Source organism: Xiphophorus maculatus, chromosome 10 (genome assembly GCF_002775205.1).
Source record: "Xiphophorus maculatus strain JP 163 A chromosome 10, X_maculatus-5.0-male, whole genome shotgun sequence".
NCBI classification, from domain to species: domain Eukaryota; kingdom Metazoa; phylum Chordata; class Actinopteri; order Cyprinodontiformes; family Poeciliidae; genus Xiphophorus; species Xiphophorus maculatus.
This window is the reverse complement of record NC_036452.1, coordinates 3,109,301-3,335,214: the sequence shown is the minus strand read 5'-3', so window position 1 is coordinate 3,335,214 and position 225,914 is coordinate 3,109,301. Positions and strand designations below refer to the sequence as shown.

At 38.9% G+C, this 225,914-nt stretch overlaps 11 protein-coding genes and 1 long non-coding RNA gene across 29 annotated transcripts; 4 read left to right on the top strand and 8 right to left on the bottom strand.

Moving 5' to 3' along the window:
- The first annotated feature begins 420 nt into the window (after positions 1 to 420).
- Positions 421 to 21,112, top strand: ptprh (protein tyrosine phosphatase, receptor type H). 5 transcript variants are annotated; one of them, XM_023340779.1, is made up of 23 exons: positions 421 to 748; positions 3,541 to 3,619; positions 3,697 to 3,954; positions 4,139 to 4,402; positions 4,580 to 4,837; positions 5,013 to 5,276; positions 5,469 to 5,726; positions 6,398 to 6,655; positions 6,919 to 7,182; positions 7,282 to 7,545; positions 8,419 to 8,676; positions 8,784 to 9,014; positions 9,600 to 9,869; positions 9,948 to 10,041; positions 10,129 to 10,176; positions 10,274 to 10,355; positions 10,491 to 10,581; positions 10,662 to 10,738; positions 13,348 to 13,482; positions 14,327 to 14,449; positions 18,429 to 18,589; positions 20,058 to 20,193; positions 20,729 to 21,112. In XM_023340779.1, exons 1-23 carry the CDS (start codon positions 671 to 673, stop codon positions 20,855 to 20,857), a joined length of 4,080 nt encoding a protein of 1,359 aa, XP_023196547.1. In that variant the 5' UTR covers positions 421 to 670; the 3' UTR covers positions 20,858 to 21,112. The 5 variants fall into 5 exon arrangements, with proteins under 5 accessions (XP_023196547.1, XP_023196546.1, XP_023196548.1 ...); XM_023340778.1 differs by having other exon boundaries at positions 10,126 to 10,176; positions 20,729 to 21,111; XM_023340780.1 differs by lacking the exon at positions 4,139 to 4,402 and having other exon boundaries at positions 422 to 748; positions 10,126 to 10,176; positions 20,729 to 21,110.
- LOC102223671 (putative nuclease HARBI1) lies at positions 21,063 to 23,931 on the bottom strand. The gene is made up of 2 exons (XM_005810834.3): positions 23,067 to 23,931; positions 21,063 to 21,652 (listed from the first exon to the last, which is right to left on the bottom strand). Exons 1-2 carry the CDS (start codon positions 23,758 to 23,760, stop codon positions 21,249 to 21,251), a joined length of 1,098 nt encoding a protein of 365 aa, XP_005810891.1. The 5' UTR covers positions 23,761 to 23,931; the 3' UTR covers positions 21,063 to 21,248.
- A 431-nt stretch (positions 23,932 to 24,362) lies between these two features.
- Positions 24,363 to 26,864, bottom strand: pigp (phosphatidylinositol glycan anchor biosynthesis class P). 2 transcript variants are annotated; one of them, XM_023340784.1, is made up of 5 exons: positions 26,721 to 26,848; positions 26,474 to 26,558; positions 25,999 to 26,071; positions 25,799 to 25,917; positions 24,363 to 25,646 (listed from the first exon to the last, which is right to left on the bottom strand). In XM_023340784.1, exons 2-5 carry the CDS (start codon positions 26,553 to 26,555, stop codon positions 25,531 to 25,533), a joined length of 390 nt encoding a protein of 129 aa, XP_023196552.1. In that variant the 5' UTR covers positions 26,556 to 26,558; positions 26,721 to 26,848; the 3' UTR covers positions 24,363 to 25,530. The 2 variants fall into 2 exon arrangements, with proteins under 2 accessions (XP_023196552.1, XP_005810903.1); XM_005810846.2 differs by having other exon boundaries at positions 24,365 to 25,646; positions 26,798 to 26,864.
- A 217-nt stretch (positions 26,865 to 27,081) lies between these two features.
- Positions 27,082 to 33,850, top strand: rexo4 (REX4 homolog, 3'-5' exonuclease). Of its 3 annotated transcripts, XM_023340470.1 has the most exons (9): positions 27,083 to 27,128; positions 27,317 to 27,465; positions 27,546 to 27,865; positions 29,146 to 29,295; positions 31,346 to 31,539; positions 31,623 to 31,711; positions 33,381 to 33,455; positions 33,556 to 33,630; positions 33,712 to 33,850. In XM_023340470.1, the coding sequence occupies exons 1-9, from the start codon at positions 27,101 to 27,103 to the stop codon at positions 33,832 to 33,834; spliced, it is 1,203 nt and encodes a 400-aa protein (XP_023196238.1). In that variant the 5' UTR covers positions 27,083 to 27,100; the 3' UTR covers positions 33,835 to 33,850. The 3 variants fall into 3 exon arrangements, with proteins under 3 accessions (XP_023196239.1, XP_005810902.1, XP_023196238.1); XM_023340471.1 differs by having other exon boundaries at positions 27,082 to 27,465; positions 33,561 to 33,630; XM_005810845.2 differs by having other exon boundaries at positions 27,082 to 27,465.
- Positions 33,851 to 34,121: 271 nt separating this feature from the next.
- On the bottom strand, positions 34,122 to 47,520 carry LOC111609937. The gene is made up of 3 exons (XR_002753409.1): positions 47,150 to 47,520; positions 45,508 to 45,656; positions 34,122 to 35,737 (listed from the first exon to the last, which is right to left on the bottom strand). It is a non-coding gene; the product is annotated as an uncharacterized LOC111609937 (long non-coding RNA).
- Positions 47,521 to 48,994: 1,474 nt separating this feature from the next.
- On the top strand, positions 48,995 to 126,827 carry LOC102232153 (potassium voltage-gated channel subfamily C member 1-like). Of its 4 annotated transcripts, none has more exons than XM_023341446.1 (5): positions 48,995 to 49,632; positions 88,382 to 89,363; positions 92,077 to 92,271; positions 93,091 to 93,219; positions 122,062 to 126,827. In XM_023341446.1, the coding sequence occupies exons 1-4, from the start codon at positions 49,012 to 49,014 to the stop codon at positions 93,210 to 93,212; spliced, it is 1,920 nt and encodes a 639-aa protein (XP_023197214.1). In that variant the 5' UTR covers positions 48,995 to 49,011; the 3' UTR covers positions 93,213 to 93,219; positions 122,062 to 126,827. The 4 variants fall into 4 exon arrangements, with proteins under 4 accessions (XP_023197214.1, XP_023197212.1, XP_023197215.1 ...); XM_023341444.1 differs by lacking the exons at positions 93,091 to 93,219; positions 122,062 to 126,827 and adding exons at positions 93,781 to 93,801; positions 115,525 to 117,426; XM_023341447.1 differs by lacking the exon at positions 93,091 to 93,219.
- Positions 126,828 to 129,616: 2,789 nt separating this feature from the next.
- LOC102232405 (potassium voltage-gated channel subfamily A member 7-like) lies at positions 129,617 to 137,262 on the top strand. Of its 2 annotated transcripts, none has more exons than XM_023340408.1 (3): positions 129,617 to 129,861; positions 130,410 to 131,145; positions 135,586 to 137,262. In XM_023340408.1, the coding sequence occupies exons 2-3, from the start codon at positions 130,474 to 130,476 to the stop codon at positions 136,477 to 136,479; spliced, it is 1,566 nt and encodes a 521-aa protein (XP_023196176.1). In that variant the 5' UTR covers positions 129,617 to 129,861; positions 130,410 to 130,473; the 3' UTR covers positions 136,480 to 137,262. The 2 variants fall into 2 exon arrangements, with proteins under 2 accessions (XP_023196176.1, XP_005814202.1); XM_005814145.2 differs by having other exon boundaries at positions 129,617 to 129,935.
- Positions 137,263 to 139,498: 2,236 nt separating this feature from the next.
- LOC102232669 (fibroblast growth factor 21-like) lies at positions 139,499 to 141,798 on the bottom strand. The gene is made up of 4 exons (XM_005814146.2): positions 141,645 to 141,798; positions 141,253 to 141,330; positions 140,270 to 140,373; positions 139,499 to 140,175 (listed from the first exon to the last, which is right to left on the bottom strand). The coding sequence occupies exons 1-4, from the start codon at positions 141,796 to 141,798 to the stop codon at positions 139,897 to 139,899; spliced, it is 615 nt and encodes a 204-aa protein (XP_005814203.1). The 3' UTR covers positions 139,499 to 139,896.
- Positions 141,799 to 146,876: 5,078 nt separating this feature from the next.
- Positions 146,877 to 184,169, bottom strand: LOC102231898 (liprin-alpha-3-like). 4 transcript variants are annotated; one of them, XM_023341273.1, is made up of 32 exons: positions 183,908 to 184,167; positions 174,916 to 175,665; positions 172,536 to 172,637; positions 170,422 to 170,586; positions 167,088 to 167,162; positions 166,936 to 166,995; positions 166,626 to 166,754; positions 165,374 to 165,466; positions 164,948 to 165,000; positions 163,680 to 163,773; positions 163,439 to 163,573; positions 161,595 to 161,678; positions 161,374 to 161,505; positions 161,223 to 161,285; positions 161,045 to 161,124; positions 159,943 to 160,129; positions 158,919 to 159,112; positions 157,811 to 158,054; positions 156,421 to 156,560; positions 156,187 to 156,335; positions 155,607 to 155,703; positions 155,301 to 155,382; positions 153,797 to 153,997; positions 153,645 to 153,707; positions 153,206 to 153,232; positions 152,304 to 152,479; positions 152,097 to 152,194; positions 150,640 to 150,815; positions 150,437 to 150,505; positions 149,897 to 150,059; positions 148,552 to 148,619; positions 146,877 to 147,929 (listed from the first exon to the last, which is right to left on the bottom strand). In XM_023341273.1, exons 2-31 carry the CDS (start codon positions 175,246 to 175,248, stop codon positions 148,567 to 148,569), a joined length of 3,717 nt encoding a protein of 1,238 aa, XP_023197041.1. In that variant the 5' UTR covers positions 175,249 to 175,665; positions 183,908 to 184,167; the 3' UTR covers positions 146,877 to 147,929; positions 148,552 to 148,566. The 4 variants fall into 4 exon arrangements, with proteins under 4 accessions (XP_023197041.1, XP_023197042.1, XP_023197043.1 ...); XM_023341274.1 differs by having other exon boundaries at positions 159,943 to 160,087; XM_023341275.1 differs by lacking the exon at positions 166,936 to 166,995.
- Positions 184,170 to 187,237: 3,068 nt separating this feature from the next.
- LOC102232406 (pleckstrin homology domain-containing family A member 4-like) lies at positions 187,238 to 205,271 on the bottom strand. Of its 4 annotated transcripts, none has more exons than XM_023341285.1 (24): positions 204,941 to 205,257; positions 203,044 to 203,113; positions 202,850 to 202,948; positions 201,751 to 201,823; positions 201,567 to 201,667; positions 199,143 to 199,261; positions 197,027 to 197,236; positions 196,656 to 196,953; positions 196,252 to 196,311; positions 195,913 to 196,038; positions 195,535 to 195,594; positions 195,372 to 195,452; positions 193,878 to 194,030; positions 193,695 to 193,793; positions 193,445 to 193,553; positions 192,260 to 192,327; positions 191,070 to 191,174; positions 190,903 to 190,993; positions 190,647 to 190,702; positions 190,092 to 190,226; positions 189,604 to 190,008; positions 188,646 to 188,758; positions 188,454 to 188,563; positions 187,238 to 188,375 (listed from the first exon to the last, which is right to left on the bottom strand). In XM_023341285.1, exons 1-24 carry the CDS (start codon positions 204,979 to 204,981, stop codon positions 187,336 to 187,338), a joined length of 3,822 nt encoding a protein of 1,273 aa, XP_023197053.1. In that variant the 5' UTR covers positions 204,982 to 205,257; the 3' UTR covers positions 187,238 to 187,335. The 4 variants fall into 4 exon arrangements, with proteins under 4 accessions (XP_023197053.1, XP_023197054.1, XP_023197055.1 ...); XM_023341286.1 differs by having other exon boundaries at positions 196,656 to 196,944; positions 204,941 to 205,256; XM_023341287.1 differs by having other exon boundaries at positions 196,656 to 196,923; positions 204,941 to 205,256.
- A 5,165-nt stretch (positions 205,272 to 210,436) lies between these two features.
- Positions 210,437 to 213,846, bottom strand: LOC102232670 (tripartite motif-containing protein 16-like). Its single transcript, XM_023340621.1, has 5 exons — positions 213,533 to 213,846; positions 213,371 to 213,412; positions 213,251 to 213,289; positions 213,041 to 213,180; positions 210,437 to 211,717 (listed from the first exon to the last, which is right to left on the bottom strand). The coding sequence occupies exons 1-5, from the start codon at positions 213,582 to 213,584 to the stop codon at positions 211,307 to 211,309; spliced, it is 684 nt and encodes a 227-aa protein (XP_023196389.1). The 5' UTR covers positions 213,585 to 213,846; the 3' UTR covers positions 210,437 to 211,306.
- A 921-nt stretch (positions 213,847 to 214,767) lies between these two features.
- LOC102232930 (stonustoxin subunit beta-like) lies at positions 214,768 to 221,587 on the bottom strand. The gene is made up of 5 exons (XM_005814222.3): positions 221,446 to 221,587; positions 217,580 to 217,621; positions 217,437 to 217,499; positions 216,761 to 216,903; positions 214,768 to 215,898 (listed from the first exon to the last, which is right to left on the bottom strand). Exons 1-5 carry the CDS (start codon positions 221,492 to 221,494, stop codon positions 215,470 to 215,472), a joined length of 726 nt encoding a protein of 241 aa, XP_005814279.2. The 5' UTR covers positions 221,495 to 221,587; the 3' UTR covers positions 214,768 to 215,469.
- Positions 221,588 to 225,914: the final 4,327 nt, after the last annotated feature.

The window sequence follows — 225,914 nt, the reverse complement described above, 5'->3', positions numbered from 1 at the left end:
ATGTGTTAGTTCAATAAACAGGGGTTGGACTTTGGCTCTGCCTTTCACATGTTCAGTTTGCAGTTCCTTATAGGTCCAAACCGCAAGGAAGCCATAAATATCACAACTCCCTGAAGCTGTGAACAGACAAGAAGGCAGACAAAATCTTTCACAAAATTAGCTCAGATGAATATTTTAAAGAAGTAAAAATGTAAATGTCGACGTTACAAGACGTCTATAGAGGTTTACCTTTACTTACTGATGATTTACGGATTCAGCCGGTCATAACCCTGAAGCGCACAGTTCCAGCTGATATAAAGCAATCAACGTTAATAAACTTTTAAAGCAGGCAAATCTGCTTGATCGATGTCCCCTTGAAAGCAGCAAACTATAACCGTTAATAAGGAAGTGCCAGGCGGGGCAAAGGTCCCCGAGCAACACAAGTCTAAAAAGGAGAAGCAGTTATTTACTGTGTCACTTGTGAGTAAGAGAAGGGACCAGAGGTTACAAAAGGAGGACCTGGTTAGGAATTAAAAGTCAACACTGGATTTATTACGGCACTGAATCAGCAGCAAGCAGGGGGAAATTTGCTGTTTCAGTCAACACATGAGGTGGCCACACTGGAAGAGCTGAGGTTTATCTGACAGCGGAGAAGAGCCTCTGCATCTTCATGACTTTAGGTGAATAATCAATGACAAAGATGGAGCTTTTATCAGTCAAATCCACATCAGACCTCCTGTTACTCTACGGCTTCTTCAGTCTGCTTTTGGTAAGTTCTGTATCATCTTTACATTTACTGGATCAGATTTACTGTGCACAAAAAAACGCTGAACCTCAACAAAAGGAAACAGTGTTAACCACAGAGGGGCTCATGATAGTCATCGCTGTACTTCAGCTCAAGAAGCAAAAGTTTACTTTGCCTGTCCAAAAAAAAAAAAAAAAAAGTCACTAGTTGAATTTAAGAAGCAAATTAGATAATAAATACCTGGATGATTATCTTTCAGCTGTCAAAGATGCAGTTGGAGTTAAATAACAGCTTCTCATTTCTTAAACAACCGTCTAAAAAGATCCAGAGAAGATGTTGGTCTGCTGAAGACGAGTCAAAATACGGACAGAAATCAAGCAAAGAAAACGTTGGAGCTACTAAAATTAACTAAAGAAGTTTCCAGCACAGTATTAAAAACTGGGAGAAATGTGAAGAACTATTGTTGCCGTGGAGGAAATGGTCATAATCAGCAACCGGTGCAACTTCTGTTGAAATTAAGTCAAACAAATAAAATAGGACTCACAGCTACAACTTACCCATTCAGTAAGTTGTTATATAATAAAATGTTTATTTCAGTAACTCAATTCACAAAGACTGATGTTGTCGAGGCTTGATTTCTCATAAATACGATGATTTTTAATTCCCAGCAAACAAAAACACAACATCAAAGATTAAAATATTTCCTCAGGACAATAAGAAAAACATATTTCTACAGGAATATCGGTTTAATAAAAAATATGCTTAAAGGATTTTCCAAAAAGTATTTATAATGAGACAAACGAGCTTCAACAGAACATGCAGTGTAATTTGTTCAATAGTGAAAGTAAGAACATTTCCACAATGTAAAGGGAACTCGACGCTGTAAAACATTTGAGACGCATTCGGTTGTGTCTACTATCTTTTCTTTAAGTCAAATAAATTTAGTGAGTTTTAGATTTTGAGCCTAAATGTTTGAGTTTGTGAAAGATAAACTTACAGCAGTAACTTGTTAACTTTTTATTAAGAGTTGAATTAAGTAGAGTTTTTAGGTTAACACTTAAAAAACTGAAAGAAGAAAAAGACAGGAGTGGGAACTATTTCCCAGAATGCTTAGCGGCGTGTTTTTGTTTCCTGAGATGAAGCGTTACATTGATCTGACTCTTGTGTTATTAAGGCAAATGTTCATTTTAATGCAGCTGACAGTTTGCAAAGCTTGAGGATAATGTCCTGATCACACTAAATGTTTCTGAGCTGAATTCATTGAGATGTTTCATAAAATTCATCATCAGATCAGAAATTTGGTTCATGTGATTTGGAACAAGAATTTAATTTATTCTACAGTAAAATAAGTTGTTATTTTAACTTGATATTGTGAGTAAAATAATAGAGAAATCAGGTCAGATTTTATTGCATATTGTGATTTAATTTGGTTTAAGTTGCAGCATTAAGTTAAAACTCTCAATTCAAGATTAATGAACTTAAAAAACAATGTTTAGACAACTTGTCTCTTGTTGTTAAATCAACTTCATGAACTTTAATTTCTGAGTTAAAACCAAAATTATTTTCTTGTTGAATTAAATTGCATTTTCCAGGCAGCAGGTGGACTTTCATTTTCTAGTTAAACCAGCTTCTAATGTTTTACAGTGTGCTGATTGGGACTGATCCGCTGTGTAGAAACGTATCAGTGAAGGTAATTGGAGAAAAAGACTTTAAATTGTAAGAAAGCAGAATAGACAAGAGTCCAGAGCAGCAGAAGGTCATGTGATCTCATGACTTCAGATTTACCCTCTTCCAGACTGATTGGGGCATCAGGTTAAGAAGGGAGGCAGATGAAATGATGGACCCATCATGCCTAGTGGGGGCAGCACTATGATCTGGGGTTGTTGCAGTTGATCAGGTCTCGTTTTAGCAACATTATGCCTCCAACATAAGAAACACATGGCCTGCATGGCAGGTTTCCAAAGCCACTCCTGAGTAAAAATAGCATTCAGGCCATTTTTCCAGAGCGTATCCTGATGATCCCCAAGACCTTTAGGAAAACACTCTGTTTACTGACGGGACAAAAGCTGGACTCTTTGGAAGGAGTGTGTCTCATTAGATCTGGGGTAAAAGTAACACCATGTCATCACACTGATGGTAAAAGCTGGTGGTGGTGGTGTGATGGTCTGGGGATGTTTGGCTGCTTCTGGACCTGGAAGCTTTGCTGTGATCAGTGGAGCCATGAATTCATCTCTACACCAAAACATCCTGGAGGAAAACGGCTGGAGCTGAAACCAGTTTGGGTTCTGCAGCAGGACAATGACCCAAAACACAGCAGCAGGTCCACCTCTGAAAGGCTGAAGACAAACAAAATAAGAACTTCGGAGTGGCCTAGTCAAAGTACTGACATGAAACCTATTAAGATGCTGTGGCAGGACCTTAAAAATTACATTTATGCTGGAGAAACATCCAATAGAGCTGAACTACAATAATTCTGCTAAATGAAAGTTATCACAAACACCTGGCTGCAGTTGTTGCTACTAATGGTCAGATAATCAATATTTCACACAGGGCCGTATAGGTTCAGATTTATTTTCTCCCTCAATAATAAACATCTTCATTTAAAAACTGCACTTGTGTTTAATTTGATTAACATTTAAATTGGTTTGATGTTCAGAAACACTGAAGTGTGACAAACATGCAAATAATAGGAAGTCAGGAGGGGCAGAGAAACAATTTGTTCTTTGGAAAAAGTATTTATGTATCTACTGTTGATAGTCAGATAGTTCTTCAGCATCTTTAATGTGTTTTTTGTTTAAATATCTTCATGTTCTCAGACTGTAACAGGGAACTCCACTACATCAGAACCAATGAGAACATCTGAACTTACAACAGCAGGAAAATCCACAGAACCTGGTTAGTATGGAAAGTATTATTATTGTTCATCTTTTATAAGTTACTCTTAGCTTTTATCAAGTGTTTCCTCTTTTCAGCTCCTGAAAATGTAATAAATGTATCAGTGGTGACCCAGAACACCAACAGTATAACTCTGCAGTGGGACAAAGTTAACAGCATCTCAACATATAAACTGCAATATGATTCTGTCACAAAGAACATCAATGATGCTGCTGGAGAAACATTTGTACAACATGTGGTCTCTGATCTGATTGCGGGAACAGAATATAATTTCACTCTTTTCACTGAGGCCAATGGAGTCAAGAGCTCTGGATTCTCATTCGCTGCTGCTACAGGTTGGTGATTTGTGAATCTTATATCAGAAATTAGAAAATCACTCTCAGCGTATCTGGAGCATCACCTCCATTTTCTATGTAATTAAATCAGATTAGATAATTCCTACTTTTTTTTATCCAAGAATACAATTTTTTTTATTTTTTGCTTTTCATCAGATGTCTCTGGTTCCTCTTTGTTTTTCAGCTCCTAGAGATGTAGAAAGTGTATCAGTGGAAACTCAGAGTGTTAACAGTATAACTCTGAAGTGGAACAAAGTTAACAGCATCTCAACATACAAACTGGAATATGAAGAAAATGGTGATACTGTCACTAATAACATCAATAATGTTGATGCTGTTGTACAACATGTGGTTCCTGATCTGACTGCTGGGACAGAATATAGTTTCACTCTTTTCACTGAGACCAATGGAGTCAGCAGCTCTGGATTATTATTCGCTGCTGCTACAGGTTGGTGATTTCTGAGTCTTGTCTCAGAAATTAGAAAATCACTCTCAGTGTACCTGGAGCATCACCTCCATTTACTATGTAATTAAATCAGATTAGATAATTCCTATTTTTTTGTCCAAGAATATGTTTTTTTTTTTGCTTTTCATCATATGTCTCTGGTTCCTCTTTGTTTTTCAGCTCCTGACGATGTAAAAAATGTATCAGTCATAACTCAGAACACCAGCAGTATAACTCTGCAGTGGGACAAAGTTAACGGCACCTCAACATACAAACTGCAATATGATTCTGACCCAAAGAACATCAATGATACTTCTGAAAAAACATTTGTACAACATGTGGTCTCTGATCTGACTGCTGGGACAGAATATAATTTCACTCTCTTCACTGTGTTGAATGATCTCAGCAGCTCTGGATTCTCATTCTCTGCTGCTACAGGTTGGTGATTTGTGAATCTTATATCATTCCAAGATGATCACACTCAGTGTACCTGGAGCATCATGTCCTTTTGGTCCACAAATTAGATTAAATAATATTTTTTTTCCATGCAATTCTTACTCTTTGCGTATCTGTCTCCTTAACTTTTGTCAAGTGTCTCCTCTTTGTTTTTCAGCTCCTGAAAATGTAGAAAGTGTGTCAGTCATAACTCAGAACACCAGCAGTATAACAATAAAGTGGAACAAAGTTAACAACACCTCAACATATAAACTGCAATATGAAGAAAATGGTGATACTGTCACTAATAACATCAGTAATGCTGATAATGTTGTACAACATGTGGTCTCTGATCTGACTGCTGGGACAGAATATAGTTTCATTCTTTTCACTGAGGCCAATGGAGTCAGCAGCTCTGGATTTAAATTTATTAATGCTACAGGTTGGTGATTTGTGAATTTTCTCTCATTCCAAGTTGATAACAGTCTGTGCATCTTTAGCATCAACTCCTTTTTGTCCACAAAATTTATATAAATTAAATAATCCATATTCTTTCCCTGAATTACATCATTTTACTGTGCAGTCTGTCTAATTTACATTTCTAATATGTCTCTGTCTGTTCTTTGTTTTTCAGCTCCTGAAAATGTAGAAAGTGTATCAGTCATAACTCAGAACACCAGCAGTATAACTCTGCAGTGGGACAAAGTTAACAACATCTCAACATATAAACTGCAATATGATTCTGTCTCTAATAACATCAGTGATGCTGCTGGAGAAACATTTGTACAACATGTGGTCTCTAATCTGACTGCTGGGACAGAATATAGTTTCATTCTTTTCACTGAGGCCAATGGAGTCAAGAGCTCTGGATTATTATTCTCTGCTGCTACAGGTTGGTGATTTCTGATAGTTAATGAGAGAAAAGTTGGATGAGTTTACAGAAATTATTCAAGCACAAAAACAACAGTTACTAACTTCCTCACAAGATAAAGATAATTGACATCAAACCTCAGGAATCAGACGACATTGACACATAAATGATTATAGCATGAAACCTTTTTTGTTTTCACTCTAAATTATGATGAATCGGTCGGTTACACAGTTTAGACATAATTATTCTGGAAGATTTAGATTTAAAATGTTTTTCATTCAACCTAGAATTTTATTTCTGATAAGAAATGGGGCAGGCAGCTTATCAAATCATAGAAATATATCAAAAACATGTAGATTACTAAATTAAACACCTTTTTCTTTACATTTGATTTTAAAAAATCAATAATCAATTAAGCAAACTTTATCAGCGTAATAGCAATAAATGCTTTCTGTTATATTTCACCAATCTATCTGTGGTTATAATCTCCATATCTTTGAGGATGGAAGGCCTCCTTGCCATCACCCTCATGAATTCATGTCATTTTCAAATATCAATTTTGCTTCAACTCAGAAGGAACATATTGGTAAAAATAAATAAAAAATCACTTTAAATCTAATCCTGCAGATTGTATAAATAACCTCAAATTAACTCATTAATTCAGATGTTTCTTTCTCCTCTTTGTTTTTCAGCTCCTGAAAATGTAGTAAAAGTAGAAGTGGAGGCAAGAAACACCAGCAGTTTAACTCTGAAGTGGGACAAAGTTAACAACATCTCAACATATAAACTGGAATATGATTCTGTCATGATGAACATCAGTGATACATCTGGAGAAACATTTGTACAACATGTGGTTCCTGATCTGACTGCTGGGACAGAATATAGTTTTTCTCTTTTCACTGTGTTGAATGAAGTCAGCAGCTCTGGATTATTATTTACTGAAGCTACAGGTTGGTGATCAGTAAATATTAATGTGAGAAAAAGTAGATTGAGATTAGTAGCCACCTGGAAATATCAATTAACTGCATAATAAGTAAAATATATTCCACAATAAAAGTGGAAACTATCCATGGTCAATAACATCAAGACCATGAACATTTGATTTTTATTTGTTGTTTTAATGTTCACTTTGGTCTTTGATATTGATATGATTTTCTGTTACAAACTACATTCAGCTTTTCATCAGATGTCTCTGTTTCCTCTCTGCTTTCAGCTCCTGAAAATGTAGAAAATGTATCAGTGGAAACTCAGAACACCAGCAGTATAACAATAAAGTGGGACAAAGTTAACAACATCTCAACATACAAACTGCAATATAAAGAAAATGGTGAAACTGTCATTAATAACATCAGTAATGCTGATGCAGTTGTACAACATGTGGTCTCTGATCTGACTGCTGGGACAGAATATAATTTCACTCTTTTCACTGAGGCCAATGGAGTCAACAGCTCTGGATTATTATTTCCTGCTGCTACAGGTTGGTGATTTTTTTACTATTAACATCAACAAATTTTGAAATAGCTGAATTTACTAACTGATAATTGACTGCAACAGTAAACTCTGTCTTTGTTTTTAGCTCCAGAAAATGTCAATAATGTATCAGTGGAAACTCAGAGTGTTAACAGTATAACAATAAAGTGGGACAACGTTAACAACATCTCAATATACAAACTGCAATATGAAGAAAATGGTGATACTGTCACTAATAACATCAGTAATGCTGATGCAGTTGTACAACATGTGGTCTCTGATCTGACTGCTGGGACAGAATATAGTTTCACTCTTTTCACTGAGGCCAATGGAGTCAAGAGCTCTGGATTATTATTCTCTGCTGCTACAGGTTGGTGATGATGTTGTAACTTTGGATATAAACTGTATTGACAACCAACCAGCACACTTGATCATTCAAATTCATATCTTTAACGCTTGAATTCTCAGGCATTAGGAACAACAAATGTGTGGAAATAACTGAAATCCTCCACCACCAATTAAAAAACATAACTGTCTAGTACAATTGTTCAGACGTTGGCGATTTATTACAATCAGTGCTAACGAATATAAATAGGGTTCTGTGATTGGCTGCTTTGCAAACGCCACCCAATAATATATCAGATAGCAATGAGCAAAGGTGTCTCAAATTCCAAAGCTACTTTTTAAAAGATATTCTAGATATGTTCTATGAATAAATTTACAAATCGCTGAATTTTCTGTGAATAATTCTACAGAAAAAATTTGAATAACTGGGTCGCCTGTATTGGAGCTTTTCAGAATCCTCCCCCAGTGGATGATTCGATATTTAGTGATTTATAACAGTTTGCAATCTGTTGTTTTGTTTAGAAATTAAATTTCAATATATCTCTGTTAGTTATTTGAAGCTTTTTGTGACATATTTTATTTTAAAATATTAGCAAAGAGAGTAATTAACCTCGTTAAAAAAGAAATATAGAAGAAGGTTTCATAAACAGAAACATATTTTTGTGCTTTTACACTTAAAAAGTTCCCTGGTTACATCTGGATAAAAGAAAACCACAAATAAAGCTTCAGCTTCACTATGTTGTGATTTGGTTGCAGATTTTGATTATTTTCTCAGATTTAAAATTTATCATCAAATTAGTCAGACATAAAAAGATGAGAACATTTTCATACAAAGATTTTATAAATCATTTATGTTAAAGTAATGACAGGTCATGATTGTCCTGTTTTGTTTCCTCAGTTCCTCTGAGTGTGACGTCGGTTCGTGTTTCGGAGCGTTTAGTGGACAGAGTAACTTTACAGTGGGAGAATCCAAATAAAGCCTGGAAACACAACCTGAGTATCAACGACACAAACGCATCAATAACCCAGGAGGAGACGACAAATGTTGTGTCATATTTCATCTCCAACCTGAAGCCTGGGACGATGTATGAGTTCAGTGTGATCACAGTGTTCTCTGGACTGAACAGTTCTGCTTACGTCGATCACACAGTAACACGTAGGTACACAGGGCTCGGCAGAAGACAAATAAAACCTTTTTCTGCATTATTGTGTTGAGTTAAAGAAACAAAGAAGGTAAAATAATTGTTCCTTTTTATATTTCAGAGATCAACTGCAGTGCCGTATCCTGGAGCGTCACCAACTCATCGATCCAGGGAACAGTTGAAGGCTTGTTCTCCAAAGCTACGGCCTCTAATGGATCAGAACCTCTGATCAGTCCTGAAGGGAAAAACGTGACATTTTCTGACCTCTTTCCTGGAGCAACCTATAATATTTCTCTACTGTATGAAACATCGTCTGCACCTTATCCACAGTGTCTCATCGAAATACCCATCAGTAAGTACAAACCACTCATTATAACTTTATATGCATTACAGACGTTATATTAAACTTATAATAAGTCTTAGACTGAGTATATTTGAAATGAAATCTTTAATTTGAACGAGTAAAATGACAGAGAAAAAAATAATAAGAAAACCAAAAAAAATATACATAATAGTAATTAAACATAAAAACAAAAATAAAACTTCCATATTCAGTTCAAAATGGAGTAGTAAAAAGAAAAAGCTTTTAAATTTTCCCCCCAATCGTCTCATCTAAATATGTTTGACATTATACATTATTTACACGTCTAATTTTTGCCTCCAAATTATATCCTTGCAAATAATCAATTTATTTAACTGTGTTGGAAGAATAAAGTGGATTCCAACTTACTGGTATTATTACTGTTTTATTTTTTGTATAAGTAAATTTAAGGAGCATAGAAATACATTTATGCATGAAAATATTTAGTTTAAAAATGCAGTAGTTTAGTTCTAGATAGGAATACTAGTATCAGAAGTTTATGATATAAACCTGATATAAACCAGTACTTTATATTATTTATTCTTTCTGATTAATTTTCTGGTTCTTTCCTCCCAGTTCCTCCTTCTTTAGCTCCTCTCTGCAGCTACTGGGGTTCTGGCTACAGCGCTCAGATTAAATGGGTCGAACCGGATGGTGTGTGGACGACAGCTGAACTCAGCATAAGCGGGAAAACTTTCACTCTAAATCCAAATGAGAATCGTCTCATTGTGGACGGACTTCAACCGGCCAAAAAGTATAAAGTCTCTGTGATTTCAAGGCTGGAAACTAAAGCTGATCCCTTAATATCTGAACCATCAATTTCTTTCTGTTCGACTGATAACAGAGGTGAGCAAAGCTGCACACATTTTCTGTTTTGCTTTATTAAGTAATAATTTCTCTAATCTATTAAATGAATCCTTCCAGGAGTCATTGGAGGATCTCTGGTCGGTGTTCTGCTTTTTGCTGTTCTCATCTGTGTCGTTGTGTTTCTTTTCCTTAAAAAGCCAGATATTATCCGGTTAGTGCTTCCTCTGTCATACCACTAATTACCTCTATCAAGTTAATAATCAAATCAATTAATGTTTGGTTTCTCTTCCCATAGCAGAAAAAAGTCTTTCCTCTCTGGATCCAGAACGTCAGATTCAAAGGGGAAGTGAGTCTGAGCTTCCTTATCTGCAAACTTAACCCTCAGTGGAAATCACAGCCTAAAAATAATCATTTATCTAACATTTCTACTGTTTCTGTTTCAGAATCGTCCCTGTAACCAAATTCCCAGACCACTACCGCCAGCTGAGTTTGGATGAAAACCGAGGTTTCAGTCAGGAATACGAGGTCCATCTAGATCTTTAACACGTCCCCTCTCCTCCGTTACGTTTCCAGATGAAGTTTCTGTCGTTCTGTGAAGCTGGAGTTGATCATTTCGCTCTTGTTTCATTTCATGGTGTGTTGTTTTCTGCTTCCACTTAGTCCCTCGCTCCCGCTGGCACACACCAAACCCAAAAAGCTGCGACTCTGCCAGAAAACAAAGGGAAGAACCGCTTCACCAACATCCTTCCCTGTGAGTCCATCGTGTTCCTGTTGGTGTTTCTGTGGTATTTTATCATTTTCTTAAAAATCGTGTTTTCATTCTCCTGCCAGACGATTGGAGTCGAGTGAAACTAAATACATCAAATCCAAACAACACCATGGACTACATAAATGCTAATTACTTACCAGTAAGTATGACTCTGTAACCATGTTGCCATGGTAACTGAACTATGTTTTGTAATCTCAGCTCATAAGAATCACATGTGGGGTTCCTCAGGGCTCCATTCTTGGGACACTTTTATTTGGCATCTATTTACTTCTATGGAGCACAACAACATGCTGATGACACAAAACTTTTTATTTCTGTGTCATCATTAGAGGACGAGTCAGAATGTCCAACATAATTCAGAAAAGACAGAAGTGAAAGTTATAGAAAGGCCTGTCACAATAATCAATAAATCAATTAATCGCATGATAAATGAAAACAAACTCAATAATTTCCACTGGTAGGATTTAACTTTTATATTTTTTTCTCTCTTTCTACCAAAAACTGGATGATAAAAGTTTTGGTCTCAACTAGACCTTTTTTTGAAGGACAATTTTGTTTACAAAGAATAAAAATTCATTTTATTTGTTGTTTTATTTATTTATTTTGAATATCTAAAATGTCTCCCAGTTCCAGTGTTAAATGTTCATTAGAATTTAAAGTTTACTGATCTTTCAGGATGTGCTCTTGCATTATTATTTTGTCACTATTGTTACATCAGTTAAAATGGTCTCAAAACAACAATATCATCGTTTATCGCAATAACTTCTGGAACAATTTATCGTCCAGCAAAATTTGACCGGCCGAGTTAGAGATCAAAATTTAGCTCGACTGAGTGATGTTAACGATTACAGCGAAGGTCAGAAACCTTGGTGTTATTGCATCTGAATGTAGGCAGCTCCATTAAATCCAGTAAATCATTAAATGTATTGGCTGAATAAAGTATTTTCTGTCAAATCAGGGGGAAAAAATGCATGTTTTTTTTATTTTCAGAAGGTTAAATCTAACATGTTTCTTCTGATTTTATGGAATATTACAAGATTATTTCATCCTTAGGATGATATTAATCATTTTTAAATGCCATTTTTAAATAAATGCAAATAAAAACAGTTATTTCACCATTTAATCTAAATCTGCCAGAGTTATGTCTGTCTGCCGTGTTTGTCTTCATGGTGCAGTTTGTTCACTAATGTTCTGCTAAAACAGATCATAAAATGCTTTTCATCTGTTTTTTTTTTTTTTAAACAAATGTTAAAACATTGGTGTCCTTTTCCTCCCACTTCAGAATTATGCTCTGCTTTGCGTTGGTCCAACATCTTAAATCTGAACAAAAAAACGTTCAGTTTAATAGTTGCACTGTGACAAAATGTGGAAAAGGTGAAGAGTTATCGCTGCATCAGGAATGCAAAACAGAGATATAAATCTGCTTTATAAAATGCACAAAAATCCCCTCACAGTAGAAGAACAAAGAGCAGAGGGAGAATAAGTAGATGTGCAAAAATAGCTCTATTCATCTTATTATGAGTGAATCTTGTAAGAGGAAGCAGCTTTACACTTTGATAACCGAACCGTAAATCCTATTGCTACAGTTCTTGATTTCAAATTTGCTTTCATAAAGCAGAAGCATTTATTAGTTGGGTTTTGGTCACTTTTGTAATATTTTATTCCTGTTTTATGTTGCCTTGCATTCTGATCATTTTGTAATAAACTGTACAAAGTCTGCAGAGCAAGACAGCGAGTCACCTGCTAGACTCTACATATTTACACAAGGGAACAAATAAAGTTATTTAATCTGTGGTTAAACTTTCATTCCGTTGCTGTTAGTGTTAAATTTGATACTTGGCATTGAATAGCAAAGGTTGCTTCACAGGACTGAAGAGAAAAGCTTCACCAAACCCAGAGTGGCGTGATAATAAGTCATAAAGCTGTAGAAAAATCTAAAAGGAGGAAGTTGACAAAATAAACAGAACAAGATAACTGAGGAATCAAATCATAAGAGATCATTTTTCTGTTGAAAGCTTTAAACAGTTTAATAAAATAATCTCGATTTCATTTTTCACAGCATATTTTAATCTTGGTAGATGAGACAAAAACTTATTAAGTCCAAAGTCCAAACTAAGGCAGCAGTTACAGTTTGCGGTTGGTTATATATTAGACTTTGAACTGTGGTGAACTGTTAATCATGGAGCTTTTCTGGTAACTTCCTTTTATTCTTTTTACGGCGTCTTAGCAGTCGCCTTCCTCATCGCCGTAGCGTTGTTCTCAAGGTCTCTCTGCAGATATGGTCATAAAATAATTCAGTCACCTGCAAGCTAAAATCTTATTACGCCTCTGGGGTACAAATACGTCTTTGATTTATTTATAGCATTTTTTACAGAGTCTTTCCTGGGCATTTTATTGCATCTACAGGTGTGGTGATGACCTTTACTTTCCTAATGACTTCTTCTCTATTTATAAGCTTTAGTTCTCTTAATCATTGTGTTCTGTGTTTGAATCAGGACCAGATTACACATGATCATTTATAAATCTTATCTAGGTGTTATGCCTTGCTTATAGTAACTAGTTACTAAGGATGTTGATATAAAATTGATTATTCATGTGCTTAAATCAGAAAGCAGAAGTTTGATAAGCTTGATGGGTTTACAGAGAAGAGTCTGGTATTCAGTAGAAATGAATTGTTTTCTGTGTGTTCATGCTGACATCAACGTTAATGTCACTGTATAAAAGCTTCATAAAGATCTTCTTTTTCAGGGCTACAGCAGCAGCAAAGAGTACATCGCCTGTCAGGGTCCTCTGCCCAACACGGTGGGTGATTTCTGGAGGATGGTTTGGGAGCAAAAAGTGAAGAGAATCGTCATGGTGACCAACTGCGTTGAAGCAGGGCGGGTACGTTTTCTGGAAAATGTTCTACGGACAGATTTTAGGGAAGTTTAAACCTGAAACGAAAGAAAAAGATGCACTGTAAAACATTAGAAGTTGCTTAAACATTGTTTTTTAAGTTCATTCATCTTGAATTGTGAGTTTTAACTTATCCTGCAATTTAAACCAAATAATTATTTCACAATATGCACAAAAAAAACTGTCCTCACCCAGTTAAAGAGACATTTCTCTATAATTTTAATCACAATATCAAGTTTAAATAACAACTGATTTTACTTAGAATAATTAAAATTCTTGTTTCAAATCACATGAACCAAATTTCTGATCTGATGATGAATTTTATGAAACATCTCAATGAATTCAGCTCAGAAACATTTAGTGTGATCAGGACATTATCCTCAAGCTTTGCAAACTGTCAGCTGCATTAAAATAAACATTTGTCTTAATAACACAAGAGTCAGATCAATGTAACGCTTCATCTCAGGAAACAAAAACACGCCGCTAAGCATTCTGGGAAATAGTTCCCACTCCTGTCTTTTTCTTCTTTCAGTTTTTTTAAGTGCTGACCTAAAAACTCTGCTTATTCAATTCTTAAAAATTGAACACAACTTACTACAGCAAGTTTATCTTTCACAAACTCACACAATTAGATTCAAAGTCTGAAACTCACTAAATTTATTTGACTTAAAGAGTAGAAGAGAGTAGACACAACTCAGATGTTTTACAGTGTGCAAATCTTTTGGTTCTCTTGATATTTGGTGATTATATTGATATGTGAGTAAGAAGCAAACAAATGCTGTATCAGAAAAAGCACAATAGTCATTTTTTTGTGTGTGTTTTCTTGTTGTAGACTAAATGTGAACAATACTGGCCTGAAGACAGGAGCCCTGGTTCTCATGGAGAACTGATTGTCTCCAAAACGTCTGAGGAGAGAGAGTCCAACTGGGTCCTGAGGGAGTTTAAAGTGAAACATGTAAATAAAATCTCCTACATTTCAAAACCTAAAGAAAAATAAAATTAAGTCATTGTCTTACCTGCTGGATCTCAGTCTGGAGAAAAACAGATTCTCCCGAAGAGACTAACGTTAGCAAAGCTAGCTCATGTTTAGGATTTGTTCAAATCCTAAAGCAGATCCGTTTTAAAAACATCACACAAATCCTTTACTTCAGATTTTAATCCATCCATCCATCCATCCATCCATCTTCTTCCGCTTATCCGAGGTCGGGTCGCGGGGGTAGCAGCTTCAGAAGGGAGGCCCAGACTTCCCTCTCCCCAGCCACTTCTTCTAGCTCCTCCGGGGGAATCCCGAGGCGTTCCCAGGCCAGCCGAGAGACATAGTCCCTCCAGCGTGTCCTGGGTCTTCCCCGGGGCCTCCTCCCGGTGGGACGTGCCCGGAACACCTCACCAGGGAGGCGTCCAGGAGGCATCCTGACCAGATGCCCGAGCCACCTCAACTGGCTCCTCTCGATGTGAAGGAGCAGCGGCTCTACTCTGAGTCCCTCCCGGATGACTGAGCTTCTCACCCTATCTCTAAGGGAGAGCCCAGCCACCCTACGGAGAAAACCCATTTCGGCCGCTTGTATCCGCGATCTCGTTCTTTCGGTCATGACCCAAAGCTCATGACCATAGATGAGGGTGGGAACGTAGATCGACCGGTAAATCGAGAGCTTCGCTTTTTGGCTCAGCTCTCTCTTCACCACGACGGACCGGTACAGCGCCCGCTTGACAGCAGACGCTGCGCCAATCCGCCTGTTGATCTCCCGCTCCCTTCTTCCCCCATTCGTGAACAAGATCCCGAGATACTTAAACTCCTCCACTTGGGGCAGGACACCCCCCCTGACCCGGAGAAGGCACTCTACCCTTTTCCGGCTCAAGACCATGGCCTCGGATTTGGAGGCGCTGATCCCCATCCCGGCCGCTTCACACTCGGCTGCGAACCGCTCCAGCGAGAGCTGCAGATCACGATCTGATGAAGCCAAAAGGACCACATCGTCTGCGAAAAGCAGAGATGAGATCCTAAGGCCACCAAATCGGATCCCCTCAACACCTTGGCTGCGCCTAGAAATTCTGTCCATGAAAGTGATGAACAGAATCGGTGACAAAGGGCAGCCCTGGCGGAGTCCAACTCTCACCGGAAACGAGCCCGACTTACTGCCGGCAATGCGGACCAGACTCTGACACCGGTCATACAGGGACCTGACAGCCCGTATCAAAGGGCCCGGTACCCCATACTCCCGGAGAACCCCCCACAGGGCTCCCCGAGGGACACGGTCGAACGCCTTCTCCAAGTCCACAAAACACATGTAGACTGGTTGGGCGAACTCCCATGCACCCTCCAGGACCCTGCCGAGGGTGTAGAGCTGGTCCAGTGTTCCACGACCAGGGCGAAAACCACACTGCTCCTCCTGAATCCGAGGTTCGACTATCCGACGGACCCTCCTCTCCAGGACCCCTGAATAGACCTTGCCAGGGAGGCTTAAGAGTGTGACCCCTCTATAATTGGAGCACACCCTCCGGTCCCCCTTTTTGAACAGGGGGACCACCACCCCAGTCTGCCAATCCAGGGGAACTGCCCCCGATGTCCATGCGACATTGCAGAGTCGCGTCAACCAACACAACCCCACAACATCCAGAGCCTTAAGGAACTCCGGGCGGATCTCATCCACCCCCGGGGCCCTGCCACCGAGGAGCTTTTTAACCACCTCGGTGACCTCGTCCCCAGAGATTGGAGAGCCCAACCCAGAGTCCCCAGGCTCTGCTTCCTCAGTGGAAGGCATGTTGGTGGGATTGAGGAGGTCTTCGAAGTACTCTGCCCACCGGCCCACAACGTCCCGAGTAGAGGTCAGCAGCACACCATCCCCACTATAAACAGTGTTGGTGCTGCACCGCTTCCACCCCTGAGACGTCGGATGGTGGACCAGAATCGCCTCGAAGCCGTACGGAAGTCTTTCTCCATGGCCTCTCCAAACTCCTCCCACGCCCGAGTTTTTGCCTCAGCAACCGCCCGAGCCGCATGCCGCTTCGCCCGCCGGTACCCATCAGCTGCTTCCGGAGTCCCACAGGCCAAAAAGGCCCGATAGGACTCCTTCTTCAGCCTGACGGCATCCCTCACCGAAGGTGTCCACCAGCGGGTTCGAGGGTTGCCGCCGCGACAGGCACCGACAACCTTGCGGCCACAGCTCCGATCGGCCGCCTCGACAATGGAGGCACGGAACACGGTCCACTCAGACTCCATGTCCCCCACCTCCCCCGGGACGTGTTCGAAGTTTTGCCGGAGATGGGAGTTAAAGCTCCGTCTCACAGGGGATTCCGCCAGACGTTCCCAGCAGACCCTCACAACACGTTTGGGCCTGCCAGGTCTGACTGGCTTACGCCCCCACCACCGGAGCCAACTCACCACCAGGTAGTGGTCAGTGGACAGCTCCGCACCTCTCTTCACCCGAGTGTCCAAGACATACGGCCGCAGATCCGATGAAACGATGACAAAGTCGATCATCGAACTGCGGCCTAGGGTGTCCTGGTGCCAAGTGCACATATGGACACCCTTATGCTTGAACATGGTGTTCGTTATGGACAATCCATGGCGAGCACAGAAGTCCAGCAACAGAACACCGCTCGAGTTCAGGTCGGGCGGGCCGTTCCTCCCAACCACGCCCCTCCAGGTCTCACTGTCATTGCCCACGTGAGCGTTGAAGTCCCCCAGTAGAACAAGGGAGTCCCCAGGAGGAGCACTCTCCAGTACCCCCTCTAAGGACTCCAAAAAGGGTGGGTAATCTGAACTGTCGTTCGGCCCGTAAGCACAAACGACAGTCAGAACCCGTCCCCCCACCCGTAGGCGGAGGGATGCTACCCTCTCGTTCACCGGGGTAAACCCCAACGTACAGGCGCCGAGATGGGGAGCAACAAGTATGCCCACTCCTGCCCGACGCCTCTCACCTTGGGCAACTCCAGAGTGGAAGTATGTCCAGCCCCTCTCAAGGAGACTGGTTCCAGAACCAGAGCCGTGCGTCGAGGTGAGACCGACTATTTCTAGCCGGAACCTCTCGACCTCAGATTTTAATACTATGGTTAATTTTTCATTTAAATAGTAATTTAAGTAGTCTGACCTATTTAAAATTAAGATTGTGTTAGCACATTATCTGCTAGCAATAGCCCTTCATGTAAAACACATAAACAGTTAACTTTAGCAACCCAGTCAGAGCAATTACTTAATGAAAATACAGAATAAAAATGAACAAAACAGCTTTCACATAAAGGGATACTTTGAAATTTCTGAGATGAGGTTCTGTTAACAGGTTGTAAGTTTACATAAGAGGTAGAAGCTAATGGCTAGTTAGCAGCCAAAATGATGCAAATTAAAATAACTCCAGTCTCAAAGATTTTACTGCTGTTTATGTAAATATTCCCTTTATTGAACCTTTAAACCGTCAACAGTTTGCATTGGATTTGTATTTATTTCCATGTAAACACCAATGATTGATTTTCCTGTGTAAAACATGTAGAGGTATAAAAAGAGTAAATATTGAATATTGGTTTGAAGAGTACGTGTTTCACACAGGAAGATATTTGATGACGCACCAACAAATCATTGACTTAAAACTCAGTTTAAAAATTCAAAACTATCCACTTAAATTCAAATTTATTTATTTTTTGCCACCAAGTCATTTTCTAGATCTTTTTTTGTTGAAAATTTCAAATTGTTCAATTTCAAACAGTTCAAATTAGTAAACCCTTACTAATGCAGGTTTTATTATCTTTTCTGCAAACTGTTTAAACTGCTTCTTACTCCAGGTAAGATACTGACTACTCAATACCTCTCCACAGAACCCCACCTCCTACTGTTTCTTTGGTCTTTTTTGCTGCTTACATTAAATATGGATTTTTATTGGCTATAGTTAAACATTGACCCGTTACAACCTCTCTAAAGCATAAATATAACTTATTTTATGCAGATGAAGGATTCAGAGGAACGGACGGTGAATCATTTCCACTTCACTGCTTGGCCTGACCATGGAGTACCTCAGGGCACAGAAGTCCTGATCCGTTTCAGAGGACTTGTGAGGAAACACATAGACAGTGAAGGGAGCAAAGCACCAACCGTGGTTCACTGCAGGTAAACAAAACGAAAAGGAGACTCAAATACCCACCAGCTAGCTGCAGGGCTGATTCGTACATATTAATGCTGACAACTTTCCCATTTCTAGTTATGAAAGTTGAGTTTTTAAGATATAAACTTTGAGCAAATAAAGGAGAAATAGTATCAACCTGAAAACTGCAGTGGTTGCAGTTTTAATTTGACTGATTTTCAGAAAACAGAACTAGGAAGTAAACACATTCTGAGTCTCACTGCAGAGGTTTCTAAAAAGAGCAAATGTACAAAATACTTTCTCTAGATTTAGATATTTTGCAGTTTCCTTAGCACACACATTTTATTAACTGCTGATATATGTGGGCAACCAGTGAGTTGCTAGTAAGCTAAGTTTTATAATCTTACTTTAAGAGTCAAGTAAACTTCAGTATTGACCCTTTGCACGTGGCATCAGGTTCTCCAGAACTCCACCATGATGGACGTCAAAACAACCAACGCCTCGTTTAAAGCTAGTCAAAAAAACAGACAGTCATATGTAACCTGATATCGTTTCTGTTTGGTTGATTTCACTTTAAAATGGTCACAGTGTGCTAAGCGATAGGCTGCACAAACAGACAAGGATAGAAACCAAGCTTGTGATTTTGTGGTACAACTTTTAATGAAGAAAGATACAGCAGCGATAGATAGCAAACGTGAACAATGTCTGGCAATTGTCAATAATCATAATGACTGTCAGCCTCGGTGTAATCTGGGATTAGCAGCGAACACTTTTTACAAGGTAAAAAGATTAACGTTGATATAGTTTATAAGTAAGTATGAGTAGAAAGATAGAAAATATGGCATTAAAGAGAAGGTGTGGGTCTAATCATTAGTAACCATGGAGACAATGCTGCGCCGTCATGTAGCCTAGCATGTATGAAAACAACTGGTCAGCATCTGGTCTTTTGGACGTTTATAAGTTTTCTCCAGTGTAAAGGCAGACGCTGTTTATGACATAGTGATATAAATCATGTGGTGTGAATTCAAAGTCGGTAATTTGATCAAAACGTCAGGAGGGAGGAGGAACGGGTCGGTTTCTAAGCTAGCTGTTTCCAACTTTTGTTAAAAAAACCAACAAAAACCGCCGTCTATAAGCCCAATCAAGTGTGTTACGTTCACAAACAAATTATCTTGACTCGAACAAGTAGAAGCCATGAATAAACTGGCAAAAACAAATTGGGAAAACAATTTCAGTCTCTCTGTTCAATACTTCACTTCCTACATCCATCATGGCGCCTCCAATGATTTAGTGACGTAGCTGCAAAGGGTTAATAGAGGAAGTAATCACACAAACAGTCTAGTGTAAGGTACATGGAAGAGATAACATATTTTTAATGGTTTCTGTATAATAAAATATGATAATACGGAAGTATTTGCATGTAGTTTCCTGTTGTTGATGTTCATATTTTAACCCAGAAAGTGTTGGTGCTTCTATTTGTTGTTTTGCTGTCAGTGCTGGGGTGGGCCGGACGGGCACCATCATCGCCCTGGACGTCCTGCTGCAGCAGCTGCAACATGAGCAGGCCGTCGGCATCAACAGCTTCGTCTACAAGATGAGGCAGCATCGATCTCACATGGTGCAGACGGAGGTAAAACTAACACCGCAGGTTTATTACTGAGGCTTATCTCCACATCAAACACCCATAAAATTAAACAACACTGCTATTGGTGTTTATTTATAGATTTATTATCCGCATGGCTGTTTGGATGTTAAGATTTCTGTAAATTTGCGAGTAAAACAAACTCCAGTACTTCCGCCACTTGAGATAATAAGTCTTAACAAAAGCTCTAGAAAGTAACCAAGTTATTGAGATCTTTCCTAAATAAGAATCTTTTCAGAGGCAGGAGAAATTCTGAGCCTATAATGAAACAGACTGAAGGAAAAACAGTAAATATGCTGCTACCCCAAAGTACTTCAGATTTAAAATAATGTTTTGTGTTCTTTTGCAGTGAAGAGTTTAATTACTTAACATTTTTTTAGATTTATCAGACATATCAAATGTTTTTTGCACAAGGTATTTGTATCGGATCGGTATTGCCGATGCCAGCTTGAATTTTACTCGGAAAGGAAATCGTTATCGAACATCTCTATTAAAAATCTTTTTTGTAAATGTCCCTCGTCAGTCCCAGTACGTGTTCCTGCACCAGTGCATCATGGACAGCCTGCAGCCGCCCGGCGGCCAGGAGGAGAACGTTTACGAGAACGACGACTTGATATACGTCAACGCCACGGCGCTCCGACAGCTCCGCTGACCCGACGGAACCGGGTTCAGCCCAGCACTAAGACTTGATGCACATGACGAGCTAACCTATAGTGTCATTATACACTGAACGTGAAGCAGTTATACCTGATGTTTATACTGTATAGAAATGCTTTTGTAGTTTACATCTGCCGGTTCTGTGATTATGCTGCCTTATGTTATTATTATTAAATATTATTAACCTTCAAATGACCAGAGAATGTTATAAATTTTATTAGAATTATAAAATTGTTCAAGTAGAAAAATGTAATCTGTACATAGAAATAAAACATTTTATATTCAAAACAATCCAGTTTCCTGACTGGAAGAAAAAAAAACGTTGAATGTTTTCTTCTTTAATTGCATCAAAGGTAACAGAATGAATTTCACAGATCCTCCTTGCTTCACGGTGCGTCCCGGCTGCCGACGGAGGCAGAGAAGTTCCTGTCGATGAGCTCCTGTCGGGCTTTTAGTGCCTCGGGGCTGATCTCCATCGGAGACGTATACAGCTTGCCCGGGTACGACGGTTCACCCATCCCGGCCCGCGGCGGCAGAGGGACGGAGAACTTTTTGGCGATGTTGTGCAGAACGCTGCACGACTTGATGATGTTGGACTTTTTGTTCAGAGAGGCTTCTTCTGTAAAGCCGAGCTGCTGCAGGCACCTGAAGCGCCTCTTCATGGCGCCAAGCATGCTCTGCATGACGCGGTGCACCTTGGCGTGCGCCTCGTTGAAGCGGACCTCGCGGTCAGACACCGGGTTGGACACGGGGGTCAGGATGTGTTCGCTCAACCGGTAGCCTTTCCCTCCTTCACAGAAAACGAGAGAAAATGAGTTCAGTTAGACAAAAACGAAGCATAGAAATGTCACATATAGGCCGGTCATGACAGCAAATTTTGCTGGACGATAAATTGTTCCAGAAGTTATTGCGATAAAAAATAATATTGTTGTTTTGAGACCATTTTTAAGTAATATAACAGTAATGGTAAAATAATCCAATAATACATTCTAAAAGATCAGTTGCACTGGCAATGGAAGATATTTTAAATATCAAAATAAATAAAACAACAAAGAAAATGATTTTTGAAGTCTTTGTGAACAAAATTGTTCTTCAAAATAAGGGCTGGTTGAAACCAAAACACCAAACTGAAAACTTTTATCATCCAGTTTTTGGTAGAAAGAGACAAAAAAAAAGAAAGAAAAATGATAAATCATACCAATAGAAATTATTGAGTTTATTTCAATTTATCATGTGTTTAATTGATTTGGCCTAATTACATCTATCTTTAAATAAAGCTGTTTAATCAAAGGACTTGATGTAGATGGAAAAACTAATGGATTCTTGCTGTTTCAACAGGATTTGGGAGAAACAGCAGCAGCTGCTGCTAGAGAAGTAATTAGTTTACTGATCATGAGGATCAGTAAACCAATTACTTTTTACTCTTTAATTTCTTCTGTAGCTGCTTTGTACTTTTACTTGAGCAGAAATATGTTGAAGTAGTGCTACTCTTACTTCAGTATAATCTTTGGGTTCTCTGCTTCCTCTGCTGATTTACTGGTGCGCTGCTAACAGCTGCTAATCTTTCTACGAAAATTCACCCCCCGACTTCTTCTTTTAAGAGTTCTGAGAAAAGAAAGTCAGAATTTTCTTTTTTCAGCTCTAATCCTATTCCATACACTGGTGACTAATGTATGGAATAAGAAACATCAACAGTTTTATCTTTATTCTATTTTCTAGCTGATAAACAGCTCTGATAAAAAGTAACACATTTTTTAAAGGATGACCATGCACGATAATAGTAGTTGTCACTAATTGTCTGTTTTAAACTCATATTATGGCTCATATTATGGTAAATTTTTTTAGTGGAACAGATGACTGCAGTGATATTTTTAAACGACCCCACACTGGGATTTGAACCGAGGACCTTGGAGTTAACGGGATTCTAGTTTCTGCCCAGTTCAGCTTTGGAAAAGAGGTGCACAAGCTTTATGTTTAACAAAATAAGCTCTTTATCTGACCAGGTTCCGGTTTGTTTCATGCACACATGCACAAGAGTTAGATGATATCCGAGCTGCACTTAGGTTAGCAAAAAAAGTGAAATGGTTTTTTTTTCACATGTTCTGGTTTGCTGTGGGGGCACAAGCGGAGGTTGCACAAGTCATTTCTGCAAAACCCACCACTGCTCTGTTTTAGTTTTTAAGTGCATCGTTTTCATGTCTCACCAATAAACCAGAAAGGTCCGTGCAGACCGTCCTCCACCTCCCTCCCTTTGAACGAGGAGTCCCACAGCTCCTGCTCATACGCGCTGCCCACGCAGCACTTCTCCACGCTCAGGATGTTTCCCTCGGAGTCGCATATGAACTGGCTCACCACCGACGTGTACCCCAGCGTGTTGATGAACGACTTGAAGGACTTCTTGTCGTAGGGGGAGGCTCTGATCTTGAAGTGCGCCGGGGCCAGGACGCCCAGGACGCCGGGGATCCCGCAGAGCTCCTCCATCCTGGACGCGATCCTGTCTCTGGCTTCGGCGGTCAGAGGGAAGGAGATGAACACGTCCGACATTCCCGCGATAACCCCGGAGATGATGTTGACCGCATTGACCAGGCCGGCCGGCTGGTTGATCCCTGCCTTCGCCTGCACGGACGAGGTGAACACGCCGTGGGCGTAGTAGCTCAGCGCGGTCATGAGCATCACGTCCACCGGCGGCTGGCTCTTCTTAAAGGCGGCCGACTTAACGCGCATGCGGACGGCGTCTGCGATGAAGGCTATGCAGGCTCTGGAGAGGTGGAAGCTCTCAAACAAAGCCTCGTCGGTAAAGTCGTCGAAACAGCTCTGGGAGCCGCAGTCCTCCTCTGGTTCGCCGCTTTCCAGCAGCTCCTCCTGGACAGCGAGCCACACCGGCGCCGGGAAGGCCATGCGGTTCAGAATGCAGCCGGGACGCGGCAACCAGCTGCGGGTCTAACAAACTCAGAAATAAAGTAATACAAGCTATGCTAAACAACAGCTGCTGCGCTCAAAGCTAAACAAAAGGTTCTTCTTCTAACAATTTTAGTACTTAGAATACCCAACAATGGCACGTTAGGGCCCTCTAGTGGTCATATATATATATTTTGTATTTTTGTTTTGAAATTCAGCAGTTTCCATTTTTTTGTCATTTCCTCCAAGGAAGCAGCAAAATGGGTTATTTCATTTTCAGGACTTTTCTTTGGCCAAAATATCGATCCGATAATCAACTAAAATCAACAGCATAAAGACGAAAAACAGTAAAATTAATTAGTTTTATGGTCTACATTAAAACAGTGGCAAAAATTTTCAAGTCCAACACAGTTAAGAAAAAAGTTACAACAACCCATCCCCAAATAGTTTATCATAACTTTATCTAAACTTCTTTAATAAACTGATATCGCTCTTGCTAGCGATGCTTTTATGCTAACAGTTTACTAAACTTAAGCTAGCATGTTTTGATATGACTTGTTAATAATGACACTCATAAGTTTCAATGTATTTATTTATTTGTTTGAAGGATACATGAATCATCTCATTTTCAAGTTGATCTTTACAAAACTTAAAAATAAATATGTAAATCCAAAAATGCAGTACATTTAAGCACAAACACAATGCTAGCATAGCATGCTAAGCAGGTCACATGACATGGCAGAGGCAGACTGGGTGCTGCAGCAGTCAGTACAGTCTCTATTTCACTATGAAATCATTGCAATAGGTGAAAAATAAAGTAAGCATCATATAATAGAATCTTGCCACTGTAATAAAGATCCATTTATTTTTAGGCTTTTTACACAAAAAATTACTTTCTAGTAAATAAGATCTTAAATTTCAATGAGACAATCTGTATAAATAAAAGTTAATTAAAAAAATCAAATCTTTCCAGTAAGTTCAGTAGTTGTGGATAATTTTGCACAGAATTTTACTTCATAAAAACAAGAATATTCAATAAAACAAAACCCAGCTCATTCCATTCTGAAACCCCCCCCCCAAACTATTTAATAAATATCTTATCCTGTATTTAAAGGCTTTTTTTCTGATCTAGGAAACTGGTATTAACATTTAATCAAAATCCAGGTATTGATAACAATAAAATATATAAAAGACTGCAACATACAACAATGGAGACTTTCAGTGACTCATAAATCAGTTGTTACAAACTAAATAAAATTTGACATAAACTGAGAATGATCTTTCTTCCTTCTGCACAAACACAACAGTTATTATCCTTTATTAAGACAAATGTAACATTTATGTAGGATTTCAATATAATATGCATTACCATTGACACTTCCATTAAGATTGATTCCATCAATTTAACAAATTAATCATTTACAAAAGTATTATTTACTTGTTACCTAGTTAACATCTCCAACACGAATTGATGCATTTTCATGTTAGAATTGCTTTAAAAGAATTATATTTATTACAGATTTACAGCCATACTTTACTTAGAGCTTTATAAAAACAATAATTGCTGCATAAAACTTTGCATTTAAGAGACACGTAGACCAGTAAAGAAAGAAAAATAAATAAAAACCTGAGGATTTAATATCGTAACAATTACATAACTGTTGTTACATAAGACTGAGTCTTTTTCTAACAAGAAAACTTCAATCAAAAGAACTAAACAGCGACGGCGCGGTGAATCTTAACCCGCCCACTGCTCAGTTACTCTGTTTGTCACGTCTCAGAGGATAAATAGAACATTTTGTTGACTTCACTGATGGAGACGTCCTCCAGTCGGGGTATTCCACCCTTCCTGTGGCAGTCTGACCTCTGACCTTGTGCAAATCCATCTGTGACAGAAAGATGAAGTTTAGCAATATCTGGATGACAACATGTTGTGCCTGAAGAGCTCTCATGCTTTGAAATAAAAAAAATTTCTAAATAAAATATGTATAGCTTTATTTCAGTAGAAGTTATTGTAAATGATGGGATGGAGTCTCACCTGTGACGTTGTCCACAGAGTCCAGTGGAGCTGTGTTGTTCATGTTAATGCCGAACAACACAACCAAAGACACCATTAGTGCAACCAGGAAGTAGATTGGCATCGCAAGAGCCCAATACCTAAACAACACAAAGCATTTCATAATACAATAACAAAGACAGCTGGAGATATTATCTATTTTTATGAGGGAGGTAACTTACTTCTGAGGCCAGTAGGTGAGTCCTACTGAATGAAGCCATTCCTCTGGTACATACGCCCACAGGCAGTACAAAACTACAGAGAGGAGACAGTACTGTTACAAAGATGACTCTCCTTGTAATAATACCACATATTTACTGAATTATTCAGCCTTATTAGTGTCATAAATGGGGCTTATTTCTTTTCATAAAAGAACAAAGGAATACGACTAGATTTAACAAAAAATATACATTTCTTTCATTTGAATCGGTATGAAAATAAAAAAGTCCAACAGGTTTCACCTAATTCTGGTGTCACAGGTTTACCATCTGCTGTGGCTAATGGTTGATTGTGTTTAGATAATTATAACCAATATAATCATCTTAAAATGTGCAATAAGTACATATAATATAGAATGAATATAAACATATGCAGTGTTTTTTTCCACAGGCTGGCATCGTGGCTACTAAGAAAACCTTAAGAGAAAGAGAGACTTACAGAAACCAAACTGTGACCCCAGGTAGAGCACAAAGCCATAGATGGCTCTCTCAGGCAGCGGAGATGGAGAGTTTTCCACCATGATCTGAAACCAAAACACAAGACTAAAGAAATCAAACGAGAGAGAGAAAAAAAACCCTCTAATAAAACCAACCTAGTCTTTACTTCCTTTATCAACAAGCTACATGACAAACACTCATATTTCTGTAAGAAATACTCCTGAAAAAAAGCAATTTGGCCAAATTACCTGAGCTAAATAATAGTCGAGATATCATAAATAAATATAACGAGAACAATTTTAACTAACATGCAAACATAACCTACAGTTTATAACCAATCCACCACGAAGACTTCCGACAATCCCCGTAACGTCAGTGACGTTTGTCCATACTGTACATCAGGTCGATGCGAAACATTTTTCAGAACAAAGGTTCCGCCTTTGGATTTACGCGGAACATAAGGAAAAACGTGACCGACTAAACATTAAAAGTGCAATTTTATTAACACATACTTATTTGCTTTCGATTATATAAAAAATAAAATAATTTAGCCACATAGTTAGTAGTGTAAAATCGGTAAGTGTTGCTTCGGCGGAAACATTTTGCTGTTGCACACTAGAGAGCTACAATGCAGCATGGCTTCGGAAATCCCACGGGTGAGCAAAATTATGAGCCTTTAAAGAACGTATTTGAAGACTTTCTCGTGTTGCTATTCTGTTTACTGTAAAATCACTTCCGTAAACTATTCTCGATCGGACGTTGTCATCCGGTACGTTTTAAATCGCAATGTCCAAGGCGAAGGAGAAGAAAGCGCATTCTGACGCTAAGATCCATAAACACACAGCTAAAGATAAGAGGAAGACGTTTTGGATCAAACAGAACCTGAGGAAGAAGAAGCTTGAGAAGCAAGCAGCGCCGCAGAAGCAGCAGGAGAAACCTGGACCTCCACAGGAAGCCCAGCAGATCTCTGCCAACTGGAAATCATTACAGCAGGTTGGTCTCTGTAGTGCAGATGTATTTAAACAGAAGTGTTTACTGGAGATTATACTGATCTTTCCCAAACTTCCCTACAGATCCTGAAGAGCAGTCAGTCGGAGAAAAGGCATCAGAATGGCTTCACCACAAAGAAACACCAAGAAAATGCTTTTCAGAGGAGTTCTGTGAACACTGCCGCTCCAAGCGAAAGGGACTCTGGGGAAAAAGAAAAGCAGAAAACGGTTCCTGTTGTCCCCAAAGAGGCTGGAGAGAAGCTGAAGCTCCCTGCAGCTTCAGACTCTCAGCAATCTGCTGCTGCAAAAAGGAAGAAAGACAGAGAAATGCCAACTAGTGAGGAAGACGGACCAAAGAAGAAGAAGAAGAAGATCTCATTGGATGAGGAGAGGAAACCTACAGAGTACGTATACTGTAAAAACGGCGTGTTTGTATTTGGGTTCAGTCTTGGTGAACTTAAAAGAACAGGATGAAAACATCATCTAAAATTACATAAATGATGAAGCTGAAGAGTCGTTTGTGTTTCATAACTTAAATATTTTTGTTAAGACAATTGGAGAAAATTCAAAACATAAGAATGTCACTTTAATTTGGGATTGTATATAAGAAGTGTTACTGTGGAAGTAACACAGTGACAGATAAAGTTTTTACTCTCCTGGTAAAGACGAGTAAACTGCCCTGAAATAAAGTAATGGGTTTTGTAGTAGAATATTCCTGAACATTTTTAAAATTTAAAATTCAACCTTTAATTTCAGCTTTCATGGGGAAATATTCACAGCAGTTTTAACAGTCTTAATTTTAACTAAATTATAAATTGCACATTTCTAGGTTAAACTAAAATAAATGTATTTATCTATTTCAATTTGTAAATTGCTAAGAGTTTTACAGAACTTTCATATAGTTGTTATTTTTGTTACTGTTTATTTTCAAGGGGAATAATCCACATCACATAACATGCTACAGTTAGCAAAAAGGCTAATTTTCATCTTTAGTCTCTGAAAGTAATCCATAGCTTTCTGTTTATGGGGGGGAATGAATATGATGTGACACCGGTGAGCATTTCTTTAGGCAGCAGATTTTTGACTTTATTAGACAAACCCGTGAATTAATTCAACTAAAAATAAACACATGGATGAGTTTTTCTATATTTTGCTGGAACAGTAGTCCGTTAATCCTGGAAATCTTCTTCAGATGATTGAAGGCCGACTTTGTAACTGTCTTTATGTGACTCTGAAGGTTCAGGTCTGACTTCATCTCTACACCCAGATGTCAGGCCTGATCTCTAGTTTCTAGCTATTTTTTACATCAAAAAATGGACATTTCCTCCAGACCGAAGGTTTTCACAGCAGGGGTGCCAATAGTTGTTCCACTGTTGATTTTTGGGAAATATTAGTTCAGACACATTAGGCTAATCCAATAAAATCAAATGTTATTTTCAGGCTTTTTACACGTCTTTATAAAGTTAAATAAAATATAGTGAAGCCTCTAAGTTGAGACAAATTTCCTGAATCTTGAATTAGTTTTGAGTGAATCCTAAAAGTCAGAAAACATGTCTAGTTCCCCCAATCAGATTCTGTTCAACACTTTATGTTTATGCTTATTGTGTCGACGGTTCCCAACACACTCCAATCATTCCAGTCCCAGTCAGACTGCAGCGCTCTGACTCCTGAGCTCCTGTTCTAGGGACGACCTTTGGTTCGACGACGTCGACCCCGATGTTATCGAGGAAACGATGGGAGCGGAGGCAGCAGAGATCATGAGGAGGAAGCAAGGCGTCCGCAGCAAGAGCAGAGAGCCAGAGACTTCCCTGGTGAAGGAGTCGGCCTTCAGCGGGTGAGTGACGGCGCCTCTGGAAAACATTCCTGTTAGAAAAACCGAATCGTGACGCTGTATATGATGTGGTTCATTAGTGGGAATTAATGCAAAAACAAACCATCAAAAACAGATTAATGAGAAACTGTGATGGAGATTCACAAAATTGATTCTTTATACTTGTTGTTACTCTTTGCTTTGGTTTCATATGTGAATTTGTTTATTGTATGATATTATTATTATTATTGGTAATAGTACTGTAGTGGTATTATATTATAAAATAAAATCACAATTAGGCCTTTCACAATGAACAATAAATCAATTAATCGCATGATAAACTAAAACAAACTCAATAATTTTCATTTTATTTATCGTTTTTCTTTTCTCTCTTTCTACCAAAGCTGGTGTCAATCTGCTGCTTTGGTCTCAAATATCCCTTTTTTGAAAGACAATTTTGTCAACAGAGACTTCAGAATTTATTTTATTTGTTGTTTTGTTTATTTATTTTGGATATTTAAAATGTCTTCCAGTTTCAAAGTTTAAATGTTCATCAGAATTTAAAGTTTTTTGATCTTTGATAATGTGTTCTTCCATTATTACTATTCTATTACTGGAAAATTGTCTCAGAACAACAATGTTATCATTTATTGCAATACGTTCTGGGACAATTTATCATCTGGCAAAATTTGATATTGTGCCTAATCTGTTGAAACTCTTGAAAGAGTAAAGAGCCGAAAAGTTGCTGCTGTTTTACCGTAATTTAATTAAACTTAAACTATAACTTTACTAGTAAATAAATCATTTTAAAGGCATATCTATTAATGTTATGGTCAATATTTTTATTTGTTTAGGGTTGTAGGATAATTGCTTCTGCTGGTGGCTGGTTGCACAGCGCCCTCTGCTGGTAGATCTTTGAATATGAGCATAATGAAGATGAGGGATTAAAAAATGTTTAAATATTTTTTATTAACATAGCAAGAAAAAGTGGCATTAAGTGTTGGTATTACAGAACAATATGAAAGCATAAAACACTTTTTAAAATAATTTTATCAACAATACAAAAAAATAAAAGAAATTGAAAATACAAATCTGAACTTCAGAAGAAATGTAGTATTCATGAATGTATTATTAATGAATTTTAGACATTTTTGCATGTTTTTTTTTAAAGTATTGTGTGTTTTTGTCAGGCTAACAGTGATTCCTATGTGACAAACCAGGTTAGAATCCAGGTTAAATAAAAATTTCTAAAACAATCAGAAATACCACGTTATTTTTAGAGGATTTTTGTACTATAGTCATTACATTAATACCAGTGAAGAAAATATTTCAACAGCTAATATTAACAAACGAAAAATTCCTTCCACTTAACAATAAAATAAATAACTCATAAAGCCATTCGAAGCATTCGAAGCCTCTCCTGCTTCACATGGCAGAACACCAGCAGGTCTCGGAGGGACTCAAAGCTCATTTTGTGTTTAGCGCGTTAGCTCTTTTTACTAACTTTGATCATGTTTAGCACATCTAGCTTCCTCTATATTCATTTTTCTGGATAAATTCTAAAGATCCAATTTATGTAACTGTTTTGTAAACATCCAGTAGGATAAAGTTTAACGTCTGTGTTAAAGGTTTGGTTATCGACTATTAATATTTCTTCAAGTTGTCAGACTTTTATATCTATGCTCTTATTCTGAAGGGGGGGAACTGTTTACGCAGCACTTCCTTTTTCATTTCAAAATAAACCGCCGACAGTAGATAAGATATAAACATATATACAATATGTAAGGGCATTATAGAACAATGTTGACATGTCATGTAAATTATAATGTCAAAATTAAATTAATGCATTAGCCTCCGCTAAATACCATGTTGGTGTCAGGCTTTAGCGTTAGCAAAACCAATGTTTATGATTAGCGCTTTAGGGTTAGTGCAACTAACCTTTTAGCTAGTTACCTCATCCCAGTGATGGTTTGTCTGTCTGCTCTTCATCAAGGCTGTCAAATAACATCTACAGCTGATTATTAATGCTTCTGGATTCCCTTTCCTGACCCTGGTTGCTCTTCTATGTTGCCAGAATAACCCAAACTGTTGCCATCGACTGTGAGATGGTGGGAGTCGGTCCTGATGGCGAAGAGAGCATCCTGGCCCGAGTGTCCCTCGTGAACAAGTTTGGGAAATGCATCTATGACAAGTATGTGAAACCCACAGAGAAGGTGACGGACTACAGGACAGCCGTCAGCGGCATCCGACCAGAGGACATCAAGGACGGTGAGCCGTTGGACAAACCGCTACACCCGCATGAGCTTCTGGTCATATGACTGGATTTACTGTCTCTGTTTGTCTCACTGCAGGAGAGGACGTTCAGACGGTGCAGAGGGAGGTCGCCGACATCTTGAAGGGGAGAATAGTGGTTGGACATGCCATCCACAACGACTTAAAGGTACGCTGTCTGGCAAAACGAAATTAGAGGAAATTTCCAAAAAAAAATCTCAGAAATGTTGAGAATGTTCTGAGAAATATTCTAGAGAAAAAAATGTGGAAGTTTCTAAATTTGAAAAGTTGAAAATTTGCTTGGAAAAAAACTCAGAAATGTTGATATTAATCTGTGAAATTTTCTAGAAAAAACTTGGACATTTCTGAGTTTCAAAAGTCAAAAGTTTTCCAAAAGTGGAAAATTTTCACATTTTGTAAAAAGAAAATTCTAGAAAATTTGTGATATTAATCTCAAAATCTCTCATTTTTTGACTTTCATATTTTCTGTTTCCCTGACGACTGTAGATAAAAGAGCAACATCATTTTTGCTTTTCTTATATACTGACATTTCTTGATGTGCATTTTAGGCCTTAAAATTTAATCTTTTCAAGTTTTTTTAAGGTCTTATTCTATGGTAAACGACAGATTTTTCACATTTTATTGAATGTTTTCATATTTTCTTGTGTTATAACCACAAATGGAGAAGAAAACATTCATGTTTTCTTCCAGGATTGCGCTGGCTAAACTAAATGGCTTTAGTTCCATCCATTTTCTTATCAACTGTGTCTGTTATTTTTCCACACAAACGCTGATTTGCATGTGGAACAAAAAGTTGAAACTTTTTTGACCGGATCACCTCCTGCCACATGTTTGCTGTGTTTCCTACGTGGCTCATGACTTTCTTTCAACAATGACTTTCTCCTTCCTCCTCTTCCATAAATCCCAGCTGATTGGAGTTTGACATCTGAAGTTTTCTGTTGAATGCTGGACATTATGAAATGTTTTATTACGTTACAGTCAGACTTGAAAGTTATAACTTGTGTCTCAATGAGATTCAAAAGTATAAATAAAGATGAAATAAACTTTCACATCTCTCACTGTGATGGAGTATTACGGCCATCACAGTGATATATACCATATATATGTGTATATATATATATATTTTTAAAAGGAGTACATTTCCACCAAAAAAATTTAAATGTTTTCTTGTTTTTCTAGAACATTTCTAAGATTAATCTGACATTTTCTGTTTTCCTTTTTTTTTTCCTCACTAGCAAATTTTCGCCTTTTGAAACTCAACATTTCTAAGGTTTTGTTCAGCAAAATTTAAACTTTGTCTTCTTTCTAGAAAATGTGTGTTTTTGGCAGAAACGGTCTGGATCTTTACTAACTCTTATATGACGGAAAGACTTGATAAAAAATTACATTCTAAACATTTTTCCAGTCACAATAAGAATCACCATAAACAGATTTGCCAGCAAGGATATAAAAATCGTTCGTTACTTTTATTATATTCTGTTTGCAGAAGGAAACTCAGCTGCAGTTTTGAGAGCTAAAATAAATAAAATAACTCTGGAAAACAACACCTGCATGTTTGTTGTGTTTGTTTGCTGCAGGGCTGAAAGAGACGTAAATAAACCAGGCTGCAGTTTCTGTTAGTTGCTGAAATTTGGGGTTTTTATTGCTGGCACTTAAAGTTTTTGACTCCCAAACTGAGTTAGTGTTTGTTTTTACTGAAACTTTTCACTGCACTGTTGTTGCTTTTTGATTATGGGTTTGCTGCAAATTACTGAATCAAACTGCTAGAAGATAAACTGGACTTTAAATGGTTGGTTAACTTTAGAAAATGTTTTCAGATTTTGCTTCTGGATCATCCAAAGAAGTTCATCAGAGACACACAGAAGTATAAACCCTTCAGGCGGATCGCCAAGGTAACATAAAAGCATAAAGTAATGATATGTCTTAAAGTTAAAATAATGTCAAACTAAGTCATAAAATTCCAGCTGTATTGATCTGATTTTCCGTCTTTAGAGTAGCCGGCCGTCGCTCAAAGTCCTCTGCAGAGAAGTCCTGAACGTAAAAGTCCAGCAGGGCGAACACTCGTCTGTAAGTCGTCAGTAATCCAGGCTTTTACTGGAATATCAGCTGATTAACAGCTAAAATGAGATCATTTCCTGTGTTTTCCAGGTGCAGGACGCTCAGGCCACCATGAGGCTTTACACACTGGTGAAGAAACAGTGGGAAGCCGAGATCAGCAGCAGGAAGAGAAACAAAGAGTCTGAGGAGAAAAAGAAGAGGAAGCCGAGGTAGAGAGGAGGACGGAGGAGGAGAGAGGAGGATGGAGGAGGATGGAGGAGGAGAGAGGAGGACGGAGGAGGAGAGAGGAGGAGAGAGGAGGATGGAGGAGAGAGGAGGAGGGAGGAGGAGAGAGGAGGAGAGAGGAGGACGGAGGAGGAGAGAGGAGGAGAGAGGAGGATGGAGGAGAGAGGAGGAGGGAGGAGGAGAGAGGAGGAGAGAGGAGGATGGAGGAGAGAGGAGGAGGGAGGAGGAGAGAGGAGGAGAGAGGAGGATGGAGGAGGACGGAGGAGAGAGGAGGACGGAGGAGGACGGAGGAGGACGGAGGAGGACGGAGGAGAGAGGAGGAGGACGGAGCGTCTCCGGATCGGAGAGGACAGAACTCGGTCTGGACTCGTTTTCAGCTGCGGCCTTTGTAACAGAACCACTCTGTGCCTCGCAGGCAGAAACAAACATTATGGATGGAATATGTTTATTAAAATGTGTTTATATGCAGGTGCAGCTTTTATGTTCCGCAGCAACATCTGTACGTTGTCTCGTATGACCTTTGACCTTGTCAGATCATTACAGATTAAATCTGTTCTGCAGGTTTTGTTTAATAAAATGTCTCAGATGTTTTTAAAGCTTCCAGTTATTCCACAGGAGTAAGAGAAGCAGCAGACGACAAAACACGAAACCTTACCAAGGATTTTTGGTCTAGTTTCTACTGCAAATATCTATAAGACAAAGAAACTTTTCAGCAAGATATACAGTAGCTGCTTATTTTAAGTAAATAATTCCTTTAATATTGATGGAAAAGTGCTGGTTCCATTGGCAGATCAATTCACTTATAATAAGATGTTTCCCATGTAAAAGTGAATTTATCTGCCCGTGGAACTAGAACTAGGACATTTTTGCAAAAAAAGTAAATATAGTTGAATAAATGTAACTAGTTACTTCCCAACTCTGGTCTTATTGCAGCTTTAATCTGAAGACGTTTGAGCTGTAAGTTTAGATTTTTATGATTTAAATCATAGAAATGTATTTGATTAAACTGAAACATTTTGACATCCAATCAGAGTGCAGCGTTTGTGAGCCTGCAGCAGCTGGAGAATCTGCGTCCAGCATGAATAATGAAAACTGAGGAAAGTCCAGAAAGTTCTCCTCTGTCGACATGAACTGGATCCAGAACCGAGTCAGAACCTTCAGGTCAGACCAGTTCAAAGGGAAGAAACACCAGAACCAACCTGTGACCGTCCTGCTGTATAACTCACTGAATTATTTCCAGGTTTGTTCTGGAAATATTGATTAGTTTGACATTATGATTGCAGGAAATATTTTCTAAAACCAGAGAAACATTTTTACCGACGAACTGAACTGGTTTACTTTCATCCACTAAATCAGGTTTTCATCCTTTGAAAGTTAAAAATTTAAACGTGTTATTTCATTCACCTTCATGTTAGCTTTCTTCTTTTTTTCTCTCTCTCTTTCTTCCTTCCATCCTTTCTCCCCTCCTTCCCTTCTCTAAAGGTCGTGTCTCTCATTTTTCGACCATTTGCAGGAGATTTGAACATATTTTGTATTTTTAATGTTTTGTATTTTAATAACTCTGGAGCTTGTTGGGATTGTAGTTTTACTTTGTAGTTTTCAATCAATCATTGATGGGTATTGAACACAAATGCAGGCCACACTTTTAAGATTTTTATTTTTGAAAAAGAAAGTGTTTGTAAAATGGAAACGGTGTAAAAGTTGAATCAACATGTCTTTGTTTCTGGTTGCACAACGTCTACCGTTGAATCCAGCTGTTTATGTTTCGTAGGAGGTCAGAGGTCACTCACTTCCAGAGAACCGATGTTCCTACTTGTTTGATTGTTGGCTGTAGATCAGGTAGAAGGGAGAAACACAGCTGGAGTTCAGAGGATTCCCATGAATCTTGATTCTGTGTGGAGGATTAAAATTCGCTCATTTCCATCAATGTGACATAAAACCACAGACACGTTTTCCCTTCAGACATTTCCCCGGAAAGAAAAACGAAAACAGATCCTGAAACTGGAAATCTGAAGGGATTTAAACATGTTTGCAGTAAAAGCACCACATGTCTCTTCCTGTCTTCACAGTTTTCTGTTTTTTTATTGCTGCATTTTCTCAGTTTATTGGTTATATGAATGCTGGACATTATGAAATGTTTTATTACGTTACAGTCAGACTTGAAAGTTATAACTTGTGTCTCAATGAGATTCAAAAGTATAAATAAAGGTGAAATAAACTTTCACATCTCTCACTGTGATGGAGTATTACGGCCATCACAGTGATATATACTGTATATATATATATATATATATATATATATATATATATATATATATATATATATATATATATATATTTTTTTTTTTTTTTTTTTTTAACAGGAATAAATTTCCACCAAAAAAATTCAGAATTTTTTCCGAACAAACTTCTGATCTTAAAAGGTGGAATTTTTTTTTTTGGCGAGTTTTCACCTTTTCAAAAGTTTTTGTCTAAGAAAAATTTAGACTTTTTTTTGTTTTTTCTAGAACATTTTTAAGATTAATCTGACATTTTCTGTTTTTCTATTTTTTTTTTCTCACTAGCAAATTTTCACCTTTTGAAACTCAACATTTCTAAGGTTTTATTCAGCATAATTAAAACTTTTTCTTCTTTCTAGAAAATGTGTGTTTTTGGCAGAAACGATCTGGATCTTTACTAACTCTTATATGATGGAAAAACCTGATAAAAATTTACATTCTAAACATTTTCCAATCACAATAAGAATCTCCATAAACAGATTTGCCAGCAAGGATATAAAAATCGTTCGTTACTTTTATTATATTCTGTTTGCAGAAGGAAACTCAGCTGCAGTTTTGAGAGCTAAAATAAATAAAATAACTCTGGAAACAACACCTGCATGTTTGTTGTGTTTGTTTGCTGCAGGGCTGAAAGAGACGTAAATAAACCAGGCTGCAGTTTCTGTTAGTTGCTGAAATTTTGGGTTTTTATTGCTGGCACTTAAAGTTTTTGACTCCCAAACTGAGTTAGTGTTTGTTTTTACTGAAACTTTTCACTGCACTGTTGTTGCTTTTTGATTATGTGTTTGCTGCAAATTACTGAATCAAACTTCTAGAAGATAAACTGGACTGCAGTCTTTGCTTCATCTCTCTGATTATTTTCCCCTTCATGTTTTCAGACCACAGATTTTCAGTAATTTTGTCTTTGCTTTAAATGAGCTGCAGTCGTCTGAATCTCATCACTGGCTGCTTTTTGTGGTCGAAGCTAACTGCTGCAGGCGCTGACGGAGCGGCCTTTGACTGTTCCTGTAAATTTCGTGAGACGGTCTTCACTCGGCTTCCCATCAGTAAGTCCATCAGGGAAACTGCTGGTTTCACACAAACATCCTCCTGCAGGCAGGAAGAGGAACTCACCTGGTCTGCAAAGCAACAACTTACTAAAATAATGGGAAAAAAAGTCAAAAGAGATTTTTGTTAAATTTTTTTTTAATTCAGCCCCTCTTTTTTTGCCTAAACAGATTTAGGTAAAATAACTTTTTGCAAAAAAAAAAAAAAAAAAAAAAAAAAAAAAAAAGACTGATGATATTTATCTTGAGCTAAAAGATGTTTTAAAAAGTTGGATGTGATAGAAATTAATTTTATTTATGGGCTCAGGGTTTTCATGTAGGTGTCGAATAAATAAATAAATAATATTAAAATAAAAGCCAATTTCACTGTTTTTATTTATCTCTAATGATGTTTCGCTGTTAAAGTAACAGAATCCACCTGCTCCTCTCAAACCACGTGACTGATGATGTCAGCCGAGCCACAATCAAAGCCAGGAAACCTGTAGACAAAATGGTGTTAGTGCGTCCATCCATCCATCCATCCATCCATCCATCCATCCATCCATCCATCCATCCATCCATCCATCCGGACAAAAACAAAACAGACAAAAACAGCGAATGGCCTCAATCTTCTGGCTTCTCCTTTTTCAGTTCCGCTGCATTCATGAAGTTCAGGAGGCATATGGGAAAAACATTAGCCTCTCTGTTCACCCTCCCACCCTCTCTGTCTTGCTCTCTAATCCGCCCACATGAACCGTCTGAGGAAAAAAATAGTGCAGGAGGTGACGCTCCTCCAAAGGAACAGAGAGGGAGAGGGAGAGGTGTCTACAGGCTGCATCTCCACTCAAACATTTGGAAGAGGGGGAGGAAGAGGAAGAGCTACACCCAGAGAGAGAGAGAGAGAGAGAGAGAGAGAGCAACAAAGACTGGCACTTCTGTTTTTTCTTTTTTGGCAATAACAAAGAGGTGGGAGAGACAGAAAATAGCATAAATAAGCGGGGGACTTCTGCTTCATTTCATCCGGAAGCCTCCATCATCATGACCATAACGCGCTTTAAGTAACATCCGGCAATAATAACGCGGCTCTCCAGCAACAGATGCGCGCGATTTGCTGCTGATTTTGAGTGGAGAGAAAAGAAGGAGAAGAAGAAGAAGAAAAGAGATCAGCTGAATGCCTGCGAGAAACTGGACTGAAAGCATCAAGCAGAGAAATCTGCGCTTTGATTGATCTTTTTCCGTAAAGCTTCACGTGCGTGTCTGCGCGCGCACAGCAGCCGAACCTGAGCCAAGCGCGAGTGAGTATTAAACCGTGACGGTGTGTGTGTGTGTGTGTGTGTGTTTTTTATTCGGATTTGTGTGTGTTTTTCTTTATTTCATATATTGGTGGCTCCATTCTAAGGAATATTATCCCAGCTTGGAGAATAAAAATAATAAAAAATAACTGCATCCGTTTAGTAGCATTCAACAAGTCTGCAATACCGGCAAAAAAAAAAAAAGTGTGATCGTGTTCTGATCAATATCTGACTCAAAGCACTGAACAAGGAAACGAGATCTACAATCTGGCTGAAACTGCAGACAAAATATTTTTTAAAAATCAGAAATAATCTGATGCTGTCTGACTAAACCGAGGCTGGGGGTTGAAATGTTGGGTGTTTCCCGTCTCCTCCAGCAGATCGGAGCAGTTTCATGACTCTGGGTGCATGCATGCACTCCCTCCTGCATCATTCTGCCTGCACGAGTTCCCCTGTTTCTGTGTGTGTGTGTGTGTGTGTGTGTGTGTGTGTGTGTGTGTGTGAAAGAGAGAGAGAGAAAGTGTGTGTGTGTTGCTTTGTGCTTTTATCAGGAATGCATCTGTTCTTCTCTTTGCATGTCAGTTTTCTGTGTGTGTGCATGTTGAGGCCTGAAATGGAGGAGATGCAGAGGCTGAACAGGAAGGACATGGTGTCTCTGAGATCTCATCTAGGAAGTCTAGAAGAGATGAAGGCGGGATGCTGAGCGTCTAGACTTTTTCTCCCTCCTCTCTCCACGGCCTCATCCCGGCGTTCGCTGACAGTTTCCTCCATCTGCATTCCTCTGCATTTCACACACAGAGCTTCTGGTTTCGTAACAGCTGGCTCCGGCGCTCCTCTCCTCTCCTCTCCTCTCCTCCTCTGTTCCTCCATTTGCTCTCCCTCTGCCACCTTCCCCAGCCCTGCTCTCGGTCCTGCATTATGAATCGACTGCTGCTGCTATTTTTAGGCCCAGGGTAACCCAGAAACACCCCTTTTTGATTTTTTGCAAAGAAGAGGGAAAAAAGAATCCCCTCTCCTTGTGGGATTCTGGTGGAGTAAGTCAGAGGGGCTCGTAAAAGGAGGCCGCTGCTGTTTGAATCTATTTGGGAAGCTGTGATTGAGTTACGGATCTGTTTTCCTCGGACCCTTCATCTCATGCTTTCTCTCTGATCTGTGGCCTTCAGAGCTGGAAACTTCACGTCATCTGTCCTGATTACCTTCTGGAGAAAATCCAGCTCCTCTAATATCCACTTTGCTCCCATTTTCCTCTTCTTAGCTTTTCTACGCTCAGAAAGTATTTATTCTGGTTTTTAAAGTGAGATTCTGTTAAGTTATCATCAACAGTTAAAGTAAACAGACGTTCGGTTAGAAAATCCTCAGAGTGATGCAAGTTATAAAGTACATTTTCTATTCAATCCAGTTGGATTTTTTTTTATTTTACCAGATTAAATGTTGATCTAACTCATATAATCTAAGTTTTTTATCACAGTGGAAGGTGATGCTGTGGGCAGGAAGAAACTCCAGTAGCAGTCAGTCTTTCAACAAATCTGAACAAGCTTCTGACTGAAGAGTGCTGCAGTATGCTTATGGCTATCCTAACATGCTAACAGCTCAGTTTCCAGGCAGCAGAGATTATATTCCACAGTAACTTGTCCTGGATTAGACCTCCAGCTGTTAGCAAGCGCTGCTAATCCGCCTCATTTGCTTTTGCCGCTCCCTCTTTTCCCCCATTTAGAAAACCGGGCAGAGATGTTGGAGTCGGGTATCATTTGAACTTCTTGATATTTTTATACACAAGCAACATTTTGTTTCTTTTATAGGGTTAAAACTAAAGAAGAAAAAAAGACCAAAATTTAGAATTTTTTTTTTATGGCATTGATATTCCAGAAAAATGATGTTAAACATGCAGTTTCCAACCTTATGCCAAAAGAACTAGATCTAAAAAAATGCTGCTGTTAATTTTAGTAAAAAAAACTGCTAAAACCTGCATTGTTTATTATGTTTATTTCTAAAAGCGTCAGTTGGTTCTTTATTATTTATCTGGCCTCCAGCACAAAGACTTGTTGAGTCCGTTGCTGTTATTCCCTCCAGACCTGATCTGAGTTACCAGGAGTCACAAACACACAATCCCAAACTTTACTCCACAGATAGACGCGTCCGCCTTCAAGCTTCCTCCGCTTGGGTTGCTTGAAATTGCTGAAATATGTTAAAACATAAACTCCAATCTGACGGATAAACTTTCCCACTCTGAGGATTTACTCACTTTATCCTACAAACTGTGTTTCCTACAAATAAAGGAATTATTACTGATAATAACTTCAGTAACCAGATCTATTGGCCTTTCTTTGCAGTAGATCAGCCAGGAAGAGGGCAGAGAGAGAAAAGCAAAGGTCAAAGGGTCAGAAATCGAACCCCGGTGGGTTGAGCTGGCAACTAAAAGCCTTTATTTATGGGCCGGCTGCTTTACCTCCACACCACAGCCGCCCCTCATCTGCTCCTTTAAACACATATTAAAGGTTTTATGAAGGGAGATTTTGTTAAAAGGCTTTAAAAAGTTAATATCTTACCCTCAGTAAATATCTCTCTTGGTTCTGAAACCACTAGCTTCAGTCTCAGAGGCGAAAGCTTATCGCTAATCCAACGAGGGACCAGAACTAAAGCAAACTTTTGCTGTTTAATAGCAACTCCTCTCCTCTCTCAAAAACTTCTCAGCAAACAGTATTTCACGAAGTGTTACGTCATCGTCTGCCTGTTTTTAGTTTTGAATTAATGCTAAACATGACCTCTAACCTCTACTTAAACTCAAACTACGTGAACTAAAATAAACTGGAAATAAATCTGGACAGAATGAAACTTTAATCAGAAACTGGAAGGAGTTTCAGACCCTGGAGTCTGCAGCTGATACAGAAACAGGAAACAAAGGTTGGAGGCGGTGTAACACCGATTATCTTCCTGTGTGAAACACTAAACGGAGAAAGAAATTTCAAGTGTTTCATTCAGAGAATGTAAAACAGCAAAAATCATTTAAAATCATTCACATAACTTATGATTTAATACTTTCCCTTTTTACATCACTACCATTACAAGTGAACAAAATTATTTGTTCTTCTGTTAATGACCACAAAGGTAACAAAGGTAATAATAAATAAAAATTTACCAAAATCTAGTCAATGAAAATCAGGCATCACTTTTTAATTGTGACTCAACAGAATTATTCTAAAAAACAAACTAATGACTCAAGCCTGGTCAAAAATTAATATTTTGTTGCTCAACCTTTCCAGGTCATGAAAGTATTTTTTATAACTTTTGCACCTCCGGCGTTCTGGCTTTTCTTTTCTAGAGGCACCATATTTCTTCTTTTATTTTATTTTTTTATGATTCAGTTGAACCACATTTCAAAAGCGATGTCTGATTTTTATTGGCTAATTGTCAGTTAATTTTTTATTTATTAGTACTTCTGTCAGTTTCAAGTTGTTTCAGGAACCACTGTGTGTTTTGGGTGATTGATGTGGTTGGATGTTTGACTAACCATAGCATTTCTTTCTTTACATCGCCTCCTGGATTCTTGTAACACAGTTAAATATTCAACCAGGAAGTTATTAATCTAATGACACCAAGTAAAAACTCTTAAAGTGCTAAGCTAAGTGGCACCTGGTGGTGTGAGACCAAGTAATTTGAAAGTCTTGACAGACGGCTACCAACTGTTGTGTCCATGTTTGTACGTGTTTCATTCTCAGTTCCCAGAGGAACATCATTGGTGGCGCTCCACTTCCAACCTTTATATTTACTTTAATTAACCAGGAGATTCTGTGTTAATATCTGTCCACTGCAGCAGCTCAGACAGTTAAAAGGTTTATGAAATAAAGTTCACATGCTAGCAGCTATCTGTAACAAATCCGGTTAACTTGGATTTAATCTGTTTTGGCAAAACAGAGATTTTCTGTGCATGCAAACAGATTTCAGTGATAAAGCTTTACAAAGAGGCCTTTCAAAGATTTATTTTTAAAAAATGTTGTTTGTGTTGTATATGTGTGGAAAGGATAACTTAGACCTTCTGTTCTCAAAACCAAAACTACATTTCCTAAATGAATCCACATCTGTCCTGTTAATTCAAATGCAAACTGATAAAGTTCGTAAAAATGAGTGGCAGCTGTTGTGGCAGAATCATAACCCAACGCAGCTTTAGCCATGCTCAACATCCTCCATTGAACTTTCATTTTAAAGTAAACGCTGCTGCCTCCTGGTGGTGGAGGATAGCTGTTACAGCTTTCTTCACTGGCTACAAAAATCCATCCAGACGTAAATAAAAAAGAGGGGAAAAAAAACATCCATTTAAATTCAGAATAATTTATCTCAGATGTGCTTGTTCAGGAGAAACTCGGTTCAAACTGGAATAATAAACTGGATTTGACTCCATCATAGATAAAGCTCTGTAAAAAAATGAAGAGACCGCTGCACTGAACCGAATGGAAAACCTGGTGGTTATTCCACCAAATGTTGATTTGTGAACTCTCCCTGAGTTAAAGCATTAGTATCGTTGTTTCTAAATGAATATGAACTTGTTTCTTTGCATTATTTGCAGTCTGAAAACGCTGCACCTTTTTCCTTATTTTAAGTTTTTGCTTTGAATTTCAGAATCATGTTGTCAGTAGTCTATAGAATAAAAGAACAATGTCCATTTTACTCAAACATAAACCAATTAAAAGTAAAATAAGATAAGCTGATCATTTTAAGTAGAGTCATTTTTTTCAGAGCTGTGTGTGTGTGTGTGTGTGTGTGTGTGTGGGTGTGTAACGTGTCTTGAGTAAACATACATAAAACTAAACTGCATTGAATTAAGCAAATAAAATATTCATTACATCTACCCTTCCAACTCGATCCAGATCCAGACTCTCCCTCCTCTTTTGCATCTAATCGCCAACTTCTCTCTTTAGTGTCTAATTGTCTTCCAGGTCACAGGTCAGGATTGAGCGTAGTAATACTCCATCCCGTGTGCCGTTTCTCTGTCTGGGCCGGCGCGCCGCATCGCTGCGCTACCGGATCATAACAGGCCTAATCACACCGGCAGGATAGAGTCATTAATTAGGAGCAGGCAGGTTTAAATGACTGAGAGGAGCTGGGAGGTGAAGGGGGAGGCTTAAAGCTTTCCACTCTGAACACAAATTCTCCACGAAGCTGGTTTTGAAGTTGAACACCGAGGGATTTTAGCTCAGATTTACCCGGGGTCTAAAAATAGAGCTCCTTCTCGACATGACACAGTATCTTGTCCCCCTTATTTCTGCGCCGCTTTCAGGGATTAATCTGACCTTTCCTTCACCAAAACACCTTCTTCTACCATTTCTCACTTTTCATTCTGACATCTCAACCTGACTTTGTATCTGTTAGGGGAAAACTTCCTCATGTAGGGCAGGAAAGATTTGAGACCAGCAGCTCCTGCTGCAGACTCCATTGCTGCCGGTCCATTCCTGATAAGAGCTTTATGTATTAATAATCCCCAGGCAGCTACAGGAAGCAAAGCAGGAGTGCTTGAGTTTGGTTTTTGATAGAAAAGAAGGGAGCAGCAGCAGTTGGGAAGGGGCGAGCGACCGACAAGCACAGCACTGAAGACTCCACAGGGTGGCGGCGGCGGCGGCGGCTGCAGCCTGTGTGGATTGGTCAGGCCTGAAGAGCGCCACGGTGATGTTGCTGAGTAGAGAAGCAGCCGTTGGTAAAAGAGACGCTTCCTCCTGTACTGCAGCAAATAATTGAATATCTCAGCAAAATCGTTCACAGGTGGATCTAAGAACCTAATGTGGCCCAGATGTTCTCACTTTTCTTCTCTTTTAAATGTTAGCCACAAAAAATTCAAGATGGCGGCCATGGCATTTAAAGATTTATTTTTTCATTAAATTTGCCAATATTTAATCACAAGTGAATACTTTTGGTTTCAAATCATACATATTTGGACCAGTAGAAAACATAGTTGATTGTTCAAGATGGCCACTAGGCTTGTCATGCAAAAACTGACTTTTTTTGGACTAAAATTGCCAATTACGGTAGATTAATGTTTTTGGTGTCGAATCATAACCTACATACAGTATGTTGACCTGTAGAAGCCATATTTCAGGTGGACATTTTTCAAAATGGCCACCCTGGTTATAATGAAGAGTGTATGTTTGCACTAAAATTGGCAGCAGTTATTGCCAGTGGCGGGCGTAGCTAGCAGAAAAGTTAGCTTCACTAGTTCAACAAGTAAGAATCTTAGCTATGCTGATTCTAAACCACTAAACACACAGAAATATTAGCAGAACCTAATGCTAAGCTGCTAAAATTATACTAATGTTAGCAGAAGCTAATGTTAAGCCTAAAAAAATAAAAAATATTAGCAGGAGCTAATGCTAAACTGCAAAAAACACAGAAATGCTAGCAGAAGCTAATGAGAAAACACTAAATCACACAGAAATATTAGCATAAGCTAATGCTAAAGTGCTAAATGCATACTAATGTTAGCAGAAGCTAATGCTAAACACAAATTAACAAAAGCTAACACTAAACTGTTAAGCAAAAAAAAAATGCTAATGCTAACCATTAACTGTCTCCCAGTCTGTCAGACTTTTTCCTCCAGTTCAGAACTGGTGTGAGACTCAAACAGTAACGTCCTCAGATTCAGATTTTGCTACATTTGATCATTTTAAAGTTGCATGAATACGACGACCGAAGTATAAAACACGAGATGTGACAAAAAGTTCATCCAAGTTGTGAAAACGGGAAACATTTCATGGCAATAATCGCTTTAAAAGGGTTTTAAAAATGGCCGTCATCCTAAAATTCAAGTGGCTAAATGTGAAAACATGACCTGAGGGGAGAGCAGCAAATCTTTCCGCTTGTTTCCACATTTAAAGATTCTTACAGGAATATTCTGTAATGATTCCCTAAGTGATTTGACCTCCAGCTCTCTGTATTTTTGGTTGACTTTAATTGCCTTTCTTTCACATATTCACTCCATCCTTCTTTATTTAGCGTGTTCCTACCATCACTTGCCCATAACACACACACACACACACACACACACACACACACACACACACACACACACACACGTCCTACCCGGCTCAGATTTGCACAGTGAGGTGCAGAGGGTGGCGAGGTGTGGGGTGTGGCACCGCACTGGAAGGGGAGGTGACCGCAGTGCTTTGGCTCTCGCTGCAGTGCTCTGGTTTCTCCTGCGGGGGTCTCCTCGACACTGGGGATGAGCGCTAGAGAGGAGAGGAGGGGAGGTGATGAGGACGGAACAGCGTGAAGCCTTGTGGTTACATCCTTTGATGAGGTACAGTGGCGTGTGGAGGGAGAAATGTCTGCAGAAACACACACACATCACTGTTTTCTCTAACATCCAGCTCAGCAGCAGCTCCGTCTACCAGGTTCTGTTCTGTATTTCCCCCACGTTCCCCTTCTTCTGCTCCAGCTATCTGTTATCTGCTCTCCCTCCGCCCCGCCGCTCCTCTGTGATTGCTGAAGGTTTTGCACTTTTTCTGCCAACTGCTGCTTCTGTTCTGCATAGTCAGCACTCCTCCAAATTCCTCCCTCCTTCCCCCCGGATACTGCTGCTGCTACTGCTGCTACCTCACAGTCAATGCATCCCATAATCTCCCTCCCTCCTCTTCTTCTTGCTGCAGTGTTTCTGCTAATATATATTAGCGTCTGCGCGGCGCACCGTGCTGCAGAAAGGATCCCCTCTACTCAAATAGTCCTTTTTTTTTACACACACGCATGTCATTTTGTCGTTTCTTTGTAGCCAGGTGAACGTGTGTGCACTCCTCCTCCTGCTCGCTGTGTGTGTGTGTGTGTGTGTGTGTGTGTGTGTGTGTGTGTGTGTGTGTGTGTGTGTGTGTAGTGGCGCAGGACACGGTGGCCAACGCAGGAAATGGTGCAGGAGAGAGAAAGTGTTGGTGCTGTAGGAGGTGGAGGGGGGGCATCGTCCCAACCTTCATTTCTCAAATGTTCCTGTGAGAATCTTCTTTCTTTTTCTTGTTTTTAATCCTCCCTTTCTGGACTTTTCTGGGGTTTTTTTGTTGTTGTTCCTCCTTAAAATCAGCCATAACCCATGTAAATCAAACTAATTCTGTCCTTTTTGAAGTCAACAAAAAACTAACGTCCAGGATGAATTCTGACAGAAATCAAAGAGCTCCACTTGCCTCACCATGAAGGAACAAACAGAGACAGAACCGCAGTAACAGACGTGGTTCTGACCGTGCATAAAATATTCAGCAGTTCGCCCAATAAAGCCGCATCTGCAGCTGTGAAGCGCGAGTTGGAGTGCAGGGCTGCAAAGTTGAACTAAAACTGAAGTTGTTTTCTTCAAGAAAAGTTACTAAAACGATGAAACTTTTTCCAGAAGCTGCAGCAGAAAAAGTTGAGTGTGGCAGCCTGGAGCTGTCCGTGGTGCTGGACCGGCATCCGGCCCGGCAGCACAACGAAACCCCGTCTGGACCAGGAGCTTCAGCCCAGTTTGACCTAGAGATGTTTGTATTTTAATGTGTAATGATGAAGCTGGCTCTGTTTCAATGTGTCTGCATGCAAACTACAGGAGTTTTACATAAAAATGCAGCGCAACTCAAACTTTGCAGTGCAAAGCAAGAACAGGAGAGAAACTGACTTATTCAACTTTTCTCACTTCTTCCTCTGAGGAATAACTTTTCTATCTTTTATTGTTGACTCATGCAGAACGCTCGCTTTCAGTCGTTCTTACCTTTGGGTTGACAAACTGAATCTTTCCTCTGGTTTAGGAGAGAAGGAAAAGTCTTCAAACATTAAAAAAAATCTGTTTCTTCAGATGCAAAACAAAAAGTAAATAAGTCTGCAGGAAGGGAAAAACTGTGAGAGCAAAGTAAAATAAGTTTGGGAAGCAGGCAGAAGGAAACGGAGTGAATCCAAGTGTGATGCAGAGATGGGAGGAGAAAAGATGACAGCAGAGAGAGAGAGAGAGAGTGAAGGGAACGGGACTGTTGAAGAAGAAGGAGGAAGAGGTGAAGTCTTGATTCCTCTTCTTCAGTGAAATGTGACTCCTTTATGCGAAATATGAGAGTGAGAGAGGAAGATAAAGTGAGGCAGAGGGAGGGAAGGGTGGAGGGAGGGCTCACAGGAGAGGAAGAGGAAGAGGAGGAGGAGGAGGAGGAGGAGAGTGGTGCATTTCTCTGAATAGGGAAAAAAAGGTTAACAACATAAACACAGTGGGCTTTTTCTTTTCTTTTCTTCCTGCTGGGAACGCGTGTCTTTTCTAAAGCCCCTCCGGATTGAGAGGCAGCCCACAGGCGAACAATCTGACCCTCAGTGGGAGAACAGAGAGAGAGAGAGAGGGAGAGAAAAGAGAGAGAAGAGAGAGAGAGAGAGAGAGGGAGAGAGAGAGGAGAGGGAGAGAGCAAATAACCCCTGCTTTTTACTGCAGCAGAATTCATTCACTTTTATAGTGCACTCTCCTTTTAATGCTCTTCCTCCTCCTCACTCCCCCTTCCTCCTCCTCCTCCTCACCCCCTCTTCCTCCTCCTCCTCCTCCTCCTCTTTTTCTCCTCCATTACTACACAAGAGGCAACGTTACACGAGCTGCCCTCTCAATCTGCTGCATGCACTTTCTCTTTTCTCCCAGCTCTTTCCCATCAAAAATCTGATTTTCAGCCTCATCCTCTCTCCTCTTTTTCTTTTCTCACCTTCCTCTCTTCCTCTTTAAGCTCCCCCCCTCTCTCTCTCTCTCTCACACACACACACACACACACACGGCTCAGTGCAGTGCAGTGCAGTGCATGGGAAAAGTGGAATAATTGTGCATCGCCTGGATCTCGGTGCGGTCGGAGGGGGCTGCAGCAGTTTGTGTAGAGCAGCACAGGCTGATTGAGGAGATCTAACATTAGTACGGACACCACACTCTCGGGAGGCAATTAATGTACACACACACACACACACACACACACGCCCCTGTTCACACACACACACCCCCTTCACACACACACACAGAGCTCTGCACCAACACGTCACAGAGGTATTCTGGAGGAAGGTGGGGAACAGATCCCCAGTTCCCCTCTTTTTCTCTGTTTTTTTTTTATATTGAAGCTCTTGTCTACGGTGGCCCAGTAGGAACACTGCCTCCCGCTTTAGCTGCGGTTAGAACTGAGATGCTGAATGTGGAGGACTGTCCTGACAGTTGGAGGGAATCAGATCTCATCATCTCTGTGGTGTCAACAAGCTGCCATGCGGATTCTGACTCACGCCACCTGTTTTCCTGGTTTCTCCCTTTTCCACGATCCTCGGTGCTGCAAACTACTTTGCTCCCCTCTGCACCTCCTCCCCCCGCCCCCCTCCCCTCTAAATCTCCTCCTTTTCTTCCTCCAGCTCATCATCATGTGAATTCATGTGAAACCTGCTGTTGTTGCTGTGTAATTCCAATAATGTTGATAATCCAGATCTACATATTTCTCCCCCTTTTGTCGCTAAAAAACATTTTTCTGCCCTTTTCTCTCCCGCAGACTCCTCAGACTCCTCCTCCCTCCTCCTCCTCCTCCCGTCGGTTTCTCGCATCCTCTCCCTCCCCCCCCCCCGCCCCCCCCACCCCGGTGCTCTATGCTCAGTTCGGTGTGTGTATCCTCTTTCAAAGGGCGCAAGGGTGGGAACAAGTCGTCCAACAAAGCATGTTACAGCGCAGACATGACTTGTCCGTCGGAAAGCGAGAAAATCGTGATAAACTGCGGGGGGGTGCGGCATGAGACGTACCGGAGCACCCTGAAGACGCTGCCCGGGACCCGCCTGTCGTGGCTCACCGAGCCGGACGCCTTCAGCAACTTCGACTACGACCCCAAATTGGACGAGTTCTTCTTCGACCGCCACCCGTCGGTCTTCTCCTTCATCCTCAACTACTACCGCACCGGGAAGTTGCACTGTCCCAACGATGTGTGCGGTCCGCTGTTCGAGGAGGAGCTGGCCTTCTGGGGCATCGACGAGACGGACGTGGAGGCGTGCTGCTGGATGAACTACCGGCAGCACCGGGACGCGGAGGAGGCGCTGGACAGCTTCGAGACCCCGGAGCCGGAGGCGCCGGACGACGACCCGGCTCTGGGCGGCGCGGACGGGGACCTGAGGAGGCTGTGTCTGCAGGAGGACGCGCGGAGAGCGGGCTGGTGGAAGACCTGGCAGCCCCGAATATGGGCTCTGTTCGAGGACCCGTACTCCTCCAAATACGCCCGGGTGAGTTCCTCAGGTCTCCCGCCTTGCTCCTCTGCGCGGTTGTCGCATGTTTCCAAGAATTCGCGTGAAAACTTTGTTTAAAAATCTTCCATTAAGCTTAATTAGTGCGAAAACAAGCCGTCGATATTAACTACAGGTCACTAACTGCTTGCATGTAATCTCTGGCAGGATTAAGTGGCGGTTGCCTGTATTGACTTACTGATGTTTAATAATTAATGCTGATAACTTGAGGAAAAAATGGAAAAGGGTTTGTCAGCCTCATAGTGTCTCCCTCCCCGCAATTCGCCTACGAACAAGTAAAGCGCAGAAGGACAACCGAAGACGTTTTGTGTGACTCAAATCAGAACTTATAAATATGTATTAAGTGAAGAAATGCGGTTTGAAAAAGAAGGCGAAGATTTTTAGGACGTTAACTAACGAATAAAAGTGTCTGAAAGGAAACCAGTTTAAGTATTTCCACTGGTACAGAAACGTAATTGAATGAAATATTGAAATAACTCTACATGAATATGTTTATTAATATTTAAAAGTGGTTGAAAATATATCTGAATAAATCTAATTATGTAGAAATGAAGCTAAAAGTGAAAGGTGCCTGAAAAGACAATGTCAGCATAAAGACATCTGTTGACTTCAATGGGGTTTTAAACTAAAACATTAACATTAAGATCTATAAATGTGGTCTAAACGTGCAAATAAAAAATATTTATATGTATGGACTGAAGTTTAAATGTGACTAAAATGTGAAAACACCAACAACCCTGACATGGACCTTCGCCTCATCGCGGTGGTTCACTTTTAGCCAAGTCAGTGATTCGCGTTTGTTTTTGTAAAGCATGTCAGAAATATTCAAGAAAATTCAGCTTTGAAAGTTGAAATACTTTGGTGCAATGGTACTTAACACGTGTTCATTCTCCTGGTGACCGATTGGCTGAAGTAGGGGAAACCATCAGATGGTTTCCACCGTGTGTATTAAACATATTCAGATATATTTGGTGTTTCAACTTTTAAAACAGGCTGTTGCTTTAGACCGGATGGGAAATATTTAGTCATTTGCAGGTGGTTGTGATTCCTAAATGTGGTTGGAATGTGAATGGGGATGTAGTTGACTTATAGCTGTTTATTGATGTAAAGATAAAGCCAAAAAGTACCAGGTTACATCTTCCTGTTGGTTTTTGACTTGTGTTTGTACATAAGGTCGCCTCATGAGTCCTATGGATAAAAAGTAGCAGGTGGAAAGACGTCTACATGAACAAAGACGTCGGTTTAGTTGGTTTTTGTTGTTCAGGCTAAATTGAAAAAATACGTTGGTTGATTAAAGTCCAGTTTTCAATGCTTGTCTTGGGGCAAAATGAAGCCGGGCACCTTTAAAAACCATAAATAAATTATACATTTTGGCTTTTCAGCAAGGCGGTCTTCATCCATCTTTGGGATACTTGGGATTGGTAGCCTGCAACTAGTAGATATAACTGCTAATGTGGTTAAAAAGTAATGATTTAAAGTGAAATATTGTTAGTTGGTGGAATAGTTCCAGCCCCTTTGTTGAGCAGGTTTGATGTATTTACAGCTCTGGAGAAAATGAAGAGCCCATTGAAAACCTTCTGGTTCTTCCACCAAATACTGATTTCTGAGTTAAAACATTAGTGTTGTTGTTTCTAAATGATTTTGAACTTGGTTTTCTTTGCATTATTTGAGGTCTGAAAGCTCTGCATCTTTTCATTATTTTGACCATTTCTCATTTTCTGCAAATAAATACACAATTTTTGCTTGGAATTTCAGAGACATGTTGTCAGTAGTTCATAGAATAAAAGAACAACGTTCATTTTACGCAAACATATAAATATAAAAAGTAAAATCAGAGAAACTGATGACTTTGCAGTAGTTTCCTGAATTTTTTCCAGATCTGTATATATGGATGTAACACATCATCCTTCAAACCCTTCCTGTATAAAGTTATTGTAGCATAGTTGGTAAAAATGTTTTACTTTACTTTTATCCTTAATATACTCTGCTGTGTTTCTGTTTTAACATTTTCCCCTGAATGCTGCGGGGTTTTTCTCTGGTTTTCACTGGTTTTCCTCTTGTTTTTTTCCTGGTTTTCCTCTTGTTTTGTCAGGTTTTCTCTGGTTTCCTCTGGTTTTGTCAGGTTTTCTCTGGTTTCCTCTGGTTTTGTCAGGTTTTCTCTGGTTTCCTCTGGTTTTGTCAGGTTTTCTCTGGTTTTTCTCTGGTTTCCACAGGTTTTCTCTGGTTTTTCTCTGGTTTTGTCAGGTTTTCTCTGGTTTTTCTCTGGTTTCCTCTGGTTTTCTCTGGTTTTTCTCTCGTTTTGTCAAGTTTTCTCTGGTTTTTCTTTGATTTTTCTCAGTTTTTCCTCTGGTTTTCTGTCCATTATGCCCAACTTACTGAGAAAATATTTCCTGCTTTCAGACAAACTCCTGCTGAAATCCCTCCTAAATGCTCTTGTTTTAAGACATACAGGTGAAGAAGTAACAAGTCTCCCTGACTTATTTTGATCTGCGCCGGTTCTTTTATTCTGAGCTTTCTGTTGCAAACAAATCCAGCTGTTTGATCAGAGCTGCTGCTTTCTGTTTTTAAATTTAGAGTCACCCTCTTGTTGCATTCAATTTCTTTTCCTTTTACTTCAATTTAATGTGTAAAGACAGTGCAGCAGAACCAGCCGGATTTCTGCATTTATTGATTTAAAATGAGGTGAAAATAACCAAACTGCAAATTCAGCATAACTGCACAGTCAAGAAAAACATCAGCATCTCTGTATTGGTTTAAAACAAAGGTGCATAACATGATCCATTCACTTTAACTTGGAAAAGAAAAGCAGAAAATACTTTTACTGCTGTCAAAATACTAAAATATTGAGTGTTACAGCTGTAGCGAGGCTTTCTGTAACGTTTAAATGTTATTTTGTTTAACAGACTTAAACAAAACTTTATTCAGTAACAGAGTTTAACTACAGCTGATATTTGTTGGTTAGCTTGCATCATAATCAAAGGAAATGTTTGAAGAAAGCTTTCCTAGTTTTGAAAGGTCAATTTTTTAAAACCTTGGTTTAACTGGATACCAGTAACAGCCCTCATGCCTGATCTGTAATCCCAGTTTAGGAGACGGATCTGCGCTTGGCGGCTCTGACGCAGACGTCCATTTACACGTTTTCAGACGCAGACATGACTTCAGTTCTCAGCCAAAATGGTGGAAACTATTGAGCTGTTGTTGTCTGGGTTAAACCAGCCAATCTGTCAGACTGGACCTGGACTCAGACAGGAAGTGATTCTGTTTAACCCCCGATGGGATCGATTCCTCACCACGTCCAGCAATCCCACACCATGATTTTTATGATAAAGAAATAAAATCACGAGAACAAAAGTCTTAAATTACGAGAATAAAGTATTATTCTACTTCCTTCTCATAACTTTGTTTTTTTATCGTCTGCCAGTGGTGAGAACTGAATCCCATCGGCGGTAAAACAGAATCACTTCCTGTCTGAGTCCAGGTCCAGTTTGACGTCGTCTAACTCAGCGGCGTCAAACTCATTTTCGTTTTGGGCCAAATCAACATCATGAAAGCTCTTAAAGGGCCGGTTGTGCCAGAATGTATTGATAAAACCTGATCACAAGCTGTTAAAATATCAATTAATTCTTAAAATGAAATAATAATATTGATAATATTTTCAGTCCCTCCAGGATTTTGGATACTTTTTGTGATTTTGTGGTACTAATTTGGAAATATTTGCAATATTTGCTGTTATTTTTGACGGTAAATGTGACGTTTTATTCCTCGCTGTACAGATCCTGGACTATAACGTGACATTAATTAAAGCTGAGGCAGCTGTTTAGAACAAGTAAGGAAGTTTTTGGTCATTTTTGAGAAAAATTTGCAATAAAATCCCAAATATGTGTTAGCTTGAGTTTGACACATGTGATCTAATATCATCATCTATGGTGATAATAATTAGTCATTCAAAGATAGAAATCTGCTAATTCTCAGTTTGTTTTGGTTTTTATCAACGATCAGCAGGTCAAATACTGAAAGAAAGTCTCATTTATTAAATGCATAAAAACAAAAACATTCCAACTACTTTGGCGCTGTGCACGGGACTCAGTTGTGCTGCATTTTAGTCAAATTTGGATAAATGTGTCCTTGGAATAAAAAAACTAAAAAATCTTGAGGCCCAGAAATCGGTTTCAGTCAGGAAAAGTCGGATTGGTGCGTTTTTACTCCAATGTCCAATGGGATGAAAACAGCTTCCTGGTTTGGACTTTAATATGAAAATATCAGATCTGATTCACGTCACTCCATCAACTCCATGTTGGCTGCAGGACGTGGCGTTGTGGCAGCGCTGTGGGGTTACGGGGAGTGCAGAGCAGGTAGTGGGTGGAACTGATTTGGACTGAGCTGGTTCCGTTTCTGGGTGCATTTAGCCCCGTTTCACTGCGTCCTTCCATGGATGTCACACAGCGAAGTGACCCCAATCAGGCTTCGTCCTCACTGCTCCTCCGTCACGCTATGTGAAGAGATGCAACCTTTTTTTATTCTCTCTATGATGGAAACTTAATGTAAAGGGGAAAAAAAAAAAACCCAAGGTGATTCAGACAGAAAAAAAGAAAAAAAAAATGAAATCCCGACGTGGAAATGCACCAAAGGCAGATGAGAGAGGAAGAAGGAGCTGAGAGCAAACATAAAGAAAGATGGGGGTGGCGCTGGTGGGGCGGCTTTACTCAAATGATTTCTATGTGGGGGGGTGGAGGGTTGTTTGCATGGCTGTGATGTAATGCAGCAGTAATCAATGTTCTGATCGGAGTGATCCACCCGTGGGTTTAGCTTCGTTTTTCTGTTTCACTCTCTCCTTCCTAATTTCACCTTCACCGCTCATGAGGGTGTGAGGCTCACGCGCAAAATTCACCGTAGTAGTGCACACATGTAGAAGCATATATACACACAAGCTGGTGTCTGTGCTGGCTTTTCTGCTGCAGTAGACACGAGAGAAAGAGAGAGAGAGAGCTGGAGGAAGAGGGAAAAAGAGGCGGAGGGGGCATGAAACGGGAAATGGAGAAGGGGAGAAAAAGGACTTAAGCAGGAGCCTGAGAGGGGTACAGACAGGAGGAGAGGCGATGGGGTTGGGGGTGGGGTCCTTCTCTTCTCTTAGCATCTTCGATTATCGGCGAAGGCTTGAGCCATCCAATCTTCCCCCCTCTGCCTGCTAATCGATTGATGTTTCATTGACTATCTGCTCTCTTTGCCTCCGAATGTGAGCGGCTCATTCTGGACTTGTAGAAAGTAAGGCAGCTGTTTAATGGAGGCGTCTCGGCTGCGTCGGATTCTCTTTGAACCCGGTTGGTTTGGACCTTACAGTGAAAACAGGAATCCATGTAGATCTTGACCTTGGTTCATTCATAGACATTATTTAGTCTTTTTGAACCGTTGCTGCATTGCTCTCAGTTGAATTTCTTTGTGTATCTATTGACCACACAACTGGAAAACTGGAGTTACAGAATGGGCCTGTCACAATAAGCAATAAATCAATGAATCACTAGGGATGCTCCGATCAGGTTTTTTGCTGCCGATTCCAATACCGATCAGCCATGAGGCCGATCTCTGATTATCACTGATTTTTGACAATCGCCTGGATTGGCTGTTAATTTTTTGCTGTCGGTATAAATGATTGTGATCTGGCGAAATTAAAAAGAGATCTGGCAATAAATTCACCTAATTTAGACGTAAACATGCAAAATACTTGCAGGCTCAATACAGCAGCTATTCAGTCAAAAGGACAACTGAAAACCTGCAATCAGTAAGACAACATTTAACAGTAAAGTTCTCAGTGGTGGAGCAGAAGCGGCGCTGTGAAATATTACTAGCAGCAGCGCGTAGCGGCGGTCCAACAACGAGAGCAGAACCAGCGTCTTCCACCACCAGCTCGAAGACTTAAATTATTTTTCGGGTTATTTGTTTAGCTTTCTGACCGTGATGCTAATCCGGGTGAGTGTTGGTAGTTGTGCGCTGCTTTACCTGCAGCCTGTTCGCTTTTTTCCTGCTGTGAGTCGCGAAGCAGCCAAACTTCGTCAAGTGCTTGTTTTTTAAATGCCATATTAGATTCAACATTTCCGCCGCAACACGCAAACTTCCCCGTTCACTCTCAGAGCGTTAAAGCTCCACAAGACAGGATTTGTTGCTGCGCGCTTGCGCAGTGTGAAGGAAAGAGGAGATCAGCTGCAGGCCGTGAAGTGAGATAGATGTGATCGGTTTTGGTGATTGGCAACAAGAGACCGCGATCGGCGATCTCCGATCACACACTTTTTCACGGAAATCGGCCGATTATGATTGGTGGCCGATCGATCGGCACACCTCTATTAATCACATAATTTTAAAGCAAACTCAATAATTTCCATTGGTATGATTTATCACTTATCTCTTTTTTTTCTCTCTTTTTACCAAAACTGGATGATAAAAGTCTCCAGTTTGGTGTTTAGGTCTCAACCAGCCCTTTTTTGAAGGACAATTTTGGTTAGAAAGACTTTAAAATTCATTTTATTTGTTGTTTTGTTTATTTATTTTTAATATTTAAAGTGTCTTCCAGTTCCAGTGTTACATGTTTATTAAATTTAAAATTTGCAGATCTTTCAAAATGTGCTTATTTTGCCATTACCGTTATATTACTTAAAAATGGCCTCAAAACAACAATATTATTGTTTATCGCAATAACTTCTGGAACAATTTATCGTGACAGGCCTGTTACGGAAATAAATTTGCTCAATAGAAAGACGCCAGTTTTGAAAAACCTAAAAATTTTTGATAAAAATTTTTTGTGAAATGGTTTTTCAGCTGTATTGAAATTATAGTATTTCACAAAACTGCAATGGAAACACTTTTTTTTGCACCACTAGTCATGTGATCAACAACTAGATGTTACTACTGGTGGAAAAGACGAAGAAGACAACAGGAAGTGGTAGGAGGAGGATGGCGCAGCGTGTTTTTTTAATAGGTTATCGCATTAAAAAACGTATTCATGTGATTTTAATTGCGTTTCTTATTTAATGGAAACACTGCAAATACAAAGTTGTGTTTTTTCGACAAAGTTTTGTAACGAAAACGCAGCTTGCAACGCCATTTGATTTGGTTTCTAAAGATGCCGTTTTAACCCTTTGCAGTTCATTTTGTGCGTTTCTTTTACTTGAGTTCTTAGTGTTTCTATTTTTGTTACTTTTTTTCAAGAAAAACACAAAAAGAAAAAAAGGTTTTTCAAACCATCTACCCATTTTTTGGGTGAATATTTTCCAAAGTTTGGGAGAATCAAAATCTGGCAGTAACACTTTTTAGTTTTTGTGAAAAGCTGTAACAAGGTATTAAAAGGGGATTTCACTTTTGCCAACCTGTCCATGTAAACTGGGAATTTAACATCATGTATGAGAACATATTTTCACCTGGAGCAAGAATGTCTAGAGTGCGGCCGGATGTCTGTTTGTGGCAGGAGGAGATAGGCATTTAGAGAAAGTGTTTCAGGGGGAAATATTCACTGATGCGAGGCTTTTGAAAAAAGATGCATGCGGTGGCTTTTACTCAAAAGGCCCTTCGGTGAACCCATTCATTAAAATTAGCTTTACAGCTTTACCCGGTTCTTCTCAGTGAGAGTACAGAAGCATCCCAACAGGAAATAAATAATAAAAAAACATTCTAGGAGACTCTGCGTGGTTGTTTTTATAGTTTTCATAGATTCACACAGCAATTTTCTATAAAAATCTTTGTTAATTTCAGTCAATATTGTGTGTTTAGTTCATTAATGAGCTTCATCGCCTCTGCTTAGGATGTTGCCTCTGGATAATCGAAAAATAACTGATATATACAAAAAGAAAATGTCAAAATATGCAAAGGCACAGGAAAATTAAAATATTAAAAAAATGGTTTTGAAAATTGTGCCCCTTATGCAAAATCTGACCAAATTTCTTTCAGCAGAAATAATCTTTAGAGCAATAATCTGCTGATATTTTAGCCGGTTGGGATTTTTCTTTTCAGTTGTTTTGTTCGATCTGTCATTAATTTGTTGTTTTAGGAACAGACATGCATAACAGCTTCAACAGAAAGTCAAACTGAATCAGAAGTTCACATTTTAAATGACCTTTTCCATCAGCAGCTTTAGCATTGGTAACGGTAAACATCAGATTATCTCTAAATCGCTTCTAAATCCAGCGATTTCCATAAAAAACAGGAGAAATTTGATGTGATTAGTTAATATTTCCTGGTTTTGTGCCTATTCAGTACTTTGCAATCGAAGGTCTGTAAGGTTGAAAATAGTTCCCCTTTAATTAGGTTCATACATATTTTGTGTTTCCTCTGATTGCATTTTAAACATCCACTGAAACAAACAAATTGCTCACTTTTAGTCGTCTTCTTCCAGAAGTTAAAGCTTTTAAACTGTGTTTTGGTGCGTTCAATGGTTGAAAGAAAATCTGATTTCTGTGTTTACGGTCACCAGTTCAGTTTAGTCGAATCTGAAAATCAGCCAGTTCTCATCTCAACCATGTTAGGCTGCTAAAAATGTCAATTTAATTATTTTTTCCTTACTTACGTCTTTATTTTGTATCTATTGTTCTGAAATTCCTACTTTAGGATTTTGTTTTTTTTTTATATTTTTAATAAAAATAAAATAAAATAAAAAGGCTCCTGTGTATTTTAATGTAAGGAACTGGCATTTTGGGACCTTTATATGTGGGTTTTAATTGTATAAACAGTAATATGATCTACTAAAAACGCTGTTCACATGAGAATATGAATGAAAACGTTTGCTCACACCTGGATAGGATCCGGACCCGGTCGTCCCGTTTATTCTGCAGGTTCAGCTCCGTTTTGGTCACTTCCAGAAGGGCACAGTAGAAATCAGCTGACAAAGCATCATCTGTAGCTCAGCATGTTCCACAGACGGCGACCCGTTTGGCCCTTTTAGAACCGGACACCGTGTGCCTCGTTTCTGGTGGAGCGGCGCGGCGCGGCGTCCAGAACCCACGTTCTCCCTGAAGGTCGTGTCTCGACGGCTCGATTGTTGGCCGTTCTTTTTCCACTGTATTCAGCGTTTCGAGTTACACAGCTGAAAATACACCAAACGGATCACGATGCCTCCAGAACCAAACCAGAAATTTGGTTACGAAAGCCTGAAGTCACAGAAATGTTAAAGATTTTACCTCCATCACTGATAAAAATGGCAAAAAACCCCAATATAAATTATGCTTTTAATTAAAACAAGAATCTTGGTGGAAACAAATGACATAAATAATCTTCTTGGTAACACTTTAATTGAAGGAGTTTGCATAAGACTGACATAACTGTCAGCACGACACACGAAGGAGTCTGCATGTTTACAACGTTTATGAAGTGTCATTCGGTAAATAACGACACTTTTAAAGCAAAGTTTACTCTTTTAATTGACTTTTAATGTACGTTTTAATGCAACTTTGCATGAAAATTTAATTATGGTACCAGTTAAATTCACTTTTAAAGCATATTTGCATTCATGAAGACTCCTTCATGTTCATGGCAGGTTGTTATGTCGTGTTTATGACAATGTGATGTCAGTCTTACCCCTTCAAATAAAGTGTCAGGTCTAGAATACCATATTATTTTGTAAACATTTGTTTTTTAAATTTTACTTTGTCTCTGAATGTTTGGAGTAATCCATGGCATTTTGTTTCCATTGGAGTCTGAATATCATGCTATCTGTTAGTCACTCTTCAAAATGGAAAACATGGTGTAAAGCTTTCAAATTAAAAGCTTGTTGTCAGCAGCGATGCCAATAGTTACATGACCTTTGCCTTTATCATCCAAATAAATGTAATCAGTTGTTTGCTTCAACAGAGTATTTTTCTGTTTGGATTTATGAAATTTGTACCTCGTTTTGTCATCTGGAATGAGTTTAGTCATTTTAAATTGAACATATTTAAAAATCTCCGCTCTTCTGTTAAAGCGGAGATTCAGATTCAACTTCTGTTCTGTTAGAAACGGCTTCTGATACTTGCTTTGTTTTTAACTTTGGATGGATGGATTTTCACTTTAACTTAGCTGCTCTACCATTACTGAACCATGTTGGTTTAAAATTGACAAAATGCAGCCAGAACCATCAAAATCTAAAACAGGTCTGCCACATTTTTAATCAATCCACAAGAAAAAATGTGTCCCTTTAAAGACGCAGCATCGAAATTTGACTGTTAGCAGTGCATCCGCATTGTTTCCATTGGAACGCGACCCTGCCGAAAGGCCTATTTCCCACTTCCATTCCGGCTCCTCTCCCTGTGGGCCGACTCTGAAAATAGCAATGAAAGGAAAAGGAGGCCTTAATTTCATTCTCCGGTGGCAAATCTGTTCCTCCATTACTGCTGAGAGGATGAGACTTGGTGCTTGTATCGTGCGTCTATAGATGGCACTTGCCCAATGCCAAATATGCCTTGCCAAAAAAAGAGAAACAGTATTGCTTGATGCTCAGAGAGTTGATAAAGATAAATAGTTTTCCTGGAGCAGCAGGGGTGTGGCGCTTTGTCAACTTGGCATTCCTGTGTCCGCTGTTGGTAAATATACCTCGTTCTGTTTCATTTTTCCCTGACAAGGTTTTGTTCCACGGGCCGTCTCATGTTGTGTTGGCATCCTGGGAAGTCGCTGTCCCTCTGTTTGCTGCTTTGTAATCTGAGCACTCTCTGTTGGCCATACTTAACTGGACAGAGGCTCGATGTCTCATAACAAGGACGGACACAGGATTTTGTGTTGAATAAGCAAGAACTGCCTTGAGGGGAAAGAAACCGGAGCGTGGTTTTACAGAATGCAGAGTCAGAGTTCGATTTGTTTAGATAGGATTACATAAGACGGCAAATCAAGGCTTTGAAACACGTTTTGTGTTAATTTGGTTCTTTATCTTTCTGTATTTTCCTTACCTGAGTTTGAAAATGTTCAAAGGCCTTAAAAGACGTTTTGGTACAATCTGCAGAATATTTTTAATACTTATTGGCCCAGATACAACAGCACCATGATAATGAACCATCATGATTCAGCCTATTGACCCTTTGGAGCTACGTCACAAAATCATTTGAGGCGCCATGATGGACGCCGGAAATGAGGGACGGGAGTATTGAACAGAGAGACTGAAATTGTTGTCAACAGTTGTTTTTGCCAGTTTAAAGGAGCTCATTGGTTGTTTTGGTCCTGGCGGAGTGGGCGGAGTTCTGGATAGAGTGACGTCACACGCAAAGGGTCAATAAACTCATTGAACATAAAGAGAGTCGCCATACACCAGATAATACCTCAGACAATCTGCATTCTGGCTAACTTTGAGGTTTCAATTTGAGTGAAAATGAAGGTAATTAGCCACAGATGTTAGCGCTAGCATTAGCACAGTTGGTTAACTCGGAGGCTGCAGTGCATTATTTGTTGTTTTAACCAATGCTTTGCACATTTCTATTCTTTATTTTACTCTATTAATGGCAAACTTAGTGAGCGTTTTCAAGCACTACAACAAAATGACCGACTCTTTGGCTTACAGTAGTGAATCAGTTCACAACCTGAGCACAGCTCTATTCTCTTTGTTCCGTGTCTCATGACTATAATGGAGCAGTCTATATGCCTCTCCTTCATACTTGACATCCTGTGTAGCTGGTTTGGTTGTACTAATTTATTGTAGCCAGTTTAAAGTCTCTCCATTTGTTGGTTTTTACCTTCTTGAGGACATGAACTGAAGCCAGACACTAAACAATCAGGAATTTAAATGAATAAAACCTAAGTTGTTGCTGTTATGTGTTGCAGGTTATTTGAGTAAGTAATCCTGCTGGACATTTGTCTTACAGACATCCGATGGATGCTGCTTCTCTCTATTTGAGGTAGAGGCTTTGTAAAAGCAGTACGGACTCTCCTCTTCATGTCCGGCCATGTTCCTCTTTCACTTCAGCCCATTTAGCGGCTGCCGGTTAAGTGCTGAGTCAGCACTCTGCAGCCCCGTGCAGACAGTCAATTAGTTGGACCTGATGATAAACCCTGGACATTTTGCTCTTATGCTCTGGAATTAAAACCGATCCAGAACACTGGGCGTAGCAGAGACAGAGCCCACAGTGTGCCAGAACCGATTACGGCGGTGGGAGTCTGAATTTCCTAAATGGGGCAAGTCCTGCCGAACGACGCGAGGGAGCAGAGGTTTGCGAGCTATAATCAGAAAAACTGGCACGTGCATTGGCACATGTATCTACAATCAGCGTTAGATGATTGAAACATTTTGTTTTAATTCTTTTCACAAAGTCAAGTTAGAAAGTTACCTCTTACCAAGCGGCTGCTGCAGTCTGATAAGAATTTCTGAATAGTCTTTCATTTCTAAATGTCCTCTTCTCTCTGACCCCTTTCAAGCATAACTCATTCCCCGTTAGCTTAGCCTTCCTCACCAGCCCAAACACAGTTAAGTGTATCTGCCCATAAAGCGTTTGGCTGAGCTTTCACACCTACACAACACTGACAAATCACTTCTTCTGACATTCCTCCTCATGTCTCCGTACAGAGATGGCAATGTCATGAAACACGAGCCGCTAACTGGGCCATAAACCAACACAATCAACTGTTGGTCCAATGGGCTGATTTCTACTTTAGATTATTTTGGGTTTGGTGAAACAGACTTAAAATGTCATCAGATAACCAGAGGAGGAAAATCTGAATTATTCAAATATTTATGCTATTTTTTACGCTGTAAAACATTTGAAGGTGGTTTAACTTGAAAACGAAAGTCAAACTGCTGCCTAGAAAATGCAATTTAATTCAACAAGAAAATAGTTTTGCTTTTATCTTAGAAATTAAAGTTCATGAAGTTGATTTAACAACAAGAGACAAGTTGTCTAAACATTGTTTTTTAAGTTCATTAATCTTGAATTGAGAGTTTTAACTTATTGCTGCAATTTAAACCAAATAATTATTTCACAAAATGCAAGAAAAAAAAACTGTCCTCACTCAGTTAAAGAGACACATTTCTCTATTATTTTACTCACAATATCAAGTTTAAATAACAACTTATTTTACTGTAGAATAATTAAAATTCTTGTTTCAAATCACATGAACCAAATTTCTGATCTGATGATGAATTTTATGAAACATCTCAATGAATTCAGCTCAGAAACATTTAGTGTGATCAGGACATTATCCTCAAGCTTTGCAAACTGTCAGCTGCATTAAAATAAACATTTGCCTTATTAACACAAGAGTCAGATCAATGTAACGCTTCATCTCAGGATACAAAAACACGCCGCTAAGCATTCTGGGAAATAGTTCCCACTCTTTTTCCCTCTTTCAGTTTTTTAAAGTGCTAGCCTAAGAACTCTAGTTTATTCAACTCTTAATAAAAAGTTAACACAACTTACTATCTTTCACAAACTCTCACATTTAGGTTAAACATCTGAAACTCACTAAATTTATTTGACTGAAAGAGAAGAAGATGGCAGACCTGAGGTCTAAAGAAGCAGTGGGTCGGATCATGTATGTGCTGTAGCCTGAGGCCTTGTGTTTACCTGCCTGTTACTAATGTCTGAACATGCCTGGCAGGCTTCGCGTCATGATGTAGCACTTAAACAGTCAGACTCGGTGAATTGCTCATTCTCTTGGCAAATGACATTGGATGGTGTTGCTGCGATGAGTCCTGTGTGACCATCTGCTTCCTGATCGTCCCTCCTGTCCCCGTCCAAGTGGAGGTGTACAAACACCACGGTTTCATACAAAACGCTGATTTAGAGGAATATCTGATGGCTTCATTCAAATTTTACACGTTGACTGTCAGAGTAGATTGTGGACAGTCACTTAAGCACACAGGGACAAAGACAAAAGGGGTTTGGAAAGGGAGGAGGCGTAGAAAGCAATCGGTCATCACAGCTAATGGAATAGAAGCGACCGTCTCGGACAGAACAAGCAGGACAAGAGAGGACAGATGGAGAAAGGGATGATGACTGCAGAGAAAAGAAAACAAGGGACTTGCACATATAAGCTGCAGCGATCGGGACGGAACAATGTTCTGACAGGAAGGAAGGGACATGTGTACAGTTCAGTCACCTGCAGGCGGTCTTTGTTTGTCTTCAGAGCTGTTTTGACAGGACTGCAGTGGAAATAAAAAAGAAAGGACCTGAGCGCTGCGGCGCACATACCACACCGTGACGTGTCGACTTGAGTCGGTGTGTGTGTTTGCTCGTGTGTGTGTGTGAGGGGCTTCGTTCTAAAAGCGCATTTATTCGGCTGTATCATGTCAAAGCGTTGACTCATTCAGGGGAAATCTCTGAAACAGAAGCTCCTCCAGTGATTGAAATTTTACCAGGATATCTTCCAGGAGTGCTGACCTCAGAGAGTAAGAGTTGCAAGAATGTAAGTATAGCACTCTGAAAATAAAATATATGCCAGGATTACCCAGTGCAAGAGCTAATTATATCTCACAACCTTTCTTAAGCTCCCAGCATTCCTCCTCATTCATCTCCAAGGTGCCTGACAAACCTGCATCTCCTTCCACCAGCTCGTCTCTCCTACGTCTCAGATTCTGGGTAACCCCTGGTGGAGGCATCCTAGCTCAGACCCCCCCCCCCCCACACACACACACATGTGTTGATAGCATTATCTGGGAAAAAGCTGCGCTTCATCTGCAACAGATGATTTACTCACAGAGGAAAGGGTCACTAGGATTTGATATATTGTGTTCGGACATTTGGCTCTGGATCCTTCCTTCAAAATGATCCGAGGTGCTTCACTTTGTTTGGGCCGATGTGATCCAATGACACAATGAGAGGTTTGTGCTGCAGTGCCTCTTCATTCGACTTCCTGCCGTTATTGTGTACGCAAAACCACAAACTGCTGCGTTAGCTGAATTTCTATTTTTCACTTAACCTCATGTAGGGAGGTAATTAATCAAATGATGGTCTATTAGCTCAAAATGATCTCCAATCACTCTGCATCTGCTTAGATATTCTTTCAGGGTTGTAGTTTGTCCTCCATCCAGCAGAGGGTGCCGTTGGTCATGCTTTAGCGGAGCCAGTTGAAACAGAAACAAAGATGGCAGGGCCATGTCAGAACGTGAAAGCGGAACAGTCCAAACAGAGTCCGGTGTGGGATGCAAGATTCACTTCAGATGTTTCTGCTTTGAAAAAGAAACAAGTTTTCACCTTAATGCAGCTGAATCAAGAAATTGTTAAAATGTGCTGATTTGCGCTCTGGGTGGTTTGTTTCATCCACAGAACAGATCAGATCAGAATTAGCTCTGCAGAAAGGATCGTCAGGGTTGGCATTCCCTCCATCCAGGACTTGTACAGGCAGCTAACATCTCTGCAGACCGCACACATCCTGGACACAAATGGTTTAGACTATAACACTTAACAGTCAGAATGCCCAGATCGATACCGTGAGACCTGCATGTATAAAAGGTGTATTATGTCTCTGTTGGGGAGTTTTAATTAGAAATTTTAGAAATGAGTTCACAAGTTGTCCTGTTGTGTTGACCGAGTCTTACATAAGCACTGAGTTAAGTCTCCAATACGTTTAAATTGTTTAGTTGGCTGAATTTTGGGTGTGCAGCAACGAAAGTAAGTGAAATGTTTGACTGGAATGAAACGATTCAGTCAAACATTCATGTTTTCTGTCATGAATGTTTGACTGAAAACGTTCTAAACGCTGATCTAAACCCGACGTACCTGCGGATGTGCAATATCTGTGTTTACTGCCAAGGAATGTAATGTTCATATTTATTAGTCTGATATTTTGCATGAGTTTTACACCTTTTCAAGCTAATATTCACGCAACACACTCAGTTGGAATGTTGACGGTTACAGATATAACACCTGAATTACCCGGTCCGGACTCGAACCGTCGGTACACCGTTCTGTACCTCACATCGTTAAAATGTTCATCTTTCACGCCTCATTTTCATGATTTCAGATCATCCTTCAATGTCTGCTTATCTCTGCTGACTCTGCAGCACTCGTCGCCCATTTGCTTCGCCCTCCAGTCGCGTCTCTCCGCACAGCCCGCCGTACCGGTTGCTGCTTTCCATACTAATGCCGATCAAACATCGCCATCATCAATCCGTGTGCATGTGGAGCAGAAACAAGCCTCTTTGGTGCATCTTTTTTTTTTTCATATGCCACACTTCTGTCAAGGTCACCTGACCACTTCTGGTTTTAAAAAAACCCCCGATATTAATAATAATGATCAGGATCAGCAAACGATCACATTTGTGCTCTCTGCGCCAGCTGTAGCAGTGTTTGGCTTAGTCTTGTCCTTGGTGCCTGAAAGCAGAGGCTAACGCAGTGGTTGTCATGGTGACAGCGAGCCAGGCAGGACTGTGGTAATACTGTAATGATAAAGCTCTTCTGGATGGTGCCGCAGTAAACACTGCGCCACTAGGGTCCCGTTAAAGAAGAGCGCAGCGCATCGCCGTGCATGTAAAAGAATAAAATAAGTAAAAAGAAGAAGAAGAAGACGAAGAAGACGTCTGTAGAGCTAATATCAGCTCAGACAATCTCTACTCGGTTGTATCACTTACATTCATCCTTCTCCTGTCTTTCTCGCAGTCTCTGCTCCCTCCCCCCCTAATTTGTGCAGATTTGCAACAATCTCTCTTCCCCTCCATTCCTTCAGACTCGCTATACAATGAATGCATCATTCTCTCTCTCTCTGTCTCTCTCTCAAAAAAAGAAAACATTTTTCATTCACTCCTCTCCCTTCTGCTCCTTTAATTTTGTGTCGCCGATCTTTGCACATCTAATTTGAGAGAGCAGCGGTAGATTCGGGGGTTCGGTGTTGGACCTTGAAGGTCACCCGGATGCAGGCAGAAACGGCGCTGTCGAAAATTGAGCACGCGATTGAATATTCAAAAGCGCCGACATGGCTGTTCTGTCACACACACCTTCACGTCGCGGCGCGGGATGGCGGGAGAAAACAGGCAAAGTGCCGGAGGAGATAAATAAGTGTGAAGTGACAGATTGCTGCTTTTCCTTTTATCATCTTCCTCCACCTTTCTTCTTTCCCTCCGTCTCCTCCATCCTCTCATTCCTCACCGTCACCTCGGCGCAGCTCTCCTGCAGCTAGCGCGCGCTATCTAGGACCAGCACACACACCTTCTGTGCCCATAGGCTGTGTGTCCACACACACACACACACACACACACACACACACACACACACACACACACACACACACACCCACCCCTGTGTGAAACATGCAGATTTGATGCATTGCTTAAAGAACATTATAACAATGTTCATTTCGTGGGAGATTTCCACGTCATTTGTTGCTACATGGATTCATAAATAGATCCACATTGTAATCCACTCTCCCAGCATTAAAGTGCTATTAGATCTAATTACAGAAACAATGATTTTCGTCTTTGCCAACATTTGATTGTGGCTTTTTACCCAATGGTGATTAGATTGGCTGCGGTTGGAAAGCGGCGCTCTGATGTCTAAAACTGGAGAATGGAGTCCAGACGTTTCCCAGAGTTTCCGATTGACAGTAATGAAGTAAAAACAAATGTTGTTTCTGTAAAAAACCTTTTATGTTGCCGGGAATCTTCCAAAGCAGGGAGATAGTGGAGCAAAGAAGACTCCAGTCATGTAAAACAGAAAACATGCAGAACCTTTTCTGGAAATTATGTCTAAGATTTGCCTAATTTCTGCTTACAAAATGTTCTATTGAACAGAATCGGAACATTTCAGCCTGATTGGTCGATTGGAAACACAAAAATCCAAAATATTTCAAAAAGAGAAGAAACACTGAGTCAGTATTACTAGTTCACTCTGACAATAACTCAAACTTTTGGTATTGTGGTGCAAAGATAAACTATATTTGCTACATGTGGAAAGATTCATTCCTCATTGGTTCTGAAAGAACTTGATTGTGTTTTAGTTTGAGATGTTGAGATTTAAAATAAAAATGTTTCATGTTTAAAACTAATTTCAGACTAAATGATAACACCAGTTTTAGCAGACTCTGATTTGTTTTTAAGAATTACAATACAAGAAGAGCGTAGAGCTTCTTTTTCATACCCTGAGTGGTCATTAATTATTTAGATGTGTGTTAAGATAAGCACAGAGGCACAATCACAAATGTTTTAGTAGTATTTTAAAGGTAAAATAATTAGAGTTTAAGCTGTCTGCTAATCAACAATCAGTGTGATTAGCAGGGCTAGCATTCCTTTACATAAGTTTGTCTGTTATGGAACATTTTTGATTTTCAGACAGATGTTGAAAACTCAACAGGATATTAATTTATTCAGCTTTTCTGTTATCTGCTGAAAGTCTTGCTCTCTCTCACTGTCTTGCAGCCTTCATGAACCTTATTTTTGTACCTGCTGTAAAACATAGTTTCATATGCACCTCACTGACACTGACAATAACTGAATGCAACTAATTTTGCTAACATTTCTTGACACATTTTTGCTTTTTATGAAACAAAACCTGTTCAGGAAACATTCCGTTGCCTCACTTTAATTTTCTGGGATGATATGTTGTTGTCATCCATCTGTAGAAAAATAAAAACAGGACATTTGGTAACTTGTCACCAGACATTGGTGTCTTGTGGGTTGTAAACATACACTGTAAAGCATTGACGTTGGTTTAACTTGAAAATGAAAGCCCACCTGCTGCCTTGAAAATGAAATTTAATTCAACAAGAAAATTATTTTGTTTTTAACTCAGAAATTAAAGTTCATGAAGTTGATTTAACAAGAGATAAGTTGTCTAAACATTGTTTTTAAGTTCATTAATCGTGAATTGTGAGTTTTAACTTAATGCTGCAATTTAAACAAAAATAATTATTTCACAATATGCAAGATAAAAAAACTGCCCTCACCCAGTTAAAGAGACACATTTCTCTATTATTTTACTCACAATATCAAGTTAAAATAACGACTTATTTTACTTTAGAATAAATTAACTTCTAGTTTTAAATCACATGAACCAAATTTCTGATCTGATGATGAATTTTATGAAACATCTCAATGAATTCAGCTCAGAAACATTTAGTGTGATCAGGACATTATCCTCAAGCTTTGCAAACTGTCAGCTGCATTAAAATAAACATTTGCCTTAATAACACAAGAGTCAGATCAATGTAACGCTTCATCTCAGGAAACAAAAACACGCCGCTAAGCATTCTGGGAAATAGTTCCCACTCTTTTTCTTCTTTCAGTTTTTTAAATGTTAACCTAAAAACTCTGCTTATTCAATTCTTAATAAAAAAGTTAACATAACTTACTGCTGTAAGTTTATCTTTCACAAATTCAAACATTTGGTTAAAAATCTGAAACTCACAAAATTTATTTGACTTAAAGAGTAGAAAATAGTTGACACAACCAACTGCAGCTCAGATGTTTTACAGTGTACAAAGCGCTCTAGAATCATCAGAAAGCCATACATGACGAGAAAAGCTTATTCCAAGTTATGCAACTGTTTCCTTTCACATGAATTTCTGCGTTTGAGATGAAGAGATTTCATGGAGCAACATGTCAGATGGGACTCCCAGAACTCCCCGTCCCTCTGCTTGACACAAGTTGCTATTGTGGCTAAGGCCTGTCATTCACTATTAACCTCCAGGCTCCTGATGTGTTTGCTTCTTTTTCCTCACTCTCTCCCTCTTCCTCTTACTATCAACCCTGTCATACTTTTCTGTCCTCTTTTCAAGACACTGTCACTTCTTGTTGAGATCATTGGAATGACGAACTACCTTTTGCCAAGTTTAGTCGCTCTGGATATTTTCTTTACTTTGAATTATGCTGCTTAGTCATGTGGTTTCTCGCGCTCTCGTTTTTTTGGTGCTCTCTCTGTTCTTCATGCATGGATCCACATTTTCGTCCAACCTGTCCACTCCCCACTGTGTGCCCACCTGTGTAACCTACATAGCAGATGCAACATTACAGCAGTTTTACTTCTATTTTCTCATTGCGTCGTCTTGGGGGGGGTGTTATTTATACTTTTGCAATGGATCTTACTCTACAGCAAGAAGAAAATGTCTAAAAATAAAAAGTACATTTCCCTCTGCAAAATGTTCTGTCCACTTCAGATTTATCCCATTTTGCAACCACAAACTTTTTATGTATTTTATTGGGATTTATTGGGACAAAACAGAGAGAAGAGGCTAGATGATTTTAACATTTCCTCAGTCTATTGCCTATCCCTGCAGAGTAAAAGGCGGATTACACTCTGAAAATGTGTTACAATTAAAAACAGGATAAAAATGCAGCATTTTTATTCTCAGTGAATACTTTGTAGAAGGCAAGTTAAGGCAACTTTATTTATAGACAATTTAAAGGACAAAGAAGTTAAAAACAACATACAAGAAAAACAGAATAAAATGCAAAGTAGATGGTACTTTCTAAATTTGTTCTACATTTGTAATCTAGAACAAACAAAGTTGCTCTGATATTAAAAGTTCAATGCTAAATGTTGATCTAAGTTAATGAGTAGTTTCTCTAGAAAAACTGATAGGAGTTTCTTTCTAAGTTTGTTCTAATTCCTGTTCTGGGTTGAGTGAAGTTTATAAACTAAATGTTCCTGTTCTGGGTTGCTGGATACGAATAAGTTCTCCACAATTTATAAACTGGAAGGAGTTTCTCTGGTTAAACTGATAGCATCTCTAAGTATTGGTCTAAAGTAATGAGTACTACACACTTTCTAAAAGTAGTAAGCTAAAGAGACAGTGCAGAGAAACGACACATCTGGAAAAATAGGCACATTTAGCAACATTAAGACAGCAAAGCCAGTGAAGGCAGAGACGTGATGTGAACAGAGCTGCGCCCCACGCTGACTAACTGCATCTTGACACCTAAAATAAAATAATTTATGACTGAAACGAAATGTTTGTTTTTGCCAATGCAAATCAAGTCTATTTCTTTTTCTTAATCATGCTTCTAAATTACAAATAGCTCCAAAATGTTAATGCAAACAACACTTGAAGTTAAGAACTTGCTTGATTTCTATGTTTTTCTCTCATTGGAAAGCTTTGAATCTTCACTTAAAGAATCTGTAAGTTACTCAAAATGCCCAATGTTGTAGTTCATGGTTTTATCATGACCTCACACCACCTTTCACATTAAGAACAAGACAATGAGTTAAGAAACTAATATTTTCAATTCAGGTTGTATACAGGGTGGGCCATAAGTTTCCATCCATAGAAAAAAATCAACATGTTATATTGGACAACCGTTTTTATTTTTGTGGGACTCTGTGCAATCGCTGCAAGTCTTGGACCACTTTATGGTTGATCTGCAACATTTCCAGTTCTCTGAAACTTGCTAATCCGTTTTGCCACTGTGTGTGTGTGTGTGTGTGTGTGTGTGTGTGTGTGTGTGTGTGTGTGTGCGTGTGTGGGCGTGTGTGTGTGTGTGTGTGTGTGTGTGTGTGGGTGTGTGTGTGTGTGTGTGTGTGCGTGTGTGGGCGTGTGTGTGTGTGTGTGTGTGCGTGTGTGGGCGTGTGTGTGTGTGTGTGTGTGTGTGACGCTCGTTCCATGTTTTCTGTTAAAGTTTGGTGCAGCCATGCGACTGCTTCCCCATCCAGCCATCAGTGTAATTTCAATTCTTTGCTCTTTTGTCAAACGCATCTTCTTGGGTATCTGAAACATAAAAGAAATACACATTTTACATTCTCCTATGTATGGAGACTTATGGCCCACCCTGTATATTAACACTAGGATGATACAGTTTTCGAGTCCTTCCCATATCGGCTCAACAGGGCCAAAAGGCCGGAGTCCACCCTGACGACTCTGATGGCTCAAATTAGCATCCCTTCTTCAATTGTAAATGTGGTCGTTGACCGTCAGGCCAGAAGGTAGGAATGTGAATAGTCCATGTTGGGGGTGGGTATCTATGATACCAGCAGGAGATCAGGTCTCCTGTAGGTAGTGCTCTTCAGTTTAGTTTTGAAGCATACATGAAGTGTTTTTGGAGAGATGTGACCTTTTGCAGCTGATCCATGATGTTGTGCTGCATTATCCAGGTCATTTTGCCAAATGTACATAGAGTTTGCAAAACATACAATCTGTTTCAAGAAATGTGCAAAGGTAGAAATGTAAAACGACCCTTATCTGGTCATTACCGGGGGTTTCGACCTCCCCCCTGAAGTTTTGATAGAGGGTCAAAAGACTATACAGAAACTGAGATTGGCATCCCTTCTTCAAGTGTGAATGTGGCCATTGACCGTCGGGCCAGAAGGTGGGAATGTGAATAGTCCATGTTGGGGGTGGGTATCTATGATACCTGCAGGAGATCAGGTCTCCTGTAGGTAGTGCTCTTCAGTTTAGTTTTGAAGCATACATGAAGTGTTTTTGGAGAGATGTGACCTTTTGCAGCTGATCCATGATGTTGTGCTGCATTATCCAGGTCATTTTGCCAAATGTACATAGAGTTTGCAAAACATACAATCTGTTTCAAGAAATGTGCAAAGGTTTTTCTAAAAGAAATTAGTAATGTTTCTCTTTGAAATAAAGCCAAGAGGGTTTAACATGACAGTTTAGAAATAAACTAACCAAATTAATTGTGTTGATCCACCTCAAAAAAATCATGCAAAAAGTGTAAGCAAAAGAAATCTGGGAGACTTAGCACATGCAAATTTGCATGCAGCCTTTTGTGCTGTGGAGGATAAATAGGTGACTGCTTCACCTATTTAGTTCACAAGAACTAATGGCATTTATTTCAGTCATAATCTTGCGGGGGGTGACCAAGGTTCCATCACTATGTGACAGCTGGTCAGCAAACCTGGCAAACATGATTGACATGGCAGCACTGAATGCACATGTGCTTTATCAGGCATGCATTGGGGTGCAGGAGAGACGGGTGGACTTCCTGGTTGAGCTTGCAAAAGAGTTCGGTAACTCTCATGTGAGTGAGAAGAAGGCACACAAGGAGAAACTGCTTCGGCAACAACCTTCCACACCCAGCTCAGGCAAAAGGGCGAAGTGTCAGGTCAACCATCGATGCAGGATGCGTGTCCTGAGGCCGAAACATCATCAGTGACCCCTCACACCCCCACCATGGACTGTTCTCCCTGCTGCCCTCTGGAAAGAGGTTCTGCAGCATCCGGTGCAGGCCCACCTGGTTCCGAAACAGCTTTTTCCTACTTGCCATCAGACTGCTGAACTCTTAACTGGACTGCACTCAAAAACTGGTCTCCACTTTATACCTTGCACATGTACAGAGCTAAATAACTTCTATTTTACTGTCAGTCCTGCACTTTATATGTTATATTTAGATTTATATTCATATTTTATACTGTTGAAAATGACAACAAAGGAAGTCGAAGTCGAAGTCTAAGGAACAATTGTGCAACTGTGAGATGCGTTGAGGCCATTACCAGGGTACTGATAAGGTAATGGCCCTATTTACAGAACAAAAGCACCTGCTAGAGAAAATCCTTCAGGCCAGTTGGACTATCGAAGCCGATATAGGTATATGTCAAAGTGGACTAACTCTAGCCATTCTAGTGTTGTGTGTGCTAAATGTTGGAAGTGGTCCTCGGAGACACACTGCTGTAATGTGAAAAGATGTAAAAAAGTATGACGGATGTTAAAACTTTTTGCGATCTGCTCCAGGTCTGCTCATCTGAGCGCCGCTGCATTCGCAGCAGCCATAAGGAATACCAACAATGACCCAGGAGGATTAAGACAAAGCTCTCCTCATTGGCCTGATTTGTTGGACTGAGACTCTCCTGTGTTCAGCCGGTAGAGGAGCCCGCTGAGCCCACCGGTCCTATCCCGCTTCCCTGGGACAGCGGAGCCGGTGGGGGGGTACAGGCAGGGGGTGATAGAGAGCCTCTGCGTGTCTATGTGTGTGTCTTCACGATACAGAGGAGATGAGCACTGCAGCAATCGGAGAAAGTAGGTCAGACACCGACTAGTGAGAAAGATCGAAGAGGAGAGGTAGGGAGGAAAGATGGAGAGGAAATGGGAGGAAGGGAAGAGAGAAGCGGAAAACTGCTGGAGAATGACGATAGATGGATGGAAGTCGAAACAAAATATTGTGGAAAAAATTTAATATGTGATTGGACCTGCCATTACTTCATGGAACTTTGCACAGCATAATCTAACAGAACCATCATGGAATTAACAATCTGAAAATAAACATTTTATTTTCCTGATGCTCCAGGAAGGTCACATGTTTACGACATACACTGACATTAAATCAGACTAAACTGTTCCTGCTTATTTCTGATTGCAAAACGCTGGAAAGATGAAAAAGATTACTTTCCTCAAACTCTGAGATTTAATTACATTTCCTTAATATTTAGTAGAACTGACTTTTGGACTGTATGACTTCAGTCAAGCGTAACTAAGTCAGTTTTGTGTGTGTTTTTTTCCACACACACCATTTCATGACACACCTTAAGCGTGTGCCATGTTTCAGTTGTTGTTACTTCTGAACAATAACTGTTCAGAAGTAACAGTTGTTGTTACTTCTGAATCGCCACTTGCTTTGTGAAGTGCACCAGTCCCTCCTGCAGCAAATATGAAGCTGCCACCTAGTGATGGGTCCGGCTAAGATGCGTCAAGCCCAGAGACCAAACCCCGTGTCGGTGCGCGTATTGTTTTCAGCAGGTCACGTGACTGATACAGGAACTGTTTCGAAATGACGCTGACGCGCCAAACTGTGTTTCTAAGGAAGCGAATCTGTCAGCGGGATGCATTTGCCAAAATAATTCTCGATCTTTTACGGTACAGCGTCAACTATGGAGCCTCAAGGCAAACAAAAGGTTTCATCCATTTTGATCTTACGTCAGAAAATAAGGTATCGGTTATCACTTCGTAGTTGTTTCATCCGGTTCTTTTCAGTTTCTACATAATCTATCTGAATCCAAATTCAGCTGAAATTGACTCTTAGATTACTTCCAGATTATGTTCTGCAGGTTAAGTGTTGCGTATGTTTGACAGAACTGTCCTGTTTAAATAAATCCACCTCCTCAATGCTGAGGCTTTATAGGCATCAGAATGAATCCCAGATACACCTGGATAAACTCAGGTATGCAGCCATTCTACAAACTACTCAGTTGCTTTTTATAAATCATTTCATATAAATGTATTGTTTGCTTCATTTTTTCTACAGCAGGAGAAGTTGTGTCAAAAAAGCGTAACAGGCTAAATTTCAAAATGCTGGAAAAACGTATTTTTTTGAATGAAACTTTGTGAAACTCCCCCCAGTCCACAAGCTTCCTCATTCCAAACACGTTCACCTAAATTTTCACTTTTTGGTACATGTTCACATTATTTATTGACTGTATCTAAGAATATCAAATATATTTAGAATTTAACTGAATATATGACATAACACAATATATAATATACAATAAAATACAATGACTTAAATCTTATTGTATAGACCAGGTCACCAAATCAGTCTAACTACGTTGCCTGTAGGGATTTTTAATGTCCAGCAGGTGTCAGTATTCAGTGACACAGTATCAATACAGTTTTGCTTTGGGTCGAAAGGCTTCATGACGCCTCATTTACCCATCACTACTGCCACCCTTTACTTTCAGGTAGAGTTGTGTTCTTATGACCAAACACTTCAGTTTCAGTTTCATCAGACTCTAAGACGTGGCTCAGAAAATGAGTTTATGCAGTCTGGCCTTTTCATGTTTCGTTTGGAGTAATGACTTCTTACTCCACAGCTGCATTTCCATTGACCTTAAAATTATGCAATTTGACATAAATTTGTTTAATGGAAACATGCCAATTTTGAAATAGTATAATCTTTTTGTTTTAAAGTTCTGGCGTTTGGATGAGGTGAATTGTTTGGTCGTATCCAAATTAGAATATTTCACAGAAGTGCAATGGAAACACGTTTTTTGCATCAAACAAGTCATGTGATTCCAGTGACGAATCCATGACAAACTTATAAATTTGTGATTTAATTGCATTTCTTGTTTAATGGAAACAAAGCAGTTTCAAAATTGTGGAATATCAACAAAGCTTTGGAAACGCAGCATTTCATTTGTTTTAGCTCATGTTACAAAACTTAGTTTACTAAGATAAACGCCTTTCTCTCTTCAGCCTCAGGAAGCGACTTCTGGTATTGATACGCATTCGTCTTTGGGAGACAAAACATAGTAATATTAATACAATTAGCCTTTTAAATTAGAAATTTTAATAAACTAATAAAAAGTCTCTAAAGAAATGTTTTAGAGACTATGACACTATTCTGGCACTTAACAAATATAAATATCTTTAAATATTTATATTTAACAAATACAAGTATTTTAAAATATATTTTATATTTTTAAAAATCTACGTATTTTTAAATATTTTTATTTAAAAAGATTTCTATTTAAAAATATTCACATTGAAAAATATTTATATTTTAAAATATCAATATTAATAGGAATTTAAATATTTTTAGATATTTATGTTGAAACAATATAAATATTTTACAATATTTATATATTTATATAAATATAATTAAAAAATATTTACATTTAAATATAAATATTTCAATTTATGTTTAAATATTTGGGAATTGTAACCGACTTAAAAGTTTCGTTTTATTTAACGACAGAAGGTTACGCATCATTTTACCCAGTTTATATAAATATCTGGTTTTAACTGCGTTTCTCAGCTAATCTCCTCAGTAAAAGCTGAGGCTTAGTATTTTAAATCTTCTGCTTTGTCTGTCTGTGTCATAAAGGCACAAGGGGAAATATGTGTAGGCCTTCATCCAATTTCCAATTCAAAGAAACTAGAGAAAACAAAGTGAGACCTTTGAGGGAAAAATAAGTGAAAGTGGCTTGCTCCGTTTGTTCGATATAAGGTCTCTTCTTGTAAGTATTTTCCTCTTCATATTACATAAGTGCATAATGTTGAAAATTCATGCAACACACGCAAAACACACTTAGGCTTCCCGTATATATATGGGCTCCACTCAAGTATGAATTACCTCTCTGTTCTGCTCCTCAGGCCAAGCTTGTTTTATTTTATTATTTATCTGAAAAAGCACAAAGTATACAGCGTCTATAAATACTCAGGGCTTGAGGGAATGAACCGCAGTCCGGAAAAAGCCTGAACACATGCAAAAACTCGGAAGATCGCAGTTAGGAAAACAATTGTTTTTTTGAGTTGGGATTTTTTTTTAACATTTTTTATCTTGAATGTAATATTTTCCAAAAGGACATTCAAAAAAATGATGATTAGACCTGAAGCGGTATGACACTCACTTTCTTAATGACGTTGAATAAAAACGTAGAGACAACAGCTTCACAGTAACTATTCAATGACTTCTTTAAAAATACATTTTAGTAGGTTTGAAAATGTTTAAATGTTGGTGTGTTGTGTTTCGGTTGTTGGACTGGCTCTCAAAAACATTCTTCATTTGGTTATTTTTGTATCAAATTAAAGAAAAACAGACAACAAATTAAAGCAACTAAAAATGCACTGGTTGCAAAATGTCACAAACAAGTACCATGTATGAAAAATTACAACTGGGTATAATAACATTAAAAAAGTTAAAAGATAAAATTATAACAATAAATTTATGACATTACGGGAATAAAGTTATAGTAACACACAAATAAACTTGCACAACAATAAAGCCATAAAATTCTGAGAATTAAATCGTAAGAGAATAAAGTCAAAACTAGAAAAACAAAATTTCTGAAGAAATTTAGCCGGGGCCTGCCAAGGCGCGCCCGTGGGGTTTGGGCCCGGCGTCGTCACGCCACAAATTTGCATCGACGCTAAAGAACGCCGCTACGTAATCAGTGGCATGCGGAGAACCGCAAGAACGTTAAGTGAGGTGGACGTGCACCATTCGGTACGATTTAAAATTTTCTCAAGGCTTTTATTTTGGAAGTTTTGTTAAACTTCATTTCAAAGGGCCAAACTAATCCCATGCGTAATAGTCCTTGGGTTAAAATAGTTATATAATGCTCAAAACACAAGTAGCTGATGTAAAAATATTCAAGGCTTTTATTTTGAAATTTTCAGTATGCTTCATTTTAAAGTTCCGAACTAATACCACGTGTAAGAGTGCTTTGGATGAAAAAGTCAAATAAAGCCAAAAAGAGCAATTACGTCATGTAAAAATATTCAAGGCTTTTATTTTGAAATTTTCAGTATGCTTCATTTCAAAGGGCCAAACTAATACCATGTGTAACAGTGCTTTGGATGAAAAAGTCAAATAAAGCCAAAAAGAGCAATTACATGATGTAAAAATATTCAAGGCTTTTATTTTGAAATTTTCAGTATGCTTCATTTTAAAGTTCTGAACTAATACCACGTGTAAGAGTGCTTTGGATGAAAAAGTCAAATAAAGCCAAAAAGAGCAATTACGTCATGTAAAAATATTCAAGGCTTTTATTTTGAAATTTTCAGTATGCTTCATTTTAAAGTTCTGAACTAATACCACGTGTAAGAGTGGTTTGGATGAAAAAGTCAAATAAAGCCAAAAAGAGCAATTACCTGATGTAAAAATATTCAAGGCTTTTATTTTGAAATTTTCAGTATGCTTAATTTTAAAGTTCCAAAATAATCCCATGTGTAACAGTTACTGAGTTAAATCAGTTATATACAGCCCATAGCAGCGGGTAGTTCTAAAGGCCAGTTCTCAGTCCTGATCTGTTTCAACTGAGGATAGATAGAACTACAGCGATGCGAATTTGTAGTCCAAATCAGCAGCCAACAGCCTCTTGAGTTCCGTTGCCATGGTAAATAATGGTCTCAGCAGGTGTGAGCTGTGAGTCATACATGCTCAAACACACAATTGTGTGTTTGAGCCAACACGGTTTACTGAAAAAAAGCATTGGAAACAAATCCTTCTTGTTCGGGAACCGTAATACATATTCGAAAAGCGTTTCGAGCGTATGAGAGGCCTATGTGTCGTCTGCGATAGTCCCGAGATTCATATCTGTACCTCACTCAGAGCATTTACAGTGATGAGAGAAAGAAATGTTGTGCCCAGATCTGAAATTCTATTCAAATACATGGGAGAGAGCCTCAGACAGCCTCAGAAAATCCTGTCGCATGACTTTGCTCTGAAGCACCGTGACAGAAAACCGTACGGTCTAGATAAATTTCGAAAACATTTTACCGGAGCAGACAGGCGTATCAATGTCAGGACCGATTTTGATACTAATCGTGCGATATTTGTGGGCGTGATGGCGATTTCAAAAATGATTTGGGCTGAAAAAGTTGTCTTCATCTCTCACTCTAAGCAGCCAGAGACGCACTCTAACTTTAGGAAAAATGAGAAACTTTGGGTCGCTTAGAGGCAAATTGTGGACAAACCGTAACTGGTATCGACGAGCCGTCTTCACTTTCGAAGAGATCACAGACGTATCTACAAAATGAAATTTGAATGGCATTTCTAGGTGAATTTGTGACGACACAGCAAATCCTCAAAAATAGGGTATTTCTAGGATTTTTCCCATTGAGTTATAATGGGGTTTTTTTCGTAGTTTTTTGCGAATTATGTCGCCACGTTAAGGCCAAATCCCACCAGAAGTAATAGCTGGAATGGCGTGAATTTTCTGCAGGTTTTGATACCTCATTTGTAGGTGTGCACCAAGCGGTATGAGCCGCATTAACGGTTACGGAAGAAAAATAAAGAAGAACTAGAAAATTTCGGAAGAAATTTAGCCGGGGCCTGCCAAGGCGCGCCCGTGGGGTTCGGGCCCGGCGTCGTCACGCCACAAATCGGCATCGACGCTAAAGAACGCCGCAACGTAATCAATGGCACGCGGAGAACCGCAAGAACGTTAAGCGAGGCGGACGTGCACCATTCAGTACGATTTAAAATTTTTGTCAAGGCTTTTATTTTGGAAGTTTTGTTAAACTTCATTTTAAAGTTCCGAACTAATCCCATGTGTAACAGTGCTTTGGATGAAAAAGTCATACAAAGCCAAAAACAGCAATTGCATGATGTAAAAATATTCAAGGCTTTTATTTTGAAATTTTCAGTATGCTCCATTTTAAAGTTCTGAACGAATCCCATGTGTAACAGTGCTTTGGATAAAAAAGTCACATAAAGCCAAAAAGCGCAATTACCTGATGTAAAAATATGCAAGGCTTTTATTTTGAAATTATTATTATGCTCCATTTTAAAGTTCCGAACTAATCCCATGTGTAACAGTGCTTTGGATGAAAAAGTCACATAAAGCCAAAAAGCGCAATTACCTGATGTAAAAATATTCAAGGCTTTTATTTTGAAATTATTATTATGCTCCATTTTAAAGTTCCGAACAAATCCCATGTGTAACAGTGCTTTGGATGAAAAAGTCATATACGGCCAAAAAGAGCAATTACATGACGTAAAAATATTCAAGGCTTTTATTTTGAAATTTTCAGTATGCTTCATTTCAGAGGGCCAAACTATTCCATTGTGTAACAGTGCTTTGGATAAAAAAGTCACATAAAGCCAAAAAGCGCAATTACCTGATGTAAAAATATTCAAGGCTTTTATTTTGAAATTATTATTATGCTCCATTTTAAAGTTCCGAACTAATCCCATGTGTAACAGTGCTTTGGATGAAAAAGTCACATAAAGCCAAAAAGCGCAATTACCTGATGTAAAAATATTCAAGGCTTTTATTTTGAAATTATTATTATGCTCCATTTTAAAGTTCCGAACAAATCCCATGTGTAACAGTGCTTTGGATGAAAAAGTCATATACGGCCAAAAAGAGCAATTACATGACGTAAAAATATTCAAGGCTTTTATTTTGAAATTTTCAGTATGCTTCATTTCAGAGGGCCAAACTATTCCATTGTGTAACAGTGCTTTGGATAAAAAAGTCACATAAAGCCAAAAAGCGCAATTACCTGATGTAAAAATATGCAAGGCTTTTATTTTGAAATTATTATTATGCTCCATTTTAAAGTTCCGAACTAATCCCATGTGTAACAGTGCTTTGGATGAAAAAGTCACATAAAGCCAAAAAGCGCAATTACCTGATGTAAAAATATTCAAGGCTTTTATTTTGAAATTATTATTATGCTCCATTTTAAAGTTCCGAACAAATCCCATGTGTAACAGTGCTTTGGATGAAAAAGTCATATACGGCCAAAAAGAGCAATTACATGACGTAAAAATATTCAAGGCTTTTATTTTGAAATTTTCAGTATGCTTCATTTCAGAGGGCCAAACTATTCCATTGTGTAACAGTGCTTTGGATAAAAAAGTCACATAAAGCCAAAAAGCGCAATTACCTGATGTAAAAATATGCAAGGCTTTTATTTTGAAATTATTATTATGCTCCATTTTAAAGTTCCGAACTAATCCCATGTGTAACAGTGCTTTGGATGAAAAAGTCACATAAAGCCAAAAAGCGCAATTACCTGATGTAAAAATATTCAAGGCTTTTATTTTGAAATTATTATTATGCTCCATTTTAAAGTTCCGAACAAATCCCATGTGTAACAGTGCTTTGGATGAAAAAGTCATATACGGCCAAAAAGAGCAATTACATGACGTAAAAATATTCAAGGCTTTTATTTTGAAATTTTCAGTATGCTTCATTTCAGAGGGCCAAACTATTCCATTGTGTAACAGTGCTTTGGATAAAAAAGTCACATAAAGCCAAAAAGCGCAATTACGTCATGTAAAATATTCAAGGCTTTTATTTTGAAATTATTATTATGCTCCATTTTAAAGTTCCAAACTAATCCCATGTGTAACATTGCTTTGGATGAAAAAGTCATATACGGCCAATAAGAGCAATTACGTCATGTAAAATATTCAAGGCTTTTATTTTGAAATTATTATTATGCTCCATTTTAAAGTTCCAAACTAATCCCATGTGTAACATTGCTTTGGATGAAAAAGTCATATACGGCCAAAAAGAGCAATTACGTCATGTAAAATATTCAAGGCTTTTATTTTGAAATTTTCAGTATGCTTAATTTTAAAGTTCCAAACTAATCCCATGTGTAACAGTTACTGAGTTCAATCAGTTATATACAGCCCATAGCAGCAGGTAGTTCTAAAGGCCAGTTCTCAGTCCTGATCTGTTTCAACTGAGGATAGATAGAACTACAGCGATGCGTATCTGTAGTCCAAATCAGCAGCCAATAGCCTCTTGAGTTCCGTTGCTATGGTAAATAATGGTCTCAGCAGGTGTGAGCTCTGAGCGCTGAGCTCTCAAACACACAATTGTGTGTTTGAGCAAACACATTTTACTGACAAAAAAGCATTGGAAACAAATCCTTCTTGTTCGGGAACCGTAATACATATTCGAAAAGCGTTTGCAGCGTATGACAGTTCAATGTGTCTTCTGCGATAGTCCCGAGATTCATATCTGTACCTCACTCAGAACATTTACAGCGATGAGAGAAAGAAATGTTGTGCCCAGATCTGAAATTCTATTCAAATACATGGGAGAGAGCCTCAGACAGCCTCAGAAAATCCTGTCGCATGACTTTGCTCTGAAGCACCGTGACAGAAAACCGTACGGTCTAGATAAATTTCGAAAACATTTTACCGGAGCAGACAGGCGTATCAATGTCAGGACCGATTTTGATACTAATCGTGCGATATTTGTGGGCGTGATGGCGATTTCAAAAATGATTTGGGTTGAAAAAGTTGTCTTCATCTCTCACTCTAAGCAGCCAGAAACGCACTCTAACTTGAGCAAAAATGAGAAACTTTGGGTCGCTTAGAGGCAAATTGTGGACAAACCGTAACTGGTATCGACGAGCCGTCTTCACTTTCGAAGAGATCACAGACGTATCTACAAAATGAAATTTGAATGGCATTTCTAGGTGAATTTGTGACGACACAGCAAATCCTCAAAAATAGGGTATTTCTAGGATTTTTCCCATTGAGTTATAATGGGGTTTTTTTCGCAGTTTTTTGCGAATTATGTCGCCACGTTAAGCCCAAATCCCACCAAAAATAATAGCTCCAATGGCGTGAATTTTCTGCACGTTTTGATACCTCATTTGTAGGTGTGCACCCAGCGGTACGAGCCGCATTAACGGTTACGGAAGAAAAATAAAGAATTATAATAATATTAAAGAGACGCTTGTTGGGTGTAGAGTAATAGGTTCCTGCCATTGCTTTGCATGGCAGGCCCCAACTAGAAAATTTCGGAAGAAATTTAGCCGGGGCCTGCCAAGGCGCGGCCGTGGGGTTCGGGCCCGGCGTCGTCGCGCCACAAATCGGCGTCGACGCCAAAGAACGCCGCGACGTAAGCAGTGGCACGCGGAGAACCGCAAGAACGTTAAGCGAGGCGGACGTGCACCGTTCGGTACGATTTAAAATGTTGTCGAGGCTTTTATTTTGGAAGTTTTGTTAAACTTCATTTCAAAGGGCCAAACTAATCCCATGCGTAATAGTCCTTGGGTTAAAATAGTTATATAATGCTCAAAACACAAGTAGCTGATGTAAAAATATTCAAGGCTTTTATTTTGAAATTTTCAGTATGCTTCATTTCAAAGGGCCAAACTAATCCCATGTGTAACAGTGCTTTGGATGAAAAAGTCATATAAAGCCAAAAACAGCAATTACCTGATGTAAAAATATTCAAGGCTTTTATTTTGAAATTATTATTATTCTCCATTTTAAAGTTCCAAAGTAATCCCATGTGTAACAGTGCTTTGGATGAAAACGTCAAATAAAGCCAAAAACAGCAATTACCTGATGTAAAAATATTCAAGGCTTTTATTTTGAAGTTATTATTCTCCATTTTAAAGTTCCAAACTAATCCCATGTGTAACATTGCTTTGGATGAAAAAGTCATATACGGCCAAAAAAAGCAATTACCTGATGTAAAAATATTCAAGGCTTTTATTTTGAAATTATTATTATTCTCCATTTTAAAGTTCCAAAGTAATCCCATGTGTAACAGTGATTTGGATGAAAACGTCAAATAAAGCCAAAAACAGCAATTACCTGATGTAAAAATATTCAAGGCTTTTATTTTGAAATTATTATTCTCCATTTTAAAGTTCCAAACTAATCCCATGTGTAACATTGCTTTGGATGAAAAAGTCATTTACGGCCAAAAAAAGCAATTACCTGATGTGAAAATATTCAAGGCTTTTATTTTGAAATTATTATTCTCCATTTTAAAGTTCCAAAGTAATCCCATGTGTAACAGTGCTTTGGATGAAAACGTCAAATAAAGCCAAAAACAGCAATTACCTGATGTAAAAATATTCAAGGCTTTTATTTTGAAATTATTATTATGCTCCATTTTAAAGTTCCAAACTAATCCCATGTGTAACAGTTACTGAGTTAAATCAGTTATATACAGCCCATAGCAGCAGTAGTTCTAAAGGCCAGTTCTCAGTCCTGATCTGTTTCAACTGAGGATAGATAGAACTACAGTGATGCGTATTCGTAGTCCTAACCAGCAGCCAATAGCCTCTTGAGTTCCGTTGCTATGGCAAATAATGGTCTCAGCAGGTGTGAGCTCTGAGCTGTGAGCTCTCAAACACACAAGTGTGTTTGAGCAAACACACTTTACTGAAAAAAAGCATTGGAAACAAATCCTTCTTGTTCGGGAACCGTAATACATATTCGAAAAGCGTTTCGAGCGTATGACAGTTCAATGTGTCTTCTGCGATAGTCCCGAGATTCATATCTGTACCTCACTCAGAGCATTTACAGCGATGAGAGAAAGAAATGTTGTGCCCAGATCTGAAATTCTATTCAAATACATGGGAGAGAGCCTCAGACAGCCTCAGAAAATCCTGTCGCATGACTTTGCTCTGAAGCACCGTGACAGAAAACCGTACGGTCTAGATAAATTTCGAAAACATTTTACCGGAGCAGACAGGCGTATCAATGTCAGGACCGATTTTGATACTAATCGTGCGATATTTGTGGGCGTGATGGCGATTTCAAAAATGATTTGGGTTGAAAAAGTTGTCTTCATCTCTCACTCTAATCAGCGAGAGAAGCACTGTAATTTTCGGAAAAATGAGAAACTTTGGGTCGCTTAGAGGCAAATTGTGGACAAACCGTAACTGGTATCGACGAGCCGTCTTCACTTTTGAAGAGATCACAGACGTATCTACAAAATGAAATTTGAATGGCATTTCTAGGTGAATTTGTGACGACACAGAAAATCCTCAAAAATAGGGTATTTCCAGGATTTTTCCCATTGACTTATAATGGGGTTTTTTTCGTAGTTTTTTGCGAATTATGTCGCCACGTTAAGCCCAAATCCCACCAAAAATAATAGCTCCAATGGCGTGAATTTTCTGCACGTTTTGATACCTCATTTGTAGGTGTGCACCCAGCGGTATGAGCCGCATTAACGGTGACGGAAGAAAAATAAAGAATTATAATAAAGAGACGCTTGTTGGGTGTAGAGTAATAGGTTCCTGCCATTGCTTTGCATGGCAGGCCCCAACTAGAAAATTTCGGAAGAAATTTAGCCGGGGCCTGCCAAGGCGCGGCCGTGGGGTTCGGGCCCGGCGTCGTCGCGCCACAAATCGGCGTCGACGCCAAAGAACGCCGCGACGTAAGCAGTGGCACGCGGAGAACCGCAAGAACGTTAAGCGAGGCGGACGTGCACCGTTCGGTACGATTTAAAATGTTGTCGAGGCTTTTATTTTGGAAGTTTTGTTAAACTTCATTTCAAAGGGCCAAACTAATCCCATGCGTAATAGTCCTTGGGTTAAAATAGTTATATAATGCTCAAAACACAAGTAGCTGATGTAAAAATATTCAAGGCTTTTATTTTGAAATTTTCAGTATGCTTCATTTCAAAGGGCCAAACTAATCCCATGTGTAACAGTGCTTTGGATGAAAAAGTCATATAAAGCCAAAAACAGCAATTACCTGATGTAAAAATATTCAAGGCTTTTATTTTGAAATTATTATTATTCTCCATTTTAAAGTTCCAAAGTAATCCCATGTGTAACAGTGCTTTGGATGAAAACGTCAAATAAAGCCAAAAACAGCAATTACCTGATGTAAAAATATTCAAGGCTTTTATTTTGAAATTATTATTCTCCATTTTAAAGTTCCAAACTAATCCCATGTGTAACATTGCTTTGGATGAAAAAGTCATATACGGCCAAAAAAAGCAATTACCTGATGTAAAAATATTCAAGGCTTTTATTTTGAAATTATTATTATTCTCCATTTTAAAGTTCCAAAGTAATCCCATGTGTAACAGTGATTTGGATGAAAACGTCAAATAAAGCCAAAAACAGCAATTACCTGATGTAAAAATATTCAAGGCTTTTATTTTGAAATTATTATTCTCCATTTTAAAGTTCCAAACTAATCCCATGTGTAACATTGCTTTGGATGAAAAAGTCATTTACGGCCAAAAAAAGCAATTACCTGATGTGAAAATATTCAAGGCTTTTATTTTGAAATTATTATTCTCCATTTTAAAGTTCCGAACTAATCCCATGTGTAACAGTGCTTTGGATGAAAAAGTCATACAAAGCCAAAAACAGCAATTGCATGATGTAAAAATATTCAAGGCTTTTATTTTGAAATTTTCAGTATGCTCCATTTTAAAGTTCTGAACGAATCCCATGTGTAACAGTGCTTTGGATAAAAAAGTCACATAAAGCCAAAAAGCGCAATTACCTGATGTAAAAATATGCAAGGCTTTTATTTTGAAATTATTATTATGCTCCATTTTAAAGTTCCGAACTAATCCCATGTGTAACAGTGCTTTGGATGAAAAAGTCACATAAAGCCAAAAAGCGCAATTACCTGATGTAAAAATATTCAAGGCTTTTATTTTGAAATTATTATTATGCTCCATTTTAAAGTTCCGAACAAATCCCATGTGTAACAGTGCTTTGGATGAAAAAGTCATATACGGCCAAATAGAGCAATTACATGACGTAAAAATATTCAAGGCTTTTATTTTGAAATTTTCAGTATGCTTCATTTCAGAGGGCCAAACTATTCCATTGTGTAACAGTGCTTTGGATAAAAAAGTCACATAAAGCCAAAAAGCGCAATTACCTGATGTAAAAATATTCAAGGCTTTTATTTTGAAATTATTATTATGCTCCATTTTAAAGTTCCGAACTAATCCCATGTGTAACATTGCTTTGGATGAAAAAGTCATATACGGCCAATAAGAGCAATTACGTCATGTAAAATATTCAAGGCTTTTATTTTGAAATTATTATTATGCTCCATTTTAAAGTTCCAAACTAATCCCATGTGTAACATTGCTTTGGATGAAAAAGTCATATACGGCCAAAAAGAGCAATTACGTCATGTAAAATATTCAAGGCTTTTATTTTGAAATTTTCAGTATGCTTAATTTTAAAGTTCCAAACTAATCCCATGTGTAACAGTTACTGAGTTCAATCAGTTATATACAGCCCAAAGCAGCAGTAGTTCTAAAGGCCAGTTCTCAGTCCTGATCTGTTTCAACTGAGGATAGATAGAACTACAGCGATGCGTATCTGTAGTCCAAATCAGCAGCCAATAGCCTCTTGAGTTCCGTTGCTATGGTAAATAATGGTCTCAGCAGGTGTGAGCTCTGAGCGCTGAGCTCTCAAACACACAATTGTGTGTTTGAGCAAACACATTTTACTGACAAAAAAGCATTGGAAACAAATCCTTCTTGTTCGGGAACCGTAATACATATTCGAAAAGCGTTTGCAGCGTATGACAGTTCAATGTGTCTTCTGCGATAGTCCCGAGATTCATATCTGTACCTCACTCAGAACATTTACAGCGATGAGAGAAAGAAATGTTGTGCCCAGATCTGAAATTCTATTCAAATACATGGGAGAGAGCCTCAGACAGCCTCAGAAAATCCTGTCGCATGACTTTGCTCTGAAGCACCGTGACAGAAAACCGTACGGTCTAGATAAATTTCGAAAACATTTTACCGGAGCAGACAGGCGTATCAATGTCAGGACCGATTGTGATACTAATCGTGCGATATTTGTGGGCGTGATGGCGATTTCAAAAATGATTTGGGTTGAAAAAGTTGTCTTCATCTCTCACTCTAAGCAGCCAGAAACGCACTCTAACTTGAGCAAAAATGAGAAACTTTGGGTCGCTTAGAGGCAAATTGTGGACAAACCGTAACTGGTATCGACGAGCCGTCTTCACTTTCGAAGAGATCACAGACGTATCTACAAAATGAAATTTGAATGGCATTTCTAGGTGAATTTGTGACGACACAGCAAATCCTCAAAAATAGGGTATTTCTAGGATTTTTCCCATTGAGTTATAATGGGGTTTTTTTCGCAGTTTTTTGCGAATTATGTCGCCACGTTAAGCCCAAATCCCACCAAAAATAATAGCTCCAATGGCGTGAATTTTCTGCACGTTTTGATACCTCATTTGTAGGTGTGCACCCAGCGGTACGAGCCGCATTAACGGTTACGGAAGAAAAATAAAGAATTATAATAATATTAAAGAGACGCTTGTTGGGTGTAGAGTAATAGGTTCCTGCCATTGCTTTGCATGGCAGGCCCCAATAAAGAAACACTTTCTCCGACAATAACAATAGGTTCCTGCCATTGCTTTGCATGGCAGGCCCCAATAAGGAGAAAAAAGTTGCGTAATGAGAATCAAGTCATAATAATATGACTATTATAATTCATCATAATTTTTTTAGTGTGGCTTTAATACTTTGTTGTAAAAAATAAATGTTTAATAAGACAAAACATTTCTAGCAAAATTTTCTGTAAAGAAAAAAATGTTTCGGCTCGTTTTATCATCTGATCATGTTCTGTCTGAATTGCTCTTGACTTGTTTTTTTATTTATGTTTTTCTCAGTCTAACTGTCTGACTCTTTCTCCTTCCCCTTGTTGTCTTTCCCAACGTGTCTCCCAAAACTTCCTGTCCTTCCAGTATGTGGCATTCATTTCCCTCTTCTTCATCCTCATCTCCATTTCCACTTTCTGCATGGAGACGCACGAGGCCTTTAACACCATCCTAAACAGGACAGAGAACGTCACAGACGGCAACACAACCCACGAGGAGATAGTGTACGAAGTGGTGACCGACAGCTGGTTGACGTACGTCGAAGGCGTCTGCGTCATTTGGTTTACAATTGAGGTCTTGCTGCGGGTCATCTTCTGTCCAGACAAGTTGGAATTCTTCAAAAGTGCCCTCAACATCATCGACTTTGTCGCCATCCTGCCCTTCTACCTGGAGGTGGGCTTGAGCGGTCTGTCCTCCAAAGCTGCCAAGGATGTCCTGGGGTTCCTCCGTGTTGTCCGATTCGTCCGTATCCTCCGAATCTTCAAGCTCACTCGCCACTTTGTGGGTCTCCGCGTCCTCGGCCACACCCTTCGTGCCAGCACCAATGAATTCCTCCTGCTTATCATCTTCTTAGCCCTCGGCGTCCTCATCTTCGCCACTATGATCTACTACGCTGAGCGAATTGGGGCAGACCCAGATGACCCGACAGCCAGCGCCCACACCAACTTCAAGAACATCCCCATTGGGTTTTGGTGGGCCGTGGTGACAATGACCACATTGGGTTACGGTGATATGTACCCGGAGACGTGGTCAGGAATGCTGGTGGGAGCGCTCTGTGCCTTGGCTGGTGTGCTGACCATTGCTATGCCTGTACCTGTCATTGTCAACAACTTCGGCATGTACTACTCTCTGGCTATGGCCAAGCAAAAGCTGCCCAAAAAGAAGAACAAGCATATCCCTCGAGCGCCTCAGCCGGGGTCACCCAACTACTGCAAGCCAGACGCCCTGGCAATGGCCACTGCATCACCGCAAAGGATCTTGGGAAATGTCTTAGGTGGAGTGATGGGGTCTGGAGGAATAGGGGGTGACTGTCCTCTTGCTCAGGAGGAAATCATAGAGATCAACAGAGGTAAGAACTTTTCTTGTACCTGTTAGCAATCATTTTTGGTCATAGATACAGTTTTGGTAAAATAGTAATTTCCCCCTTACAGATTGATTCAGTAGTTTTATCACATTAACCCTTCTAGACTGAACGTGTCGCCGATGTGCAGTACCGTAATTCACACTATGCGCAAAAACTTCCAACGGTTTCTGCAAGGGGAGACGTTGCGCTTTCCAGCCAATATCGGGTTATTACGGTAATTTGACTCCCTCCGTAGCAGGGAGTGAAAATATCTGAGGGGTGAAAATGACTGCTAGATATTGAAAGTTCCAGTTGTTATGGATAAATGAGTAGATATATTTACTCACAGGTAGGCCTGTCACAATAAACAATAAATCAATTAATCACATGATAAATGAAAAGAAACTCAATGATTTTCATTTGCTTGATTTATTGTTTTACCAAAAACTGAATGATAAAAATCTTCAGTCTGGTGCTTTGATCTCGACTATCCGTTTTTCTGAAAGATAATTTTGTTTACAAAGGCTTCATAATTCACTTTATTTGTTTTTCTTTATTTGTTTTGCATATTTTAAATGTCTTCCAGTTTCAGTGTTAAATGTTCATTATAATTTAATGTTTATTGATCTTTGAGTATGTGCTCTTGCATTATTATGCCATTATAACTTGAAAATGGTGTCAGAACAACAATATCATCGTTTATCGCAATAAATTCTGGAACAATTTATCGTCCTGCAAAGTTTGTTATCGTGACAGGCCTACTCACAAGACATTTAAAGAACTGTGTATAATTAAAAAAAGCAAAATTATCCAGGCAGAAACGTGAAACTCTGAGGGTTAATAAATGAAACCATCATTCTGTAAGGGGACAAATATCTTTCACGGCGCTGTAGTTGGAAACAAAAAAAGTCTTTGCTGTTTTAGACACGCAGTATGACTTCAGAGATCTTGTGTACTCTTGATTTCAAAGTGCCAGAGTCTCCAGAGAAAGGAGTGGGAGAGATATCAAGCAGTGATGCGTGGTTGATTCTCGCACCACCCTGGAGAAATCACTGGCCCATCAGAACTGTTGTGTAATTTATGATCGACTTTCGAATCACAGTGGCCTTAAGGCTTCCATCTGCCAGTGATGAACATACACGTTGGGAAGAAAATGAACTCCATTATCTATTAAAACGGACTAATGCGTCTCGATTTTGGCTGACTTCACAGGATTTTTTTTTTCTGCCATTAGCAGTAAAACTGCTTTAGCATCTAGCTACAATAATGCACCTTTAAAGCATTACTTAGCAGTCATCATCTTACCAGCATCGCCTGGAGTCAAGACTGGAAGTAGAACCAGTCGATTTTATTGTTGCTTTAAGGAGGAAGTCAGAAACTTTTATTGGGGTTTAGTACTTCCTCTAATCAGTGTTTTGTTTTTCAAAATGTGACAATAATGCAGCGTCAACCGGACTTAAAAGTGATAGAGAGGAGCTGCATCCCTACATCTTTTACCTGTAGCCGTTTATCCTGGTGTTTGTTTGGGTTTGCTCATCTTGGGACAAGTCGCCAGTCAACTGAGACGCACAGAACAAACAACCAGACACACACTCACTTATTCCCATGTGCAAGTTAAAGAAACTGTCAATTAACAGTCCTGTTTTTAAATAATCTGGAGTACCCAGAGAGAACTGATGCATGCACAGGGAGAACATGCAAACTCCAAATTTTTCTGTCCCAGAAATATTATCATTTATCCCAATAAATGATAATATTGTTGTTTTGACTCCATTTTTAAGTAACATCATGGTAATAATGCAGGAACCCATTCTGAAGAGGTCAGCTTGGCTCCAGCTCACTGGCTCCTTCACCAACCCTATGTTGCCTTTTCATTTTGTCAAATTATTGCCATAGCAACACCGAGTTCGCTTACTGAACACTTTTAATCATACTAGCCCAGTTCCACATGGGTTTAAGGTTTCATTATGGTTTGGGAAAGTTAAATAAAAATATTCCTGAATCGCTTAAAGTAGTATTAAGCCACCTTCTGCTAGTTGGTAACATTTAATTAAGTTATATGGTTGTAGAGACACACAAGATATCTACAATATATATCTTGTATAAAAAGACAACATCTTTTCCTCACTGACAATAAATCAGATGTTACTGTATTCCCAAATTGTTTGTATTTGCTTAAAGCCAGAATAATGAGACATAAGTTTTTAGAGACTCTGTTTTTCCTTTTTTAAACAAAACAAACTTACACGATAGCTGCATCAATATACTAGCTCCACTGGAAGATGCACGTCAACGTTTTCATGAATATAAAATAATTATTTACTTCAAACCAGGTCCTATATTTTGGCGAAAAGTTCCTTGGTAGTTAGTTTTGTCTTATTTCAAGTTTACTAAGATGTTTGCACCAGAAACTAGACAAAAATTCTCGGTAAAATGATATTCATGCCATTTAAATTCTGAGGTATTTCATTCATATTTTTCTGTGTTTTCTTTGATTTATTGTAAGAACTTAACTTAAATTTCTTTATCTAAAGCTTACATACTTTATTTCTTATGCATAGTGATGTGGAATTAAAACAACAAATAAAACCAGAACTGGAAGCAGTTGTAATGGGTTCAGCCGGTTCCCGTCGGCCTCGGCTTCAGTTATCTGTGACGATCTCGCTGTCGTCCGAATACACAGAACTCTATTTACAGCAGTTGTGAATTTTTCTTCCAGATTCCAAGCAGAACGGTGACGCAGCCTCGGCCGCCTTGGCTAACGAGGACTGCCCCACCATCGACCAGGTGCTGAGCCCGGACGAGCGGAGCCCCATCGGGCGGGGCCCCACTCGGGAACGCTACCAGCAGGACCGAGCCTGCTTCCTACTCAACACCAGGGAATTCCGTGCCACAGATGGGAATGTGCGGAAAGGTAAGTTTCACACCAGGAGACGGATATGCGAAGTGCACTCCTCTTGTAAACACGACCACACAGCAAGACGCCAGGCGCAGTAAACACGCCCCTGCAGAGAAACCACACAGAGAGCTGTATGTTCAGAAGACGTAGATGAAACACGTGGATGCAGATTCCAGTTCATATGGTTGCATAAACATCTAGCCCTTCTGCTCTGCTGTCTTTGTTTCCACCTCTTCATAGTCACGTTGTTTTTCTTTCCATCACCGCTTCGTATCATACTTGATTTATTCCGTCTCATAATATTATTTTGTCATAATCCTTTTCCTTTCATTTTGAAGGAATTTTTGAACATGGCTGCGGTCATGTCCTCCATCTTTCTATGGCGTTTCTGGATCTTTCCATCCCACAACGTGTCACGTCCACTCAGACTCAAAAGTGATCTCTCTTTCTCTGTCTTCTGGACTCAGACAGTTGACCATGCATTAATTTACTTCTCGTCACTTCTGTTTCTCCCTGTCTGTTTCTCTCTCCCTCTCACATCGCCCTTTTTAATTTTTTGACTGGCGCCTCCCTCCATTTTACCCCTTTTAATCCCTTTTCCTCCCTAACCCCCCATTAACTCCCTCCCTCTGCTTCCTTCCTTTTCCCTTTCCATCTCCGTCCCTCTTCTTGTCCCCCCCAACCCCCACGCTCATTGTCCTGCCACCGCCATTCATTTAATACTGCAATCTGACCACTGCCACCGTCACCAACCTGCACCAACAAAACACTCCCTCCAAACTTCCAACGCCCCTCTCCCCTCCCTCCCTTCTTGTTGGCAACAAACTACTGTAGAAGCAGCAGCCCTGGCTCCCAGCCCAGACTCCCCTCTGACTGAGGATTGGTATAAGATGGAGGGGTCTCTGTTACAGCAGGACCTCAATGCAAACTCCACCTCCTCCTGGATCAAACCGTAGCTCAGAGGTAACAGTGAAAAAGTCACAAATAACCCGTAACCCAGTTCTGGCTCCCCAGGAAAGTAGCGCCCCCTTTTAACACAAATACAGCCATCATCAAAAATCACTGATACACAAATATTTCCACCCTGTTGTGTCAAAGATGTTGCAGCTGACTTGTCACTTCTCTGCGGCTGAAAAAGTTTGTCCTTAAGGTTGATGCAGAACAGCTGAGCATAACCTTAGCCCGACATCCTGCTTGCCAAAACCTCCCGTTTGGTTCCGTGACGTCGTCTGCAACCATTTTGATAAACAATGTCCACGGTGTAAAAGAAAATGGGGTTTGCAGCACAAATGATCACAAATGTTTTGTACCTGTGTGTTTGTGAGTGTGTGAGTGTCTCTTTAACCTGCATCCTGTCATGAGTGCAGGATCGCTAAACACATCCAGCTACTCAAGTGAATATAACCCAGTTGTTGTGTCCTGTGTTATTAACTAATCTGTAAGAAGAAAAAAGAAATGAAGCGGGAACAGCGGGTCACCTTGTTGTCTGATGTGCCTCTGTGTTGTTGTTGTCTCTCTCTTCAGGTTGTGTCATATCACGCGTGTGTATGTGGGCTTTTTCATTCTTACGTGTTTATACACTGTGTCTCTGTCCCCCCAGTGGCGTCCGAGTGTCGTATTTGTGTTGTTGTGTGTGGCTTTACTCCTTTTTTCCTCTTCTAATGTGTTTATTCATGGTATTCCCAACCCCACAGACCGGCACCTTGGTAAACAACAGCACTTATTACAGTCTAATGCTGCAAACTGCTGCACAGCATTTACAGTGGTGTGTATTCTGTAGCTCAATATCTTACACTTCCATATCAAAAAAATGTGTTTTATGCATGTACAGGACTGTGCAAAGGTTTGAAATCGGTGTTAATTCATACATAATGGTTCATTTTTAAAAAGTTCTGTTTTTTTCACAGCTTGTGCAGTTCTCACATGTTTCATATCAAATAGTTTTTAAAATCAGACAGTGAATTTAAAAGTAAAAGAAAATTGCAGATTTTAAAGAAAAAAACCCCATAAACCTAACAACTGGTTGTTGCATGAAGCATTAGCAGTAGCAGTCATTCGCTGCGTTTTCATTACAAATGTTCGCAAAAGTTTTGTCCACTAATGTAAAAATATATATATATATTTTGCAATTGCAGTGTTTCCATTAAATAACGTAATTAAAACAAGTTTGTTCACATGATAAGTCATAAAAACCCACCATGCCGTCCTCCTCCCACCACTTCCTGTCCTCTTCTTTGTTTTTGTCAGTAGTAACATCCTGTTTTTGATCATGTGACTCATGTGATGAGAAAAAAAGCATTTTTCTCATCACACGAGTTTTGATACAGCCGAAAAACTACCACATTTTACCACATTTCCATTAAGTGAATTATTTTTTTGTAGTTTAAATTTGCACAATTGTACGGTGAATGTAAACGCAGCTGGTGGGAAATACATCAGGCTGTATTAATACTCTTGGACATGGACAGGCAGGCCAACCTATTTTCTGATTACTTTACACTCAGACTGTTTGTAAAATTTTGAATTTTCATCCCCGGATGGTTGATCTGATGCTCATTTGGTATAAAAATACCAAAAATACAAACAAAAACAAGATGGAAAATATTTCAGATGAACCACTCAAACCAGCAAAAATGAAAACCAGTAATGAGAAGGATAAACCAAACAGAAACTTTATTACTACAGCAGCATCATGCAAATATACAAGTAAACTGGTACAACGGTACAAAATAGTAACCTGTTCTATCTGAAATTTATCAATTAAGCTTTATTTATGTAACTTTTTTGGTACGTAAAAAGTACTTTTCATGAGACGCCTTTTATCCCAACACACATGCACTAAAATGGGTGTGTGTCATAACTACAGAGGCCCCTAGGGGACATGGAGGGTTTCTTTTCTTTTGCGTTCTCATAATAATGTACTGATCAGTTCATGCAGCATAATTTAATACTGAAAGTCTTACTGTACTTCCTGCTACAACATGAGGTTTTTCCATGTACGTTAATACCTCGTTTGTGAGATATCTGAAGTTTTATATCTTTTTCTTTAGGATTGAAATGCACCATAAACCTACATGTATATGCAAAATGCAAAAGTAAAACAGGTCAAACATGGGATTTCCATCCCTTTAAGATATAAACAGAAACTTTCAGTAAGAAAGAAAAAATGCATCCAAACTATTTCTGAATTATTATCACAGCGTAATAAAATCATCAGACGGTTTTGATTGTGTTGGTCTGAATGGTTAATAAAGGGCCGTTTTCATGCAGCTCCATCTCAACCTTACACAGACAGACATAAACATGCAGTGAATAAATTGATTTTCAACCAGAGTTTTTCACCAGAGTAAGAATATATAAGCATGTTTTCACCGAGGCTCTTTAAATGTGTATATACTTGAAATTTGAAATTGACATTTGTGTCAAAATAGACCAGGGTGTATTTGTTTATTGCGAGGAAATGCAAAAGAAAAATTGTTCCCCATGTCCCCAGTGGGTCTCCGTAACAGACACACCTAATACATGAATAACTCTAATGTTGCACAAAAAGTTGTAAAATGAGTTTTTAGTTGCAGCTTGCACACTGTGCTCCAGCTGCTTCAGAGACTGCTGTCTGATGACGCAAGACTTTTGCACAGTAATGTACATGTTTAACATTTTGTTGGACTTTTTTTCCAGCTTAAAAACGTTGATTATTGTGCTGTGAGCCAGTTTTCCAAGGCTTAAGGTTCCTGGGGTCAGTGGAGTCGTCTATGTCGAGGGAGAGCATCTCTGGAAACATGGCACGCTGTAAGAGAGCAACGCTGCTGCATTTTTATCAGCGTCGTAAAACAGCAACAACAACACAAAAAAATGTGCGTTTATAAATCACCTGCAACACGGCAGAGATGTCTCCCAGAGCGTGTGATGGATCTGAAATACTACTCCCTAGACGGCGTGACTGTGCTTTCAGTGCCTGGTGCAGCGCAGACCTTTATGGAAATTAAAAAAAGGCATCCATGCTGCACTCGGCAACTGAAACACTTACTGACCAGACAGACAAAAACGCAATGACAGGTTTGACTAACAAGTGGCTTCATGCTGTCTAAGGTAAGCAAGCATTTCAACTGTCCGAGCTTTTAGAGGACGCTAACAATGCTGCCATTGTAAATGGTTCTTCTGTGCAAACTGCAATTTAAGTGACACAAAAATCCCCCTTTAAAGCAAATCAGGAGCGCATTGAGGAAAATAATTACTGGACTCATTAGGACGCCACTTCAAGGCAACCTAAAGACAAACTGCACACTTTAATTTGTACCCTTAGACTGGGGATCTATAATGGTCCTTGTTCCTTAAACTGCTGAAACTTCTTGTGCACTAAGAGAGGAGACGGCACTTAGTGCTTTACAGTTAAAATCAAACTGATTTGATCCGATTCTTGCTTACCTCCAAACCTGGGTGAACCTTTTGCAGCTCGTTGTGTACAACCACAAATGTGTTTTATTTTGTTTTCCTCTGATAAACCAACACAACACAGTTGATAAATGTACAGAGGAAGGAACCCGAACTGTAAAATCTAATTTCACAGCTGGACACGTTTCTGTCACTTCTTCTCAATCTCAGTCAGAACGTCTGGACATGAACGTCCGAGTTTTTCCTCTGATTCTCAATTGGATCCTTATCCTGAACTTTGACTAGACCATTCCAGCACATAAATACTTAATAGTAAGGTGCTACCATGATTTACTTTTCCGGTTTATTGTATCTTTTCATTTTATGTTTTACTGACATGACGCTGTTGTAAACATGAAAGAATGTTCATGAATGTTTATGCCTGTTGTTATGAAGGGACATTTGGTAAATAATGACAGTTTTAATGAAAGGTTGCCACTTTTAAAGGACTCTTAATGCAAGTTTTAATTTTAATTAAAAATGTATTTTTTTGCAGAATAATTTACACATTTAATTGACTTTTAGTGCAGCTTTTAAATCAACTTTGCATTAAAAGGGTCACTATTTACCGAATAATGCAAAGTCGATGCTGTTAATGCAACTTTTAGTGTAAATTTGAATGAGAAGAGCCATTATTTACCAAACGACACTTCATGAAAACAGTCAAACATTCATGAAGGCTCCTTCATGCTTACGACAGTCAGTCTTATTCACACCCCTTTAAATAACGTGTTACCTTCTTTCTGCATATCGACTAATTAATTAACCTGTGAAAGTGATTAGTTGCCATGGATTTTATTGAAGCAATGATGACTGAATACTTTTGCACACCAGACTTTCACACTTTTCAGCTTTTTATTTCTAAAAGTAAAACAAAAATGTTTGTTTTCGCTCCTAGACTACAGCACTGCTTTGTGTTGACCGATCAGAGGATTTCTGTTGCTACTTCAAAGTTTGTGGTTGTAACATAACAAGATGAAAATACAAAAAGGAGTATGAATGCTTTTTTAAAAAAGGAACTGTATTTTGATAAGATTCCCGTTTCTAGAAAATCGAATTTATGAAAATGCAAAGTGAAAATATTTGCGTTGAGTTTGAAGCCTGTTGTTTTTAAAGAGGGATTGTTCTGCTCCTCCTTCCTGTCTGCATCGTTTGTGTTTTATTTGATCTTCTTGAGCGTAAGACGTCTTCCTTTCTCGCCTTCTGTGTGTTTTCTTTTCTAACTGTCGGCCATGTGGACCTCCTGACCTCATAGTGCTGAATGCATGGCTCACAAAGGGCAACAGCCTCTCAGTCCTGTTGGTTTCAACTCTTTAGTTTCTCTTCTTCTTCCCTCACTTTACAAATATACAAGTTTTATTTCATTTATTGTTTTGTGTCTATTTATCACTTTTGTTACTAACTTGGTGTGTACAGTACGGTTTTCATAAAATATGTTTTGGTGATCCGGTTTCTAACGTGAATGCTTGTTTTTATTGCGTGATGACATTCGGTTCATATTTTGCTGTTTTCTGTGATTGTGATTTATTTTTTTGGATATATTTCAGTTTTGTGCAGCAGTGTCTTATTGTTGAGCTTTTACTTCCCTTGTGTTCTTCCTGGAAGCCGGAAGGAAAATGTTTCCAACACGACGGTGAAATTAGAGACTGGAAAACAAATAATCTACACTAAACACAATTTTAGGAGCTTTTACTCTCATAAAGGTGATGCTTGTTCAAAAACAAACTGCAAAAAGTTAGATCTTTTTACCATTTTTCTTTAAGTTAAATAGAATCTCACACTTATTCAAAGGATTTCATTACAGATCATTTTAGTTAAAAAACGAAGTTGCAGTAAAAAGTGGATCTAAATGATCTGTATTTGGTAGCATGTCAGGCTCAGGGAGCCTCTGTGTGTTTAGAAGCGTCACATTGTCATGCAGGTTCTGTTCTCTTACTGTGTCTCCTGATCTGTCTCTTCACACAACACTTGGCAAATATTTTGTCTGAGCCGCATTTAAGAAGCAACGTGTCACAATCCATCAACATAGGATTAATATTCATACGATTAAAGCTGAAATGAGACAATGTGGAGTAACTGAGCAGTCAGTATCTTACCTACAGTAACACTAACAGATAGTTTGCTAAACGAGTATCTTTTCTTGTGTTTGTACCTCTTGCTCAGGTAATTATTATTTAATTTAAGATGTATCTCAGTAAACCTGCAGCTACCAACTTCTGGCTCTCAGAATATTTCCTAGATATTCTCATGTTTACTCTAATTTCCAGGAGGCTGACAGCTTAAATAATAAAACAGAGCAGCTTTCCTGTTTTCTGCTGAGAGTCTCACTCTCTCAACAAACTTCAGACATTTTTCACACTGTGGAACAAATAGTTTAATCTTAAATGGTTACTCTAAAATTTAAAAACACTACATTGATGTTGAAAATAGCTGACTTTGAGTCTTCTTCGCTCAGTGACAGGGTCCACACTGAAGAGTGTTGATTAAAGCTCAGTGCATTCAGAAAAAGATGGGAGTTTTGAGTTTTCCTCAGCTGAAAATGATTTGATTCCAGTCAGCAGCCAATTTTTCTGTGTATTTTTAGTTTTTTCTTCCTTTGACCATCATATATAACTGACTGACAGATTTTATTTCAAAAAGGTGAAGGTGAGTGTTACAGGGCATTTATATGCAGCTCTGGAAAAATTAAGATGCCACGTAAAATGATCAGTTTCTCTGGTTTTATTTCTTTATAGATATAAGTTTTAGTAAAATGAACATTGTTCTTTTATTCTATGAACCAAACATTTTGTATTTATTTACAGAAAATGAGAAAGGGTCAAACTAATGAAAACGACGCAGAGCTTTCAGACCTCAAATAATGCAAAGAAAACAAGTTCACAGTCATTTAGAAACAACGATGCTAATGTTTTAACTCAGGAAGAGTTCAGAAGCAATATTTGGTGGAAAAACCAGGAGGTTTTCAGTGCAGTTTGCTCTTCATTTTTCCAGAGCTGTAAATGACATGAATACAATCAAAGATTAAAGAATTAGCCAAAGTAGCATCATTTTTGGGTAATTTTTGCACCTTAAACACCAGGAAACCTGTAACGTTGATTAAAACATTAAACAATTGTATCACACCAAAAGTAGCAAAGTAAAAAATATTTTTGTGAACTGTATTTCTTAAATTTGAGGTATTTTGAAAGTAATTTGCCTTTAAATGGACCAGTTTTTCATGCCGTACTTCGCTTGGATTTCTTTTACTTCTGTCTACTCCAGGTAAAATCCTGATTGATCAGAAATACTCCACACCCAAATAAAAAAAAAAAGCTGAACTATCCCTTTAAGTTGACTTTAGCTTTATTTATATCTCTACAAGCTGCTGTGACCCAGATACTCCTGACAGGAGGTGGAGGGACACGGTTGCATGTCGTCTCGTTTCTCCAGCAGGCTGTACTGTATGCGCCACTTTGGTAATCATTAGGAGAAAACTCAATACATCTAGTTATGGGTAACAGGAGATAATGCCACCTTTAACAGCCAACTGACCGCATGTAGGAATGATACTGTAGATGGGCAACCCAGGAATAGAAACTGAGCAGTCAGCAAATCCTGTGGATTCCTGGCAAGCATCCTTCAGGAAATTATAGAGCATGTCTGAAGAAAGTCCGGCCTGTCATGGCATCACATTCTGCTGGAGGATAAATTGTTACAGAAATTATTGCGATAAACGATAATATTGTTGTTTTGAGACCATAATGCAAGAACACATTCTAAAAGATCAGTAAACTTTAGCCCTTCATGTATGAGTTATATTCCTTTACGTCAGGATTTTTTTCCAAAGAGTTTTTGATTTTTTTTAAGGCATAAAAAAGGTGGGGAAACATTTTATTTTTGCAATTTTCTCCAAATACAAAGATGTTATCTGGAAAATACACCAGTAGTATTGGTCTTAGTTTATGTCCCAATGTTCTGTTTACCTGCCAGAGTCCTTCACAGCAGAAGGAGGGACTGGAGTTGCTTTTTCATCTGTTGGCCATTTTGGATTTAACAAAAGTTTTCTTGCACTTGCAGTGGATGGCCAGTAGTTGGCGGTGTATCGTATGAGGCACCAGTGTCCACTTCAGTGATCTGTGTGCATTTATAACATAAAATCCACAAGAAACAGAAGAAAAAGGCTTTTAGATGTCTGTCCACTGCAGTGGACAGTGGATTTATTATTTGACATGATTACTGTGACAGGTCTACACTTACATGTACTTTACCTAGGCTACAATAATCAATGAGTCTATTAATCACACAATGAATTAAAACAAACTATTATTTTTTCTCTCTTTCTACCGAAAACTGGATGATAAAAGTTTTCAGTTTGGTGTTTTGGTCTCAACTAGACCCTTATTTTGAAGGACAATTTTGTTTACAAAGACTTAAAAATTCATTTTATTTGTTGTTTTGTTCATTTATTTTGAATATCTAAAATGTCTTCCAGTTCCAGTGTAAAATGTTCATTAAAATTGAAAGTTTACTGATCTTGTAGAATGTGCTCTACCATTATACTCCTTAAAAACAGACTCAAAACAATAAGATTATTGTTCATCGAATTTCGTCCAGTGAAATTTGTTATTAGGTATTTTGAAGTCACGTTGGTAAACAGGCTGGCCACGATATTTGCTCCTCCTCCTCCTCTGAGTCTTCCTCGACATTCCCTGCTCCTCCTGTGATTAACACTCATTCTTCATCCCATCCCCAGGCCGCCACTGCAGTGCAAGTGTAACTAAAGTCTGACTCTAGGTAGGTACCTGCTCCCTCCTTAGTGTAAATGAAGTGTGACGTTGGGCAGGAATAATGTCTCTGCTGAACGCGCTGACAGCCAGGCTCAACGTTTCCCCTGACAGCCTGCAGTGGCTCACACACTTTCAACCTCATTTCATTCTCACACTGCAAAAACACAAAATATTACCAAGTTATTTCTGTCTAGTTCCTAGTACACTTGAAATAAGATGAAGTAACTTAAAAGTTTGTTGTTTTTTTTCCAGAAAATAGGGGCTTAAGTAAATAATTCTTTATTATGGATGAAAACGTTTTTGTTCCATTGGCAGATAGATTAACTTATAACATGAGAAAAACATTTTGTTATAAGTGAAATAATCTGCCAGTGGAACTAGAACTGGGTTGCTAGGTAACGGCTGAGCTTGGCTGGGGTTGCTAGGTAACGGCGCCAGTGGAACTAGAACTTTTGCACCAATATTAAGGAATTATTGAATTAAAACAAGCCTCTATATCGAGCTACAAAACTACATTTTTTTTTTTTTTGTACCCCTCCAGGGGGTCTTTTGTGGGCTCTAGTGTCCCTTATATGACAGCAGGCTGACAGGAAACGGGGAAGGAAGACATGCGGCAAATGTCGTCGGGTCCGGGAGTCGAACCCGCGACGGCCGCGCCGAGGACTCAAGGCCTCCAAATACGGGTTGCGCTAACCGCTACGCCACCACGGCACGCCCACAAAACTACTTTTAAGTTTGTTTGTCTTATTTCAGATGTACTCAGATATTTGCTCTATAAATTAGACCAAAAATACTTGGTAAGATCTTGTATTTTTGCAGTGCATGGATTAAAAAAATTAAAGATAAATAAAAATCATGCAGAATTCAAATCATAGATTCCTGAATGATCACCGTTTCTCTTCTTTCTCGATTCATATTTTTTAAGCGAAGCCTGAAGGCTGCCAGTCTCCACCCGTCTGTTTTTCTTCTGTTTGGGTCGAAATGTTCACAAAGCTCAGTCGTGTTTGGAATCGATCCAGTACTGAGTGACAACACAAACGTCAAACTAAGCACCGAAATCCAAGACGCCTCAGATTATTAGATTTATGGGACGAAATCTTACAGGTGCATCTCAGTAAATTAAAATCGAATTCAAAATTTAGAATCCTTCTAATTTTAATGTTTCTTTTCTGCTGATATTTTGTATAAATTTGCTGCTCAATACTTTATGCTGCCCATCCAGGTTTTTCTCAGTGGGAATGGGATCTTCCTAGTTGAATAATAAAAGAAATATTACAGAGTGACATATTGCAAGCATGTATTCATGTGCATTAAAGAAAAAACAGTTTACAGCTCATGAAAACCTAAAGTTCTACTTCTTAGACTTCTTCCAGCAATAGAATTATGATTTTTGTCAGCAATCATGGAAAACTGCTGACTTGATAAGGAGGAAAAGCCAGAAATATTATAGAATCTAAATATTTTTTTCTGTTCACATAGTGCTATATTCAAGCACATTGATTAAAAAAAAAGTCAAGTGGAAGGAAGAAATGTGTATAAGAAACAACTTGTTTTCAGAAGAAATTTCTGCATTTTATTTGATAAATCAAAGTCCCAGCGCACAAAGAGAAGCTAAAGTATCTAATGAAGCCAGACTCTGAGGATCTCCTCCATGTCATGCTGCACTGATGCAGTAATTTGTACACAAGGAGCTCAGACTGAGATCAATTCATCTGGTTAAACTGGTCTTTTGGATTTTCATTGGCTCTGAGCTGCAATCACTCAAACAAACAGAAATCCCAACCTGTGTGCACTGGATTCATATAATGACTCTATTGAAGGAAATCAACATTTCAGGGATATTGTAATTTATTGAGATAAACCTACAGAGACCTAGAGAGATGGGTGAGAGACATAAAGCTCTAAAATCTGATAGAAGTTGAGTTAACTTCAGTTTTGACTTCTTAAAAAAGCCTCACTAACCTGCACTGGATCGAATAAAGACCAGAAGCAGGAGAACCCAAACATGGGACGGTTTGCTCAGTGGGCGTTTTGGCGGCGAAGTGACAGTGTTCACTCTGTGCAGCTTTCACCGCCGCCTGCCTTCCGGGGCTCAGTGATGCTCAGATTGCAGCTGCTGTGGTTCTGCTACAAATGGATGAAAACACTCCTGTCCATTTGCTGAGCTTTGCACTTCTGAACATTTTGACCTAGATGACTGCTTCCAGTGAAACAGGAGAAGAAGTGTTGCACAAACAGCCGCTTTCTTCTTAGGTAAAATATTTAGCCTCACAGGTTAGCATTACACTGCTAGCTTGGTGTGAGGGAGGAACTGACGGCTGCAGATTGGACTTCAGCCAGATTCCTGCTGCCACTAAAGGCGACGATCCTTTAGTCTTCAATATAAGGACAAAAAAAATCACCGGCCGCTTTATTAGGTACACCTCGCTAGTACCGGGTTGGCTCCCCTTTTGCTTTCAGAACTGCTTTAATTATTCATGGCAGAGACTCAGCAAGGCACTGGAAACATTCAGTACCAAAGAGTCTGGTCCATATTAACATGATAGCATCACGCAGTTGCTGCACATGTGTTAGATGCACATCCATGATGTGAATCTCCTGTTCCACCGCATCGCAAAGATTCTCTATTGGATTGAGATCAGGGGCCTCATGCATGAAAGACTGCGCAGTTTTCACACTAAAACCTGACGTACGGAAAAATTTAGAAAAGTACGGTGCGCAAAAAAATTCGGATGCATAAAGCCGTGCGCACGCACGTGACTGCAAACCTTCACTTTATAGATCCCAATTTGCGGGAAATAGAGCATCTGCTGGTCCGCCCTGTCGCCTCCATAAATACATCTGTAAATTAGTATAAATACCCGGAAGTCTGCCATGACGCGAAGCAGTAACCATGGCAACGTCCTTGTTTGTAGCAGCATAAATATTTATAATAATAATAATTCTATATTTCATTTAAAAGGTGCTTTCAGGACACATAATGTCAGCTCACACAAATAAAAATACATTTTAAAGAGAGAAATCAAAATAAAAAATAATAAAGAGTCCGTTTGAACGGCAGCGCGGATTTAAAGAGACAGCGAGTCAGAAAGTGAGGAATGTGGACGTTTATTCTAAATAGTAGAATCATGTGCATGAGTTGTACATTTACAGAATAGAGATGCTTTATGTCCATAAGGCGCATTCACAAAGCGGGCGGTTCCACTGAAGGATGACTGCAGCTGGACCGGTACCGGTACCGCACGGCTCCTTTGCTCACAGCTCCAGGATGACATTGATGCCATTGGAGTTCAGTGAACTCATTGTTCAAGAAACCAGTCAGAGATGATTGGTGCTTTATGACATGGCGTGTTTTTCTGCTGGAAGTAGCCATCAGAAGACACAGCAGCAAAACTCAGGTAGGCTGTGGCGTTGACACAATGCTCAGTTGGTACCAATGGGCCCAAAGCCTGCCAGAAAAATATCCCCCCACCACTGCCTGAACCGTTGACACAAGGCAGGATGGATCCATGCTTTCATGTTGTTGACGCCAAATTATGACCCATCATCCGAATGTCGCAGCAGAAATCGAGACTCATCAGACCAGGCAACGTTTTTCCAATTTTCTGTTGTCCATTTTGGTGAGCCTGTGTGAGTTGTAGCCTCAGTTTCCTGTTCTTAGCTGACAGGAGCAGCACCCGGTGTGGTCGTCTGCTGCTGTAGCCCCTCAAGGCTCAACATGTTGTGCGTTCAGAGATGCTCTTCTGCAGACCTTGGATTGTAACTAGTGACTGTTGCAGTTCTATCAGCTCCAACCAGTCTGGCCAATTTCCTCTGTTCTCTGCATTTGCGCCTACAGATCTGTTGCTCACTGGATATTTTCTCTTTTTTGGCTCATTCTCTGTAAACCCTAGAGATGGTTGTGCGTGAAAATCCCAGTAGATCAGCAGTTTCTAAAATACTCAGACCAGCCCGTCTGGCACCAACCATTCTGATGCTCAGTTTGAAGTGCAGCAGATCGTCTCGGCCATGTCTACCTGCCTAAAGGCATTGAGTTGCTGCCTTGTGATTGGCTGATTCCACATACATGTTAATCAGCTGTTGGACAGGTGTACCTAATAAAGTGGCCAGTGTGTTTGCATATGGGTTTTAGCAGTTTTTCATATTGTAAGTGTTTTTCCTCCTGTCCTTTCCCCTCCTCATTCTACTCAGCATGTTGCATGCTGGCTGTTGAACCACCAGGAACATTGTTGTTGCGCAACACCCCCCCCCTCCTTTCTGTCTCTACTCTCTCACTCTCGTACTTCCTCTTCTGAGAGGGGAGATGTGCTACCAGCTCTCCATCTAACGGGTTAATTGAGTTTCCTAAATCTGCCGGGATTTACCCTGTCCAGAACTGAAGTAAACTCTGTTTAAGCTGGTTTCGAGAAACGATTCACCTGATTTTTAACGGCCTACATCCAGGTGTCTCACCCTTCTTCCCTCTGTGAATTAGCCAGACTGAGCAGCCTACAGCCAACTAGTTTCACAGAGCACACCTGTTAACGGTCGCTCGTTCTCTTATTTTACAACTTGCATTTGTTATTGAACCAGGTAGGTTTTAGTGACTCGGGCGAGTCCCAAGGATGACGTTTTAAATTTGGGCTACCAGCAACTTAAAAACATTTTAAACTTTTTCCTCTCCAGAATCAAACATCACAGCTATTTTACAACCATCAAAGAACTTTAAGGTGACTCATTAACTGAATGTCCACAACATCTTTTAGATTTTCTTTATGCTAAATATTTTATTAGTAAGGCATTTTTGCAAGGGTCAGTACAGCTTAATTCAGTAGCAGAAATAATCAAATAAGTAAAATCAGTCATCTAGTCTATCTTTCCCTACTGCTGACACTGAGAACTAAAAAAGGAAACCTTTGAGAGAGACGGACGGAGCCTGGCGCCTCGAACCCCAGACCTGGCACGACGACGAAGAAGGTGCTGCAGCAGGAGGAAGACGCCGATCGATGAAGGCCAGGATCTCCGCAGGTCTGATGATGAAGAAGGTGTTGCAGCAGGAGGAAGACGCCGATCGATGAAGGCCAGGATCTCCGCAGGTCTGATGATGAAGAAGGTGTTGCAGCAGGAGGAAGATGTTGATCAGCGAAGGCAGGAATCTCTGTAGGTCTGATGAGCCTCCTCTCCGCATGGATGGTGAGGTCACACAGGACTTGGTGCTGGCAGGAAGGAAGGCACCAGTTCTTCTTCTTTGTCTTTGCCTTTGTCTTCATCTTTGTCTTTGGGGTCTGAACCCAGCCGATGAGAGAAGTGCGATTCGAAGCCACAGGTTGTGGGCCAGACGGGTTGGTCCCCATGCATGAGCAGGACAGTCTTCGGCTCCGTGGCCCCGGCTCTTCTTCAGCTGCAGAGTTCTTTGTCCATCTCGATCTTGGCTCGAAGCTGCCCGGAGGATCCAACGAACGGTTCCTCTTTTGCACTCACCTTTTATAGGGTTTCTGACTGCTTAGACAGATGATCTCATATCCATCACTGTCTTACAGACATTTCCTGATGTCTGTGCTAATGTCTCAGGGTTGCTCAACCTCCTATGTCCATTGCCTGCACAACCTTTCACCTACTCTCTAAATAAGGCGTTGATCATCTCTGCTCTCCTGTTAGTTCCTTGCCTTTCACCTTTCACCTACTCTCTACCTCCAACATATCAGTGATGTTTAATTGCAGTTACACCTTTTACACCATTTCAAGTTCAATGTCAAAATCACATTTATATCACATTTATTTTCTTTAGCTTCTTTGATTTAGCATTCATTTATAATTTTATAACCATAACTTATATCACATTTATTTTCTTCAGCTTCTCTGATTTATCATTCATTTATGATTTTATAACCATAACTTATTAATTATACTTATTATAATCTTAATGTGAGTTATTACAGATGTTTTTCTGAAAAGAAACCAAGAATAATACATGATTCTAATTATTTGATGCCAAAGTTACAGTTACTTGTTTTTCTTGTAACTGTTCCCACAAATGTTCGTGTAAATATTATTACAAGTAAACCAATATTAATATAAGTATTTTACTTTGAATCTTATCAAATTACCAAAATGTTTAGATTTCATTCTTTAAACTTTCATGATTTAAAATAAGGAATAGTCTCAGCTATTTTTTATAAATCTGCAGGCTGGAACTTACTTCCTCTTTTTCCAGGAAACCTGCTTTTCCTCTTTAATGACTCTTTCTGACTGACTATGATTTCTTATGATTAGATAGAAAAAAGTAGAATTAAAGCAAAGTTTGCATGAGACAAAAACAACACACACAACTAGATTTATTTTATTGACACTTAAGTCTACTGTTGGGCCTAGATGTCACTTGAGTGATTCATTTTAAAGATAACTTTATTTATTATTACTGTTAAACTAACTTTATTGACACTTAAGTCTACTGCTGGGCCCTGATGTCACTTGAGTGATTCATTTTAAAGATAACTTTATTTATTATTACTGTTAAACTAAAATCTCCAGCATGGGGAAGTGGGATGAGCTCGGATTTTCTTGACACCCCCTCCACGAGGTCAGACCTTTCACATGCTGGGAGTCCATCACCCTCCTGCAGTTCGCCGTCCTCATCCCCTGGAAAGAGAAGAGGTTCGTCTGGGATGTGAAGATGCAGATTCTTCATCCTCAGTTGTCACAGAGGGCTCAGTGTAGTCATCAAAACTCCACTTCTCTTGACACCCCCTCCTTGGAGTTTTGATTTCCCCCATGAGGTGATGAATGTCGAAGAAAACTTGGATCGTTCTGATTCTTCTACAGGAACTTTCGCTGGATGAACTGTCGGTTCTTCAGGATGTGGGATGATTCTTTAGGGAAGGGAAGATGGGCTGAGACAGAAGGCCTCAAAAAAAAAAAAAAATTCTGACTGTTCAGCAGAGCAAAGCAAAAAGCATAAGCATCATGACGCTTTATCCGTAATCATGATCCTTTTCCATTTTAATCCATCAGGTTGCGACAGGAGTTCTTCTTTAGCATAGTCCAATTTCTTCACGGCCCTCCCAGTCCAAAGCCTTGAAGTTGTTCTTTGAACGGCAACCTTCCTGTAATAGTGGCCAGTCTACTGTAGGATGGCATGGTGCTTGATTCTCTGGCCATCTTCTCGTAATGTTCTGGTTCGCTGTAGCTAAGAACTGGCTTGAGCACTGCTTCCTCATGGACCCCTTTCTTCATCAGTAGTACTGTTGAAGTTCAGTACTTGCTTTACAAAAACTCGGGCGTTGAATCTCAGCTTGATCACCGTAGTTGCAGGCCGATCTTGAGCTTTAATCCAAACTCTCTGCCCTGTTTTCAGTGACACTTTGAGCTGCAACTTCCCTTTTTCTTCTCTGAGCAAAAAGGAGAAGTGTCTTCGCCTCCCTGCTTTCTGTGACGTGAACGGAGTTCCTCTGCAGGGGAAGACCTGCTCTTCTAGCAGTTGTCACTGTGTTCATCAGCACCAAGAGGTACTTCTCACCTCTCTTTCCTGTTGTCCCCATTGGTTCTGCTACATCCATGCAGACTGAACCCCATGGGACTGTGCTCTTGATGAACAAACCTTCCATCCGCTGTCCTGGGTGCCCTGGGTAGCTGTGCAGAAAGTTGATGCAGTTCTGTTGAGGTCTCCTCCTTTTCCAAACGATCTGGACGGCCGGCTTCCTCCGGTTTCTTCCCCAGATTTTCCTCCTCGAAGTGATCATCCATCACTCCGTCTCTCCGTCGGTTCGAGTTGTCTATCCCCCAAAGCCTCTCTTTGCGCTCTTGAGCAGGGATGGGTCTAGACTATGTTGGCTACTAGCTTCACTGTCTGGATCCGGTCATTCTATCCTCAGTAGAAGCTTTCCCTCACCTGTACGCTATACAGTTACTGCGAGGGTTGTGACTGATGGCCTTATCAGTCACCACTAACTCTTTTCCCTAAGAGTTAGTAACCCAAGTGAGCTATTCAGAGTCTCACATCTGTTTTCACTGACTTGGCATAGGGCCCTCCTACTTCGTTAGTCGTGCCCCACGTTGGGCGCCACTTGTTGTTGCGCAACACCCCCCCCCTCCTTTCTGTCTCTACTCTCTCACTCTCGTACTTCCTCTTCTGAGAGGGGAGATGTGCTACCAGCTCTCCATCTAACGGGTTAATTGAGTTTCCTAAATCTGCCGGGATTTACCCTGTCCAGAACTGAAGTAAACTCTGTTTAAGCTGGTTTCGAGAAACGATTCACCTGATTTTTAACGGCCTACATCCAGGTGTCTCACCCTTCTTCCCTCTGTGAATTAGCCAGACTGAGCAGCCTACAGCCAACTAGTTTCACAGAGCACACCTGTTAACGGTCGCTCGTTCTCTTATTTTACAACTTGCATTTGTTATTGAACCAGGTAGGTTTTAGTGACTCGGGCGAGTCCCAAGGATGACGTTTTAAATTTGGGCTACCAGCAACTTAAAAACATTTTAAACTTTTTCCTCTCCAGAATCAAACATCACAGCTATTTTACAACCATCAAAGAACTTTAAGGTGACTCATTAACTGAATGTCCACAACATCTTTTAGATTTTCTTTATGCTAAATATTTTATTAGTAAGGCATTTTTGCAAGGGTCAGTACAGCTTAATTCAGTAGCAGAAATAATCAAATAAGTAAAATCAGTCATCTAGTCTATCTTTCCCTACTGCTGACACTGAGAACTAAAAAAGGAAACCTTTGAGAGAGACGGACGGAGCCTGGCGCCTCGAACCCCAGACCTGGCACGACGACGAAGAAGGTGCTGCAGCAGGAGGAAGACGCCGATCGATGAAGGCCAGGATCTCCGCAGGTCTGATGATGAAGAAGGTGTTGCAGCAGGAGGAAGACGCCGATCGATGAAGGCCAGGATCTCCGCAGGTCTGATGATGAAGAAGGTGTTGCAGCAGGAGGAAGATGTTGATCAGCGAAGGCAGGAATCTCTGTAGGTCTGATGAGCCTCCTCTCCGCATGGATGGTGAGGTCACACAGGACTTGGTGCTGGCAGGAAGGAAGGCACCAGTTCTTCTTCTTTGTCTTTGCCTTTGTCTTCATCTTTGTCTTTGGGGTCTGAACCCAGCCGATGAGAGAAGTGCGATTCGAAGCCACAGGTTGTGGGCCAGACGGGTTGGTCCCCATGCATGAGCAGGACAGTCTTCGGCTCCGTGGCCCCGGCTCTTCTTCAGCTGCAGAGTTCTTTGTCCATCTCGATCTTGGCTCGAAGCTGCCCGGAGGATCCAACGAACGGTTCCTCTTTTGCACTCACCTTTTATAGGGTTTCTGACTGCTTAGACAGATGATCTCATATCCATCACTGTCTTACAGACATTTCCTGATGTCTGTGCTAATGTCTCAGGGTTGCTCAACCTCCTATGTCCATTGCCTGCACAACCTTTCACCTACTCTCTAAATAAGGCGTTGATCATCTCTGCTCTCCTGTTAGTTCCTTGCCTTTCACCTTTCACCTACTCTCTACCTCCAACATATCAGTGATGTTTAATTGCAGTTACACCTTTTACACCATTTCAAGTTCAATGTCAAAATCACATTTATATCACATTTATTTTCTTTAGCTTCTTTGATTTAGCATTCATTTATAATTTTATAACCATAACTTATATCACATTTATTTTCTTCAGCTTCTCTGATTTATCATTCATTTATGATTTTATAACCATAACTTATTAATTATACTTATTATAATCTTAATGTGAGTTATTACAGATGTTTTTCTGAAAAGAAACCAAGAATAATACATGATTCTAATTATTTGATGCCAAAGTTACAGTTACTTGTTTTTCTTGTAACTGTTCCCACAAATGTTCGTGTAAATATTATTACAAGTAAACCAATATTAATATAAGTATTTTACTTTGAATCTTATCAAATTACCAAAATGTTTAGATTTCATTCTTTAAACTTTCATGATTTAAAATAAGGAATAGTCTCAGCTATTTTTTATAAATCTGCAGGCTGGAACTTACTTCCTCTTTTTCCAGGAAACCTGCTTTTCCTCTTTAATGACTCTTTCTGACTGACTATGATTTCTTATGATTAGATAGAAAAAAGTAGAATTAAAGCAAAGTTTGCATGAGACAAAAACAACACACACAACTAGATTTATTTTATTGACACTTAAGTCTACTGTTGGGCCTAGATGTCACTTGAGTGATTCATTTTAAAGATAACTTTATTTATTATTACTGTTAAACTAACTTTATTGACACTTAAGTCTACTGCTGGGCCCTGATGTCACTTGAGTGATTCATTTTAAAGATAACTTTATTTATTATTACTGTTAAACTAAAATCTCCAGCATGGGGAAGTGGGATGAGCTCGGATTTTCTTGACAACATTTTAAAGTTGTTTTTAAGAAGAATTTTCTGGACACAAAACATTCGTCCGACATTCATCTGTTTTCATTTAGATCGGCTCAGAGTCTGGTGTCGTAAAGTCAGATTAACTTCTGTAAAACAGAAAATTCAGTTCAAATCAGTGTCTCCATACTGCATCTGTAGAAATTAACTTATAACTTAAGATGTCTAAAACAATAATAAAGCGTATGGTAAGACCTAAACTAACAAAAATATAATCAAAATACAAACACTGAAGAAAACTGACAGAACCAATTTAAAGCAAACATAACACTGCAAAAATACAAAATCTTACCAAGTGTTTTAGTCTGGTTTCTAGTGCAGATATTTTTATTTTTAATATTTATTATTATTATATATTTTTTTAATTATATTTTATTACAACAAATAAACAAAATTAACATACAAGCGTCTTTTCTGCTATATATAGGAGCTTGTTTTAAATAAATAATTTCTTAATATTGATGAAAAAGTTCTTGTACCGCTGGCAGATTAGTTAGCTAGGAAATTTATTCATTTAATTAAAAACAAAACAATTATGTACAATAGAAAAATATCTATATATATAAAATGAAAGACAAAAGAAAGAAAATAAATCTTATATCTTCCCCTTTTATTCCAAAAATATATCTAAACAACAGAAATTTACAAAATGTTATTTCATTTATGACACGGGAAAATTGTCTTACTAGTTAATTTATCTGCCAATAGAAATGGAAGAAATTATTTACTTAAAATAAGCTCTTGAAAAGATACTTTTAAATTAGTTTTGTCTTGATTCAGGTTCATTAAGATATTTGCACCAGAAACTAGACAGAAATACTTGGTCAGATTTTGTGTTTTTGCAGTGAGTCTACAAAACAAAAAGATCTTATTCAGATCAACTTATGATTCAGTTCAGTTTAAATTCAGATCAGTTGAGTAAAACGTTTTTGTTTCTGTGATCCAGCCGCTCATTTACATGTCACCACCGATCAGCGTTTCTGACATCTGATCTCAATTTAGAAGTTTTCTGGATTTAACTACTTTATTAAACTCAGTCCAAGAAGATTATATGGCGCAATGACTTTCCATATTCCCACTGCTTCACCAAAATCCTGAACATTTTGAACATTTTCGTACAAACGTACTATTGCAAACAGGATGCTGAATTATATACATGAAGAATGAAATAATACAAATAAATATATGTTAATTATTGATTAGAGTCGTAACTGTTCAGATTAACGGTTTATGAGGACAGTAGAGAAATGATAAATTGTCTTATATCTACTCAGAATCAAGCCTTTCTCTACTCTAACATTAAAACTTGATTTCAAAGTTGTATTTTCATCTCTTATGTGAACTCGACAAGCAGGAACTTTTTAATAAAACTATCATTTGATCCCAGACTTTGCACCGGAGATTTAAGCAACACAGAACATTTCCCAGGAATCATTTCAGTGACGTAAAAGTCTCCAGTAAAAAGCTCAGTAAAAACACATCATACATATTTTACTACTCAGGCCTACAAAAGAAAAAGAAAAAAAAAGACTTTTATTCATGGTTGACTAAAAATGACGTGTTGTCCAAAGTGGTGGAGCAGGGCACTGAGAGCAACTCAATGTTGCCCTATTTTTATTTTACTTTGACCTTTTTGCTTCTGGACAGGAAGACACAAAGGGCGTCATACTGTTGCCGTGTTCCTTGTTGTCTGTCTGTGGCCATGTGATGGTTGGAGGTTCATTTAATGCGACTTTAAGTCATTAAAATCTCCTAATTTAACAGTAAAGCTCCAGCCATTATATGTGTGTGAGCAGTTCATTGGTAGATTTCTACCAATGGTGTTTTTCACTTCCTCTGATGCAACAGCACGCCGTCAGCACGGCCCTTTGTTCCCTGTGGCGCCGCCCTGCAGGGAAAACTCAACATCTGCATGCTGTGGCTCACACCCACATACAGCGGGAAAGGACACTGAGGACGCTGCAAAAGTTTTAAACTCACCAACAAGTCGCTTGCGCAGCTGGATTTAGTTTTCCTTGTCACGTGTCATTTCCCACTGTAGCCAAAATACGAAGCGATCTGGTGACAGGAAACGACTACAGCAGGAAACGCTTCTGTTAAATGTTGCTGAGAGAGGTTTTTTTTTATTTTATTTTTTAAGTTGGCCACTTGTAGTTTGCATGAATCAAAAGCAAGTGCAACGAATCCACGGTTAGATTTACAGCGGCGCTCAAAGTGGAACACAACCCTGACAAGACGCAACGTCTCCGTCACTTTAAACGGGAAAATGTTAGGATTTTTTCCACCTTTGCTGTGACGTTTATTCTGCAGTTCAATTGAAAATTTGTCAATGAAAAACTTTAAGATGGTGCAGTGACTTGCTGATTGTCTTGTTGATTAGAACTAATTATCCTGATGCAAGCCTTATTTTGTTGAAAAGTCACAAAGCATAAAATAACCAACCAAAATGGAAGAGGAGCAGTGCTGCAGGACAGAAATCTTTTTTTTTTTTTTTTTGCAGTTAAAGCCTCCAGGTAAAATCTCCACACAGCTGCTGGGAGAACCAGTTTGGATCTGAAGACAAAATTCTACTTTTGGGAACTTTTGTGATAAGGCCATTAATGAGTTTTTACATTGCTTTTTAAATAATTTAACATTTTTAATCAAATCATTTCAGTTCTGTCTGACTCGGTCGCTGCCAGAAAACCAACAAAGTAATTTTAGAAATACGTTTGCCAGGTGTATAACTGTGAGTGTAGCACAGAAACACTGTGAGGCAGCATCATGTCTGTAAAATATAAATACATTTCTGATCCGTTCCAAAAATCAACCAGTCGTGATGTTAAATGTTTGCAGAAAGAAGATGAAGTCCGATTTTAAAAGAAAACTGAACTGCTCTGCAGCCAAATCAACAGAAAAAAATGGCGTTGAAGAAAATAAAATTTTAAGTTGAAAGAAAAATACAAGATCTGTGGGATCGCCGCTAGAGGAGCAGATATGTTGGACTTTTTCAGAGTTTTGGAAATAATTTCCCCCTTGGAAAATCATATTTTGCTTCCTAAGAGAATTTTTTAATATTAATTTGAAACATTACAGGATATACGTCACATTAAAGGTGGAAAATGTTCTACAAAGCATTTATTATATTTAAAAACTGACTCTGCACACTATTGAGGTCTACTGTAGCTAAAGCACATGTTTTATATCTAATCTCTTCCATAAAAGCTTCATGTGGTCAACTCCTTCTCTATAGTGATGATTTGCTCTTCTTTGTTTGTGTTCAGCTGTTTACTTCAGGCTAAATTCGCCTAAAACACCTGAATATGGAACATTTTGGGTGATTTATGCAGTGGGCCTACAATTGGTGTTAAGTTTCTAAAAATCTGTAAATTTTGTGCTTTGTGTTTTTTGAAAAGAAAAAAATGACATGTCATAACTCGCATTTTCTTGTTTTGTCTTGTCTGTCCTGTCTCTGTCTGTCTTTGTGTGTCCTTTGTCTTTTTTGTCTTCTTTTCTTTTTAAACATATTTCTACTTATTTCTGCTTTTCATTATGTGCTTCTTCTCTTTTGACTTTATAAACTACATGTTCATGTTTCCAATGTGTGCAAACCAAACTCCAACCATCTGTCACTTCACACACACACGTTTCATCTATGATTTTCTTTTGCACGCATCCAAACTAAACCGTTTCTGGGTCGTAAAGCGACCGGCCAAGAGAAATCTCGCAGTCTCAATAACATATCGGGAGTGGCGGGTTCGTCTCTGCGCCTCGCCCCCATCACCAGTCCACCGTTTGAGAACTATGAGACGCCGGGACAACTGCGCCGCTGCCGCTCTCCCATCCCCTCCATTTTGTAGCAGAACAAAATCCTCGTGATGCCAGAGAAACGCGGTGGATTAGTTACGGATCACGCTGAAACTTCCCTTTGCATTATAATATATTGTGCAAACAAAAAATAGCAATAACGTTAAATGAACTTGAACGTAGAGTGACTTCTGTTTGTGATGCATGCATCGGGTATGCAGATGGGTTAAAGTACAAAACGTAGCTTTCAAGGAAGTTATTGTAAACTATTAGAGGAGACGTTAAAATATTGAGATTGGCTCAAGGATTAAAAATAGCCTCACAGGTTTAAAGGGGGGAAAAATGCTGATATTTTAGAAGTTAAATTTGTAGATAGACATTCATTTTGTGTTGCTAGTATCTCCAGCCAGAGAAATGAACATGAAACAAGAAAACGTTCATTTAGCCAAACAAAAAAGTCTTTGTTCGTAGATGTTAGCAGTTTTCTGCATTCGTCGTTCGTGACTAATGATGTAAGAGGATAGTAGAAATCATCGCTGTTAGCTCTTTGTTTCACTATTGGCATCCTGTCATCATAGGACACTTGTGTGGAAAGTTTAAACTGCGACTTAAAGTGATATGTAGTAAAAAAAAAGATGCCATGGTGTAAATTAAGATTATAAACCGACTTCATCTTAATACACTGGGAATACGATCCCTCATATGCAAATATTACCTTGGAGTTAGCCAGAAAAGGTCCATTCTGTCATTTTAATGACATATAAAATGAAGATTTGTGCAAAATGAGTTGTTCATCAGGCAAACATTCTTACCAGTTACAGAAAACCAGGATAATGTAGATTTTTTTCCAGATAGCAGTGGATAATTAGGTGGAGCTAATGCTAATGCTGCGTTCACACTGAACACAATTTGAGCGTCAGGCGCTTCATGTTCACATTCAAAGTCTAAGTGGACGCGAGTTTAAATCGCGTTGGAACGAGCCGTCGTTTCCCGTTGCCTTTCTTTATGGTAGAGAAACTGAGAGAGTGACACCAAATTATTATGTAATGAAAGCTTCTGCAATCATAACAGAGGCTCAGATGCTTAACTTTTTAGAATATTTTAGATATGCTCATAAAGAAAAAGAAAATTAAATCAGCAAATTAAGGATTTTTCTGAAATAATTTGGAGTTATGATCCACAGAAAAATCAGCGGAGAAGCAGCAGGTTCCTGTAGCTCAGTTTTCACACCTTTATTTATTTAATGACAGGAAATGACTGAATGGACCTTTAAAAAAGAAAATCATTTTCTGGTAAGTGACATAAATGAAGCATTTAATAATTCCTCGTTTATTTTTTTAACAAGAAACTTAACGCGACGTATTTAAAAAGCTCCTAACAAACTAATTTTTGGAAAGTCAAATTTGAACGACTTTAACTAGGAAGTTTAAATAAAAACAAGCACTTTACTAACAGTCGGTGTTGATTACTAACCTTTAACGTTTGCATAAGGAGTGGATTCTGCGCGAACACAAGCCACGCCATTGAACACGCTTCGCTTCATGATTGTTCGTTTCTGTACTCAGGTTTTCTTTTCTTTCAAATGTTTTTCTAAAATGACTAAATCATCTCTTTTTTTTCTCATTTTACTGAAAACAATCAATACATTTTGCTTTTAAAACCAAGATAAACATCTTTCGGTGTATATTTTTCATGTTTGTACATTCTGTGTGGAGCAACAGATCAGCAAAAAAAATAGAAAAAATGTCACATTCACATATGCAATAAATGTGCAATATTTCTTTAATGCTGGAAAACATGCTGTGCATAACATGTAAATATGCAGATATATTTTTACCCTACAAAAAGGCAGACTACTTATTCGCATGTTTCAGCTCCTGTGGATGTAAGTAGTAGAAGTGATCAGACCTGAGCCATTTCCATTTCCATGTCGATGTTGTGGCAGCCGTCTGAAATGGTTTTAGGTTGGAAAAAGTTTGATATTTTCCTTTTTTTCTGCTGCATTTCACTGTAACGATCCACACTGCTGTACCTGGATGTAAGAAGAACAAGTCAAACTAAAATCAGAACTGACTTAGGATCACATTTTCCACGTGTAAAATTCGTCTGCTTGTTTCGGTGTTGCTAATCTAACTGTTGCACTCTGTGGTCCTGGCACCAGTTTTTAAATCCATGTGCTTCCAAAGAACTGAAACTGGAGTTTGTAAATGAGTCTCATGTGAGCAGATGAATGTTTGTTTTAATCGCCGACTGACTGGAAGTGAATTGTGGGACTGATGTGAACAGAAACGGATTTTCACACATAGATTTAACATTTTCATGAAGAAAAAAGAAAAAGGTTGCAGTGTTGTAATGCGATCTGAACACTTGTCATTCAGCATGCTGAGCAGATTTTCAGACTTTTTGTGTACAATGTGAACCTAAACTCTGGTAGTGGTTTTTTAAATGAAGAGAAAACTTTAGTGAGCATGCAGTGAGGAAAAATTCACGCTGATGTTGACCATGACCAAACTGAGATTTGGCTCAAAACATTTGTTAGGATAATTTCTCTCCTTGTTTGTTTTTTGTTTTGCTTGGCTCCTCATAACCCTCTTAGCCTCACTTACATCTTGTATAACCATAAAGGGAGGATATTATATTCTGTGGATTATACTTAAATCACTGGTCTACTAGGAATATTTTTGTGTCTGATGCAACTGAAGGAATCAAATAATGTCTTTTATTTTGCACATTTTTCCTCATATAAATGCTGTTTACTCATATTTGTATTTGTGTTTTAGTAACATAGTTTTCTTCTGTTCCAGTGAGAGCTAAATCATAGTTTTGACATAAAGTTGTAGGATATCAAACAGAAACAGGCCTTCCTCTGCCTCCATGAGGTCCCTGTAGACCCTGATGTCAGTTTAGGATGCGAAATACGGCTAGATTTAACTAGCTAAACCTTTACAGCAGCACTTATTATGGAAAATGTACATGTGAATGCATTAAAGTCATTTGAATTTACTGATTATTTATGTTTACATTAAGATTTTCAACAATGATTGGACATATGCAGCTCTGGAAAAATTAAGAGACAACTTAAAATGATCAGCTTCTCTGATTTTACTTTTTCATAGGTTTATGTTTGAGTAAATGAACTTTGTTCTTTTACTGTACAAACTACTGATAACATATCTCTGAAATGCCAAGCAAAGATTTAGTGTTTATCTGCAAAAAATGAAAAAGGGTAAAAATAAGAAAAACGCTGCAGGGCTTCCAGACCTGGAATAACACCAAGAAAACAAGTTCATATTAATTTAGAAACAACAACTCTAATGTTTTAACTCAGAAATCAGTATTTGGTGGAAGAAGCAGGAGGTTTTCAATGGGCTTCAGTTCATTTTTTCCAGAGCTGTTTATTATTTTACTAGATGTTATTGATAAAAGGTTCATGTCAATAAAAACAGTCTTAATATCCGCAGGCAGAATTGGATCACATAAGAAATAAATGTAATGTAGATTATTGAATAGTTTCTTGCAAAACTATTTTTAGTCTTTGAAAACGTAAAAACCTTTTATGTGATAAACAAGAATTCATGCATAATTTTGAAGTGGAAGAAGATACTTTTTTTTTTTCAAATTTTATTTAGATATTAAAAGCTAGAAAATATGGCATGCGTATGTATTCCCGCTTTTATTACTTCACCCCTAAATAAAATTCAGTAAAAACCTTAATTTGTCACTCAACAAGTAAATAGGATCAGTCTGTGTATAAATAATATAACTAATTTTATTTCAGTTAAACTTTATTTACAACTGCAGCCTGCAGTTTTCTGTTGAAAACATTTAAGTCTGGTTTGTTCAACAGCCATGAATTGTGTTTGACTTTTAAGCTCTGCAGTGACAGAAACACCACATTTTGTTCAAAAGTGTAATGTTGTAAAATAACTACTAGCTACAACATGGGAGAATATTTTGATCAGATGATTTCATCAGTTAGAATAGAGTTATGCCTTTAAGGATTTATTAAAATGTACAGACTCAAAGATCCGTGTATGGAAGCCATATAGAAAAAAATAATCTGCAATAGATTACTAATTATTGTCAAACATATCAGGTCACATAACGCGTTCCCATTAAATTTTGAATATTCTTTTAATTCACGTGTCAAACTGAAGGCGTGGGGGCCAAATCTGGCCCGCCGTGGCTTTTTCTGTGGCCCTCTAGACTCCAGATTACAGCAATAAGTCTCCAGTTTTTCACAAATCCTGAAAATTCACATAAAATCAACAGAAACCCCCAATTTCTTCTGATTTTACAGCCAATTTTTCTCAAAATTGATCAAAAACTTTGGGTTTAATTGACCTCAGCTTTACTTGATGTCAAGTTGCAGTCTGTGATCGATACAGCGAGTATAAAAATTCACATTTAACCTCAAACATCAGTGCAAATTTAAAAATTCCTTACAAATATTTCTAAATTAGCGACACAAAATCTGTGATTTTGATTCCAAAAAGCCGCAAAAACAAAACCAAAACCCTGATCAGTGATAGTTTAATCTTAAGAAACACTGATTGAATGCTAAAACAAACAGCTATTTATAAATATCATTTATTAATTTAGTGATAAAATGAGTTTTATCAATACATTCTGGCACAACTGGCCCTTTAAGAACATTCCGATTTTGATTTGGCTCAAAATTAAATTAAGTTTGACTCTCCTGTTCTAGCTGCAATTTGGATTTATTAAAAAAAATATAATAATAAAAAACAATTTACTACTTTCAAAAAGTTGCATGTAACTTTGGGAAGACGAAAACCAATCACCACCTGATATTAGTTATTAGTTATTTTTGCTAATCAGTCCATGATCTATATGTAACAAAATGGCAGCTGTTTGGACAATGTTTTAATGGCCTTGTTGCTGAAAGTGAGTTATGTAAATAAAGTTGCCTTTTGTGATTCTGAAACAACATCAATAAATCTCAAGTTTCCAAAAATTCACGCCTTTATGTCATACTTAGGAGCAATTTTCCAATGATACAAAGATGGTGAAAATAAGACGTTTTATTGCATAAAATAATAGATTCATAGATTACGTTTTAAGAAGTGACATTACAATCAGTTTTAAATCAAAATAGAAAATGAATATATATATAAATCTATATAAAAGTATAATTATATAGCTTTAATTTTTTTTAAATAGTTGATATTTGAGAAATAGTTCATTTTTTTCTCTGGAGAACATGTTTGTGTCTATATCTTATTTTCTGTCCCATTTTCCCAATGCTGAGCTCGGCAGGACAGTGAGCTCATTGTTTTAATATCTTTATTACTGTGTGAGAATTCATCAGATAAAAACATTGCAAACTTTAAAGTTTTACTGGATTTGCTGTAAAATTTGTGTCTCATTGACTGCTATTTTGTTGTTAAACATGTTTACAGTTAATTTTTCATTAAAATTCTGTTTAAAATCATTTACAGTTGGTATTTTTAATGCAAACGTTACATATTGTTTACTTGATTTCCCCCGTTGTAATGTAATATTCTACTGTTTATTGAAAACGTTGTGTTTATTTTTTTTACTGGCCTGTTGGAGGTTTCATGAACTTTGGTGACGCCTCTTCACTCCACGCCTCTTCCTGTGTCGACATCAACAGATAAAAAGTGGAAAAATGAAGAGCAAACAGAAGAAGTTAAAAAGCAGCAGTAGTGGATGATGTCTGCTATCAATGGGTTTAATGTAACACAAGATTCATTTTCCTTGTTTCCATAAAGGAGGATCCTTCAGAAATGTTTTCATTTCTCATTTTGTGTCGTAGCATTAACATTTGCACCATTTCCTATCTGTAAATCAGGTGTTTAGCACCAATTAAAGGCACAATTTAGAACCTAAAGAAGCCGAACTCACCATAAATGCTAAGGCACAAAATGACCGGTGCTAAATTTACTGTTGTATTTTACAAAATGTTTAGCTTTTCTTTGAAAAGTGAAACTATTTCTGGATGTTTCTGATCAGCTTTCTTTGCAGTTTTGCAAACACATGTAGGTCAAGCAGCACCGAATCATATGCAGAGCTCTTTAATGTTGTCCAGTTTCAGAAAAGTCAGTTTTCCATATTTTTGTAATGTTTCCATTTCATAATTTTGCTGTTTAAGACGAACCAACTATTCCAGCAGATTTAAGTGTTTGTTGTGTGTTGTTGAAGCATTTTATTTCAATTTGTTCACTTCATTCTGACACAGTTTAACTGCAGTTGACAGGTAATGGTAACTCCTGATTACTTTACATTTGTTCATAATGTCAGAACCTAATTAGCCATTTTTTAAATGTGTATTTGAAAAACCTCAGCTAACCGCATATGAAGCAGTAAAATTTTGGTGCGACTGAACATGATTATTTGAAGGTCGGCGGCGGTGAACTTGACATTAACGGCTTTCTGTTTCTCTCTTTGCAGTGTTAAGTTTCTAGCGTTCGCCTTCTCTGTTATGAGGAGTCAGTAACTGGTAAACAAATTGCGGCGGGAGCCACATAAGCGACAGGCTTGTCGCGGACGGACAGTTGAAAGGAGATCTTTGAGGTGACGAGAGAGACCAGAGGGTAATCATGAATTTAAAAAAATATATAAATATGTATCACATGGTCTGCTCCTCACATTGTTACCAAAGCAGCCTCTTGGATCGCCAACCACACCTTTTTTGACAACAGTTCACCTGAACCCCCTCCCACCCGCCCACTTCTTCTTCCTGTGCCCCCTTCCCTTGTCCTTCAAGCGGACTGAGCATTGCACTGACACACTTTTGGAGAAAACAGGACTCCTGATGACACATTCCAGACGACATCTCTCTGACAGTGTTATGAACGCCATCCTGCTTATTGACCAAATCGGCACCGCCTGCAGTGCCGAACCACTGAGCAAGTTTCCCGGTCAAGCACTCGTCTTTCACCTGGACTCAAACGAACAATGTAGCATCTCTGCTAACACACTGTAGCATCTGTTGGTTGGGAAATATCTTGACTTAAAAACCAATCCATCCACAGTTCAATGAGAGAGAAAATTATGCATTCAAGGGATCTTCTAGATGTCACTCCTGTATTCCTTTCCAGTGAAGTAGAAAGTCATTGAGGGAGCACATGAGAGACAAAGGATTGGTCTTATTCAATACAACAATTAATTTAAAAAAGAGAGAGAGAGATGCACAAATATAACAATGCACAGTCTTTAACGGCACCTCCTGACAGCCCCTTGTTAAAGTTTAGCACTTGTATAGTCTTCCATTTACTTCTATTAGACAGAAGTACTGCCCTGCTCATCAAACAGCACTAACTCTGAAGCAGAACAATCGAAGCACATGTAGCATTATCTTAAACAAGTCATTTTATACTCACCCTAAACAGTCTCTTTATCTCTCATGTTCTGATGTGGGCTTGCACGAAAATCTATGTTGGGTACCAAAGGTCCTTTAGCATGCACTTGCTGAATGACCATCTGTAATGTATAGTAGATTAGTAGAGATATTAAATATAGGGTGAGGCTTCTACTCCCTCTCATGCTAACCATTGTCTCTTAGTCCTTTGACTGCCAGTAGCTTCCCGTGCCTCACTGCACATGTAGGAAACGTCCCCGTGTCTGGGTGACGGAGACTTGATTAGTAAACAGACTGACTCAAGGAGTCAAACCCTGTTGGAATATCGGCCTATCCTGCCTAAATTACAAAAGAAAATGCAAACAGTTCTGCATTATTTTGAACGGGACCAATCTGGTGAATATTTCCCAAACACTGCCAATTAGGCGCCAAGACTCCTCTGATGCATACTGCCCTGCCTCTCTTGTCCCTCTTGCTGCCAACAAGTGCTTCACTGGCAACACAATGTCACGATGAAGTTCAGGGGGGAAAAGGGAGTCCTTCTAGGTCCAAAGGATATATTCAGAGAAACGAACCAAGAGTAAGAACAAGTGTGGACGTGTACAAAGAGAACAAATCTATATTTTGATAAACAAATCTACGACGCTCCATGACTTTGGAGATGGGGTTCTGTCCGGGAAGAGTCTGGAAAAAAAAAAAGGTCTCATACAAGAGAAGAAAATTAGTTGGTGGAAAGGATACAAGAAAAGAAGTATTCCTTCATGCTGGGGTGTGCAACATAATTTAACCCGCAGGTGTTGGGGATGAAAAAAGGTCTCTAGAAAGACCTTTAGCAATGACTGACTCTTGCCCATTCAGACATGGAAAAGAAAAAGGATGGACAATAAGAATAATGGGAAAAAAATGCATTTTTGTAACTTTGTTTACCAGCATGACTACTTTGCATGACTGTCTTTTCTGCAAGCCCTTAGTTGAAGACAAGGGTGCTAGAGATACAAAAAAGTATATATAAAATAAATTTAAAAAATGTTATATGCAATTAATGTTTTAAAAAAGATTATAATTAAAGAGAAGAGCTATATTTTCTTTTGAGAACTAAAAAAATGTGAATATTGAAACATGTATGTTTGCAAAGTACACCCTGAACTATGTTTTGTTTGATGAAATCTCTCTGCTACTACTGCCCTACACTCTTCATTCCAGTGTTTATGACCTCTGACATGGTTTTTATTTTGTAACGCGTTGAGCAGCACACTTTCTAAACATTCAATTGACCAACTTTGCCTGTAGCATCTGAGCAAAGTGCTGTAGTTGTTGTCAGTCACAAAGTCCATGTTTCCTCCTTGACTTGTTTGCACATCTTCCGTAGCAAAAGCAGCACCCGTACTGAAACAGCAGCTCTCCATGTTCTGAAAGCTTGATTAGTACTCATTGTTTGCTAGTTTTCTTTGGCAATAACGCAAGAGTTGTCACGACTGTAGCTGATAAAAACGGAGTCCTTTGAGTTATCTTCAAAGCTTCAGTGTTGAAGGGATTCCTAAGAGTCTTGGATCCCTCGTTCGCAGAGTTAGCAGTCTCACCCTCTGCAGGAGAACAGGAAGACCAATAAGATAATAAAAGATGCAATATGGCGAGGAGTTGGGAGAGATTTTTAAGTTTGCATGGAATTAACTGCCATTCCAAATTCAGAGCGTTGGCTTGAGGGACTCAGGTGCGCTGATAGTGTACGTGGATGTAGGTGTTTTGCTATTTTCTTTTTAACATAATAAATTTTAATATATAGAAAAATAATAATGTGAACACCTCACAGTGATGTGTTAAAAAATTAAAAATCAAAAAACAAAACAAAACAAAAAAAAACAGCATGCATTATGACTTGATAATCTCTCCAGGGGGAACAGAGTCTTGCCATTTCCCTCCAGCCTTCTGTCATTGTTCCTGTCACGATTCCAGTCCGGATAACTTTATAAACACTGTGCCGTGTTGTAGAGCAGCAAAGTCTTCCTTGGAGAGGCAACTGAGAACTACTCACACTCACAGTGTCGGCATGAGTGTGTAGAGGTAGCTTGTCTTAATTTTTTTTAAAAGGTCAGGTCTTCGCATCTGTCATTACCACACGGCTGAGTTCTTGTCATCCCGCTGGCTGGTTCATCGTATCACAACGCAGTCATGCAAGCACCAATCAAAGAGACCCAGAGCTTCCAAAATGATGTCAGAAAATGATAAAGAAAAGGTAAGAAGTGGTCCACCTGGGGGAGCCTGATGGTGACAATGAAACAGTGACAGGTTGAAGGAAGACTAAGGTGATCTGTGGAGTGTTGAGGGGTCTTCAAGAACTTCTTTGGTTTGGTTTTCCCAGTGAGTTTCAAGCCCCGCTGGTCCGGGGTTTAGCTCAGGCAGCTGAACGGTCCTCCGCCCATTTCTCGTTCATTTCAGCGTGATGTAGACGACAGAGAGCGTTAACAGTTCTGTTGAGTCTGCGCAGGTTTAACAGGGTCCACAACTTTCTCTATTTGCAAAAATCTTACCAACACACAGTTTTCATTCTGGAACGTTCTCAGAGCTTGGATGGCAACAGAGATTTTTCAGAGGTGGCGTGCACACCGGCAAAAAAACAAACAAAAAAAACTTTGTGATTCACCCAATTGTTTGTAAGTTGTATTTTTTATTTCTTATGGCCAGGCAGTGTTTTTATTTTCATGCTACTGTTTTTCATTGTTAAGTTTGCCATATCTTTGTTCTCCACATTGCGACTCTCTGCCAGCAGCAGGCTGAAAAAGATGTCTTTTTTCCCCCTAATGCATAATACTGCCATTTGATTTAGATTTGTTGAACAGGATGAGTTACAATGTCGATTGTGCTAAGTCTGTTTTATTTTTAAATGTTTTCTATCTGTTAGAAGACGTAAAAGAAAAAAGCAGTCACCTCATACAACCAAAAGGACAGGAATGCTTTGTGTTGGCGTGTTACTCTGATTTGTCCTGAAGGTGCCACATGGTCTTTGGACAACACCTCCTCCACAGCATCCTGTTTGATTTTACTTACATGTTTGTTCGTTTTTCAAAATGTTTTCATTGTGTCTCTTTTTGTTTGAGGACACTGTATGCAATCCACACCATGTATGCCACTGATCGACACTTACTGTAAGCTCCCTGAGACACAGATGTGCTGTCATCAGTTTAGACATTTTCAGCCACCTATGGCTTTCCATAGAGTGACATAGCAATCACGTATATCTTTAAAAAAGTATTTTACAAATTGAAAATATTACAGTTGTTTCAGAGCAAATTATATCATACTATATAAAGTTTTCTAATATATGAAATGTTATTTTAATGATAAAATCTAACAAGTCTAACCTCGTTACAAACATCTAATTTACTGCATTCACATAAGCATCCCAAAGATTCATTTTACCTGCTATTATTGTGTAAAACAGACTTAGGTACTGGTCCATTGTACTGTGGTCTTAAGTGGAGCCTGAATGGGGAGAAGAGGTGGTCACTGAAGCATCAGGTTGTGACTTATGCCGGATTTCATTTTTGAAATGTTGGGACATGAAGAACAACTCATCAAGAACTGTACAAAGTATATTTCAATGGAATGTTCATGATCTATCTTTTTATATTTTGAAGAGAAAAAGAAAATAGAAACATATCAATAAAGCATCATAATTGAACATATTTCTACTATTGAGACTTAAAATGTATGAATGTCAATGCGATCTAATGTGAACCAACCTGCATTGCAGCTTGAATGAACAACTGAACAACAGTCATGAGATGCTTTTTCAGAGACATTGAAATTGCTTAAAAATCACTGAGATCAAACTAAAATAAATGGAAGAGTAATCTCAGTTGTGTGTCGGTTTGTTTAAGTTGAGTAAATGAAAGCAAAAGAAGCCCCCATGCGTTCTGACCGAGTAGGATATGAAGTGGTGAAGTGACTGTCACAGTTAGCTGTGTTCATCAATCTGACAGCAGCAGGGAGACCACTAAGCACTGACTGATGTAATCAGAGCTGAAATGAGGAGGCGAAGAAAATCCAAAGTCTTTCAAGGCAAGAGTGACATGTTATATGTGACTGAAAGTTTGTGGACGTTTCCAAGAGCTTACTAAATATCAACATGGAGGTTTTTCTGCCACATTTTGAGAACACACATTTAAGTTTGAAAGCAGGACTTCATGTCTTTCTTCTCAAAACTTGTAATGCTTGTACTCAAAACTTCTCTATTTCAAATATTCACTGTGCTTTCTCAAATCTCCGCTCACTTGCCAAACATTTTCTGCTAGCGCTTGGAACAAAAAAGCACTGTCGCCTAGCAACCTCTCAGCCAATAGAATGAAAGTGTTGTACTGTGTGAGTTTGTTTCCTTCTAGTAGGTGTGCCTGTATGGCTACTGTTTATTCTATCTATCTATCTATGATGGAAGGTTTATAGACATATATTTTTTCTGTTAATGGTTATCTATATATCATTACATATAACCATTGACAGAAAACTTATATCTATAAATCTATTCATCATAGAGAGACAGACAGATAGCATGTCGTGACTAAGGTGTATCACGGTTGGTTTGGTGGATCCATTTTCTTTGGTTGGGTGAACAAACTCCTGCTACAATCGATAGTAACCACACAGGCATGCACACTAGAAGGAAACAAACGCACCCAGTGTAACACTTGCATTCTATTGGCTGAGAGGTTGCCAGGCGACAGTACTTTTCTGTTCCAAGCGCTAGCAGAAAATGATTCGCAAGCGAGCAGACAGGTTTGCAGGTGGAGATTTGATCCAAGCAGAGAAGTTTTGAGCATGAGGAGAAAGGTCTGAGAAAGCACAGTGAATGAAAGAGAGCAGAAGTTCTGACCACAAGAATTACATGTTTTGTGAAGAAAGACATGAAGTCATGCTTTCAGACTGAAAATGTGTGCTCTTGAATTATGGCAGGAAAATTCCCCCATAGAAGGTGATCTTTAAATCTGGGGCGATCTGGAACAGGGTCAGGCTATTTTGAAGCAGGGAGGTAATCTAATGCCCTTTTTTTCTTTCCCATAAAAATCTAAATTGTTTAATCTCAACATTTGTTTTTGAAAGAATCTTTAATATCGACACACACCAGTTTATAAAAGTAAAGAGCCTTCCAAAACAACCTGAGGTATTTGACATTGTTACATTAAACCACAAACTTTTGTTCACTCTCCTTTAGCCTAGTCTTTACCAGATTAGCATATCCAGAGACTATTTTTCTTATTCTTCTATGCAAAATTGCTCAGGCAGAAAAGAGCACAAAATAGACTCTTAGCTGGATTCAGATCTGGACTTTGACTTGGCCATTGTAACACATGAACATGCTTGAAGCTACTCCCATCAGTTTCACATGTTTTGTAGTTCCTAAGGTTTTCGTCCAGCATCAGATCAACTCTGACCATCCATCAACTATACAGTGGACTCCTGGTATTCATTGGGGTTAAAGGTCACAATGCCACCCACGAACAGCTGAAGTCCTCAAACACTTGAGATTATATCTAAAAAAAAAAAAACTATAACTGCCCATTTATTAGTTCAAAACACTAAATATACAGTACCTCCATATGCATTGATACACACAGTGGAAACCAAAAGAAAATTGCAAATAGGTGATTTTTCTGCAAATAATTAGCAGAAATCATGCAGCCCTGACTCTGACCCTGATATACATATTTTAATTTGTAAAAAAAAATAATAAAAAATTAAACACCTAATTTTTTTTCTATGTGTATGTGTAGTCATGTCAGGAGTATCAGGGTAAAATGATTGCACTGCAAAGCCACAGAACAGGAAGTGCAGGTTCAATAAAACCTTTATTTCATTCAATAATTTCAGAGGATTAATTTGTTGCCTTTATCTTTTAGTACATAATAAACACAGCCAAACACACTATATTAAACGACCAGAAAAAGCAGAAGGGTTTGTTTGCTACGAATGAAGGCAGCTGTGAGGAAATGTCGCCAGTATACAGCAGCCTCTGTTACAAAACATTACCGCCCTCTTGTGGTGTATCACCGTACTGTTTGGTAGAGTATATGCTACCACATTTTCCAAATCGATTTAATTGATTATGTACCATCTTATCTTTAATTTACACAATTTAAAACATTTCTGGAAATACTAGATGGAAAATGATCGTTTTATTTGATGTGTTTTAAGGTTACCACTTAAAAGTCCCAAATAAAAACATGAAAGTCCAAATTTGAGTCCAAAAACAAAGGTGTGCAATTCTTGAGTTGAGTCAAAATCCAAAACATTCTACAAATATATAATTTAATTATAGTAATAATTCAGAGATGTTAAAATTATTTTTAAAAGGTGCTTTTGTTTGCCAGAACAACCTTCAAGACGAAGTGAACATTAAAGTCGTCTTAAAATCATTGTCTCACCACATTATATTTCATTTTTAAACTGAAATATAAAATACCTTTAAAGCAAATGGCTTATTAAAAAATGATTAACAAGGTTTTAAATCAAAAACTTTGACATTTATCAAATAGGGTCGGGGCCTCCTGTCAGTCGAAAGCACCATGCTCTGCTTAGGCGTGTTGTCATTCGATAGGGAGGTTGAAGGTTGTCATGCCTCATGGCTGAAGTGGAGGGGACAGGACAGGGAGGAGGTGGAAGGGTCTGCCGGGGATCTAATTTCAACACGACAGCGCTCCTAAAACATTTCGTCCACTGAGGGACAGGGCGCGATCCTGGATGTTCCTTCAACAAACAACTGGAGGCAGAGGTTGTGACCAGGCTGGTCCGGGAGTCTGGCTGGACACAGCGGATCACATCACCGGCTGGGGCGGACAGCCAAAGGAAGGAGTCCGTTTGTGTGATACATAATGACAGGCGAAAAGACAGACTACCTGGTGAGCAGCAGGAGGCGAACAATGTGAATCCTCATCCTCCAGTTAGTGTCTTGCAGCAGCTCGCTTTCCAAATAGTGAGTAGACTTTCTTCTCACACTACCTCTGAACACTACAGACACACAAAATCTTACAAAGTATTTTTTTTTATCTCGTTTCTAGTGCAGTATCTCATTACACATGAAATAACACAAAACTGTCTTACAAGTAACTTTTCAGAAAGATGTGATGTGAAATAATCTGTCAGTGGAACAAGTACTTTCTCAATATTAAGGAATTATTGACCTAAAACAAGCTCCTATATCTTACAGAAAAGTTACTTGTAAGTTTTGTCTTATTTAAAATGTATGAATATTAGCATTAGAAATTAGAGACCAAAAATACTTGGTAAGATTTTGTGTTTTTGCAGTGAACGCACTATTGCTTGCCCTTTTATTTTAAAACTAAAGAAAATCAGTTAAGCACAATAAAACTTATCAGGTCCAGTAGCTAACAAACTCTGTTGCCATCTGTAACTCCCATTGATGGACTCATCCCTCTGGTTTAAACAGAGTCCACCTTCAGGTCCAGTTCTACAAAGTCTCAGGTGGGAGGTTCATCTGATCTCTCTGAGGGATGGATAGTGGAGATCCAGAGGCATTCGAAGAAGGAGACAGAGGGAACGAGGGGAACACGGAAAAGGACAAGCATCTGAAGAACCAACTCAACACCGAGGAGAAGGGAGAGAAAGAGAACAAAGGGGATGAGAACGAGAAGAAGAAAGAGCGGCGGCGTTCGGGGGGTCTGTGGAGGAGCGGATGGGCTCTGAGTGAAAGACTGGCCATCAACGTTTCAGGAATGCGCTACGAAACCCAGCTTCGCACCTTAGCCCAGTTCCCCAACTCCATGCTCGGGGATCCCAAGCGGAGAGCCCGGTACTTTGACCCGCTTCGCAACGAGCTCTTCCTGGACCGTAACCGCGCCTGCTTTGATGCCATCCTGTACTTCTACCAGTCCGGGGGTCGGCTCCGCAGGCCCGGCAACATCCCCCTGGACATCTTCATGGACGAGCTGATGTTTTACGAGCTCGGAGAGGACATCGTGAACCGCTTCAAGGAGGACGAGGGTTTCCCTAAAGAGGAAGAGCGGCCCCTGCCATCCAATGAGATCCAGCGAAAATTGTGGATGTTGTTTGAGCACCCTGAATCCTCGTCTGGGGCCCGTATTATTGCCATCATCAGTGTGATGGTGATAGTGCTGTCCATTCTCATCTTCTGCCTGGAAACGCTGCCTGACTTCAAGAAAGAGGTTGGGAACATAATGTTCTACACCAGTGGGCCCTTACCCGGCTGCTCAGGGCCCCACTGTCCTGCATGGTTCCAGTTCAGCTCCACTCAATTACATTTATTCCATCAATCACAGCACATTAAACAATGTCACATGTCACATAACCCTAACCCAGCAAACACTGCTTTGTGAGTAGGTTTTCTAACCACAGGCTAATTTGCAAACCCAGTCATTGTTTGGACCTAGGCCTGTCACAATAATCAATAAATTAATTAATTTAATTAAAACAAACTCAGTTATTTCCATTGGTACGATTTATTGTTTATCTCTTTTTTTCTCTTCTACCAAAAACTGGATGATAAAAGTCTTCAGTTTGGTGCTTTGGTCTCAAACAACTCTTATTTTGAAGGACAATTTTATTTACAAAGACTTTATTTGTTGTTTTGTTTACTTATTTTGGATATCTAAAATGTCTTCCAGTTCCAGTGTTAAATGTTTATTAGAATTTAAAGTATACTAATCTTAAATAATATATTCTTGCATTATTATTTTGCCATTACCATTATATCATTTACAAATTGTCTGAAAAGAACAATATTATCGTTTATCGCAATAACTTCTAATTTATCATCCAGCAAAATTTGTTATTATGACAGGCCTAGTTGGACCTTTATTAAAAGACAGCGCAATTAAAATTATTTAATTATATAATTATTTATTTTAATTGTGCACACATACACACACGCCCCCCCACACACACACACTGATTTTTTTCCCCACTCCTGCACAGGTGATTTAATTGTCTGCATTGTCTCCTTATTATACTGGTTATAAAAAACATGTATTTTTTTTTTAACATTTTTGTTAAAACGATCAATATGTTGTGACTATAATATATGGGAGTGTTTTCATTAAGCAAATTCATTTTCATAATTCCAATTTGAGCACTTACGCAGTCAATGGAAATGCAGTTACTCATTCATTTAAGGCAGGCTTGCACCAGCAGTGAAACACCTACAACATGCAGGACGGCCCTGAGGACACCATGTGTCGGAAAAAGATTAGTGCTAGAGGTGCACAGATTCATCAGCACTGATTTCCTTAATTTTGGGAGATTGGTGATCGGCCAGTACTTGTACACGAAGCCGATCTTATCCACTGATCTCATCAACCTCAGCAAATGTCTACAAATCAGCCACTGTCCTCTTCTGCTCTGCAGTGACCAACCCACCAGGTCATGTCTGCATGTTTGCAGTTGTTTCCAACTCAGCAACTTTCTTGCTATATTTAGCAACATTTCGGGGGAAAAAAAAAACCTGGAATCGGCCTAAATCCAAATCAGCAGGTCAGTCTTTTTAAAGATGGGTAATCAGCAACTGACCAGAAAACTGCACCACTAATTAGTATACGGGCCCTCTCTTGGTTTTGGTACATTTGTAGATTTAGGTGGTACAAAATGTATCTATTCTCATGGGTTACACATTCAGGACAGTAAAGAATAAGAAGCTAAAGCAAAAAATGGAGCAAGGGAGTAAAGTCACTTACGTAGTCATAGCAATTATTCATAATAAGATTGTTCCACATTTGAAGTTAATAAATGATTGAGAAATACGTTGAAGAGAAGAACCTCCAACATTTAGATATAACAAAGATATATCTTATTATTATTTTTTGGCTTCAGGTAACTTAGCCATTCGGATCTACATTTAGTACTGGCACATTGACATGTTTCCCTTCTTACTATTTTGCATGTGAGGTCAGAAAAGAGGACATTGTTTAAAAATGAATTGGAACCTGATAAAGTTTAAAGATAAAATAAGTATAATGAAATTATACTTATTTCCTCATTTCTTACAATTCATTCTTTGCTAAGAGGAATGAAATGAAAGCAGGAGGAACCAAAACACAATCCAGAGGAATAAAATTTAATTTAATTTTAAAAAAGGAACCAAAGAAACCATAATACTGCCTATATTATTAAACCATATTATTGCCTATATTACTTTCAAAGAAACTATCCAGTTATCTAGTCATAGCAAGGTCACATTTTATTTTACACACTATTGTTGCTGACTCTGGTCCTAAGAAATATGACAGATTTTGACTTTTTCTCAGTCCAAACGTTTACCTCCGGCTGGTAGATATTATTTATCTTTTACAGTAAAATATGAGAAGATTATAACCCTATATATTTAGTAATTTATGTTAAAACAATGTAATCTTTTGATTTTTGTTTTTATTTGCCTGAATCACATTTTTTGCCCCCACATCTGTCTCCAAACAGTTGCTGGTAGCATCCAGGAGTGTTTTCTAGGAAATTCTCTCTTTGGCTAACTCCTAAAGGACTTATTTATGAACATGTCCAGGTTTTAATATTTATAGCAGTGGCGTATAAGCCAAATAATCTTTCACAGCCAAATGTTGCACATTTTACAGCCTTCATATCAAATCATCAGGGTATAGAGTTTTTAAATGGAATATGCTTAACTATTTGGGTCAAAGGAAACATGATACCGTGTGAGGCAGGTGTTCAGGTAAACACTCTCCTGGAGAGTGCCAGAGTGTGTTTGAAGGAAAAATGCTGGCACGGGAAGCTTTTGGCTAATATCCCTGGATGCAGACCAGAGAAACACTGCAGGAAGCTTAGGGTGTGATTATTTTAGCCGACTGTTAAATCTGATATGGTTTCAGGAAGGGCACACCGAGTGTCACTTGGGAACTAGAACGCAGACAGAGCAGAGGGACAGTTAGGTGTGTTAATGAAAGGTCACAAATGACCGTACACATGAGCAAGGGTGAGAGCCGAAGCTCGCCGATGGCTTGGGACCAATGATTTAAAGGTCTTGCAGGATGAGCAGGATACACTGGGTCATGTTAACACATTCCTCCAGCAGTGTTGTGCTGCGCTACGTTGGCATTGCTGCCAGGAAACTACTGTAACATTTTCCTGTCCAAGTCAGAACGCCCACTGTTCACTAGCAGTGTTAAACAGGGAGATGGGAAGGTGTAGATGGATGAGGAAGACACTCATGTTTCTCCTTACAGATCTTAAAGGGGTTATATTTAGTATTAGGAGAACCCATGGAGCGGATCAACACATACTGTAGATATCCAGCGTTAGTAATAAACACTGTCACCGACCTGCTACTGAAAGTCACCATCAATACTCCCTCTTCATTTAAGCTTCTCTCAATCTATATATATATGTATGTACATGTTACACACGTCATTACAACATACAAAGCATATTGTTCTATATTCAGGTCGTTTGTCACCGTACTTCTGACTGGACATGTTCCCAGTGTCATATCATCCTGCGCAGAAATATGATGATAAATGACTTGACAGATGGAACAACAGGTGGTCTGAGGAAGAGTTCAGAAAGTGCTAAATGTAAAAGATGTTTCGCATGCTGCCTTAAAGGGCAATAACAGTAAATATCAACGTAGCTTATTAGAAATTTGTAGATGAACTGTGAATATTTTTGATGATAGATGTGTATTTACTGAGTAGTCTGTGCTTTAGGCTAACAATGGATCCTGAAAACCTCTTATTAGTTATCCTAGCTTAGCCTAACCATTCCTAGTAGTGTTTTCACTGATGTCATCAAGTTCCAAAAGCTACACATTGCGGCCATGTTGGAGATACTCATGGTGATTAGTAAAGCAGTTTTAAACAAACTTCTGATATTTTTTGAATATTTTAAAGATGTTTTTGGCCATAAAAGCACCAGACTGGGTAACAAGTACCAAGACTATTTGAGAAAACGGAGAAGCAGTGAGCAAACGAGAACATATTTTGGTTTTGATGAATTATAAATCACATTATAATGAGAAAGTTTCCCTGCTCCTGATTTGAAAATGTTTCCATAACTGTAGGAGGGAAACAGATGGTGCTACTGTGCAAAGAAACAGATTGACCCAGCAGGGCTTACAAGAGATATATGCATTTAAAAAGGTTCAAGCAATACAATCTTATCAATGAACACATGTCTAAGAGGGCCTACCTGACACAATATCCACCCAGCACTAACTCCTTTCCTCCTACCGCTGAAAGTTTTAATGTAGCTTAACAAGCTACATATATCTTCTCTACCCTAACAGCTTCTGACATTCTTCTACTTGATTATCATTACTATTAATTGTTGAAACTTTTTATAAAGTAAATATTTTTCATGATCAGAACAATTTCAGCTACAGGAGTATGTTATTATTTTTACCTTACTTGTTAACATTGGACTTAGCTTGTTTTAGTTTTTCTATACTACCAAAATGGCCATCCGGTCTGATGAGATAAAATGAAAACACTCCATTGCTTAATTTCTGGAGCAATACTCTTTATACATTTTAGTGTTTCTAATTTAATACCAATTAATAGGATTTATATTTTGTTATTGTGCACTTGTTTAGTTTACCAAAATGTTTCAAACTTTTGCTGTATTTCCTGTCTGTTCCTCTTTAGGAATACCACTCCCAGGGGAGGAACTCTTCAGAGAACATGCCTCCTCCTCCAAGCATTTTCACCGACCCCTTCTTCATGGTGGAAACTTTGTGCATATGCTGGTTTTCTTTTGAGCTCATCATGCGATTCTCAAGCGCTCCCAGCAAGATCCACTTCTTTAAGGATGTCATGAACATCATTGATTTCAGCGCCATCCTTCCTTACTTTGTCACCCTGGGAACAGAGCTGGCCAAAGACGATGACTCGTCTCCGACCACATCCTTGGCCATCGTCAGAGTCATCCGGTTGGTGAGGGTCTTCAGAATCTTCAAGCTGTCTCGGCATTCCAAGGGCCTTCAGATCCTCGGTCAGACGCTACGGGCAAGCATGCGTGAGCTCGGCCTGCTCATCTTCTTCCTGTTTATTGGGGTCATCATCTTCTCCAGCGCCGTCTACTTTGCGGAAGCTGACCACCACACCACAGATTTTGTCAGCATACCGCATGGCTTTTGGTGGGCAGTTGTCACAATGACCACAGTGGGATACGGTGACATGTACCCTGCGACTGTTTGGGGTAAAATGGTTGGCTCCATGTGCGCCATTGCTGGTGTTCTGACCATCTCTCTGCCTGTGCCCGTCATTGTGTCCAACTTCAGCTACTTCTACCACCGAGAGACTGAATGTGAAGATCATACTGAGTACAATCATGTGCAGACATCCCTGTGGGAGGATGAGGAGCCTGAAGGAGAGGAGACTGAGGATGGGGATAGGTATCAAGATCCAGAATTTTATCCCACTGAAGGAATCTGCAACCCTCTCAACGGGACTTTACTTGGCGGACTATGTACTGGCCAGATGGCAGAGTACACAGGAGGTAACATGTATCTGAGAGAACCACTAGTTACACAAGTTTAGAGAGAGCCGGGATTCTTAGACACAAAAAGTGTAAGTAAATAAGCTAAATCTTGCAACAAAAGTGAAAAAATTGGAGGAACTCCAAAGGGAAGCTTTTAAATTCTCACCTTGAGTAAGACAATCAAGGTCATACCTCCTAAAAATGTTGTATTGGTTCTACTTCCTCGCTTAATCGTCCTTTTCATCAACACAAGTCAGCTAAATATACCCGAAGATAAGCCTTTTTCACAGAACAGCTCAAACTACCAACAGCTTTCTATTCTCAGGGTAACGGTATAAAAATAACTCCTGCTAACATGTAGCAATGCTTCCAGCTTGGGATGAAAATGACTTTCAGAAAGTATGTGCCTTGAAACTATGACGTCTTAGTTATTTTTGCCTTAAAGGTTGAAGTGCAAGCGAAACAGATGATTGCTAAGTCACAGCAGAACTCAGCCAAACGGCAGTAAAGCTTCCTCCGTAGAAAGACTGGGATCTGTCCCGATCCGACTTCACATTTTCAACAATCTTTTGTGAAAAGTATACAAAGGCTGCATTTGTCTGTTGTTTTAATTACATGCTCTCTTTGTTATGCTATGGCAGTAATACCCTTAATTTATGCTTTATTGCTCAGTGTTTTTGTCAAGGATACTATTTTAATAATTTTCATGAAAGCTGCTTTAATCTGTAGGCAGTAAAAATACATGGATATAAATTAAATGGGTTGACAAATATAATATTCACCAAGTGATAATTGTATTTTTTTTTTTATTTTATGATAAAATAAAAATGAAAAAAAAAAAATCTTTAGGATGCCATATCAGACCTCGTGTTTCATGTTTGAGTTTCTGGGGCAAGTCTTGATAACTGCCAAATAGTTGTCATCCGATAATATTCTAGTAATGTTCCTCTGTCTCAATAAAACTCTTCAGATTTTCCACTACATCACAGTGGAGACTAACAGAAGATATGCAGGCTAAAGCAATCCTTCTACAATAAACCACTTTAGTAATTGGCTTCAGCTTGTCCGTTAAACAACCAGTAAAGTCCGAACCGACGAAATGAAATGAGGTTTTTGGTGGATAAAATCCAGATCTCTGCTTACAAAAGATGAGGAAGTGAGGAAAACATGACGTCAGTGTGATTTCCCACATTACAGCAACACATTTTTAAAGGCACGGGAAGAAATGCTAACTTCTAAATAGCTTATGTTAATTTGATCATACCAGCAGGTCTATGATATCAACAAGAAACTTTTGTTTTAGTTTTTCAAAGATAATTTAGATTTGTCTGGTAGCAGCGGAGTGACTAACTTTATCAATATTGTTATTGCGCTCTGATAACAGTGTGAAATAAGCCTTATAGAAATCCACAATTAGTTGTAACTATAGATTTTATTTGAGAAATATTTATTTTAGATTGAAAAACAATAGAGTAAAAATAGAGTAGGCTGTTTAGTTTTTATAGATTTAAAGAAAATGTTGTCATATGCTAAAACACGGATGTCGCCATGTTGTTTACGCTGCAATGCATTCTGGGTACATGACATGCTAGGTCCCGTAGTGCTAGCTAACCGTCCAGTCAACTTTCAGCCTTTTCAATCTGAACCGCAGCGGGTTGAAGTCGATGGCAATGTAGAAATCACAAGCGGCAATGAAGATGATGAAGACCAAACGAAGTAAGAGGAAAAAGTTACCCAAAGAATCTGATGCTTGTGCTGCTGCTAACTTCAGAAACAATGAAAGACACGAACCTCTGGTCGGACTGTGTGATCCGGTAAGTAGTTCATGGGCTCTATGCGGTCCGGTAACATCTGTTTAGGGTCTGGTTTATGGCCCGGTGTCGGTCCGTGATTTCACATTCGATGATATGGTAATAGCTTTGTTATTTAAAAGCGCTTTCTCTGTAGTATCGTCTTTCGCTCGTTAGCCTGGGACGGGCTGTAGACCGCGCTTTGTGGCTGGAAAATGTCTGCATGTCATTTGGTTTAAGCGTACGAGGGTAAGGCTCTGTTATCAATTTTGCTTATTTTTTGCTTAAAGGCTTCTAGAGAGAAATGCTGAGAGCAAAAAGGTTTAGGACGTTGTGTTCTTCCGCCTCTTCTTGAGTTTTATTGGCGGTTGGCAAAAACCGTTAAGTAGCATTACCGCCACCTACTGGTGGACGTGGTTCATTTCTTCGGCTCTTTCTCATATTTCTCTTATTTTCTTTCACGTTGTTTTTGTTATAAAATTACTGCTAATAAAATGGCTACCTCCACGCGCGACAAATACAACAAAATATCTTAAAAAATGTTAAGTAATTTTGAGTTTGTATGTATCACATAGAGCAATTTTTAAATTAATAGTAAAATTACAACACATTTATGTCAACACGTTCAACTAATTGTGGATCCCTCTAAAGTAAATTGATCTTTTTTGCAGTGCCCCCCACACAAAAATAGAAAAATCTAACTTTTAATTCGAGTAGGCTTCATTTATTCAGAAAGGAATACATGATGAGAGAATATTGTTTTCAACAAAATCACCATTGCTTTGATTATTGACATCTTTGGAACTGGTGAACCATCTCTGTGTTAATTTGGCCCATATTGTGGATAATTATTATGCTGACTGACCAGCTATATATATTTGATTGTAAATATAAATGTTATTTATCCTTTTTTTGTTTGTTTTTTTAAAATGGCAGCATAGAGGGAGTTGCAGTTGCAGTAGTATAACCACTTCTGGCATCATTCAAAACAAAAAGACAATATATTCATAACTTCATGGTAAAAGTAATGACAAAACAGGCTAAAACTCTCTGTCAGTTTAAATAATGTAGAAAAAAGGAAGTATGTCTGTGTGATTACTGTAAAAAAAAAAAAAGGAAAATAACTCAAGATGTCCAGAGATTTAAATCAAATTTTATTTTATTTTATTTTTAACAAACTCATAAATTACAATTTAATTTAGAAAATTTGTCGTTAAGATTTTTTTTCTCTTTCTTGAATCACAAATCAAACAGAAATTAGCAAAATAAAAAATCAAACATTTGCGCTCATTATTAGTTTATTCCACTAGAGGGCGTCCTGCTCCCACGCAGGCATTTTTCCACTGTTGTGCAAGAAGGTGCTGAGCACTGCTCTGCATTAGAAATACCAAAAAGAAAAAAAACCCATAGAATTGCACAAATACAATTGTGCAATTCCAGAATTTCTTTACCTGGAAATGAAATCTGAATTATTCATTTTTCCTCTAAAGATCTGAGCAATTCTCAGAATGAATCAAAATTAAAATAAGCTTTAAATAAGACACAAAAATAAATAAATAACTTAGGTCAGTATTAATTATATTTAAGAATCCCCAAAAAAACCCAACAATAATAATAAATTAGAAGACAATCACGTATCAGAGTTTTAAAACCCAAACAGTTCTGATTTCTTTGTGGTTCTGTATTTTAGTCCACGAACAGCTGAGGACTAACCACCACGTTCTGTCCCATCCCGAGAAGGTCGTCCGAGTCCAGGTTGAAGTCCCTCTGAGTTTTTGTTGATTCTTCTGAAACCGTTAAAGTATTCCTGAGAGGTAAAAATCTTGTGAAAGGAACGGAGTGTCGATCTGGAGAGTTTCTGGATGCCAGTGATAAAGGAACGCCATGTTGTGAGTTCAGGAAACGGGTGTAGCCATCGGCCAGCAGCAGTTCCCTGAAGGAGCAGTCAGCCTCGTCATAGGTTGTCTGAGATGAGCGGAAACCATGAAAAGTTTCATAACCAGAAGAGGAAAAATAAGAACAAAGAAGTTAGATGTTCTTGAGCTTTCCTCTATCGTACCTGTCCTCTTAGATTCCCGGAGTCGTCCATGCAGAGGAACAGGGACGATGTCTGTCCCTTTATGACCACATGACCCGGTTTAACAGACTTTATCTGCAACACACCTGGACAAACAAACAGGTTCAGTTTTCAGGCTCCCGTATTATCAGTTTGATTTTTACAGCTCAGGAGATTTTTCTTCAGCTTCTATTATATCCTTAATGACGCACTTGAGTCCTCTTCCAATTTTTACACACTTTAATCACGTCTTCCCATTTTCAAGAGTGACCAAGAGAAAGGAGCCTCTGTCATGTCATACACTTCAAAAACACATGATCTTACCAAGAGTTTGCGTCTAGTTTCTAGTGCAAACATTTTAGTACACTTAAAGTAAGACTAAACTAACCTAAAAGTAACTATTCAACGAGAAATGGGAGTTTGTTTTAAGTAAATAATTCATAAATATTGATTTTTAAAAGTACTAGCTCCACTCTGGATGATTCTTTAAACTTATAATTTTGGAAAAATGTCTTTTTATGAGTGAAAAAGTCTGCACTTTTGATCAATATTCAACAAATTGATTAAAACAAGCTTCCATGTCTTGCTGAAAAGTTACTTGTAAATTAGTTTAGTCTTATTTCAAATGTCCTAAGATATTTTCACTTGAAACTCGACCGAAATACTTTGTAAAATGTTGTGTTTTTTACAGTGTAGAAGAAGCGGAAAGTCTTGGATTCCTGAATTAAAGTCGATAAACAATCTGATCAACTCTAAAAGGTGGAGCATTATTTCAACAAATATTTCATTCCAGTTACATTTGTACTATTTTGTTGAAAACAATTCTTAGTTTTTTTAAATCTATTAAATACATTTATTCAAATTAAAGATCAAATTTTAAGGAACATTAACAATGAGATTAAAAAAAAGTGCCGGTTTCTGTATTTGCACATATTTTTTCATATGTTTTTACATATTGTTTATGTTTTAATCAGTCAGTTACTCACTATAAGGACTCTGAGCATCACTTCCAGTCACTCTCCCATCCAGATGTATCTCCACATACAAACCCCGTCTGTGATTTTCTGCAGCAGAAAGAAATCAGCAGAATTAAAATGAAGAAACTCTTTCATTTTTCATTTAATTAACTTAAATATAAGCAGTTTTGTCATAGATAAAATAAATCATGAGTGAAAATGATCAGAAAGAAGTTATCACATAATTTAAATATCTTATAAATGCAGAAAGAGATTTAAATCGTGTCATCTCACTGTCCAGATTCACACCTTTAATTGAAATTCATCTTTCCATCCACAAAATGTTTGAAAATCTCAGTTCCTTTTTATTAAATTCCAGATTCTGCTTCCTGCACTGAACAAAACTGAAATCCTGTACATACCTGTGTAGAGATGCACCTCTCTGAGCTGATTCCTGAAGGCAAAGATTGGGTTGGATTCTGGGATGTAAAACGAGGAAGAGAAAAAGGGAAGAGAGAGGATTAAGAAAAGGAAGGGGAACGGGCAGGAAGGGCGTTTAATTGGAAACAAAAACATTTTGACGAAGGAATAAAAGGGAACGTTAAATAAAATAAATACAAAATAAACAATAACAATAAATAGCTAGTGGTGGAAAAATTCCAAAAATAAATAATAAATATGAAATTCTTGACTCTGTGAGCAGCTTCTGGATTAAAGGAAGTTTGGTGCTTTTATAAAGGAGTTAGGAGAAGGAGGTCCAACTTCGCAAGAGTGTGTGAGTCAGACATTAAGCCGCTTAAACTGGAATCCAGTGAACACCTGGACCAGTGTTCCCATAATGTGGTTTAAACACTTTTTACAAATCGATTCTGTTGCATTTTAACAAGATTAGTTAAAAGAGAAACATCAAAAAAAGTCTTGACATTAAGTGTTTTGCCACATTCCAGCGATGCAGTAAGTCAGTGTTTACATGAGATGTTCTGCATATTACCTCAACACACAGCAACGCAGCTGAAGCGACTCCAACTCACACCAGTGATGAAGATCCTTTTGTCACGTTCACAACATTTACTGTAACCTAGCGTGCCTTCCGCTGCAGTCCTCCGCTCGGAAAATAAACACATTTCCAGACCTGAGAAGGAAGATGCAGCGCTGACACGTCTCCCTGCGTCACGCGCCGCAGCAGAATGTGGCGAGCGATTCTGCCAGGAAGTGACGTCGGCTGTGTTTTGGACTTTATGGTGTTTATTCTGTTTGATGTATGAGTGTTTGAGAGAGAAAGAGAAGGAAGGAGTGGGTTGAAACTGGTTTCCAAGCAGGAGAAGTGTTTACAGGAGCGCAGCTGTGCAGACACCAGAGAGACGCTGAAGGTCAGACTGTAAACCACCGAAAACTCCAGATCCAGATATTGTGACAAGTGATGTTTGCAATGTGAAGGTAATCTATTGTCACATTTTAGAGAAGGAAATATTAAAAGATATGCAAGATGAATCACTGCCAGCATTTTTACACTGTAAAACATTTGAGCCTACATTTAGTTGTGTCTACGATCTTCTACTCTTTAAGTCAAATAAATTTGGTTAGTTTTAGATTTTGAACCTAAATGTGAGAGTTTGTGAAAGATGGTAAGTTGTGTTAACTTTTTATTAAGAGTTGAATAAACTAGAGTTTTTAGGTTAACACTGAAAAAACTGAAAGAAGAAAAAGAGTGGGAACTATTTCCCAGAATGCTTAGCGGCGTGTTTTTGTATCCTGAGATGAAGTTACATTGATCTGACTCTTGTGTTATTAAGGCAAATGTTTATTTTAATGCAGCTGACAGTTTGCAAAGCTTGAGGATAATGTCCTGATCACACTAAATTTTTCTGAGCTGAATTCATTGAGATGTTTCATAAAATTCATCATCAGATCAGAAATTTGGTTCATGTGATTTGGAACTAGAATTTTAATTATTCTAAAGTAAAATAAGTTGTTATTTAAACTTGATATTCTGAGTAAAATAATAGAGAAATGTGTCTCTTTAACTGGGTGAGGGCAGTTTTTTTTTCTTGCATATTGTGAAATAATTATTTGGTTTAAATTGTTGCATTAAGTTAAAACTCACAATTCAAGATTAATGAACTTAAAAAACAATGTTTAGACAAATTGTCTCTTTTTGTTAAATCAACTTCATGAACTTTAATTTCTGAGTCAAAACCAAAATAATTTTCTTGTTGACTTAAATTCCATTTTCTAGGCAGCAGGTGGACTTTCATTTTCACGTTAAACCAGCTTCTAATGTTTTACAGTGTATTGATTTCTATTTTCAAGCAAACATAGAAACTTAAAAAGCATTTTTCTGCAACCAAAAGAACCTTTAGAGTCATGCCTATTAAACAGGAAGGCACTACCAAATGTGGACGATGAAGTAATATCTGTGATTACATTTTAATGTAATCCGCTGCAGGAATTACATTATGTAATAAATGTAATAAAATTCTATTACATTTTAATGTAATCACAGAATTTCCTCACCAAATTCTCAGAAAAATCCTTTGTAGCAAAAATACATAAAGTAGATGTGTGGCTTCATAAAACAATGTGCATTTTGCTATAAAGGCAATCTGAACAGGACACGCGTGAGCTCTGGAAGTAAAGAGGTGAAGATGACACTGTTTTTTTTCTCAGTCATAATTGGAATCACTTTTTGAAACAACTTGAATCTTTGTTTTAAATAAACCAGAAAAAGTGAGGAATGTTAATTTAGCGCGTATGAATGCCCTGGATGTTAACAAAAACTCGAGCAGGGAGTAAACGGCCAGATCGCCAAGGTGACTCCCGGTGTTGTTTGTAAGCATAAAGTTAATCAGTTTAGAAAATAGCTATTTTATGAGTCCAAAGTCAGTAGATGCACTAAACCAACTAAATCATTTGGCTTCTTCTGCCACACTGCAAAAACACAAAATCCTACAGATCATTTTTTTGGTCTAGTTTCTAGTGCAAAGATCTCAGTAACCTTGAAATAAGACTAGCTTAAAAGAAACTTTTCAGCAAGATATAGGAGCTTGTTTTAAGTAAATAATTCCTTTATATTGATGAAAAAGTTCTAGTTCTACTGGCAGGTAAATTAACTTATAACATGGGAAAAATGTCTTGTTAAAAGTGAAATAATCTGCCAATGGAACAAGAACTTCATCAATATTAAGGAATTATTTACTTAAGACAATCCTATATATCTGGCTACAAAGCTACTTTGAAATTATTTGTCTTATTTCAACTGTACTAAGGTATTTGCACTAGAAACTAAACCAAAACTACTTGGTAAGATTTTCTGTTTTTGCAGTGTTTCTTTTCTTTGTGTCTGAGCCAAATACAGAGGGTTTGATCACAGCTGCAGTCTGGATGTGTTTTAACTTCCCTCCCATCAACCACATCTATTTCTGACCTTTATGTGACCAAACAATTTGTAGTTGTGGGTTAAATAACTGCAGACAAACATTTAAAGTTGGAGTAAGATGATTGGGAATAATGTTTTCACAGAAGCCCCAAGTGGAGGAGTTTAACCCGTTTAATCCCAAATTCTTTCCTGCAAAATAAGTGCATGCATTTCAATCCTTGGACCTCCCTAACACATAATATTTATGAATTATTACATTTTATGTTGGTTATGTTAGTAAAAATGTAGATTTTATACTCGGCAACAATTGTTGCCATGCTTACATTCACTCTTATGATCAAAAGATGAATGAAGGAATACAATTTTCTTTATTTATCAGTAGAAGACACTTGAAAGAACATATGTTCAAAATATTTTATTTATATTTGTTTATTTAAATATTTTACTGACTTCCTATTGTAGAGGTTTGTGACTGACATTTACCTCCAGCGTTACAGGCAGGAAGTAAAGAGGTCTGGTCATGTGACCTTTCACACTAGATACATGAAGTTGATATTGCTTAGAGTTGACACATTATTATTTTTATTTTAAAACTTCAATTAGCTGCCAAAAGTCAAAACAATTGCTCTAGAGCTTCCAGAAGTTAGGAAAAATGTCTGGCAACAATTGTTGCCGGCGGGATTAAATGGGTTAAGTATCTCGGGATCTTGTTCACAAATGGGGGAAGAAGGGAGCGAGAGATCGACGGGCGGATTGGCGCAGCGTCTGCCGCCAAGCGGGCGCTGTACCGGTCCGTCGTGGTGAAGAGAGAGCTGAGCCAAGAAGCAAAGCTCTCGATTTACCGGTCGATCTACGTTCCCACCCTCATCTATGGTCATGAGCTTTGGGTCATGACCGAAAGAACGAGATCGCGGAATCAAGGATTTTCTCCGTAGGGTGGCTGGGCTCTCCCTTAGAGAGAGAAGCTCAGTCATCCGGGAGGGACTCAGAGTAGAGCCGCTGCTCCTTCACATCGAGAGGAGCCAGTTGAGGGGCATCTGGCAAGGACGCCTCCTGGACGCCTCCCTGGTGAGGTGTTCATCTCCCACCTGGAGGAGGAACTGGGGAAGACCCAGGACAGGCTGGAGGGACTATGTCTCTCGGCTGGCCTGGAAACGCCTTGGGATTCCCCTGGAAGAGCTGGAACAAGTGGCCGGGGAGGGAAGTCTGGGCCTCCCTTCTGAAGCTGCTACCCCCGCGACCCGACCCCAGATAAAGCGGAAGAAGATTGATGGATGGTTCTCACAGAAACTTCAGAACTTCCTTGAATGCTACCATGCTACCAAAATGTGGGCACTTTTTGTCCCAATGTAGGGAATTACAGGCAGACCAGATTTTGTTTTTAGAATCACTGACCAAATCTTTCCAGAAATAAGAGTTGAAATCAGAGAGTTGATGCCACCAGAGTTTACCTCTAATTTAGAAAGTAAAATAATGTGTTAGTGCAGCTGCAGCATAAGCAGAGTCTACAGTCCTCAATGCAGTTTGATTCCTGATATATTTGATCAGGAATCAATTTGCTGCCTCATTCCTTTAAAAATGAATAATAAAAGACACTAATGTCACACAAACCTTTAAAAACCTCCAATAATAAACTATATTTAGCTCTTTATCAGAGATAATCGGGTTTCTATGATGGCAGCATTCTAACACGGTTCCCAGGTCATTTTGAAAGAGAAAAAACTCCCACAGCATCACAGATCCTCCACCGTACTTAACTGAAAATCTTTAACATGTTCATATGTATTCAAACAGGACTGGATGAGAGTCCATGTTTTATCACCAGAAATAAGGTAACAGTCTAACTCCTCAATGTTAGCATGCAGAGTTTCCTGCTGGGAAAAATGAAACAAAATGTATTTTTCAGCAAGAAACACTCCAGATGCATCATCTTTTCTTTTCTTTTTGTACGGTGGAAACGTCATCAGCTGGAATATCTGGTGTAAATGCAAATCAAACAGGGATTTATTATTTGTAGATTGAAGTTTAAGCTTGAATTATTCTGAATTAATGTCTTTTGAGCTTTGATAATTCAGTCACAATTCATATTACATCTGTATTTGTCATAAGCAGACTTATGTGATACATTTCTACTCAGAGATCAGTTTGCCTTCTCAGATTAAACTAATATTTGATTTTTGCTCCGTTTTCATAAGTCTCAGCGCAGCTGTCGGTTCAAGATGTGTAAAAATGTTAAATAAAACATCTTCAGACATTATAAGGCAAAAACTCCAATCTGCCACATTACAGGTATGTTTTTTTTAATTACAGCTTTTACAATCATTTTCATTATTGTCATCATATTATGTCACTACTCTCCAGTAATATGAATTTAAATCATAACACAATGTGGGTTTTTTTTCTTCTCCAAATGTACACATACAAGTAGCATATCTTAAATGTTCATAGTTTAAAACATATTTCCTTTTTATCAACCGCAAAATGAAATTACAGTCAGCCTTAAAACGGAGTATGAAATGAACGTACGGTTTAATACACACACATACGAACTGTACATACATACATACAATAGCAGTTATCATAAAAATGATCAAAATAAAATACACACGTTTTACAAAGTCCTGACCCGAGCTTCCACATCTTTAGATGACTGATATCATGAAGTTCACTCTGAAATGACAGATTTTGGCATGCATATTAACACAAATGCTCCCTATCTAAACTGTTTGTTTATTTTTTCAATCCCGGTTGGATCAGGAGTTTCTCATAAAGCACTTTTCCCAACTCTCTCATCATTGGTCCTGTTCACATTTGTGCATCTCAGTTCCTCTATGGCTTCAGAACACACACACACACGCACGCACACACACCCCCACACACACACCCGCACGTCAGTTCTCCATCGGAGTGTTTTCTCCTTTCAGAGTCAGATCATCTGAAAATATATCGACCGTTTCACTCGATCTGAACAGGAATGCATTTCTTAAATCGTAAATTCGTTGTGTCTATATTGCCGTCTCACGCTCAGAAAAAGAAGATGAATCCACGACAGGCGATGGTCACTTTCTACAGACCACTTTCTACAGATTCAAACATCATCATCATGCCACAACTATGGAGAGGAAGAGACAGAAAGAGAGAGAAACTGGTGGATAAATGGACATTCGCTCGTTATTTCGTCATTTTTTCAGAAATCATTCACACACTGTCTTAGATTATTTCGGGACGATGTCGCTCGTCTTCTGGTGTCCGTTTTTGCTTTTGCTCTTCGGTATATTTTTCTTAAAAAATGTGGGGGGTTTTTTTCTTTAGGTTGGAGTAGAAGTGGGTTCTAAAGAAGAAGAGAAATAAGAGAAACATTTAAGTGTTATTACACTGGTCAACAGCCAAGAAACTGTCTGGGGTTTTTCAACTGTTTCAGAGTCATTTTGATGAGCTGAATCCAACAATCGCCTTGGTTTTGCTCAATCAGGTCAACTTTCTGAGTTATAGACATGAGCATCAAAATGCAGGACCTGTTCTCACATCTGGATCGGTTTCCTGAGAATCTGACCAATGAGTGATGAGCAGGAGGAGAAACTCCATCAGGACAGAAAAGAGACAGAGAATATTCCACAATGGAGACGTAATGTTCAATTTACACACCCTTAAAAGTGTTTATTATTCGATTTACAGGAATCCAAGTTTGTAACATTTAATTAATACACTCTGTAAGAAAGCCATTTTTTTCTCCTAAAACCTTTTTTGGATGACAAATATTAATGGAAATTAACTGATGATGTCAATTTAGTCCAAATCAAGTTACAATAAAAACCTGACCTGATGGTGAAAAGTGGATGTCATTTTGGATTCAGCGGTGCAAAATAGTTCAATAATTCAGTTGAAAAAACAGAGAATTTTTCCTCCTGTAACCCAGTGTTGTTATTTGCGTTGCTTCAGGAGGAGGTTCTCACCTGGTGTGCTTATCTTTAGCAGGAGTACGTTCTCACAGAACCCGACTCTCCTCTGGGACCGGAGTTAGCTGAGAAAGAGAAGAAGGATTATTAACAGAGTCTGAATCATTTCTCTGCAGTTACTGACGACCCGTCCAGGTATTACTCAGCACCGGACAGACGGATCTACAGTTTTATACAAAAGTATTCATGCTGCTTGAATTTTCTCACATGCTGCAGCTAGGCCTGTCATGATAACAGATTTTGCTGGATGATAAATTGTCCCAGAAGTTATCGCCATAAACGATAATATTGTTGTTTTGAGACCATTTTTGAGCAAGAACACTTTCTTACAGATCAATAAACTTTAAATTCTGATGAACATTTAACATTGGAACTGGAAGACTTTTTAATTATCTAAAATAAATAAACAAAACAAATAAAATGAATCATGAAGTCTCTGTAAGCAAAACTGTCCTTCAAAATAAGAGCTGGCTGAGACCAAATCACCAGACTGAAGACTTTTATCACCCAGTTTTTGATAGAAAAAAAGAGTTTGTATTTAATTTATCATGCAATTCATTGATTTATTGATTATTGTGACAGGCCTAGTTGCAGCATTGTAACCACAAGCATGGCTGTATTGTAGTGGGATGTCATATAATCAGTACAACAGAAGAGTAGAACTTAATATTTGTTTACAGTTGCATAGATTGGATGTTTCCAGGAGTTTTTAACCAGATTTGGACTGCAGTAAGAATCACAAAATGCTCCCAAAGGAGACACTTCTCAGTGTTTTCACACCCGATAGTTCGGTAGATTTGCTTCGATTGGCAACCAAGATTGAGACATCTTGGTTGCCAAGATGTCTCAATCAGAACATTTTCAGAACATTTTCAGTTGGTGCGGTTCACTTTCATCCTGCATTGGGTCAAATGAACCAAACCCTCTGAAAAACCTGTTCCTCCTTTCGCCTGTAGGGGCGCTGCATCAAGAACCACTGAAGAAAAACGACAAAACCTCTGAAGAAGACACTGAGCAGAACTTTCTTCTCTACAAAATGTAAACAACAATGGAGAGGCGTCAGATTTTAGCAGTTGGAGGATTTCTCTTTTTGTCTTTGGGAAAAAAAAAAAAAAAGAGTACGAGCCATTTCTCCCGCTAGCGACTGACTCTCGTGTTTGTTTTGGTTTTATTTACCCAGAATGCGCTGTGCTGTAGTCTACTTCCTGCTTTTGAAGCCGAACCAAGACTTAGGCTTGTAGGTGGACCTGAGTTTGTGTTGGTCCCTGGCTAATTTGTAACACTTAAAATACAACCTGCCTGCAGCTGTAATTACCCACCATGCAGCGCTGTAACTCCTCACCTTCGCTCTGGACTTTCCTCAACGTGACTGAGGGCGTCGAGATGGCGGAGGCACGGAAGTTGGCAGGTAACGTCTCGGAGGAATCGGACGTGACGCCACGGAGATCTTTCTCCCGGAACATCTTCCTCCAAGATGGGGAGCGTGTGAACGTTTTCGTGCCGTCCTGCAGGAAACAGAAAGAAATGGAGGTGATTTAAGAAAACCAGCATGCAGAGCAGAGGACGTCTATTACAGCCTGTTAATAAACTAGCATTTGACAAAGCACTCTCTTTTGGACGGGTTAGTCTCGCATGCTGTAACTAAGCAATTAGCACCATGTAAACACAGCTGAACCTCTTCTGCATGCCAACAGTGGCACATGCACTGGAGCCCAAATGGCTTTCTCTATAAATAACAGGAAACTGGAGCTTTTCATGACAATGGGAAAAATCTAAACAATCTTTGATGTCAAGTAAAATGGACCTAATCAGCTGGTTACAGTAACGTCACATTCAGTCTTCATGAGGAGCGTTTTTCCGCTGACAGTGGGCTTTATCGTACCTCATCAGGCCTCCTTTCTGTTCCCATGGAGATCAGAGCGTTGTACTCTTTCTCCAGGAGCTGCCTCGCCTGCAGAAACATAAATCCTGGTCAGACAGCAGCTGACAGAATGACAGCCCGGGATTTATGAGATGAACATGAGGATTATTTTGAAATGAGACAAGTAAGAGTGTAAGCAGTAACTTCTATTTGAAGCTCAGCACCTGTGTGTTCTGATTTGGTATCTGAAGAAGAAGTGCCAAGTCCGTGTAATCAAACGTGTCGTCGAGTGCGAGGAGGGCCCCATGCACCCCGCTCTCCAAAAGGTTGTCTGCAAACTCCTTCAAACCGATTGACTGAACCCAACACATCACGCGCTCATTGGACCACACCATCACATCTGAAGAGAGGAAGTCAAAAGCAGCAGGGAGAAGTTCATCTTTTAAAGTCACGTCTGTTGAGGAAATCTCCACACAGTGAAAATGCCAGAGTTAAAATCTTAGACGTGGAGTTAAATAAAAAGTCTTGGTGTTGTTTTAACACCACACAGCTTTAAAATAACGCTGCCAGCGTGTCTTTTGACATATTTGCATTGTTACATTCGAGTGTTAACTGGTTAGTCTTCGAGAAACGGCTGCAGAGTGCGTTCTTAAAACGCCAACATTACAAACTGCCAAAGTTTACCCATCAGAGAGGATGTTGGGATTTTTAAAAATCCTTTTGCTTTTCGTTACCTCAAGAAAGTCGTGCATTTTGTGTGAAATTATAGGCCTGTCACCATGACAAACTTTGCTGGACGATAAATTGTTCCAGAAGTTATTGCGATAAACGATAAAATTGTTGTTTTGAGACCATTTTAACTGATGTCACGATAGTGACAAAATAATAATGCTGGAAGACATTCTAAAAGATCAGTAAGCTTTAAATTCTAATGAACATTTTAGATATTCAAAATAAATAAAACAACAAATTAAATTAATTTTTAAGTCTTTGTAAACAAAATCGTCCTTCAAAATAAGAGCTGGTTGAGACCAAAGCACCAAACTGAAAACCTTTATCATCCAGTTTTTGGTAGAAAGAGAGAAAAAAAGAGATAAATGATAAATCATACCAACGGAAATTGAGTTTATTTTAATTTATTATGTGATTGATTGATTGATTTATTAATTGTTGTGACAGGCCGAGAGAGTACCTGCAAAACAAGATTCATGTTCTTAATTCAACATAAATTACTTAAATATGCAAATAGGCACAGTTTGTAGCAAGAAGGTCCTGGGTTCGATTCCCGGCCTGGCTGCGGGGTTTGCATGTTTTCTCTGGGTACTCCGGTTTCCTCCCACAGTCCAAGACATGACTGTCAGGTTGACTGATCGCTCTGAATTCTCCTTAGGTTTCAATGTTACTTTTAACATTATATTTAACACCAACACCCTTGTAATGTTAATGTGACACCCGGTACTGTTGAATATTTAACTATGTCTGGTGTTAATTTAACCAAAACAATGGGTGTCACTCTTTTAACACAGTGTGGACACATATAGACACACATATAGTGTGGACACATATACTGGTGTTAAATCAACACCAACATTTTTACTGTGTACGGTTAATATGAGCATAAAGTCTGCACAATTTTCCCAGAAGAGCCAGAAAATGTGGGCCGGAGTGAATCTTCACTAACCTGTGTTCTGGTGCTGACTTTCTTCCCTCCTCCTCTCCAGCTCTTTCCTGTCGTAGTTCAGGCGCTTCAAGCACATGATCCCATAGTGAAGACTCACCCTACGCGCAGAACAAAACACACATTATTCAGTTCTGCTAAAAACATCCATCATTCAGAAGACTGGTGTGAAAATGAAGACATGGGAGAGAAGGAACGTCTCTGTTTCACCTGTGGAAACTGTCCACCATCTTCAGCTGGCCTCTCAGTTCCTTCTTGGTGAGGTGGTCCAGCATGCGGGCGTCCACCAGTGACTCCATGAAGTAGGAGCGATACTGGGGGAGACCGAGACTGGGCAGCCACTCGTTTCCAACCCACTCATGATTCATGTCTCCATGGGCCAGAATCTGGAAGGCAGGAAGGTTGACTTAAAAAATCAAATACTTCCTGAAGAGAACCTCACACAAATGCTTTCTAATGCATCTCACAAATAACTAGACCTTAACAGACTCTAGATGAATAAACAGTGGTGTTTTCTTCTGCTATTTTACTTTACTAAATGCACCAGGACAGACAACGTTCTCTCTGACTTTGTGCTACAAATTTCAACTTAAAATTACTTAGTATTAATTGAGAATATATGACGGCATATTAGGGTCATTGTAGATAAAAAAAATAAAAAAATTCTGCTGGATAATCTCAGAAAATTTCTAGAAAAAAATAGGACATTTCTTAGTTTCAAAAGTGAAAAAATTTAGATTTTTGGAGAATTTCTGAGATTCAAAAGTAAAACGTTTTAAATTTTTTCAACTGTAAAGATTTTTTCTAGATAGATTTTTCTAGTTTTGTGGCAGAAATGTATTCATTTTTTTTCCTAACACGCCATCATAAAGGCTATAATTTCATAAAGAAGCACTTTGGATTAATAATGGGGTTTTTAAAAAAGTGTCACAAATCTGCATTGCTTCAAATGGCCAGCAGGAGGCGCATGACTGCACATGGAAGAAACCGAGAATATTCCTTATGACTTTTCCTTTAATCATTCCTAAAGATTGTTTTGCATTAAAAAATGATGTTTGTGGAAAAATATGTTAGTTTGAATTTTGTTTAAATTAAATGTAAGCTAGTCTCACCTGATCCCAGCTGAACTCCTTCTGCTCCTTTTTGGTTCAAAAAGAACGTGAAGGAAAAAGGGAAAGAGAATTGGAAAGAAAAGGGAAGATCACCAGGTAGGAGTATGATGTTTTGTGTGTGTGTGTGTTACAGTGAATCGGTGCCAGAATAAAATGGAGGGGAGAGGAAAAGTAGAAGAAGGAAAAGCTTTGTTAGTGAGTGAAAATTAGTTGGAAAAACACCACATCAAAACAGATTTCAGGAACAGCAGGGAAAAGGTGAAGCCAAACATTCCTAATCAGAGACAAAAAAAAAAAAGAAGCTTTACTCATATTGCTCACTTTGAAATTTAACGCTTCGCTAAAAAAATGCTTCTATCTGAGCACCTCAAAGCAGAAACTTCAGACATAAATGCTGCTATAATCCTGATTTTTAGCGAGCAATAGATGCAGTCCTTACTGGTTTGGTGGCAGCAGCGAGAGACTCCATCTCAGCATGCGTCATCCAGATATTACTGGTTGACTTTAAAGACAGAAGCATAAGGGAGAATGAAAACTTTTCGTTTGAACATGTAGAGCAGAGATTTGCTGAGGTCTTCCTCGGAGGCTTACGGAGCGCGTGCTCGCCGGAGCCGACGGACTCGTGAGGGAAACCATTTCCTGGATGGCCAGGCGAAGCTTTAGCCTGTGTAGAGGGTTGCTGATGCCGATCTCCCTCTGGATCTCAGTGTCCGACAGGTTGGCCATGATGGCACCGCTCTTCACGTTGGCGCGGCACGCTGCCACGTACCACGCAGGCATCCCGACCCACAGCTTGGCAAACAAAGAGTGGACACTGTGAACTCTGACTGATGGGAACTCTAAGCTTTTCTTTCTCTCTCAAATTATTAATACAGCACTGCAGGTTGTTAAGTTACACAATATGAGACAGGAAGTGAGATTTTATCTAGGGATGCATAATATCTGTTCTGAAGGCAGAAATGTAGTGTCGTTCTTAGCTTCGCCGCTAGATGGCGCCGCCGTTTTGAGTAATGTTTTGTTCAGGCCTAAAATACAGTTGAGGAAGAAGTTCAGATCGGCGGACAGTTTTGTTTGTACGTAGTTTTATGAGGGTGTGTCCATAAGACTGGTAAGTTACAGTCTATTTGTGTTTAAGTAGAGTAGTATGTGTATTTTATTATTTTGGACATTTTCTGTTTGCTCAATTTGTCCAGAATAAGCTATGGCTAAGCTAAGCTAAGCTGTATACTAAAATGTTGAATTCTAGTATGTTTAGCTGCTCTCTTTTACTTTATTTAACTTTACTGTGTTTTTAAGAATTTATTTTATGATTATCAGGTTCAGCTTTGAGCAGATCCAATATTATTTGTTAGCCGGCTAAAGGCTAGCCACAGATGCCGGACCGTTAGCTGAGTGTTAGCCATTTGTGCTAACAAATCATTGCTATCGTTGTCTTTTTTTTCTACTGGGCATCTGAAATCTTGTCGACATTTAAGAGTGACTTCTTCAATGCTGATGTAACTTTTGTTTACTTTTAGAGAACTCCTGTTAGTTTATGAATTATGGAGTACTTATTACTTTAGACCAAAGTTTAGCTTTATACTTTTAATATCGAAGCAAGACTTAGAGAAACGCCTGTTAATTTATAAATTGCGGAGTACTTAGCAACCCAGAACAAGAATCCAACATGGAGAACCAACATTTAGCTACTTAGCAACCAAGATCAACTGGAACATGTTTTTCTTGTGTCTCTTTCTTTTGATTTTGTTTTTTTTTTGTATTTTCTTCTAATTCGTGTGAAAAATAATCTTATTTTACTTGTCTTAAAGGGAAATCAGAATCGACTAAAATTGGAAAGTTAAGTCAAGAAGCAAAGGTAGAATGGAATATAATAGAAATCGCCTTTATTGTTCTTCAGGGAGGAAATTCAGGCCTAATGTATTGTTTTTTTTCCTGAAATTATTAGATTTTCTTGAGATTTATTTCTATTGTGATGACAGGTAACTGAGTTTTCAGACAGATATAGTTCCTGGAAGCGTATTAAGCAATGACATTAAATCATGTAAAGCAAAGTGAGTGAGCGCAGCATTTGAACCGGACCGGGGCTGATGCGTACCTCCAGCCAGGTGACGACAGTGGGTCCATCCCAGGAGGCGAAAGGAAGACCCTGACGACAGGCTTCCTCCAGCAAGTCATGTCTGGCAAAGAAAGTGGAAAAGAGATTTTTGACAGAGATTAATTTCTTCATCTCTCACCTTACGGATGTTTCCATTTATAAATAACATTAAACATGAGATGTCATTTTATAGCGTCCCTCAGTGCTGCCACTAGCGTGCTTGGTGTCACTCAGCTGTGATTAACAAATCTGCTTCAGAGATCTTCTTCTAACATGAGAAGAGTGAGGAAAGATGTTTGGTCTCACTTCTTTTTGCTGCGGCGATCTTTCTCCACCGTTCCCGTCCCGAGCTTCGCCAGGCCCAATGGGTCGGCCGAGCCAAGGTCATCAGACGGAGTGGAGGCTGTGGAGAAAACAACTGCTTCAGTCCACAGATTGATAAATAACCAAGTTTACAGCTTCAAGGACCGGCAGGATTTTATACCACTTAAAGAAAAAGCAACATGTTGATTCTGCAATTTAAAACGGCGCACTGGCTACTTTGCGCAGTAGCCAGTGCAAATAACATATTTGCAAGCATGCACATGCAAATAACATATTTGCATGTGCATGCTTGTTATTTATTTACATTCAGTCATATTGAATAACTGCCATCACTCTTAGGCATATGTATGTATATTATAAACTTTATCTCTTATGATTATATTTGTTCTATTAATATTTAATACCTTAGATAAAGTAGCTTGTCAGTGAATAAGCAATTTTCCCTTGAGGATTAATAAAGTATATTCTATTCTATATTTTACAGTTTTGTTTTAGTTTTGTTCTGTAAGATCGGTCCATGACTTTCACAGACAGCAGAGCAGCTTCCAGTTTGTCCACAGACCCAGAGAGGATGATTCCCGCCCAGGCGTGCCGATTCTCCCCTTTTCCTTCTTGCCAAACAGACGCCCGATGGACGACTTGATGCTTTTCTTTTTGCTGGCTTTGTGGAGGGAATCCTGGCTCGCTGTGGTGGCGCCATCAGCTGAAAGACTGAGCAAACCGAAACAACCCGAGAACAGTTAAAGTACGATGACTGCCAGCAGGCCTCGTTTGCAGCAGGGTCTCCGTTCTGCACCTGCGGAACTCGCGGTGGTCGTCTAGGCCGGCTCCCGGGTGTGTGTGAGTCATCCGGTCCAAGCGCAGGGCTCGGGGGACGGGCGGAGGCGTGGAGTCGATCAGGGCGAGCGCTCGGCATTCCTCACCCTCTTTGCTGTTCTGCAAATCAGAAAATATTCACTAGACTTACACAGCGCCCCTCAGAGTTTCACCGCTTTGAGATGCCTCTGTTGGCTTAACGAAAACTAACAAAATAATGGAAACTGGAATTGAGAAAACATTTTTGTTAACTTAAATAACTAAAAACTAACTGGAACTATATCATGCGTTTACATAACATACTGAAAATATAGATATAATTCGTTTTCATGTTTATTAACCTATTTATTAGTCTTTGGGAATGGGGTGAAATTGACTTTCTTTTCACCGACACAAGCAGTTTACATCAGTTGTAGTCCATTCTGCTCCTCACACCAGTCCGCAAAACGGCGACACATACATTTTTGAACATGCTATCTTCTGTTATTTGTTACCCAATCAATGTACAGATAATCACAATACAATACTTTGACCTTTTTGAATTCTGCACCAAAAAATTCAAAGTTCACCTTGGCAATAAGCAATAAATCAATTAAATGCATGATAAATTAAAATTAGCTTGATAATTTACATTTGCATGATTTATTGATTCTCTATTTCTACCTAAAAGTTATCAATTTGGTGCTTAGATCTCAACTAGCTCCTTTTTTTGAAGGACAATTTTGTTTACAAATAATTAATCAATTATGAATAATTAATTAATTCATTAATAATAATAATTAATTAATAATTCATTTTATTTGTTGTTTCTGTTGGTAAATGCTCATTTGAATTTTAAGTTTAGTAATCTTTCATAATATGTTCTTTCCATTACCATAATATTACTTGAAAATGGTCTCAAAACAACAATATTATAGTTTATCGCAATAAATTATGGGACAATTTATCATCCAGCAAAATTTGTTATCATGACAGATCTAACAACAGTATGAAAAACTAAACCTACTATAATTAATAAAAACTAAACAATATTTTACTAATAAAGACTAATAAAAAATGAGTAAATATACTCTAAAAACTAATTAAAACTGAATTAGACAAAAAGTCACAATAACGGGCGTGCCGTGGTGGCGTAGCGGTTAGCGCGACCCGTATTTGGAGGCCCTGAGTCCTCGACGCGGCCGTCGCGGGTTCGACTCCCGGACCCGACGACATTTGCCGCATGTCTTCCCCCCTCTCCTTCCCTGTTTCCTGTCAGCCCACTGTCATATAAGGGACACTAGAGCCCACAAAGACCCCCTGGAGGGGTAAAAAAAAAAAGTCACAATAACATAAAACGAACCATTAGAGCCCTGTCTGGGAGTCGGTACCTGTCTTTCGGTCTCCCTGGCGGGTGAGTGGGGCAGGCGGGGGGTGGAATGTCCAGAACTGGGAGGCGACGGAGACGCCAGGGTGGAGGACGTGATGGACGGTGTCATGTAGCCCCGTCCCACGCTGTCCCGACCTCCCAGTGAGGACGGAGGAAGAGGCGAGGCATCGAGAGCCACGCTGCTGACCCGGCTCTCGATCTCCTCGGCCCGCAGCTCCGTGCTCTCCTTCTCCTCCTGAATCAGCCTGGGAGGAAAGAAGAGGAAAAAATAACCATGTTGTTCTGGATGACCGGGGCCCAAATCCATCCTGGACCCTGGACACGAGTCTCCATTAAATTTACTATCCACTGCGGTGCAAACAAATGTAAACTGACAACATAAACACACCAGCATTGTTTCCACTGCAGGATTTAACAAATTATATTATTTTGATAAGATCAGAGAATAAAAAAATCTGCTAATTCTGCTTTGTTTGATGACATCACAAGAGGCACAGGAGCTGCTTTTTAAAGGGGCTATAATGCGTTTCTGAAGCAGTTCTGGATACAAGAAATACAGCTAAAAGATTAAATTAAAAATGAACTGTACTCTGAAGAACTGAACTGATTGGTTGTTTTCTGCCTTTTTTGATGTCATCAGATCCATCTGTTCAGAGAATCTTGTTTTTGGGATGGTAGTTTGAGTTTGACCTTATTGAACATAGTGTAATAAAGAATAGAAGTTATATAACTTTGTTCTACAACTTTGTATTTTTTGTGTTTTTATGACATAAAGCACTTCAAACTGCCTTGTTGCTATACAAATAAAATTGATTGATTGATATACAAACAAAAGAAATTTTAAATGAAAGCAAACAAACAAAAGAATGGTAGTAAAATATATTTACACGTTCAAAGGAGGAGATAGAAGTCTGAGCTTATTTTTACACCCACCTCTCTTACATCTGTAGCATCATCCAACAAATTACTATTTATGTTAACTTGGTTTTACCAGAACTAGTATTTTCTGCATATCTAGAACTAGTACAGTGCAGTCATACTTGCATGCCCATTTTAAGCAAGCATCATTTTTTACTTTAAAAAATTCAGAAGAATTTAGTGATACTCACTTGATCTCCTTATTTATGGCCTCCAGCTGCTCCTGCAGCATGATGGCCAGCGTCTGAACGTCCGTCTGTCCGCTGGGAGACAGAAGCTCAGACCCAAACAGAGTCTCTCTGTCCTCTTCATCATCAGAGCAGCCGCCGTCAACGCCGCCCTCAAACCCAGGAGGCAACATGTTGCTACTGTCCCAGTCTCCATACTGAGAAGAGAAACAGTCTTCCTCATGAATAATTAGAAATGAGCTTTTATAACACTGTAAAATATCTGACCTTCTTCTCTTTAAGTCAAATAAATTTTGTGAGTTTTAGATTTTGAACCTAAATGTGTGAGTTTGTGAAAGATAAACTTACAGCAGTAAGTTCTGTTAACTTTTTATTAAGAGTTGAATAAACTAGAGTTTTTAGGTTAGCACTTAAAAAACTGAAAGAAGAACTGAAAGTGGGAACTATTTCCCAGAATGCTTAGCGGCATGTTTTTGTATCCTGAGATGAAGCGTTACATTGATCTGACTCTTGTGTTATTAAGGCAAATGTTTATTTTAATGCAGCTGACAGTTTGCAAAGCTTGAGGATAATGTCCTGATCACACTAAATGTTTCTGAGCTGAATTCATTGAGATGTTTCATAAAATTCATCATCAGATCAGAAATTTGGTTCATGTGATTTGAAACAGGAATTTAAAAGTAAAATAAGTTATTTAAACTTTATATTGTGAGTAAAATAATAGAGAAATGTGTCTCTTTAACTGGGTGAGTGTATTTTTTCTTGCATATTGTGAAATAATTATTTGGCTTAAGTTGCAGCATTAAGTTAAAACTCACAATTCAAGATTAATGAACTTAAAAAACAATGTTTAGACAACTTGTCTCTTGTTGTTAAATCAACTTCATGAACTTTAATATCTGAGTTAAAAGCAAAACTATTTTCTTGTTGATAAATTGCATTTTCTAGGCAGCAGGTGGGCTTTCATTTTCTAGTTAAACCAGCTTCTAATGTTTTACAGTGTGCTGTATCGGCCTGAGGTGACCACCTTGCCACCGTCGTCCCTGGGAGGCCCCCAGCGGCCGCGGTGGGCCCGCCTGACCACCACCCCACTGGAGGAGTTGCCGTAGCCGGCCGGGAGCGAGCCCCCGCCCTGAGGGTACCGCAGCTCGGAGGCGCTCCCTGGAAGAGATCTTCGAAAAAGGGTGGAGGGAAGTGAGCTCACGCTGCCCGCCCTATGATGAGATCCAGAATTCATTTGTTATGCAACACTTACTGAAAATGACAACTTCCATTTTCAAGGAGAAGTGAAGGATGACCTCCGTAATACAGTTCATCAGAGTTCACACACTCATCATGGACATAAATATGACACTGATTTTGGGTTTTTAGGAGTAAAACAATGTGAAGGTTTTTTTGATTTTAAAAATATGGGAGGTTGCTGGTACTCTGAAAATAATTTTTCAGAAGTGACGTTTTGCTCTTAGCCTTCTTTTATTTCAAGGTGGAAGATTATGTAACAAAAATCAATGATTAAAAAGAAACAGATGCGCACCTTTGAATTTAACGTTGTGGCTGAATTATTTACTTAAATCACCACACATGTAGGTCTGTCGCAATAAATCAATGAATCGTGATAAATTAAAGCATTGATCATTTCCATTTGGATTATTTTCTCTTTTCTCTCTTTCTACCAAAAACTGTATGACAAAGTTCTGGTCACTGGTCTCAACTAGCCATTTACTGAAGGGAAATTTTGTTTTTAGAGACTTCAGCGTCAATTTTATTTGTTTTGTTTATTTATTTTGGATTTTTAAAATGTCTTCCAGTTTTGTTGTTAAATGTTCATTAGAATTTAAAGTTCTAATGAAACTTTATTTTAGATCAATAAAGTTGTTTGTTACATCATTCCACCTTGAACTGCTTGAACAAGCCGTTCCAATTTATCATGTTTTTGATGAATGCATGTGGGGATTTCAATTATTTCTTGGTAGATCAGTGCTTGCTTATAGAGTGAAAGCTAACAATATTAAGCAGGTTGTAGTTAAAGACAGCAGATGTTAAGTTTTAGAAAAATAATTTTCATGGAAATTCAATAATTTTAGTCTGTAAACACAAGAAGGTTCAGTTAAATGTTGATGGAGGCTAACCTGGAGTAAGAGGAGCCGGGTCTGCCTCTCAGCTGATCCAGCTCCAGTTGGACTCGTTCCAGCTCAGCCAGGAGCTGATCCTAAACACAAACCAGAACAATATCCCAGTTTGTTCACTGGAACCTCACATTTAATATATATATATATGTATATATAAAACAAGAGAAAAAATGAGCACCTTGTTAGCGAGAAGATCATCTTGGATTTTCTTCATGTTGGCCAGCTCCTCAGAAAGAGCATTCTGGCAGTGAAAGAGGAGAGCATCGTTGTTGTAATTTTGTTGCATTTTGCAAAACAAATCTAACCTCTGACCTCTGGTTTCTCCTCACCTTCTCTTCCAGCGCAGCCATTCTCTCTTTGAGGTGCAGCTGAAGCCTCTCGTTGGACTCAGACAGAAGCTTATCCACCGTATCCGAGAGCCGTTTGTTGTGTTCATCGTTCATCTTTTCCCGCTGCCTGGCCTAAAATCAGGCAAAGAAAACAGAACTTATCGTTAAAAAAAAGAAAAATCTCTGGTGAATGAAGCCAAAGAGAAAGAAAACGATGTTACCCGTTGTAGTTCTTGATTTTTCTCTTCAAGCTGGGCTTCCATTTGCCGTAGTCGCTCCTCAAAGTTTCCGTGGCGCTCCTCTGCCTGATAACAAATCAGTTTTTAAATTATGACAGGATAATATAATAAGTTGGAACTGAATGGAAGCTACACTCTTATTTTCTCATGTAACAACCACAAACCAACATGTTTTAGATGGGATTTCATGTGACCGAACAAAAGAAAAATGTAGAAACCAAAGGAACAGAGACACAATGCTCAATGTTATTTATCAAATCCAGAATCTCTGATGTGTGTTGTGAAGAATTAAATCTGAAATTGCAGTCTTAATTATTTTAGGATCACAGATTTAACCCTCTATGGCATGACTTTTTATTTTTGTGGGGAAGAAATATTTTCCTGCATTCTTTAGGAGCTTGGTGGTCCCTAATTACATGTCAATCATAAAATCGGACTCTGACACCTCCTGGAACCAGATTTGGGTTTGTTGCCTCAGGGTAACATTGGTCTAGAACACCAAGATTGTCTACACTGATTATGAGAAATGAAATACAAATCAAACAAAAACTATATTCATAAAAGAACTATTTTTTGGACAAAAATATGTCAAAAATCATGCCCCCCAAAAAATAAAATAAAGGAGCAATGTGAGGTACAGCTATGTGGTTTGTTGCCTGAGGGCAACGCCATGCCATAGAGGGTTAACAGCTTAGAATATCCAAGAAGGATTTTACAGAAAATCAAGAAGGTTATGAACAACCCTGAACATCCACGTCTTAGAAAAACAGAGTATCTTTAGTCAGAGAGGCTCTTCAAATTCAGGAGATCTGAATTAATGAGTTACAATATTTCATTTCCCCTTGAGATCAATAAATCTGTCGTAAGCTGTGGTGGTGGGTGGTGAGGCAGACGCGGTGGAACCAGGTTGTAGTGAAAAATGATGATATTTAATCATGAGAATCCAACAAAAAGTCCAAAAACCAGGCAGCACTGCAGAGCGGAAAACAGGGCTCAACACAGGTAGCGCTAGCTACACGAATGAATGAATAACACACACGACTGACTGTTGGTAGACAAGGACCCGACGAGGAACAAGGAACACAGGTGGAGTTAAATACACAGAGGGTAGCCAAGGAAACGAGACACACCAGGGAGCAATCAAGGGAGGACAGGACAGAGACACAGACACAGAAAACTCGAAGTAAATACACAGAAAAACTCAAATCCTGACAAAATCGTTTTCAATTTGAACTGAACTGAATAGAATATTGTTTAACTTAACTTTGCCTTAAACGTCCTAGGTAACGTCTGAAAGTTACTGGTTTCAGTAGATTTTATTTAGGGCTATCAGTTTCTTATAATTAAGTAATTAGTAAGTAATTTTCAGAAAACTAGTAGAATCAGAATTAAAATGCTTTTGTAAAAATACTCCTGAGAATTATTTTCCCTCCACTTCACAGTTGTACTACTTTATGTTGTTCCATCACTTGAGTAATTTTGTTACTTGAGTAAAATTTCTGGATTTTTTACTCACTGAATGAAGAACAAACAAAAATTCACCAGACACAGACACACAACTGCAGTTTCTGTTCAGCTTTATTAAGTTTTATATCGAAAGAAACTGACTTGGATTTTTTTTTTGCCTGACATATATTTTCAATTTGGTCCTTAAAATACCAAAATTTCCCCACATAACTTTATATTTTGGTACAAATGATGATGTAATTTTGTTCTGATCAGTTACTCAGTACCTGAGTAGACTATTTACCAAATACTTTTGTACTTTTAGTTGAAGTAGTGCTCCTCTAGATTAAACTCCAGCAGCTCTGGTAAAACATGATCACCTTATTGAGAGCAGCAACTCTCTGAGCGAGCTGCGCCTCGATCTCCGGCAGCGTCTCGGCCCTCTGCAGCGTCTGCTGCAGCTTCTGCTTGGCCTCATCCAGGCGCTCCTGCAGCTGCCGGTTCTTCTCCTCACTCTGCACACAAAAAAGCAAACTCATGCTTATGAGCTCTGCGGCTGGCAAATACACCTCCAGATCCAATTTCATATTTGCTCTGGAACAGTGAGGTGTTTTTATTTACTTGTCTGTACAGGGACTCCTTGCTGGCCAACTCGTTCTCCAGCTTGTCTTTGATGTCATGGAGAGACGTCGCCTCCCTCTGGGCACTGAGATACCTGCAGGCAGTGGAAACCAACATGTTTCTGGGTCAGGTTGTCACAAATTTTAGTTTCAATTCTGGTTTTACAGGAGAGGAATAGGGACACTGAAGAAAAAAAAAGAATTTTGACTTTTTTCTCAGAATGTTGACTTTAATCTTTTGAGATTTAGTCTCAAAAGATTAAAGTCAGAAAGTCTCAAAGTCAGAATTATGACAAAACCGTCAGAATTTTAAGAAAAGTCATAATTCTGAGATTAAAGACAGAATTTGTTTAATTTTTATCAGCTGCCCTAATATTCTTCTGTATGCATCTAACCAGTCTGCAAAAGAAATAAAAACAGGGCATTATACTATTTACTGCTAATACTTATTTATTTATCATTCAGTCTTCTTTAGGAAGTCACACCTGCCATCAAATAAAATGAATCTGATTGACCTAAAAATCTAATTTAGGACCTACAGTAGGTTTTTCTTGTACTCTGCTCTTTTCCACCTCTGAACAAAAAGCAATAGTTTCTATAGAGGTTACAGAATTGCAAAGAGTTCAACTTGTAAAGGTATTAGTCAGGAGGAGGGTACAAAAACTGTGTGTTGTCTCATCAATAATTTGAGAAAACATGGACTGATGTTACAAAAAAAGAACATCGCTCCTAAATTAAAGAAAAGAGAAGTTGGAAAGTAGCCAGAGACAGATAGAAACATTGAAGGAGCGGCGAGAATTTATGAGGAAAGCTGATTAAACTGGATTTTTATGTGACGATGGATGAAACTTCTATCTTCCAAATAAGTCAGAAATGGCCTAGTATAAGTTCAGAAGCACATCTGAGGAGGTGCCAGAAACATTTCTTCAAAATCTGATATATTTGGAAAACTTTAGCAAGGTAGAGTGGGATGCCAAATCAAAAGTTGCTTCAACAGTTTGCACTAGCTTCAAGCTAGCTCACACCAAACAGGGCATGAGCTAATGTGAATTTAAATTGCCTTGTAACTGAAGATCCATCACAGACGTTTGCTTGGTTTCCCACTTGCCACTTTTGGCCACATTATACAACCATTTCCAACATTTTCACCTAAAATGTGAATTTTTCATTGAAATGTGTAGGATATGTCACACTAAAGGGGGGAAGGTTTTTGGAAACAAACACAAACTCAGAGATTTTGCACTTAGACATTTGGTTATGTTCTGTTACCTTCGCTCTAGCGTTGTAATTCTCTCTTCCATGTCTTCTCTTTGGCAGAGAGCCTGTAAAAAGCAGCAGTTCAGGTTATTCTATCCAACAACGCAGCTGTTATTGTGCAGCCTTGAAAACTGATTAATGCTAACAAAAGGAGAAAATATGCATTTCTGCCCTGCGTAAGCGTTCTGTTTAGACTCTGCAGTGTTACTATTCACTCCTCTCTTTGCATATATTTGGGTCTGAAATATTGGTAATCCGAATAAATATATAAAATCTTTTAACTGTTAAACAATTCCTGATTTCCTGCTAACCCAGCCCCAGAATAACCCGGTGTATTATTAGCCGCTATGCCCACAGAGTCTGGATCTACCCCTGGAGCCCCGGGTGCTGAGACAGCTCCGGGTCCGGGCCAGGAAGGGACAGATTGGTGCAACAAACCTCCTTCACTTCCCTTTGGAGCTTCTGATTGGCCTCCTCCGTCTTCGTCACCTCCCTCCTGGCGGCCGCAAGCTGCTCCTCTATTTCTCCAACCTAGTGTGAGCGAGAGAAAACGCCACACACTGAACCTGCAGAATTCACTATTATCTGCCACAGCATTAGGTGTCAAACTGAAACAACAGCGACTGATGACAATCTCCATCTGGTTAATGTACAAGCACATTTTTTTAATCCTCAGTCAAACCATTTTTTTGTATGTCAATAATTACATAAATCAAGATTAGGCTAAAAAAATAATTATTTTGGCTGATATCCAATATTTCTGAAGCTTTTTACTGCAAAAGTGTAATTTGCCACTAGCGAAAGAAGGTTTTCTGTTTTGGGAGCTATTGACCCTTTGCACGTGACGTCACGCTCCTCAGAAATCTGCTCCGCCATGATGGACGACAAAACAATCACTGCGCTCCTTTAAAGCAGGCAGCAGTAGCCAATCATCGCTTCTATTTAGTTGATCTCACTTTAAAAATGGCCACAGGGCGCTCAGCTGCACGACAGACAAAGATAAAAACCAAACTTGTCATTTTATTGCATAACTTTTAATGAAGAAAGATACTGCAGCGCTGATAGCGGCCGCTAATCATAACGACTGGTAGGGTTATTACAAGGTAAGAAGATTAATATTCATATATTTTATAAGCAAGTATGATTAGAAAGATATCATCATCATGGAGACAACGCCGCACCGCCATGTAGCCTAGCATGTAAAAAGCTGGTTAGCATCTTGTCTTTTGTACATTTCCATGTTGCTCTGGTGTAAAAGGAAACTCTGTTTATGACACAGTGATATAAATCATGTGACGTGAATTCAGGTAAAGTAACTTGATGAACACGTCAGGAGGGAGGAGGTACGGGCCGGTTTCTAAGCTAGCTGTTTCCAACTTTTGTTAAAAACCGCCGTCTATGAGCCCCAACCAGGTGTGTTACGTTCACAGACAAATTATATTGACTAGAACAAGAAGAAACCATAAATAAACTGGCAAAAACAACTGAGGAAAACTATTTCAGACGCTCTGTTCAATACTCCCGCCCCTCATTTCCCACGTCCGTCATGGCGCCTAGAATGATTTTTAGTAACATACTTGCAAAGTATTTTCAATATTTTCTTGCTGAAAATGTTCAGTTAAAGTTGGCGTCCCTGCTAAAGAGAGCTGGAAACCTGACTTCTCTGAGGCTCAACATGAGGCTCACTCACCTGTCGGCACATGAGGGCCAGCCTCTCCCTCAGCTGGGACAGCTCCGCTTTCTGCCGCTCGATCTCCCCTTCCCTCTGCTTCTCCAGCTCCCCGTCCTCCAGCCCAGACGAGGGCCCGTTGGGGAGCCGCTGGACAGAGGACGAAACGGCGGGGAAAAAATGAGAGTAATGAAGTAATAAGGAGTTTGGATCTTTTTTAAACTTCGGAGGAGGTGGAAAATCACACTGACACACCATGGTACCCAAAATCTACTACGCTAACACATACACAAAGACAACTGGAACCAGCATGCAGAGAACCCTCCCTTACATCTTTCCCGCCGTCCACCCCTTGTTGACGTCTTTTAATTTGGTCTCTTAAAGAGATTACCTGAAAAGAGGAAGACAAAAAGTCCAAACAGAAAGTTCAGATTAATAATCACGCTAAAGGAGTTGGAGGAGTTGGTTTGAATCCGAGCTTACCTCTTGAGAAGACGCTGCGAGCTGATCTTCTAGCATGGACACCCTCTCGAGGGCCACACGGAGCCGCTCTCGAACCTGATGGGGAAAACACACAATGACCCAGGTAAGATGGCCGCCGTGGTGCTGAACTTTACGTGAAGCAGGAACCTCAGGAGCCATGACTGCGGCAGCGACTGGTTATACACTAAAAAAACCACAAACTATTACCAAGTATTATTGATGACAATAATTTAAGTAACAAAAATTAACAATCAAATTTGTCTCTTTCAGTAAAAAACGTATAAAACTTTTAATAAAAACTCCAGCTGTGTGTCTGTGTCGGGTGAATTTTTGGTTAAAACCTGTTTATTTTTATTTGGTGGGTAGAAAATCCAGAAACTTTACTCTAAGAGTAGCAATACTTCGTAATAAAACTACTCAAGTAATAGTAAAAAGTACAACGTAGTAAAAAATACTCCTACAAGTTAAAAAAAAAGTTAAAAAGTTTAAAAAGACTTTAAATGTGAGTAAATGTAATTAGTTACTACCCAGCTCTGGATAGAACTAAAAGTAACTTTTCAGCAAGATAATCATGGACATTGATTTTTTTAAAAAAAAAAGTAATTCTACTCTGTGATTGGCATTATCGACTTAAAGTTCTTATCTTATTAAAGTTCTTATCACAATATCTTGTAGTTATTGTAGTAAGTGGCAATCCAAACTATTTATTACTTCTTATGATTTGACTGTATGACACAACAAATGAAGCCCCACAAACACAAATACTGCTCTTGGAAAAACATCAACTTGTACTGAAGTTTATAGATACTGTCATCATCAGTGTAGAAAGTTGCAAAAATAACAACCTAAACAATACAGACAGTTTTGGGGGGATTTTAAACACTATTAATTTGAATTTATTATGACAGCAATAATTAAAAATTCTTATGATAAGAAATTTATCACGATAAATGATACGATAAGTGCAGATTATTTCACCTATAGTACGGGGAAATGTCTTGTTATAAGTGAAATAATCTACTAGGACTGGAATTACTGACTTTAAACAAGCTCCTGTATCTTGCTGAAAAGTTACTTGTAAGTTAGTTTTGTCTTACTTCAAGTGTACTAAAACATTTGCACTCAAAACTATACCAAAATACTTGGTAAGATTTTGTGTTTCTGCATCGTCAATCCATAGAAGTAAACAAAACTGAAACAAACATCATTGTAAGAAATCAGCTCTACTCTTTGGGTGCAGGAGGAACTGGAGAGGAAAAAGCAAAATGATGCGAAACATACTGGTGCCAAAAGCGTTTTCATTATTCACAACTTCTAGAAGCACCGATGGAAGATTGGAAACGTTTTTTCAGATGCAAAATACTGAACATTTCCTCTGGACTGAGCAAATACTGACCCAGATATTTGATTATCAAGCCTCTTTAACGCTTAGCTTGAGACAGCCTGGGGAGAAATGAGAGCTCATTTGTTCGCCCTGAAGAGGAATGCTCTTATTTTCTCTGGATTTTCATCATGAATACAGTTTTTATTTTCCTGTAAACTCAGAGAATGGAAATATACCACATTACAAAATTGTTCACACATTCATTGTTGGTAAAACGTTCCCTTTTAAAAGCTTTTCTTCTCTACATACACTGACACACCTGGTAGATTATGTAAAAAACTACTGTGTGTTCCAGTCCATTAATCTCTCAATTAAAAAAAATACTGCAGTTCTCCAACTCTGAGCTCTGGAGATTTGTTTTTCTGCCTCCCTTATCAGCTTCTTGACTTTGAGCTGTGACGATCCAGCCTTTTATGTCACAGTTACACTTCATTTAAACTTCTGTAATTATGGACAGGTAAAGGCTAACAGGTATTCTCTTGACTCAGGAGGATAAACTCACGTCCTACTTTAAGCTCATGTTGCCTTGATTTTTCCCAAATTGTTTTAAAATACTACACAGAGTATATCCCAAATTTATGACACTTATGTCTGAGCAATAAATAGATTTGATCAAATAATCAGATTTTCTGGTTTTGTAGATTTTATTTTTGGAAAAAAAATTTTTTTTCCATCAATAGGTTCTTCAGGATTCCATGAAGAATCTATTGGAAATTCATGGATATAAAATTCATGGATACGTTACATAGGATGACGTTGTTCTTACATGATTTCACCAGCGTTTTTATAACCGTCAGGTTTCACCAGCGTTTTTATAACCGTCAGGTTTCACCAGCGTTTTCATAACCATCAGGTTTCACCAGCGTTTTTATAACCATCAGGTTTCACCAGCGTTTTTACAACTTCTATTTATTTCCACTTTAAATTCAGGTCAACTAAGAATGATTGAAATAAAAGGCAGTATTTTAAGTTATTTGCTGTAATTTCGAAGTATTTTTGTTAGAAAAAGAGTGAGGGGGGAAAAATCAATAAAAATATGAAATCAAATTTGGTTTAAAAACATTTTTTGATTTTACAACATGGCAAAGAAACAACTTGGTCAGTGATCTATATTTGATGATGCTTGCTATTTAAATCGGCATAACAACAAGTAAAAGATAAAGTGGTGGTAAAGTTATTAAGAAACAGCACTAACTAAGTTGGTTGAAATTTTTGGCCAGAAGCAACTTTTTAAATAAAATTTTGCTGCTCAGATGAAAATAGGGAGTAATTTTTTTAGGCACTGGATGGATTACTAATAATCTAGTGTTTACAATAAACCCAAAGCAGAAAGACATTAAGAACATTAAGTTCAGAAGAAATTTCATTATTATAACATTTGCCAGCATTAACCTTGATATTATTTATGAGACATAACAACATTAACAGCTGTAATCACTCAATGTTTACTTAATTTAGCCGTTTCGTGCCATCTGAAGTTTAACACGCACCAGTTCTAATTTGAAAGACATGTTCTCCTGTCTTCCGGGTTTTGAAAAAGAGCAAAGAGAAATTTGGCCTTTGTGTCAAGTCATATTAAAAATGAAGGTAAATAAAAAATAATAACTAATTTAAAGTTTCTAAACACTCTGATCACAAATGTTTTTACCCACTGAATGAATTTATTCAAATTAAAAGTTTATTTTTTATGTAAATGGTTAAGAGGGGCTTGTTAAATTAACTTTTTTAATTCACATTCCTGTTTTACTCTTTGACTAAATTCTCTCCATCCTCCAGTAGCTAGATGCCGTGTTTGGTTGATGCTTCATTTTAGGTCAGGCAGCACGCAGGCACCTTCAGAGCATCTCCACACTAACTTTAATGAGAGCAGGAAGGAAAGTAGGGTAAGCCTGGATGATTTGCTGGAAGAGGGAAGGAAAGCGAATATATTTCACTGCTGCATTGACCCACCTTCTCGTCCAAGGCTTTGTGGTGCTCAAACAGGGATTTGAGAGCCTTGAGGACTTCCACCTCGCTGGACACGCCTGCAGGGGACTGGGCTTGCCTCTTCACCACCGTCATCCTCAGGCTGCGCTCGTGGCGGGACACCAGACACTCCAGGTGCTCCAGCAGCAGCTGCAGGATGGAGGGGGAGAAGGAAGTGAACATCAGGAAACGTCGCAGATCAGAGGATGAGAGGAGGAGCCGGGCCGGGCAAATTATTCACCCCACGTAAATGTTCTCACATTTTATCAAATAACAACATTATGTGATGGATTTTGTGACAAACCTTCAAAAATGAATGCAAAATTGAAACGCGGTTGATAGCGGATGTAAAATCTCACTTATCTATTTAGAAAAACATTAAAGACTCATAACACATTAGATTTATCAACATTTTGAATAATAAGGACCTTCTACTGCTATTTTTAAATTTACTTCTTATATTTTTTAGAATTAATTATGTTTTAGTTTCCTTGTTTTGCAACTACTGTTTGCATTGATTATATTTTTTGTATTTATTTGCAAATTTATTTATGACGTTAAATTGTTTTAGCCTGGTTTGTATCACCTTTGTTTGTTTTTAGCAAGACAAATTACTCGTTGTCCAGAGACAACAGGTGAAAAGTACCACTTTGGCTAATTCTGATGCATTTACAAAAATGTTAAATAACATGCATTTTCCCTACCAAATAAACTAAATAAAATTAAAATTAAAAGTAGCATTAAATAAAATACAGTGCAAGCCACTGTGTTTGTTAAACTGAGTCAGAATGAAGAAATCCATTGCTTATATTAATAAGTAAATTATCATCTGAAACAAGGTGGTGGCAGCATCATGCTGTGGGGAAGCTGGACACAGTTGATGGGAAGTCGAAGATTTACGTTCCAGCAGGAAAACTAAAAGGAACACAACCTGAGCACAATCCAACAGTTTAGATCAGAACATTTTCACGTGTTAGAATGGCTCAGTCAAAGTCCAGACCTAAATCCAATTAAGCATCTTCTTTTGCAAAGAACAGTGGTGAAACATTCAGCCTCTGGCTGTGAAAAACATGAAGAAATGCATCTAAAAACATCTACAGATGTGAAGTTTCAGTGAAGGTGTTTTTACTTCTGTCACCTTGTGTTGATCTATTTGGTCTTAGAATTTTATTGCGATATTTTTTGAACTACTGTGGTAACAGTAAAGATTATGATTAAAAAAATACTATTTATTGCTTATTTTTTAGAAAACTGCTGGATTTGAATGCATGACACATCATTCATAGCTTCACAAATACAAATATTGTTTGTGAAAAACATTCCCATTTGAAATAAGCTTCTTCAGTCACACTTATTTATAAAAGTGTTTCATCTTATTTTGGAATTTATATCTATTTATGCTCTCGTGGAACAAACAAGGGAGAAAACATCAAAAATAATATTTCCAATTAGGGATACACAATATATCAGCACCAACATCGGTATCGGCCGATATTAGTCATTTTTTAACATATCGGTATCAGTCCGATAAATAAAATAGCGCCGATACAAACAACTGATATTTATTTTTCTGTTTCTGGTTGGGTTTTTTTTTCCAGTAGTGACATAAAATAATATTGGTAAATATTGGTTATCGGCCATAACGAAAATATTTGTATCGGACATCAATATTGGCCCAAGTTTTCTTATTGGTGAATCCCTATTTCCAGTCATACAGTCAGTTTTTTTTATTACTATTTACCATCAATAATAACAATGAATCAAAATTCTTATAAATTTTTCACAATAAATGACAAATGACACGATAAATGCTGGTCCCTAATCTGGGACTGGCAGATTTAAAGTTTGTCATGTGGGAAAAGGAGAACGTTTAAGGAACCGTTTTGCAAAAGAAATTAAAATAATACAGAAAGAGGAAAAATAAAAACATAGGAAGACAAGAAGGAAGTAGAGTTAGAATGTGAATGGGCAAAAGACGAGATAATTAGGAAACAGAGGCGAATGAAACGGCTTCACACCCACACAGCCACAGCGGGGTGAGCAGCGAAGTCAGAGGCGGCTACGGCGCTAATAGGCAAAATGGCCGCTAAACATCTTACACGTGTGTTGTTTCTCTCCGCCTTGAGCTCAGCAATTTCCTCCTCCCTCTCCAGAAGCTGCTCCCGGCAAACGTTCAGCTCCTTAGTCAACACAGCGAACTCCTGTGAAACACACACACACGCACACACACGCACACACCCACACACACACACTGCAGTCAGGAGCAGGAAAACAGACTGAATGTATGTTTGTATTACTCTAAATGTGGCTAGGCTGCAATGAGACAGAGCAAGGTATACAAAAAATATCGAGATTTCTGCAAAACTAAGTATAATTGGCTGCTTCAAGGATTCACACAAAAAAAGCTCAAAATATACACAACCAAAAAGCTCCCAGAAACACGCTCAGCGAGACGCCGGAGACTAAAGCTGTAGGTTGTACATGATGTAAAGCTACACAACAATCAGGTGAATCACTGACAGATTCTCCCCTGTGAACTCTTCTTCTTCTTCATGGACAGATTACATCACACTGTTACACAACGGGCCGGCGGCGCGGCGCTCGGCAGAGACCCCCAAAACAAAGCATCAAACGGCGTTTATGACACCACTGGGAATACATCTGCAGCGCCTGGGTGCAAACAGGACGCCGTGTCCTGCGTGATCTTTCCAAAGCCCCGCGCCATCTGTGGTCATTTGTCATTTCACGTCTCCATAAAACACACCTACGGCTGCAGCTTAGCGCCGGCGGCTGTTCGTAAAGACGCCTCGCGTGTTTCAGGTGTGTGCACCGGCCTGATTTATGGTTAGAAACAGAGTAAAGCAGATAAATATAACTCGTTTGTGTTTGAAAGGGAGGAGAGTAAAACGGAGAGAGATGCATGCAGATGGTGACGCAGTGGGTTCATTGGCCATCGGCCTTTGTTTCTTGTTTGGATCGGGGTCAGCTTCTCAGTTGGCCTTTATCGTCTCTTTGTCTTTTCTATGGAACCACTTTTCATCTAAAGTCCTGTTTTCATTCTAATCAGACACACTGTAAAACTTTTGAGCTGCATTTAGTTCTGTCTACCATCTTCTACTTTTTAAGTCAAATACATTTAGTGAGTTTTAGATTTTGAACCTAAATGTTTGAGTTTGTGAAAGATAAACGTACAGCAGTAAGTTGTGTTAACTTTTTATTCATTTTGTCAAACCTCCAAGAGTTGAATAAACTAGAGTTTTTAGGTTAGCACTTAAAAAACTGAAAGAAGAAAAAGACAGGAGTGGGAACTATTTCCCAGAATGCTTAGCGGCGTGTTTTTGTTTCCTGAGATGAAGCTACATTGATCTGACTCTTGTGTTATTAAGGCAAATGTTTATTTTAATGCAGCTGACAGTTTGCAAAGCTTGAGGATAATGTCCTGATCACACTAAATGTTTTTGAGCTGAATTCATTGAGATGTTTCATAAAATTCATCATCAGATCAGAAATTTGGTTCATGTGATTTGAAACAGGAATTTAATTTATTCTAAAGTAAAATAAGTCGTTATTTTAATTTCATATTGTGAGTAAAATAATAGAGAAATGTGTCTCTTTAACTGGGTGAGGGCAGTTTTTTTCTTGCATATTGTGAAATAATTATTTTGTTTAAATTGCAGCATTAAGTTAAAACTGACAATTCAAGATTAATGAACTTAAAAAACAATGTTTAGACAACTTGTCTCTTGTTAAATCAACTTCATTAACTTTAATTTCTCAGTTAAAACCAAAATTATTTTCTTGTTGACTTAAATTTCATTTTCAAGGCAGCAGGTGGACTTTCATTTTCAAGTTAAACCACCTTCTAATGTTTTACAGTGAGGGATTTCCCCATAAATCCAGCCAATCTGGGTCATAGGGCGCTACAGCAGTCCACCAGTTGACCCACTGTGCTTAAAAAATGTTAAATGTTTGAGCTTTACATCATGTTATGATTTTATTTCCTCATCAAAGTCATACCGGGAGTCTTGCTTTCATTCTTTCAGACGTTTGAGAAATCCTTTAAACACCATGGCAACCATTCACCTGAGCAAAACACCTAGGTGGGCCTAGCTCTACCTTCGAGGCATAGCTTCTCCCCCATTCAGCTCCTTCAGACTAGCCAATAGCAATTAGCAAACACCTGATGGAACTGCACATCTGAGCTCATTATAGGAGCTACTTCTCAGAGCAACGCTGGTAAAAACGTTGTTAAAGGGTTAATAGAGGAGCCATGTTGTGATAACTTCTTGAGTGAGTTTTGTCTTATTTCAAGTGTACTAAGATATTTGCACTAGAAACTAGACCTAAAATACTTGGTAAGATTTTGTATTTTGCAACATTTTTATAACAACTGATAAAGTGGCACTTAGTGCCTGGAAAACACATAATGCTGCTCCTGTATGGCTCTACCTCTCCCATCCATCCGAACCAGCGCCTTACCTGGGGCAGAGCGATGGACAGCTGCCTCTGGAGCGACTCCTTCTCGTGGCCGAGCTCGCGGAGGCGGAGCTGTGCCGTGCCCAGGCTCTCCTGCGTCTCCCTAAGGTTCTCCAGCAACCTCTCCCTCTCCGTCAGCATGTTGACCATCAGAGACTCCAGGTTCCCCGTGCTGCCTCCTTCGTCCCCCCTGGGCTCCCTGCTGCTGAATCCCCCTCCACCCATGGCTCCAGTGGGGCCCCCGCCCACCCCGGCCCCGGGCGGCGAGGTGGGGCCTCCGCCGCTGCTGCTGCGCCCATCCTCAGATATGGTGGGCATCACCTCGCACATCATCATGAGACCACGGCGTATGAGTGGAGTTAGTGAAGAAACCTAACGGGGGGATTGTACGTGCAAACTGTCTTGGTTTTTTTATTTGCTCATACTAAAAGTTAGATGTATAAAATATAAATCTTTACATCTTCCAAAAATAGCACCCCTTTGGTTGTCTCTACATCCACTGCTTCTTGAGTTTATTGCCGTTGTGTTTGCTCTCTTTGCTTACTAGTCTTCCATCACAAAGTCCTGACCTACATGGGAAATGATCCGAATGTTCATGCGGCAAATAACGCAGTGATGCCCTTCCAGGGGGTATCTAGGGTTGGCCAGGGACATGGAAGGGAAGGGGCTAAGGACCAGGAAGGGACAAAGGTGGGCCGGTCGCTTTAAATGGTTTCCACACGGCAGAGCTACTCACAGCACCAGCAGGAAGAGCTGCAAAACAGAGCAAGGGTAGCATTAGCTCAGCTAGCAGAGACTTCAAAAGAACTGCTACACACAAATAAGAAAGGACAGAATAACATACAAAGACAGAATGACGTACATCACAGGAAGCTGGCAGAATTACAAGATGATTGCTTCCACGCAGAATTTTGTTCAAAAGAAACTAATAGATTAACATCTTAGTAAAGACCTAAATTATAAAAAAGTAGCAATTCTAACTCTAATTGGCTTTTATTGTCATGCTTCAGGATCTCAGATTGCACAAAAATGACAGTCAGCGTTTCTAAGCCTGGAAACCTTCCAGGTCTGCAGAATGACAGAAACAGGAGTGTGCAAATTAGGACTGAAGCAATTAATCAGATTAATCGTGATGAATTGATTAGTCAAGTAATCGTCACATAATGTGTAATTAAATAGTCGTAAATGGAGTACACAGATTCTACAAAAGGCTGACAGAACAACAGTCAGAGCAGAAATAAAGCCAAAACTGTACAAAAATATATATACATACAGCTTAACTATAACAGGATATGTTCTTTTGGATCAAATTTGGTTCAAATTCTGTAAAATGTTATATTAAAAAGAACATTTAGGAAGTCATTTAACATTATTTTTATAAACATCACATTTATAAAAGTCAAAATAGATTTTTTTTTATTATTGGTCTGGTGTAATATTCTAATCTTAAATGTTTTTTATTAGCTACAAGAAGAAAATTATTGCAATTAACAGTCATTAAGGGTTTTACAATATCAGTCTGTGTGTAATTAATCTACATAATGTGTTTTTCTTGGTGAAATTAGTTATTGGAAGTAAATTAACTCAATAATTTATTGTTTTTAGCTACGTTCACACTGAAACCTGAAGTGACTCCCGATTCAAATCGGATTTTTTTATTTTTTTACCGTGGTCGTTCACGTTCCCAAATATAAGTGACTTGTCTCCAGTTGAACCGCAAACGACCTGAAAGTGTCCCGCATGCGCAGTAGAGGGCGCAGTAACGTCACACAGTGCTCAGTGTTTGCCAACTGCTGTAAAGTAGAAGAAGAACTCAGTGTTTGCGGAAGTAAACATTGATGCTAACGGTGTAGCATATCTTACGATTTTGAAGTTGTTATCGGACCGGAGCCAGAACATTAACAGTTTAATCTTCATTATAGTCCGTCATGGTTGCATTTCTTGAGAAGGACCTCGCTGCAGCAAACAGAAAGTGGCGGGAAGGACCACCGTCAGTCTCATACCTTATTTGGAAATGGGACCATTGCACTCCGGAAGTGAAGGGGGCGCTATTTTCTATATTATTCGCGGCCTTCCGTTTTATTTTCTTTTGAAATCTGTGATATATCTTCACCTTTAGAAAGGAGTTCCACTCTTAGCATGTATTTGAACTTCTCTCTTTTATTTACTTCTGCGCAGCTCACAGTTTTTGACAAATTCCGTAGCTTTCTGTGTACTTCTAAATCTGCTCCTTAGTGGCATCTTCTCGGGTCTGCTACTGCCTCTAGTGGCGTGGAGGTGGTGGACAGTGTTGGCGGTTTTGCTCTTCAGAAACGTCTCAGTGAAACTGAAGAAATTTTTTTTCTGAAAAACATGAGTCAAAATACTGAAAATACGACGACAGCCAATCTATTTATGACTGTAAAAACAGCTGAATAAAGCAAAGTTCAGCTTTAAAAACAAATGTACTTTACATGTTAATTGTGTCTGTATCTCAGTTGCAGTGCTCACATTCCCTGAATTCTCTTCCAGTTTTCATTCATTAAAGCCACAAACAGGTGGAGTTTGTTGGGATTTTATGTGGAGGACAAATATAAAGAAATGCATAACAGTGAAGTGGAAGGAAAGGAATTAATGATTTTCATAAATCTGTATTAAAATGAATCTGAAATGTGCGGTGTGCATTTTTATTCAGCCCCTTCCCTGATGGCCTTTACTGCAAATCCATAATTTAAAGGCATACTTTTATAATTTAAAGACACAACAAAACAATAGTAACTTTTTAAGCTAATTTCTATATCAATATTTCCATTTGGTTATCTTTTCTTCTTCAAAAATTATGTTATATAATATGTACTATAATAAATATAAATTCTGATCTATTTAATGTGATTAAATAGATCGGAATTTTGCTCTAATAATTCCATAAAAAGAAAAACTTTTTAAAGTTGAGTCAGAATATCATTGAAATGAATTCAAATTAATGATAAGTCCACATATGAAGCATCTGACTTCACTGCAGGCCGACTGTAGAGAGAATATTTGGATGCATTACTTAAAAAATATTCCAATATAATGTTCACAGTCAGCAATCAGCAGCTCTGTCTGCCACAATTTTCCCACATTTGCTTACGTTATTCTTTTATAGTTGACTCCCTTTTTAAAGCGTCTGCTGTTCCCAGAAGCTTTCATGGGAATTTGAGGAGGAAGGAAGTAATGTGATGTTGAGTCAAACGCTGTAATGTGACAGAATTAATGAATAAGAAATGGTTTAAGGGAAATCAAAAGCAGAAGAGGTCTTTGATCTATAAAAGCCACAAGTTGGCATTGTTAGTTGTTATAATAATTTAGTTCCTGGCAACAAAAGAAGCTCAGTGCTAATTTTTAAAAGCAGTCTGTGCTTCTGTTGCTGGGAGTGTTAGGAAAACTCAACGTGTACAACTACAGGAGAAGTTCAGCCTGATGATTTATTTGGATTTATTACATATCTATAAACATTATCCAACTGCATCTGAGAAGTTGAACAAGAAAGTAGTTAGAGAAAGACTCAGCTGGTCACAGTAACAAATTTTGCTGGACGATAAATTGTTCCAGAAGTTATTGCGATAACCAATAATATTGTTGTTTTGAGACCATGTTTAAGTGATAATGTTATACAATGGCAAAATAATAATTCAAGAGCACATTGTGAAAGATTAGTAAATTTTAAATCTAATGAACATTTAACACTAGAACTGGAATCATTTTAAATATCCAAAATAAATAAACAAAACAACAAATAACATTAATTAATGTCTGTTATTAAAAACATTAATAACAGACTTTGTTAACAAAAAAAGGTTTAGTTGAGACCAAAGCACCAAACGTACAAAACCTCTTCTAAAATTATGTTATATATTAAATATATCAGAATTTTAAAAATACCCTTTTGTAAGACAATGGTATTTAGATGAAGAGTTTACAACTATAAAATATTCTCAGTCTAGTTGTCAGAGAAATTGGAGCTTAATGACACTAAGGCCAATGTATTTCAGAGTAAAAAAGCTGAAATTTAAATTACTTGATACAAGTCATTATTTACCAGTATGATGAATTAAAGACTGACTGGATTCACCAGAGTGCTTTTAAAGCCCTGGAAGGAAGCCGGTTTGTTAGGTCTCCAAGTGAGACAATAACTCAACTGACTTCTGCATCTTTACTGCAAAGAGCGCCATTTAAATCTCACATTCAAGCTGGAGTATTTACTGTATATAATATATTTTTTGAGTGGACTAGAATTTAAAAGTCTCCCTTATCCTTCTATTAATATTTATATTTATGTAAATTAATTCATTTTCTTAAAGTTTTCTTCCTCTACTCTAGTGAGAAGAAGATATACCAACAACATGCCTTAGCAATCTGATATAATCTGACAAGGAGTTTCAAGTAAGAATTTTAAGAAGATATTTTAGCTTTTTCAACAAACCTAAATTCACTGATTGCTGCTTAAGCACTTCATTGGAAAACAGGCTGCAAACAGGTTTTTTAGCAACGCTTTGCATTCATGCTAACTCTTCTCAGTGTTTCAGCGTGCCGAGTGACGAGGCTTCTCTGGGAAAACAAAGCTGAATCAGTCCAGACCAACATTACTGTGCAGGCTGCAGTTTGGAGTGAGGTGTCAGCTGGGAGGTCATGACCTTTGTGTTTATGGATGTGTAATGAAAGAGAGACAGTGGAGGACAGAACAACAACTTGTAGTGTCCTCATTAAGCAATAGCTTTGTTTGTAAAACGTTTTTTTAGTTGGTTGAAGGCATTGTGAAAGCAGTACACTAGAAATTACAAATTTATGTTTCAACTATGGTAGGGAGATTTTCCAAAAGTTTAAGGAATGTTAATTCCAGGAGAGCATTTAGAAGGTCAGACACTGATGTTGGACGAGAAATCCTCGGCTTACATTCTCCATTTACATTCATTCAAAAGGGGCCAAACTTGCTCATCCATGGGCTGATGAAACAGGAAGGGTCATTCCCCAAACTGTCCCCATAAAGTTGGAAATGTGAAATGGTCCAAAGTATGGCTGCACCGATTGCAGTTTTCTGGCTGATCGCTGATCTTTATAGAACCTGCCAATGCAAATTTTGACCAATTTTTTTTATCTGGAAAGTCACTAAATACAGTGACAAAGTTTCCAAAAATCTGGTGACTACTGTTAACAGTGCGTGTGCAGACGTGACCGTCACTCTGATGCAAACGGTGGCTGATATTCAGACGTAGATAAGATCGGTTTCACATGTATTTATTCACCAACCTCTCATCACCCAAATTTAAAGTTGCAATATCTAACTTTTACAGACTTGCGACATATTTGTTAAAATTGTCATTATGTTGTGATGGTAGAAGACAAAAATTACCTTCTCCCAGTGCTCCCAGTACTAACTGCAGAAATATTTCATTTAGTCAAAAACAACCAGTCAGAGCCAGGAGGAGGGTCTTAGAGCTGTCAATCATGCTCATGCTCACCCCGTCCCGCTACCTCTCTACTACCCTATAGCTGGTTCACCACAACATAGCCTGCCATCAATGCTAAGGCTAGTTAGCTTGGCCACTGGCGACGGCAGATAAACAGTTATCTTGGAACCCTAACTTGTTTTTCCACCATTAGCACTTTGAGCAGCAATAACTGCCAGATTAAAAACTAATCGATCTTTGATCAGGATCGATGAGTTTCTTCAGATGCTGATAGCAGCTCATGGAGGAGGAGATCAGATTAACTGTCTCACATTACACTGTCACACAGTGGTGACAGTTTTAACAAATACAGAATCAACATATTTTTGTAAAAGTTTTAAGGGAATCGGAGCCGATCGATTGGTGCAGGCGCAGCGTCTTGTTGTGCTGCCGTATTGCTAACCTGAAGATCAGCCCCGCACTATAATTCCCTTCACATCAAATTTTACATTTAACTCAGGCAGAAAGATGGCGTTCTCCTGGAAACGCCCAAACCCAGACTCCAGACTTCAGGCAGAATTTATTGGTGAAAACAGGAAGTCTCTGGCGCTCCAGTCTTTACTCCAGTGCATCTGATGTTACGTAAGGCCTGGGCGAAGCTGTTCAGCAATAAAAACCCAGTTTTTAAACATCCCTATTCCTGTTCTTGAGCTAATCTGAAGGCCACATGAGGCTTCAGGGCCGGGGTGTCCAAATTTATGGCAATGTCAAGTTGCAACTAATCCGAGGGCCACAAAATGTGTCATACTTTAAATTATAATCGCAAAAACGATTTTATTTTGTTATTTTTACTCGCTAAATAAATTAAACACACAATATTTTGATGAAATAAGCAAATCAGTCAGATGTCTGTAGTTCTTTGTTGATGTAAAACAAAAAAGGGTGTTTCGGGTTTGCCAGATTAAAACAAAACAAAACAGTAAATCAAAAACTAAATTTTTCATCTTTTTCTGGATTTGTTTTTTGTCTCTTTTTAGCGACAGGAACAGTTTATGGCTCGGTTTTTGGTCCCCGTTGAAAATAAATAAAATTCAAAGCAAAACCCTGGATGAATACTCTGTGCTGTACATTTTAAGATTTTAACCAGCAAACTAATTTTATGCTAATCTCGAAATGTGATCAAGGGCCGCCCCAGAATTGTTCAGAGAGCCGCAAATGGCCCCCGGGCCGCACTTTGAACACCCCTGCTTTAAGGTGCATTGACTCTGTGGAGTCGTTGCGATCATTCCCAGTGACTCGACCAGATTTAGCAGCAAGGACTTAATGCACAGATGGCATCACATCACAGTGTTACATGCAGAAGCCTGTAATACTGTCTGTGCTGGACCTTGTACACCAGTCCCACCAGTATACACCAGTCCCACCAGTATACACCAGTCCCACCAGTATACACCAGTCACAACTGAAGTGTTGGAAACACATGAATTTAATCATTTGGATTCGTAAGCCAATACATTAGGTAATATAATGAGATAAATGATACACACAGGAACCCAATTTACTAATAAGCTGAAATCTGAAAGCAACTGAATGTAGTTTCTTTTTTTTATTTAGGGGTTTCAGAGTAAAACAAAATCCCAAACTTTTATGTGATGATTTTACTGTGTTTCTTATTCTTGTTTTGTTCTTTGTATACATTCTTATTGTACAGTGCTTTGTGATTTTACTTCCTAAAAGTTCAAATTTGATTTTAAAATGTTATTTTTATTTTGGCTAATTTCCATTTCTAGTCCCATTGGCAGGTTGGTGCTAAAGCGCATTAAAGACAGAAGAAATAAAAAAAACACAAAATAAAGCTACGGAACAAGAAATTAATAAAACAAACATAAAATCTAAACATGTTTGCGTCTACTTACTGACATTTTTGGCTTTTCAAGAGCCAGTTTTTATCATTTTTGAAGGGTCTGCATATTAATTCACACCAGAATTGTAAGATTTTCATTTGCTAAAAACAAAACAAAACAAAACAATTGAACGTCACGTCATTATTCACTTCTATGTGTTTATCTGTCCCATAGAAACCCAGTAAGAAACAGAAGTTTGTGGTTTTAAATGTTCAGCAGTCGCTGTGCTTCCTGCTGAACATGAATGTTTTTCTGACTGTGGATGAGCACATGTGATTTTATGGCATAGCTGTCCACACCATCATCATCATCATCATCATCATCATCATCATCATCATCATCATCATCATCATCATCATCATCATCATCATCATCATCATCATCATCACATTCAGTCGTGCATCCTATCCAGAAGTTGACAGAAGAGCTGTGCAGAGCAGGTCTTGTTAAGAAGAGCTTTGTGTTATTAAATCCTCCTTGTGTGAGAGAAGGAAAGCGTCTGCTGTGCCTGTGATGTTGCTGCTTGTGCAAGTGTGTGTGTCACCATTTGGTGAGGTGTGTGTGTGTGTGTGTGTGTGTTGGAGGGTGAGAGAGAGAGAGAGAGAGAGAGAGAGAGAGAGAGAGAAAAACACGCTCCTCCACCAGTTACTGGGGCGGGGAGCGAGCAGGAAGCTCCACACTGAGGCGGCCTCTCTCTGTAACGTTAAATCACGTTCACGGTGCGCCTGAAATGCGGTAGTAATCGCATTTCAATGGAAGCAGATCGACTAATAATCTGCCCCCCCCCCCCCCCCCCCCTTCCCCCCTCTCAGTCCTTTCTGCCCCCCATCTCACCCCGGTATGGAGCTGTGCGCCCCTGCGGGGCCAGAAACGCATCACTGGAATCAATAAGCGGGTTCGGGCAGACGGGCTGAGGAGGCTGGAATGAGAAACACCTGGATCCCGGAACATCACACAGCTGACATGTCGACTGATCTGCTGCACCTCCATGTCTGGATGGAAGGAGGAAAGACCATTTGGTGAGGAGCGCACGAGCGCGCACGCGCAAAACTCTGTCCCTATGGGAATCTTGTTGGATGTATAACTGAGGAATCTCCTGCCCATCCTTGCACTAAACGACAGGAAGGAGCCGGGATGCGGTTCGGTTCTGGTCCGGCATATAAAACATCACCAACAACAATCAACAACAACCCCACAGAGGCAGCGGCAGCTCGAACTGGGTGGTGTAATTGCCCAGCTCCCAGTGGCAAAGAGCTTAGTTGCAGCCATGATTAATTACAAGCAACACATTCTAGTAGGCCAGCATTCAGAGGCATCTCCTGGTGATGTCCCGGAGCCCAGCTCCTCTCCTCCCCTCCGCCCTGTCTTTAACAAACCCACCACCTCTCTGACTGGATGCAAAGGGAGCGTGCCCTAAATAAATGCTGCTGCCTGAGTGCTGCCAACACACCTGTCAATCCCTGACTCGGACAAAAGCAGCGAGCGTTGCACAGTCGGTCTGATGCGAGCCGAGACTCCCTCCAACACGCACATACATGCACAGACCGAGCCGCCCGCCTTCCGCGGCTTCACATGCATTCACCAGTACGTGCACATTTCTCTTCTGCATCTCCTCTCTCTTTTTTTCCTCTCCTGTCAACAGAAACTGGGTTGCGATGGGGCGGTGTGAAGTTGCATCCTTACCACAGCCATCGCGGGGAGTCTGGAGTGTCCATGTTTGATGCTGGAATTAAAAAATAAATAAATAAAATGTTTTTAGAAACCCCTTATCCATCCGTTTCGGTGTGAGCGCCGCTCTCCGAAAGTAGCCTTCGCGTTATTCCCCCCCCCCACACACACACACGTAAGGCGGGAGGCGGGAGGCGCGGAGGGCGCAGGCAGGGAGAGACGATCCGCCACCACAGACTCCCCCTCAGCCGGATCGGGAGGTAATGGGTCTTAAAGAAACATTCTCTCAGCAATTCTCCGCATCTCTGTGATTTACGCGCGCGCGACACGGCGCGGGCGCGCGCGCGGGCGGTCATTGGCCAATCAAACAGCTGCTTGAACATACAGTTACCAGATACAGGCCGAGTTTTTTCCTCCAACTTCAACACTCTGCCGTTAAAAAGAAAAGAAAAAAGAAAATGGTGTCAAATTCACCACATGAAGTTAAGCATCAGCTAAAATTAGAATGAATTAACTGAGCATTCTGTCCAGTTTGATAACTGGGACCAACTGGAATCCGTTTGATTGAACTGGAATTATTTTGCTGTAGTTTGTTGAGAATTTCCGTTATAAAAAAAACCCTGAAAACTACTTATTATTTTCTATATTTAATATTCGTTCTCAACTGAATAACAGGTGTTGCGATCGATTGTCATTTGGATTCAGATCTGGACTTTGACTAGGCCATTCTAACACATCAATAGGCCATTTGTTGTGAATGTTTGCTATAGAAATAAACTGAATTGAATTAATAAGTTAATTGGAAAACTACCTGTTATTTTCTACATTTCATATTCTTTCTCATCTGAACAGCAGATGTTGCAATCGATTGTTATTTTTTAATTAAGGTCTGGGCTTTGACTAGGCCAATATGTATCTAATCCATTCTATCGTAGCTTTTTGCTACATTAGAAAGTGAACCTCCATCTTCTGATCATCTCTGATAAGTTTTGTTGTCCCTGTTGAAGACGCAACATCCATCCCACAGCATGCTGCTGCCACCACCGTGCTTCAATATGCTCCTTCTCTGTGTTTCAGTGATTCATGCTCTGTGATCTATGGCCAATAACTGGTTAGTGATACATTTACATATTTATCATTACTTGACCCAGGATGTGATTTCTTGAAACTTCTGCTTTCTGCTCTCATTTGAAGTGTGGTTAAATTTTCCAGTTTTGATTAAATTCTAAATGTTTTTTTCCCATCTAAAGGCTAATCAAGAAAAAAAAATCTAAACTGGAAATTTCAACATCAAAATGACATGCAACAAATGCAGTACCAATTTTTGGGAGCTGTGTCTGAACAGCAAGCTGGACCAATTAAAGTTTCAAGAAATTTAGAACCAATTTAAAAAGAAATTGATTTTATTAAATGAAAAACTTAAATTATTTTTGATCTTCTCAATGTCCAAACTTGTGTTACATAAAAGTAATTTTCAACACTGTAAGCTAATTTAAAAGACGTCATTGTGGTGATGTTCTGTTACAGATATTGATTTGATACATCCTGATACTCGTATGTCTGACTTCATTCGAACAGGACAAAAACATTCACCATTTGTTTTGAATTCAAAACTTTAAATAAAAACCCCTTCTGGTGTTAAACCTTTAAATATTTAAAGACAAAGTAAATGTTAAACATAGGAGCAACGAGTCGATTCGGAAGCTGTAGTTCAGTTTTGTCGAGAGCCCCTAAGCAGAATATTGCCCTGGGCAAAGAGCCATGTGGAAAAAAACCAAACACTTCACACCCTAAATGATCTTTCTCCTTTTCTGCAGCATGAAATGAACGCTCATTTACTCTGTTCTGAGCATTTTTAAAAAAATATATAATATAGAATGCAACATTAAACTGTGGCAAAAAATGTAACTGAATATATTTCATGCAGCCACAGACGTATTTAAATGCGAAGCCTTACTTCACCAGCAGCGCATACATTAAAGCTATTGTCATAAATATGCATGCTGATACAGATATCACATCTGCAAACAGATCAGTAGGTCTGTGTGTGTGTGTGTGTGTGTGTGTGTGTGTGTGTCTGTGTGTGTGTGTGTGTGTGTGTGTGTGTGTGTGTGTGTGTGTGTGTGTGTGTGGCTCAGTAAACATGAGGTGGTGCGGTCTTTGAGAGTGAGAGAGAGGGGGAGAGAGGGAGCCTGGGAAGGGGTGATGTAATGTGTTCTCAGACAATGATGTCATCGGCTGAGACACGCTGAGGATTTAAAGTGACAAAGGCTTTTTTTTTTGTTCGCAGGAGCTCCATGTAATTCTGCGTCGGGTCTCTAAGGAGAGCTGCACCCTGTAGCACATGTGGGACCTGGCAGACAATGAGGCGAGGAGATGGAGGTAGAAATGTGAAGCTCTGACAAAAGCCGGAGCCGCGGTGTGCACAAGGCTTCTTCTTCTATTTTTATTATTTTTATTATTATTATTAGTCATAACATCTGATACAAAAAAAGCTAATTTTCACAGTGATAAAAACAGGATTATGTTGCCAACAAAAACAGCCATCAAATATAATTTCAGTGAGTATTAAATGTGTACATTAAAAGGAATGGAGGTGTTAGCATTTAAAAAGGATATTTGATTGCACCTGTCTAGTTGCAAAAAACACAGTTTCACTTGAATAAATAACATTTCTGCTGACAGATTTCCACCAACATCCTCCTTTATATTCTGTAAAATGAAAACATTCAAGTTTATTGATGGTTATACATTATTCTGCTGTTATACGTTCTCACAACTGGGCCCAGTCCAATCCAGTCGGTCAAAATCTCTAGGGAAAAGTATTCACACCCGCTGAACTCTTTAAGTCGTTCTGCAGCCTCAAACTTCAGCCTTAGTGGGATTTTAGATGAAAACCAAAACAAAGTACTGCATGATATAGAAAATTCCCCCCATAAACATCAAGTTTAAAATCTTACCAAAAATCTTTTGGACTTTGACTAGGTCGTTCTGAGTTAGACCAATCTGTTTAACGTCTCTGTCCTGAGCTCCGGTTCTGTCATATAATCTGACAGGTTTCCCCCGACCTGCTGAAAATAAAAACATCCCACAGCATGATGCTCCCTCCACTTGGCTTTGCTGTAGGGATGGCCAGGTGTTAGTGTTTCGCCATCCATAGCATTTTGTGTAGTAGCAAGAGGAAATTGGACTTCCTGTCATGCAGGCTTTCTTTTCACCACTCTTCCATAAATAGTTTGAAAAGTCGTCCTGTAAACAGATTCACCTCTCAGCTCTGGACCTTTACAGGTTTTCCAGAGGTACCAAAGGTTTCTGGGGTCAAATTTTCAGATTATGTATCTAAAATTATACTTATACCCTCTTTTGAGTTGGTCTATCATATGAAGTCCAAATAAAATGCCATGAAGTTGTTGGTTGGAATGGGGCGGCATCTTTTCTTCAATCTACAAACTCGTCCTCAGGACGGTAACCCTCGGCTTTCCGAAGGAGGCGCTCCGGATGATGGAGTGTCTGTTTCCTCGGTCGTCTTCATCCGTCTTCTTCTCTTTACGTCCTCTGAAACATTTCTTTATTTCCTCACATCTCTCTTGGTTTGTGTTCAGATCTTCTGACTCCTTCTTCTCACAGTGTTTCTCTTCTGTCTTTGTGTGGCCATCCAGTGCCTGAGTAGAATCCGTTTTCTGGACACAAACTCCCGTTTCTGAAACTTTTACTTCATCTTCCCACCCTAATTGCTCTGCTGGATTTAGTTCACTTGGATCATATGTTGGATCCAACAAAGTCTTGTCCTGCATTTCTCTCGTTGACTCCAGAGATTTCTTTTCAGCTGTTGCACCTCTTCCATCCAAACTCTCTAAATGAGACGGCATCCCAAAGTCACCGGTCCGCGCCGTTTCTTCGATGACCAACACTTCTTCCTCCTCTGGTCTGGAGGACGTTTGATCGTCGCTCTTTATGTCTGAGTCTGAGATGCTGATGTCGCAGGCGATCTTATAGAAGAGAGAGTGGTTCTCCTTCATCTTCTCCAGGCTTTCGGTCACCGTCGCCGACAACTCGCTGAGATCTGGCTGAGAGCACGGCTGGGTGTCGGTTTCCTCGTTCTCCTCGATAGACAGCGGCTCCATCTGCAGCGGTATGAACTCCTGCCACTGGTTCGTCGACAGGAACCACTTTGTTCTCAGGTGGGAAGACTTCAGTTTCTCTTCTTTATCTTCTGCAGTGAGTCCTTCAGGGTTTTCCTGCTCTTCATCGTTGCAGCTTCTGAATCCTTTGCCTCCGTCGTTTTGGTAGACGGTCATGGATGAGATGTGATACGGAGACGGGGAGCGTTTGCTTTTATTGTTGGCAACCTCTGCTCTCCCACTGTGCTGTTCTCTGTTCTCAGTCTGGACCCGACTTTTAGATTTAACTTCATCACAACCCTGAGACGTTGCACCTTGAAGATCTCCTGATCTGCTAACGTCATCCAGACAGCCATGACTTCCTGTAAGTTGGAAAGAGGGAATAATTTGTTAGTAACTGAGTTATTTTCTGTTTATTTTGGTTCTGTCTGTTCCAGTACCTGCTGTCGGCCATTTTCCTTCAGGCGAGTCAGAGGGAGCCTGGTGAACTTCCTTCCTCTCTCTCCTGATTGGACGCTGACTTTCTGTCGTAGAACTTTCTCTGGCTGCGCTGAGAAACGGACGACAAACAATTTGTGGACGCTTGCTTCTGCGTAGGGCGTGTTTGCATATTTTACCCAAAGCAAACCCACCTTCTCATCACTCTTTCTCGTATCCGTTCGACTCGTCGGAGTTTGGCTTCTCGCTGCTCAGAGCTCACACCGGGATTCAGGTCAAAGTCAGCAGCCGACGACTCTTCAGCTGCCTGGTTAGAGGCGTTTTATTTAGTTTTTTAAGTAAATTAAAGGAAACTTAGAACAGAAATTACAAGATATTAAAAAATATATTAATTTTTCCCTTTATGTTATTTTTTTACAGCAAAAACACAAAATCTTACCAAGTGTTTTTGGTCTAGTTTCTAGTGCAAATATCTTAGTGCACCTGGAATAAGACAAACGTTTTTAAAAGAAACTTTTCAGCAAAATATACAGCCATTGTTTTAAGTAAATAATTCCTTATTATTGATGAACAAGTTGTTGTTCCAGTGGCAGATAAATTAACTTATAATATTGAAAAATGTCTTGTTATCAGTGAAACAATCTGCCAGTGGAACTAGAACTGGGTTGCTAGGTAACGGGCTGGGCTTGGCTGGGGTTGCTAGGTAACAGCCTCAGTGGAACTAGAATTTTTTCGCCAATAGTAAGGAATTATTTACTTAAAACAACCCTCTGTATCTCACTACAAAGCTACTTTTACGTTAGTTTTGTCTTATTTCATGTGCACTAAGATATTTGCATTAGAAACTAGACCAAAAATACTTGGTAAGATTTTGTGTTTTTGCAGTGTTCTCATCTAAAAAGGACTCAGGTGTTTGTCTACTGAGGTCTTATGTTGTTTTTTTTTGTCTTTTTTTGTTGTTCTTTGTTGTACTGAAATTTATTTTGTTGTATTTTCTGTACAATGACAATAAAGGCTGATTCTCCATTCAGTACTTTAACTTGAGTAACTTTTACATGGAGTAAGTTTTTACCATGAGTATCAATACTCAAGTACTAGAGCTGAGTACTTTATCCACCACTGCAGAGATGAAGCGGATGGCTCCCTCCTCACCTTGACGTCTGCGCTGTCTTGACCTCTTCTTGACCCCGTCAGGTGTTGAGCTTCACTTCTCGGGCTCTCTGATCCTTCGCCTCTGCTCACTTCTAAAAGTGGCTCCATTCTGGATCCTCTGGAGGCCGGCGGGTGTTTTCTGCTTGCCTTTTTTGCAGTTTGATCCTGGTGCGGCTCGCCGACGGCCTGGTTTGAGTCGGGGCTCTCTGTAAGCAGCCGCCTGGCAGGTTTGCTCAGGAGTTTTTTGCTCGGTTCCGTCAGTTTTTGCTGCGTTTCCGGCAGGATTTGTTCAGGCAGCGGAGCGTCGAGCTCAGCTGGAGGATCCTCGACAGAAACTCTTCTGGCCACGAGCGAGGAGGGCAGCACAGCTGTGACAACGCGGGTCACCCTCAAGGGAAACGGGGCCTGGCAAATTAGAGTTGAATCATTAAATTATCACATATATTTATATCTTAATCAGGTTAAAAACAACATATTGTGGGCCTAACCTCCTGTCTTGTGTCTGAACTCTGATTCTGGGGTCCTTGAGTCGCCACTGGAGGTTTCCTCTTATTAGCCAATCTCTCCTGATTCCTCTTCATCCTCTCAATCTGTTCTGCCTCACTCATCTTCATTTTCATCTTCTAGGATGAGAACATAAGCTGTTTAAAATATATAATTGTGATTTAAAACATGTTTTATGTGAATTATTTCTCGCATTCTGTAGAAAACTGCAAGAAAAGCAGTGTATGTGTGTTGTGTGTGTGTGTGTGTGTGTGTGTGTGTTGTGTGTGCGTGTATGCGTGCCTTGTATAAGGAAAGGGTGGGGTACAGGGGAACTGAACTGTAACACTGTTGTGTTGAAACATGAGCCTCTGGCGCCCCCTCTTGTCTACAGCTGGTATTGCAACATGCCCTAATTGCAGGAAGAACTGAAGAATTAGAATTTGGCTGCGATTGCAATGGAAAAAACCCCAAAACAAAACAGCTTTTACTGCTTCTATATTTAGCGTCTTTTGGCCCACTTCACAGATTATCATGGCAGAAATGAAGAAGAATCAAACCTTTGTTGGCTGGCCGGCTGTTTCTGGTGGGATCCACTTTGAACCAGACTGAGATTCTACATATAAAAGAAAAATAATCAACATGAGACACCATGGAAAGTGGGTTTAAGGTCAGAAGAGGAATAAAAATCCTCCCCAAATGTTTAGGATTTTGCAATGAAAAATACATCAAAGCTGTTATTAATAGATATTAACACACAGCACACGTCAGAATCAAAGTGTCCTTGTTTCTGTTGGTGTGTGTGTTGGTGCCAACCGGTTGGATCTCTCTGTGCTTTCACGTTAAGGAGGTCAGGCTGGCTGTTTCCACTTCTGTCGGCGGGATCAGCAGGATGCTCATAGATTCCCTGAAACATAAAAACACGTTAAACGCACCAGCGTTTATCTGCTTCCTCTGGTGATAAACGATGGTAAAAGTCCCACCTCGTACGGTGACTCTGGCCACACCTGGCCCAGGTCCTGAGCGTGGTGGCGCTCCTGAAGCTCCAGGGGTAACGGAGGGCGGAGCGGCGGCTCTTGTTCCAAATCCTGCAGACGTTTGTCACACACTGATGAAACACTCACCGGGGAAACATCCAAATGCTAAAATCCTGATGTTACATAACGACATGGATATAAGAAAAGCTATTCAAAAGGAAAATGTTATTTCTATGACAGCCAGAGACATGTCAGTGATTCCTTCAGGCTACTCAAAAGTGAGAGAGAGCAAGACTAACAGGAAGGCTGAGCAGAGTACGGCAAGGTTTCGAGTTTGAGTTTCAGGACAAATGTTCAGGGGCATTTACTCACTAATACTGCAGTTTCAGTAACAATAACCAAACAAACCATAAAGTTCACTAATATAAGATTCTGAAGTCAGATTAAAAAGTAATCATTGCCTCTTCTTCTAATATATAATCTTTACTTTTCTCATTCTTATCCCCCAAACAAAGTAAAACTAAAACTCTTGTTCTATTTGTGCGTAATTATTATTATGCTTTTTTATTTTAAATTTGGTATCAATTAGGCATCACCGAAACATATAAATCTACTAAACTAGTTTTCACAGGTTGAGGAAATCTGAAGATGCTGTTCTCTGGGTGTACCACAAGGCTCAATTCTTGGATATCTGTTGTTGTTTCATTCATTTTAATTGCTGCCATTATGGGCTGTTTAAAAACAACAACAAAAAAATAAATATATCTTTATGCAGATGTTCACAGATCTATTTCCTCTTGTAAAAAAAAGCCTTTGTTAGCCTCTCCATGACAAGCCATGTAATTTACTAACATCAGATGCAAAACACAGGTTAAAAGCTAATCATAGCCTCCCATTCTAATATAAAAACAATTCTTTAAAATGTTTTTCTGCTCTCTTGTTTTATATTTCCTAAATGAAAGTCAGAACTGGATGAATTTGATACTAACAAGTCAAAGCTTTACAAAAAACAGAGAAGAACCACCAGATTCTGGTCTGTACTGTCCTGCTACTGACTTAAGACCTTTTATAGTTAGAAAAATGTATCAATACATTTGGGTTTAGTCAGAGAACATCTGTGAACTTCATCAGGTTAACTGAGCAGAAGAAGTTGTGATCAGAGGCAGACCATGAACAGGAAGAGCAGAGCGTCTTACTGCTGGCAGTCCGACTGGAAGCCCTTCTGGGAGCGAAGCAGGAGGTCCAGGAGGCAAAAACTGGAACACTGCAGACAGAAAACGTCTCGTTTGGATCTATTTATGTTTTAGTCTGCAACCTTTACCATTCAAAGAGCCATTTTTGCCCCTAGTCCAGCTAAGTAAAACTCATTCAGAGCCACAAGTGTTACATGACCTGTTGATAAAAGACAATTTTTCATTTTTAATATATATCTACTATAGGACTTTTGTAATTTCGAAAGAACCACCATTTTATTTCTACTTTTTGGTTTTAATATAAAGAAAACCAAAAAAATTTTTTTGCAAAAATCGAGACACCAATGTTAATATTGGCAAAAGAAAAGCACATTGTTTTCAACCCAGTGACAAGAAAATTTGATATAAAAACATTGTTGGTACTTTTCTGCTGGTGAAATTCAATTAAATTATTAAAAGAAAAAACAGTAAAAAAACAGGCAGACCCTGTTGTAGGTGCATCGTGGTTGCATTCAACAGATGCTGCAACCTTTTAGGCTACATTACAAACTCATTTTTATCAATTCATCTTCTGATTTGAAAGTTTTGAGGTAATTCTCCCTCATTTTTTGATCAGTAGGAGAACTATTGATATCAGATCAGCTCCTCACCTCCTCTGGGCTCTGAGGCCTTCAGGTTGTATCTGGTTTGTTCATGTAAACATCTGCAGTTCAGTTTTTGGGATTTTGGGTGATGTCAGACCCAGTGTCAGTGTAAACCAAACTCTGGTTTCCCACCATTTTCCAAACTTTTTTTCAGAGCCTGTTGCTTTATGATTAAATTGGTTATAATTTCAGATTTTTGTATAATTTCTGTCCAAACTGAGCTACTATTGTTGCAGGGGAATTTTCTAAACTACAGAAAAGTAATTGTGGGAAAGAGCAAATATGAAAATTTGAGTCGATTTTAATATTGATAGTAATACTGCTGTTATGGCAGAAATGACCAATATTTCATTTAATCACATTTCTATTTGATTACTTGATTAATCGTCAGAATAATCAATAGAATACTTGATTATTAAAATAATATATAAAAGTACCAACGAATGAAGCCATTTTCGTGCTGCTAATAAGCAGCTCTAAGAAATGCCGCTGCGTTTTAATACAGTGACAGCAGACGAGTGCTTGAGCAGCAGATCATTCTTACTGTGATGTGTCTGCAGTCCCAGCAGGAAACAGAAATAATCCCGATTGACGTTCAGCCCATCAAGGATGTCCTCCATCATCCACAGCTCCCTCTGAGCCTGACACTGCTCCTGATCGGACAGGGAGACATCAGCAGACTGGCAGGAGATCTTTCAGCGTTATATTAGAATAAACAAGTTTTTTTTTCACTATTTTAGTTATGTCCAAACGTGAAGAATAACAATCAGACTTTAAGAGTTGCATAAAATTACCTGTGGCATTCCAAAGTTGGAGATGTGTTGAAGGTGCGAACGGATTACAGACAGCTCACTCTCCATCCTCTCATACTGACTCCACACTCGCTCCATTTCCTTCAGATAGAAATACCATGATAAGAAAAAAAAAATATATAAACTGCACACAAACATCTGCACAACTTGTTCTTTGTTACACACCAGTGAGACATCGCACACTCTGGCCCGGATTGTAACCAACTCCTCCTGTAGCAAAGCCTTCTGGGTCAGTGCCTCCTCCAGGGCCCGGGGCCCCTGGGTCCTCCACTCCTCCACTTGGAGCCTGGACACTTCCAGCGCACACTGGACGCTATCCTGCAACAGAAACATCTCTGTCATCTCATTTCCCAAATTAACTAAAACCTGAACAGTTTTTCCATAGTTCTGAATCACGATAACAAATTCTGCTGGACGATAAATTGTTCCAGCATTTATTCCGATAAACGATAATATTGTCGTTTTGAGACCATTTTTAAGTAATACAATGCTAATGGTAAAATAATAATCCAATAACACATTCTAAAAGATCAATAAACTTTAAATTCTGATGAACATTTAACACTGGAACTGGAAGACATTTTAAATATCCAAAATAAACAACAAATAAAATGAAATTTCAAGTCTTTGTAAACAAAATTGTCCTTTAAAAAATAAGGTCTGATTGAGACCAAAACACCAAACTGAAAACTTTTGTCACCCAGTTTTTGGTAGAAAGAAAAAAAAAAAAGAATAAATCATACAAATGGAAATTATTGAGTTCGTTTTAATTTATTATGTGATTAATTGATTTATTGATTATAGTGACACGTTTCTTTTACATTTGGTATCACCTGAACATGTAAAAAAGAAAATCCATATATATCACAAAATTATACAGATAAACAGATTCAGGAAATCTGATCCGTTCTCTGTGGTGTACCGCAGGGCTCCATTCTTGGATGTTTGCTTTTTTCACTTTACCTGCTGCCATTAGAAACCGTTTAAAAGAAATAAAAAACAAACATAACATCTGTTTTTGTTTATATTCAGGTATATTTCCCCTTGAGTAGAAGAACACACTCTGCTAATCCCCTTCTTGACTGTCTGGCTAACATAAGAAACGGTTTGGGACCAGATTTTCTAAATTTTGATTTGATTTATTTATTTCAAAAACAAGAAAAAACAAGCAATCAGTAGGACAGAGAAAACACTAGAACAAAAATATTTGTTTACCACTATTTTCCTTTTTTTTCTTTTTCTTAAAAAGGAGTATGAAGAAGTGAACACTTATTTAATCCAACCCCCGGTCTCAATTTAATGAAAGACATTACTTACTGACTAAATGATTATTCAAAAAATGTTAAATAAATCCATGTTAAAATGCCTCTGTCCTATTAGCAAAAACCCTGTTAACAAACCTAGGAGTAAAAATGAACTCCCTCCCAAAAATAAGCAGCACTTTAGGATTTTTATTTTTTTTCTAAAGACCGTAATCAATGCTTTTCTCACATTTTGGCTCAAATACATTTTTACTTCCCGTCCTTTTCGACAATAAGAGTCCTTTTAGTGGTTTCCATTACATCTTATTTCTTGCTGTGCAGCAGCACGTTGGTCAATCTTGTTGTTTTAAAGCTACTTTGTAAATAAGTTTGATTAGATTTGGAGATGATTACTAACCTTATCCATCTGTAGCTGGGTGAGCTCCACAGACAGAGACTGCAGCAGCTTGTCACACCCACACAGACGCGTCAATACGGCCTGAAACAGAACAACTCAAGCTCATGTCCACTAACATAAATAACTATCCATCTATAAAAGCTGCTGAACTGGGAATACTCACATCTGCATCACTTTCAAGAGGTCGTATTGGTTGCAAATCCCTCGGGTCAGATTTAGACGCCTGGAAAACAGTTCCCAATCTTTATTTAATGACCATTCTTTACACGCTAATACGTACAATCCTACGTATCACACTCTCTGGACAGATTTTGTGGTTTGAAATTATATTTACCCTTTAATATCAGTATTAAAGGGTAAAACTTGAGCTGCATAAGCCTCAGCAAGCTGCAAACATATTTAAATATTTTTAAAATTTGCGTTGTTGCAACTTTGCAAATATATGTATAGTACACTTTGAAAATAAAAACACACAGTAAACGCCACAAGACTTAAAGTAAGCAAAATGCCGGAGGAGTTTGGCGCCATCTAGCGGCTGTACCAGAGCTGGCGGAAGCACAGAGACGGGCAGGTGAAGCTGACGGGGTTGTTTTGAGGGGTTGGAAGCATGCGCTGCCCTCGCTGCAGGGGGTAAAGGGGGCAGTAAATCTGCCCCCGTGGAGTGGCTCTGAAGAAAAACACAGGATGTAAATCAGATAAAAACTTTTTACATCAGGCTAAACAACCTGTGGACTAAAATCATCCCATGTCCCATGGAAGTTTTTAAAGTAAACACAACTTAAAATTTTTGGCTTTTTATTCCGTAGCCTCCCCAACAGCTGCTGCACATTAGTTTGGATATTTCGCTGCTTAATTTTGCACAATATTGTTCTGCTTTCACCTTAGCTAAAGGTCTTCTCCCACTTGGTGTGTGATGAACAGAACCGTATAAGGCTGCAGGCTGCAAAGGAACAAAAGAGAAACAATGTCTTTAAAACAGAGCTTCACTAAATATGACATGGTTAAATCCACGGTGACAAATAACTCCTGTTTTGTGAAATAATTATTTGGCTTAAACTGCAGCATTAAGTTAAAACTCACAATTCAAGATTAATGAACTTCAAAAACAATGTTTAGACAACTTGTCTCTTGTTGTTAAATCAACTTTATGAACTTTAATTTATGAGTTAAAACCAAAATACTTTTCATGTTGACTTAAATGGCAGCAGGTGGACTTTCATTTTCAAGTTAAACCACCTTCTAATGTTTTACAGTGTAAGGTCATTTGCATTAGAAGAAGTTCACCTTGCTGAGGTTTTGCCACCTCTCTGTGACCGGGGTGGTGGGAGCAGATTTGAACTCCAGTTTAGGGGAGGCAGGTGTGTAGTACACAGTGACGGGGTCATCGTGGGGTCGAATGTCCACCCTTCCCACCGGGGTGTGGGGTCGAGAGCCCAGCTGTCCCCTCGAACCTAAAGAGCCTGACCCCACGATGGCCGCCTGCGCTGAGGTTTCATCGTAAGCGTCGTCCTCCCTGTTTGAAGCAGTTCTTCTCCTGACTGGATCCGGAGGGCTGGGGGTTCGGTTCGACGGGCTTTGAAGCCTCACAGGAAGCAGAATACCAAACTGGACGTTTCCCAGATAAACAAATAAGATGTGAGATTGAGATTACTGACCTCCTGTTCCGGTGATGCACGCTCCGTCTCCCCCGGTGCTCTGACTGTGACCTCCCCACCCTCCCGCTGAGCTGACCCGGTTCGCTCAGGGTTCTGCTGACATGCTTGTGTTTTTGCGCCGGACTCTCCTCCTCCGGGGGCGATCTGGTGAAGTCCATGGACTCACTGCTGCCACCAAGCTGCGTAAAATCTTGATAACTCGAGCAACGCCTAAACGGATCAGAGTTTTTGCATAAAAAGCTGTTCATGCGGTGTCGCCAGATGTACGATAATTATCGTATTTGTACGATAATTTTGCCCTCTGTGCGATGTACGAGAACAGCACAAGGCATTGTGGGATGCCCCCTCCCAGACCTGGACTCCATTTACACAGACCGGGTCAAGAAGAGAGCTGGATCCATAGCCATGGATCCCAGCCACCAGGGCCACAGACTGTTTGTGCCGCTGCCATCAGGCAAGCGGTACAGGAATATACGGACTACAACAAATAGACTGAGAAACAGTTTCTTCCCCACAGCCATCAGAGCCATTACTCCCTGCCGTCCCCCCCTCCCACACATATCATAACCTCGCAGTCACACATACATATCCCCCACCCCCACACAGTCATATTGTTCTGCACTTTGCACTGTCACATTATCTGTACTTTGCCATAATTGGACCTGCTGCTACTTCTTTGGTGTGGTTGAGTGCCTTTAGTTAATTTAGTTGTATATACTGTTATTATTATTATTGTGTGTTTGCTTATTTATACTGTATATATTTGACCTTTTGCACGGGAGCTGCAATGGAAATTTCGTTGAATTCTGTTCAATGACAATAAATGCTATCTATCTATCTATCTATCTATCTATCTATCTATCTATCTATCTATCTATCTATCTATCTATCTATCTATCTATCTATCTATCTATCTATCTATCTATCTATCTATCTATCTATCTATCTATCTATCTATCTATCTATCTATCTATCTATCTATCTATCTATCTATCTATCTATCTATCTATCTATCTATCTATCTATCTATCTATCTATCTATCTATCTATCTATCTATCTATCTATCTATCTATCTATCTATCTATCTAATCCCCCAAAAGGCCAAATATACGATAATTTGACCATTCCGTGAATGTGTGTTTGTAATCAGCCTGTCGCAACTGTCTTTCAGAGTTTTTCTTTGTGACCCTGAAGGCATCTCTAAACGGGAAACAGATGCACGATTGGCTGGAAACTCCAACCAATCAATCGTGAGCTGGTAAATGTGAGCTACGTGTCTGCGTTTGCCTCGGAACAGCGGCCATGATTGGCTGAATGGGCTCTTTGCACCTCAGCTTCTGCGTTCGGGGAAAAGCGGCTCAATCTTTTCCGATCTATTGAAAAAGGCTCTTTACACTGGGTGTTTGCAGGGCTTGTCCAAGGTAACAATTAATGACGTACATCGATCCGAAGCCCCGACAATAAGCTGGAGAAAGGTTTTAAGATGTTCGCCTCGTTATACACAGATACGAAGGTGAGTTTTACTTTCTTTAAACTTTGTGGCTAACATTAGCTTTAGCTTATGCTAGACATTTTTCTTGTAAAAATGTGCTATTTAAGTATCTAAACATTTTTCATCATTCATTAACGGACAATGTTTTTACCTTGTGTTCAAGTATATTACGTGGTTTATTGTCGTTAGTGTCAGAGACCAAGTAACGGGGATTTTATGGTTCAGGCTTTTTGCTTCTGAAGCACAACAAGCCCATAGCTTAACAGTAGAGCAGCTCTGGTGTCGGAGCATTTGCGCATGCGGTTGTGACGTCAGCGCGGCAGGTGCAAAGAGCCCATAGTCCGCTGCGGCCACACCATGAGTGATGAAAAGGAAAAAAAGAAACGAAGAACACATTAGCCTAACGGACCGGTGGGGCTGCTGATGAATCTATTTCGTACTTACACCACAAAGCGGTGAGTGCCTGCTAGACGCTATCAAGAGTGACTATAGTGCACCAATACACTTGTATTTTGGTTATGACGATAATTTTATGTCTCTGGTACGATAATCGTACATTTCTCACCTGCAGGACTGTTTTTGCGTCATCCTGAACGTCATGGTAACTTTGAACTCCGTCATACCTGTTCATGGTGCTGTCTGGCTCCATCGCAGCTGATTGGCTCAGGGCTCGGACCCAACCCAACATGTCCTCCTGAGTGTCAGCGCTGAAGAAATATGATCGCATTCCCTGGTGCACCACCTGTATTCACAGGATCAGTGGATAAAACCTCGTATGTTGAATAATGCTCGGATAAGATCATTTATTTGTCTCCCGTAGGAGAAATTCGTCTAGGAAGCAGAGGCAAAACGTGCAGTAGAACAATAGGAACAGCACATCCAGAAAGGACAATAGCCATAATTAAATATAAAAGCAAAAAGTACAAATGCCAGATTGCCAGTACATCCCCATAACCATTTTAACCCTCCCCTCCATGGGGTCTTTTGTGGGCTCCAGTGTCCCTTATATGAAAGTAGGCTGACAGGAAAGGGGGAAAGACATGCGGCAAATATCGCCGGGTCCGGGAATCGAACCCGTGACGGCTGCGTCGAGGACTCAAGGCCTCCAAACGTGGGTTGCACTAACCCCTGCGCCAGCACAGTACGCCCCCCATAACCATTTTCATTCACATACAATACATCCTCTCCATGCTACTCTTGGTCACAGTCTGGGCCTCCTATTACTTTGTCTAGGCCCCGCTAGTCGGCCATTTAACAGGCTAATGGAGTGTGGTACAAACGAATGTTTCAGACGGTTATATTTACACAAAGGAACCCTGTACCATCTCCCTGAATTCATGAGGATTGATCCCATGTCCTATTGGAGCGCCACCAGGATCCTTATTGGGACCAGCTGCAATATTTTTGAAACCTTCTACTCTTTAGGCTGGTATGTAATTAGATTATTCTGTCAAAAGTATCGGCTCACCTGCCTTGACTCACATATGAGCTTAAGCAACATCCCGTTTCTAATCCATAGGGTTCACTGTGACGTTGGTCCACCCTTTGTTTTTGACCATTCTTCCAGAAGCACATTTGTGAGGTCATGTACTGATGTTGGACGAGAAGGCCTGGCTCTTATGCTGCGTTCACACCAAGCATGTTTTGAGCATCAGGCGCGTCTGGTTTACATACAAAGACTGTGGCATCCAGCGCTGCGCAGTTGGAAGCGTTTCGACCATTTTGAACGTTTGACGCGATCTATCCAAATCCATCCAGCAAGAACTTTGAGTCACATTAAATAAACTTATTTATTTAGATGAAATATGCAGGAGACAGTGGAAGAGTTTGAGAGACAAGTATGCCAAAGAGTCTCCTCTCAATGCCCGCATGGAGCAAAATGTCAAGCGTCTGACTTCAAAGTGCGCAGGCGTTGAACTTGAAGCGTCGGCTGCGTTTTTGATGTTTGAAACGTGTTCAGTGTGAACCTTCAGTCTCTGCCCAAAGGTGTTCTATCGGGTTGAGGTCAGTCAAGTTCATCCTCTCCATCCATGTCTTCATGGACTTTGTTTTGTGCTTTGGGGCTCGGTCATGTCGGCAGAGGAAGGGGCCAGATCCAAACTGAATTGTCCAAAATGTCTTGGTATGCTGAAGCATTCAGAGTTCTTTTAACTGGAACTAAGGGGCCACACCCAGCTCCTGAAAAACCCCACACCATGATCCTCCCTCCACCAAACTTTACACTAGGCACAATGTAAAGTGCCATCAGATTGCCAGGTCAGCTGCTCTAGAGTCCAGCTCTTCAGTTCACCAAACCACAAAAAAAGCTGATAAACCGATGACCCCACCAGAACCACGCACACGGTGAAAAGCACAGGCAGGATCCAAACGACCGCTCTTAGAACTACTGAAGAAATCAAACTCAAGCTCATTCATTTTTAGCTTACAGGAAAAGCCGCCAAATAAACAAAAAGTAAACTGACCAATAAGATTTAGGCTTTGGCGTTCCCACAGACTCACATAGACGTTCGCTACGAACAAGATGTTTTGAGACTAAAGGTCTTTTTTTTCTCCCCAATTTTGTTAATCGTAAAGCGGTTTAGATAAAAAAAACCTGAAAACTATTTTTACTTAAAGGAAAATCTGAAGGTACGCACAGTGCAGCTGTCCAGCTCCATACTCTCAGTCACACTTTGGATTAAATTAGAATCACACAGATTGAACTTCTGATCACATAATAATGATTAACCATAGCAGCCATGGTAAATCATTACTGATAACTATTGTGATAGTCTTTAACATTAATATGATCAGGCAGCATGTAATCATAAATATGTAAATGTATTATTATTATAAAGGAAGAAAATTTATGTCTGTATCAAACAAGTAGTCGTTGGTGTTGCTCTGAACCCAGGAAGCAGCTCGTGGTCTCAGGAAGGCGGGTGACCCTGATCTAAACTAACCAATCTGTCCACTCATTTCTATTCTCTTTCGTTCCTCATAGTCCTGAACTTGTGCATCTCGTTCCCTGACATCCGTGTAGCTGTGAGGAGCGAAGCTTTTGCTACCTTGAAGGTGAACTTCCTGTTCTTGCATTCTCGCGGCGTGCAGAACAGGATTTTGTAGCTTGGCAGCGGGATGCTTCCCAACACGGTTTCCTCTCTGCTGTCTGGGGACAGAAAGCGTTTCAATAAGGAAGAAGACATGCGGGTCAGAACCACGGCGCCGAGCTGCAGGCGCTTTGCCTCCTACCTTTGTAGTAATACAGGCAGTAGTTGGAGAGGACGAACCACCGTCTCTTCCACAGCTTCAGACCGGAGCTGTCCTGCAGAAGCAGCGATTCAAAGACAGATGAAGATAAAAGAAGTTTTCAGATTTATTTAACTTCTTCAGATTTTGTCATTTTATGAAGCTTTGTGTTTTCTAGAGGGATTTTATGTAACAGACCAATAAAGTGGTGCAAATTTAACTAAACTTCTCCAGAAGACTCATGTTTCTTACAGCCAGTTTGTTCAAGGATTTTCCTGAAGTTCAACTCTGAGCAACTTCCATGATCCTGATGAGGAAAAGCTTCCCTCCCCAAAGCATGATGCTGCCACTGGGGGTGAGTTCAAACGTATTTACATGAAGTACCAACAGAGCCCCATGCAAGGCTTGTTTCATTCCACAAACTGGATCTTGTAAGAATTTGTCTTCAAGCAATCGTTTTTTCCTTGTTTCTATTTCTTGCTACATGAATCAAACATGGAGAAGCAGAAACATTCAGTTTTTATGCTCCATTAATCTGGAACAAACTTTAAAAAAACCCTGGCAAAACAGCCGAAACACTGATCTCTTTTATTTAAATCGGCCATTGATTAATAATAACCGGAACATGTAATTGTGGAAATTGGAATTACAAAAATAAATTTGCTTAATGGAAACACGCCAATCTAGAAAAAAGTTAAGTTTTTTGATAAAAACTTTTCGTGTTACAGTGAGGTGGTTTTCCAACTGCATCAAAATTTGTATATTTCGCAAAATTGCAATGGAAAAAGTTTCAGTTCAATTATCAGATTATTTCACTTATAACCAGAAAAAATGCCTGGTTAGAAGTAAAATAATCTGCCAGTGATTCTAGTAATTTCTCATCAATATTAACAAATTACTGACTTACAACAAACTCCTACATCTTACTTGTAAGAAAGTAATTTGAAAGTTACTCTTGTCTTATTTCAAATGAACTAAGGTTTTTGCTCTACAAATTAGACCAAAAATACTTGGTAATATTTTCTTTTTTTCACTTTGACATTATGTGATAAAGTTTACAGATCATAAATAGTTTTTTCAGCGCTGCATGAACCAAACGTACCTTTTTGTTGAGCCAGCCCCTGATGACCACGGGACAGTTGGGGTCTCTTTTAGCAGCCTGACATCTTTTCCCAAACGTCTGCACCTTCCCATCACTTTCCTGCTCAAATTGGAGGGAACCGTTTTTATTCTCCTGTTTGCTCTCTGCACCAAATCATGCATGGAAATAATAAAAAAGAAAGAAAACAAACAAACCTTCATGACAGGAAAGTAAGAAATTGTAGCCACACTGGACGCCTGGCTCACTCTGTCCTGGTCGTCCATTCTGATAGAAAATAACAGTTTTAAGCAGAAAACAAATTTAAAATAAAAAGTCGACAGGAACACATGAGGTTGCAGTGGGTCAGTTCTGACTAATATCTGGACCAGCAGTCCGTCACTCCCTTTCACTCACACATTTCCCACATTCCCGTCCAGCTGAGACGTTTTCCCTCCGGTCAACTGTCCGGCTCGGCGTTGTGCTCTCCCGCTTCCGCCAGAAACTCTCCCACATTTCTATTCTGAGCCGCGAGCCGCGGCCGGAGCGCATCCCTGGCATGGCAGCGACAGGTGACAGCTGCGTCTCCGTGGTAACAGGGAGGGGCCGGGAGCGTGTGAAAACCAATCTGGCAGCAGGGGGGGAAGTAAAGGACGGCGCTGCCAAACGGCCGAGGGCCCAACACGTGAACGAACACATGCACGATGTGGATTCTGGGATTTTAAAGGTTTTTGATTTCCATCAGACATGCAGCTGATGTTTCACTGCAAAAACACAAAAATCTTACCAAGTATTTTTGGTCTCGTTTCTAGAACAAATATCATAGTACGTTGGAAATAAGGCAAAACTAACTTAAAAGTAGGTTTGTAGCTACATGTGGAGGCTGGTATTAAGTAAATAATTCCTAAATTATTTAAATTAAATTTAGATAATTTAATTAAAAATTTAATTAAAATAAATTCCTAAATTATTTAAACTCCTGAACTGAAGCTGCACCCAATGCAGCTTTTTTCACTTATAACAAAACATTTTTCCATGTTTTTAAAGTTAATTTATCTGCCAATAGAACCAGAATGTTTTCATCAATATTAATGAATTATTTACTCAAAACAAGAGCATACATCTTGCTGAAAAGTTTATTTTAAGTTAGTTTGTCTTATTCTAAGTGCACTAAGGTATTTGCACTAGACCAGAAATACTTGATAAGATTTTGTGTTTTTGCAGAGTTGTTTCTTTTAATTATGCATTAATTATTTTCCATTTCTACATATCCTTTGGTTTATACATGAACAAATCTAGACAAAAGCTCAGAAAAGTATTTTTTTAGAAGATTTTTTGGTCACACCTGTTGAAACCGGTTTTAAATTTAGACTTCCTGGTTCGTGACACATCACCACAGATGAAGCTGAAGATAAAAACATCACGAGAGAAACCCAACACTGAACCCGACCCGCTTCACGGGAGACCACGAGGTTCCTACAAGGTCGGCCGCATCCAGAGCCTTTGTGAGCCCAGACCACAGTCCCCAACTGGGGAGGCTTTGGGTCGATCCGACCAAACAATCGGCTCTTTGTCAGACATGCGAGGAGAAGCTAACCACTTTGTAGCCACCGGTTGTGTGGGAGTTGTGAAATATTTGGAAAATCTTCTCCTTAATCAGGCAAGTTCTCCGGCTGGGAGAGGAGAAGACTGGAAATGCTAAAGAGGGATGAAGGGGAGGAAAAACGGGGGTCTGTGTGCGACACAGAGTGGGCTTTGTGATGCCCGAACGCATCATGTGAAGACGCACACAGAGCATGTTGAATACGTTTAATGGCTGGAAAAGAAAGCTTTCTCTCTTGACTAAACATTGGCAAATCTCCATCATTCTTGATGCTTCCAAATAAAATCAAAACACATTGAAGCTTCGACAGTAAAGCTGGGATATTTTCTCATTTATAGATGAAAGATTTCAACATGCAGCCTTGAAAAAAGTTTCTAATCTGACTAAATATGATACAGACACAAAAAAAGAATCATTTATTGATAAGATTTCATTTAAAATATTTTTTTAAATCTCCCGCTTTTAAAATATTTGGATATTTTGTGATGACTCTAATGTTTGTTCAGTATTACCTGAGCATCTGCGGCCGCCTGCCGCCGTCTTTGAGCTCCATCGCTTGGCGTTCTTCCTCACAGCATCCCGTCGGGTCCGGCCGCCTGTCAGCCCTCACTCTGCTGCTAAATACCTTTTCAATCGTTCACATGTGAAGCTGTTTATGTTTGCTGCTGCTTCACTTGGTTTTGACTGAGTCTGAAACGCTCTACCTACGCTGAAGCTCCTCGGTGCTGAAACACTGAACTCTCTGTGAGCCCCGTCTTTCTTCTTCTTCTTCTCCTTCTTCAGCCTCCCTCCCTCGCGCTCTCGCCCTGACATTGACCGCCTCTCTGCCGCTCGCTGACTGTGGGTTTGTGGCTCAGGAATTCACAATAAAACAGCTGCTCTCTGTCTTAGTGAATTAATAATCAAATATTACAGCTTCGTGGCGATAAAAACGTCAATATTTGCCTTTTCATGTGTGCAGTCTGTCAGAAATCTTCAATCGTTGCATCTTAAATTTATAGTTCTGACCATTAAATACCAAAATCATCAGAAATGAAGAAAAAAACTCAAAGTTGGGTCATTATGACTGGATAAGTTTGGAATATGTTGCCTTCTGAAATTACAGTGATGGTTGATCATGTAAATTTAAAAGAAATTCTGTCTTGGAGAAAGATTTAATATCAGCCTGATGAAATTATTACATTTATATTTCTAGTCTGTTATTATTGTACTTTTTTTTCAGTGAAATGGTTGAACACAGTTTGTGTGATGAGGTTTTTTCTTATGTCTTTTTGTAATTTAAGCAGTTGATTTAAATTTTGTGTTTAATTGAACTTTGTGTCTCAAGAGATACCTTTATGTCTTTTTAGGAATGTTTGTAAATTATTGTTCTAGTAACGTTGATGTGAACCCCACGAAGAGACGAACGGGAATCCTTAAATTAACAAATAATTGCCCTTTAAGATGAAAAAACTTACTGTTTCAATTAATAAATAATCATAAATCATGCAGTTCCGTGAAATTTTTTTTTGTTTTTCTCTGTTTTTACTTTCCTGAATGATGAAATCATCTAAGTAGGATCTGTCTGACAACATGAATTAGGTTAAAATATCTGACAAAGGAACATATAATGTTTTCTTAGCCATAGCTGCTCAGAAAAAAATAGGTTTAGGAGTGGCCTAGTTAAAGTCTGGATTTTTATATCAGCTCAAAATGTTGTGGAACGATCTTAAATCTTCAATTTATTCTTAAAAACTCTGCAAAGTTGCTGAATTAGATCAGTTTTTAAAGAAAGTGAACCAAACTTCCCTCACAATATTGATCTCACATGTTTGATTGTAACTGTTGGCACCAATTATCAGAATAAGGAAGCAAAAAAAAAGTAAAACATTTACAACATCGGCTTCTGTACCTTTTATGTCCGTTTTGTTTTTGACAAAATTATATCTCGTGTTCATTTTTATTTAATTGTGACTAGGAATTCAGAAAGAACCCAAAAAAACATTTGTCTTTATTATTTTTTTTTATTTTATTTTATTTTTTTTACAATTTTTGACCCTCACATTGAGCAAAGTCAATAACTTAAAATGATAATTTAACAGAAACATAATTATTTTAACCTTTTATGTTATTATTTATACAGAAAGAGGAATAAGTTGTATTTAAAAACTAAACCTTCTTTGTGAGAGAAACAGAAACACCTGATGCTGCTGCAGGATGTTAGAAATCCCCCTGAACTCTAATTAGTTTGTCTAGACTTAAAACTAAACAGCATTTTCCCAGATGGGTAAATTATATTTAACTCTGCTGCTGCACTGAGTCAGCTCCATGCATTCCTCACATATTCTCTTTTTAGAAAGTGGGTCTAAATATACCTGCAGCACGCAGCGAAACAAACGGAGAGCTGGTGCAGCTGTAGGGGAAAAAATAACATCTCATGTCTTCTGAGCTAAAATAAGTGAAAACATTTTTGGATTTTGCTTAATTTAAAGGTGAAATATCATGAAAACTCAGCTTTTTTAGCTTAACTTTCATCAAAAGCACACCTGGGGTGTTGCCTTGGTCTGTTCATGAATGTCAGAAGGGTCTTTTAGTCTCCTGTTCAAACGCCCCCAATCAGCTCCTTCAGACTAGCCAGCAGCAATTAGCGGAGCTAATTATACAAGCTAATCCTCGGTGAAACGCTGGTAAAAACATCGTTAAAGGGTTAATAGAGGAGCCATGTTGGGATGACTTTCTGAAGGCAGAGTTTCAGAAAGAGCAGGAGTCTTTAAAGAGACAGACACCCAATTTCAAGTCGTTAAGTTATTTAGTAAAATTTCTTTTAAGTTTTATTTGATATACAGCTCTGGAAAACATTAAGAGACCACTTAAGATGATCAGTTTCTCTAAATTAAATTTCTGGTTTAAGTAAAATGAACATTGTTATTTTATTCTATTCTAACAACATGTCTGTGAAATTCAAAGCAACAATTTAGTATTTATTAGCAGAAAATGAGAAATGGTCAAAATAATGAAAAACATTCAGAGCTTTCAGACCTCAAATAATGCAAATAGAACAAGTTTGTATTCATTTAGAAACAACAACACTAATGTTTTAACTGAATTCAGTATTTGGTGGAAAAACCAGGAGGTTTTCAATGACCTTCATTGCGGTGGGCTCTTCATTTTCTCCAGAGCTCTATGTAGCATTTTGATAACATAGTTAACTAACATAATTAGTTACTTAATTATGTTAAAAACTGGCACTCTGTGCCTGGGAAACACATTCCACTGCCTCTTTAATGAGCCTGAAAGCGGTGAGAGTGAGAGCTGATGTCAGCAGCAGGCCGGAGATATCGAAGGCATTTTAAGTGATCTGATAATGAGAAGGAAAATGTCTGTGAGAACAGCAGCCTGGTGGGAGGCTCCAGCTTTAAAGTCATGACAAAAATTGCAACAGGAGTTACTTCTAGATGCAACTGAAGCTCAAAAGTCCTGCAACCCTGACAGGGCGGCAGAAAAACGTCCAGCCGTTGCTCACATGGCTAACATGGCGTCTCATAATTAGCATTAGCGTCTCACTTGTTCTAACCGTGTGGTTTCTGACAAGGTCGTGACCTCCAGGATGTCCAAACTCTCAGTATGCAGACATTTGCCCCCCCCACCCCCTCCCAACCACTGACAGATACACTAATATTGATATAAAAATCAGCAGTTCTTTTTTTCAGTTTATTGCTCAGTATAATGTGAATATTTGAAGTTACAGCTAAAGGAGCATCGCTATCTGTTTTTAAAAAGTCATTTCAGGAAACCTGAATGATTCAGAACTGGAATATTTACATTAATGTCCACAACACGTAGTCCAATTCAAAAATAAAAGTAATCAAGCAATTCCAGACATGCTGTACCAGGAAACCAGCAGGTTGTATTAAATCTTCACTCTGAAGAGCTGCTGAAGTTTAAACTGAGCATCAAAATGGAGAAGAAATTAGATTTAATAGCTGAAAAACAATCTGATTAATAATTATAAATTACAAATGTACCTCGTCAGTTCTGATGTGTCTGCAGCTCGTAATGTCACCACTGTGTTGGGCCAAAGTTAAAATCTCTTTAGTGGAGTTTAACACGTGTGCTGACCCAAAGACTCCACCAGGTGTTGCTGTTCCAACATTTATCCATCCACCTGCTGAACGTGGCGCTAATAATCAATTATTCTTACAGTAGACTGTGTGTTTATTTAAACAAAAGCAAAATTAACTTTATTGTTCAGCCTGATTTCAACCCAACAAATCATCCAAAGCTATACAGGTACAGCTCAAATAATTAAAATGTTTTGGGGAAAACATACATATTTTTGTCTATCATTTCATAAAGTAAAACTTATATTATTTAAAAAATTATTAGAGATGCAATAAATTCATTCAGAATGAGCCCCAACCATCATAGAGTTCATAGAAATGAACAAACTGTTGATATTTCTGCTCAAAATAAACTTTTTTGTTGATCTGAGAAAAAAGTCAGAATTCTGAGATAAACACAAGTTGCTGATATTTTGACTCTTCCGTTTCAAACCGTATCTTCATGGCGCTCTGCAGCACGACGTGCTCCACTCCAGCCCATATGTCGAGCTAAAAGTGTTGCTTGTACCTCTTTGAGCTGCAGGCTTTAGATTACAGAGCGCTTGCATGCCTGGCATAAGCTCACACATACTGAACACACAGAGGGAGGTCGGCTCCCCTCGCTGCATGATCGATGACCGCTCCGGCTTTGGCTGATGAGTTTCCCGACTGTAGATCAGGAACCAATCATAAATCACCTCTGGAGTTACATACTTACTGTTATCTAAGTACACATAATATTTGCTTTACTGTCCGTGAACTTTTTATTTACTTGGCATTCCCAAAGATGAGTAAAAAGCCTTGGTATTTATGGTTGTTATGGAAACTTCACCAAAAGATGCTCCTCTTCATCCATTACCATTGTTTCTCTCTTTGCATTTCAGCAACAGAAACTCAAATCCTCATCCAGCTCTGAGCCCGTTTGGCTCTGCTGAATGGCTGTTTTTATGTCTTTCCCATTTTGCGGAGCAGCTAAGAGAAATGACTTCGTGTGTCACGTTAAATCTGCTCCCCAGAGGAACAGGAAGTCGTAGATTAACAAATAAAACTACTGATTTACAAACAGTTTGCAGGAGTATAACGCTGTATGAATTCATCTGTCTCAAAATCTAACTTTGAGTTTTGTGTTTTCAGGTCTTCTGTCATCATCAGCCAGCCGTTTCCTGCAGACCACACCATGTTTTTGTTGGTTTTTCCCACAGAGATCAACACCAATCAATCAGACTTCACTGGTAAATATCAACACGTTCGGTCAAATTTAAAGTTCTGATGTTTCATGTAATCTTATGCTAAAAAGTGCCTGAATAATTCACTGTTATTTCCTGTGGGGGGCTGTTTTATAAAGTCTTTCCAAGATCTTAGTGGAGATCATCTGTCACAAAAAGGAAAAATATAAAGAATGTGTGTGTTTACATGAATAACATAAAAGGTTTAACATTAAAATAAACCATTTTTACTAGAAGAGCATAGATTAATAATAAATTCTCCACCTTTGATTAATTGAGGGCTGTCTCAAACATCAAAGTTAATCTACTGGGTCTCTGCTGCCTGAGCCAAGCATGATTTCCATTGTTCAGGATGTACTGAGTGTCAACTGGCAGCGGTTAAAGTGATTCACATTCTGGCGTGAGTTGTGCGGCCGTTTATTCTGGATCCACACGCCGCTTGTTGAGTGAGGTTGCGTGATGTTCTCCGCCGGTGAATACTCCGTGTCCGCTGCTGTACTCCCGCCTTAATCCCACTAAATCCCGAGTTATACGGCAGCGAGGAGGTTCTGCTTCTCCAAGAAACAGTCTGATTTCCAAGCTGGACCTTCAGGTGTTCTAAAAATGGGCCCATTTGACCCTTTGGACATTTTCAAGCTGCTCTAGAAGACAATCAGAAAATGGTCGTGAAATGTTTTGGTTTGGTTGCAAAAAAGAAATAAAATTAGTTCCAAAAATGTTTATTTCAAGAGATTTGAAAACCAGTAAAACATCCAGAATAATTACAGTAATTTGCATTTGAATTTGATCACAGTTAGTATTTGCAGAAACTCTTTTTGCTAATATTACAACTGTAAGTGTGTTGGGTGTATTTTCCTCTGTATTTTCCATTTCTTGCCAAAAAATTCCCAGTTGGATTCAGGAAACAACTTGAAAACCTCTGAAGAAAACTCTGAGCGCAACTTCCTTCTTCAAGAAATGTAACCAAACGTGGCGTAGCGTCAGATTTTAGCGTTTGTAGGATTTCTGATTTGTCTTTGGTAAAAGACCAGCTGAACCGTCGTGTTTGTTTTGGTTGTATTTACCCAGAATGCCCTGCACTCTTGCTCACTTTGTCCTTTTGGAGCTCTTGGTATTTCTATGCATTCGAACAGCACCAGAGTTCACTTCAACCAAACTAAGAGAGTGGCTGGTAGACGGACCAGAGTTTGGAAACAAACCCGAGTCTCCAGGCAAATGAACTAGAGCTTAAAGCTGAACAGGGTTGGTGTGAACGCACATTAACTCCACAATAAGGTATTTTCTAGCATTAGTTCCCCTGTATTTTATTAATAGGCATCAGCATAAATGCATAACATTCCATATTTTTATTTGGAAAACCATGGATCCAAATTAGCTTAAAAGCTAGAGTCGCATACAGCGCATCAAATGCTGACATTTATGTTGGAGTTTTTAAATTAAGTTTATTATTATCTCAGTTTATTTAATACTTTGTGTTAGTATATCTCATAAATCCCAATAAAACACACCGACATTCATACTTCTTAAGCGTTTAAACATAACGGTCTCCATAAACAGCGTTAGTTGCTGTGACTCATTCTGTTTTCCTCAGTAAGGTGCATGAAGACTGAACTCCCAGCCAGAACCCTGGAAGAATCTTTTTCTCCATCGTGGTTGTGACTCGGTGCAGCAGCCTGACCTCCTTCTCCGCGCCCTCGCCGGCTACAGCGTAGAAGTTTATGATCCCGGCCGGCTGGTCGACGTACATGCCGATCCTGGAGCAGAACGGAACGTCGCTGATGTCTTCGTGGTCGCAGTTGAACCATATCTGGTAACAGCTGCCCGCCCAGCACAAACCCCAGGACTGCTCGTTTTCTCCCAGGCCGCTCATCCCAGAATACGCTCTCCTTGCTGCTTGGTCGTACGTAGCTCCCACCGCCACCCAGCCAGAAAACTCAACCTCCCAGTAAGCCCTGCGCTTCCAAATGCTCTCCTTGCATAACACCTGAATGAAAGAAGAAAAATAACAGAGAAGAAACAGTAAAACTTCAGCTACATTTGGCTTAATAGACCTGGAGAAACTCGTGTTAGTTTATTACTTAACAAGAATCAAACATGGAGAATCAACATTTAATTTTATACTTTACAAATCTGGAACAAACTTAGAAAGTACCTTCTACTGAGCAACCCAGAACAACTGGAACCAACGTTTAGTTTTATACATTCTAGTTGATCACTTTTATAAATTGTGGTGTGTTTAATACTTTAGTCCACATGTGTCTAAAGTCAAAGTCGAGACCCGTGGGCCAAATCCGGTCCATAGCTTTTTTTTTTTGTGGCTCTCTGGACTCTAAACAGTTAAGATAAGTCTGTGCTTAAATATTATTTTATCAATCAAATCAAAGCAGTTTTTTTCCATTTTCTGCCAAATTACACTAGTCAGTCCCTCCTGTTTCTTTCAAATTATAATGGAAATTAACACAAAATCAACAAATCCCTGCAGTTTTTCACGCTAATACATAATTGTGAATTTGATGCAGATTTTTGGTAAAAAATGTTGAAAAACGTTGGATCTAAGTGACTGCTTGCTCCCACCTGCAGGTGGCGGTATTTCCTACTCCCACTAAACAGCTGCTTCAGCCTTTGCTGATGTGAAGTTATTATTCATGATACTGTGAGTAATAAGAAGTCATATATAAGCACAAATATTCCAAAATTAGTACCACAAACACTTTGATTTGTATTGTGAAAAAACACAAAAACAATCGCGAAATCCTGGAGGGACTGAAAAGATTTACAATATAATTTAATTTTAAGAATTTATTTATATATTAACAATTTTGTTAGCAGGTTTTATCAATATATTCTGACACCTTTAAGAACATTGATGATCTTAATTTGGCCCAAAATGAAAATGAGTTTGACTCCCCTGCCTGAGACCAACATTTAGCTTTATACTTTTACTTAACTTTTACCCCTGTTGGTTTACTTAGCAACCCAGAACAAGAATCAAACATGGAGAACCAACATTTAGCTTTATGCAAAGCTAGAACTCAACCTAGAACTACTGGACCAACATTTAGTTTTATACTTCACTAATCCAGAACAAACTTAAAATCCAGGGAAACCCCTATTAGTTTATAAATTATGGACTACTTATTCTTATTAAACATGCGGAACCAGTATTTATTTTTGTCTTTCCTTTGGTTTTGGTTTGTTTGTTTTTCCTTCTAATTCATGTGAAGCACTTTGAACTGCCTTGTTGCTGAAAATGTGCTACATAAATAAAATGGCCTTGCCGTACCTTCCTCAAGCCGTTCGGACTCACCTGTGGAGAATATTCGTATCTCTCAGGTCCGTCCAGCACAGGACAAACCTCTTTGGTTCTGCGACAAACCTTCGAACCGCCGTCTGAAATCCACAGCAGCTTATTGGCTGTTTTATTATCCAAAGTCAGATTAATCCAATCTAGTGAAGAAAAAGAAAGTTGTTTTTTTCCCCTTACAAATAATAAAACTAAAGTTAAAAATGTTCTTACTTTTCATCAGCTCAGCTCTGTTTCTGGGCTCTGGAATATCTGGTGAATAAACACAAAATCTCTCTACACAGGAAGAACGAATCATAATGATTCATGTTTCATATCTGATGAGTTTTTTACCTTCGTTTGTTGTTTCATTCTTTTTGGATTTACTTAATTTTCCTGTAAAGAGCAAACAACAGCTGCTGATTTAAGATTCCTGCTCAAAACGAATCTTATACCATGACCAAAGCACACAAACAAAAGAAAAAGGCTTTAAATCTTCTTTCCTGAGTTTCTCACCTGGTTTGGTTTTGTCAGGGAGGATTGCTGCAGAACTGGGTTCCCTCTGCATCTCAATCTACATCCAAATCACCGAGAGAGAAAGTGGTAATTGTTTGTCTTCTGATTTAGTTCTCAGGACAGCTGATGGCGCGTTCAGGAGCGTCTCTAAGACGTGTTGGGTTAGAGGAACGAGGGATCAGTCTTAGGTTGGGTGGAGCGGTTGGTACATGCCTGACCTGACATGCAGAGGAAGACTAATGTTGACATCCGACCTCAATGAAACATAAGGAGTCTGCTGAAAAGAACTTCCCTGGAAGCAAGATGGAGGCAGGATGAATAAATGATCAACGTTCTCAGCAGCAGCCTGTTCCGAACAAGGTGGGGACAGCGTGAACCGCCGATGCCTACAGCGTTCGTAAAAACTATTTTCTTGCTGTTTTTGCTTCTTAGTCACAGTTAAACACAACCTCAGTAAAAATAAAAACAGTTTCCAGTTGGTTTGTTAAGATGTGAAACAGCAACCAGACATAAAACTAGTTTTATGTTCACATCAACCTTGACTGCAAGAGTTGTGATGAATGTCATTCACACTTTCATTCCACTCTTTCACAACTGTTTTAATTTAGACAAACAAAATGAGATCTGAAAATTATTTGATGTGTTTTTGAATAGAAAGGTTGTTATTTTGTAAATTGATTTGATTCTAGTCTCATTAATATTTTGTTAGTTTCTTATTTTGGTTAGATCAGTCTTGTTCCTGTTGTTTGTCTTTAGTTCAGTCCTTATTAGTAGTCTTAGTTCTTTATTTATTGTGTCTAATTATTTTACTCACTCTACTTTAATTATGTTTAGTGTGTTTTTCAGTTGGATTCATCTCCTAGTCTCCTGTGTGCCACTTTCTCTCCCTCTCCTCAGTCTGCCTTTCGCTCTCTGCAGTCAGTTAGCTCATCAGCCCAGGTCCTTTGTTTCAGTGTTCAGCCTCCCAGTATTTAAGTTCCTCTTTCTCAGTCACTCCTTACTCAGTCTTAAGACTGATCAATCCTGGATCTCCTTGTTGGGTTTTTCATGTTGGACTACTTTTTGTTTCTACTTTGGCTCTCTGTTTTGTAAATCACAGAGATTTACAAAAGAATCTCATCAACTCTCCATTTCTGCTGCTCTTGCATTTGGGTCCTACTTTAAAACTTCACCTCAAGACAAAGATGGCCTCTTTTTTTGTAGTGACCATGTTAGTAATTAGAGTAAAACAGCCGTTTGGTGGTATATAATTTATTTAAACTTTTGCTTGGCATTCTCAACATAACCGCCGTATACATTCAAACTACATTGGAGAAAGCACACAATTATATAATACAAAACATATTGGTGCTAACATAGAGTGGTTAAAAAAATACTCCTGATAGGTTTCTTAGTGTATTATTTTACTACTCTTCTATAAAAGGCTTTGAGTTTATGTGACTAAACTCCCTGCAGTATCAATAAAAACAACAAAAATATATTTATTTTTCTAACTTTCAGAGATTTTTACTAAATAAAAACATTGTATTCACTCTGCAGACTTTACTAAGTTGCTACTTAAGTGTTCTTTGTTCATTTTACCAGTATGCAAAATAGCATTTAACTGGAAGCATAAACCAAATTCTCTATGAATTGGCAATAATATATGTACAGTGGACCCCTGGTTTTCCCAAGCTGATTTTTTCAAACTCTGTGATAAAGAAAGTGAATTTTGGACTTACTTTACAAGGACAAATCTGCAAAAAAAAAAGTAAATCTGTGAATATTGAACCATAAATAGGTGGGGCTCCACTGAGTATATTTAGTTTGCTACACTTGATTTCAACAAATCTAGTTTCAAGGTTGGCAAACTTTTTAAAAAGAAGAATAATTTGAATAAGATTCATGCAGCAGCTCTTGTCCTGTATTTGTTTGTATTCCCTGTTAGATTTTCTGATCTACTCCTCCTTCTGTAGGATCAGGCAGTAGGAGTTTGTCCCCACCCAGAATCCTGGCAGCAGCTTCTGCTGGAAGCAGCTCCTGACCTGGTGCAAAAGTTTCACCTCCTTTCTGACTGCGCCTTCCTCTTCCTCCTCTTCCTCTTCAACAGCGTAGAAGCTCAGTAAGCCAGCAGGCTGGTCAGCGTACACACCGATGGTGGCATGATGGGGAATCCCGTTGATCTCTTCCTTCTGGCCCTGGTGCCAGACTTGGTAGCCGGAGCCGCTCCACTCCAGGCCCCAGGATTCGTGGTTCTCGCCGAAGCCGCAGGGCCCTTCGCTGTTCCTCCGTCCCGCTCGTTCAAACGCAACTCCGATCACGACCCATCCAGACGACCGCACCTCCCAGTAGCCTCGGAAACCCCCGATACCTTCCCTGCAGAGAACCTGTTTGAGAACAGAACCAGTTACATCAAATGATGGGACTCATCGTACGTCGTTTCACCTGATTTTAAGTGTGAACACTAATCCCATCTGCACTGTAAACATTTGAGCAGCATTCAGTTGTGTCTACTATCTTCTTCTCTTTAAGTCAAATAAATTTAGTGAGTTTTTGAACCTAAATGTTTGAGTTTGTGAAAGATAAACTTACAGCAGTAAGTTGTGTTAACTTTTTATCAAGAGTTGAATAAACTAGAGTTTTTAGGTTAGCACTTAAAAAACTGAAAGAAGAAAAAGACAGGAGTGGGAACTATTTCCCAGAATGCTTAGCGGCGTGTTTTTGTTTCCTGAGATGAAGCGTTACATTGATCTGACTCTTGTGTTATTAAGGCAAATGTTTATTTTAATGCAGCTGACAGTTTGCAAAGCTTGAGGATAATGTCCTGATCACACTAAATGTTTCTGAGCTGAATTCATTGAGATGTTTCATAAAATTCATCATCAGATCAGAAATTTGGTTCATGTGATTTGAAACAAGAATTTAAATTGCTCTACAGTAAAATAAGTCGTTATTTTAATTTCATATTGTGAGTAAAATAATAGAGAAATGAGTCTCTTTTACTGGGTGAGGACAGTTTTTTTTTCTTGCATATTGTGAAATAATTATTTTGTTTAAATTGCAGCATTAAGTTAAAACTCACAATTCAAGATTAATGAACTTAAAAAACAACATTTAAACAACTTGTCTCTGGTTGTTAAATCAACTTCATGAACTTTAATTTCTGAGTTAAAACCAAAATAATTTTCTTGTTCACTTAAATTGCATTTTCACATTAAACCACCTAATGTTTTACAGTGTAACTTTTACCTGTGGGGTGTACTCGTATCGCTCTGGTCTGTCTAATACTGGACATGTGATGTCATCAGTCATACGGGCGACTTTAGCACCATCATCAGTGATCCACAGCATCTTATTGGCTGTTCTGTCATCCAAAGTCAGGTTAACCCAGTCTGAAATAAAGAGAACAAACAATAACTGAAATGTTTCATACTACTGTGCACATTCTGAATTAGTGAAAGGTCTGACTATATTTATGTGTACCTTTGTAAAGGACAGCCAAAGAAAACAACTTATATTAAAAAAATCACAGCTGTTTGATTTATGCATAATGTCCAGGACAAAAAATAATGTCTGCTCAAAACTTCTTCAGATATATTCACATATATTGTCTCAATTTTTTATGTAAGTTACAAGTTCAGTTAATGCTTTGTACATCAAAATAATTTATAATCCTACTGTTTTACAATACGTAGCATAACCTATACCTGCAGAAATCTGACATTATTCCTCCAGTTGGATGCTGTAATTGAAATAATATAAAAAGTAAAACAGTTTTCTCTATAATTTTGAACTGCATCAGCTGTAATGTTTGAGTTTGCATGTATTTGGTGCAGAATGCTTTGTGTATCCAGTGCAGAATAAAGGAGATGGCACCGCTTTATGGATTCCTCCTTATGTTTTTATATTTAAAAAATTTTCTTACATTTGATAAGATCAGCTCGACATTTTGGTTCTGGAATATTTGGCTCGTAGTCGGGAACCTTTGCTAAAAAAAAAAAAAAGAGATGGATTTGCAAAGGTAACGTTTTTTTTTTATTTTAACATCATGACATTAACTCTGCTTACCTGTAGGTGTGTTTCCAGCTTTGGATTTCTTTGCTGAAGAATCTAAGAAACACGAAAATACAAAAGAAGTTCAGTCAGATCAGCCGATGATGAGCTTAACTTCTTCAGAAGTCAGACATGCACTGTAAAACATTAGAAGGTGGTTTAACTTGAAAATGAAAGTCCCTGAAAATACAATTTAAGTCAACGAGAAAATAGTTTTGCTTTTAACTCAGAAATTAAAGTTCATGAAGTTGATTTAACAACAAGAGACAAGTTGTCTAAACATTGTTTTTAAAGTCCATTAATCTTGAATTGTGAGTTTTAACTCATTGTTGCAATTTAAACCTAATAATTATTTCACAATATGCGAGAAGAAAACCTGCCCTCTCACAGTTAAAGAGACACATTTCTCTATTATTTTACTCACAATATGAAATTAAAATATCAACTTATTTTACTGTAGAATAAATTAAATTCTAGTTTCAAATCACATGAACCAAATTTCTGATCTGATGATGAATTTTATGAAACATCTCAATGAATTCAGCTCAGAAACATTTAGTGTGATCAGGACATTTGCAACTAAATGCGGCTCAAATGTTTTCCAGTGTATTTTGACTTAAAAAGTCGTATTTTTCCTCCAGCCAGTTGGTACCAGGTGGTTAAAGTTTCACCTCACATGTTTTAGCGGCTCAAAGCTCAGAGCAGATTATCAGGCGAGATGAATGATGCGGTTTGTTTGTACAAATCAGATAAGCCGGGCAACCGGATCCAGCAACTGTGTACTTTTTGTAAACAGCAACTGGGGATTTCTGGGAGGTTTTCCAAAAATATCAACCCTAAATAAGCACAAGCTGCTGTAATATAAACTATAAATGATGATCAAACCTCACCTTTAAGTAGGAGATGAATTAATCTATGTACTACTGTCATTACCAATACTTTGATTTTACAGATAAATATGTTTTTTTTAATTATGTATATCAAGACGAACTCTTAACACTCTTAGCATTACGTTGTCAAAACTGGCACACATTGTTACTGAGTTACTTATTGTAACAGTTCTCACATTTAATCCTCTCAGAACATTAAGTCCATGTAAGATGAATTATTGGCATGAAATTTAAGAATGAATATGACATAATAAATCAACGTGTCATTGTCCTCATTCAGTCCTTTCACACGTTTCTTGCTGTCCACACTTTTACAGCAGGACGTTTGTCACGTCTGTCAGTTGGTCTGAATCTGTTTGCTGATTGGAGGCAGGAGAGGCTGGGAGGACGAACACCTGCCTGGACGTAACAGCAGGAGATGAAAACAACACATTTCGATGTCCTCGTTGCAAACCAACACCAACCTAAATACTTAGCGCCTAAACGTTGCCACCGTCTCAACTTCTATGGGACCTTTTGATCTCATTTACTGACAAGTGTCTGAGACCTTGAAGTGTTTCAGTGAGTCATGAGTGTGTGTATATATACATATGTACCCATAAACTAGTAAGCCGTGTCCTAGGTTTCTCGAGTATAAATATAGATATACCTCGTCAACATGGGAAATACAAGAGAACATGCAGTTCACGTAAGGGAGAGATGTGTTTTCTGGAAATGTCTACAAGAAAATAGTTCCTCGGGGTTTGGTTTTGGGTCCTCCATCTTTGCTTTATGATGATTAGTGGTGGAGTTTCATCCTTTACTTATTTATTCTTTTTTTAGAATGTTATCAGTGTCAGTTTTACCTCATATGGTGTGCCTAAATGAAATGTGAGTTATTTTTATACAACTTTTCCAACAACTGACTCTCATTCAGCGGTGAATTTTCCCCAACAGATTCATATTTTACTGTAGTGCAGCAAAATAGCCAATCGTGTGGTTACAAGGGAAAAAAGTATAAATATTTGGCCAATCAGCAACACTGAATTCAATGTTTTTGGGTGCACAAAAAAAGGGAAAGTTTTTAATTGCTATCAATTCAAAATTCTCCATGTTGGATGGCAGATTTACTTCATCCTCTGTTGTCCAGCGTGTTTAATTAGTTTTAGCTACTATATGATTCTTTTTTCTGCTGTGTAGTTTTCATTGATAGTTGTGAACATTGCTGTGGCGTGGATGACGTCACGCTCGCCTGAACTCCGCCATGACAGACGTGAAAATAACCAATGCGCTCATTTAAAGCTAGTCAAAAAAACAGGCATCTGAAATCTGATATCGCTTCTATTTAGTTAATTTTACTTTTAAAATGGCCACCGGGTGCTCAGAGGTCGGCTGCACAAACAGGCAAGGAAAAATACCAAACTTGTCATTTTACTGCAAAACTTTTAATGAGGAAAGATCCGCGGCGATGGATAGCAGCTGTAAATAATACCGACTGGCAGGCCTCGGCGTAATGGCGGATTTGCAGCGAAGGCTTTTTACAAGGTAAGAAGATTAAAGTCCATGTACTTTATACGTAAGAATGATGAGAAATATGTCAAATATTGGTTTATGGAGAAGGTGCATCTAACCACTGGTAACCATGGAGACAATGCCGCGCCGTCATGTAGCCTAGCATGTAAAAAAATACTAGTTAGCATCTCCGCTTTTGTACGTTTCAGTGTTGCTCCGGTGTAAAGGGAAACTGTTTATGACGTAGCGACGTAAATCATGTGCTGTGAATTCAGGCAAAGTCAGTAATTTGACGAACACGTCAGGAGGGAGGAGGTACGGGCCGGTTTCTGAGCTAAAGTTTACAACTGTTGTAAATCCCGCCGTTTATGAGCCCCAGCCAGGTTAGCTGGACTCGAACAAGTAGAAGCCATAAATAAACTGGCAAAACCAGCTGAGGAAAACAATTTCCTCCGTTTCCTCTGTTCAACACTCCCGTCCCTCACGGCGCCTGAATAATTAAGTGACGTAGCTGCAAAGGGTCTCTGGTTAGTGTGATGCTAATGCTGTTCTCTATAAATGTTCATAAGATTTATTTTTTAAATTGTTAACAAAGCACTTTGAAATGCCTTGCTGCTGAAATGTGCTATACAAATAAAATTTGATTGATTGATTGATTGAACAATGATGATGCTCCTATCAGGTTTTTTTAATTATATTGGTGTAATAATGTTAATCTTTGGCTGATTTAAAGATGTTTCTTGGTCAGATGTGGTTTTGTTCCAAAATGGATCTGAAATTCTGTTTGCTGACTCAGATTTATGAGCATTTATTTGTGGTTGTTGTATTTTGCTTCCAGCAGAATCTGATCATTCCTTGACGTTTGCTTGTAATCATGTTTATTTCATCCTGTAGAAATGTGTTTTAGTTTTCTCCTGTTTGGTGCCATCAGTTGATTTTCAAAAGTTCAGTTTTGATAGAATTTAGTCTATTATTTGCACAGATTTAAATTTATAGAAAATCATACATTAGTTTGGCATTTTTCACATTTTAAAGTCTGACTTATTGTTACTGTAGCAGTGGACAAAGATTAATGATCAAATTCTTTTGAACAAACCTTTTACTTCTAGGTTATTTAGCAATTTATGCTATTTTTGACCATTTAACTCCTGAACTAGAAGACTAGGGAGGGAACAATGGGGTTGTAATCGACTGTATCCTCAAAACATTACTATCATACAGCAAAGAGTGTTAAATCTTTTTAATAGGATGATGCTGCTGCTGCTTGCAGACCTCTGCTGCCAGGAAGTAAAACTGTCTCATAATGACGGGCATGAAATCGCTAATTGAATTGCTGTGCTTTACATGCAGACATAAACTCCAGTGATCCCTTCACTCAGGATCTGCTTCAGAAGATAATAAACAGCTTCCAGAACCTCACAATTCATTTAATTAGATGTATTTAGCTGAATATCATGCACTGATCTTTTTCCTGTATAAAATGATGGAAAGAAAACTCACCTTTATCTGAGTTCTGGGTTTCAGAGATGATTCTGTTGGTGGTCGGCATCTTTACAGAAGATCCTGAAGGAGACTGACTGAGAAGGAATTAATCTGATGATGTTGACGAGTTTCCTTAGCTAGACCCTGCAGCAGCTTAATGTTGCCCATATATACCTTTAAAGGCATGCAGAGGTTAAGCAGATGGAGACGTAGGCAGTTCTTACCAATAGGAAGAGGAAGGGAGGAGATTTGTGAACTATAGAGGTTTTTTACCTTTAAATGGTTCAGCTGGAGGCAAGGAAGCCCCGCCTCCTTCCCTCTGCTGTACCGAAGACTTCAACACACTGCAGCGACGACACAGATGTTGGTGTGCAAGAACACACACTAAATGCCTGAACACACACTACATGCCTGAACACACACCTATACATATGAATAGATTTCCATGCAAATTCTGTCGTGTCTCTTCTATGATGCATGAATCTCAGAGGCGTTCCTTGTGTCACTTGGAGCAATGTGAGCTCCAAGTGATGTAACTAGAACTTAACAAGAACCTCTCTGTGTCATTTTATTTACTACTTAAAAATATTTAAAAACTAAATTTTTGTGTTTTAATTTGACTTTCTCCAGCTGAACAGAAACAGAACTGAAGTTTTTATCTGTGGACCTAAAGAGGAACGATCTAGAGCAGGGGTCTCAAACTCCAGTCCTCGAGGGCCGCTGTCCTGCAACTTTTAGATGTGCCTCTGCTGCGCCACCTGAATAAAATAATTAGGTCATTACGGCTCTGGAGAACTGATCTACACAAGGAGGAGGTCATTAAGCCATTTCATTCCAGTGTTTTGTACCTGTGGCTCATCTACAACCTGCAGGACAGTGACTGGAGGACTGGAGATTAAGACCCCTGATCTAGAGTCAAAGCGCAGCTTCAGTTATTACAGCTGGAAACTAGAGAACAGGATGAAATCTGTGTGTAGTGATGAACTTTGACCTCAACATTCAGAGAAACATTAAGACAGTTACAAAGTTGGCCTTCCATCACCTGAAGAGAAACTCATCCATATATGTTTATCTTTAGTCACATTGATTACAGCAGCAGAGTCTTCACAGGTTAAAAAATCATCAGATCCAGAACGCTGCTGCTGGTGTTCTGACTAAAACCAGAAAGACAGAGAACATCACCCAGTTCTACAGTCCACTGAGAGAACAGACTTTAAAATACTGATGTTAGTTTATAAATCACTGAACGGCTTAAAGATCTGCTGCTGCTGGATCAACCTTCCAGACCCCTCAGCTCTTCTGGTTCTCTGCACCCAGAACCAGAACCAAGCAGCATTCAGCTTCTGTTTACCACAAATCTGGAACAAACTTCCAGAAAACTGCAAAACAGCCGAAACACTGAATTCCTTTAAATCAAGGCTGAAAACCCATAGAGTTACTTTTGATTAGTAATAAGTGTAAAATTGATCAACATTTTTGATGTGTATTTACTTGATAATTTTGATTATGAAATTTGACAAAACGTAATGTTTATTGCTTCACGTTCTTATGTTGTAAAGGCTTTTGAACGGCCTTGTTGCTGAAATGTTCTGCACAAATAACCTTGAACTTGAATGATGTCAGAGATTACTATTTGGCTTTTAATACGTTCTATTCTATTACCCTATTAACTCTGCGTGAAAGTGTAACATGTGTCAGTTTTTACTTTGAATAATTACTCTGTGTAGTTAAGTTTACCCTACATACTTTATTTATTGTAGGCTCCCTTGGTCCCGATATAAGTACCTACTTTATCACGACATCGGGTTGTCATACCAGATAGCTCTGATCATGCAGCGCGGTGAAATAAAAGGCATGCACCTGCTCATAAACCCGCTCTGAGCTTCGCTCTGCAGGCCGGGTGTTGGAGGTGTTTACTGTTGTTGGCCATGAGCCCAACCTCATGTCATGCTGCCGCATCCTTCTAATGTTCCTGCAGCAGAAACACCGAGCAGAACATACCAGACACGTTACAGTATCTGACCCGGTTTCTAGGAGCTTGACCGTAAGGAGCAGCGATGGGGACGGGGTCTGCGTGTGAGGGTTTCATTTCCACCCATTCATATTTCACCAGGGAGCATGAAGTGATGACAGGCCGGCAGGCGAAGCCACATGTTGACTTTACTTTGTCCGCTTAGTAAGACGTAAGATTTTTATTTCTCATTATGTTTCTAGAACATAACGACACTGGAGAGGTACCAGTGATGTAACTGGAAGTAAAGAAGAACCTTGTTGTGTCACTTTATTTACTACTTGAAAATATTTAAAAAGTGCATAAAACATTAGAAGCTGGTTTAACTAGAAAATGAAAGCCCACCTGCTGCCTTGAAAATTAAATTTAAGTCAACAAGAAAATTATTTTGGTTTTAACTCAGAAATTAAAGTTCATGAAGTTGATTTAACAAGAGACAAGTTGTCTAAACATTGTTTTTAAGTTCATTAATCGTGAATTGTGAGTTTTAACTTAATGCTGCAATTTAAACAAAATAATTATTTCACAATATGCAAGATAAAAAAACTGCCTTCACCCAGTTAAAGAGACACATTTCTCTATTATTTTACTCACAATATGAAGTTAAAATAACGACTTATTTTACTGTAGAATAATTAAAATTCTTGTTCCAAATCACATGAACCAAATTTCTGATCTGATGATGAATTTTATGAAACATCTCAATGAATTCAGCTCAGAAACATTTAGTGTGATCAGGACATTATCCTCAAGCTTTGCAAACTGTCAGCTGCATTAAAATAAACATTTGCCTTAATAACACAAGAGTCAGATCAATGTAACTTCATCTCAGTGGAAGTGCAACAAAGGTAGAAACTCAATCTCTGTTATTTAGATCTGATCATCTGAAATGAACCAACAGTCTTTAGTTTTGTTCCGAGTGTCATTTTATTCCTTTATCCATTTTCCAGACAGTAGATTAATATTTAAATGGATGACAACAGTTAATCTCAGAGAATGCTTCAGATCTTCCTGGGAAGTGAAATATTCAGGCTGGATTGTTGCCCAATCTGCCTGTAAACGGGCAGGAGGAAGGAAAAACCAACCTGTTTCTCATAAAAACACACAGAACTTCTTACTGAATCCATTCAAAGAACTAAAGAACACACTTTTTTTAGAATTGGATTTTGTTCCTGTGACATCCTGAGCTGTGATTTAGAGGTTTAGGTTTGCTGCGATTCATCACTGCCACGCGACGCATTCAGGCTGTATCACACTGAGCTGCTCTGGATCTTTCATTCTTCACCCTCCATGTTAGCAGCACCAAGCAGATCCACAGGATCAAGCTGGTGACAGAAAGAAGATCCTGATAATGAGCTGGACCACATGCATGTAAATAAACAGAGGAGAGCAGAAAATACCGTAAACTCTGGGAATACTCTGATAACTCGACTTCAGCTTCCTCTTCATTAGATAACCGTCCATAAACTCAGAAACGTTCAGAATAAGAAAAACATTTTAGAGTATTTTGTTAAATTCTAAAGTAATTAGCATATTTATTCCTATTTATATTTATTTACTTATACATTTATTTATTGTTTTATTTATTTATTCCTTTTTTCCATTTTCCTTATTCATTTGTCCTTTATCAGATTGCAGATTGCTTTTTACAAATAAAGAATACATGACGATACATTTAATTTTCATTTAAAGTCAACCAGCAGACCAGAACAACGGTTCTGGTTCTGCTCTGCATCCCCAGAACCAGAACCAAACGAGGAGAAGCAGCTTTCAGCTTCTATGCACCACAAATTTGGAACAAACTTACAGAAAACTGTAAAACGGCTGAAACACTGACTTCGTTTAAATCTCAACTAAAAACCCACCTGTTTAGGATTGTATTTGAAACGTAATCAATTAAAAATTTAATGATGGAACTTGACTTAATGTTATGTTCTGATTGTTGATTCTATGTTGAAATTGCACAGAAATCCGTGAGGGACGGCGGAGTCCCAGAGCGAAATTCCATGAAAGAGGTGTACGGAACCTGGTGCCGGAAGTCTACATCGTTTTAAACTGTGTGATTGTGAGCGTGAGTGGGAATAAAAATAGCAACAGGTATTTTGCTCCATATAACACAGTAGGAGTGTAACAGGTAAAAACTTCTATGGATGCAAACTCGACTAAAAACCCACCTGTTTAGGATTGTATTTGAAACGTAATCAATTACAAATTTATTGATGGAACTGGACTTAATGTCGTGTTTTGATTGTTGATTCTATTGTGTTTCTGTGTTTGATATGATGTAAAGCACTTTGAAATGCCTTGCTTTATTTTTTTCAACTATAAGCAATTTGAATAAGCAGGTGTAGAAAACCTGAACTAAATTAATTTGTCTACAAATTGTGTGTCTGCGTTATGCTGCATTTACTGCAACTTGGAAATATGAAGCTTACATTTTTTTCTCTCTTGCAATTTGATTTTCTAAAAACGAAAT

Bases quoted from the DNA above. Each gene is read 5' to 3' on its own strand.
- ptprh (XM_023340778.1), top strand. From the start codon at position 671: ATGACAAAGATGGAGCTTTTATCAGTCAAATCCACATCAGACCTCCTG. The intron at 7,183-7,281 runs GTTGGTGATTTT...CTTTGTTTTTAG, and splicing joins ATTATTTCCTGCTGCTACAG to CTCCAGAAAATGTCAATAAT. The intron at 14,450-18,428 runs GTAAATAAAATC...TATTTTATGCAG, and splicing joins GGGAGTTTAAAGTGAAACAT to ATGAAGGATTCAGAGGAACG.
- LOC102223671 (XM_005810834.3), bottom strand. From the start codon at position 23,760: ATGGCCTTCCCGGCGCCGGTGTGGCTCGCTGTCCAGGAGGAGCTGCTG. The intron at 21,653-23,066 runs GTGAGACATGAA...TTTTCTGTGAAG, and splicing joins CGGACCTTTCTGGTTTATTG to GAGGGAAAGGCTACCGGTTG.
- pigp (XM_005810846.2), bottom strand. From the start codon at position 26,555: ATGGTGGAAAACTCTCCATCTCCGCTGCCTGAGAGAGCCATCTATGGC. The intron at 26,072-26,473 runs GTAAGTCTCTCT...TCCTCTCTGTAG, and splicing joins GGGGTCACAGTTTGGTTTCT to TTTTGTACTGCCTGTGGGCG. The intron at 25,918-25,998 runs GTAAGTTACCTC...TGTGTTGTTTAG, and splicing joins CTCACCTACTGGCCTCAGAA to GTATTGGGCTCTTGCGATGC.
- rexo4 (XM_005810845.2), top strand. From the start codon at position 27,259: ATGTCCAAGGCGAAGGAGAAGAAAGCGCATTCTGACGCTAAGATCCAT. The intron at 31,540-31,622 runs GTGAGCCGTTGG...GTCTCACTGCAG, and splicing joins ACCAGAGGACATCAAGGACG to GAGAGGACGTTCAGACGGTG. The intron at 31,712-33,380 runs GTACGCTGTCTG...AAATGTTTTCAG, and splicing joins CCATCCACAACGACTTAAAG to ATTTTGCTTCTGGATCATCC.
- LOC102232153 (XM_023341444.1), top strand. From the start codon at position 49,012: ATGCTCAGTTCGGTGTGTGTATCCTCTTTCAAAGGGCGCAAGGGTGGG. The intron at 49,633-88,381 runs GTGAGTTCCTCA...CTGTCCTTCCAG, and splicing joins ACTCCTCCAAATACGCCCGG to TATGTGGCATTCATTTCCCT. The intron at 89,364-92,076 runs GTAAGAACTTTT...TTTTTCTTCCAG, and splicing joins AATCATAGAGATCAACAGAG to ATTCCAAGCAGAACGGTGAC.
- LOC102232405 (XM_023340408.1), top strand. From the start codon at position 130,474: ATGGATAGTGGAGATCCAGAGGCATTCGAAGAAGGAGACAGAGGGAAC. The intron at 131,146-135,585 runs GTTGGGAACATA...GTTCCTCTTTAG, and splicing joins TGCCTGACTTCAAGAAAGAG to GAATACCACTCCCAGGGGAG.
- LOC102232669 (XM_005814146.2), bottom strand. From the start codon at position 141,798: ATGTTTTTGTTTCCAATTAAACGCCCTTCCTGCCCGTTCCCCTTCCTT. The intron at 141,331-141,644 runs GTATGTACAGGA...TTTCTGCTGCAG, and splicing joins AGAGGTGCATCTCTACACAG to AAAATCACAGACGGGGTTTG. The intron at 140,176-140,269 runs GTACGATAGAGG...CGCTCATCTCAG, and splicing joins CCGGGAATCTAAGAGGACAG to ACAACCTATGACGAGGCTGA.
- LOC102231898 (XM_023341273.1), bottom strand. From the start codon at position 175,248: ATGATGATGTGCGAGGTGATGCCCACCATATCTGAGGATGGGCGCAGC. The intron at 161,679-163,438 runs GTGATCATGTTT...ATTTGTTATCAG, and splicing joins GAGTTGCTGCTCTCAATAAG to GCAGAGGAGCGCCACGGAAA. The intron at 153,708-153,796 runs GTAAGCCTCCGA...CTGTCTTTAAAG, and splicing joins CTCCGGCGAGCACGCGCTCC to TCAACCAGTAATATCTGGAT.
- LOC102232406 (XM_023341285.1), bottom strand. From the start codon at position 204,981: ATGGAGCTCAAAGACGGCGGCAGGCGGCCGCAGATGCTCAG. The intron at 191,175-192,259 runs GTAAGACGCTCT...AAACGTCTGCAG, and splicing joins TTCCAGTCGGACTGCCAGCA to GATTTGGAACAAGAGCCGCC. The intron at 188,759-189,603 runs GTGAGGAGGGAG...GCCTCTAACCAG, and splicing joins AAGACAGCGCAGACGTCAAG to GCAGCTGAAGAGTCGTCGGC.
- LOC102232670 (XM_023340621.1), bottom strand. From the start codon at position 213,584: ATGCAGAGGGAACCCAGTTCTGCAGCAATCCTCCCTGACAAAACCAAA. The intron at 213,181-213,250 runs GTAAGAACATTT...TTTCTTCACTAG, and splicing joins CAGAGCTGAGCTGATGAAAA to ATTGGATTAATCTGACTTTG. The intron at 211,718-213,040 runs GTGAGTCCGAAC...TCTTTCATTCAG, and splicing joins GATACGAATATTCTCCACAG to GTGTTATGCAAGGAGAGCAT.
- LOC102232930 (XM_005814222.3), bottom strand. From the start codon at position 221,494: ATGCCGACCACCAACAGAATCATCTCTGAAACCCAGAACTCAGATAAA. The intron at 217,622-221,445 runs GTGAGTTTTCTT...CGTGTTTCTTAG, and splicing joins AACCCAGAACTCAGATAAAG to ATTCTTCAGCAAAGAAATCC. The intron at 216,904-217,436 runs GTAAGAAAATTT...TCTTTATTTCAG, and splicing joins TCGAGCTGATCTTATCAAAT to ACTGGGTTAACCTGACTTTG.